The sequence below is a fragment of the Pelodiscus sinensis genome, chromosome 4 (genome assembly GCF_049634645.1).
Source record: "Pelodiscus sinensis isolate JC-2024 chromosome 4, ASM4963464v1, whole genome shotgun sequence".
Classification (NCBI taxonomy): Eukaryota; Metazoa; Chordata; order Testudines; family Trionychidae; genus Pelodiscus; species Pelodiscus sinensis.
The window spans coordinates 69,388,402-69,676,759 of record NC_134714.1 but is presented as its reverse complement, the minus strand read 5'-3'; the positions used below and the strand labels follow the sequence as shown (position 1 = coordinate 69,676,759).

Here is a 288,358-nt window from a genome sequence, read left to right as displayed (position 1 = left end):
GTACTGAAAAAAAACCAGGTTTCAACTAAAGTAAAAAGTTTGGGAAACCCTAAAGTAAAAAGTTTGGGAAACAATCCATTTATCCAAGCTATATTCCCTTAACTTGCTGGCAAGAATATTGTGGATGACGTATCAAAAGTTTTGCTAACGCTGGCACTGGGGGCTTTGGGAGGACCAGAAACAACTTATTTGAATATTTGTCATTTGCTTAATGAATATGCAAATATGCAAATGAATGGTACCAGTCCTCCAAAAGCTCGTGAATGGATTTACTGGCCCCTGTGTCAAAAAGTTTGGGAACCCCTGGTCTATAGCATTAACCTATAAGATTTTGCTTATGGGTTAATCGGTTAATTGACTACACTAGCACATCCCTAATAACAACAGCACAATGCCTCCCAAAACATACATCCAAATATCTTGCAGATTTGGAAAAATTCAGCCCTTTCTCCCCAAACCAAAACCTGCCATGCAAACACCCATGAGAAATTTGTGGCAATTCAGATCAGGGTTCTAACTCTCGAGCTCAGGCTTGTCTCTAATTTTCAGAAATTGCCACAATTCTGGATCCCTGCTGGGATCGAAAGTGAGAAAATACAATGACAAAGGCTATTCCAGCCAGTGTTGCCCTCCCAAATGGAAAGTATCAGCATTTCACAAGATTGAAATGTTGTGCACAGTCCCCATCTCGGGTCCCTTCTCATAATTGCCATCCCAGTTGCTCAGGTTCAGTTACATTTCCAAACTTCTGAATGCTTAATTTGCAGTTTAAACCATCACTTGCTACAATTTTACCTCTCTCTCCCATTTCCCCTACAGCTAAGCCTATCTCCATATGATCCACTTTCAGCTGCCTCAGTGTGGCAGTGAGCCTTACTTAAACTATAGTAACATTTGTTCAGATGCACATTCGCTCCAGCACTTTCAGTAAAGTCTGCAAACTCTCTAAAATGATGATGTCAACTTACTTGCCAGCAGCAAGAACTTCCAAGCAAACCTATCATTATGCAATCAATTTGGTTTCTGCTAAGTGCAGTGGGTGCTTTGGGAGACTGCCTTTCTCCATATCCCTCATGTTTAAGAAAAGCTAAGCATATAAACATTTAATTAAAAAAAAGCAGGAGATTAATGTTATTTTGTTAGTGGAAGCTGCATCAGATGGAGAAGTCTGGGCCAGGGCCGACTTATCCATTAGGCACAGTAGGCACAGTGCCTAGGGCCCACAATACTTTTAGGGGCCCACGATACTTTTAGGGGCCCACGAAAATGTTTTAATTTCTTTTAAAATCAGAAGAAAAAAAGAACTTTTAGGGTCGAAGAAAATGTTTTAATTTTTTTCCTCACATCAGAAAAAAATGAAACTTTTAGGGACCACGAAAATCTATTAAATTTTGCTAAAACAGAAAAAAAATGTTGAAGTATTTAAAGTTATATCAAAAATAATTTTTAATATTGACATTATTATGGTGGGAGGGGCCCACGAAGGCAAAAGTGCCTAGGGCCCATGAAAGTCATAATGCGGCCCTGGTCTGGGCTCTTTCTCCTTAATTTGCTTAGAAAGCTGCTAGGAGCTAGCAACTCCATAGGTCCTTTTTCTGTGTCCCTACTCATCCTACCTCTTAATCTGAGGTGCGTACTCAGTAACAGATCATCCCCTCAAAGACCCTTCACATACTAGAACTGGTCAGAAAATGGATGTTCACGCCAAGAAAATGTTTTTGAGTTTTTGCTGCTGCCATGCCTCCTCCTCCCATTCTTCTCTATAGGTTGTTCTCTGGTCTGAATGTTTCTACTATGCTGCACTACGGCCTGGACTCTCAGTGAGGGGAAGCAGTGCTCCCTGGCAGTTGCATCACCATTGTACATTACAGGAGATTGTGAGGCAGGTTGCCCAGATGGACTGTGGAGAATGGTAGCATAAAGCACCCAAGCCACAACGCCCAGGAGGCACTGTAGTAGCATTTCAAAATTGGAACGTGTTGATGTTTGGCATTTAAATTTTTGATGAAAAACATCGTTTCCACAGGAAGCCTTTTTGTGAAAAATGTCTTTGAACTGATTTAGAATTTCATTTAAATGTTAGACACAACTTGGTTTTCCGTCTAAGAACTGTTTCAACAGAAACATTTCAGCCATGCCTACTCCATGCATTCCTGGGCCGTGCAGCAACCCCTCAACTCCTCATGCATTACTTGCCACCAAAACTAGAAAACTACAGAACGATTGCCTTAACGAGTCATTACAGCTATTCGGGCATATCTGCAGAATGAACGACAAGCGAAAAGTTAAGACCCTGGTATTTGGCATAATGGATGGTCCGAATAGGAGAGGCAGACTCCACAAAGAATGATTAGATAATATAGTAGATTGGCTTAGTTTCTGTAGACTAGCTCTGCACCACTCTGCACTAGACAGGGAAAGATGGAAGGAAATAGTGAGGGAGGCATCGGACACCAACAGGCGTTGAGCCCATAGTGGTTGTTGATGATGAGGATAATGAAAACTAAAAAAATGCTGGGTAGTTGAGATCCACCCAGTTTTATCCCCTTTCTGGCACAGACTGATGTTATAAAATCCTTCTTCTCAAAAGGGGGCTGGATTATTTGCTTGCCCATAGTGGAGCTGCACTGTTAGTCCTAATTCACTAGAGGCAGCTGCTTGACATTTGTAAGAGATGCCTCCTTCCTCAAGGAATAGGGTAGGTTGTCAGTCTGGATATAAACCCAGAACTGAAACTCAGATCTCTAAACATTACTCTGCTCTTGTGATGGAAGATGGGAAAAATTCTGAAAAAGCCTCTGCCAAGCAAAAGTCTGATGGGTTCAGAGAAAAGGTGGGAAGACCAAAGAAAGTTGTCATTATAATTTAAAAAGTCAGCTGCTAAATGCTCACAAGCAAAGTGGGTTAATGCATTAGCTTTTTTACTTTGGACAGCTACCGTCACATTCTCATTTTGTCATACGTAGAACTAGAGGATTTACCCGGCGTTGCTCGGGTCCTTAGCTCAATTAATTTTGGGTTTTTTTGGGGGGGAAAATAAAAATGAAAATGTCCATGCTTCATTTAAATCATTGCTCTAGGATGGGGAGGGGGATGAGGGGTTCAGTATGCAGGCTGCCCCAGGGAGAGAGGACTGGAGAGAGGACTACCCCAGCCCTCTCTTACTGAAGCACTGTGACAGGTTAGAAGCACTTCATCATCGCTGCTGCAGCTCCAGTGGGCACAGCCAGGAGAAGGGTGCAAGTCCCCCAGCTGGGACAGGTCCAGATTCGTCTGCCCCCTGCACTCCCCAGCCAGAGTGAGGAATGCTGCAAACTGTGCACTTTCCCCTCACTCCCTGATGAAGGGGAACAGCTAGCAATGTCTCCTTATGAATCCGGGGGTGGAGACTTCAGGACCCCCTGGCCTCCCTAAAGGGCACCTGGGGGTGTGTGGGGGAGGCACAGGGCTGGGGCAGTCCTGGAAGGGAGGGCCCCTTTCACCTGCTTGATTCTGTCTCTTTTCTCTATAGTTATATGAGAAGCAATCCCATTCCAGGCACATCCCATTATCCTGACACAACCAAACCCTCCCTTTGCTTTAAATTATGATGAGAGGAAGCTGCATAACAAATTTGGTGGTCCTAGCTCTTACTGTCTAGGAGAAGTTCTTGGACAGACACACAAACTCTCTCAAAAATATAGTAGATAAGGAGAAAGACAAACTTAGCTAATTCCTATGTGAACATTAGCTTCAATCAAAAACAACATACAATTAAGCAGTCTGCTCAGAGGCAACCCAGGATTAGGTTAGCAGATGGTCATGAAGGTTAGAACTGAGAGGCAAAGGCAAAGCTGTATAGAGTGCTACATTTAGTACAGAGATGGATTTGCAGAGCTATGTGGAGGTTCATCAGTGGAACAGCAGAAGCACTGCAGGTATGAATGGAGGTGCACTGGCAGAACTACATAGGGCGAGCTTGTAGAGACTTGCCTGACTTCAGCAAAGACGATCCGTTTTCTGCAGTCACTGTCAACAGGATCAAAGCTGGCTCAAAAATACTTAGGAACAAAATCTCAAAACCTAAAGGTGATGACTTAACAGTTTTATTCAAGTCCGTGTGCTCTAGTGTTGAGACAAGGCCTAGTTCAGCATTACACTGTAATACAATAATATTTTTAGCCATTGAACCAAGCCTGCTTGGCATCCTTGGTTTACAATTTACAGTACATCCAAAAAACAAAAAAGGCAGAGAAAAGAACAAAAACCTGACAATTTTAATTAGCTCTTTGCTTCATTTAAATATTGTTCGATAACAAAAGAACTCGATACAAAAAATAACTGAAATCCAAGATCACATAATACACTGACACAGAACTGAAGAAAGAGATACAGTAGATTATACACAAGAGTAATCAGCTGATATGTTAGCTACAGTAAAACAAACCAGACTGATATAATTTAACTACTTTTTAAGCCCCAATGGGTCAGAGGCAACAGCTGTGTCACAAATAAAGCTTTGTTAAAAAACAAATTCAGTGTTATTTCCCCCATTGGCTTGTGCTGAGCAAAAGCTAAAGGAAGGCTCCAACAAATCACTTCATTTAACAATAAGTTATCACACACACAAATAAGGAAAAGGTGGCCTCAATTATTTTATTTAACTGCCAGGAGAAAATTAGCATTTGCAGTTTTAGCCACTTTGCTGCTGACAAATACACTGTGTACTTTGGGCAAACACCACCTTTCAGTAATGCTCCCTATGATGGCAGACTTGTAAAGACATTACACAGGAAAGAGAAGCCACACTGCAAACTGAGGTAATTAGCAGGTCATAATAAAGGCCCAATTCTGCAGGGTTCATGATGCTTAAGAGGTTTCCAGCACCTTTTACACTCCTAACTGACTTCAACAGGAACAGAAAGAGTTCTGCACCTGAAAAGATTGATTGTAAGGGCATGATCCTACAATAATGAAATCCGTTTGCCTATTTTGTTCCAGTAACTCCAGGGCTGTGTCTACATTGGCACCCCTTTCAGAAAAGGGATGCTAATGTAGCACTTTGGAATAGGCAAATCCGCGGGGGATTTAAATATCCCCCGCGGCATTTGCATTAACATGGCTGCCGCTTTTTTCCGGCTTGGGGAAAAGCCGGAGAAAAGCGCCAGTCTAGACGTTATTCTCCGGAAAATAAAGCCTTTTCCGGAGGATTTCTTACTTTCAAGTAGGAATAAGAAATCCTCCGGAAAAGGCTTTATTTTCCAGAGAATAACATCTAGACTGGCGCTTTTCACCGGCTTTTCCCCAAGCCGGAAAAAAGCGGCAGCCATGTTAATGCAAATGCCGCGGGGGATATTTAAATCCCCCGCGGATTTGCCTATTCCAAAGTCTACATTAGCATCCCTTTTCCAGAAAGGGGTGCCAATGTAGACACAGCCCAGATGAATGGAGTTAATTCATACTCGCAGCAGAATCAGGTCAATGGGATTTTTTGCCATTGACTTTAACGGGAACAAAGATCAACCTCACAGCTAATAGATAAGGCAAACAGAGCAGAAATATACTGCATAAAAAAAGGGGAAACATCCCTGGCTGAGAAGATAATGACATTTCAGATACACAGAACAGTTGGTATTTAAAAGGACAATGCTTTCCTTGGCCCACTCCCTAGATATTAACCACTCAACATGTAGCTCAGGCAAAACATCTCTACATTTACAGTGAACAAATCACACACAGCAGCAGATACTGTGGTGGACCAGCAACAAGCAGCTGAAGGTGGCACAAAAAAATTGATTAGCATCAGACCAAGAAAGGGTGTCGACTGTTCCGGGGCTTGGCCATTCTGTCTTCTGTGCCAAGCCAGGATTCTACTTGCATGTGTATTCTGTAAGAGGGTGGGAGAAAGGCCTCTGAGACCAGCCCACACAGAAATAGTGCCTCCTCTTACAGCAAGAGAAACCTCCAGTTACTAAACCTATTCAAAGTGATAAGAGCTAATAGCATCACAACAGCAGTCAGCAGGTGCAAGCACACTAGGGATGTAAAGGAGAAGTTGACTAGTTGACTACTCAATAAGCCTAGGTCTGTCAGGTAGTCAAGTCGACTACTCGCATTTCTCTCCTCCCCCTTCCCCCCCCCCCCCCACTTCTGTATCAGAGGCAGCAAGGGGGTGGGGAAGCAGAAGCTGGTGCTGGGGGGAGCCAGTTTAAAAGCTGGTTCTCCACAACACTGTCTCCATAGTGCTGCCCTTCCCCCCGACCCCCCCTTGCTGCTGCCTCTATCAGAGGCAGAGGGGTGGGAGGGTAGGGGATGGGTGACAGGAGAGGGATTGCCTAATGATTCCCTGTTCTGTTCTCTCCCTCTGGGGCATCTGGCATTGGCCACTGTCAGCAGAGGGGATACTGGGCTAGATGGTACTTTGGTCTGACCCACTATGGCCATACTTATGTTCTTCTGCAAAGCAACTCCCGTCTGCAGGGGGTCCCAGCAGAGAGCTGGAACCCCCTACGCCCAGAGGCTGCTGACATGAAGCAGCCCCTGTACGTGGGAGGTCCCAATGGGAAGTTGGGCCCCCCCGCATACAGGGGCTGCTGCCAGCTGGGCAGGCAGCTGGGCTCAGTTTTGATTCATGCTGGGTACAGGACCAAACCCTGCTATGGCTCTGCAATTTAAAACGCAGTAAGAGCCAGAGGGCAGGCTACCTATCAACTAATTGAGTAGTTGATAAAAATTCTATTGACTACTCAATTAGTTAAATATCCACCTCTTAACATCCCTAAAGTACACACAAGCTGGCATTTTCTTAAGTCTCACTGAAGAACTGGAGGAAGGAATCACCAGTCAATTATGTGCATCCACACACTGCCCCTCCTCTAAGCAGTGATTCTCAACCTATTTATCATTGTGGACTGCATATGTGGCCCACAATGCATTAGTGAGCTGCATCCAATACTATCTGTATGGCCCTGAGGATAAGCTGCAGCTGTGTGATTGGGCTGCAGGTTAAGAAGCACTGCTCTATGGTTATGTCTACACTGCAATTCAAAACCCAAAGCTGGCCCATGCCAGCTGACTCAGGCTAAGGGGTGTTTAATTGTAGTGTCGACATCTGAAGTCTAGTTGGGGTGCAGGCTCCCACCTTGTGAGGTGGGAGGGTCTGAAAGCTCATCTCAGGCTGCAGCTGGAGCACCTACATTGCAATTAAACAGCTCCACAGCCTGAGCCCTGCTAGCCTGAGTCAGCTGGCACAGGCCAACCACAGCTATCCAACTGCAGTTTAAACGTACCCTAAGACCTAACAGAAGAGGACCAGTGGTGGAAAAGAGAGGAATGCAACCCTTCTCTTTACCACAGAAAAGCTCTGAGGCCCCATTTCAGCTACGAATTTTAGTTCCATTGACTTCACTAGAATTTAAACATGTGCTTCAGTGGTTTGCTGAATGGGAATGGATGGATCTGCTCAAGTGTTTTGGAGGAACAGAGCCTTAAAGGAGCCACTTATTTCCTTAGTGTGCATATATCCAACAAGCAGCATAACCAAAGGAACCACAGCTTTTCTATCTAGATGCTTAAGTGATGTGCCACTGAGATGGCCCCTCTCTGAATTAAACAATGGCCTGTTGTCACCCTGCACTAAATTGATCCACTAATGGAGTTCCAGATGTTCAGCCAAAATAACTCTTGCATTAGAAGACTCATAATCCAACTCCAAGAATTAAAACGTTTTCGTGTTCAGATAACACAAACTTTTAGTTTACTTTCAACTTCAAAATAAGGTGCCCAACCCTGAGATGCCGAGACATCGATTGACTTCAGTCGGATTTGCTGACGCTCAACATCTTTTTTCCCCACTCAGCACCGTTGGCTCTCTCCCAGATGGATGCATTTTAAAGAGGAATGCCTTTCAACAGCTGCAAAGCAGAGCTCGATTCAACTAGTACATGGTAGCATGCAATACTGCCGCCTCTGCTATGCTGCTGCTGTATGCTCCAGAGTCTAAGATTGAAATGAAAATGTGACAGAGCATTACTGATGCAGCAATATCTGCTTGTGTTTAAGAGCCCAAAACAACAGTTCTGAGAGGTATTAACGGCCTCATACAAATACTCAGTGGTAAAAGTGTTCAAAGCATGTGGGAAAGGAAAACCATATTATGATCATCTCCACAACTTACTGTGTGACAGCTTGTTCTGGAGCCAAGAATGACTGGACTTGGGAGCCACTGCCATGCTTTGAATAGATTTGGGAAGAGTTCTGCCACTTCACCCCAACCCCATTCTCTTCCTTTACTGCAAAGACGCAGACTTGGGAAGGCAAAAGGATGTGGTTGGGGTAGGCCTGTTCCCTACCCCAGTTCTCCCTTTTTCCTGCCTTAAGATATGAATCAGTTAAGTCTTCCCAGATTTCATAATCTGTTCTTGGGAAGATTATGGACCTCAGCAGGTAAGCAAGCTGCACAAAGTGAGGAAAGGTTTACACCCAAATGGGATATACAAAACACTTAGCCTGCTCTATGTGGGCATCTTGTCCAGTGTAACTACATCCCTTTAAAACTGGGATAATGCTGCATCAGTTCAAATCATGTTGCATTGATACATACTGTGTATATTAGAATTTGAACTAGTGCAGCACTGGTGGCTAAAATTCCAAAGCTGACAAGGCCTAAGAGAAGCATTTCTAAATGGTGAAAGCAGTATTCCCTCTAATTTTTTTCCATACCTGTGTGGAATGATTTTTGTTATGTGTACCAATATGGAGGTCATGTGTGCACATCACCTCCATATTAGTGCACATAATAAATTCATGTGGCCGAAGTGGGGCTCAGGGTTTTGGAGTGTGGGGGGGCTCGGTGCAGGGCTGTGGCAGATGAGTGTAGGGATGTGAGGGCTCTGGGGTGGAACTGGGGATGAGGGGCTCAAGGCTGGTGCAGAGGGTTCAAGAGTGGGAAGTTGAGGGGTCTGGCTGAGGGTGCAGGCTCTGGGGTGGGGCCAGATACAAAGACTCTGGAATGCAGAAGGTCCTGGGGTTATAATGGGGAAAGATTACTCTTCCCCAGCTCCCTCTCCTTGCAGCAGCACCTGGGCTGGGGGAGGAGAGGAAACAGGTGCCTCTCCCCATTGTAGCAGCTCTGGGACTGCAGACATGGGGTAGGCACCCCTTTTCTGGCAGGTCTAGTCTGGGGGAAGGTGGGATGCAGCACGTCTGGTTGTGGACACCTCTTCCCCGGCCACAGTAGAACCAGAGCTGTGTTGGGGTAGAGGTGTCCATCCCTGAGCCACGGCAGGTCCAGGCTGGGCAGGTTCTCTTAGCATCTGTGTGGCGCTAAAAGGTTGCTGTGTGGCCACACTGTTTACTCCCTCCCCAAAGTTCTCTGTATTTGTCCCAGCATAGGACTGTATCTCACAGAGAATCAAAATAAGCATGCCTCATTGGGATTATCCTCAAGTTTACTTCAGATCCCCACTTGCTATTTATCCAGCTGAATCATCAGCTGTGGACCTAACAGTGCAATTAAGCAAGAGTCTACATCTAGCTAGCATTAGCGCTCACATGAGGCAGTAGAGCAGCATTTTAAAATGGAAATGCTCTTGGTTTGGGCATTCAAATTTTTCATAAAAAAAACATCAAACATTTCCCACAGGAAGCCTTTTTGTGAAAACTTTCTTGTATCTGAACTCATTTAGAATTTTGTTTCAATTTTCCATCAAAACACTGTTTCAAAAATAAAATAAAATAAAATTCATCCAGCCCTACTCCATGGTTTCCCAGGCTAAATAGCATCCCCTGAACTCCTCATGCATTACCCAGCCACCCAGCATTTCTTTTTATTTTTGGTGGAGAGGTGAAGCTTTTTATAAAATCCACTTCTTTGGGCAATAAAAATACATCATGTTTTTCCTAATGGCTGCTGCACTAAACTTTTAACTGCTAGATACCAACATGCAGATATTATGGCAATGAGTAGGGTTACCAGATGATTTCAAAATAATACCAGACACACTTGATCTCAGATGCAGGTGGAGGGGACCGGCTGGGAGAGGAGCAGGGCGGGCCGGGAAGAGGTTGGGAGGAGCAGGGATGGCCAGGGGAGATGGGAGGGGGGACGACCAGCGGGAAGCAGGGCTGGCTGGGAGGGGATTGGGGGAAGTGAGGCTGGCCGGGGGGGGAACCGGCTGGCAGGAAGCGGGGCTGGTCCGGGTGCACGCAGATCCCAGGGCATTGCCAGTCCCATGCACGGTCCTGGTGGGACGCACAAGTGAGTCCGGCCCTGAGGATTCCATCCTGCCCCGGCCCCGGCCCCGCCTCCACGCCACTCCTCTCTACTGTGTAGTTGTGTACTGCCTGGCTGACAGTGTGAGCGTGTCTCCCAGGCAGGCAGTATGCAACTACGTACTGATACTCATGATAATAATAAAACTTAATTAAAAAGTACTGGACACTTATATGTCTGGTATTTTCTCAATTTGTTTCCTGGACAGAAAGCTCAAATACTGGACTGTCCAATTAAAAACCGGACACCTGGCAACCCTAGCAATGAGTGCATTTGATAGATTAAAGGACCAGTATTGTAACTAGAGAAGTGCATCTTGGTAAAGCACAATTCTGCTTTAAAATACAGGAGATGACATTCTGTAATCTGCATGTTTATGTATCTGTATTGTTAACAGCAGTAAAAGCCAATGTATTTTGCAGCTAATGAGTGGGTGAACTGAGGGCAAACTCCTCCCACTGCAGGTTGTAAACTGCCAAGAAACATGCTGATTATTTTAAGGCTCCAGCAATGGAAAAAGAAGCCAAATCTTTTAAATAAATCATCTACATTCTATCTTATTTCACATCATATGCTCCTTCAAATTCATCCTTTTAGATTTACCTTTGTTGTGATGCCTACAACCCTCTCAACAATGATTAGGCACATGGTATCTTATGTCTGCTTCTTACTGAACTAACCACAATCATTTCACTGTTTCATCCCCCCTCACTGTCTCCATGTTTGTTTTTCTCTATTTGTTGTCTCTTCTTTATGCCTAAATTATAAGCTTTGTTAGGGGCTGGCACTATTATGTGTGTGTAGTTTCCTGATCCTAATTTGTACCCTAAGGCACTAGTACAATATATATTAAATAAACAAACAGGTAGATAAATAAATAAATAGTTAAATAAATAACAAACTGATGAAAATAGGGGGGACAGAGCCAGCCATCGACAGCAGAAATATAGAACATTAATTGGGAGAAAGTAACTGCTTACTTATTTTAGCTCAGTAACAGAGATGATTCTATGCATGTTTCAGTTAATGGAAGGTATAAATTGCAAGTTATGTATATGATCTGACATGTTAGGAACCATACTACATGTACTGAAAGCCACAGTGGTGGTCCTTTCAAAGGAAAGGAAACCCTGGAAAGCAGGTATGAAGGGCTCTAAGATGTCAAAAGACTTCCTAATTATAAAGGTAGTTAAGCTCTGGAATAGGTTTCCAAAGGAGGTTGTAGAATCCCCATCACTGGAGATGTTTAAGGATAGATCAGAGAGTGAGGAATGGACTAGATATATTCGGTCCTGCTACAGAGCACAAGCTGGACTAGAGGACCTCTTGAGGTCCCGACTTTTCTATGATTCTGTGTACCTAAAACAAACAGCATTGGTTCTAAGCAGCTCACAAATCAATCCAAGGAACATGCATTCAATAGAGCAATGATGACTGAAAGAGAAATCAGTTCCGCATCCTTGGCAGGAGTTCAACTTCTCTTACCCATGCAGAGAGCTGCTGTGGCAGAGGAGCTTCCCAGAAGGGAAAAGAAAAAATCAATTCTTTATTTTAAGGAAGCAGAATGGTTTTCAGAAGGCGGCAGCTGCCTCACTCAATCAGTGACAAAAATTTACCTTGAAACCTCATATACGTGCTCTCAGACTGGGAGTGATTACTGAAAACCAAAACCTGACGTAGTTCATTTTCTAAAAAGCTATATTCATTTCTCAAGGGAATGAAAACAGACAATCATGAGATAAAGCAGAAGTTAAATGTGCATCATGGTCGCAGCAGATTTGTATCACTGTGCAATGTATTGCTGCTGGTAATGCCATTTCCTAAAAAAGGATATGAGTTTTTTTGATTATCTTCAACATTCATGAGCCAGTAATGAGCATCTTTTTTCAGAAAAAAAAAAGCTCTGAAAACCCCAGTCTTCAAAGGGATTTTCTTTTTAAAAGGTTTTTCTTTTTTAAAGATTTCAGAACTGGTCTTGATTATTCAAGAAGTGGCAGGCTGTCAGGTGAGTCTTAGGATGTAGTATTGGGCTTGATTCCAGAATCTTTGTCATATATCTAATGTTGACACTGACTACAAATATAAATACTAACACAGGGGGAAACCATACTACAAATGGGAGGTAGGTAATGCAAATAAGTCTTCAAAGGGACATTCTTTTTTAAATAAAATGCTCTGAATGACAATGAACACTATGTTCCATGTTTATTCTTTCAACTATCTTGAGGTGGTGAACAGCAAACACCTTAGAGAGAGTGAGAGGTTATCCAGTTTCTCTGTAAACTCTTTCAGGGTCTCAGCAACAGATTAAATCTCCACTATGAAAGCTATAACGCCCCTATTAATCGTACGATGATTCTGCAACAACTGTGCCCTGGGGGAGGAGGCAACTACTCCTATTTCTATAACATTAAAAAGACAGCCTTCACAAAATTTTGCTAAATTAGAACACTTTCCTCATCCCACACGGATGCCAATAGATTAATCTCTCTAATCTGCATGGACAGCTAGTCTGAAAAAAACCTATACACTGAGACTCCCTGACCTCTATGAAACAACAATAGTATACTGAAAAAAATACCCCAAGAAAAATAATATTGTACTTTGTGAATTAAAATAACAGAAAAGAGAACAAACTAATGGGGCTGGGTAATAACAGAAACAATAGTAGAAGAGATCCACAAAGACAAATGTGGGAGTTTCTTTGAAAATATTACGCATTCATTTCCTAGATAGCAGTTGTTAAAAGAGTGGAGTTTATCAGACATAAATATATTATCTTAGCGCAACTCTATCCGCTGTTGTAATAGCAGCTATTGACATGTACCATTCCCCTTTTACTAGAGTCTTTTTGCCACAATTTCTTAGACAACTCAAGTGAAACTCCAGTCACGTGCTTTCCCTTCCTTGCTTGGCAAATGGCACATGAATTATTCAGACCCCAAAGAACTAGTATTTCCCTGAATAGTGGTTTTCCCCATAATGAATGTACACTGCCCAGTTTCACTTCCTCAAGAACATTTGGTTAGAGCAACACATTAATACATTATTACAGTGAATGCAGTGATTGAGCTCAGATATCTCCATTTGGCGCTATGTACTCAAAAGTAGCAATGAAGATTTGTGCTCTTCCAACTGGCTCTCAGCTTCCTAGCACCTAGTGAACTGAAGAACTCTCTTGTAGGTTTTGGCGCATCTTGGCTACTGACAACAGGGCAGAAGAAAAGAGATTAAAGAAGGAAAGAAATTAACCCAGGATAAAAGATGTAAGGGTGAGAATAGGATAGGATAAAGAATAGAAGTGAAGTTAGGACCTCAGCTTAATCCAAATATATATTTTCTACATGACATGAGGCCTTACCACCAGACTGATTTCAACTGAAAATTTCAGAGGGATAGCTGTTTTAGTCTATAACTGGAAAAACATAAAAAACAATGAATAGTTTTGCAGAACCTTAGAAACTAACAAAAATGTAGATGGTATCATGAGCTTTTGTGGGCAGAACCCACATCTTCATCTGAAAAAGTGGGTTGTGCCCACGAAAGCTCATGATACCGTCTACATGTTTTGTTAGTCTCTAAGGTGCTGCAAAACTATTCACGGTTTTTTATGGTTTTTTTTTTGTTTTTTCAATTGAAAGAAGCCCTTAGGATTACATGCCTCTTTTACTAGCATTGACAAGGGGAGGAATAATCTCATGACTGAATACACTGAGGCCATGTGCACACTACGAGGGAAAGTTGCTGTAAGATTTGCGATTCCAGCTATGTAAAAAACTGGAGTCAACGTACTTTAAGCTGAGCTTCAGCACCATCCTCACAGTGGGAGGTGGATGTGAGAAATGCTCCCGTCAATTTCCCTTACTCCTCGTGAGGAGTAGAAGTACCAGCATTGATGGGGGCACCCTAAATGTTTGATTTAGCAGGTCTTATGAGACCCATTAATTCAAACCCTGGAAGATCAACCACTGCAGTGTCGATCTTCCTGCAAGTAGAGACATGGCCTGAGTTCCTTCTGCAAGCCAAAGCATACCTATCTATTCCAAACGTTGATGGCTTTGTTATACAACATCAGTATCAAAAGTTTGCATTTGAAGTCACACAGAACCCAGAAAGCATTACTGTTCTAGTCACAGGTCCACTCACACAAAAGGACCATATTATTTTTATATCTTAGATAGATTTGGTCAGATGGAAGGTGGCAAAGCCCCAAAAGAAAATTGCATCTGAGGAGAATTTAGCAAAACATTATATAAAATCCAAGCATGTGTTGGGCCAGGTGCTTCTGCTAGGGTAGCAGGTAGATGCAAGACCAACCCTGCTGTAAGAATGGAATTCAGGGAAGCAAATCTCCAAGTATTTGCCATTTCTCCCACTTGGACAGCTTTGGGAAAATGCCAAACTCTGGTGTTTGATACAGTGTAATACTTGGGATCTCGGGGATTCAGGTTAATACTGGGTTATATACCAATATATATTTTTGTCAAGTTCTGCAAGATCAAAACCAGAGACTTTGATATGATCATTTTTGCTTATTGCAATTTCAAACTGCAATGACAAGATAAGGAAGACTACAGAAAATCTGCACAGCAAGAAGTCAGCAGCTTTGAGTTATTCAGTTTATCCAACTGCAGACAAAATTCAGGCAGCCAGACAACACATTTTGAACAGAGGCAGCACCATGATATGACCTCAGTAGCATCCCTCCATTTTATCTGTCTTCAAAGTGCATTCTCAGTGCAAGTAGTACGATTTATTCTAAAGGGGCTTACTGCCCCCTAATGGATTCCATGCTAAGACCAGAACTCTTGTTTCAGTTCATACGCTGCAGGTTTGGTTGTTTTAAGTTCAGTTCTGCATAGCGGAACAGTGCTATCCTGGCTCTGCCCCTCAACATCTAAGTCCAACAGCATCTGCTCCTCTACAGGAACACCCACCTGGAAAGGAAGCAGAGCAGGAAGTCCTGGCCTCTCCTCTACAGTGCTGCTGCTACTAGCAAAGCAGGAGTCCAGATTGCTTGGGGTATCAGTACTTGAGCTGTTGGCAGAGGATTCACCCCTTGCTTGGCTGGGTGACACAAACCACCAGGGATCAAGTCGCTGTCGATTGGCTGAAGGGCGTGGCCTCGGCAAGAACTCCAAGGTTTTGGGTCTTTCCAGTGTGGAGTCCTGCTGTGCATTCCAGCGTCTTGGGGTTGGAGGAAAGACAAGGTTGGGATCTGGCAGGCGAGGAACCTCATTTGGATCTCGGCTTGGGCTGGGAGTTTTTAATACACCTATCCACAAGAGGAAGAGAGAGAGAGAAAAGTCACATCAGTTACACTAGAGCTATTTAAAGCATCCGACTTTATTGCCAGGATACACTAAAGGCATGTGCAAAAATAAGAGATAACATATTCAAAATTCAGAACTCCCAGTTGTCAACTGAAACACTGTATGTGAGGGTAGACCACTGGGAGTTAAGGGGAGCTTTGACCCTGTTCCCCAGAAAATGGTGGTGTTGCATTAAATCAAGAAACACTGACTTGGGAACAGAAATACCAGTATCAACAAATTGTTGAAAGGAGACAAAGTTCCCCAGATAACAAAAAAGTCTGTGCTCCTGTTTTACTGATTGTGTCAGATATAGCTGCCCAATGCTATATAATCAGATTAGAGATGTTAAATTTGAATTAACTAATTGAATAGTCGATGGGATTTCCATCAATTATTCGATTAGTCGATAAGGACTAGCGCGTTCCACCTTTGAAATGTACAAGAGCCCCAGCAGAGGAGCCCCGCTGGCCCCAGGCTCAATACGGTGCTTCTGCTTTGAAATGCACAAGAGCTCCATCTGGAACTCTTGAACATTTAAAAGTTTGCTGCTGCCCCTGACCCCTCCCATGGAGATGGGGGAAACCGACTTTAAAGCCAGCTCCCCCCAGCATTCCCTCCTCTTCCCCCCCCCACCCTTGCTGTCTCTCTGTAATATCAACTAGTCAATTACATCCCTAAATCAGATCACTTAAAGCTTGAGTGGGAAACCTTAACCTTGTCACTCTGTGATGTTTCACTATCATCTTAATATCCTTTTAATGTATTTTAATATAATAGATATAATACACATCTCATCTTATGAATCTGTATGTGATGAAGAATCCCAGAACAAAATGTATTGTTCAGTAAATAATGTTCTTCAACTAGGTGATCCTCAAAAGTTAAAAGGTCTCTGGATTTCTAAAGAGAAACCATCCAAACAGATTCTGAAAACTGAATTATTCCCAAGCAATGTAAGGCAGTGTGTAATTTGTGGTTTTTGCTTGCACGAGGACATAAGATCAACTTTCAGAATTCACAGACTGAGGGCTCCAACTGAAAGGGAGAGAGCAACATAAATATGGGAACTAAACCATGTGGCTACGTCTACACTGGCCCCTTTTCCGGAAGGGGCATGTAAATTTCACTAGTCGTCGTAGGGAAATGCGCGGGGGATTTAAATATCCCCCGCGGCATTTAAATAAAAATGTCCGCCGCTTTTTTCCGGCTTTTAAAAAAGCCGGAAAAGAGCGTCTAGACTGGCCCCGATCCTCCGGAAAAAGTGCCCTTTTCCGGAGGCTCTTATTCTTACTTTAAAGTAAGAATAAGAGCCTCCGGAAAAGGGCACTTTTTCCGGAGGATCGGGGCCAGTCTAGACGCTCTTTTCCGGCTTTTTTAAAAGCCGGAAAAAAGCGGCGGACATTTTTATTTAAATGCCGCGGGGGATATTTAAATCCCCCGCGGATTTCCCTATTGCGACTCGTGAAATTAACATGCCCCTTCCGGAAAAGGGGCCAGTGTAGACGTAGCCTGTTAGTATATAATTTGAAAAGAAATTGCTAATTTAGGACTAAGTTAATGCATTTAGGGTTTGTACGCACTACCACTTATGTTAGCATAAGTTATGTCCCTCAGGGGTGCGAATAAGCGACCTCTGAGTGACATAAATTACAATGACCTATGCACTGCAGTGCTACGTTGGCAGCAAAACTTCTTCTGCTGACATGGCTACAGCCTCTCATGAAGGTGGCTTTATTATGCCCATAGGAGAGCTTTTTCCCATTGGCATACAGCATCTCCATTGGTGCAGCTGCACTACTGTCACCCTTCTAGTGTACACAAGCCTTCAGGCACAGCACTGTGACAGAGTAGTGTGCAGCAAGCTACTCTAGGTGGAGAGACTCAATCCTCCCCAAATCCCCAGGCATGCACAGGAGAGAGAAAAGCACAGGCCGCAGCAGTCAGAAAATTCACTTTAGCATCTCATCTCCTGCTTGTTCTGGGTCTGCAATCTTGACTACAACTGGCTCTGGCCCAAGTATAAGAGGCATGCAAGAGTGGGAGCTCCTTACCATTCTCCCATCACCACCACATACATGAAAAGGCCAAGCACAATCAACTGAGAGTTAGATTCAGGCTAAGAGATAGCACTGTAATCAGTTGAAATAAATACGGGCCTATTGTGTTACTTAAGTATAATGGAAGTAGGCAGAGTTTTTATCACCCTCACTAACCTGAGAAATGATTGTTTCTCTCTAACACTGTGGATGCTTCTGCTCTTCTGGTTTCACATAACATCAAGGGAGACTGTCACTTTGCAGGAGAATTATACATGTATTTGAAATGAGTTTATGCATTTGTGTACTTACTGATTCAAACATTAACCCTTTTAATATAATAATATCCAGTGCTGCTTCTTTCCAAAAACTTTACCAGCTGAAGTGTATTAAATGGTAAAATAGAAAAATCCTGATACAAATATACTCTATAGCTGATAAAATTTGAAAAAAGAGGTAAGTTTTCACTAAAGCTATTTTTATGAGAATAAATGACAACTTTAACCTATATCTCACTACAGACCCTGATATATTAGAATAAGTGCAAAATGACAGAACAATGGCCTACGTAGCTATAGCCTTTTAGTTCAGAGAACAATGCCACTGTCCTCTCCCCCCGTCCCCTCTCACAGGTAAGAAATTTGGGATGTTGTGGAGGCTTGGTCATGACATGAACCCCCAGCCAACAAATAAAAAGTGGCGTCAACTCTGTCCAAAAAGCCTCGTGTGTATTTTTATTGGCTTTCAGAGTAGAAGTTGCCTTGAAAGCACAAGAGCGATTTAAGGGAGGGCAAAAGGTGAAGGGGGAAGCCTCAGGAACAAACAGAAGTGGTGTTGTACTTGGATGATGCCTTCTGTCTTAGAAACTAATGTAGTAATCCTCATAGCCTGTTTGATGAGGAAACAGACACAGAGGTTAAGACTTGCCCAAAGTTGCACAGTAAATCAGTGCTGACTCAAGGCCTGAACTGTGCTATTATTACTGAGTATTATTTTATTTATTAGTACTATAAAGATAATGCATAGGAGCTTTTGCTCCGGACCCACCATTGTGCTAGTGCTACATAAGCACAGAGTACTCACTCCCTTAGTGGACAAAGGCACAAAAGGGAGAGCTAGGAGAATCACTGCACCAATAACACAGACTTCATTCTGAAGGCTCGAGAAAGAGACAGAGGAGAAGCTTACCTGTGCCCAGTGCACCAGTTAAACAGTTACTGGAAGGACACCTGTTGGGAGAGCACCCATTGGCAACCAGTCCAGCCACTTTGATAGCCCCATCAGAAGGTGTCCGCCTGTGCCCCCTTTGCTGGGCACGTGAAGAGAGTGTCACATGTGTGGGAGTCAGGGATTGGTTGGGATCCTGCTTGAACCTTTCAATGCGTACATTGACCAGTGGATTGCTAACTACTGGCAAGGGAGCCTTAACTGTCACAGGGCTGACAGGCATCTCATACACCACAATCTCGTCGCTGTCTGAGCGCAGCAGGGAGCGGGTGGAGTTACATTCAGAAATGGAAGACAGGGAGAGGAGAGTCAGTGAGGTGGATGGCTCGCCCAGCATCAACATGGCGTCTTCTTTTTTGAAGAGCTTCCGGGAAGGTGGGCTGGTGCTTCTGCGCGAGCGCCCAGTCCTCTGGAAAATACTGTCACGCTTCTTCTTCTCCTCCTTGGGTGGTTCCAGCTCATCCTGGGTCAGCAACTGACACTTGCCTGCCTCCAACAGATCAAAGCCCAGGCCTGCAGCAGCCAGCACTGCCCCACAGCCAAGCAAGGCAACCTCCCACCTCTTATGTTGGGAGCCGCTCCGCTTAAGGCTATTGGTGGGTGTGAGCTGAGGGGTGCTTGTTGCAGAATTCATGGGAGTGGACTCCTCATTGGCATCACTGGGTGGGCCATCAAGCTCTCCGCTCTTCTGAAACGGGATACAGAGGTACGATGGGGTGCGACCAGGTGAGTGGTATACTTTGTCTCCATTAAGACACTCACGGTCTTCATCCTCTAAAAAGCAAATGAAAGATATTTTGCACTGACATAACGGTTTCACTAGAGAATCACAACACACCTTACAAAAATGAATGGATTGAGCTTCACAAAGCATGCAAAGGAGGAAAGGCCTTCATCTTAAGTGCCAACTGTTTAGCCATACTGAAATGTGACCAGGCTCCTCTCTCCAAGCTAAGCAATCCAAGACTGCACAAGAAGCTGGTCCTTATGGGTATGAATCCAGCTCTCAAAGCTAGTGGAGGCTAGGAGTACTGGAAAGGTGGAGAACAGATCAATCATGTGTTCAACTGTGACACCTACTGGCTGACCAAGAGAAGCAATTCTGAAAAGAGCTTCTCAGCCCTTCCAACTGGAGTAGATTTACACATGATAAGGGCCTGAATAGAAAGGTAGGGAAGACGATAAGTACCTTTCCAATTGTACTTCCCGTAAGTGATTTATCCCTATATTGCAGCACCCGAATATCCTTTCCCAACAGCATTATTAATAAGAAAAAGCACAAAGTTTCTCAGGTGCGCAGAGCTACCACAGAGCACAGAGAGCTGGAGAGTGGTTTTAAGAGGGGTTTTTTTGGGGGGCGGAGGGAGGGGGAGAGACTGGTGAGCCCCAGAGTGAGAGAAAGTGAGTGGGGAAAGATGGGAGAGGAATGAACATGCACATAAAATCCAAAAGGAGAGATGAGAAATAAGACATTTCTTGTGGAAATAAAGGTGAAGCAACGAGCCATCAAAGCAAACACATCAGAGTAAGATACCTGGGATGAACAGAATTACTCACTCAGGGTACATCTACACTTGCTCCCTAGTTCGAACTAAGCAAATGAAGCCGACTGAAATTGCTAATGAAGTGGGGATTTAAATATCCCGCACTTCATTAGCATAATCTCACCCACACATTATTCCGCTCGCCATCTGATTCAAACCAGCAAGTGCACTCTGGGACACGTTAGTTCGAATCAAACCCCTTGGTCATTTTTTGAGGAGTAACGTTAGTTTGAACCAAGGGGTTTGATTCGAACTAACGCGTCCCGGAGCGCACTTTCTGGTTCAAATCAGCTGGCGAGCGGAATAGCGTGCAGGAGAGATTATGCTAATGAAGCGCAGGATATTTAAATCCCTGCTTCATTAGCTATTTCGGTCAGCTACATTTGCATCCCTAGTTCAAACTAGGGAGCAAGTGTAGACATACCTGCAGGGATGCATGCATGTGTGTGAAATGAACTATGTGGGCTACCCTTACCCATCTCTATTAGGCTGGTGAATCCTGGCAAGGCAGGTATAGTTCTCTGGACCTTCCCTAGGTTTGGAGCACTAGATGACCATTGTTTGTGTCCCTCTACCAGAGATGTGAGGCTGGAGGAGGAAAAAGACAGGGAAAAAATATATATTACACACAACAAATATAACTTGGTTCAAAAAAGAATCAAATAAGTTAAAGAAGAGAGTGGCCAATAACCACTGATGAACCTAAGATCATCAGGGATTCATCCATCCCATTGTCTGGGTATCCCTGAACCTCTGACTGCTAGAAGCTGGGATTGGTTGACAGGATAGATCACTTGATGAATTGGTTCTATTCACTCCCTCTGAAGCATCTGGCACCAGTCACTGTCAGAAGACAGGGTATTAAGCTAAATGGACCATTGGTCTCACCCAGTAAGGCCATTCTTCTGACTCTTTCCCCCCATGCACATTTCCAATACACATTATTCCATTTACGACTGTAAGCTTCGGCCAATTCACCACTATATAGACACAGCTAATGCCCTCTTGCCAGAAGATATTATGCAATGTTCCCACCACTAAAGAAAAAAAATAGAAAGCATTATTCCTAGTATACTACAATGTGGCAAGCACAGGGATGTCTGCTGAGATCAAATGATGGGAGGGGGTGTGCAAAAATTCACAAAATACCATTTTAAAAGAAGATGCAGAGTCAATTATAGAAGGTACAGAAACTAAGCAAAACTCAGTTTTTACCAAAATGTTGCAATTTCCATCTTAAGGCAGGTGCAACAATAAATACCAGGCAGAGAAAATTAATCTCCAACAATATGCTAGTATAAAAACACAATGCAATAATGAAAGTTGAAAATCACGGCCGGGAAGGGAACTTGGCAAAGTTATGCCTTGTATATTTAACCCTTTCCAAAATAGAATTTTAGAGCAACTATTTAACAGTGATAACAGTCAAATGGGTGGCACCAGTGAATCTCGGAACGACTATTCTAGACACAACAGTCAATGCAGCCATTTACTGAATAATTGTATCATTCATTGTCTTCTAAATATGGGCCAAGACTAAAAGCTCTAATCCAAACTCAAACTTTAGGGACATTTGGGTCAGCAAATACACTTTTTAATGGCCCAAATGGATCTTTCCATCCAGCCAGGCTTATTACCACCACACATTATTTACTTCCTCAGGCCACTGTCAAGCCACTGAGCAGCATAAGTAAGAAGCCAAGACCTAGACAAGTGAGTCAGAAGCTCAGAAAGAGGGGAATCTAACAATGCTAAGTCACGGACAGCAATCTCACTGTACTATGCATGTATATGAATTATCTCAATGAGATAGGAAAGAGCATATTTAAATAGTCAGAGAATGAGACTGCAAATCAGGAAATCCAGGTTACATTCCTAGCTTTGTTGACTTGTGTGATCTTGAGGAAGTCGCTCAAGTCTCCTGTGCCTGTTTCACAATCAATAAAATGGGAATGATACTGACCTCCTCCTAGGGTTCTCATGATGCTTAATTCATTACTGGAAGCACTCTGTACTTCTATAGTGCCTTTCATCTAGGATCTGGATCTCAAAGTACTACTGTTACAGATTTCTTTGTGTGAATATGGATTTCCTTTACTTTAGCTAATTAAAGTGCTCCTGCAGCCTGCTGGACAAAGGACTATATTTCTAGAGCAAGACTGCAAAGCCTACACTTGGATTTTGCACATGATCAGTAGGGTGATGACTGTTGTATTTGTATTAGCCTGGAATCACAAATATTACTTCCAATTTAGGGGCACAGTTTAAAATTGCATTAAAAGCATTCTGTTCTCATCTCTCTTGAGATATTATCATTCTGCCACATTAATCACTCCTCTAAAGTCTGTTCAATATCCTGCCATGTGTCTGAACCCAGTGAGCACAATGTTGATCTTATGCCCCAATAGAAGGTGTCCATATAGATTTAGCAAGAAGAGTGTGACTGAGGGGGTGGCCTATACCAGGACAAAATGCTGTGTCATGACTTATTCAAATCCAGATGTGCTGTAACTGCGTGATAAAACAACCTGGTAGCTTTAGTTATACTTAAGCATCCCACTTATATACCTGGACACACACATACAGAGAAAAAGACATTAAGGAATGGATAGGTGGTGATTACAAGCAAAGAAGAGGGGGTAATGTACTTACTCCAAAGGTAAATGCTAAGGACTTCAATCAAGTATATAGACAAATAGCATGGAGTCTTTCTCCATGGAGTTGGAAGGGTATGTACTAGGTTCCCAATGCACACAGACAGTAAACAGCAAAACACTGAATAATGCATGACTATTGTCAGTCTAGCTTTCACCTTCATCCAGATCGCCCTGAAGATTACAGGGGTGTTCTGGGCTGCCCTTTGTGGCACAGCACGACACATCAACTTCTTCTGCTTCTCTATGTCTCCTTCTAGACACAGCTCCCTTCATAAAAAAGCAGAGGTCGAAGATTCATTGGCACTTACAAAAATGAGCCTTACTTAGATTAGGAATGATCACAATAATTCTAAGAATTTGCTGAAGTTGACTAGTTATTTCACCTCATTCTTATATTCTTTACCATTTCACTGCCATCCAAATTACAAACATTGCTACCCATGATCCCTGCAGGCCTGCCTCGGAGACACCTGCACATGATATACATCACTAAAGTGTACCTGAAAGCTGTTCAACCTATGTATTCCACTTGCTAAAGCATATTACCTCTGGAACAATACTAGTTGACAGCACTAGCAGCCACACTACCTACTCCGCCTCCCCAGGACACCTTTGCACTTTTTTCAATGAGGTTTAAATTTTTTTCAGTAGCCTATTTAAGTGGGAGTGTTGATAGAATATTCTTATCTTTAATTTTATGAGGAAGTAGCAAATACTTTTATCTTTCTCAGTCTCCCTTCCCACTGGAAACCTGTTTCTCTCTCCCCTTGGGAATTCCTCCAAGTGCCACCATTAGTCTGTGAGTTGATGAGATCTCATGTGAGTGATTTGCCAAACATATAATGAAATCTTTAATAAAGTCTCATCTGAAAGAGTCTCTAATAGTACACTGTCCTTTAAACACCATTCTGGGGCAGTACTGACTCAGAGGAAAGCATGTCTGCTACTGAATTTCCAACACCACTTTTTGCAACAAATGGATTTTCTTTGAGAGACACCCCCCACCCATCTAGGTATTGATCAAGTTATTTCCTGTTTCGCTGGTGAGATCTGAAGAGATCACAGCTCAAGGGCCTATAGCTTCCATAAATTCATGAAATGTCACCTTTAGTGCAACAGAACATTGAAAATCACACAAACACTGATAACTCAACTGCTAGTGTTAAAACCTGAAAGCATCTATCCCTAGGCAAAACAAATTTTTCCCATGTCACAACAGCAGGATGAGGCCAGGTCACTGTATCAGCGGACTTGAGTGCTACTAGGGGTAGGGGATCTTAGAATTAGGCAACTAAACGGTTTCCATAAGACATCCTGAAGTAAATATCACAAAGCCGCAATGTACGAGCCATAACACTGTTCCAAGCTATGCTCTGTCTTGATCAGTAACTGCCAATTCAGCATATCAGCTTGTTCTCATCAGGAATGCATATCTTGGCAGTTCATAGACAAACTGTAAAAGGATAAATATTATCCATGTGATTTTTCAGTGATGGGCTTTATATAAACTTGAATTTATAGTGCAGTTCATGCCAGGAGTTTCACTGCAACTCCAGCAACATAATGTTCATCGACTCCAAGGTCGGAAGGGGCCATTGCAATAATAGGCACTAACTCCATGGTTGCTGGAGCACAGGGAAAAATTAGTGGGTGCAGAGTACCCACCAGCAGCCAAGCTCCTTTACTGCCTCCCTCTCCTCCACTGCCCTCCCAGACTTCCATAGTGATGTGAACTGCTGATTCAGGAAGGTGAGGTAGGAGCAGGGATGGGAAACACTCAGGGAAGGAAGTGAGGATGAGGTGGGACAGGAAGAGGCAAAGTGGAGATGGAGGTTTGGGAGCTGGGGTGGAGAGGGAAGTTGAGCACCCCTAACTGGGGGGAAACTGGCACCTATGATTGCAATCATCTAGTCCAGTGATTCTCAGACAATGAGGCAGGGGAGGCAAGGGAATGTGTCAAGGAAGGGGCAAGCTATGCATGCTTTTTCTTTTTTAAAGAGCTCTCGCTAACAGTCCCTATAGCTGGGGCTTGTACGGAAGTTATGTGCATACTCCAGGAGGTGCAGATAAAAAGGGTCAGTTGGAGCTTCACCACCTTGGCTTGGGCTCTCCTTCCCCCTCTCTCAATCCCTGAGTCAAGGCAGCCTGAGCTCTTCTTCCTTCCCAATCCAATTCCTCACTTGGAGGTGATGGGTCTCTGGCTGTCAGCCATGGGGTGGAAGCAGCAGTAAGGATGGCAACAGAGCACTAAGTCTGCTGTAAAAAGTAACAATGATTACTTTTCACATTGCCACCCATACTTCTCTGCGGCGCTGTCTTCAGAGCTGAGTGCTGCTCTCCACTCCGTCTTCAGAGCTGGGTGGCAGTATATGCATGTAGAGGCAGTGAGGGAGGAGTATAAACAATTACAGACACAAATAAGGGGGCCCAAACAAATATGTTTAAGAACCACTGATCTGACCAAAACCAATAGAACTTGGTTGAAAAAATTCCTAGAGGATATTTTATAGAAAAACATCCAATCGTGATTTTAAAATTGCCAGGGACTGAAATTCCACTCTACATTTAGCAAACTGTTCTAATGGTTAACCACTCCCACTATTAAAAAAAGGTTTTCCTCCGCTCTGAATCTGTTTAGCTTCAACTCCCAGCCATTGGATTGTGTTACATCTTTCACCACTAAACTGGAGATTTCACTATCAAATATTTGTTCACCACATAAGTACTTATACTGTAATCAAGCCTTAACCCTTTCTTTGTTAAGATCAACAGATTGAGTTCCTTGCCTCTGTCACTATAATACACGCCTTTTAATACTTTAATCATTTTCATGACTCTTCCCTGAATCCTTTCCTATTTATCAACTTGTTACTGTAACCTGTTTTGTTTTTTTAAATCCCTACTGGAAAAGACATTGCAAAGGGGGTTGGAGATAAGGACTCAAGATGCCTTGGCAGAGAGCTATGTAGGCAACTGAAACAACAAGAATGTTACAGAAGGGTAGCCTTATTAGTTTGTTTCAGAAAAACCAAAAACCAAACAAACAACCGAGGAGTCCTGTGGCACCTCAAAGACTAACACATTTATTTGGGCATAAGCTTTCATGAGCTGGAACCCACTTTATCAGATGCATTTGTTAGTCTTTAAAATGCCATAGGACTGCTTGTTATTTTAACAAGAATGTTGCTAACTGGGGTTAAAGAGCAATGATACAGCTCTGTGGGAAAAGCTTGCTTGCAGACTTTTCATCTATGTCTAGCATTTAAGTCAGCCTTAAAATTTACCCTTAACTATCCAAAGAGAAAATAAAAATGGGCAGTGTGCCTCAGAATGACTGCATCGTATTGCAGCCCTTTTTGCTTTAAATAGTCTCTCAATCTGGCATGATCTCAATGAGCAGCAACGGCTCATCGTATTTACTGCATTGCTCATTTAGCACAATAGTCAACATGCTCCAGATGCTGCGCTGTATGATGTGATAACCGTACTGAGATCCTCTGTAAAAGCTGGTCAGTCATGGAGATAGCATTTCTGTTTTGCAGGGAATGGGATTAAGTTAATTTCCCCCACTATTAGCAAATTTGCAAATCCCATCATTCTACCTCCCTGTGCACAATAGATGTTTCACTCTTCCCAGCTGTTGTTCTACCAGAAAAGAAGTGGAAAAGATGAAGAGGTTTTCTCTCAGAGTTCCAACAAAAAGCTTCTGGACTTAAAGGCAGAAGTATTTTCTACTATCAACATTTTTTTCCTCCTCCTTTTAAATTTAATCCTGGTGAAAGGCACGGGATTATGTGATGATAAAGGAATTAATTCTCAAGAGTTATCTACAGAACAGATACAGTCTGAGCAACGGTCATGCAAACTCTCTCCATACTGTCCTGTTGATATGTCTCAAAAATCTGTGCTAGAAAGAACACCATTTAAGGGAGATTGTAATTTAACTTCCATGGACCATTCAATCTTTTGGCCTTTCAGAGGGGAGCAATCAATGCAAATTTCAGTGGGCAGGTTTGTTACATGGACACTGGTCTTCCAGGGATTTAGCAAACTGATACACAACAGACTCATTTCAGACAGGCTACTGATGAGCTATCCGATTTTTTTCACTACAAATCTGGGCTGCATCCAGGCTAGCAATACAGGCGAAAGGCTCCATATGCAACCTTCAAACATGAGGCATCCAGTGCTCTCAGATTTTTAATTGTCTCATTAAAAAAACCCACTAACCTTAATTAAGCTGCGTCACAAAAATGCTAAAGTTTGGATCCTGGTATACAGTCTTCACATAAAACTTAAGATTGGAAGAACAAAGCAGAAATCAACTGCAGCATATCTGGCACAACATCTCTGCAAGTATACATATACTTTTAAAAAGTCTGAAAAAATATCTACCTGGCTCCCCTAGTCTCATCTTAATAACACTATACAAAAGAAAGAAAAGATGCATTTGAAGGGTGCATTATGAAGGACGGAGAAGAATCGTTTAGGGTAGTCCAAAGGGGGTACAATTAGAAGCCAAAGGATATCGAGCCATATAAAATTTAGACTGAATATCAGGAAAAGACACCTAATATTTGAGAGTCATTAGCTGTGCAGTAGTCTCCTAAGCAAAACAGAGGAAGCCCCACCACTTCAAATCTTCATTGGACAAAGTACTGGAAAGTACACTGAAAGGAACAATCCTGCACTGGACCATGAAGATGAATTAGATGCAACTCACATCAGCTTTATTTACCGGTTTCTTCTCTCTCTAATGTGTATGAGACTATGGATAAATAATTATTGCAACTGAAAAGTGTGGCAAGATAGAGCTGGAGTTTTACCCAGGCAGCCCTTCTGAGAACCAAGTACTCATGAACAGGTTTAACATTTAGAAAACTTTGGCCATTCACGCTTTCCCCTTCCTGTTTCTTCTTACCCATCTTCTCCTGCAGCTAACTCCTTGTGACAAAGAGAACTTGGTCCCCAGGTGCGCCCTTTCTTCTTCTGGTTTCTCTTCTCTTCCTCCTCTCCTTCCTCCTTCTGGAGGAGTGAGTTACATCCCCATGTTTTGCTGCTTTCACCAGGTGTCACTATGGAAACCAGTAAGAAAAAAAAAAGGGATGGACATATGAGTCAGGAAAAAAACAAAATGCTGCCTACACCTCCTGTGTAGCAATGCAGCACTCTTCAGTACTGGTGAAAAGAGAAGCTCGGAACAGTGCTGTAGACCCTGAAGGAAATGTATTAACACTACTTAACCGGCCACCTAAAGCATGCCACATGCTCCCCCGCATCTAATGATTTAGCAACGCAACACAAACAGGATGCAAGAATGCAGATAGATTTGTTTTTAAACCTTATTTTAGAGATGTTAAGAAGCTTGCCTAGGGTCACATAGTTAATCTGTGTCAAAGTAGGGAATAAATCACAAACCCAAAAAAGGTATGGCAAAAACAATGGTTGTACAATCTTCCCTCAACATGCCTCAACTCTGAACTGCAAAGAGCAACCTGAGAGGCTTTTATAGTCCATTTAATCTTTGGGTTCTCTTCCCAAAAACTGCCAACCAAGATAATGGAAATCAATCTCTCATAGGCTATGTCTAGACTGCAAGCCTCTTTCGAAAGAGGCTCTTTCGAAAGAGAGCGTCTAGACTGCACGTTGAACTTTCGAAAATGCGGCTTGCTTTTCCAAAGAAAGCATCCAGTGAGTCTGGATGCTCTCTTTCAAAGAAGCCCTATTTACATTCAAGAACGCCTTCTTTCGAAAGAGGAACTTTCGAAAGAAGGCGTTCTTCCTCGTAAATTGAGGTTTACCACCATCGAAAGAAAAGCCGCGTTCTTTTGATTTAATTTTGAAAGAACGCGGCTGCAGTCTAGACGCAGGTGAGGTTTTTTCGAAAAAAGTAGCCTTTTTTCGAAAAAACCCCTGAGTCTGGACACAGCCATAGTGCTGAGATCCACACTAATCACAAGGCAACAACACTATCATCATAGTCCTCTTTTAAATGTACCTCTGCCCCCCGTAGGGTCTCCATTCCCTGGATGCTTGTTATGACAGACACACATTCCCACACCAATTGCTTTCATTTTCTTTGAAATGTTTTACCAAACAATTTCCATTCCTTTGCCACACAGTTCTTTTTCAGCCCATCCACCTTAAAAACCCATTCTGAACTTGCAAATGTGGTCCATAAATTCAGTTATACCAAACAGGCAGAATCTCTGAGAAACATGTTTCCAATATAATCAAAAAGCAATTGCCCAGAAACACAAAAAAGTGAGATTAAATTTCTGGGAGAAGGAACATTCCCCACCCCAACTCTCCACAGCGCAGCTAGTCCTCATTTAGGAATATTCGTTGTCCTGTCCTAAACAAGGCCCATAGCACCCCACTGCAGTCAGTGTCTTCTTGGCATAGTATGTCATTCCCAGGTTCAGTGGTATAGGAAACTCCTTACACTGGATGGCTCTGAGTCTGGGAATGATGGTAGGACTTGCAGGAGGACTGGAACAACTACTGATCAAGCTTTTTCTTTTATCCATGGTTGGTGATGCCTGCACAGTGAATTTGTGTTGGAAATCTGTTAAAAAGAAACAAACATTCACAATTAAAATACTTATTCATGAAACACAGCAAACAGACAATTAATTTTTTCTGGTACCTTTGCAGAATGGCACCAGTGTTTCAGTGCATCTTTGCAGACACATACATCTAACACAGCCTGAAGATTAGTGTTTTGCATCTGGACCCATAAGGTACGTCTAGATTACATGGCTCTGCCGACAGAGGCATGTAAAATAGGCTACCCAACATAGTCAATGAAGCGGGAATGTAAATATCCCCGGCTTCATTAAAATAAAAATGGCCGCCACGCTGTGCCGGCTCAGCTGATCGTCGGCACAGTGCGCGAGTCAAGATGTGGATCAGTAGACAAGGGAAGCCTTTGTCAACCACTCCCTTATGCCTCGTGAAACGAGGTTTACAGGAGCAGTCGACAAAGGCTTCCCTTGTCGACCGATCCGCGTCTTGACTCGCGTGCCGTGACGACGATCAGCTGAGCTGGCACAGCGTGGCGGCCACTTTTATTTTAATGAAGCCGGGGATATTTACATTCCCGCTTCATTGACTATGTTGGGTAGCCTATTTTACATGCCTCTGTTGGCAGAGGCATGTAATCTAGACGTACCCATAGCTGCTAAGGAGCTGCATATAAATATGTTTAGTTTAGTTGGGGACTGACATTCCTGCCCATATGTACCTGCATACTTTTCCAGGTAAAAATCTTTCCATCTCATTTCCCAAAGAGACTTTTAGGGCAAGCAAAAGTTCATGAAACAAGTGTTTACAACCCTGTTAAAGATGGCTATTAATAAACATAATCCACCAAGATCACACTCTGTCTCTTGCCAGTTTTGAACTCCCCAAGCAATTTGCACATTCATTACTCACTCTCATCACAATTAACTCACTTAGGGTGACCAGACAGAAAGTGAGAAAAATTCGTGCAAGGTATGTGGGGGGTAATAGGCACCTCTATCAGAAAAAAAACCCAAATATTGGGACTATCCTTATACAAAAGGGACATCTGGTCACCCTAGATTCACTACTCAATTGACAGCCATCATCATTTTCCCACCCACTTTCCCAGCTGCTGACCAACCAAGTAACATTTTCCATCCAGTATTGAGTGAATGAAGCAGCAGTCTAATTCTGCATTATATCTCACTTCATGTGCTAAATACTAGTGCTGAGAAGTTGAGTGCTGTAATCCTCATAAACTTCCCTTAGCTACCCAACATATCTCAGCGTCCCAAGATCATTTTCCACACAGTAGTGCTATGGTTGCTGTTCTGATATCAAACTTGCTCACATCAGCTTTACTGAACAATAAGACAACTCCAGAGTAGACATTTGCACACTTCCACTGAAGGTAGTACAGGTTGAGCCTCTCTAAATCAGGACTCTCTGGTCTGACAACATCCATGGATGTTCCTGGATCAGAGAGTCCCAGCGGCTGCATGGGGGCCAATGGCTGGGAGCCCTGTGTGCAAGTTTGGCTGGGCTGGTGGCAAGGGGGCTGGCATGGCAGTGGGCTCTAGCATAGCAGCAGGCTCCAGCAGGGCCAGGAGCCCAGTGGAGCAGCATGCTCTGGCAAGGCAGGGTCAGCAAGCTCCAGTGGGCACCCAGCGGGGCAAGTAACCTGGCATGGCAGATAGCTTTGGCGGGGCCGGTAACACAGAGAGCTATCAGGGAGACCGGCAGCTGGGCCAACAGAGGAGCCAGGCTGAGACGGCCAGTGACAGATGGTTCAGAATTGACCTCCCCGGTCCAGCAAACTCCCTGGTCCTGAGGATGCTGGACCAGGGAGGTCCAATCTGTACCTGAAAAGGTGGATTTGGGGTATTGTTGTACTGAATGTTTCATTAATAGTTAACATTAAGATTTTTCTTTAAAGTGAACTTCCTGATCCCAGCTGCAACCTAGTGATATGTGCTACAGATCAATAACCATCTACATTCCTCTCTAGACATATCTTTTCCCTTTGGAAAATGTTAGTTGTGATGCACTTTATTGCTATTATTTCCTATATTTTTCTCTATAATTATTGACCTTTAATTTCTTGATGCCAAAGAGGTTGGGATTTCTTAAGGCACAACTTGCGACCATCAATGGGGCATTCTATGGTTGTAGGCACAAAGGAGCTCCATGTAACAGAAACTCATTTGGCTGAATAGAGAACCCTACAAGCTGGCATTGCAGCATCGCTGACCTGAAGGCAGGCTGATGTGATTGCCATCTTTCAACTTAAGCCGGTTCTTCTTGAACTTTCCCATGCGTTTCTTCACCCGAGGCTTCTCCTGGCATAGCTGATGGATGATGATATTGAGCTCCCTTTCTAGGATGTCTATTTCGCGCTCTGCCAACTCCTGCTCTCGCCGCCGCAGCAGCTCCTCGTGGTTCTTCTGCTGGAGTGCAGCACGGGTCAGCTCCTCCTCCCATGTGCGCAGCTCCTGCAGGGTGAAAAGAGAGAAGAATTCCTTAGATCACAAGTATGGCATATTAGTTCTGAAACTATTCTACCTACCAAAGGAGCAAATCCAAAGATGGCTGAGTTCATTACTGGCCTGGTTCACAGGCTCAGCAAGGAGGACAAGGAGTGAACTGACAGACTGAATTTCATTCCCAACCCCCCTTTCAAAGCTGTCCACCCAGTTCAGGGTTGAGGCACTTTGATAAGACAATGTGGGAAAAGCTTATTCTGCGTCTGATCTGTGATTAAACAAAGGGCTTCTGTTTGTACAGAGGCCAGCCAGGCACCTTTCAAACAACACTATACTGACTGTAAAAATAAAATACACATATCCAACTTTGGCATGTTACCCCTTTAAGTAGTGTAAAATATTTCAGCTATATAGACACTTTCCCTAATACTTACAGTTAGATATTTAACTTGGAGAAAAATGTTTTAAGATAAAAGACTGAACATTCAAATGTGCATCGAAAAGATTCTGCTCTGCATCAGAACTCAGATAAACACAGGGTTGACTGTACTACTGGAGATTCAGCCTGCACTTTCATATATGCTGGCTTGTTACGGTCTGGTTATTACCATTATCACAGGAAGGTCAGGCAGTAAGTGTCAGTACAGCGAGTAGCATGATATGTCCACATCAATAAACACAGCAACTTCAGACTTTCCACTGTTCCTGCAAGATGATGACAGGAGCTGAACCTGGAAGCTTGTTTTCCAAGTATTTGGGATGGTGGAAGGGGAAGAGGAGGAGATGACAACTTGATTTGTTTTTTAAATCAGGACTAGTTCAAAATTTTTTGCTGTTAACTGTTCCTTGTTTTCCTGCCTAAATCAGAATCTGCAATAATTTGCTTAAATTGACTTAGAAGCAATCTGAAAATGGAAGGTTCTCATCTAGCACATCATAAGACAGAAAACAAAACAAAAAACCTAGCTCTAACTAAGAAGCCTGAGAAGCCTAATGGAGAAGCTAGAATTACTGACACAGGGAAATAAAAGAAGATATTACAAAGATAACAGAAATATGATGAACAGTAGTCATGATTGGAGGATGGATACTGTAGAGTATGTGCTGTTCAGGCAAAAAAAAAAAAGAGAGAGAAAAAGGAGGAGTAGCAGTGCATATTAATCACAAGGAGATTGTAAAGAAATTAGAAGTGGTAGAATGTATAACATAAAATCTGTTGGGGATCAGAATCACTTTTGGAAAAAAGGTAACAGAGGCTCAAATGAGTCAGTGCTTGGGGTATTCTACAGACCCAAAGGATCCCATTTGGATATGGATAGAGACCATTAATATTTTTATTTCAATAAGTACTAGTACAAATTGTGCATTTATGGGAGACTTTAATTGCCAAGATATAGACTGAAGGACAAGCGCTAGTAACAACAGTAGGGCCCAGATTATTTCTGGATGTGACGGCTGAAAGCTTTCTCTATCAAATAGTCACCAAACCAACAAGAGGTGATGCTAGTTTAAATTTTAATATTAGTAAGCAACAAAAACCTCATAGAAAAACTGGCGTTAGAGGACAATCATTGATCAAATGATCACAAGCTAATTCATTTTAAATTAAATGGGAGGATAAATAAAAATAGGTCTACAAGTAAAGTCTTTTTTACTTCAAAAGGGCACACTAAAAAAAATTATTGGAAATAGGGAAATGGACTGGACTGAAGAACGCAAGGATCTGAATGTGGAGGAGGCTTGAAATTACATTAAGTCAAAGCTGTAGAAGATAGCTGAAGCCAGAGTCCCAAGCAAGGGGGAAAATTCATAGGTAAGGATTCCAGACCAAACTGGAGGAACAAGAATCCCAAATATCTTATTAAGAGAAAGCAGAAAGCCTACAAGGAATGGATGAACAAGGAAAGGTAGGGGAAAATGAGAATTGCCAAAAGCCAAGCACAGTTGGACCTTGCAAAGGAAATTTAAAAAACAATAATAAAAAATGATTCTTTAGCCATTTATATAAAAATGAAACCAGGAAAGAAGTGGGACTGCTAAGGACTGTGGATGGGGTGGAGAGGAATGATAATCTAGGCATGGTTCAACACCTACATGAATACTTTGTCTCAGTTTTTAATGAAGATAATGAGAATCTTGGGAGTAGAGCCAGAATGATAACAGTAACAAGATTATGGAGGTAGAAATCATCACATGAGGAAGAAGTCAAATGCAAACAGTTTATAGAACCAAACTGGGGAGCCTGGATGATTTTCATCCTAGAATATTAACAGAACTAGCATATGAAATTGCCAGCCCAATACCAAAGGGTTTTTAATGAATCCATAAACTCAGAGGGTTTTTACTCAGTAACTGTAGAATATTGCTAATAAAGCACCTATTTTTAAAGAAAGGAAACCACATGCCCATTAGTTTGACTTCAATTGTATGCAAGACCTTGGAGCAAATTTTGTAAAAGAAAGTAGTTAAGGACATAAAAATTAATGGTAACTGGGATAAAACTCAACAGTGTTTTACAAAAAGTAGATTGGGGGAGAGGACCGTGAGCTCTTTCTTTAAGAAGATTACCAATTTTCTAGATAAAGGAAATGCAGATGATCTAATCTATTTGGATTTCAGTAAGGCATTTAATACAGTTCCACTGGGAATTATTAGTTTGACTGGAGAAGATGGGGCTTAATATGAGAATTTAAAGGTGGATAAGAAACTGGTTAAAGGGGGGGACTTCACTGAGTTCACTCTTCAGTAAGACTGTCAGGTTGGAGAGAGGATATTACTGAAGTTCCTCAGGGATTGTCTTGGGATTAATCTTATTTATAGGGCTGTCAATTGACCTGTGTTAACACCTGCGATTAACGCAGGACAGGATTAAAGCGTTAATCCTTTTAACGTGTTAATCGCAGGTGTTAATGTTGCACTGCCCCTTTGAAGTGCCACTCCAGCACTTCAAAGGAGCAGCACAAGCGGAGCCAGGGATCAGCTGGAGTGCCCAGCTGATCCCCGGCTCCACATTGCAAAGCCCCTTTGAAGTGCTGCTCTGGAGTCCCCAGATAATCCCAGGCTCCTAAAGTGCTGCCCCTTTGAAGCGCCGCCACAGTGCTTTAAAAGGGCAATGCTGCATGGAGCCTGGGGTCAGATGGGGACTCCAGCTGACCCTGGATTCCCACGATGCTGCCCCTTGGAAACACTGAGGAGGCCTTTCCAAGGGGCAGCATTGCATGAAGCCGGGGTCAGCTGGGGACTCCAGCTGATCCCAGGCTCCTGCAATGCTGCCCCTTTGAAATGCCACCGCTGCATTTCAAAGGGGCAGCTGCATTGAGCCTGGGGTCAGCTGAGGACATTTTCATTCATGATCTTGATACAAAAGTGAGAGCACGCTAATAAAACTGGCAGATGGCACAAAGTTGGGTGGTATTGTCAATATGGAGGAACAGAGACAGATTAAAGGTTTGTGATGCCCTGAGCCAAAGCATGTGGGGGGCCCCTCCTACCCTTCTGCATGCAATCTCACCCACAACCCCACCCCATTCCATACATGGTCAACTCCCTTCTTCCCCCCCAGCATCTCCAAGACTGGAGAAGCTCTGTACCCATCCCTTCCACCATGGCCCCAGGCTGCAGATGGGAGTGAGAGATCCGCTGGCCCTAAGACCACAGCAGAGAGCTCTTTCTGTTCCAGGGACAATAGAAGTAGTTTGACTGCTGTATGTGGGTGCTCTTGTCCCCCCAAATGTATATATGGAGGCACAAGTGCACACTCAATCCCGTCGCCTTGGTTCACTGGCTCTCTTTTTTTCTCCTTGTCTTGTCTTCTTCTCACCCCACCTCCCTTAGGGTATGCCTACACTACCACCCTAGTTCGAACTAGGGTGGTTAATGCAGGCAACCGGAGTTGCAAATGAAGCCCGGGATTTGAATTTCCCGGGCTTCATTTGCATATTGCCGGGCGCCGCCATTTTTAAATGTCCGCTAGTTCGGACTCCGTGCCCGCGGCTACACGCGGCACGAACTAGGTAGTTCGGATTAGGCTTCCTATTCTGAATTACAGTTACTCCTTGTGGAATGAGGTGTACCGGTAGTTCGGAATAGGAAGCCTAATCTGAACTACCTAGTTCGTGCCGCGTGTAGCCGCGGGCACGGAGTCCGAACTAGCGGACATTTAAAAATGGCGACGCCCGACAATATGCAAATGAAGCCCGGGAAATTCAAATCCCGGGCTTCATTTGCAACTCCGGTTGCCTACATTAACCACCCTAGTTCGAACTAGGGTGGTAGTGTAGACATACCCTCACTCTGTCCCCATGCTGCACAGAGGGAAAGCTACTCCATCCTGCTCCATCTGTTCCCTACTAGCTAAAACATGCTAGGGAGCAGGGTCGGTGCACAAGGGCACCCAATTTTCTGGAGCACCCAGGCATGGGCCCCACCGGCCCAATAGCTAATCCACCACTGTGGAGGAGGACTGGAATATACTAGAAGAAGACCTTGAAAGGCTGTTCTAGAACTTCACTGATGATTAGAAACCTTCATCTAATTTCAAGCCTAAACTTGTTGATCACCAGTTTCTATCCATTTATTCTGGTGCCAACACTGGCTCTATATTTCTACAATAACTCCTTTCCTTCTCTTGCATTTATCCTTCTGATGTATCTATAGCCAGCAGTAATATCTCCCGTTTACCTTTTCTTTTGCCCTGAGCTGATCAAACATCTCCTGGATCTCAAGCTTCCAGTCTTCCTGCAGGGAGTGGAAGGAATCTTTTGGCATTTCAAAGAAGCCAGACTCCTCGATGGTAGTGAGTTGGTCTAGGATATTGGCGAAAGATGGTCGTGAGTGTGGGTCAGAGTTCCAACAGTCTAAAACAGGACAAAGGCAAGCAAGTGTTAAACATCTGAATAAGGAGTTAGAGGTTAAGCAGGCAACAAATTGTGTTTATTCCTTCTGCCTGGCTAAGAATTATTTTTGTTACCCTGCCTCTCCCAGTCTCTACCTTCGTCTACTTTTGTCTTCTCTTGTAGACTAAGCTCATAAGGGCAGGAACTGTCAGCCATTTTAAATGTGCCCCTGATTTGGTTGGCTTCTAAATGCTACTGAAATATAGAAGTTAAACAAATAAAATATTGTTAGAGACTGACTCCATTTATAGATGACTATACTTCCAAGCTTGTTAAAAACCACCCAGCACAAATATTTTCCCCAAATACTTTGTTGTCAACAATAAGTAGTTATGGAACAGAGACTGATTTTGCCATTGAGAGCAAACAGCCCAGCACAGAGAAGCAAGGATTAGTACAAACTTAATCTGCACTTCACTGCACAGTTAATTTGGGTGAATAGTACTGAAGTTTTAGCCTGAGTGTGAGCAGCCACAATACAAAGCCATATGCAAGTTGCTGTGTCTTCAATGTGTTGTGCTCCCCCATGTGTATTGCTAGGACTTTTGTGAGCATCTCTCATAGCTCTTTTTGCTGCAGTTAACAGAGCCACTTCCATGATTCTTTTCAGTGAATTGTAGGAGAACTTGTTTGTCCTCCTGCACACAGAAGGAATAGTGAGAAGGCTTTACAGGACTATCACCACATCTGTGATTTATCTTGCAACCTCACTGCAAAGCAGGCAGATTACCAGTCCAAATTAAAGTTGGGCTTGAACCCATGCCCCCATCCAGTAGGTTGAAAGGACCACTTAATTCAGGTAAGGTGGAGAGTGTGGATGAAAGGGAGATGAGAGGCAACAACTTGAGCAAGAGTCTGAACTAACCTTGCAGTGAAAATATATCCTATATTTCTTCAATTCTGATCTGCAATATATCTTGCCAGTCTAGTGCCAGGCAGACACACAGTCATTGACACCAGGTTGGGTGGTTTCTGTCTGATATTTGTTGGATGAGCAACAAACAAGCAGCTTTTTCCCCCCACTTAATCTATCAAATTTAAGTTGCTACATTTCAAAACGTGAACTCAAAATTCAGTAACTTACTCTATTATAAAAAAAAAACAACAAATGGTCTGGTAGCACTTTATAGACTAACAAGACATGTAGATGGTATCATGAGCTTTCGTGGGCACAGCCCACTTCTTCAGATCTAAAGAAGTGGGCTGTGCCCACAAAAGCTCATGATACCATCTACATGTCTTGTTAGTCTATAAAGTGCTACCAGACCATTTGTTGTTTTTTTCTGTAACAGACTAACTTCGGCTACCCCCTGAAGCTCCCTTACTCTATTATAAAGCTCCCAAAATACAGAATTTAAGGTGCCATCTTGCCACAACAAGTACAATTCTTAGCAGTTCCTAAATAGGCAAAAAATACAAAAAAAAATACTCAGGTACTACACCAATGTGGGCTACATAGATTAAATAAAGTATGGTGCATAAGAGTCTGTTTTTAAAAATATCACTGTGTTAAGTGAATGATCTGAAATTGTTAGGACCAAGAAAATCCCAATCATTCAACCCCCTCACCATAAATGTACATCTCCTTCCTCAGAAAATGTCAGTTTCTCATTCTACCTTTAGTCTCCTAGCAGAGTTTTCACGTAGTGGTACATATCCTCCCTTTAATGCTAGAGAACTCCTGCATGCCAAGCCCCAGGAAGTCAGTAGGAAAGGCCTATCACATTACCATAGTCTCAGAGGTGGCAACAACCTCATACCCGCCATGCAGAGATATTGTAAATGCAGAAGGCCTTCCCAATATGTAATGTAATCATCCTTTCCAAACAGCAGCTGGAGGGACTGAAGCATAGGCTTCCCACACTGGAAACATTTTTTAGAACATTAAGAAGCATCAGTGGAATATCAGTGTTCTTTAAGAATGGTAAAACTGCCATTTAGATTAAGACGACACCATGGAGTCAAATTCATTCTGGCAATAATTCTATTAATTTAGCACATATGCACCAAGGATTAATCTGAACTCCTATTTCTTATCCCCTTTGACTCTGCTGGGAGTTTAGTTTTGCATTATGTTTTCATTTTGAAATTATTGCAATTCTCCATTCTGGAATTTTGATACTAAGATTTTGCGTGTCAGAATGCTGATTTTAATGTATCTGATTGGGTCCCAAAAGCAATACAGGAATAAACATTTTTTATTTTAACAGCTCACAAGATGCTTCTAATATTTATGTGCAGAACCAGGGATGTCCAAAGCTGCTTCACAGCTTCCCTGCTGCTGAGCAATTAGTGACGATGGGCAATACAGAAAAATGGTCAATGGAATAATCCCTGCCCCTCTAACCTAGTTTTTAAGCATGACAAAGTAAACATGTCCCAGTGTAAAACAAAGTACTGTAGCCAGCCAAGTGCATGAATGAGTGAGCATGATAACTATGCAGGTGGTCCATGGCTCTTATTTTCCCAGGCCCAGATCTTCCACTATCTGCACTAATGAGGACAGTTATAACTTACAAATCTTTTCTCTGAAGAGGGCAAGTTCATGTTTGTCATCTCAGTAAAGACCACCAGGGCAGTAATTCAAAAGCACAATCAGCATTAGGGGAACTAGAGTTCACCAGAAAGGGAAATGATGCTTTTGACAAATGATTTTGACAAAGGGGGAAGAAAGTGATGGCTTTTTTATTCCCTTCAAGATGTTCTCCTTGGATTCAAAAGTAGAAGTGGAGGTTGATCATGGTATTGAGTTCAAATATAGTGCATACAACTTTATTTAACAACTCCCAATATTTTCTATTCAACCAACACCTACATTTGATTTTAAGAAACTCTGAATCTCTTCTCCTAAGAAAAATTGTCAGTGTAAAATACACTGAAACTATGGTTGCTCTATGCTATCATTAGCTCTTTTAGACAGTTTCTTGCACTTCGTTCTTTGTGGTGTATTTAAATTCACTAGCATGCCATCTGATACCCATTTGTTCCCATAGCATGTCCTGTGTTTCAGACCAGGGGAATCTCAGTGAACAAGTTACACTGTTTTTATCCTTACCATTATACTTTTCAGTGTGCATTTACAGTAAGTTCTTGGTATCACACCCACCTGACAAAACTGCTCCTAATTTCATAACCAGACTGTTATTTAAGGTGACAGTTGTAATAATGAAGATGTATGTATTGTATCTGCAATTCTATTGTTTGCCATCCTATGGCTCATTGTTTTAGCAAAACATTACACAGAATTCTAGATTTTTAATTGAACTGTGTTTCTAATCTGTATCAAAGGACAGAGAAATTAGATAAAAGTATTCCAGAAGTAGGCAAACCTCTCAGTGACACCTACTTACGTCAAAGGCAAGTCTACCCCAGCAACATATATGGAATCATATAAACCGGGTTTATTTTCAGCTCTGCCAGTGACTCATTTGGTGACACTTACGTCACTTTACCTCTCTGTGCCTCAATATTCCCCATCTGTAAAGTGGAGGTAATACTACCAGACTCACAGGAGGGTTGTGAGGTTTAATTCTTGAATGACTGTACAGCACTGAGAGCCTCAGCTATAAGGCATAGTATAGGAGTGATAAGCATTCGTTTAGAATTCTAGATACATATTTTGATAAAAATTAAGAATTTGATTGAAATAGATGACTCAGGGGATATTTACAGAGTTAAAATAGCCAGAGAATCCATCAGACTTTTTATAACATGTTGGAGAGGTCTCAGAAAGAAAAAGGTTGGGAGCCCCTGCATCAGACCAGTGGTCCCCAAACTTTTTACTTTGTATCCTCCCTTACTTCTGTCCATGCCCCGCCCCACCCCCATCCCCAGAGCTAGCAGTGGAGCCAGGGCTCCAGGAGGGGGCAGTGGGGGGGGGGGGATTCGGATGCGGCAAGGGGGCTAAGGCTGATGCCATATCTGGGACCATGGACAGGAGCAGACCCTTGGCAGGGGAGGAGGCCTGCAGCTGTGGATGGGTGCAGAGCCTCAGGCAGGCAGTCAGGTCCTTGGGCACAAGGGCAGTAGCCACAGTCAGTGTGGGGCCAGAGCAAAGATCAAAGCTTGGCAGTGCTCTCTTCCTGCCCCCCTGTGGGGGCTGTTTCAGTTCCAACTGTGCCCCTGAATGTTACTCTGAGGCCCCCTAGGGGGCATTAGACCTGGCATTGGGGAAAGCAAGCAAGGCAAATGGCTGGGGCACTACTACACAGGGAGGCCCACAGAGCTAAGTTGATCAAACTTTGGCCCCAGGGTGATGGGGCTCAGGCTTCAGCCTTAGGCCTCAGCGAGTCTAACATTGACCCTGCTCTCTGGTTTGATAGACCCCTGAAGTCCCCTACAGATTGAAGACCTCTACACTAAATCATTATGATTATATAGAATAGTATTAGCTAGCAATAGGCTCAAGCTGCAGAATTCAACAGACTTAGAATTCAAATACCCCAAACGTGATGGTACTTGGATATGGGGTTTGGGGTAAGGTCATCACCCATAATCAAGGCTGTACAATGACAAGAATGTCCCCTTCTACTCTTCACAAAGGTTTTATTTCTGCAGCATAAAGGTCTTATAATACAGTAACTGTCATAGCAGACCGTCTGGTTTCTATAATAACATGGTCCACTGAGTAAAGCCATTTAATTCTGGGGTCTCAGCTACTGAAATCTACAAAAACTGACACACTTCAAAAGCACTCAAGAAAAAGACAAACATTTCTCTCTCACTGCAGTTAGCTCTTACCTTCCATGAGTTTGGCAAAAGGTTCTGGGCACGTGGACGGGATTGGAAGGGCAAGTTTATTCATGGCAACTCCATATGCTACTGCTAAACCATCAATTCCTCGGAATGGTACCTCCCCAGTTAATAGTTCCCAAAGCAATACACCATAACTATTGGAAAAGAGACAGAAAAGTGTATATTTGGCTATAACAAACATTAAATAAATCTCAAGCCAAAACAGGGCACGAGGCTCTGATTTATCAAGACTATCTCACACATAAAGGACACTAAATAAATACAACATTTAAAAATAACTCTTACAAAGAAAAAATTTAAATAGACTAATAGAAGTACAGGCAGTCCCCGGGTTACATGGATCCGACTTACATCGGATCCCTACTTACAAACGGGGTGAGGCATCCCTGCACTAGCTGCTTCCCCCCAGCAAACCAGGGAGACGCGAAGCTAGCGCGCCCCCCCAGCAGACCAGGGAGACGTGGAGAGGCTTTTCTCAGCAGATACCTCAGCTTGAGAATAAAGGACTGAGGGAAGTGAAGTGTGGGAGAATAAAATTGAGCTCTGGAGAAATGTTTGGCTAGAGTTTCCCCTACAATATGTACCAGTTCCGACTTACATACAAATTCTACTTAAGAACAAACCTACAGTCCCTATCTTGTACGTAACCCGGGGACTGCCTGTATGTCCGCAGACAGACCATCTGCTTTTGTGGGCTGCTTAGCCAATATAAATCTCTGCATCCTCTTTCCTCCTGAATTCCTGTTTCGGAAAACTCTTTTTCCCCCTTAGGATGTGACAAGGTTCCTAATTTGTCAAGAGTTATGAGAGCACAGTCAACATCACAACAATTTGGGTTTAACGCTTCAAAAACAAATAGTTTACCATTTTCATTTTGAGCAGTAAATCCTTGCACAATTTAAAAAAAGCGTTTCTTAATTCTCCCTTCTAAACTATTTTTAAAGAGCATGTGGCAAAACAGTCTATGTGGATCTGTACAAAGATTGGAAATCTTTTCTTTAGATAGAATTTAGTCTTCCAAGTGTTTTTATTATGCTTATTATTGTAGTTTTCAAGTATCTTAAATTCCAAATTACTCACACCTTGATGGGTTTCTACACTTTTCCATCCCTTAAAAGGGAATAACTTTAATATGCTTTTATTGATTTGGGATGGCAAGATTAAAGAAATGACTAGGCTTTATCTTTTGTTTTGAAGACAAACCAATTTATGGTCTTTGTGATCATTCTGATGATTCTAGTTTACACACCTGTAGAAGTAAGTTCTGTGGTAATTTAACATGGACTATCAATGATTAAATGTGGTCCTCCAGAAATAAATACCTTTTGTTATACCACTGCTGCAAAGTACTTGAGTACTGAAGAGGTAGAAGGGACTTTAAAAAGGGGTGTTAGTGGCATAACCCACCAAACAGCCTAACTTGTGGAGGAGAAGTATCAAGCCTGACAAATTATATTTTTGCATAAATTTCATATAACTTTCAAGTACAAAACTTCAGAACCGGATGGCACTCCATTTAAAGTTCTGCTACAACAAAAGTGCAATGTAGAAAGCTGGTTGTGTTTGTGAGGAGCAGAGGGTTAGCTAGGTGTATAAGTATAGGTGTATAAATCTAAACATAACCAGTCACTGATATAACATACTTTCAATGTTAGTCCTATTCTCTTTTTCATGGCCGAGTGTGCCAAAAATGGGAAGAAGGAATACCTATTAGTACTGCTCTAATTTAAGGATTTCATTAACTCTGAAAATTTCCAAAAGATAATGTAGAAAATCAAGAAGTTTTTAACAGTACTGTGTTCCTAGAAACTAAAAATGACATCTGGAAGTCTCCAACCTGAGTTTGGAATTTTATAAAAAGGCATTACTATTTTTTCCTTACAAGGAATGTTTGCTTCCTGACAAAAATGTCAACGTGATCCCTAGTAGTAAGCCTAACAAATTCCAACCTTAGAATTAAATCTTATGAGAGAGTCTGGGTAATCTACACCTGGATAATTTAAATTATTAAAAAAGTTAGGGATACAGAAGATGATTTTATGAACACTATAGTGCTCTGCCTTTCTTGTTGTTGTTAAACACACATGATTTTCTAATTTCCTAAGAAACCCCTCTGCAATGAACCTTGAGACAAGTATCAGAGGGGAAACAGATGGTCTAGTGGTAGAAACAGCAATATAGCAGAAAAAAGGAGAAAAAAAATAGAGTTGGCAGACCTGCGGGGATGTGATGGAGTGTTCATCATATACCAAAGTTGAAGGAGTTAATGGCAGCCTTAGGGACCTGCCACACTTTCCCAAAAAGGAGCAGGGGAGGTGAGTCTTCCTAGCAGCCTAGAGAAGTTGCATAGAAAGCAGTCAATTGGGTGGAGGCTGCATGGAACAGCCAGTCAGGGCCCAGACAACTAATACACAAGGAGAGCAGGGCAGAGCCAGGTGAGAGTCTGTGGGGAGCCCAACGAGTGAGAACTGTGCTTCGAGAAGGCTGCAACTAGGTTGACCAGGTGTTCAGTTTTTGACCAGAACGCTTGGTCGAAAGGGGTCCCTGGCAGCTCTGGTCAGCACTACCAATCAGGCCATTAAAAGTCTGGATGGCCATGCTGCAGGGCTAAGGCTGACTAATTCCCACCAATGCTTGCACTATGCTGTGTCTGCGAAGCATCCAAAAGTTCCAGCTCATAGGCTTGGGGTGGGAAACATGGCTCCATGCGCTGCTTCTGCCCCAAACACCAGCTCAGCACTTCCATTGGCCAGGAAATGGCCAATAGGAGCGGGGGAGCATAAGAGAGAGCAGCATGTGGAGCCTCCGAACCCCACCACCTTGCCTAGGTACCAGAACTGCTAGCGACTTCTGGGGTGCAGGACAGAGCAAGGATAGACAGAGAGCCTGCCTTAGCTCTACAACACCACCAACTGGGAGCAGCTTGGAGGTAAGCCCATACCCCAAGCTTGAGCCTGAACCCCTCCAGCCCTAGCCCTGCTTCCCCAGCCCAGAGTCCTTTCCTGCACCTGAAACCACTCATTGCTAGACTCACCCCAGAGACCTCACACCCCTGCATCTCAAAATCCTGCCCTAGCCCAGAGCCCCTCCCCCCACACTGTGAACCACTCATCCCTGGCCCTACCTCAGAGCTTTTACCCCCTCCCACAATACATAGTCCTCCCTACACTTTGAATCCCTAAGTCCCACACTCCAGAGGTCCCTCCTGCACCCCAAATATCTCATCCCTGGACCCACTGCAGAGCCAGCACTCTCAGCCAGAGCCCTCACCCCTTCCCACAACCTGTTCCATCCCAGGGAATTTGAGTGAGGATCTGGAAGAGCAAGCCACCCCAAGAGAGGAGGAATGTAGTGAATAGGAGGCATGGCCTTGGGGAAGAGGTCGTGGTCTCAGAGAAGAGGTGGGGCAAAGTGCTTGGTTTTGTACTATTATAGTTAGCAACCCTAGCTGCAGCAAAGATAGCAACTTGGACTCAGCAGTTGCTAGCAGGGACCAGGAGAGCAAGTTGGAGCTTCTGGCTGACTGCTGGAACTTGATAGCTGAATACCCTGAGAAGAACGTAGTAGGGCTGTAGGAAAACAGCCAAGGGAATTGAAGTAGCCTTGAAGGAAGTTAAGGAGACAGATCAGGAGGCTTCTATCTGCAGGGTCCCTGGGTCAGGACACAGGGTAGTGGGCAAGCCCAGATCCTTCCATTCACATGTGGGAAAATGGCTTGACTACTGAAAAATAGTACCCATCCCTGCAATGGAGAAATATGGATGGTGACTCAAACAGAGGGCCGAGTCACAAAAATGATGCTGAGGTTCTTGGATTGAAGGGGGTTTGCACGCAAAGATGATGGGGGGAGAGGGAGGCATCACCTGCAGAAGTTACGCTGGTTGTCAGAACCAATCCCTCTGATGACCAGCAGGAGGCACCATTGTGGTAAAAGGATCTTGTCACAGAGGGTCTGACAAATCTGATTTAATGGCAACTGTGCTGGGTTTTGAACATTCACCATAGTCTATAATGGTATCACAAGAAAAAGCACTCCCAACAGAGGCACTTTTGCCTGCAGGGGTGACAGTTAACCAATGTTTGATGCAGCAAGTTCATTTATGGAAACTGAGCTGTTAGAGGTTTTTTTCCCCCATCCTATGGTTAAGGAAATGCTTTGCAGTGAAACACCATCCCAGACTTTATCCTCAGGCAAACAGGGATCCGTGTTTGGAAAAACCTGAAATTTCTTGAACCAGGTAGATGTGTCTGTACTGGACACGCTGACACTGGACACGCTGACACTCAGATGTGCTGTGTGTTCCATCAGTGACACTACAGAGCAGCGTTTCTTAAACTTTTTAAGACCGAGGAACACCAAACAATTTTTTTATGAGGAACACCAAGGATTTTTTGTTGAGAAAACAAAAGTGGCCATTTTTAACTCTGTTGTTCTCCGCGGCACACCGGTGTTCCCTGAAACACAGTTTAATAAACACTGCTACAGAGCATGTGATATACTGAACATAAACTGCTATGTCCTTCACAATGTAATATTTATTTAACATTCATTCAGAAGCATCCCAAAGCATTTTTCAAATTATATCTATTACTTCATCTATTACTAAAATATCTCTAGAGTGAAAGAGAGCAGCCATTTAGCACTGTCACCAACATAAATGAAGGGAAGAAAGCATCAAATCCAATTTAAGCCAGAAGGGAAATGTTTAAGTGATGTGAAGTTGGAATATGAATCATATCCTGCTTCTGACTTAGCAACTGATGTGACATAATATAGCGAGAAGCCATATCACAGCCCAACATACCATATACTACTATGTCATGTCACTCAGTTTTATAAGACATATGCAGAGGTTTAAAAGAGACAATGTCCCATTGAGCCTCTTAATACAAAAAGTAGTCTGGCCCTCTTGTTTCCCTTAAGGAGCAGCTCCAGCAACAGATCACATAAGCTAGTCTGCACATAGATCTTTCTTCCTCATCCAGGAGTAGCAACAGAGTAAAATTCCCATCAAAAAGTATCACTCTCCAGCAGTTGCTCCTACCAGAGCTGTTGAGCAAGCATTATGAACATGATACTACCTCTGCTGGGAAATTTCAAGAAGCAGAGAAGATAGGCAAATACGGGATTCTAGCAATCCCATGCTGAATTTAAATGCTTTCAGGAGATACAGTTTTGATTCCTGCTCCCAACCCTGTCGCCATCTCCACAGAGTTCTCAGAATTCTCTGGAGACAACATTCTCAGCCCCAAATGGTGATAGAAGGCTGCACTTTTCCAACAAATTAAGAAGCAATATTGACAAACATTAAACACAGTGTCTGTCTTTCAGCCTCTCTTCAAGCAGAATGATGGTGGTCACAAAACAGAAACCGGAGGGTGGAAGAGATTAAAACACTCAAAAGAAAAACCATCAGGAGGGGGGCCCAAGCCCCATTAAGGATGAGAGCAGATGAGGTCCTGATCTTTTTACAGCATTCTGTAGTATTGTTTGGCTTAATTAAAACAGGAACCACATGATACTGGCTGTACACCCAAGTGAACCAACACTTGCATGAATAATTAATCATCTCCTAGTGATCCAGTAATCCTTTAAGCCATTTAACATCAGGTTCAATCCTACTCAGTGGGTTATGAGAGAGTCAGAGGGGCTGGGTAGTACCGCCACCTTCCCCTGTAGCAACTCCGAATTTATTCAAAGGTTTTAATTTCTTCTCTGGTTTTTATTTTTAAATGTCAATAGTGCCCTGTTTCCCATCTCTGCCTCCCCCAAGAGTCTGCATTTAAAATGAAAAAGGAATTCCCTCCCCCAAACTGACAGCAAAAGCAGACAGGGGATCAAAAAAAATACAACCCCCAGTCTAGTTTCTTCACCTCCCCAATGTATGACCCACTGAGAAATCAATGTCTATCAAGAATGAAATCTCACTTCATTTTTTAAAAATATTGATGATATATTAGTGCTGGTGAATAGTACTGGACTGAGACCCTGGGAGACTTTATGCTCAGAACAGGTATCGCATGCAGCACTAGCTTTCCCTACCCCACCCTGTTCAACCCTGACCTGGAGGGACCAACACTGAGGCTGAAAAGGGAGTTTAAAGATACACTATTGACTTCTTGGCTATTCTGCTAAGACTGCAAACAAAGAGGTTAATTAGTGATTTTGAGATAGTGGCTGGACCTGAGAGAAGTACCCATCCATTGGGATAGGAACTGCTACCATCAACTCATCATCTATGACTGGAGCCCCATGCTCTACTGCAACATAAAGAATAAGTGTTAATAGTAAGGCAGGCATGCTAGATAAGTGCAAATCTAGCACTTACCAGCAAGCCTAACTAGGGCCATGGTCACCAACCAGTAGATTAGGATCTACCAGTAGTTCTTGGAGCCTCTGACAGATGAGCCTGACTGGATTGTCCAGGAAGCTATCTAGTGCTGGCACTTCTGTTGCTCATCCCCCCACTGTCATGCTGCTTGTGCCCTGTGCCTTGGAGCTGCCCCACTGGGGGCCTCTTGCTTGCACTGCAGGGTTTAGAAGGGAGAAGGGGGGGCACTGATCTCAGGATTTTTCTCCTCCCCCCTCACTTCGGTAACCCATCTCCACACTGAGAGAAGGGGATGGAGGGAGCTTGGCGATGCAAATCTCTGTCACTCTCACACAATGTGTGTGTCTGTCACTCTCACAAACACACATAGTCCTTCACTCTCATCTTCCGACTCCATACATATGTGGGGGATTGTTGCTACTTCTTTTACTGCTTGCAAAGTGGGTTATTTTTGGTTTTTGACTGCTCTGTGCATTTCATAATTTCCATTCCTTTCTTACACTTAAATTGAATTCTTTGAGTAGTGAGTTCTAAAATGCCTATCCCGTCGTGGCTGGAGTCATTATCCCTGTGGTAACTGCTGCTCCAGGAAGTGGCTGATATGTCCCTGCAGCCTCCTTGCCTGCAGACACCACTCCTGCAGCTCCCATTGATCAATAATGGGGTATCATGGCCAATAAAAGCTGTAGGCTTAGTGTCTGTAGATGTGGGGCAGCACATGGCGCCATGGAGCCACTGCTATACATGCCAGCTGCTTTTAGCAGTGGTGCAGGGCCAGGGCTGGAGTAATCCTGTCTTAACTTCACTGCTCTACTACCTGGAAGTCATGTTAAATGGTGCCCAGCCAGAGCCTGCTTCCTGAATCCCTGTGCCAACCCTGAACCTCCTCCTACACCCAACCACCTGCCCCAGACGTGAGTCCCCCCTGTAAGCAAACAGTAGATTGCCAGGCAGTCCCCAGCACTTAAACATTTAGTATCCAACCACTCAGGGACAAATCAATACCTCCACACATCGCTGCCTTTGGAGAACATGGAGGAGCGGATGACCTCAGGAGCCATCCAGGCATATGTTCCAGCTGCACTCATTTTGGTGGTTTTATGCCATTCTCTGGCCAAGCCGAAATCCGTGATCTTCAATATCTTGTTGCTCAGGTCTCCATTTTCCACCTTTTCAAGTAACAATACTGGAGGAAAGGGGGAAGGGGAAATGAAATAGGATTATAACATCATACGTGCACTTCTGGGATGCTGGAAATATGCGTCCTTTGCTTTTTAATCTATCAAGATACTCAAGGTACAGGAGATAGGACGTAAGAGCCATTTGACATACTATATAAATATCAGGGGGTAGCCGAGTTACTCTGTAACAGGAAAAACTTAAAAACAATAAATAGTCTAGTAGCACTTTAAAGACTAACAAAACATGTAGATGGTATCATGAGCTTTCATGGGCACAATCCACTTCTTCAGATGACCGGAGTGTTGGAAGTGTAAATCCAAGAATAAATAAGGGGGGAGGGGGAGAAAAAAAGGACAGCGAGTAGATAACCTTCAGAGGGATAGCTGAGTGAGTCTGTAACAGGAAAAACTTAAGAAACAACAATTAAGTCTAGTAGCATCTCAAAGACTAAAAAGTTACAAGAGGCTAATAAGAACCATTAGTTTGCACTACTCTGGTAAAGGCAAGTAAACCACTGTAACTTCTAGAAATCCAAAAACGGGGTGGTGCCTGGTATATAATTTCTAATTAATCCTTACACAGCAAAACAACTATCGTACCTTTCTCATGCCATGCCTTTCTCATGAACTGCTTAGAAGAGATTCTTATCAGATGGATATACACTTACTTTTAAAAATACATTTGAGTGGAAATGGCTAAACAAAACACTCATCTTCAGATCAGGATTTTTAAAAATTGTAAGTGAGTTTGGGTGTCCAATCTGGCACACTGTAAAAATATTCGATTTTCAAAGAATGAATGCCCAGTACTTTCTGAAAATCAAGTCCCTTTAAACTGCTTCATGTTGGTAACACTAAAATTGAGACAACCAAAATCATTAGACACTTTTGTAAATCTTGGCAAAGTAAGTTGCATGTGATGTGTCATAATGGAGTGCAGGGAGGAGGCAAGAACAAAGAGAAACATAAGTAGTAAGATTAATACCGGTTGAAATGACCAATGTGTTAATGATTTTACAATTCTACTCCAATATGAAATCAAATTTAAACCATCATGGACATTACCTATTGACAAAGCTCAGAATATTACGCAAAATCCAGACATGGAACTACACTTCAGATGCTTAATTTTAAAAAAAATGTAATTGCTACCACAAAAACTAGAATTTTAAAACTTAAAGCCAACCAAATGTAAACCAATACAAAGTTGTCTTCTTGAGTCTGTAAAGAGCCTTAAACAGAAGTTTGAACCACTTCATTCACCTTAATGAGTTAACACTGAAACTTAAAGATGACAATTTAAGTGAAACAGTTAATGTTGATATTGCTAATCATTTTAGCATAAAAATCCAGTTAGTGTGTCTATTCTACAATCCAACACCACTTTTAACTAGGGATATTAGGTATCAGTTAATTGAATAATTGAGTAACCGCATCAAAATTTAGTGGTTACACGATTATTTGATAGTCTCCGGGGGTGGGACCATCTCCCTGCACTGACCGTCTCCTGCCTGCCACCCCATGCTGCTGCCTCCGATACGGAGAGACTGGACTGACATCCTACAGAGCAGTCTCTGTCAGTGGCAAGCCTGGGCCCGCCGTGGGCAAAGGCTGCTCTGCAGCAGCCTCTCCTGTTCTCCCCACTGAGCTGCAGCCTCTGATAAAGACAGCAGTGGGAGGTGGCAGGCAGCTCCACTGAACCGGTGCTTGTGGCTCCATGGAACTGGTGACTTTTAAGACAGCTCTCCCTGAGCACTGGCTCCTGCCTACCCCTCCCCCCCCCCCCCCCCCCCGCTGCCTCCGTGGGAGGTAATCAGGTGGGGACAGGCAGCGCTATGGAGCCAGCTCCCCTTACATATTGGTTCCCACCTGCCCCTTACCCCCTCCATTGCTGCCTCTTTATCAGAGGCAGCAGCAAGGAGGTGGGGGTGAGCTGGGGCTCCGCTTTTAAGATGTCTCCCCATGGGCACCGGCTCCTGCCTCCCTTCCCCCACCCTGGCTTGCTGCCTCTGATATAGCCCAGGCTTTCTGGTTAATTGTGTAGTCAACTACACGTTGACATCCCTAATTTCAACAGCTTCCTATGTGCCAAGTGGACACTCTCTCATGTGCCCAAGGCTTCATTTTTTAGCAACTTTTAAGATGTAATGATGCATTGTCTGCAAAAATCTATAGTATATGGGAAACAGTGGGAAGAGCAAAGCTGCACTGTATTTAATATCAAAACGAGCACCATAGGGGCCTAATGCACTGATTTTATTATTATTTTTCTTATTTCAATTGAAAGCACCTCCAGTTTTATTTAAGTAAAGCTGCCATGTTTCCTAGTCTGTTGTAATACTGCACTGTAATAAAAGGGATCTTTGCTACAGAATTAATGTGAGTTTACCATACAGAACAAGAATGGTGGATAGGATGAATGCAGGATTTTGTATTACTTAGGATTCACTGCATATAAGGTTTTTTTGTTCTTTATCCAGAACAAGTATTCATTTATACAACTACATCAGCCCAAATAAGGGCACATTTTTGTCCTGCCATGTTTTTCTGCAAACTTTAGAATCCCTTCACTTGTGTGGGATTGGTTGGCTCAAGAAGTCGGAAATGAGATATTGTGGCTTACATAGCACCTGTAGACTACAAGTTTATACAGAATGAGGTTGGTTCTGATTGAAAGTAAGCATAATGTAACAGCTTTTCATTTGTGTATATCAAATACATTGGAGCTCTCAATCTAATTCTAGTGGATGTGTGTCCATACACAAGTCTTTGCACTAAACCTTATGAAAGCAACAGTAACTTGTGCAGTATAACTTGTCAACTGTGTAAAATAATATGATGATCATTTCTTCCAACAGCTGGCGTAACAAAAATCACATTTGCTGTATGGATGCATTGTTTGTGTGTGTGAAATCAGATGTTTACATGTACAGTCATAGGGCACCTGTATTATGACTGAAGTTTAGGAAAACCGTATTTGGGAGAATTTAAGATTTCCACATCTCCACCAAGAGGGACTGGTGCAGTTCTCCATGCTTGAGTTCTGCGCACAGAAGCCAGTCTATACATCACCATGGATGGGGAACTGTATGTTCAATCATAGTGCTCTGGTGGCAATTTAAAAGGTCCCAAGTCTTTGGCCATTGCTGCTGCTACTGCAGGCCGAGGGGCAATTGCCCCCTTTGTTCCCTTCCCCGTAAGCGGGCCTGACTGCAAGCCTTACACCATCAATCCCTGTCCCTATCACATTTCCATTTTCTTTACTCTCTTACCTGTCTCCTTGTGTGCCACCCACAATTCCCATCTTCTTGCCCTATTCGCAAACTCTATGGCAAGGCAGTCCCAGTCTCTAACCTCTTCATCCAGACACACTCTACCTTCCCCTCTCCCCTGCTCCCCACACACTGCCAGTAGTTTCCTCACCCTTTTCTCCACTGGGATCTTCAATCTCATTCTCCCCACTTCTCCCCCAGCTCTTTGTCCCAATCTATTTATATCCCCACAGAGCTGGTCCAGCTCATGATCTCTGAGTTTGAATCAGACAAAATCCTTCTTATCCCTGGGATGGAGCTGTTGCAAGTGGGGGAAGGAGAGAAGGAATCCTGGGAGATACGAGTTTACTTGCAACTAATCTTGGAACCACGAGTTAATGAGTGCACATGGTTTAATTGCTTTAACCTACTCTGGGAATGAGAGGAAAGGGGAAGCTCACTCTCTCTGTCTGCAATTACACTTACAGTCCAACGAAATACAGGCTGAGCACCAGGCTCAGGAAGGGGTTCGTGCTGAGTTCATGCTGTTGGTATCATCCCATGATGACCCCGGAGCCGGTTCGTTGGCCAGGCGATCAGAGCAGAGGGCACCCTCGGGAGGTCCTGCTTGGTGATCCCCCTTTCGGGTTCTCTCCCTCTTTTATGTATCGATGATGTACAGGCCATGTGCAGCTTCTGGGTCCATATGCCTTCCTCAATGTTCTTGTTGTGCCGTGTGCTCTTTGTGCAGGGGGCCGTGTGCACTCTGTGCAGGGCTGTGTGCACGCACGTTCAGGTGAGCAAAAGTTCATCACACATTGCACATTTGTTTCCCACACATACCATGCATTCATTCAGGAAGGGGGAACCAAAAGGGGAACTTACAGAACTTAAGCTGATAATAATTCAGCTTTACATCAATTATAACTTGCAAACAGAGAACAACGTCCTTCGCCCTCAACAGAACAAACACAGTGGCTCTGTTGGACTGGTACCTGCCTGGGTCAGACACCACAAAGTGAGGGCTTACAACAGGGATGCAGTATTCTGAGAACTTTGTTGCCTAATTCTACGTTCTGCACATTACATTCTTATAGCCCTTCAGCACACAAATATCATCTACCAAAAAGGAACAGGAGAAAGAATGAGAATCAACACCAAGGAGCCAATTTATCACTATATAATCCAAAATATCTGAAAAAAAAAAAATCAAGCAAGTGTAACTAGAGCACAGGATGGGGACTCGGGAGACTGTGGTTCTGTCAAAATTTCTTGTATAATCCTGGTCAACTTGCTTAGCTTCTTTGTATCTTAGTCTTCCACCTATAAAATGGGTGTAGAGTGCTATGAGGTTTTGAAAAATATCAACTATTACAAAAATATCCTAGTTCAGTGATAATGAGTCAATGCAAAACGGTGGTAGGAATTAACAGTTGTCTAAATTACTGAACAATGGATTTAGAAATGTCTAGTCACAAAATATTACCCATCCCCCACATCATATAATTAAGGATGTTAAGTAGTGTGTAATTGACTAATCGAATAGTCGATGCATTTTTGCATTGACTATTCGATTAGTCGATAGGGCAGCACTGCCCCTTTGAAATGCTGTGGCAGAATTTCAAAGGGGTAGCGCTGCACAGATCCTGGGGTCAGCTAGGGAGTCCCCAGATGACCCTGGGCTCCATGCGGTGCTGTCACTTTGAAGTACCCCCCTCTTCTCCCTCCCTTTGCTGCCTCTATTTGATAAAGGCAGCAAAGGGGGGGGGGGGCGGAAGCAACTAGTTGACTATTTTGTTGACCAGTCCTTAACATACCTACATAGAATTCTACTTTTTCTACCCATATTGGTCACATCAAGAAAATTCTCATTGAATTTAGTCTTCCTTATTTAAAAACCGTATCCTGCCATGTGCAAAGCACTGAACTCAAAGGAAAGTCAACAGGAGCTGAGGGCAACAAAGAACACAGCTCTGGGTCTTACAGACTCAATCTGATTTACAGTTAATACAGGTTGGACCTCCCTGGTCCAGCACCCTCGGGACCTGACTGGTCCCAAATGAGGGGATTTGCTGGACCAGGGGAGGTCCCTCCCCTCTGGCTAGGACTCTAGCCTGGCTCGCTGCTGCCTGGCTGGCTGTGGCTCCCTTAGCTGGAGCTCTCTGGCCACTGCTAGAGATGTACTGATGAGGCTCCCTGGCCCCTGCTTAGGCTGCAGCAGCTCAGCCGGGACTGGCCCCCTGCTACTGCCCAGTTGCTGGGACCAAAACTCCCCACTGTGCTTCCTCCCCCTCCCCCTGACATGGGGCTCCCAGCTGAGTCACCGACTCCCTCCTCCCTCCACTACTGTCCTATCCTGTGGCCAGACCTCTCTATACCTGGGCTATGTGGTCCAGATACATCTGTTCCCCTGCTGGACCACAGATGTTCCCAGATAAGAGAGTCCCTGTTCAGGGTGGTACAACCTATACTCCTTTTCCCAGGAAATCTAAAAGATCTGTAAAGTTTCAATATACAGGGTTTTGAGCTCATGAATACATGATTTGCACAGAGTATTTGAAAACTTCCACTTTAGAAGTAGTGTACTCATTTTGACAGTTTCTACTTTTCACCTTCTGCCTTTCAAGACAATGCAGGACAACAAATGTCTTCCACGCCCATTAAAGCAAGGGAGATGTTTTGGGGGGAAAATAAGGTTTGCAGAAATAGCCATCAAGTTCTCCAGCATTATCACTCCAATGCACATTCTTTCTTCAGGATCAGATTTCAGGTTATTAACACACAAGAGAGATTGCAAGTAAGTATTTGCCACACAAAACAATCTTCCAAATAGAAAGTCCCATTAATTCACAAATAGGTAAAAATAATGGAAGCAACTTGTTTGCAGAGTTTAATCAGTTTTTGCCAGATCCTCTCATTACTCTGCAAATTAAGGGTTTTTTTAAGTGCAAGTTAGTAACTTCCTGTGAAATGGCAAAAATTACTACAATGGAAGGTAACAATACTGTTACCTCAGCCTTGCAGAAAGTTATCTCTAGGCCCATAATAGCAGCTCAAGCTTGGAAGTCATTACTTTCCATCCCATTCACCTTACTGATGTGAACTAATTCAAACTGTAGGTGATAACCTTAAAATAAATTAATGCAATAAGCAATATCACTTTTGCTGTTTGCAGACAATTACTCGTAATACACATTTTTAGAGCCCTGCAAATCCGCAGATATCTGCTTTACATCCATGAGTATCCACATCTACAGATGTGGATACAGATATCTGCATGCAGCTCATTTATGCAGGTATGGATATAGTTACAAATTTTGTATCCGTGCAGGGCCCTACATGTTACATACTTACAAGCACAACTGGTCAATTATAGTCATACTTGCACTTTTGTATGAAAGTAAAGTTAATACTTTTTATATTTACAATTTCATGCTTACTTTTTCAGAAAGCAGGCCCTTATTGCAGCCAGAGAGAACACACACACACACACACACACACACAATCTACTATATATTTGAGAAAGTTTGTGCGTCTGTCTTTCTATCTGTGTGTCTGTCTGTGAGTCCATTTGTTCAAGAACTTTTCCGAAACAGTAAGAGCTAGGACCATCAAATTCAGTATGCAGCTTCCTTTTATCATAACTTAAAGCAAGATTAGGGTTTGGTTGTGCTAGGACAATGGGATGTGCATGGAATGTGATTGTTTCTCATCAATCAGAAAGAGAGGGATCTGGTAGCAGAGACAGCTATACTCCAGACTGACCACAGAGGGGCAGCAAGCAAGCATGGCCCCCACCATCATCAGGGAGCAATACCGCCACCCTAGCAGCATGGCCCCCACTAGTCCTGGGCCAGCCTTGGAGAACAGCCACTGGCCACCCCCTGCCCTGAGCCCCTGCACACCCTCCAGCCACCCGCCCTGACTCCTGCACCCCCCACACCTCCAGCCCCGAAGGGCCAGAGAAATACTAGGTAAAGCTTCTAGTATAAGGAATACAACAAAGTTCTTGGTGTGGTTAAAATACGTTCAAAACATTAATGATTGAAAATAAAGAGACATATACTGTGGTACATTAATTCTGCATACATGACAGAACTTCAATTTTTTCCAGTAATTTGATTACTTTTTACATTCGGATGCAATCATTGTAATATTGAATACATAAACTGACACAGGCAAACACAGCACAATTATGCAAATAGTCAAGGTTCCTGAGTTAAAGAGATCTTACAATTTAAGGGTACATCTACAAAGCAGTACTATTTTGGGACACTTCCGTTATTCCAAAATAGCTATGCTGCATCTTTTAAGCAAGCCTGTTACAGTGTTTTGAAATATAACAGGCTCGCTATTCCAACATCCCTGTAAACTTTGTCCCATGAGGATTAAGGGACGTTTTGGAATAGCAGTTTATTTCAAAATTTGGCGTAACGTTGACAGCGCCCAATTACGAGATAAGCTATTTTGAAATTAACTCAAAATAATCTATGCAATTTGTATACCTCAAATTGTGTAGCTCATTTTGGGCTAAGGGTGCAGTGTAGATGCACCCTAAGATCGCAAATAAGGAAAGCTCTTAGTTTATGTCCCACTGAATTCTAAGGAACCTAAGCACGTGTTTAAGCATCCTTCCTAAATAGGGATGTTTTTCTGAACTGGGGCCTAAGGCTTCCATCCTATAATGCCCACATTAGTGGGCATGTTAAAATGAACTGCTTCACATAAACTGGCATTAAATTACACATATGCTACATGGGCAATTGTTCAAATGTAAGAAGGCATTGAGAAACTGATGGAGAAGTAATTATAACATTCACTGAAATATAATCTATTATATTTATACTTCAGTAAATATAAAATAGCAATATAAGAGCTACCGAAGGATTGAGTTCCATTTTATTTACAAGGTTATTAAGGAACACGTTCACCAACAGACTTAATTTCCAAACTGTGTTTAACCCTTGCAATAACACTACTTCACAGTTATGCTGATAAGCAAGGAGTAAGATTACCATAGTCAGAGTTTGGTTTGGGAATATCCTTATTTCTACAATAATTGTGCTCATTGTGTGTGTGTATTAGTGGCAGCCAAAGTGAAAGGAAGAGCAATGAGCTGTGCAGGAGGCACTCTGTTACTATGGTAATGCAGGCTATTATTAACAACTAATCAAGACACAGAAGAGGTTTAAACATGCATAGAAGTGAATGCTGAGGAACAGGTGGTAATATGTCCATTCTGCTATGGAAAGGGAAGGTTACATCTCCTGCTAGTGTTACCAGGTAGACTCCCCACTCCCCCCCAAAATACTGGACACACTTGATTGTGGGCAGCTGGGGGAGGAGAGGGAGAAGAGAACAGAAAGGGGGGGGTTGGGGTTGGGGCTGGCCAGGAGGAAGGGGGCGGGAGGGGGCCGGAAGGGGGGGTCAGGGGCTGTGGAGCTGGCCAGGAGGCGGGGCTGGAAGAAGGCGGAGGGTTGGGTGCCATGGGGCTGGCTGGGAGGAAGGGGGGGGCAGGAAGCAGAGCTGGGGGAGACTGGGGGCTGGTGGGGCTGAGCAGGAGGAGGGGGGACCAGAGGCAGAGCTGGTGGGAGGGGCGTGCAGCCACTGGCCGCAGCTGGAGTCCAACAGGCTGCACCCCCGGCAGGCACTCCGTCTAGTTGCTAGTAGAAGCCGCGTGGGGGCGCGGGGAGTGGCTGGGAGCCACTCCCCCCTCCCAGCTTCTGCATGGAACCAGAGGCTCCCAGCTGAGAGGTGGGGCCGCGATTGGCGCTGGGAGCCTCTGGTTGTGTGCAGAAGCCAGGCGGGGGGAGTGACTGGAAGTCCCAGCCACTCACCCCGCCCTGCCCGGCTTTTGCACTTGACCACAGGGCTCCCAGCATCAATCGTGGCCCTGCCTCTCCACCACTCCCCCGCCCCTGCCAGGCTTCCGTCTGGCGCTCCCCGCTGGCAATTCAGAAAATACTGGACATTGCACATTTTTCTGAATTTTTCTACCGGACAGAGGGTGCAAATATTGGCCTGTCCGATAGAAAACTGGACACCTGGCAACCCTATGACTGCTGCAGACAGAGAAGGAAATACCATCTGCTCTTCATCATTCCCTATTAATAGGGCTTGCCAATCGCCCATATCTAGCTCTTCCAGGTTGCAATCTACTCACCATGGGTGAGTAGATTGTATTATTTGTCGAGCCCTGCCTATTAAGTGGTAGCTGTAGAAAGGTTTCCCTCTTTTTCTTACAAGTTGTTTATGGATCAGAAACTCCAGTAATACAGCAACACTTCAATTTGGGCATAGCCATTCAGGTATTACGAGCTACTCAAGAAAGTGCATGGCATTGTTGAACAGAGCAGGAGGTCTCCCGTCTCAGAAGTATGACTGTTTCATATAGAGAGTGATGGAGAGCGAGAGACTCCCTCCCCTCCCAGTACACATAAAGGTTTATTGGACATAAAGTGTTTAGCATATGCATGGGGGGGATCACGACAAATGGAAAGAGATCTCAGCTGGATGAATTCCTGTAATAGCGGAGAGTCTCAAAAGGTACATTTTATGGACAGGAATAGGAAGCATAAGCAGGTTTTAAAGACAAAATCATTTTTGCTTGCTCCTATCTTTTTTCTTACTCTGCCCAGGGCCAGATTAAGACCTTTAGAGGCCCTAAGTACTGAAAAGATTATGGTGCCCCCCCCATATGTAATTCAAAATAAAAACAATATTATACCTTAAAATTTTGTGTGTGTGTGTGTGTGTGTGTGTGTGCGCGCGCGCGTGCCCCTGCTTTGCTGGTGCCCCAAGCATGTGGTTAGTCTGCCTATTGGGTAATCCAGCCTGGACTCTGACCCTAGAGCTGGAAACCAGAGCTCTCAGCTTCCACCACTGGAGCATTAAAAAATCCATCTGTAAGCATGAGGAAGACTTTCTACCATCAGTAACAAGGCCAGACTCATTACATGCAAAGCCAAAAGCCTTTGTAGGGGATGATCAGATAGAAAATTGCATCCCCACTTCACACCAACCCCACTGGCTTGGACAGGGAAAGAGTCATGGCAGGAAGTAGTAAAGGATTCAAACCTTACTGACCAGGCCCATACGCAGGAATTTCTGTGTGGGCTGTGTGTATGCTTTTTTTGTAAATGTGGACCACAATTTTTTTTTAAATATAAAGGAGCTCAAAATAGGCACGCAATGAGTGTGCATAAGAGAGGTTAATGAAAAATTTGAGTGGCAACAGTGATTGCTAAAATGATTTTGTTATAACATACTAAACATTTATACAGTAACAAAGGTTTTATAGAAATTACTTTCTGGGATCATGGCAGGCAGTATGGCCGTCATGGCCCCCGCCCCCCGCTCCTTTGGCCAACTCTGCCTGCTGCTGCTCTATCTGCTTGGCGAGGCCTGTGCTGGGTCAGTGTGGGTGGGGCTTCTGGCTTGAGCTGCTCCTTACGAGTGGGGGGCACCATTCTCCCATCCTGCTGCACTGACCAGCGGCTGACTTGGGGAAGCTGGGGGCAGAGCAGCTGGGGTGCTTGCTGCCAGGTTGGTCCCGTAGCGTTGCCCCTCGGCGCTGCGGGACCAACCCAGCAGCACCCCAGCTGCTCTGCCGTAGACTTCTCCAAGTCAGCCGCTGCTGAAACTGACCAGCGGCTGACTCCGGGAAGCCCGGAGCATCCCCCCACTCTACCCCACCCCAGACCCCTCATAGTCCCCCCTTCCTATAGTCCGGCATATTTGATAATCTGGCACCTCCTGGGTCCTAAAGGTGCCGGATTATCGGAAGTTTACTGTAAATGGTAATAATCACTTCCCTAGATCTGTGGGCAATGCTCCTACTAATGCACCCTAATATACCATTAGACTTTTTGGCTACAAGGACACATGGCTGATTCATATCCAGCTTCTCATCCACTGTAATCCCCAGGTCTTTTCCGCAGAACTGCTGCTTAGCTAATCGGTCCCCAGCCTGTAGCAGTGCTTGGGATTCCTTCGGCCCAAGTGTAGGACTCTGCACTTGTCCTTGTTGAACTTCAGAAGATTTATTTTGGCCCAATCTTCCAATTTGTCTAGGTCATTCTGGACCTTATCCATACCCTCCTTCATATCTACCTCTCCTCCTAGCTTACTGTCATCTGCTAACTTGCTGAGGGTGCAATCTATCCCCTCATCCAGGCCATTAATAAAGATGTTGAACAAAACCAATATTTCACCAGAGGATCGCTGACTGTGATGTGTAACTAAGCAAAGACATATGTGCATGCCCTTTGCAGAAGAGCTTAGGAGCATGTTCCATGGTATGCTGTAGGGCTGAAAATATGTAGGAAAAGACACCCTTGCATTCTACTGCTCCCAGCACAGTTTCCCTGTACACAGCTGAAGAATAAGAATTGTACCCAACTTCAACTATTTGCTCCTAGTAAGTGGCAGGTAGGGAGTGCAATTCCCAGCTAGAGCTAGTTTTCATGGAGCTAGCATGCTAAAAACAGAAAGTAGCATGGGATCCAAGCTAGCCACCCAGACACAGACAAGCTAGTAGCTGCACTCCTAAACTCATACTCAGAATAGCTAGTCCCTCATCTTATACTGCTGTTGCAGATACCATGTTTAGCTCTCTAACTCCATGAGATTAAGCTCAAGTATGTCTCTGACAGTTGGGAATCACACATCCTTAGCTCATGTGTTCACTTCCCCTCCGATTCATTAGGCGCACACTCTGCCTTAAGAAACGCACTTCACTTTTACAGATGGGAAAACTTGGGCAGAGAGCAGAACAGTGATGTGCCCAAGGTCACACATCATCTGACATGCATCTGACGAAGTGGGTCTTTGCCCACGAAAGCTTATGCTCCTACACTTCAGTTAGTCTATAAGGTGCCACAGGACTCCTCGTCGCTTTTGCAAGGTCACACAGTGGCACATCTGGGAAGTCTTGTGTCTCCCCACATCTGCCTGGAGTGTATTCTCTCAGAAGCAGGCAAGAGATAGCAGAAAATCCTGCAAGGGGGCTAGATTTTAGCACTCTCCAGGTTACACTTCAATACATCTCATCAATCCATGCATGGTGTTGCTAAATGAGACAGGCACATGGAGTACCAGAAACCTATTTGCTAATTCAGTTCAAACCTGCATTCATCTGGGACTAGCTGGCAAGCATCAAATAATGGCACAGTGCACATTGTGATGTTAGCAGAGGGAGTGCACTGAAAAGGACAGAAAATTGCAAGATACAGGAGAGCAAAAGACCTGTGAATTCCACTTTCAGCACTTCCTTCAGGGTTGCTGCCAGTATTTCTGGGGCTATAGGATGGATTTTTTACCCTTGACAAAACTGTATTCAATGTGGTATGTGTTAACTGCTAGCAAGTATATGACAATTAGTATCACAGGCATGAGCACGAAGAAATGGATCTTCACCAAACACTTGTGACATTACTATGCTATGGGCAATGAAAACATTAACATAGTATCTTCCACATTAGAAACGCAAAGTAGGACTTTGGCGTAGGGTACGTCTAGACTTCAAACCTCTTTCAAAAGAATCTTTTGAAAAAGCCTCTTTCGAAAGAGAGCGTCTAGACTGCAACCTCTTCTTTCGAAACAGTGAGCCACTTTTTCGAAAGAGAGCACCCAGGCAGTCTGGATGCTCTGTTTCGAAAAAGCCCTGTTTGCATTCAAGAACGCCTTTTTTCGAAAGAACACTTTTGAAAAAAGGCGTTATTCCTTGTGAAATGAGGAGTACCGCCATCGAAAGAAAAGCCGCATTCTTTCGATTTAATTTAGAAAGAACACGTCTGTAGTCTAGACACAGGTGACGTTTTTTCGAAAAAAGGCTACTTTTTTCGAAAAAACCCTGCAGTCTAGAGATAGAAATGTACAACCCCCAACTTAAACCTGTCCAACACATTATCAATAAACTACAGCCTATAGTGGAACAGGATACCATACTCCAAGAGGCTCTGGGAGACAGACCCATAGTCTCCTATAGACAACCACCTAACCTCAAGATGATTCTTACCAACAACCACAGGACATACCACACTAATACCAACCCTGGTACCTTCCCTTGCAACAAACCCCGTTGCCAGCTTTGTCCACATATTCATTCTGCTGATACCATTATTGGACCTAACCAAGTGAGTTATAAGATCAAGAACACATATTCCTGCGCATCCAGAAATATAATCTATGCTATCATGTGCCGAAAGTGTCCGTCTGCTATGTACATTGGACAAACATCTCAGACACTTCGCCAAAGGATTAATGCCCACAAAACAGATATCAGACAAGATCACAAAGAAAAAACAGTTTCTTGCCATTTTAACCAGAAAGGACACTCTCTCAATGACTTAACCACCTGCATTCTGCTACAAAGACCTTTTACATCTGCACTTGAAAGGGAATCCTCTGAACTGTCATTCATGTTAAAATTCGACACTCTCCAAAAAGGAATGAACAAACACTTGAACTATCTTACCCATTATAAAGATAGCTTCCCCAATTATCACCTCTAATACCATTAACTCACAAACATCCCACTCTCCCCACCTCTAATATCATCAATTCACAGACACTTACCTTCCTTCCTTCTCCCCCCCTGCACCCCCCTACTGTTCTGAAATGTGATTTGTCCTTTTCATATGTGTTCACTTTTTTTTAAATTGTATCCTTTGGTATATATGATTGTGACTATTTTCTTCCACTATTTGATCTGAGGAAGTGGGTCTGGCCCACGAAAGCTCATCATCTAATAAACCATCTTGTTAGTCTTTAAAGTGCTACATTGTCCTGCAGTCTAGACACAGCCTTAGTGTCTTATTATTGTATTCCTACCATTTTACAGATAAGGAAATAGAGATTAAGTTATTCGCTGAAAACCACACACACCTCACTACTGGAGTCAGAATCCAATCATCACGCCTAGTTATTAGACAAGTGGTTCTCAAAGTGTGGTTGGGAGACTAATAGTGGTACATGGCTACCTTGCAGGTGGGCCATGGCTCAAGGTTCACCCCTCACCTTGCAGTGGGAAGCCTGCGCTGGTGCTCCAGCTCCACTGCCCCTCCCAGTGAGGTTGAAGTGCCAGCGCTGGATTCCCCACTGTGGGAGAAAGAAGCTGTGGGCCTCGGGGACTGGATCTGGTTCTCTGGGGGAGTATAACGGGGTGATAAGAGCCCAAAAGTCAGCGCCTCCCAAACCCCATACTGAGGTGAGCGGGGCAAAGGTGCGCTGGTGGAGAACCAGCAGAGGCCCCCCCCCCCCCAAAGTGGGAGACCCGCCAGAGACTGCAGGACCACGGAGAAGACGCCTCCAGGAGGGGAACCCCTGGGCAACCTCCAGCTAGGCCAGCGTGGTGAGGAGGCAAACGGAGGGTAGGAAGTAACCCAGGAGGGGGCGAGGAGGATGTCAGGCTGTGTTGATGGCCTCGCTACAACTCATGGGTTGGTGAGTTGCGGATCACATCCCCACCAACCGAGCAGAGAAGCCACAGCTCTGCTATTAGGGTCCTGGGTTAGGATCTGGAGTGGGGGAGGGCCCAGGTCCTCCTACCCTCTGTGAGCATTGGATATTCGCAGTTGAGAAATGTTAGCCCTAACCTGGGCCAAAGGACTAGCTTCCAAGACAAGCAAACTGATACAGACTTGATACAGACACAGGGTGAAGGAAATGCGGTCGGGGGAGGGGGGGAAGCTGCTCATTAGCTCAAGATGATGAGGCCTGGATGTGCCTGAGTGAGCATACCATGGATCATTGCCCTCCCCCAGAGTGGGACAGGGAGCAAGTGGCTTTGCGCACCGCTGTTCCTCTTCTCCCCAGCTGAGGGAAGGTCAGCACAGGGAAGCACTGCCTGAAGGCTTTCCTTGCTGTTTCCATTGGTCAGAATCACAGCCAAGGGGAGTAATGGGAAACAGTGCCCAGGAAGCAGTGCCCAGGAGAGGCAGGTAAGCGCTCCTCCCCCCCCCCCATTTCCCCTCATGCCCAGGCCACACACTGCCACCCTGCTCCTCTACCCTCCTTCCTGGCTAGACACCCGAACCCCAGCCCACTCCTGCACCCAGGGGTGCTGACAGCCCCCACGGGCCCCAGGACAAAGTGAGCCAGCTCTCCATCCCAGAAGAGGTGGGGCTGAGGGTAGTCAGTCTTTCGTGGCACCTGGACTGCAGTGCTGGGTCCCTCCCCAGTCCTCAAAGCCATGCAGAGTGGCACTCCAGCATTTCTGCGGCAGTTTAAAGGAGCACTGGGCCCCTTTGAATGGCTGGGCCCCAAAGCAATTGCCCCCTGTGCCCTTCCCATGAATGTTACTCCCTGCACTCTACTTCCTGCTTGGACCCAGCACTACTACCCCTCCTGCACTCATTCGGTCATCATGGGTGGTTGACTGGTGGTCCACAAAAATGCTTGCATTGAGCAGTGTGGGCCATGGGCAAAATAGTTTGAGCGCCACTACACTATGGTATCCACATTTCTCAGAGTCACAATCATTTGCAGTAGAATGTAATTGACAGTCTTGGCTACTTCTATGACAACAGACCCCCCCTCCCCCCAGATTTCTCCACTCCAAACTGATTCCCAACTGACCAGTAGCTGTCTGGCATTGCAAGCTTTCATAGGGCTATTCTCCATGGATAGAGCAAGTCTCAGTTGGGTATTCTGATGCCTCAGGGCATGGGAAAGTCATTCACAAAGTTCCAAGAATGGGGCCATGCACATTCAGAAGTTCTGCAGCCACTGCTGATCATCCCATGTCTGCATCACAATGTGGTCCCACCAGTCTGAGCTTGTCTCATGATGCCAGAACTGGCATTGCACTGTGTTCAGAGAATTGAATGGTGGGTGTGCTAGCATCAGCACCAAGCCTTGCATAAGCTGCACTTACATGTCATACCGAGTTTTGCCCTCCTTTTCCTGGAGAAGCAACATTCATATTCTGTCTAAGTACGGAGCCATTAGGAGCACCACACACACATGAGCATGACAATGGTTCCCTGCAAACCAGGCTCCCTGCTTGCGCTGCTATGGCATCCACACAGGCACACACACTGCCTCTTACTGATATCCTGCAAGGGGGGGCGGGAAGGGGCAGGACTAAACAAGTGCATTCTGGGACGTTGGCACCATGAGCCCCTCTAACCGTCCACTGCAGAGTTTTGGTCCTGGTGGGCACTATGAATATAGCCTAAAATGCAAAGTTGCCTATGGTGCACTGCCCTCTGAATTGACAGTAGGCTCCCTAGTGAAGATGCACTACCTACATTCGATTCTTCCCTGCAATGAAGACTTTGACTTAGCAAATAGACCACATTAGATTTGATCTTATCTCGTAATGTAGACATGCCCTATGATGCTCAGGTAGGTGGTCGACCACATGTAGGTTGACACAAAGCAGCTTATGTCAACTTAACCATGTAGCGTAAACCAGGTCTAAAAGGGTACGCTATGTACACACACCTTTATTTACAAAATTAAAAAAAAAAAAAAAAAGACAAATATTCAGCGATATATTTCTTATACACCTTGGCTACGTCTACACTGCCCAGTCTTGCACAAGAACATATGCAAATGAAGTGCAGCGCTGAATATCACCGCACCTCATTTGCATACTAATGAGCTGCCATTTTTGCACAAGGGGCTTTTGTGCAAGAAGGAGCAGTCTACACTGCTCCTTCTTGCGCAAAAACTACCTCTTGCACAAGAGCTGTTCTGCCTGAAAGGAAGCGGCTCCTTCTTGCACAAAAATGGCAGTTCATTAAGTATACAATGACAATATTCATCATTGGGCCTCATTTGCATATGTTCTTGCACAAGACTGGGCAGTGTAGATGTAGCCCTTTAGTATATTAAAGAATGGTGAATGGTATCACTATTTACTAGAAAAGTAACGTTTTGTGTCAAGCTGCACAGGACTGTAATAGGAATATAAACATCATATAAAGTGTGTTTTTATTAAATAAAACAACCTTCAATTTTTTGGATATATAAACTTCTATTCAAAACATGCTTCACATTTACAATCAAATGCTTTATTACAGGAACAAAGGGATTAACAGTCATCAGTGCATTAAACTAATTTCAGGTCAGCCTGGGAAAACTTTCAAATATATCTTCGTGAAAGTGACTTAGCTTATTATGTTCCTGCTCACCTAAATTGGAAAATGAGACAGTCTCCTAAGTTACTTTAGCTGTCCTTCAAACTTTTACAATAGCAGATTTCATCTCCTTCCTCCTCAGAGAGAATAAAAGTTTTTCCTGATTTTTCAAATCCCTATTGATTTATCAACTTTGATCTAATTACAGTATACAATAGTATATATACACAAACTTATCATCTACATTTCTCGAGTCCAATGTTGACTATTTTGACTATGACAGTTCCTTCTAATTTGTCAGGATGTGCTACACCAATTGTCATCAGAATAGCATAGTTCTTAATAAATAGCTCAAAATAGTAAACCCCTGAATTCCATATACTTCTTGGGAGAATAAGTGAAGCTGAAGTGAAGTGACTGTTACAAAAGTATTTTTGTAATTTCAGCATTTTCCTGTATTCCTGGAATTGTACTGGAGTCTTTGGCTAAAAGATACATTAAACGAGTACTGCACTCATATGTGGTAAGTTTCAGGTTCCCTTCATTATATTTAAAGATTTCTTTTCATCTTTTCTACATTTGTGACACAGCTAGATGGACAAGGCCTTCATTTCCTTTCACTAAAAGATCCCAGTGAGCTGTGCTCCTTGACCTAGTTGTTCTGGACAGCTTTTCAAGTACTGAGACACTTTCAGGCCAGTACAGGCTTAGTTCATTGGGAACCTGCTTTTGACTAGTGACCATCTGGAGGGAAAAAGAATAATCCTGAGGTTAAGACAGGGAATTGGGGGTCAGAAGACCTAGATATCTTTGCAGCTCTCGAGCAGGCTCTGGGTAATCCTGAGCAAGCTATAAGAGCACTCTATTCTTGTTTCTCCAATGAAACAAGTTGCATGTTGCAACTCATATGTGGTTCAGAAAATAAGTCATCCCAGGCATTTATGATGAATGCTGAGAATTCATTTATCTCCATGATACGTTGTCTGAAAAAAATACAGATTCAGAAAACTAGGTAAGAAGTCTACAGTTTTGCCTAAGAGTCAAAAAGCAGTAAGTGCTTACTGGAGATGGTGATGGGGAGTGAGCTTGCCTGCTCATATGGGCATTTTCTATGTTTCATGTAGTATAGTATCTTGAGTATGAACTCAGTTTTGAGAGACAATAGTTTGAAAGATTGTATCCAAAAGAGCTTTTATTGCATTGCATTGGTTTACTGAAATAAACTTCACTCCTACTCCAATTTTCAAGTATCCACCCAACATAGCTCTGCTTCACAAACAATTGAATCACTTCCTTAAGCAACTTGTCCTTGATTATCATAGGAAGGAAATTCTTCCACTTCCAATAAAGTGAGTAACAGACTTGCCTATGGACTAGGTTTGGACTTGCCTACTCACTATATGCACACTCCCCCTCATTGTAGGTCCTGTCATCACCTACTATGCTGGATACTTTGCCATTAGTTTTAGTGGGACTGCACCTTACACCAGACGTGAATTTAGCCCTGTAAGTTAAGCACTTAATATCCTTACCACAGAATTTTTTCATGGACCACCCTAGAAATTCAACAATTTGGAAAGAAAAACCAGTGTGAATGCTGACTCTGCTAACTAGAAGATAATCTCCCACACCCAACATCAGATGTATTAAAGGGGGAATTTTCCTACATCTTGGAAGCAAAAGCTTTTTAATTATCAAACGTGTGTGACTCTAGCAAAGCTTGCCAGCTGCTCCACTATAAATGTCAATATGAAGAATGTGATAGATGTGACAGTGCAGCTTCTTGGAGTTTAAGCTATACTGTACAGTAACACTAAAGAGCTTTTTTTTAAATGAGGGAAGAAGAGCCATCATATATTGGCAATCAATATATGTCACTCAGCTAGAATGAAATAAGTCTGATTGTTTTAGTGGGTAAATATCTTGAATATTTGTTAAAAAGAGAACCCTCAACTGAACTTAAGTTAAAAAAATGGTGTTTCTCCTTTATGGATTGAATTCAATCCTTGCCAATTGCTTGGGCACCTTTCTTGTTTAGGCTTGAATTAGCCTGCACTTGAAAATCATTTAAGTGCCCCATGGGAAATTATTAAATCTAGAAGCCAGCTTAATTCTTCCTCAAAATCACATCAGCTTGCAAGTTTGGGGATAAAGGGACTTCCTGGAAACAAGACAGTGAAACAGAGAAATATCAGCAATGCCACAGGAGTAAAAATTGTCTATCGGACAGGACTCGCATGAAGGGCATTTTGTTAATTAGCTACACTAAGAGACTTTTTGAAAGTAGTTGAATAAGCCTATTATGAAATATTATATATATTATGACAAACCTTCAAGTGAAATAGGTTTTTTGCTACTTTTTCCATTATGTTTTCTACTTCCTTATCATCCTTCCCTAAGGAGTGCTGTGCTGTGATTATCTTCCTTCCCTTATTACAGTAATGGAGGCAGTACATCCCCATAGCTATGAGTATAAGTACACTAACCCAAAAGCTGGTGTTAAAGTCAAAGTTAAATTTATAAATTATACATAAAATGGAACTAATTGCATGCTTCTAAACATGCTTTTTTATTTCCTATAGAGAGGCTCAGAAATCCATGACGGACTCCAAAACTACAATTAACAGTACTATTAGCATCACCCCCTGATTATATGTGCTGCAATAAAAAAAATTCTCATAAATCCCAAGGCAGGAGAGGCAACAACTCGATGGGAGCGCACAGAGTTGATCCTACCTATTACCAGGAAACAAACAAGCATTTTGGAAGGTAATGCTTCCAGATTTCCTTGCCTCAATGCATAGTCAGTTCCCCCTTAAAGATTAGTCTGTATCCTCCGTTTCATACCACAAACACACCAATAAAGAAAACCAATAGGAAAATCTGTAATACAGAAGAGGTGGTAGAGTTAAGGCAAAACCTAATGATGACAGTAGATCATTCTACATCAGCCAAATGTAAGGTTTCTTGTACTCTTTTCTGCAGCATCTGGTGCTGGCCACTGCAGCATCTGGTGCTGGCCACTGTTAGGAATAGCATACCTGACCACATAGTCCACTGGCCTCATCCAGCATTGCAATTCCTATGTTCATAATATTAAGTATTATTTACGTTTATCTCAGGTTTAACTAGGCTTATTACCTACCAAAGGATAATGTTAATTTGCATTTTACATTCAGTGGTAGTTTCCCACATATTGGTATTTGCTAAAGTGATTAAATGCAACTTCTTATGAGATCTTAGGAATATTGGTTATTTATACAAAAATATGTATTAGTTCACTGTACAAATATGCTTTCTATTGGGGAAATATCCTTTATAGCATATAATCGATGTGTTTACCTCTACAAATTACATATTACTGAAACTGTGAAAGTAACACTTGCTCTAAGTCTTTGTTTATAAGGCCTTTACCGCTATTTTGATGAAAATTTAACTTCCTTGAAAACACTCAGTTTTATCACCCCCAATGGATTTCTCTAGAAGATACAGTGGTTCACAACACACAATTTAAATTGGGAATGTTCCTCCTTTCTTACCACTTCCTTTCAAAACCCAGTCTCAACCCTGGCCACTAAATGAACTTACTGTTGCTGGATTTGAGATCACGGTGAATAATAGGAACAATCGCTTCGTCATGCAGGTAATTCATTCCCCTGGCAATCTGGACAGCCCAGTTCACTAGAATGTCTGGAGGAATCCTTTTACCTGACAGCACTCTATTTAGTGACCCTCCACGGGCAAACTCCATGATCAGGCAGAGGGTAGGTTCTTTCAGACACACTCCCCTGAGGGCAATGATGTTGGGATGCTTTAACATAGCAAAGAGCTTGGCCTCTTGGCGAACATTTTCAATGGTCTGGCTGATGGCCTCGTCAGGGTCATAACGAGCTGCCTTGACAGCAACTTCGTCTCCTTCCCAAACAGCTCGATAGACTTTTCCAAAGCCTCCTATGCCAATGATTTCCTCCAGCACCAGCTCTGAGAAGTCAATCTCCAGTACTAGGGAGAGAGAAAAACAAATGTTAAAACTGTTCTTAAAAATCATCTAATCACTAGCTCATACATGGAAAAGTCCATGATTCCCTATGCCATAAATTAACTCAACCTCTAATAGAAGCTCTAAGTGAACTACCCACTAGACTGCCCCTTAAACAGTAAGAATGAAAAAAAGATAGCTCTGTGCCTCCCTGCTGTGAGCTGAGGGATCTTGTGGGGATTGGCACATTTTTATATATACCTTTCTAAAAATCTAAGGTAAAAATGTTCTCCAGCCACGGAGGATTTACTTGCATTTTATCTTCCGGCACTGCATTTAGTTTGTAATACACCTTTATTAAAACATCCACACAGTTTAATGATGCTGTTAAAAAACTATTTTTTTATTTCCTGACCCCATCACACAACATCTCAGGATTATACTCTATTTACACAGTAACCACTGCTAAAGAGCTTGTCAAAAGTGAACAAAAATTGCATCTTCTCTTGCATTTGTTCCTTCTGTGTCTTTGCTTATTCAACTGCTACAAACATGTTTTCGCTCCTATTAGAATCTACTTTGTGTCAATTTGGCTGTTTAAGGTGCAGGGCTATCTACCCAATAGGGTCAACAGAAGCTTTGTTCTGATGTTACTGACATTATTTGACAATCACAGCTGGATTTTCAGACTGCACATTTAATTTGCAGAGCCAATAATAAGAAAGGTCATCTTTGGACCAACTCAATGTGACACTGATAGGGAAATATGTATTATAGAAAGCCAGTGGGTCATCATTTTAAAGATTTATTTTAACATATCAACACACCACAATTGACCATCAAATTGTACATACTGACTCACATTGATGGTAGCACAAAATTAAGTTTGTTTGTAATTTTGGCTGACTTATTTCTGATGAAGACCAAGAAAACATGGATTAGATGCAAACATGAGAGAGAGAGATACTTAATTATGCTTGAATTAGATTTGTAATTGCTTAATGTTTGTATATTTTCAGGGGCAGTTGACAAGTTTGTATTTTAACAAAATAAAACTAACTTTTTGAATCTCAACATTTAATTAAATAACTGTCTAATCCCCTCTCACAACTGAAAAAAATGCTTTAAAACATCAATGTGTACCAAAATTGTAAATAAAAACTGAATTCAACCAAGCCTAACTATAAAGCTTCTTCATACACCACCAGTACAAAAGAATCCTGACCTTCAACACTATTTCATCTAGTGTTACACTGCCTTTTTTCAGCACCAGGCCTTTTCATCCCATATAGCTTTCTTATTTGACTCCTATGACTCTTCCAGTACATGAAGAAAAGGGACACACACAAAAAAGCCTAGAACAGGGGAGTCCAAGTTACACTGGTCTATCATTCTGAAGATCTGTTTTGTCTTCACATAATAACCCTATTGAACAGGCCTGGAGTGTTAAAGATATACAGCTTCTTTCTCGTACAGAAGACGGCGTCACTCCTACAGTAATGGCACCTTGATGTTGTAATACTGATGGTGATCTAAATGACTGCAGAACAGGGATGTAATAGTGTAGCCAGTTAAACAGTTTACCGATAAGTGAATGATCGGTTAATGTTACTGGCTACATAGCCACACCCCGCAGCTCTGCCATTAAACTTTTTAGCGGGCTGGCCAGCATCCTGGCTCAGTCTCAGATCACTTCTGGTCCCAGGAGCTACCCCCACTGCAATTCTGCAATAACTCTTAGTGCAAAGCCACAGCAGGGGTAGCTCCCAGGACTCAGCACGAGCTGGGACTGATCCAGGCTACCTGTCCTCCCTCCTCCTCCCTCCCCCCAAAGCTCCTAAAATACTCTTAATGCAGAGACACAGCAGGAGTAGTTGCTGGGACTTGGCATGAGCTGGGACTAAATGCTTGCAATGCTAATCCTTATTGATTAATTATGTAGTCGACAAAATCGTATAGTCAACAAAAATTAACAAATTACTTGCTTATTAACATCCCTACTGCAGAAGTCATGGCTCCAGTTTCTGGCCAAAAATACTGATATTTTAATTCTGAAATAAAAGCAATAACTGACATTAGCCAATTATTTTGACAGTGAAAACATCTAAAGAGCATTATGACAGTTGTGCTGAGGCCCTCCAGTGCAAGGACCAGTCCTGGTACCACTTGCTAGAAGAAGATTGAAAACAGGAAACATTCCTCCTCCCCCCATGCTACTTTTTGAATCTGTCGGCTGAATTCCAGAAATTGCACAATTTGCCTGTAATCCGCTTCTGGTGAGAGAAAGAGAAGTTTAATATACTTTATGTGCAGCTATACAATTACAAAAACAAGCTCTTTGGATCCAACAATCTACCCTAAAGATTTAGAGATGCTGTTGATTGTAGAATTTTCCCATAAGTATGTTAGCCAATCAGCTAAAAATACAGAGGAAAGGCATGTAGAAGAGTAATGAATCAGTGTTAGCCTAATGTTAATTGGTTAAAGAACCTTAAGATACATAGCAAAACTGCATGTAAAGATTTTGCTATCAACATACCCACTCAAATGAAAAAGTATGATTCTAGCTCAAGGGGTGCTGAATGGACAGTTCCTCTGGCTACATAACTTGTTTTAGCTAATGGCTCAAAAGTTAAGAAAGGAATAGAAATAGCTCTGGATAGAATAGAATTCCTCCAGATACTCTGCTCCTTTGCAAAAGCTTACTCTAAAAACTGATACACAAAAGAAACACTGACAATGTTGAGGGCAGTGATGGTGATGGACGGGAGAGAGGGGCTATTAAAAAAGAAGCGGAAGTCTGAGAGATTCTCCACAAGGAAAAGAGAAGGAACTGTCATGTTTGTATCTTGTAATTCATTCTGATTTGCAAGTTATTCTTTCATGCTGGACATAAAATGTGATTTTATATCCCATAATTATTTGAGGCTTTGTGCATATTTGTACATGTAAGCTTGCACCCACTGCACAAATTCATTTGCAGCAACAGTAAGAAAGTACTTAAACATTTGTTTTCAGTTTCACTTCCAGTTTCTACTTTTCTTTAATGTTTATTGGGATAGCAACTTCATAATTAATCCTGAGGGAATTTTGCAACTGTTACATTTGGAACCTTAATAAAAAATACTGAATTTCCTCAGGACTATCACAATCTTCATTCACACATAGACAATCTAATCAAGAAAAACTATGGAAATAAATTAGGAGTTTACCTTTGGAGAAATTAACAAAATCAAAGGCAATCATGACTGATTGGATTCTCATTCTTCATAAAGATAGTTACAAAAATCTACTGCTGATATGTGCAAGCTGGTCTAATGTAATGAGAGGGCATAGAAAGCACAATAACTATTTGTATTACAAATCCTTGTTTTTCTCACCTTTTTGGAAGTACTAACCCACCTTCTATTTTCAAATGTAATGTGTAAAAAGTAGTGTTATCCTGAACTGTAAAAATTAAGGGAAAGATTATAATATTTTAACAATACTTAAATCCCAATATCTCAGTATCATTACTAAGAATTAACAGAGAAGTCAAATAAACTGAAGTTAGATGAAAAGTATATGGATTCAATCAAAGGCACAGTAATAAGTAGCAGAGCCTATTGGTCACTAGTTCACACACAACTCAGAGTTGAAAGTGAGCATAATTCATCAATGTTCATTAACATATATGAATTCAACTGCTCTGTTCAATTGCTAGTGGACAAGAGTTCACAATCCATTTTGGAATTCACAGATTCTCAACACCCCTATTGGCAGTCTCAATAGAGGCAATTGATTAATGGAACATACAGCCTGAACTATCCTTTCACCTCCTGAGGTTATCTGTCAATGCACATTGACTAAGAATGTCTTGCTATTACCCATACTATTCCAGCTATCAGCATGAACAAAGTTGCCAAGATTTTCAGACCAGCACCTTTCATAAGTATTAAAATAAACTTAAGAAAACTGAGAAATCAGTTTCTCCTTTATTTCCTTGCCAAACTTTAAAGTCAGCATGCCATGTTTCCTGCCTTGATTTATTATTTATATGGCACCATTAGAGTGTGGGGCACTTCAAATATGTAACAACTACATGCTTGCCCAAAATGTCTAATAGTCTTTATTTAATGCCATCAACTCTAGCAGGTAACTGAGTCAATGCTAAAATGAGAGTTCAGTGTAAGTAAACAACTAGATTAAAAGTTTTTGAACTCAATTCAACAGCAGCCACACATGCAACAGATGATTATACTACTTGATCAAATTCCATCACTTCTTAGTAACAAGCCAGTAGGGCACACAAAACCCCTAATGCACAGAGCTAAACCCTATCAGCAGGAAGCACAAAGAGGCCCTACACAGCACAGGCAACTGGTGGAGCAAGATTTGGGGCTGCTGGAAGAGGTACTCTTACAGCAGCTCTCTGAGCACCAATGCACAGAGAATGGAACAGGGTTGGAGAATCCATTGCTATGTACATTTCCCCTGCATTTCCAACAAAAGGTTGGGGCCACAGGAGCTTGGGCAGCCTCCGAGAAGCAGAAATGGAGGGATTCCTTTCCATATCTCCACACTATATATCAAGCATGCCACTTAATATTTGGGCTGGTCCCTGCATAAAGATTGGACTATACAGCTGCTGAGGAGAGGAGGGCAGAATCATTGCTCCACTACTCAGTTTTAGTGATCTGAACAGTGTCTATTTCTTGGTGCTCCTAAACCAAGGCTCTTCCATAGGCAGCATGAGTTACTAGTTAATCCTAGTTAAAACATACTTTTGAGCACACAGGAAGCCGCAGAGAAAGACATTCAGTGACCTTTAATGTAACTTCCCTGAAGAAGTTCACTGTTCTGTATAAACATTTTTGTATACTTTATGAGCATTCTGTATAGTCTACCACTTCCTTAAACAAAATGCGTTTATTAAAAAAAAAAATCTTAATTTTGACTTTGAATTCCCATCATTAATGAAAAAGTTATTGATGAGAAGACAAACAGACATTCTAGAATGCTTTCCTCAACTATAACTGGCAATTAATAAATTGAGGGCGTGTGGAATGACTTTAGGCTACCCAACAACTACAGGCCCCAACCCTGCAATAAACTCAATACGAAGAGATATGTGCACTCTTTCAGAGCCCCACTTAAGACAGCAAGGCTTTGAGTGGGTACAAGAGAGATCACTAAAGGAGTGAGCCTCAGTGCCTGATGTCAATAAGACTCACGCATATACTGGAGGATGGAGTTTGATTTTAAGGATAAAGGGCAGGAATGCACCATTTTAATCTACATCTTATGTTAGGAATGTGCGCTGACATGTCTTAAAAAGTCAGTATTAACAAAGGAATACATGGAATAGGTAGCAGCAGCACAACTGTCATTTCTAATAAGATTTAACTGGTCTCCTTCCAACCAACCAACCCTTTGCTAAGTATGTTGGGAAAAACAAACACCAAACTACATAAACAATCCTGGGACTTTTAACCCTTAAATTTTTGTTATACTGCATGAACATACCAAACTCTTAAAAACAGTTTATTTTAACAAAAGGTAATAGATATTTGGGTTAATGAACAGATTTTTATATCATACTTTATCTACATGAAATCTTTCCATGAGCTATTGCCAAATAAGGATCCTAGAATCTTAACTTCTAGTTTGCAAGCTCCTTGCTGCCAGTGACAGGATAAAGAGGATGAAAAGCTGTGTCTGTGGCCTCCAACCCTGTACCAGATTGACAGCGAGCCCCACTCGGCCTAGATAATTCCACACCAATGCCAAAATCCAGGAGGGGCAGATGAGGAGTCACTGTAGACTTTTTAAAGGGCAAGGTCATTATAAATCATATACTTAAGCAGCAAGAGCCTGGCACTGCCTGGCCAAGCAGGCGGGGCGGCCCCGGAGCGTCCTCAAAGGCTCCTCAGCACAGAGAAAGCGACTCCCCGCTGTCACTCGCAGGCTAAAATTAAGAAGAGGTGACGGGCTAGGCCGCCCATGGGCGGACACACACACTCCCACCCGCCCGAGTGGCTCCCCCAAAAGCACCCTCCGCCGCCCACCAAGGGCCCGCTGCTCCCTTACGGTGTATGGCCGAGGGCGCCGGGTAGTGAGGCCGCAGCTCCTGGGCGCCGCCCTGGCGGCGGCTGTGCGCGCTGCTGCTCACGTAGTTGCTGGGGAAGATGCCGACGCGCTGGTCGATCCGCCCCGTCCACCAGCCCTCGTCCCCGGACACGAGCGAGTCCTGAGACAGCACCTGCACCACGTCCCCCGGCCGCAGGCTCAGCTCGTCGTCGCCGCACGCCTCGTACTCGAACACCGCTGTCCAGAGCGGCCCGCCCAGCGGGGGCTCCTCCCCCGGGCTGCTGCTGCTGCCGCCGCCGGCCCCCGCCTCCGGCTGCGGACTGGTGCTGCGCGCTGTGAAGGGCTCCATGGAGCGGCTGCTCCATAGGGGGAGGCGCCCGCAGAAGCCGGGCGCCGCCGCATCCACTGCTCATGCAGCCGGATCCAGGCAGCGCAGCAGGTACGGGCGGGGATCCGCGGGGGCTGCCTCACTCCAGCCGACTGGCGGGCAAGTGCCAAGCACCCCTGAGCCGCCGCCGCATCCCCCAGCTCCTGGCGCCGGGCATCCTCGGCCACCTGACTCGCCTCTCCCGCAGCTTCGCCTCCAGAGCATGGGCCGCGCCTCTCCTCCAGATGTTCATCTCCATTGGATGGTGAGCTTGTCCATCAGCACCTCCCCTACCTGATTGAAGCTACTCAGCCACGCCCCTCCCAGGGAAATCCCCGCCCACCGTTTCCTGATGTCTCGCGCTCACCGGCGTTCTCACAGTTGGCCTCACACCCCGTCAGTAGTGGTTTTTCATTGGCCTGACGCCCCACGTCTGTTAAACCGCCAGAGCACCGCCCCTTCTACCTCTTAGCGGCGGCGGAGTCCGCTCTCAGTGTCTCTCCTCTCATTGGCTAGGAGGGGGTGGGCGTGTCCTCTGAGATTAAACGCTTCATTTGGACTGGGCAAGTGGCCCCGCGGTGAACGTAACTGCGCTGGCCAATCGCAGCGGTAGCCGATGTCACGTCGGTGCACCTGCCGCGCTGGTGGCGAGGCAGCGACCGCGGCCAGCGGATTGTGAACGTTGGGCAGCGCCGCTCCCAGCCCCCACTCCCGGCGCTCGGGATCGGTGTGAGCCCGAGGCGCTGCTGCGCGCCTGTGGTCACCGAAGCCATGGCGGGAGTCAGGGGTGCGAGCCCGCGTCCGCTCAGCGCGCTCACTGGCCTCCTGCCGCACGGCTCCCGTGGGGGGCAGCCCTGACTCCCCGCTCCCGAGCGGCCCCACCGCCCCTCCCCCAGAGGCGCCTGTCTCGCAGGGTAGGGGCCTGTGGTTCCTACGGGCATGGACTGTCCAGCCACAGGCCTCCGGAGCGTCACAGCGGTCTCGGGGCCACAACAGCCGCCAGCGCTCATGTTCTCTGGGAGTCCGAGCCTCTACCAGGTGAATGTATAAAGAAGTGGTTAGCAGCTTAGGACCTATGACAGTAGATAAGCAAGGTTGCAGTAAAGGAAGCCCCCCCTCCCCACTCACACACACATACATACACCAATTCATTATTGTAGTGGAGCCTAAGAACTGTAATTACTGTAGTGGCAAAACATTTCTATTGTGCCAAGAGAAAATTGGCTCTAATTAAAAAAAAAAGTTAAGTAGCGATTTAAACCCTTCATATAATCTTAGGCTGTGTCTACATTGGCATGATCTTGCACCAAAGCAGTCACTTTTTGCGCAAAAACATGCTGCATGTCTACACTGGCGGGGAGTTCTTGTGCAAGAACACTGACATTCTAATGTGTGAAATCAGTGCTTCTTACGCAAGAACTATGATGCTCCCGCTAAGGAATAAGCCCTCTTGCGCAACTGTTCTTGTGTAAGAGGCCAGTGTAGACAGGCAACATGAATTTCTTGCGCAAGAAAGCCCTATGGCTAAAATGGCCATCGGAGCTTTCTTGCGCAAGACAGCGTCTACACTGGCATGGATGCTCTTGCGCAAAAGCACATCTCTTGCACAAAGGCACTTGCGTTAAATACTTTAACACAAGAACTCTTGCGTTAAAGAGTATTGGTGCAAGATCATGCCAATGTAGACAGAGCCTTAGTGTTACCATAGTATAAGCAAGCCAGAGGAGCTTGCTTGACTTTTCAAGGACACTGTTTGACTTTAGTTATCTCCCTGATTGTTATTGTTCCTTGGCTTATTGCATTCTTTTTTTTCTTTCATCTAACCGTAATTATATCTTGTTCTATTCTGCTCACTTTACTGCTCTACCTCATTGTGACGGCATGTCAGGGTTCCCCCTGATCCTGCAGCCCCATAGCAGCAAGAACAGACTCCGCCAGCCAGTAGAAAAGAGAGGGTTTATTGCTTCTCCAGGATACAGCACAGCATAGATGTGATGTTGGCTACGGGAGTCGGGAACAGGCAGCCTTAGACCCCTTGGGTTAGGGGATCCATCGCCGCACTCAGCTTATTCTGTTCCTTTCATGTTTCCCAGCCAGAAACTGCCTCGCTTCTTGATCCTGCCCCCCGGCCAGGTGTTCGTCTAGGAAGAGTTTTGCTAACTGCTTAGGTTGGGACTAGGTGTCTGGGCCAATACACATGTGGGTGAGTCAGTGGGAATTGCACATCACCGTGCAGGGGAACCCCGGGTTACAGATCAGACAGTACCCCCACTATGTCACACTCATAAAGCTTCTTCTCTGTTTCCCAATCTCCTGAGGTGGATCTTGCTCCGATCAATACTTTTTTAAAAACTTGCTTTCTTCTACTTACCCAAAAGACAATTATGTCTGACTGGCTCTCCAAAATGCCCAAATCCATCAATGAGAGGTATTTCTAAAGATATTGTTATGTTGGTATCTAATAAGGATGCCTCAACGAAGCCTCTCCCCCATTCCCAGAAGCGGAGCTGGCAGCCCCTGCCAGCCCTGCTTACAGGGTAACCTGACTACCCAGGAGTGGAGCTGGCCCCTCGGAGGTTTCGCTGCTGGCTCTGCAGTATAAACCTAAGAACATAAGAACGGCCATACTGGGTCAGACCTAAGGTCCATCTAGCCCAGTTACCCTTGCTCTGCCTTCTTCCCTGCCCCTTCTCTAAGGCCCTGCGCTGTTCACTCCATCCACCTTCCCACATCCTCAATCATTTTCACCAGGTTGGGTCAGTGGGTTGGACAGCAGGGGAGTACAGGTTCTGTTGGGCCAAGGGCTTTGGAGTGTGGGAGGGGAAGAGGTGAAAGTAAGCAGCTGCGCAACTCCAGCAAGATCTGGTTGAGCTGCACAAAAGCCAGTAGGGAGCTATTTAAAGAACTGGCAGGGACCTGGGTTGTAATAGGACAATACCAGTAAGAAATTTCTAAGTTACTTTCACCTCTGGGGAGGGGCTTCAGACTGAGCCACGGACTGGTTAAGGTGTATGAGAGGATTCAGGATGCAGGCTGTAGGAGGGAGTTTGGGTGCCAGAGAGCCTCAGGACTGGGACAGGGAGTTGGGGTGCAGGAGGCTGAGGCAGGGGTTCAGGATGAAGACTCTGGCTGGGCATTGTTTACCTTCGGTGGTTCCTGGACAGTGCCACAGTAGGGCTAAGGCAGACTCACCCCTGTGTTGGCCCTAAGCCACTCTCGAAAGTGACCAACATGTCCAGCATTGGCTCTTGTGGAGGAGGGGCAGGTGGCTCTGCTTACTGCTCCCTGTCTGCAAGAGCTGACTCATACCTCACATTACTTGCAGTTTCCTGTTCCTGGCCAATAAGCTGTGGGATGGTTCCTGAAGACAAGGGTAGTATGTGGAGACTCCCTCTTCTGCCTTGCCCAGTGGTTGCATGAGTGTGCCAGCTGCTTTTCAGATTGGCACAGAGCCAGGGTAGGGGAAGAGTCTGCTTTAGCTATGCTGCCAGACTATTTAGTGGCTGATCTGATTTGACTGTAGGCGCCTCCAGGAGATCAAACCTGATTTCAGAAAACTCCCAGCCAATGTTGCATACATGGATGGAAAATATTGGAATGAATATTGTTACGTGCACCAGTATTGAAGTAATGTAGAAATATGCACCACCAGTGGAAACCAAAAATCTAGATATAAAATACATTTTAAAAAGATTACCCTAGGAATACTTACTCCAGCCATAATAAGTTAGGCAGTTTAGATTTCACTACTCAAAAGAATTACATTTAAGCATGAGAGAGAAATAAAAATTATGAAATGCATCAGTCAGTTAGATAGCTAAAATAACACACATTGAAAAAAATAAAAGAAGTAACAACCACAACAACACAAGTATATGTTGGGGCAGAAGGCAAGTATGAAAGACAGAATGTTTTTGAGTGACAGATATATACACAGTGGCTGTGTCTACACTGGGCCACTTATTCCGGAAAATCAGCCGCTTTTCCGGAATAAGCTGCGAGCTGTCTACACCGGCCCTTGAATTTCCGGAAAAGCAACGATGCTCTACTGTACAAAATCAGCCGCTATTCCGGAAAAACTATTCTGCTCCCTCTCGGGCATAAGTCCTTATTCCGGAACACTGTTCCGGAAAAGGGCCAGTGTAGACAGCCCAGTAGTCTTTTCCAGAAAAGCGCATCTACATTGGCCACAGACGCTTTTCCGGAAAAAGGGCTTTTCCGGAAAAGCAGCCTGCCAATGTAGACGCTCCTTTTCTGGAAAAACTGAAAACGGAATAGTATTCCGTTTTAAGCATTTCCGGAAATTCATGCCAGTGTAGACACAGCCAGTGGGTTTATCTACCATGGCAAGTTACTGCACTATAATTTCTTCACTCAGGGGTGTGAAAAACACTTGTGGAGGTAGTTTACCTAGAGAGCTGGGAGAGTTCTCTCCCAGGCTATGTCTAGACTGCAGGCTTCTTTCGAAAGAGGCTCTTTCGAAAGCATCTTTCGAAAGAGCCTCTTTCAAAAGATCGCGTCTAGACTGCAGGCGGATCTTTCGAAAGAGAAATCCGCTTTTTCGAAAGAGAGCACCCAGCGAGTCTGGATGCTCTCTTTCGAAGACGGCCTCTTTACATTGAAGAACGCCTTCTTTCGAAAGAGGGACTTTCGAAAGAAGGCGTTCTTCCTCGTAAATTGAGGTTTACCGCCATCGAAAGAAAAGCCGCGTTCTTTCGAAATAATTTCGAAAGAACGCGGCTTGAGTCTGGACGCAGGGGAAGTTTTTTCGGGAAAAGGCTACTTTTCCCGAAAAAACCCCTGAGTCTGGACACGGCCCCAGTGCTCTTGCCATGACCACACTGAGGCTTCGTCTACACTGGGATGATCTTGCACAATAACTCTTCCAGAAGAGAGCATCTACACTGGCATGTGCGTTTGCACAAGAGATGTGCTTTTGCGCAAGAGCATCCATGGCAGTGTAGACGCTCTCTTGCGCAAGAAAGCTCTGATGGCCATTTTAGCCATAGGGCTTTCTTGCACAAGAAATCATGTTGCCTGTCTACACTGGCCTCTTGCACAAGAACAGTTGCTCAAAAGGGCTTATTCCTGAGCAGGAGCATCATAGTTCTTGCGCAAGAAGCATGGATTTCATACATTAGAATGTCAGTGTTCTTGCACAAGAACTTGCGGCCAGTGTAGACAGGTAGCAAGTTTTGGCGCAAAAGCAGCAAGATCACGCCAATGTACACACAGCCTGATACTTTAAAATGCTGTTGTAAGCAACACTTGAAATTTTAACATGCAAACAAAGCCAGTGTGTGAGAGTGACAGAGATTCACATTGCCCCTTTAAGTATGCTGAGCTATGTTCAGACATAGGAACAGCTGCCAGGAAGCTCCCACCATTCCAAGCCCTGTCCTGTCCCCACTCTCCGTGGAGATGGGGTACAGGGATGGGTAGAGGGTGATATCTTGAGCTCAGCCTTTGCAATGCTGCACAGCAAGCAAGAAAATCCTGGGGGAGAACTCCAAGGCAGAGGGGAGGAGAAGCACAGCAATGCGGGGAGGGCAGATGAAGTGTAGGTACTTGATAGCCTCTTGCCAATCAGAATCACTTGTCAGAGGCTCCAGGACCTACCAGTAGATCCCAGACTATTGAATTAAGGAATACCTCCCTGTCTGGCTCTATCCAGGCTAGAATGGCTTGCTCTTTCCAAGGCTAAGCCTAAGATCAAAAGGGATCTTAAATAAAAGGAGCTAAAAAAAAAGGAGAGGGTAGTTAAATGCATAACCAAAGGCTACCCAGTAGGAATGTTAAGATGTGGTTAAGTGACTAATCGATAGAATTTTTATCAACTACTCAGTCAATAAGGGAAGGCAGCCTGGCTCGCACTGGGTCCAGGACTTACCCCCACTGCGGCTCTGCAGTTTAAATGTAGTAAGAGCCAGGCTGCTTTACTACAGGGGTCCCACTGGACAGGGTCTGCTGCTGGAGCAGTCGCTGTCCACGGCCAGCCCAGGCCTACATGGACAGAGGCTGCTTTGGGGCAGCAGCCTCTGCCTGCAGTGAGCCTGGGCCTACTGCAGGCAGAGGCTGCTTTGCAGCAGCCTCCCGTGCCTCCTTCCCTGCCCATGGGTGACAAGTGGTACCACAGAGATGATGCTGGAGGGAAGCGGCTTTTAAGCCAGCTCTCCCCAGCACTGAATCCTGCTTCTACCACCCCCCTTTGCTGCCTCTGATACAATGAATGCCAAGAGATGGACTGACACACACAGAGACAGGAAGCCTGCTGCAGCAGGACTGGCTGCTTTTCCTTTCAGAGATGGAACTACAGGCAGTCCCCGGGTTACGTACAAGATAGGGACTGTAGGTTTGTTCTTAAGTTGAATCTGTATGTAAGTCGGAACTGGCATCCAGATTCAGCCGCTGCTGAAACTGACCAGTGGCTGACTACAGGAAGCCCGAGGCAGAGTTGCTCTGCCCCGGGCTTCCTGGAATCAGCCGCTGATCAGTTTCAATAGGCTGAATCTGGACGCCAGTTCTTACATACAGATTCAACTTAAGAACCTCAGGCGTCCCCAAGTCAGCTGCTGCTGAAACTGATCAGCGGCTGATTCCAGGAAGCCCGGGGCAGAGCAACTGCTGACTTGGGGCTGACTTGGGGACACCTGGGGCAGAGCAGCTGGGGTGCTGCTGGGTTGCTCCAGTAGCACCCAGAGTGGCGCTACGGGACCAACCGGCAGCGCCCCAGCTGCTCTACCACAGGCGTCCGGAGAAAAGCCTGGTCTGCTGGGGGGAGGGGGCGCACTAGCTGCGCCCCCCCCAGCAGACCAGGGAGACGCGGGCGGCAGACGAGACGCACCGTGGTCCCGCCGCCCGGATCCTCCGTGGCTTTGCTCCGCGTCTCCCTGGTCTGCTGATCTCCAGCAGACCAGGGAGACGGGGAGCAAAGCCGCGGAGCACGTAGGCAGTGGGACAGCCACGGCGCGTCTGGGCTGTCCCGCTGCCCGCGTGCTCCGTGGCTTTGCTCAGCATCATCCTGGTCTGCTGGGGGGGGCTCCCCCCCCCAGCAGACCAGGGAGACGCGGAGCAGCTTTTCTCGCCCCGGAGGACGCGGGCGGCGGGACCGCGGCGCATCTGGGCGTCCCGCCGCTCCTGTCCTCCGGGGCGAGAAAAACCCCATTCGTAACTGCAGATCCGACATAAGTCGGATCCGTGTAACTCGGGGACTGCCTGTAGTTGGGATTAGGAAAACGTATGAAAGCTGGCAAGAAGTTTAAAGTGTAAGTAAATCCCATGTGTAAGCCTTTGAGTATGTCTACACTAATACGTTTTCTTGAGGAAACACTTCCCTCTATTGATGGATTGTGTCCACATCTTTAGCTCCTCTGTTGAGAGCAGGAGCAATGCAATGTGGATATGTATTCCACAATATCTGGTGACACCATGTGTTGCTTTGTGTTGTGAGACCATGGAACAGAGCTCTGCCGTGTCCAAGGAACGCATCCGCTTTTTCGGAACAGTTTCAGAAAAAGGAGATGTGTTCTTTCAGCATCCCTGTATTCCTCTTGGTGAGAGGAATAAAGGATGTTCTGAACGAGGAATTTTTTCTGAAATTTGGCCCCGTGTAGATGGGCCAAATTTCGGAAAAGTTTCTTTCAGAAAAAAGCGGAAAAAGGTACACAAATTGCGATTTGCAATTTTCATATCTTTTCCTGACTTTTCTTGGCAGTGTATACATAGCCAGAATGTGGGCCTTCTTGGGACTGGGCAAAGTGTCCCTCCCATCAGGCACTGCTTTGGTCAGGGGTTTCTGGTGTCTTTTCACACCTTTTTCCAACTGCCATTCTCTGCTGTGCACACTCTGGCATCTGCCACAAGAAAGAATGGATCCCACACTTCTCTCCCAATTTCTGTTTAACTATCTTGAGGAACTCACATGTGGCACAAGAGATCATCTGAAAATTATTTACAGAGGAAGAAGACTGGAGGAGCCTGACAGCCTGTGCATGATATGGATAGCAGTAGCCTATCATTGCATTTGGCAATCACAGAGCGACCTTAATGTGTAAAGTAATCTTCTTGGAGCTCAGTTCAGAGTTGGCCCCCGAACTGCATTGCAAGGACACCAGAATGAGGTCTGCCCTCTCATTTGGCAATTGCTGTGTGTAAGCTGGCGACTCCTGATTTCTACCAGTCAGTTGCAAATCAGTTTGGAGTGAGAGGTCTACCATTGGAGCTGTACTGCTGCAAGTGTTCAGGGCAATAAATCTCATTCTGTTATGGAGGACCATGACTCTGGGAAATGTGCATGATATAGTGGCTGGCTTTGTCGACATGGCATCTCCCAACTGAGGTGGGGGAGGTTGGCAATAGATAGTGCACATATTTCAATTTTAGCACCTGCCCACCTTGCCACAGAGTAGTACATCAACAGGAAGGGATATTTCTCAATAATGCTACATACGCTTGTGGATCACTATGGGCATTTTTCATATGTCAACGTGGGGTGGTCTGGAAAGGTGCATGATGCATGTATCTTACAGAACATTGACCTGTACAGAAAGTTGCAGGTGAGGACTTTTTTTTCCCAACCACAGCATTACAGGGGGGAATGTGGAAATGCCCATTATGATCCTAGGAGACCCAGATTTACCCCCCTTACAGCCCTGACTCATGAAACTGTGCACAGGGCACCTGCACAGCAGTAAGGAGTGTTTTAAGAACAGACTGAGCAGGTGCTGCATGGTCATCAAATACACCTTTGTGAAATTGAAGGTGAGATGGAGGTATTTTCTATGGTGGGCTAGAGCTCTCAGAGGACAATATTCCCATGCTTAGCAGCTTGTTGTACTTTGCAGAATCTGTATAATTTTAAGAGGGAATTGTTTGCTCAGGTCTGGAACACTGAAGCATAGTGTTTGTCTGCAAAGTTTGAGAAGCCAGACACTAGAGCTGTAAGAGGATCTCAAAGAACTGCTTTTAACATCATGGAAGCTTTGAGAGCGTACTTTGAAAATGAGAGGCACTGAAATAAACCTCTAACTGTTGCTTCCATACTCCATCCCACCTCCAATGCAACACATAACTGGGAATCATAGTGACTGATCTGTGCAATTATTAAACAGTAAATAAAAGCATAGAACTGTTTTAAAAGTGTGCCTTTATTCATGAGAAAACAGTGCACTGAAATGCAATAAAGCATCCCAGAGAGCTAGTAAGGGAGGTTACAACTCAAATGCATGTAGGTCTAGATATCATAATCAAAGATGGGTGAGGGGACGGAGTGCATGGAAAATGAGTACTATCAAAGAGGGAAAAGGAATGTGAGGGTGTAGAGGAGAGTTTGCTGGACATAGAAATTTGAAACTGCTCAGGGCAGGGGAAACTCATCTTGGCTTAGTGTGCTTTTCCTCCATTACAATGATCATTCTATTTTGTGGCCTGCCTAATGAAGGCCTGGTTGTCCTGGCAGTTCCTCAGCTCCCTTTCCAAATGTTGCTCCTGACATCTGCACTCGCTGATTGATTTAGTACATTGTGAACCTGGTTTTTTTAGGATGCTTCCTTATCTGTTGCAACCTCTCTGACACGGTACATTGTGGGGCTGTCAAGGTCTCTGCTGTTTAGCACAATTCATAAAAAGGAGTCTGTTAACATCAAGTGCTACATGTAACATTTCACTTACAAACCCCTTTTCCAACATTTCCACTCACTTTCCCACTGACGCTTGCAAAAAATGCATCTCAGCCAGCACCATAATCATGGTGAGTGAGGTTTGGGGGTGGCTGTCAGTTGTGCATATGGACAAAAGAAATTCCAGCTGGATCTAGAAAATTCCCTCTGCAGGAACTTAGTTCTAATTATGCCCTACTTCTCCACAGGCGAGTAACACCCTGGAAGACACCACCCTGCTCAGGTTAAGCAATGAAACCAGGGCACAGCTTCTCCAGGCTTGTAGCTTTAGCTATGCTCAATATTCAGCCCACCTATTTTCCATTTTGATTCCTGCACAAGTGATTGATGAATGGTATGGGCTAGGATCCTGCAATGGAGGAGTGGACAGAGTTGCACTGCCATGGAATCTGTGGCAGAAAATTTCCAAGTTCATCTTCGCAGGATTCCACTGAGATCACAGCAAGCATCAGCATCCTGCTTGGCCATATCAATTAGCTACACAGAGGTAAATGCAGTTCACAAAAATACAGCCAGACTCCCAGTTTTCCATGCCTTCAGCCTTGCACTCCACAAGCCATCGCCACTTACCCTGCATCTCATCCCGTTTCCTGGTCCCTGGAAAACAGCTGCTAATGTGCATCGGCATTGGAGAATAGCTTTGGCTTGCTAGACACTCTTGGCAGCCCTGAGGAAGCCTCTGGTCCTCGTCTACCTTCACCTCCTCATTTGCAGTTTTATCCTCCGGGATAGGTCCTCCTTGTACTAGCTCTGTGCCCTCTAAAATATTCCCAGGGCTCTTGGTAGTGGAGGTGGGCGCACTGCTAAGGATAGTGTCCACTCCATATAGAGAGAGCAGGTCTTCAGCGAAGCACCAGAGCATTGATTCACTTCATGGGCTTTATGATGGACTTGTTTGAGTTCTTTAATCTTCACTATAAGTGCCCCACTCATGCCCCTTTTCACACAAGGACTGAGAAATGTGCCTTTACATGTCCCTGTTACTACTGGTCTCTCTCAGCTGGGACAGAACAGATTCCTTTCTTCCTACATTAATTAGATCCAACAGTTCTGTGGTGTGCCAGGAGGGGAGTGTTTGATGTGATGGCCAAGCATTGGGAAGATGTCACGAGACCACGACATGCTGAGCCAGCTCACATGGAGGGTGGTCCAGATGCTCAGGCAGCTGGAAATAGGATTTAAATTTAAATTTTGTGGAGTATGCAACAGGGCAGGCAGGTAGCTAGTCACCTGGCTGCAGGGCAAACCACTGATCAGAGCAGCTGATTGGGAATTGTGGGCCACTTCCTGGAGGCCAGAATCAGAAACAAAACACCTCAAAGTGTCTATACTTCATTTGTCAGCACATGGAGAGGAAAAGACAAAAGTCCCTCATGAAGCTGGAAGTTATCTGCCACAAAAATGACCATTTTTCACAACAAAAGTTGCATCGCAGTGTGAATGCTCATGCAGTTTTGTCAACAAAAAGCACTTTTCCTCAACAAAACTTGCTAGTGTAGACAAAGCCTTTTAGTGCTTTTATCTAAACACAGAACATTTTACCAATGCTGTAAATGCTTTGTACATTTCAGGAATGAATAAATAATGCTTTGTTTTGAAGACACTTTCTGTGTCACTGCAAACTTTATGCAGACACAGGCTCCTATTATAGGTGCCAAATCAAGACTGTGTTATTAAAATAGGGGCTGCAGGCCAGAAATCCAATCTAAGAGTGGTTGATCTATGTGATTCTACTCAGAGCAAGGTTCAGGAAGCTATGTATGTCAATGATGAGGTGCCCTTATGAGGAAGAGAAGGATCTAAGCTCACTCTGTAATAATGAAACTGACCAAGACCTTTCCGATCTTAGGTGTTACACATAAGTTAATGAGAGATTACTTTGAGCAGAGTTTGAAATAGAATCTAGATCTTTAATATGACTAATCCAGGTGTGGTTTGTAGTCACACTGCCTTTCATACAGAATATGCCAAATAAATGACCTTACTTTATCCCACCTGTAAATACACATACCACAGCCAGAGTCAAGAATAGAATCCAGGCTACTTGCTCTCCAGTGTCCTGCTGTCTGACCCACAGGCAATATGTGTGTCAAATCCCCCTTGAAAGGCTTGAATAAAAGGTTCTGGTCATTACTCTGGTAGCTCAGGTGGTAGAAGCATTAGTTGAGGCTCTAAAGGGCCAACCCCCAAATCCTGCTGATGTTTCTGCAGGGGAAGTGGCATTTTACAGTTCTATACATTTTTCCTGTTTTCTTTTTGAGAAAAAAATGGTTTGCTTAAATTATACAATGGGAAACCATCTCAAAACAGGTTTAAAAAATCAGTAAATTATGTGATAAACTAAATACAAATCTTCCATCCTTCTGCCCTTCTTCACATATTTAATTGCTAATGCTACACATTGCGAGGCTTGAAGACTCAGGGATATGATACAGAGGAGCAAAAGATGGTACTTAGGTACTTAGTCATTTAGCTGTAGTAGTCTGAAAAATCATAGACTACTCTGCCACCTTGTGGAATTTCATGATAATGGAAAAAGATTTTCAACAGTAGGTTTAAAAAAGAGATATTGCCCCCATAGTTCATTGGTTTCTTTGTAACTAAATAAGTAAATGGATCTTGAAACTAATATTTTAATCATAGTAAAACTCAGGCTACCAGAGTGATAGAAGGAAATATTGTTCAACAATATAGACATCCAGTCTTTTGTCATTTGCTTTCAACCTCTGAACAGGGATATTAAATTTAGTTTAATCAACTAATCAACTAGTTGATGGATTTTCCATCAACTAGTTGATTAATCAATAAGCAGGGGAGCCACAGCGGGGTTAGCTCCAGCCCTGCTGCGGCTCTGCCTTTTAAATGTATTAAGAGCCTGCTGGATCTTAATACATTTAAAAGGCTGAAGCGCAGCGGGGGGGACCCGGCAGGATCTGGTCCAGCTGATTCCCACCTTATGCTGGGTCCCCCCCACCGCCGCTGCACATCAGCCTTTTATATGTATTAAAACCTGGCAGGGTCTTACACTTTACATTTATGGCTGGTGCACAGCGGAGACCTGGCACAAGCCGGGAATCAGCTGGCCCGGCTTGTGCTGGTCCCCTGCTGCACTTCAGCTTTTAAAATGTATTAAGAGCTGGCAGGCTCTTCCCGGCTGATTCCTGGCTCACACTGGGTCCCCTGCTGCACTTTAGCCTTTTAAATGTATTAAAAGCCTACCAGAGCCCAGGAGCAACATCCCCCACGGGACCAGCCAGAACTGCCTCATGAACCAGAGCCGCTGCCGCACCAGCTAGAGCTGCTGTACAAGCCGGAGCCGCAGCCACCACACCAGCCACAGGCCACAGCCACGGTGCCCACCACTACTGCTGCGCCAACTACAGCAGCCGCTCCAGCCGCCGCTACCATGCCAACTGCAGCCGCCCACGCTGCAGCATTCGCCAGCCCAGGTAGGAATGGGGATGGCCAGCAGACGGGGTTAGGAAGCAGCCCAGGGCAGGGAGCAGGAGGTATCCCGGAGAACTCGGTGTGTTTCAGGGGCAACTCCCTGCTGAGCCAGTGGTGGGAACCACCCGCCACTGATAGGGCCTTGGACTGGGGCCCGATGGAGAGGAAGGGCCCGGGCCCCCCTAAATCCTTATCCATGCATCCCAGACAAGGGGCATTATAGGCTCAGCTGCTGGGCCATATTTACCCTAGACAGAGGGCATTAGACTTGGCCACTGGGCCATATTCACCCCAGATAGGAGGGCATTAAAGACTCTGCTGCTAGGCTATATTTACCCCAGACCAGGGGAGTTATAGACTCGGCCACTGGGCCATATCTACCCCAGACAGGGGGCATTATAGAATCAGCAGTTGGGCCATATTTACCCCCAGATGGGGCAGTATAGACTTGGCCACTGGGCCAGATTTACCCCCCCCCCCCCCAAGGGGTGCAGGGCATGAGACCCCGTGACAATTCCCTAGCTTCCCCCTGTGGCTGACAAGGTCCCCACACACGAGGCAGTGGGATAACCTGAGGCAAGCCCCAGCCCCAGTCCCAGCCCTGAGTCTCTCCTCCCCCTTTCCACCTCCCTCTTTCCTCTTCTTAGGTTCTTTCCCCAGTCCCTCCCAAGTTATATTTACCCAAAATTTTAAAAAACAGTTTATTCTTTTAAAACAAAAAGTCTGCTTTATTGAATCTGCAGGGGAGGTGAGAGGGAGGGGAAGGGAGGACAGGGGAAGGGAAGGGTGTGAGAGGAAAGGTACAGAGGGGCAATGCAGAGGCCCCTTATGGGGAGGCCCAGGGGAGAGTATCACAGGTGTCCTCATCTGAAACTCTCAGGGCACAGCCACCTGATGGACCTGCCGGATGGCAGTGGTGCATGGCTGCTCAAAGGCCTTTTTGAGCTGCTTGGCCTCTGTGCCCCATACTGGCAGGAATGTCTCCCCCTTTGTTCTCACACAGGTTGTACAGGACACAGCAGGCCAACACTGCCTGGGGGACATTCTGTTCACCAAGGTCCAGGCGGGTGAGGAGACATCAGAACCTCCCATCAAACCCCTGAAGATGCCCTCCACCTTGCTGAGCCTGCTGTTGAAATGTTCCTTGGCGTCCCATGTAGGGCTTCATTAGCCATGGGAGCAAAGGGTAGGCTGTGTCCCCCACGATGCACATCAGCATTTTCATGTCCTTGACTCTGAGTGCAGTTGGGGAAAAATGTGCCGATGTGCATCCTCTAGAAGTGGCTGGAGTTCCTAAAGACTCAGGTGTCGTGCACCTTTCCCAACCACCTGATATTGATGTCGGTGAACCAGCCTTAGTGGTCCATGAGGATCTGCAGCACCATTGAAAAGTACACCTTCCGGTTGATGTAATTGGAGGCCCATCCTGTAAATAGCTGGATGCTAGTGCTGTCAGTGGCTCCCCTACAGTTGGAGAAGCCCATGGTGGCAAAGCCAGTGATGATGGGGTCCACGTCGCCCTGTGTAGCAGGATGGTGTTGCTGGCCCTCACCACCTGTGAGAGCATACAAACAGAGAATCACTGGGTTACCAGAACCCTTGGGAGTTCCCCAAGCCCAACTCCTTTCTCATAGCAGGAGCCCTGGCAGGGCTTTATGAAGGTGGGACTGAAAAACCTCCAGGGAGAGAGAATCCACCCCCTTAGGGATTCTTCCCTAGGGAACCCCCATTCCAGTGGTTCACCACCCTCCTGGGACAATAGCATGAGAGTGCCAAACCTGAATAAGCATGGCCACGATAGTCGATCTCTCCATGCCAAACTGCTTTCCAATGGCGTGGTAGCTATCTGATGTGGAGAGTTTCCAAAGTGCAATGGTGATACACTTCTGAAGGGAGGTGTGGGGTCGCATGTTGGTGTCCCATTGCCTGAGGGCAGGGGTGAGTCACTTACAGAGCTCCAGGAAGGTGTCCTTCTGCACATGGAAGTTCTGTAGCCAATGCTTGTTGTCCCACCACTCCATGATGATTCAGTCCCACCAGTCGGTACAGGTGTCCCATCACCGGAAGCAGCAGTGCATGGTGTGCAGGGAGTTGGGAGGGGTTGTGCTGCATGAGCAGCACATGGAGAGAGGTGAGGAGGTGCCCCACAGTGAGCTGAGGGTTCTGTTCCTGTAGTGCCACATGGGCAGTGTGCAGTTACTGCGCCAGGAAGTGTGGTAGGAGGTCTGATAGCTGGTGAGTGCTCTGGAGGAGGTCTGGCTTCATGGAAGAAGTTCTGTGGTGCCTGCAAGGGCAACCAGAGCATGCAGTGAGATGAGTTTGCTGTCCCTCGAGGAGACAGGCAAAGGTGAAGAGTCTGAGACATGGCTGCAGAGTGTAGCCCCTTTAAGCATAAGTCTCAGGCAGCAGCTACAGGATGCTCTGCCCAAGTGCTTCCAGGGGGCTTTACATATGATGCAGCCTCCAATCAATGTGGATGTGCTATTTCGATATAGATCTGCGCTATTTCGATGGGCATTTGTAGTGTGGATGTGCAATTTTGAAATAGCTATTTTGGGAGTTTTTATTCCAAAATAGCTTATTTCAAAGTAAGCGCGTAGTGTATATGTACCTGGAGTGAGCTGGAAGCCTCTTAGGTGTGGACTTATTCTGCGTATGAAAGGGAGGAGCCTTACAAAATTTGTAAATAGATGAATGCTAGTGGGAGGAAAAAACTGAAGGAATAAAGAACATGGATGTGATACTGCATGTACATTGCTGGCTGTTCCCCTTTGTCAAGGAGCAAGGGGAAAGTGCACAGTTTGTTGCATTCCTCACTCTGGATGGGGAGCGCAGGGAGCAGACAAATCTAGACCAGTCCCAGCCGAGGGACACTCACCCCTCTCCTGGCTGTGCCAGCTGGAGCTGCAGCAGCCACAGAGGCACTTCTCACCTGGCCCTCAGCTGCTGAAGTGAGAGAGGGCTAGGGTAGTCCTTTTTCCCTGAGTCAGCCTGCATACTGAACCCCCACATCCCCAGCCCCACCCCAGAGTAACGATTTAAATGAAGAGAAACAAAAATTGAGTTAAGGACCCAAAACACTGGGTAAATCTTCTAGTTGATAAAAAAGTCATCAGGACCAGATGGTATTCAACAAAAATTATTTGAAGCAACTCAAATATGAAAATGCAGAACTACTGAGTGTGGTATGTTACCATTGGTCTGATCCAATATGCCCATTCTTACATTCTTAAGGAAAATAAATCCTCTTTCTTCATAAGAAGGTGAACCCTTTGGATAGTAGGAATCCTGAAACAAGAAGAATCTGGGAGCCTCAAGCAGATTTCACAGAGGGACTTTACTTTTAAATTTAATTTGTATTTGTTTTTAAAATAAAACATAGAGGCACACAGAAACTGTTGAATACCACACAAGCAACACTACACAGCAGTTTAGCATAGGATGTGAAGAACCAAATAGTTAAAACAGAAAGAGGAACTTTGGCCATATAATATAATCATCCCCACTGGAATTTGCCTAAAACACTGGAGCAGCTCTTGGGGGGAAAAAAGCCATAGCATTATCTCACTTTTATTCATCCAGCAGCACATATCCCCTAACAGTGGTTCCCAAACTTTTTGGCATCACACCCCCTTTTTGATTTTTGAGAAACCCTCATGCCTCCTCCCTCCCCCCCAGCAAAACTTGTTGAGCACAACAACAACAAAAAAAGGAACTGACTGGGTCCGAAAAACAAAAATAGCAGCAAAACTGTGGGGGGAGGGGGAGAATTGATAGGGGGCTGGGGCACCTTGCACCCCCCCTGGAATTGCCTAACACAATGCTGAGCACCATCGCAGAGTAAAACATAGCATCTAGAGCCACCTGCATTTTCCTTGGAAGTCTCATATCCAAGGACTAACCAAGCCCACCAATGATTTGTTCATCAGAGTGGATAAGATCTTGTCTCATCTGAAGACATGAAGTGAAAAACTGCTTGGTTTTATTTTGTTTTAATATTTGTCAAGAACTTTGATTTGTAAGAAAGCTTGGGCCACTGTTTAGCTTGTAAGAAAGCTTGGGCCACTGTTTAGCTTGTTCATACAGGTTCTGCAGAAAAGGACCTGGGGGTTACAGTGGATGAGAAGCTAGATATGAGTCAACAGTGTGCCCTTGTAGCCAAGAAGGCTAATGGCATATTAGGATGCATTAAGAGGAGCATTGCCAGCAGATCCAGAGATGTCATTATTCCCCTTTATTCGGCTTTGGTGAGGCCACATCTGGAGTATTGTGTCCAGTTCTGGGCCCCCCACTACAAAAAGGATGCGGAAGCATTGGAGAGGGTCCAGCGGAGGGCAACCAAAATGATTAGGGGTCTGGAGCATATGACCTACGAGGAGAGGCTGAGGGACTTGGGTCTGTTTAGTCTGCAGAAGCGAAGAGTGAGGGGGGACTTGATAGCAGCCTTCAACTTCCTGAAGGGAGGTTCCAAAGAGGATGGAGAAAGGCTGTTCTTAGTAGTGACAGATGGCAGAACAAGGAGCAATGGTCTCAAGTTGTGGTGGGAGAGGTCCAGATTGGATATTAGGAAAAACTATTTTACTAGGAGGGTAGTGAAGCATTGGAATGGGTTACCTAGGGAAGTAGTGGAGTCTCCATCCCTAGAGGTGTTTAAGTCTCGGCTTGACAAAGCCCTGGCTGGGTTGATTTAGATGGGATTGGTCCTGCCTAGAGCGGGGGGCTGGACTTGACGACCTTCTGAGGTCTCTTCCAGTTCTATGATTCTATGATAAGGGGATGGTTGGATGAAATAATATGATCTTGGTAAAGTCTATGAGTCTATGAGTCTATGAGTTTACACATTACCTACACTACCTCAGAAACACAGATCAGCACAAACCAAAAGAACACTGGATTTGAATCTAGATTTGAATTTGGTGTCTAACTAGAACTGGAGTGTAGTACTCTGAAAAAGTGGATCAAAATCAAAGTTCAGGCTAATCTTTTATCAGAAATACATACAAAGTTATGAAAAAATAGTTTTTCATTTTGGAACAAAAAATACTTTCTGATGCTTCTAAAATGTTCCCAGTGGGTTAACTTACTATACAGTAATAAGTCTCAAGCAAAAATAAAAACAAGTCAGTTCAATACTATTTTTTTCCCAATGTCTTGAGGGAAGAAACTGTATTTGCCTGCTGTCTTCTTTTATTTGCATTCACAGTTGAAATCCTTTACAGCATTAATTAGAGCACTCTGGAAAAAAAATATATACATTTTCACTGGAAAATTTTAAAACTTGATATTCCTCAAATATGATACTGTATCCATTTAGTATTAGATACAGCATCTGTCCTAGACCTGCAGGGAGATGGAGTCAATTATATTTGTGTCTTTTCTGTTTCTAGCTAACTATGAATTTATTTATAGGAGGAAAGGTTGCCTTTTGTGCTTGCAGTCTAATATTTATTATTAATAACAATAGGTCAAACCCCTTATGCTTCACTAGCATCAATTCTGGCTTGCCTCATTTCACCGTTAGCAGAACACAGCAAAACTCTTTGTTCATGGGCAGAAAGTGATGCAAGTCCTTGTTGTGATGGCAGTTGTTAGCAGTGACATCCCTATTACCATAGACATCAACAGCCATCAATTTATTAGCAATATGCAAATGTGATTTAAAGAGTGTGCCCTTCACATTCCAGAAGTTTCATATTTCCTGCTTGATTTTCCCTACTCTCTTTCTGTAAGTGGTTCAGGGAGAACTATGGCTCTGTATATCTGGCACTACAGTAAGCTTTATTGTTAAAGCTTTTATGAGCTCTGAAACAAGTATGATGACTGGGCTTAGCCTGCTTAAATGGGGCCCATTCTTGTAAAGTGCTGAACATCCTCAACTATATGGAGCCTAGTCCTGTTCCCATTTCAGTCAATGGCAAAATTTCCAGAGGCAGATCTTCGGAACTGTAACAATCTGTACTTGTTGAGGATCCATCCTCCAGAAAGGTCCAATGAGTGTAGCAGGTAGTTAGCACTTCTCAGGATTTAGCCCTCACAGAATAAAGTACGGGACAGACCAAGCAAATGAGAGGAAATCAAAGACTCTTGAGAGGCATATGTCACGTCCTGATGGAATGTCTGTCAAGAATGTTCACTGGGGTCATTACTTTTGACCTAGTCTGGATGGCAAAATAAAAAGGTAACAGACAATAAAAAGAACATTTTAAAACAACAGATAACTTTATTTGCATGCTGTGGTGAATACACAGCAAGAGAACTTTCACTATTTTTTAATCTTATGTATATGGTTGTTTAGGTTTTCTGAAAGGAAATGTATTAAGGAGTTCTAGAATTAAGATAATTTTCTTAATTTCTTCTCCAAGGTTATTATCACTACCAAGTTTGCATGTGATTGTCAGATGGGACAAACTCATGCATTACACATTCAGTACAATGTGACTGTGATGAAATGTTATTGTAAGGGACTAAGAACGATAGGCCAAATTCTTGTCCTGTATATACCTATGCATCCCTATTAATTCCTGTGGTTTAAAATAGCATGGAAATAAATGAGGAGAATTTGACTCTTTACATATGTGTGTGTACATTCATACACATAAACTATTCAGGTACTTTTGACCTGCACTATACCCATTAATCCATCTCCTCAGGACTTACTCTTACTTTCCAGTCCCCTGAACAGCATCAACAAGTTACCATTACCCACTATCAATTTTTTTTCTCTTTCTTCCACAGCATAAGGACTGTTGCCTCCAAATTACAGACCAGGGGTTCTAGTTGGGCAAGTTTCAGTGATGTGCCAATGATAGATTTTTTTATATATACATATGTCTTAGATTTAAAGTCTGATTCTCCTGGTCCATCAGTGCTAGTTATTTGAACTTTATTCAGTGTGAAAGAGGAGATTCTTAACATCTACACGGAATTTCTGAGATACTTTAGAAGTGGCAAAGTTTTATGTATAGAAAAACTATTTTAGGTCTTTTGTAGAGGATTTTATTGCTTCCTCTGAGCCCTGCACAATGGCTTTTCAGGAAGAGGGATCCAAAAAACAATCACAGTGCATAGTTTTAAAACTCTTTAAAACAGTTGTAAAAAAAAGTTTCTGTAACTTATGTGGCAAATAAAATGTATGTGAGTGGTATAAAGGTTTTATCACCACCCATTTAGGATGATCTGTATAATTCATTTATGGCCTTAATACCTATACCAAGAACACCTCCACACCATTATATACTCCCTACAGACTTGATCCTGTTCCCATTCAGGACAATGGCAAAACTTCCACTGACTTCAGAGTTCAGTGATACAAGATCAAACTCTTGATCAGAAGTGAACAGCTAATGTGTTCTATAGGCAAGACACTCAGCGTTATTTCAAAATATTTAATTTCGAAATACTTATTTCGAAATAACGTGTCTACACACAAAATGCATTTCAAAATAGCATTTTGCTATTTCGAAATAGCGCGTCCACACTGAGTGGACGCTGAATCTCATTTAAGACCAGCCAGAACCAAGTCCGCAGGGCGTCAGGTCAGGAGTTACTTTGTGTGGCTGCTGCCTGAGGCTATCTGAGGCCTGTGCTTAAAGGGACCCCCCCCCCCCCGGACAGCCAGTTCTCAGGTTTCCCTGCTTGCTTTCCTCCTCAATGAGGGACAGCTAATCATTTTGTCTCTGTGTGCTTTGTTTGCCCTCACTCAGGACACCACAGCACTCTGCAACATGGAGCCAGAGCTGCCCCTGGACACTCTGGTGATTCTCTTGGACATGTTGCTATGAGCGTGGCTACACTTTCTGCAGGTTGCCATCTGGGAGGTTCATCGGGGGACTGTCAGTATCCAGGAGGCCCTGCGGGAGAGCTTCCATCCTGAGGAGCACTAAGAGCCTCCCTGGTTTGCTCCACTGGGGGTTTGTGCCTCATTCCTTTCTCATGTTCTTCCACTTACCCCTCCCTAACCCCCCTTTCTGATGTAAAATAAAATACACGTATTTTCATGAACACAAACTCTCTTTATTTAACAAAACTGGCGGGGGGAGGAATGAAACTGGTGAGACTGGGGAAAGAAGGTAGGAGAGGGGAAAAGAGAGGGTGGGAGAGGGGAGGGGGAAACCTGGGAGGAGGGAGCTGAAAAGGGGAAGCAAGGGGAAGAAGGGGGAGGGGAAGCTTAGGGCTCAGGGTTGGGGGTCTCACCAGACCTATTTGATTTTCATGCAAACCTGCTCCTGGGTTCGCATGTGGCCTTTGGTGGCCAGGTGGTCAGCTATCCTGCCAGAGGCAGCCACATTCCTCCATTTAGTGCAGAGATCATGGATGTTGGGGGCATTTCCCCCAAACCTGAATGAGGTCCATGATGTCCACCCTGGACCAGGAAGGCGCCCGCCTTCTCCGGGCCCTGGCAGGCTCCTGGGAGCTGGCAGACTGTTCCTGGGGAGCGGTGGAGGGCTGGCTGCCAGTGGCTTGCTGGCTCATGTTTTGGGACCACTGGGTCAGGGGCAGTGACTGCTGGCTCTGGGCTGACATGCTTGGAGCTGGCACAGGCACTGTGGCCAGAGTCTACCCCTTTAAGGGCTCTGGAGAGCAAGGGAGGGAGAGGAGTGTTCTTGGTTGAGGCCAGAGTGACCACCAGGGCACCCTGGGAAGGCTGGAGGCCCCCTATTTTGAAATAAGTGTCTACCAATTTCAAAATAAGCCCGCTGTTATTTCGATTTAATTTTGAAATAACGGAATGGCTGGGTAGACGCTAGGATAGTTATTTCAAAGTAACGGCTCATTATAAAGTATACCCTCATTGAACTAAAACACTGAATTAAATTCATAGTTTTTGAACAATATTCAGGAAGACCTAGGCTAGTATTGACATTGGTAAAATCCTGATGCTGGTCTATGCTGTATTGACTAAATATATAAAATATTATGATTAATGTCACTTGAGATCATCTCATCTGAAGAGGTGGATTTTGCCCATGAAATTTCATGATACCGTATATTTATATTTGTTAGTCTCTGAGGCTACGTTTAGACACTGGTGCTATTTTGGGATACCAGAAATAGCCTGACATAGCTATTACGCATCTTTAAATGCACCCATTATTTTGAAATATATTTCGAAATAACAGGCATGCTATTCCAGCATCCCTGTAACCCTCGTTCCACAAGGGTTAAGAGACTTGTTGGAATAGTGCTATATTTCAAAATTTGGCAGTACCAAATTTTGAAATAAGGTATTTTGAAATTACCTCAAAATAAGCTATGCAATTTGCGTAGCACAAATTGCATAGCTTATTTCGAGGTAAGGGTGCAGTGTAGATGCACCCAGAGATGCCACAGGACTACTCATTGTTTTTAAAGTTACAGACTAACGTGGCTGACCCTCTGAGATACTTAGACCATTTCATCTATTCTTCTGGGGTCTTTGTGTTATTTTCCTGCATTATGCAGGATACTTGACCAGGTGTCTCATACTTTACAGTGGAGCCATGTGAAAGCTGGAGTAAACTAGTAACTAAATGTCTCTCCTATATGTGGAGTATTATCATTTGTAGTATTCCCAACTGAAAGCACATGTCATTATATTGCCAAGGCTTGTACTGTGTTTTCAAAAAGAGGTGATAAAAAGTTTTTAAAATATTGCAGCTGTCTCTTGAGTGGAGGATCTAGAATCAGGTAGGTCTCATTAATGTTGCACACACTGAGGAGCGCCAATATTTATCTTTGGACAGGCAGCCTTTGCATCAGGTCAGCTCTGGAGATACAATACACAGCCTGACATTTACAAGAACCTTCTAGAATTTACTTTGGTCATTGTTATTAATGAAGCAGAAGTTCAGATCACGTAACCAGCGGGAGTTTTAACTAATTGGCATTGATATCCTCATAGGTCCTAATTAACACAGCAGAAGACTGAAACCTCTTGCTTGATGAAGGGAAGAAACTCACTGAGAAGAATCTTCACCTCATGTCCAGCTTAACATCATGCATTTATGAAGTGGATTTTCCCAGCCTTGCTGTGTGTTTGGCCACTTTGCCTTATTTTTCTTCTGCAAATCACCCGAGTAGGTATTTTCTTTGTTCAGATGGTAGGACAAAATGATTCAGAACTCTGGACTCAGTGAACTAGGGAGTATCATCTAAAACAGTGGTTCCCAACCTTTTTTATACTACGGACCAGCAAACCCATTCACAAACTTTGGATGGACTGGTAACATTTTGTTTGAATGTTTGCGTATTAATTACACAAATAATGGATATTCAAATATGCAAATAAAATGTTACCAGTCCACCAAAAGTTTGTAAATGGGTTTGCCAGTCTGTGGTATAAAAAATCCTGACCCCCAGAGCCCTCCCAGTGTCAGCCCTAGAGCCCTCCACACCTCTACTATCCCCCAGCACCAGCCACTGACCACAGAGTCCACTGCAACCAATCCCCCCTCCAGTGCCAGCCTTCTGTTTCCAGAGCTCCACTTCACCCAACCACCCCAGGGCTCCCCCAGTGACAGCCCCCTGTCCCCAATATTAACCTTGTCCCCACTGCCCCCCAGTGCCAGCCCTATCCCCATAGCCCCCTCATTACTAGCCCTTCCCCAGATCCCTCCAGTGCCAGCTTCCCATCTCGGATGCCCCAGTGTCAATCCCTGCCTCTTATGGCTCCCCTCCACTTAGAGCTCCCCACCCACAAAACCCTCCAGTATTAGCTTTGCCCCCAGAACCTCCCAATGCTAGTCCCCTCCCCCCCCCCGCCTCTTAGAGCCCACCTCCCCCGCATTACTCCAGCACTAGCCCCGCCCCCTCCCCTAGCCCTGTGCTGCCTCCCAGCTGCCAGCTGAGCGCTGTTGCCCAAGTTGTTGCTGCTCTAAGGGAACTGCTCTTCCACAGTTGGGAGGAGACCCTGTCCCTGTTTGGCAGTGGTTGGCTGAGAGGTGGGTCAGGACATGCCTCTCCCAACAGCCGCGGTGAGAGGGGAGGCACTGGACGGTGTATCCCAGCCCTGGCCCCCAGAGCTGCCACAGCCCGGCAGCCAGTGGTTCATGGCCTGGTGCCGGTCTGCAGACCAGCAGTAGGGAACCACTAATCTAAATCTACTGTTTTGTATTGATAAGATGGCAGCTGCACAGTAAGTAAATCTTGCAGTGAAGTTAACTTGGTAGGTGTTATGATCACATACAATATTGCATTTCTAATAGTTTATAAACAAATCCCTTCAGATCTTGCCTGATATTCAGGGAGTTGACATATTACCTGTGGCAACTTCTCCTCATGCTACATTTTCTTTTGATGCAATGTTTCTTTCTAGAAGAATTTATTTTTATTACCTCATTTGAAGGGAGAGAAAAAGGACAAGACTGGAACTCAGGAACTCTGCATTTTATTTCAATTCTGCCACATATTTCTTGTCTAATTTTGTGAGAGATACTTAATCTCATTGTCAGGGGGCGCTCCCGGGACCGCCTCCCCCCCACCGTGCCTCAGTGCTCCAGTCGACTGTCTTCACTCGGTCCACCGCTGGACCGCCTACAGTCTGTCTCGGGTGCTCGTCACTTGCCTCACCATCCCGCTCCCCTGGATCAGCCTCGAGCTTAAAGCCTCCGTTTATAGTGCTGCCGTGCCCCCTCGTTACAGCGACCAGGGGTACTGCGGAAGGGAGAAGGGGGGGCCCGGACCCGCCCTCGCTCACGGTCCCCAGCCCAGAGCCCTAAGGACCCAGATCCGAGTAGGATCTGGTCCGGTCAGTGGGGGTGAGCCGCCGAAACGCACCGACCCACCAACCACACCGGCTTCCGCCCTGGGCTACTTCCCTTCCCCCGAAGGCCCCTCCACCATGGAGCTCACCTTCCCCTTTTCAGACAGGATTGCTGACGAAGGAGCGACCACTCTTGTCCGCGGCTGGCCGCTTTCTCAGGGCCCGGACCTTTCCTCTCCCAGGCTCGGGGCTCCCCTCCTGGCTGGGCTGGCGGGCCTTTTGAAATGGCCGCCGCTGCCCCATTCGCCCTCTCCCCGGTGCGGGCCGTGCTGACGCCTGGCCACAGCCCTGCCTTACGCCGGCGTCCCTGCCTGACGCCCCCGATCTGGGACGTCGAGCACCCCGCCCCCTTCCTGGGAGGCGGGGCCTTTCCTCGCTCCCTCTGCCCGCCCCGGGGCTTCCCCGATGTCGCCCCGCCTGACGTCAGCCCGGTGCGACGGCCGAGTGGCGTGAGAGCAGGCGGTGCAGGGGTGAGCCTCCCTGCCGCGGCGGCTGCCCGGTGCTTCGCCAACAGCGGAGGAGGGATGGGGCAGGGACGCCCCGTCACACTCATTCTGACTCAGTTAATTTATCTGTTAAAAAGAAGGTGGTGGGAGGGAGGATAACAATATGATCTGTTGCCTCCCATTAGTGTTTTAAGGCTTATTTCATTCGCTTACCTTAAACACAATGAGAGTCTCAGATGGAGAACATCATAGAAATTCTAAATAACATTTAGAATGTATGGAAAACGTTTTAAAAATTAGAGCAAATGTGAATCTTTATGGAAACAGTATGCAACAGATCATGCTAGTGGTCTTACATTTATTTAATTATAGAAACCTTAAGTATATCATTGAAATTCAAGCCTTGTAGTAGGCATCCATTTTATACTGCTGCATTTCAACCAACCTGCAGCCATGCCACATTGGGTGATGTAGTGGATTGGTTGGCAAGTTGAGCCTCTCAAGCGGATGGGCCACTGCCTTGTGAGGTAGCCTACGGTCACACCTCTCTAGGAAAGGGGAGAATTAGCTATGGGGAGCAGCAACACTTGGCCAAAGCAACAGAGGAAATTCAAGAGAAAGGCCAAGACATCCCTCCCCCCCCCCCCCCCCCCCCGGCACAGAGCAGTGATGGCAAGCAGTTAATAGCTCTAGCCCTCAAGCAAGTGAGTGATGCTGGCAAGCAGTGGCCTTGTGACCTACAGGCTAAGTCTAGACTGCAAGCCTCTTTCGAAAGAGGCTTTTTCGAAAGATACTTTTGAAAAAGCCTCTTTCGAAAAAGAGCATCTAGACTGCAAGCGGAACTTTAGAAAAAGCAAGCCGCTTTTTTGAAAGGCAGTCTGGATGCTCTCTTTTGAAAAAGCCCTGTTTGCATTCAAGAACGCCTTTTTTCGAAAGAGCACTTTCGAAAAAAGGCGTTCTTCCTCGTAAAATGATGTTTACCACCGTCGAAAGAAAAGCCGCGTTCTTTCGATTTAATTTCGAAAGAACATGGCTGCAGTCTAGACGCAGGTGAAGTTTTTTCGGAAAAACCCCCTGAGTCTGGACACAGCCACAGTGAGAATGCTATGGCAGAAGTAGGGGAATAGAGGTCCACCTGACTCCACTGTGTTCCAGCTCAGGGTCCTGGGAGTGGTACAGTGTCCTGCCTCCAGGTCAGTGGGGAATCCTCCTGCAACATACTGACAGTCTGTTAAGCCACCAAACTGTCAACCTAAAATGCCTGGGCTACTTCCTACCTTGCCCCAGGTCAGGCTCATCAGCTCCATCCGGGTATTCAGTTGACCAATAGTCCCATTAGCTCTGGCTCCTAAGGTTAGTGTGGCTATTTGGACACCAGCAGTTCCGCAAGCTCCAGCTCCTCCTTGGCCTCAGGCCTCTCCAGGTGCACAATGGTTGGTACCTGGGTTGGTAGCAGAGTCTGCAGAGAGCAGAGCACATCTGCCTCCTTCCCTTGCACTGCTTTGACAGAGCTAGGGGCCCAGCCTTTTCTACTTCCTGCTCTGCCTCTGCTTCTGGAGGGGAGGGGGGGATAACTTTATCTGGCCCTGCCCATTCAACCAGAGAGGGTGACTCCTCACTCACTGGATCAGGGGAAGCCACACCGACTCCCTACAAGCTATAAGAGAGTCAGTACTCAGAAACGAAGCATGATTGGGACTTATCAAGAGTTGTATGGAAAACTTCCTGACAGCCAGCAGTGAAAGTAACTTAACAGTTATTGTCCTATTGCCACTTGGGTCCCTACCAGCTCTTTAAATCACTCCCAGCTGGTTTTTGCAGCAGCTCAGTCAGCCCTTACCAGAGTTGTGCACCAGGGTGCACCCGCTTACTTTTACCTCTGCTGAGAACACACACAATGTTCTTTTGTTTCAAGCCCAGATTTTCCTCTGTTTCTATTTGTTTTACTAAAATTTGTGCTAATGTCTGTGTAGGGTGCAGAGTGTGGACATGACTTGCAGTGAACCCAAAGGGCATGTTTAAACTACATTTCTCTTTCGATAGAGGAATGTAAATCAGGCAAATCGAAAATGCAAATAAAGCCCAGATTTAAATATCCTGCACTTCATTTGCATATTTGTATCCAAGTGCTTTTTCGAAAAAGGGTTTTTCAAAAGTGAAAGCGCAGTCTAGATGCGGTTCTTTTGAAAAAAAAAAACCCTTTTTGAAAGAACCCATATGCCTCATTTTTTTCAGGAATATGGATTCTTTCCAAAAAGGGGTTGTTTTTTCAAAAGAACCCTGTCTAGACTGCACTTTCTTTTTTGAAAAAGCACTCGGATGTGAATATGCAAATGAAGTGCGGGATATTTAAATCCGGGCTTCATTTGCACTTTCGATTTGCTTCATTTACATTCCTTTGTCGAAAGAGGAATGTAGTCCAGACATAGCCAAAGAGAACACTTTGTTCAGCCTTCTGGACACAGTACTTCACTCTTATCTCCCTGATAGCTGAAATAGCCTGTGATGCAGATAGTCACCACATGAAGTCTCCCTAAATCTTTGCCAGAATGACTGAAAGCTTCTTGGATGTAATATCAGACCTGTTCAGTTGTGTTGCTGTGTGATCATGGCAGCTACTGATGGCTGTTTTTACCTGTAATGGGTATGCTTCTTTAACTCATGTAAAAGGGGCTTAGGATTTAGAAAGTGAAAGCCAGGAAGTCCTCATGACCAGAAATATATCAAAATTAACACAATTATGTGATTTTTAACTCCTATGAAACCTGGGCACTCGGAGGGCTCGTCTACACAGCAGGGCTTATCTCGAAATAAGTTACGCAAATTTTGCTACATCAATTGCGTAGCTTATTTCAAAATAGCTTATTTCGAGTTTTGGTGCTGTCTACACAGAACTTATTTCAAAATAGAGCATTCTTCCTCCAACTTCCCTTACTCCTCATTAAATGAGGTTACACAAGTTGGAGTAAGAAGTCCTCCAGCTTGACAGTATTTTGACATTGTGTCGAAATAATTGCCGGCTATGTAGACACAGACTCTGTTATTTCAAAATAACTCTAGTTATTTCAAAATAATGTTGCTGTGTAAACTTAGCCAGAAGGAGCTTTATTTAAATGCCTCTGTGTGATAATTTTTCTGGTGGATTATATATCACCAACCCTTAATTTCTATAAACCATAAGGCTATAAAACTGAAGCTAAAATAGATTCTTCTTTAGCTTAAGTTTTAGGGGCCACAATTTTATGAGTGGAAAATCTTGAGTACTGCCTCTGTGACTCATAACATCATGCATTCATGGAGTGTACTGCACATTACTTTATGTCTGCATCAGATCCGGCATTTGTTCCCATTACTTAGATGCTGCTTTTTACATGTATAGTTTGTTTTTCCATTGTATTGTAACAATAAAGAAATTTTCACACAGGCAATTTGTTTTAACTTGCTGGAGCCACACATTGTTTCTTTAGGGCTTCAGGCTTTATTGTTTTTGTCAGTTACACACGAAAAAGCTCCAGTCCATGTGAGACTTATTTACTCCCAGTTCCTCAAAATATTAATACCCTTTCACGTTTCCCCTTAAGAAAAAAGACCTTTGAAACTCTGCCATGTTGCATTATTTAATTTCCTGCATGTATCTGATGAAAGCATAGCCAAAGCAGGCTCTTATACTGAAGGAAAGAAATAATGAAATCTGGAGGAAAGCCTTAGTTGCAGAGAAAAATAAATTACATAATGCTGAAAGAATGGGGTGGAAAGAGGGCTGGTGAATCGCAATACATATGTTTCTGGAATGTTAGCTTCTTTCTTATTTTCTAAAGTCACAATGTAGGGATGGGAGAGGTTTTTAGTTTATGTTGTACTTTTGCCTGAAATCTGAATTAATCTTATTTGGACATGATGCACAATTATGACTCTTGGGTTCTAGTCACAGCTCTACCCCATATATCCACACAGGATTTAATAACATTCCCAGTGGTCGTAACTCCTGCTCTGTGATTCATTCACTTTAAATCTGACTGGGGTGACTACCTATTTCAGGCTACGTCTACACTATAGCATTTTGTCGGCAGAGGAAATGCAAATGAAGCACTCATTAGCATTTCTCACTCTCTCATTTGCATAGTCTCTTGCAATCCGATTTGCGGAAGAGGTGTTTGCGGAAAAAAATGCAGTGTAGATGAGGCCATTTTGCGCAAAAAAACCCTTTTGCGCAAGATCCCTTATCCCTCAAAAAAGGAGGTATACAGGTTTTTGCGCAAAAGGGTTTTTTGTGCAAAATGACCCCGTCTACACTGTGTTTTTTTCTGCAAAAACCTCTTCCGTAAAACAGATCGGAAAAGGCTATGAAAATGAGAGCACAAGAAATGCTAATGAGCGCTTCATTTGCATTTCCTCTGCCGACAAAATGCTACAGTGTAGACGTAGCCTCAGACTTTATGGGGCTGTGAGCTAAAAAGCATCTTTGTAAATTCAGTATGCAATTAAACAACAGGAATAGTATCTTCATGGAAGCCCCTAGCTGATCTGCAGATCACAGAGTAGTCTTTGAGAACGTGTGCTCTTTCTTTTAATCTGTAGCAAGAAATCAAGCAGAAGGGAGGGTATATATTTATCTCCACTCCACTCCAAGTTATGGCAATGTTATTATCCCATTTTACAGATGGGGAACTGGGGGTATGTCTACACTACAAAGTTAGTTCGAACTAACGGATGTTAGTTCGAACTAACTTTCATAGGTGCTACACTAGCGCTCCGTTAGTTTGAATTTAATTCGAACTAACGGAGCGCTTAGTTCGAACTAGGTAAACCTCATTCCATGAGGATTAAGCCTAGTTCAAACTTACTAGTTCGAATTAAGGGCTGTGTAGCCCCTTAATTCGAACTAGTGGGAGGCTAGCCCTTCCCAGCTTTCCCTGGTGGCCACTCTGACCAACACCAGGGAAACTCTACTGCCCCCCTCCCGGCCCCAGAGCCCTTAAAGGGCCACGGGCTGGCTACGGGGTTTGTGCCAGTTGCAAGGCTGCCAGCACCCGTGCCAGCACACCCAGCAGCTGACACCCCATGAGCCAGCAACCCGATGCCCCCCATCCCTCCCCCTCTTCCCGGGACCAGCCTGGCGGCTCCCAGGAGCCTGCCCGGGGCCACAAGAGGCGGGCGCTCGCGTGGTCTAGTGTGGAGATCGTGGACCTCATCGAGGTTTGGGGGGAAGCCTCCAATGTCCATGATCTCCGCACTAGCCACAGGAACGCGGCACTCTACGGCCGCATGGCTGCCAGCCTGGCCGCCAGGGGCCACCAGCGCAGCCGGGAGCAGGTGCGCTGGAAAATTAAGGATTTGTGGCAGTCCTACTCCTGGGCCTGCCTGCCAGGAGCCGACCCGGAGGCGTGCCCCCACTTCCAGGCTCTGGACCGCATCCTGGGGGCTCATGCCGTCCCTGCCCCCCGGGAGGTGATAGACCCTGGGGCAGAGGGACTGCTCCCAGACACGGAGGCGGAGGAGGAGGAGGAGGGCTCCGAGAGCCAGGAGCCTGCCGGCAGCCTGCCCAGGACCCAGGACCCCCGAGGCACCCCACAGAGCCGCTCGCTTGTGTCGTCCGAGGCCGGGGAGGCGTCCACATGTGAGTACCATCATGCTCCCCTTGGCTACATCTACACTGGCCCCTTTTCCGGAAGGGGCATGTAAATTTCATGAGTCATAGTAGGGAAATGCGCGGGGGATTTAAATATCCCCCGCGGCATTTAAATAAAAATATCCGCCGCTTTTTTCCGGCTTTTAAAAAAGCCGGAAAAGAGCGTCTACACTGGCCCCGATCCTCCGGAAAAACTGCCCTTTTCCGGAGGATCTTATTCCTTTATTTTTATTTAAATGCCGCGGGGGATATTTTAATCCCCCGCGCATTTCCCTACTACGACTCATGAAATTTACATGCCCCTTCCGGAAAAGGGGCCAGTGTAGACGAGCCCCCCTTATGTGTACGGGGGGCTGGAGCGAGAGGGAGCCCAGGGACTGTGCGCCTGGGCCTTGCACACCACGGAGCAGCAGCTGGGGATCCTGCAGTGGCCCTGGCCTTGCAGAGGGGAGCTGGGTTTCACACACCTGGGCCCCTGGGGTAATTGACCGCTGTTCTTGTTTCACCACAGCCACAGCACCTGGGACTGCAGGGCGCACCACCCCGCCTGCAGCAGCCGTCCGCACCCGGGCCAGCAGGAGAGCCAGGAACCAAGAGGACTACCAGAGGTGGCACCTCCGGTTCCTGGAGCACCAGCTCCGCATCCAGGACCACTGGGTCCAGGAAGACCTGAGGCTGCGCCGGAGGAACTTGGAGGCACTGGAGGAGCAGGGCCGTGCCCTGCGAGGCCACCTCCAGAGCCTGCTTGACCGCTTCCCAATTGCTCCTGCTCCGGCTCTGGCTCCGGCTCCGGCTCCTGTTCCCCCTGCTCCCCCTCCTGCTCCCCCCGCTCTCCCTGCTCCCCCTCCTGCTCCCCCTGCTCCCCATCCTGCTCCCGCTCCTGCTTCCTCCACACCCCCCGTCCCTCCTGCCCCACCCTCCACAACCATTCCCCACCAACGCCCCCGGACCCGCAGTGTTGCGAGACAGGAGAGGCAGCCAGACCCCCACCCCTGAGCTTTCCTTTCTCTTCCTCCCTTCCCTCCCCTTCCAGCTCCCTCGTCCCAGGTTTCCCCCTCCCCTCTCCCTCCCCCCACCCCAGTTATGTTAAATAAAAAGATGTTTTTGTTTGAAAAACAGGTGTCTTTATTTGACAGTAGGTAGGGAGGGGAAAGGGGAAGGGGGTAGGGTGGAAGAAGGCCCAAGTGGGGCATGCAAGGGAGAGGTCAGTTCTCCTCCTCCACCAGGAAGCTCTCCCGCAGGGCTTCCCAGATCCGGACAGCCCCCCTCTGGGCTTCCCGGACGGCGGCGGTGCGGGGCTGACCGTAGTGGCCAGCCATGCAGTCAGCCTCAGCCATCCAGGCTGGCAGGAAAGCCTCCCCCTTTCTCTCACATAAATTGTGGAGCACACAACATGCTGCCACCACGGGAGGGATGTTGTGCTCGGCCAGGTCCAGACGGGTGAGGAGGCATCGAAAGCGGGCTTTCAGTCGCCCGAAGGCCCCCTCCACCACGATGCGGGCCCTGGTCAGCCTGGCATTGAAGGCCTGGCGGGAGGGATTGAGGTGCCCCGTGTAGGGCTTCATGAGCCACGGCTGCAGTGGGTAGGCGGCATCCCCCACCAGGCACACGGGCATGTCCACGTCCCCGACCCTGATGTGGCGGTCGGGGAAGAAGGTCCCGTCCTGAAGCCGCTGGCACATGGAGGAGTTGCGGTACACCCGGGCGTCGTGTGCTTTGCCGGACCAGCCCACATTAATGTTCGTGAACTGTCCCCAGTGGTCACACACGGCCTGCAGGAGGATGGAGAAGTACCCCTTGTGGTTCACGTAACGGGACGCCTGGTGTTTCGGGGCACGGATGGGGATGTGCGTCCCGTCGATGGCCCCCCCGCAGTTGGGGAAGCCGAGGGCACCGAATCCCCGGATGACGGCGTCCGGGTCGGCGAGGCGGACCACCCTGCGGAGCAGCACCCGGTTGATGGCCTTGACCACCTGCGGAGAGAGACACAGCAAAGCGCCAATCAGTGGGGCAACCGGGTGTCTGGGAGCATTCGTGCCCTGGCAGTGCCCCGCGCCCCACTCCCAGAAGCAACCCCCCTGGCGGTGTGTAGTACGGCCGGGACAGACCGACCCCTCCGGTGCAGGGCGCTTTCGCCTCCTCCCGCCCCCCCTTTGTCCCTGGGGTGGCCCAACCCCTCCTTGCAGCCCTCCTCCCCCCCCGGCGCAGTGGCCAACGAGTGCCATACCTGCATGAGCTCCGCTCCGACGGTGGATCTCCCCACGCCGAACTGGTTCCCGACGGATCGGTAGTTGTCCGGCGTGGAGAGCTTCCAGAGGACGATGGCCACCCGCTTCTGGAAGGGGATGGCAGGCCTCATGCGAGTGTCCCTTCTGCACAGAGCAGGGGCGAGCCACTCGTAGAGCTCCAGGAAGGTGTCCCTCCTCATCCTGATGTTCTGGGTCCACTGTCGGTCTTCCCAACGCTCCAGGACAATGCGGTCCCACCAGTCGCTGCTGGTATCCAGACGCCAGATGCGGCAGGGCATGCCGGTGCCGGGGCGCTGCCGCGGCTCCTCCACAGCCCCCAGGGCGGCCAGGTGGAGAGGCAGGGGACTGACGTGCACCAGGTGGTGCCAGGCAGCCCCGAGCCATTGCTGGCAGGCTTGCAGCAGCAAGTCCAGAAAGTGTACCAGAAGGTGCAGGGCGAGCTCTGGCTCCATGTTGCCACCAGCGGCGGCGTCCCCGAAGGGAAGCACCGACACAGACGGGCACAGAGACCAACGCTTTGCTGTCCCTCAGCGAGGTTGGCAAGCAAGCAGGAAATGCTGAGAACCGGCTGTCCAGGTGGGGTCCCTTTAAGCACGAGCCTCAGATAGCCTCAGACAGCAGCCACACAACGCAACTACTGACCTGATGCCCTGCCGGAACCGGTTTCAGCCGCCCTTAAAAGCGCCCCTGCGTCCAATCAGTGTGGACGCGCTAGTTCGAATTAGCAAAACGCTAATTCGAACTAGTTTTTAGTTCTAGATGCGTTAGTTCGAATTAGCTTAGTTCGAATTAACTAATTCGAACTAAGTTAGTTCGAATTAGCGCTGTAGTGTAGACATACCCTGAGAGACAGAGAAACTGAGTTGCATACATCATAACTAGTCTGTAGGGCTACGTCTACCCTGCACATTTATTTCGGAATAAGCAATTTCGGAAGAAATATTTCCAATATTTTAAGCTTGTAAAATAAGGGGTACAAGCTTATTTTAAAATAGCGTGTCTGTACACCAAAAGTTCATCAAAATAGTGCTTAGCTATTTTGAAATAGATCATCCACACTGATCGGATGCTAACTCACATTTAAGGCCACCCAGAACCACTTTAGGAAGGGCATCAGGACAGCAGTTACTTCCTGGAGCTGCCTCCTGAAGCTATCTGAGGCTCATGCTTGTTTAGTTTGGAAAAAAGAAGATTAAGGGGGGACATGATAGCGGTTTTCAAATATCTAAAAGGGTGTCACAAGGAGGAAGGAGAAAATTTGTTCCTCTTGGTTTCTGAGGACAGGACAAGGAGTAATGGGCTTAAAGTGCAGCAGGGGAGGTTTAGATTGGACATTAGGAAAAAATTCCTAACTGTCAGGGTGGTCAAATATTGGAATAAATTGCCAAAGGAGGTGGTGGAATCTCCCTCTCTGGAGATATTTAAGAACAGGTTAGATAGACATCTGTCAGGGATGGTGTAGACGGAGCTTGATCCTGCCTTGAGGGTGGGGGGCTGGACTCGATGACCTCTTGAGGTCCCTTCCAGTCCTATTATTCTATGATTCTATGCTTAAAGGGACCCCCTGTATAGCAGTGTCTCAGTCTTTTTCCTTTGCCTACCTCCTTGAGGGACAGCAAAGCCTTTTCTTTTGCCTGCTGTGGTTGCCCTTGTGGTTACCTCAGCTATCCAGCTATGGAGCCAGAGCTGCTTGTCAGCAGTCGATGGCTAGTGCAGCTTGTGTTGCACTTCTTACAGCAGTTTCTTCAAGCTGCCTCCCAGGCCATGCTGGAACCCAATCCCCTGCTCTACTTGTAGACCCTCCTTGCCTCTCTGTGGGTGCAGCTCTTGCTGCTGGATCCCACCTGCCCTCTTCTGCACACCGTGCACCACCACTTCTGGAGTCTGGACACCAGTGCAAACTTTTGGGACCCCGGCTTGTCATGGAGTGGTGGGGCGACCAGCAGTGGCTCCAGAATTTTCGGATGAGGAAGGACACCTTTCTGGAGCTGTGTGAGTGGCTTGCTCCTGGCCTCAGGTGACAGGACACTCATATGAGACCCACCATCCCCCTTGAGAAGCGGGTCTCCAGAGCCCTCTGAAAGCTCGCTACGCCGGACAGCTACCAATCCACCGGGAACCAGTTTGGTATGGGGAGATCAACTGTCAGGGCTGTGCTCATGCAGGTCTGGTACTCTTGGGCTGTTGTCCCAGGAGGGGGGTGGATTGCTGGAACGGGGTTCCCTAGGGAAAGGGGGGGGGAAGAGAGTGTGGGGCGGTATAAGCCCCCTCTCTGGGAGGTTTTTCAGTCACGCTCTCACAAAGCCCTGCCAGGGGATGGGGTAAGTGTGGAGGGGGGGTTGCTCCTGGTGTGAGGGGGTTGGGCTCGGGGACCTCCCGAGGGCTTTGGCCACCCTCTGATTCTGTTTCTTTGTTTGTCTCCTTCTACAGGTGGTGAGAGCCATCAACACTACCTTGCTGCACATCCACTTCAGTGACATGCCAATAGGAATATGGCCATCCACAAAGATATCCTTGTAAGATTGGGATGTAACCTTGGATTTTTTGTTTAAAATGTCTTGGTTGTTATTATATGACATGACCGTTTCTGGAAGATTTAAGAGAGAACATTTAGTTGTGTTGACATTGACAAAAAGATGAAGTGGCAGCATGTGCCAGAGGTCTAAAAATAAATCCAAGCGACAAAATATTTAGGACATGCTGTGCTGTAGCCACATAAAAATTGTTTTTCACATAATTTGTATAGCATACGGTATCAAATTAAATTTTGGAAGAACATTTTCTATTGCAAAACAGCTTTTTGTGTTTGAAGAGTTCCTGTCCACAAAAAACTGTTCTAATCGTGTCACTTGCCCAAATATTGGCCATCAAAATAAAAGTACTCAGAATCTAACTTTTGAACTACTATAAACTTTAGGATAGGCAAACTGATTTGTGATATCTAGATTTAGGATTTGCATAAAGGCTTACAGTACATTTTATATTTATAGTCTATCTGTTGATGTATTTCTGATGCAACCATCACTGGAATGTCTGAGCTCTATAAACATAATGAAGTGAAGCATAATTTTCTCAGCAGAGGCTTCCTATTCCACCCTTCCTTTATTTTGATGCCATTTGTGCTTTTGTGGTTATATTTTAAATGTTGGGTCATTTCCATTTTTTTTCTCCACGATGGTGTTTCCAGGTCAATCTGTTATCATTGTTATTGTGGATAGGCCTGTGCAATGTCATTCTGATATAGCCACATATATATGCAGATCATATCACTCTCAGATTCATCTATCCAACATCATTGTTGTATAACAATCTTTTGCTCATTCGTTTGTATTGCAAAGTCCATCAGAGAATTCCCAAGGAGCTAGCTAGGTCTTGGCATTCTGAAAAATACTAAAAATGCACTTATAAAATAAATACATTAAGGCTGTGTCTACACTGGCCACTTATTCCGGAAAATCAGCCGCTTTTCCGGAATAACTTGCCAGCTGTCTACACTGGCCCCTTGAATTTCCGGAAAAGCACTGACGATCTACTGTAAAATCATCAGTGCTTTTCCGGAAAAACTATGCTGCTCCTGTTCGGGCAAAAGTCCTTTTCCGGAAAACTGTTCTGGAAAAGGGCCAATGTAGACAGCACAGATTTCTTTTCCGCAAAAAAGCCCCGATTGCGAAAATGACGATCGGGGCTTTTTTGCGGAAAAGCGCGTCTACATTGGCACAGACGCTTTTCCGGAAAAAGTGCTTTTCCGGAAAAGCATGATGCCAATGTAGATGCGCTTTTTCTGGAAATACTTATAACGGAAAACTGTTCCGTTTTAAGCATTTCCGGAAAATCATGCCAGTGTAGACGTAGCCTAATATTTTTAAATATGGGAAGTGGAACTGAGGAGGGGAACACATCCAAGGTGAAAGCAAAGTAATTGCAAAGGCACAAGGACTGCATACATATGGTCCTGAACTTATGGAGATTCCCAAGGATCCCTACTGATTTCTGAGGATCTGCTAAGTTTGAAGGCAGAGTTTGCAGCCTAGTTTGTGAGGCATAAACCTTAACTCAGAACAAAATTATCTGGGAGGAAATCTGTCAGAAGATGCTCAAGGAGTTTTTCTGTGTGTTGGGATAATCCTGCAGCCAAACAGTCATTATAGGAGAACCTGCTGGTTTGCTGAAGTTTGAAATGCAGCTGTTTTCTGCAGCTGTATGACCTTTGCTACTTCTTTTATTGTGGGGTTCCACAGGGATCAGTTCTCTTCAATATCTTCATCAATATTTTAGATACAAGGTATTAGCAATATACTTATAAAGTTTGTGGGTAATCCCAAATTGGGAGGGGTTGCAAGTGCTTTGAAGAACAGGATTATATTTCAAAATGATCTAGACAAACTGGAGAAATCTTCTGAGGTAAATAAGATGAAATTCCTTAAGGACAAATACAAAGTACTCCACTTAGGAAGGTTGCGCACATAGAAGACAGGAAGTGATTGCATAGGAAGGAATTCTATGGAAAGGGATCTGGGGGTCATAGTCAACCACAAGCCAGATAAGAGTCACTGTGACACTTGCAAAGAAACAGAGAATCTTTTTCAGTGGAAAAGGCAATATGACACTTTTTTGAGGACATAATACATAGATTAGCATGCATACACTCACACAGTGTCCCACCAATGATGTTATAGTTACCAATTAGAGGCTTGGACCAACCTAGTGGAAAGTTAGGCTGGATGTGAGCAGAGAGCCGGGTTCTGTTCGTCATGATTCTGATGCTCTGAAGCTGCTGCTTGGCAGAACGAATCCAAAGTCTCATGGCGAGACACCCGATCTTGTATAGGCTTTTCTTCTTATACATGGAAAAACTTGAAAAACAACAAATAGTCTTGCAGTACCTTCGGGTATGTCTACACTACCACCCTAGTTCGAACTAGGGTGGTTAATGTAGGCAACTGGAGTTGCAAATGAAGCCCGGGATTTGAATTTCCCGAGCTTCATTTGCATATTGCCGGGCGCCGCCATTTTTAAATGTCCGCTAGTTCGGACTCCATGCCCGCGGCTACACGCGGCTCGAACTAGGTAGTTCGGATTAGGCTTCCTATTCCGAACTACCGGTACACCTCGTTCCACGTTGTGCCCAGCGTGGCCACCAGGGTTCCCTGGGAAGAGCTGGAGGCCCCCTATTTTGAATTAAGTATCTACAGAGCACTTAATTCAAAATAGCTATTTCAAATTTGGCTTTGCTCCTTGTAGAATGAGGTTTACCAAATTCGAATTAAGCTCTCCACTATTTCGAATTAATTTTGAAATAGCAATTTGCATGTATAGATGCTATTAAAGTTAATTCAAAATAACGGCTGTTATTTTGAATTAACTTTGCAGTGTAGACATACCCTAAGTTAGTGAAGCTGGTCCTTTTAATTAAAATAGTAGACTCATGAATTTTGGATCCAGTGATTCCAGGTTTAATCCCATCATATAACCCACCCTAGGAGTTTGTGACAGAGTCACTAGAATTACAACAGAATAATATGGTCTGGGAACTAGAAACCTCTTAGTTTAAATTCTGTAATCTTGGATAAGTCACTCATCATCTTTGTGCCTCAGTTTCCACCTCTATAAAATAGGGATAAATATTTGCCTATTTCACAGGGATGTGAGTACAGTTCAATGTTAGTAGCAACCTTTCAAGACAAGTAATATGGCTTTTTTATGCATGTGGATCTGATTATTTAATGTTCCAGTTGTCAGTACTGTTGATTGTAATAATGTAAACAACTGACATACTGATGATCTGACAAAGTGGGTTCTTTTTTGAGTGATGTCCCCGGGGGTGCTCCACTGTAGGTGTCGAGCTCGTCCCAGTGCCACAGACTGGAGTTTTGAGCAGCAATCATCAGCCGGACTGTGCATGCACAGTAGGTGTCTTGCAGCGTTCGCTCAGTTTTGCACACTTGCGCAGACTGGCTCCCGCCACTTCCTTTGTTGCTGCCCTCAGTCACAGACGAAGCGAGCTCTTCTCAACTTTTCTAGTCAGAAAAAGAAAGAGAGTTCTTAGTTAGTTGTTAATGTTAGTTAGCTTTTCCTCTAGTTACAATTTAGTCATTAAAGTTCATAGTTCATGAAGGCTATTCATTTTATTGATTTAAAAAAAAATTACAGTAGAGATTCTTGTGGGGTTCCTGACCTGTGCTGGAGCCATGGATAGGACCCACATACTGTTCCACGCACCAGAGCATTGAGCAGCCCAGTATATTACTAGGAAGGGCTATTTCTTGATGGTGCTGCAGGCCTTGGTCAACCACTGTGAACAGTTCATGGACATTTTTGTCGGGTGGTCGGGCAAGGCAGACGATGCCTGCGTGTTTCAGAACTCTAGCCTGTACGGAAAGCGCACTACCCCCACTTGTCTCCAAAGTAAGGGAAGGAGATAACCTAGAGATGGACCCATCTTGTGCTAGTGCAGAGAAGCTGAGAGATGGTAGTCACTGATAAAACTGAGTGTGAATTCAGGCATTCAAACTGAGGCATATGTCTGAAATTATTTGTAAAATGCACAATATTCTCTTCTCCCTTAATCCTTTCTGTGCCCCTTCTTCTCTAACCTGTGCACTTTTGTGGGGAAACTGATCTGGATACTCTGAGTCTGTGGCATTGCTGATCACTCCTGTTTCGGCATGCCCCATTAGGGGGCTGGGAGTGAGCAATAATGCCAGGCATGCCATGCATTCAGGTCAGTATCTTCAGGTGGGCTACTTAAAGGAAGAGCAGAAGAGCTTTGAACAAAATACCTCAGGTAACCTATCAGTTTTTATGTCTCAATCTGCTGGACCTGCAGATCTTATTTTGGTATATGTTTATTCTTGTATGTGAAGTTAGAAATGTGGGTATGAAATGGTTTATGGTTTTAAATGTGTAAATGAAAGCTATGAAGGATGTTTTCCTCAATGTCTGGGTGATCACCTGTAAACATCCTCTTTTGTCCTTAAGCAGTGTTTGATCTTAGGAAGACATGTGACCACCCCAAATGGCAGGGTCTACCAGGTAATTTTCCATGAAAGGGGAGGATGTAGAAACAAAGGATTCCTGCACAAAAGAAAGGCTATTTAAGAGGCAAAGTTTTCAGGCTCTTGGTCTTTGGCTGGCATGACACGTCCAAGAGAATAAATCAGAGACCTCAGGGAAAAAGGATCTTCCCTGGCTTGGAGGTTTAGCTGAAATAAGAACAGTTTTAGGGTAATTTTGCAATAAGCTGTAATATGTTAGAACTAGCTATGTATTTTCTGTGTATTTTAAATTTGTAATTTACTTTGCTCTGTCTGTTTTCACTTGCAACTACTTAAATCCTACTGTTTGTGCTTAATAAATTCACTGTAATTTACTATCGAGTCCAGTGTTGGCTCGAGCCCCAATGCTGAGTCTGTGAGGAGGAGCTGCTCTAGCTGGTGCTGATTGTAATCCCACCCCTGGCCCTACACAACCATACACAGCATAAGGCACCACCCACAGGGTGCCCCAAATTTAGTGGGTCCCTAAGTAGTGTCAAAGTCAGACAGGACTCACAGATTTGGCAGACTGCTCTGTTTATTTCAGCAAAGCTTTGCTAAAATGCATTCAGAAAATGTGAGTACCATACAAGGTTCAAACCCCTTGATTTTATACAGTCAAAAGGCCAAGTTAACAAGATCAAAGGGTGTGGCAAAACTTCACATTATTAGTGTGGTTAAGTATCTTCATTTCAATATTAAGCACACAGCAATCTCCTGGCTATATCTCCCTGATTATCTGGAATTGCTTCCTGTCTAACACTTAATGTTCCTTTTCCTGTTAAACTCAGGCCCAAATTGGCTAGCACCTTGATCTGCATACCTACAATCAACATTAACATACTTTTCTTCTTCCTCTTAAAAAGACAAACAGAATTCCTTTAACTTATTCAATTATTACAGCACAATTCATCTTTTTCTTACAGTATAATTCTTTCTACTTTCACAATCCCTCCTTTTGGTCAAGCTTCGCCTATGACCAACAATTACTGGGTTCCATACATTAACCGTTCTTTGTCTTTTTGTTCATCAGTGATATTTAAAATCATCAGATTAGCACTCTGGTGAGGGGACATGTCTGTGACATGTCTTGCACAGTTTTGGATACAACAGGAGATTAACTGAAAACATACAAAAATTATTAAGATCCCAAATAGGATAGTCAGGGCTTCCTGAAACAACCAGTTTCCTATGCCAGAGAAATTGGACAAGTTACTTAGCCATTTTCACAGGGAACTTGGCTCTTTGTTGGAAAGGTATGCAATCTTTTCTAAGTAGCTAGCGCGATCTATTATATCATTGGTGTTGTCTGGTATATATACACAACATTCTTTGCCAATGAGAGCACAGGTCCCTCCTTTTGCTGCCAGCACTATATCCAATGCCTGACGGTTTTGGAGGACCACTTGTCTGATCGCTCCCGTTTCTTTGGCCAGGGCCCTTAAACTTTCTCCAGTTTCATTTGCCATGATTTCAACTACTGCTTGTAACCTCAGAAGCCTTTTTGCATGATGTATTACTCCCCCAAGTGGGATAAAGGAACCACCAATAGCCTCTTCCCAAGTTAAAGGGCTTATGTGATTCACATACCATTGGGCATCCGACAAGTCCCTTCTTTTTCGCCTAAAATTACAGAGGCGTTCTCGTGGGAAGGACTCTAACACTCGGAATTGTGGGAAGAGTTGGTCGGGATAACAGATACCTGACCAGTTAACTGGTAATGTGGTATAGGCCTTTGTCCCACAGACCCAATGATGCCCTATCAAAGCCGGGAAGGGTCGGTTGCACCCCTTTGCCATATAGATGTCTACAAAGGAGGAGTAATATCCCCCGAAGGGCACACGGTGATTCTCCTTACGGGGAGTGGTGTTATTTGCATGGCATTAAAGATTGTACTGATGTTACAATATGCTGGAGACAACTGCTCCTCCCCAGATTCAGCCCCGTCCCATTACACACCAAACACCAGTGACCTTTTTCCTCCTCCACACTTATCCGTTTAGATACATTTATTCCCACATTTATTCCCACTGCTTCCCAAGTGTTATTACTGTTCCATGTCTTGTTAAACGGGTGAGGCCTGGGGAATTAAGTGGGATTGCCAAGACAGGAACCAGCTTGTGAGTGGGATGGAATGTGGCTGCAGACCCAGCAATTAGAGATATTAAGGGTCTGAGCGATCCATACTTGCTGGTGGATAAAAGAATTGTCATTGTCATTGTGGATTCCCCAGATCTTAAGACACCAGTGGCCGAGGAACAGGCCCCACCAGAGGCACATGTTGGAGGCAAGACCCTTTTGGTTCTGACAACCTCCACTGAGGGAACCGCAGTTACGGTTTTATGTCCACCAGGCAGCAGGCGCTAGGCTCACTACTGCTTCTTCTTGGGCCTTGCTTTTGGTCCTCATCTGCTTCAGGCAATCCTTACGCGAACGTAGGTTGTAAGGTATTGCAGGCTGTTCCTCTACGTCTTCTTCTGGAGTCAAAATTGACTCTGCATGGTCCTGAGGTGATGATTGGTCCGCTGGGGATGGTGCCTTCTTACACTGCAAAGCCTGTATCCATGCTGCGATGCCGGATAACTTAACAGCCGTCTGGGCAGTGAGCAGCACCTGATGCAGGCCCTTCCACCGGGGTTCCAGGGCGTGTTTTCGTTGGTGGTGTTGTACGTAGACCCAATCACCTGTCTCGAGAGTGTGGCAGGCATCCGAGGTGGGTTCCGTCGGCCAGGCGGCTCGAACCTGTGAATGGAAGTGACTTACAGCTTGCATTAGTCCCTTGCAGTACTGAAGGAGTGTACTGTGAGTCAAGTTCAAGTCTGAGACTGGAGTAATGGTAGCCATTGTTCACATAAACAATTTCAAAAGGACTTAATTTATGTCTTTGGGATGGTAGGGACAGTGCAGCAGGTGTGTGACATGTAACACACGATCCAGGTGCTGAACAAGTTGTTCAGTAAAATGTGTACCCCGGTCACTGGACAGAGTGGCAGGAATTCCTTTGGCAGGCATAATATGATTTCACAAACATTTGGCAACAGACAGTGAATCAGCTTTGCGACAAGGAAAGACTTCAATCCAACCCGAAAATAAGCATACCATAACCAAAATAAATTCATATAGTTGACACACAGGCATTTGTACAAAATCAAGCTGCCAATGCAAGAACAGTGCTTGGGGCAGGCCCCAGAACCCGTGAGCTACCTTTACAGGTTTGCCAACATTGTAGCTTTGGCAAGTGGTACAGGCGGCACAGTGGTGAGCTGCAAAAGAGCTGAAATGGGGGGCCCACCATCCTGCCTTAGTTACAGCAGAGATCATACCCTCCTTTCCGACATGCGAAACGCCGTGTAGCAGGGCGGCCAGAGCTGGGTAGAGCGAAAAGGGGGCCACAAAGGCACCAATAAGGGGGCGCCAAAGGGAATCAGGGTGTAGAGAGCAACCCTGGGCGACCCAGGAGTCTTTTTCTGTTTCTGAGGCAGAGTCTTGGAGCAGGGTGACTTTAGAAAGGGACTGCGGTGGTACAGAAACAGAAAGGGAACCGAGAAATGCACCTGGGGAAGGTTTTATGGCAGCATTACCCTTAGCAACATCAGTATCTGCTGTGGAGTGACCAGGGCACTTAACAATAGCTAATGCAGATGGGAGTGCATACAGGAGAGCAGCAATGTAGGGGCCATTCTTGATAGGGGTGCCAGCAGAGGTAAGGAAACCCCGAGCTTGCCAGAGGGTGCCAAAGTCATGTACAACCCCAAAAGCATATCGAGAATCAGTATAAATGGTGGCGGAGCGTCCCTCAGCCAGAAAGCAAGCGCGGGTTAGGGCAACTAGTTCATCGACTTGTGCTGAGGTCACAGAAGGTAAAGGCGCAGCTTCTAGGGTTTTAGAGAGTGATACCACAGCGTATCCTGCGAGGAGACGACCTTGGCTATCTTTAAAGCAGGAACCGTCAGTGAATAACACAAGGTCGGAGTTAGAGAGAGGGACATCAGAAAGGTCGGGGCATGGGACGGTGACAGCAGTCGTAGGGTTCACCGTTATTAGACAGAGGAAGGAGAGTGGCAGGGTTCAACTGAGAACAGCACTTTATGGTGATATGCGAAGCCGAAAGCAGTAAAAGTGAGGCGGGCAGAGGAAAGGTGAGCTATTACATTGTAGCAGGAGAGTATCTATAGAGTGAGGGACCATGAGAGAAACAGGAGAGCGGAGGACAAGGGACTCAGACATTTCAATTAGGCGTGCCGCGGCAGCCACAGCACGCAGACAGGGGGGTAGACCTTGGGCAACAGGATCCAAGGTGGCAGAGAAATAAGCTACTGGACGATTTTTGCCACCATGCTCCTGAGTAAGAACCCCAAGTGCACAACCAGATTGCTCGTGGCAGAAAAGGGTAATAAAATGTTATCCTAATAGTATAAATAAAGGGCAGAAGAACTGTACTTACTTTCCTGACTGAGGAGGTCACCCTCAGTGCTTAAGTTTTGTCAAGTCTGAGCACCAGCTTGTCTAAATTTTGTCGTTTGTAGCTCCAGGACCCTCTGGACTTGCCACATCAGTTAAGCAACGTTTTTACTTTCATATATCCTGGCACCTAATTGCTTGAGCACTGGCACCCTATGGCTATGTCTACTCTGCCCCCATTTTGCACAAAAAATATACCAATGAGGCAAAACGTGGAATATCGCTGTGCCTCATTTGCATAATTAATCAGGCTCCGCTTTTGTGCAAAAGGCTTTTGCGCAAGAGCCATTCTTCCTGAAAAATGTGGAAAAACAGCTCTTGTGCAAAAATGGAGCCTCATTAATTATGCAAATGAGGTATGGCAATATTCCACGCTTTGCCTCATTTGCATATTTTTGTGCAAAATGGGGGCAGTGTAAACATAGCCTTTGTGTTACAACAAGTTAAACATTTGTCACCCTCAACTGAATTGTACTCACTAATCAAGGGTTTGGATGGCAGATTCCAGTGAGAAGAGAGAGTGAGGACAGGTGTTTTACTTGGTAGTGTGGCATAAGAGAGTCACAGGAAATATGGATCTGTCCTCTCCTCTGTTTAAAGATAACTCTGATTAGGCTCCACCGCAAGCTTTTTGTTTGATTACATCTAGAGTTGAAATTACTAATAATAAGGTCTAATTGCTTGTCCCTGCTGCAGGACAGCATTTCTGTGGAAGACCCTACCCAGCCTATACTAGCAGTGAGACCTGAACTCACTCAGAGATGGGTGGACCCCCAGGAGACAGACTCACTGAGGTCACAGTGGCAAGTGGCAGCAGAAGGTGATGGTTCCAGGTAATTGCTGACTGAGCAGTGGAATGAACAGTGGCAAGACAAACAGCAGCCAGAGTGACTAGAGGAACAGTAAGGTGCTTTCAGGGAAGGTGAAATCACACAAAAGCACCTCTGAACTCTGGGTCTCTATTGACCAAGAACAACATCTTTATGTGGGGTGCAGTGAAGAGAGAAGGGCAGACCATGTTAAAGGAATATTTATTTGTTGGACAACATTTTAGTTTTGGGGTTTTTTTTGCTCTTGAATGCTAGATTGTCTTCTGATAGTGGCAAATGCCAGGTGCTTCAAAGGGAATGAACAAAAGAGAGCAATTGAGTGATCCAGCCTCTGTTGTCTAGCAAACAGAATCTATGAACTCTCAGAGAATGGTTTTATATTGCTGCCCATCCTGCTAATAGCCACTGATGAACCTATACTCTATATATTTATCTATTTCTTTTTTAAATTCTATTATAGTTTTGGCCTTCACAACATCCCCTGGCAGTGAGTTTCACTATGGTGTGAAGAAGTATTTTCTTGTATTTGTTTTAAACCTGCTGTGTATTAATTTATTTGGGTGACCCCTAGTTCCTGTATCACATGAAGGAGTAACTAATACTTCCTGAGTCACTTTCTCCATATAAGTCAAGATTTTATATACCTTCATAATATCCCCTCTTAATTGTCTCCTTTGCAAGATGAAAAGCCCCTTTTTAATCTCTCCTCACATGGAAGCTGCTCCATACTCTAATCAGTTAAGTTGCCTTTTTTTTTTAGATTGGGGCAACCAGAATGGCATACAGTATTCATGATGCGGGCATACCATGGATTTATAAAGTAAAGTGGAAGAGCTAGCCAGCTAGGTTGCTCTGTTTCACTGAAGCAGCAGGAAGTGTAGTGACCCAGCCTCAGCTTACTCCGCTGAGCAATGCTGGTTCAGGAGAGTGGAGCAGAGTGACCCAACTGAGAGATGGGTGATAAAGCAAAACAGGCTGCTGGGTCACTCCACTTCCTGTGGCTCCTTCCTCCATGCATGATGAGTGGGGAAGCCTCCCTTATCCCCTGGGTTACATCACTCAGGGGAAGGGGCTTCAGGGAAGGAGTGTAATGTGTGTGGGGGCGGAGGGGGGGGCGGAACAGTGAAGCAGGAAGAGGCAAATTGGGGATGGATAGGGAAGGGCGCTTGGGGGAAAGAATAGAGCAAGGAAGGAGTGGGAAGAGGTGGAGTAGGGGTAGAGCAGTGGCAGAGTGAGGTGAGGTGGAAGAACGGGGTGGGGGGCAGAGTGAGGTGAGGTGGAAGAACGGGGGGGGGGGGGCAGCTTTTGGAGAGGAAGGACTGGAAGTACTAGAAAACTGAGATGTCACCAACGATGAACGTGCTGCATTTGAGAAGTTCATTCAGGGGATTCAGGGGACCTGGGGCAAAGCAATTTCGGGGGCCCCTTCCTTGTCTCAGGCCTCAGACATTCCCGTGAGGGGCCCCTGCGGGGCCCGGGGCAAATCGCCCCACTTTCCCCCCCCTCCCCGGGCGGCCCTGAGTTCATTCAGAGAGTTGTGCGAAAGTACGAGGAACCAAGAAGAATGCAGGGAGAAAGGGAAGTCGCCAGCTTCCATTTGTGCGCGTTAAAACTTGGGTTAAACCCCGGGCTGCCGTTCAGCTGCCCTTCGCCCTCTGCCGTGGTCAGGCCCTGCCCCATCCGAGCGCTCCCCCCATTGCAGTTCCTGGAGGAAGAGCCACTAGCCAGGCCCCAGGCTCATAGTATCACAGTGACCCAGGGGCCCCCCAAAGCGCCGCCGGCAGCTACTCCCGCGTGGCTGGGCAGAGGCGGGTACTGCGCGGCGCTATGGAGCATCCCACCGGCCCGGCAGCGGCCACTGCTCCCGTCACTCAGAAGTGCAGCGCCGCGCCGCCCCGCACGGGAGCGCCCCAGGCGCGGCTGGTTCTGCCGGGGCCGCCGCTCTCTGAGGCCGCGCCGCTCGTTGTCTCTCCCTGACAGGGGCGGGCAGTTCCAGCCGCAAGGGCTGCCGGTCCAGAGGCGGCGCGGGGGCGGCCCGGGGCCCGGACCTAAGATGGCGGCGGCGTTGGCGGGGAGGAGGCGGCGTTGGCGGCCGCGGACGTGCGGGCTGTCGCGGGGTGCGGGCGGGACGCGGCTCTGGCCGGGCTCGCAGGGCGGATAGAGCGGGGCCGGCGCGGCGGAGCGGGGCCGCCATGGGCTCCCAGGCGCTGCAGATCCTGCGCCAGGGCGTGTGGGCGGCGCTAAGTGGTGGCTGGTATCAGGACCCGCACCAAGGCGCCGGGGTCAACGCGCTACACCTGTATCTATGGCTCTTCCTGCTGGGCTTCCCCTTCACCCTCTACATGGTGAGTGCGGCCCGCAGTCGCCTGGCGCGGCGCCCCTCCCCCCCGCCGTGCTCCTGTGCGGGACGCTCCCGTGTGTCAGGGGCCCCGAGGCGGGGCCTGCTGTCCCCGAGCTCTTCCAGCTGCTGCTGCTGCTGCCCCACCTGGGCTGAATCCGAGCCGAACCCTTGTGACTGATGGAGAAGGGGTGAGGGGGAACGGCGTGCAGCCCCCTCCCTGCCAGCTCCTGCGCTGTCATTTCTACTTCATTTCAGTTATGAAAAAGGAGGAGTCCTATGGCACATTAAAGACTTGCAGATTTATTTAGATATAAGCTTTTGGGAGTAAAACCCACCTCAGCAGATGCAGTTTCGCGAAGTGATTTTCACTCAAGCTTATGCCCAAATAAACCTGTTTAGTCTTTAAAGTACCACAGGACTTCTCCTTGTTTTTGAGATACAGGCGGACAAGGCTACTCCACTGAGACATTTCAGTTATGGTTAAAAGTCCCTGGAAAGCAAGGGAGGACAAGAGAGGCTACTTGGGTTTACAATAAACTTCCTGCATTTTTTGTGGCACCCGGGGCCAGCAAGGTGCTCTCCTGTGCCAGCTTGGGAAGTAAGGGCCTTAGTTTCCTATAGCTGCCATAGAAATGTCAGAATCCTTTGGGGTTGTAATGCATCTCTATATTGGTTTAATGGGTGGTTGCTGTTATTATGGCCTAGAATAAAAGTTTAATATATTGTAAATTCCCCTAGTTATAGAGTAGACAGCAGATTGGGATTAGGAAGCTTGGGTTCTGTCCTGGCTCAGCTGCTGGCCAGCTGTGGGATATCTGGGGCAAGTTATTTCACTTACCTGTTTCATAGCATTCCCTTTCTGTAAATTGGGAATAACCTTGTTTGTTTCCTTGATTTAAAAGTGATATACAAGACGTAGCTGGTGGGATGATGATGATGATGATGATAATTTTCCAAGAAATGTTTGCTTGCTGTCTGATGTCTGCATGAACCTTTGAATGAGACCTTGACCAGGGTTTTCTCTGGTTTAATTGTAAAAATTCTGTGGCTCATGTTTTAAAATTAAAAGATACACTTTAAAGATCATAGTGTGAAGGTCTAATTCATACATTGTGTGCACTGCATGCTGTTTGGTCTCCTGTCTTGACTGTGTCATAATGGTAAGGGGAAGGCATTCTTTATGCCTTGAAGCTTTTTGATCCTTAGGAAAAATAAGTGCTGTAGAAATATAATCTGCAATTAAAATTATCTTTGTATTTAGTATTTTTTTTAGGTTTTTAGAAAAGGCTGATTTGCAAACCCAGAAGCTTATTTTTTATGTTCTTTGGTTGATTCCCTCTTGTCCTCCATTTATAGCCCCCCCCCCATCTCTATATTAATATACTGAGTTTGGGTTGGGGGAAATGTAGGCAGGCAGACAATGTGTAGTGTCCCGTTGCACCACTTATCTTTCAGCATCACATTCTGACTTCTATGTCATCTGTGAAGCAAATTAATATTTTAGCTCATGGATTTCCCAGCATTTGTACAGTGTGATCATTTAGGTGTGACGTGATTGGTCTCTGGCACAGTCAGATCTAATCTGCAAGTGTGGGAAATCAAGATGCTTTGACAACTTAAAGCAGAAAGTGACTTGTGAAAAATGTATGTGGATTAGTGAAAGATTCCCTGGGGCAAAACCTTGTGTGAATTTGTAACTGTAGGAGAAGTAGCAGTTAGATTCATTAGCAAACACTATAGCTTTGTTGAAGCAAAATGCAGGACAATGTAGCACTTTAAAGACTAACAAGATGGTTTATTAGATGATGAGCTTTCGTGGGCCAGACCCACTTCCTCAGATCAAATAGTGGAAGAAAGTAGTCACAATCATATATACCAAAGGATACAATTTAAAAAAAAAAAAAAATGAACAAATATGAAAAGGACAAATCACATTGCAGAACAGAAGGAGGATGCGGGGGGGTGGGAAGGGGGAGGAAGGAAGGTAAGTGTCTGTGAATTGCTGATATTAAAGGTAGGGAGAGTGGGATGTTTGTGAGTTAATGGTATTACAGGTGATAATTGGGGAAACTGTCTTGATAATGGGTGAGAAAGTTCAAAGACTTGTTAAGTCCTTGTTGGTAAGTGTCGAATTTTAACATGAATGACAGTTCAGAGGATTCCCTTTCAAGTGCAGATGTAAAAGGTCTTTGTAGCAGAATGCAGGTGGCTAAGTCATTTAGAGAGTGTCCTTTCTGGTTAAAGTGGCAAGAAACTGTTTTCTCTTTGTGATCTTGTCTAATATCTGTTTTGTGGGCATTAATCCTTTGGCGAAGTGTCTGAGATGTTTGTCCAATGTACATAGCAGACGGACACTTTCGGCACATGATAGCGTAGATTATATTTCTGGATGCGCAGGAATATGTGTTCTTGATCTTATAACTCACTTGGTTAGGTCCAATAATGGTATCAGCAGAATGAATATGTGGACAAAGCTGGCAACGGGGTTTGTTGCAAGGGAAGGTACCAGGGTTGGTATTAGTGTGGTATGTCCTGTGGTGGTTGGTAAGAATCATCTTGAGGTTAGGTGGTTGTCTATAGGAGACTATGGGTCTGTCTCCCAGAGCCTCTTTGAGTATGGTATCCTGTTCCAATATAGGCTGTAGTTTCTTGATAATGTGTTGGACAGGTTTAAGTTGGGGGTTGTAGGTGATGACAAGTGGTGTTCTATTGTTGGTTTTCTTGGGTCTGTCTTGAAGTAGATGGTTTCTAGGTATTCGTCTGGCTCTTTCAATTTGCTTTTTTGTTTCTCTGGGTGGGTAGTTGAGATTTATAAATGCTTGGTAGAGATCCTGAAGCTTCTGGTCTCTGTCAGTGGGGTTAGAGCATCTGCTCTAACCCCACTGACAGAGACCAGAAGCTTCAGGATCTCTACCAAGCATTTATAAATCTCAACTACCCACCCAGAGAAACAAAAAAGCAAATTGAAAGAGCCAGACGAATACCTAGAAACCATCTACTTCAAGACAGACCCAAGAAAACCAACAATAGAACACCACTTGTCATCACCTACAACCCCCAACTTAAACCTGTCCAACACATTATCAAGAAACTACAGCCTATATTGGAACAGGATACCATACTCAAAGAGGCTCTGGGAGACAGACCCATAGTCTCCTATAGACAACCACCTAACCTCAAGATGATTCTTACCAACCACCACAGGACATACCACACTAATACCAACCCTGGTACCTTCCCTTGCAACAAACCCCGTTGCCAGCTTTGTCCACATATTCATTCTGCTGATACCATTATTGGACCTAACCAAGTGAGTTATAAGATCAAGAACACATATTCCTGCGCATCCAGAAATATAATCTACGCTATCATGTGCCGAAAGTGTCCGTCTGCTATGTACATTGGACAAACATCTCAGACACTTCGCCAAAGGATTAATGCCCACAAAACAGATATTAGACAAGATCACAAAGAGAAAACAGTTTCTTGCCACTTTAACCAGAAAGGACACTCTCTAAATGACTTAGCCACCTGCATTCTGCTACAAAGACCTTTTACATCTGCACTTGAAAGGGAATCCTCTGAACTGTCATTCATGTTAAAATTCGACACTTACCAACAAGGACTTAACAAGTCTTTGAACTTTCTCACCCATTATCAAGACAGTTTCCCCAATTATCACCTGTAATACCATTAACTCACAAACATCCCACTCTCCCTACCTTTAATATCAGCAATTCACAGACACTTACCTTCCTTCCTCCCCCTTCCCACCCCCCCGCATCCTCCTTCTGTTCTGCAATGTGATTTGTCCTTTTCATATTTGTTCATTTTTTTTTTTTTTTTTTTTTTTTTAAATTGTATCCTTTGGTATATATGATTGTGACTACTTTCTTCCACTATTTGATCTGAGGAAGTGGGTCTGGCCCACGAAAGCTCATCATCTAATAAACCATCTTGTTAGTCTTTAAAGTGCTACATTGTCCTGCATTTTGCTTCAACTACCCCAGACTAACACGGCTACATTTCTATCACTATAGCTTTGTGGAGGAGGAGAGAGATTCAATATCTTTGATTAGAATATCGTCAGACATTATTGAGGTGGAGGAATAATGTAAAATGTTAAGACTACTGCCCTTTGAAACTACCTCTTTTGTATTTTGGTGGTTTTTGGAAAATGAAAATAGCTTTTTACGTTATTGAAAAATAATACATTCCTGGCAAGGAAACATGAGGCTGTTAATTAACAGCTCTGTGTCTCAAAAAAAAACCCAACCCAACAGTGTATGCAATTGATGAGTAGTCTGAATATGTGACTAAGTGGATGCTGTATTGGGAATCTGTTTCAATGCAAAGACAAGAAGATTCTCTTGTAATCTGTTGATGTTCAGCTTGTTGGAGTTTGTTCTGTCCTGCATTTTTATGGCAATTTCCGGTATCCAGTCATGCTTGACAAAATAGCTTATTTAATTAGTAGCACCCTGTTGAGAGGGCTTGCCATAAGCATTGTAACAAACAGCAAGATGTCCATGCGGGAAACTCATTTGGAAAGAGCTTCTCTGTCCTTTAGATGTCTTTTCTGGAAACTCATGGAACTGCAGTAACTTAGAGCAGGGGTTAGTGCTTTAGAGATCTTTGTCTTGAGTGAAACTTTTAAGTACTATTTCTGCCTGTCTGTTTTACTATGTGCTTTGATAGAAAAGAAAGAAAAAGCAGGCCAAAAAAGAGTTTTCTTTTTAAGGTAATTAAAAAAAATTCTTGATTGCCTTGGAGGAGGAACAGATGCAACATCAAATACCAAATGTTCCAAGAATAAGTAGGAAGATTAGTCACAAGTTAAAGCAGATTGAATCATGTTTGGCTGTTCTCTCTTTCCCACCCTTTACTGTTTTAAAATGTTGTCTAGACATAAACTAAACAAAATGACTACCGTCATCTTATTCCTGAATGCCTTCCTTTTTTTAAGTGTTGTTTATAGTGGGTATTCTGGAATTGTATATGTATCATTGTAGGAATTGCACAACTAAGCAACATTTGTAAACATCCCTGGAGGAAGCCAGTTTTTTTTTTTTTTTAAGTGTGGCTCAAAACTATGAGTAGGAGAGGATTTCTAAACTAGCTTCAAAGTAGTTTTTGCTGACAGTCTGTATTATTTTTAAAACAAATTTCAAATACTGGGAGATCTTATTACATTTAACTTTGTAAAACTTTATATGTTTTCACACAGTAGGAAGTTCTAGGAGTAAATTCCCACTTGTTTTCCTACATTAGAATAGCAATGGTTGGAACTTTTTTTTCTAAAATATCCTGTGGTAGGCAAGATCACAAAGCTACTTTCTAGTATAACTTAATTTTTAGGCAAATCATACTTTCTGAGCTGTCCTTCAGACTCATTAAGTTCAAATGCACCTTCAGTTGTCTAAAGATGTACTTTGTTGTACTAGAAGTCTGTAAACTGTTCCAGATGCTTGAGCATCCGCTTTTAGCATGTTTTCTTCCCAGTTATGTACAAGTAGTTAATAATCAATACACATACAAAAGGAAACAGAATAATCATAATTTCAACTCTGTTAGATTCCTGTGCCTCAATCTAAGTGTATATAGATTGAGGAGAGAGGCTGGTAGGGGGCCAAGAGGTCTGGTCTGGGCTTCCAGCAGCCCATCTCTTTCATATCTCTCTTTCCCTCTCCTCCCCCAGGGCACCACATAGTCAGGAGCTCTTTAGACTGGAGAGAGGCGGAGACAGTGGCGCTATGCCACTGCAGCATTTTAAATGTACACAAGCCCTGAAGTATAGGATGGGGAATTGTAGAATCAGAGCTATGTGCAACAAACTAATATTTACAAGAGGCAGACACAAAAGCTAACTAATCTAATTTATCTGAAGGAGTCTTCAGTCATAGGTGAAAGTGAGTTGTGAAGTCATGGTTAGATTTCATAAAAATTTGTTCTCATTATAGGACCATAATAAAGTAATACAATTGTATTGTAGAGAAATACAACAACATGAGGCTACTATTAAGTGGGTGCATAACTGGCTGGATAACCATTCTTAGAGAGTAGTTATTAACGGTTCACAATCATTCTGGAAGGGCATAACAAGTGGGATTCTGCAGGGGTCTGTTTTGAGACTGGTTCTGTTCTGTATCTTCCCCAATGATTTAGATGAAGGCACAGAGAGTACGCTGCTTATGTTTGCAGATGATACCAAGCTGGGAGAGATTGCAAGTGCTTTGGAGGATAGGGTCATAATTCAAAATGATCTGGACAAAATAGAGAAATGGTCTGAAGTAAACAGGATGAAGTTTAATAAGGACAAATGCAAAGTACTCCACTTAGGAAGGAACAATCAGTTTTACACGTACAGAATGGGAAGTGATTGTCTAGGAAGGAACACTGCAGAAAGGGATCTAGGGGTTATGGTGGACCACAAGCTATGTATAAGTCAACAGTGTGATACTGTTAACCGTTGCAAAAAAAGCAAACCTTATTCTGGGATGCATTAATAGAAGTGTTGTGAGCAAGACGTGCTAAATCATTCTTCTGCTCTACTCTGCACTGATTAAGCCTCAGATGGAGTACTGTGTCCAGTTCTGGGCACCATATTTCAAGAAATGTGGAAAAATTGGAGAAGGTCCAGAGAAGAACAACAAAAATGATTAAAGGCCTAGAAAACATGAGCTATGAGGGAAGACTGAAAGAATTGGGCTTGTTTAGTTTAGAAAATAGAAGACTGAGAGGGGACATGATGATAGCAGTTTCCAAGTGTCTAAAAGGGTGTTACGAGAAGGAGGGAGGAAAAATTGTTCTCCTTGGCCTCTGATGATAGGACAAGAAGCAATGGGCTTAAGTTGCAGCAAAGGGAGATTTAGGGTGGACATTAAGAGAAACTTCCTAACTGTCAGCGCGGTTAAATACTGCAATAAATTGCCCAGGGAGGTTGTGAAATCTCCATCACTGGAGATATTTAAGAGTAGGTTGGATAGACATCTGTCAGGGATGATCTAGACCAGTGTTTCTCAAACTGTGCTCTGCGGAGCCTCAGGACTCCGCAAGACATCTCCGGGGCTCCGTGAGGTTGACAAACTGGAAAGCCTTCAAAAGCATAATTGAGAATCACCTCAAACTGATGCAATTAACACCTACTGCTGGGGCTCTGCATAAATTTTTGAGCATGTAATAGGCTCTGGAGCCTGAACAGTTTGAGAACCACTGGTCTAGACCAGTGTTTCTTAAACTTTTTGAGACCACGGAATACCAAAAAATAATAATTTTTAATGCGTAACACCTATGAAATTTTTCTTCCAAAAAAAAAAATTGTCAGATTAAAAAAAGACAAAAACAAAGAAGAGGTCGCAGCACACCTGCAAGTTTTCCACGGAACACCAGTGTTCTCGCAGAACATAGTTTAAGAAACACTGTTCTAGTCAGTGCTTGGTCCTGCCGTGAGGGCTGGGGACTGGACTTGATCTCTTGAGGTCCCTCCCAGTTCTAGGATTGTGTGATTTTTATAAGCTCAACTGGCAGCCTTCTCAAGAAAGGCGCAGGATTAGAATAGCGCACATGCCTGGGTCAAGATGAAGTTTCAAAATTGAGAGCTTGTGATATGTGCAGAAAGTTTCATGCAATACCTGTCTCCATTAAGCATGTCTTTAACTTGTATAATCAGGCATTTTTATGTGCACTACAATTCAAATTTAACTATTACATTGCATAGCAATTCTTAATGATATAAAGGACATATGGGATGATTGGATACTATCAAACTTTGAAATAGACCTTATCACATTCATCATGAAACACAAACCTCTTGTCTTCACCTAATTTTAAATCTATAACTGTTTTCTTTGGTTGAATGTATTTAATCCAGTATTCTCTGTTACTGTGAAACCTTGTAAATTGCCATAAGAAAGGTAATACAGGGCATAAAAATGTCTCATTTGGCCTAGTATCCTGCCTCTGACAATGGCTTGTACCAGATACTTCAAAGGGAGTAAACAGAGTAAGACAATTTCAAGTGAGTCATCTCCTGCTGTCCAGTCCCACCTTCTGGCTGCATGGGATTGTATCCCTGATCATCTTGGCGAATGGCTGTTCATGGTGAATGGTACATAAACTTATCTATTTATTTTTTTAATCCAGTTTTACTTTTGGCCTTTGCAACAGCGCAGTAGCAGTAAGTTCCACATGTTGACTGTGTTGTATAGAAAAAGTAATTCCTCCTGTTTTTTTTAAAAAACTTGCTGCCTATTAATGTCACCAGGCAACCCTTAGTTTTATGTAAAAAGGTATGCAATAACTTCTTATTCACTTTCTCTATACCATTCAAGGTTTTGCAGACTTGTATCTTCTCCCCCTCCCCTGCCCATGTATTTCCCTGTGGATCCCTCTTCTAAGATTTGTTTGGCTGATCTGTACAGACTTGCTTAACCAGAAGTATATTTAAGTCTGGCACAGGCACAACTTTTTTTTTTTCACCAGGGTTTCAAGAATCTAGCTCAAAAGTCAAATGTATTGGCTTTACAAATCTTTTTTTTTTAAACCAGCAGTCTTTTTTCTAACTGAACAAAAATACTGAATTCTGTGGAGTGGGTTAATTGATCAGTAGATTATAGTGATGTGGTTTATAGTGCTTATGATACCAGCTTAGTTAAAGTAATTTGAGTAAGTTTATTGAAAACACTTAAATGTCAATGTCTGGTCCCAAAATAAAAGGTCTTTCTTTCTCTTGCCCCCAGCAAAGGTTAACTTTGGATACCTACTTAAGCTACTCTGCTCCAGGCAAATTTGAAATATTTTGTGTTAGTGAATTAATTTCATGATAAACTTTTTGACTGGTGTAGTTTGTTTTCAAACATTCCAAGCAAGTTTATCAACCACATCTTTAACTCTTGTTTTGCTCTAATTGGGTCCTGTTGATGCCTGCAGTTAGTTTTAAGTTCTTGTAATGTTATCACTGCCAACATGTATGTAAATGGGAAAAGCTTGTGTCTGTTCTCTTGACTAATTACTTGCTGGTCAAAAGTTCCTAACTCCTTTGCTAATTCCAACATCTCTTACTGCTGATTAAGTTCTGCTGGGTCTGTTAAAGTTTTAAATAACTTCATTAGCAAGAGCAACAAGGCAAGTTAAAATTCAGACACGGGAGGTGAGGGAATACCAAGCAAAAGTGACTCTTCAGAAAGGTGATTGGTGGAAGTGCTCCAGAAACTGTAGTGTTTTTCTTCTAGTTTTAACCCCATCTCTCAAGGCCATGTGTACATGAGATTCTAAAGCAGGGGTGGGGAACCTTTTCTGAGCTGCAGACCACTGACCAACAGAAAAATCCGTCTGGGGCTGCACACAGGTAAGAAGCAAAAAACAAAACTGAAAACACTCCAAATCCTCACTGATGTGGCCCTTGACAGAGAAGGAGAAAGACACTTCAGAGCCTATGAGGGTCCAGCCTAATAGATTTTTGTGTGCTTCAGCCCTGTGGTGGGGCAGTGTGGGCTCTCCCATGCCTTGGGCCAGATCCAGGCAAGCTGGGAGCTGCATCCGGCCCCCTGGGCTTGAGGTTTCCCACCCCTGCTCTAAAGAGATAGAAGTGTTGGCACAACCTGGTATCAGGCTCTCCTGTAGACATGGCCTTGACAGCTATAGTGAAAAGTAGAACACTTTTGTCCCTTCAATTAATCAGAGTTCACAAAAGTCCCGAAGATCTCCTATTAGTCTTTCAACAAAACCTGGCATCATCAGATCTTAATTCAATTTAAGGATGAAAAATAAGTTGAAAAAAATCTGTCAGGCTCTTTTACACATCAAACAAAGTGTGTGTGTGTGTGTGGGGAGGGGGGGCGGAGGGTTGTATAAAAAATCCTTCCTATGTCACCTCTGTTGTGTTTCCACTAGGGATGTTAAATATCAGTTAATTGAATAGCTGATTACCCTCATGAATTCTTATCGGTTAGTCTTTGGGGGTGGGGCTGGCAGTCAGTATGCTGTGGCCTCACTCCCGGGGAGGCTCCTGCCACCCCGCGCTGCTGCCTCTCTGTCAAAGGCAGCAGCGTAGGGTGCCAGGCAGGAACTGGTCCATAAAGGGATCCAGTTTAAAAACCAGCTGTTTTTGCAGACTGGCTGCCTGCCATTCTGTGCTGCTGCCTCTGCTCCTAATACATTTTAAATGCAGAGCTGCGGCGGGGTTAGGTCCCGGACCCAGCGCAAGCTGAGACTGAGCCAGTCTGCTGGTCAGCCTGCTAAAAAAAAATGTACTGGCGGGGGGGGAAACAATCAGCCAATAGGAACTGATCCCAGTCAATCTCTCAGCTCCTATTGGCTGGAAACAGCTAGCAGCCAATAGGAGCTGAGAGATTGGCCTGGGTGATGGGGGCAACACAAGCCTCTTTCCCCCTCCTGAAGCTGAGAGCCACATGGAGGAAGCGGCCTGCAGTTTCAAGCTGTCTGGGGCTGCAGCAGGCAGGGAGTCCAGCCTGCCTTGGGGATGCTGCAGGGCTGCTGGCCAGGAGATGCTTAGGTAAGTACCTCATAGCCAGAGCCTGCTTCTGGCATCCCAGCCCTTCCCTCACCCCAACTCCCTTCCCCAGACCACCATCCAAACCCTGTGCACCCCAACTCCTTCCTCTAGGTCACTATCCAAACCCTCTGCACCCCCTTGTCCCAGGTCACAATTCCCTCCCAGACTTTGCACCCCCTCGTAGAACCCCTCCCCCAGGCAAGAATCCTCTCTTGCACCCATCCTCCCTCCATGATGCTATACCCCAATCCCCTGACCTAGGTCACAACCCCCTCCTTCACCTAAACTCTCTCTCAGACCTCACACTGTCTCCTGCACCCCAGCCTGTTACCTGGTGCATCCTTCTGCACCCAGCATCTCCTTAACAGAAAAATGCAATCCTTGACTACTTTCCAAAATCTTGGAGTGCCCCCCCCCCCCCCAAACCAAAAATTATTGCCCACCTATGGGTTCATCGACTACATCCCTAGTTTCCACTTCTTTCTGGGCATATTTTAGCTGAGCACAAATGTTCTTTGAAACATGTAGTCTTCCAGTTAAATTTCTCATGAGGCTTAAGTGTTTAGTCTGTATGATATAAACTGTCTTTGTGCATAGGCAAGAAAACATCTTAGGCTGCCATGATATTGGTGTTGAGCATGTGGGAGTTGCTGTTGTGTTCTAGCTTGATTTGTCACCTTATCTAAATTGGGTCTTTTTCCTCCTCCTTCACTCTATCCCAAAATTCTTTCCGCAGTTCGCATGGGGCTACTGCTTTTCATTGACTCTGAAACAAATTGAGACCTTGCTGCCCAGTCATCTGGACAGTGGATATGGAGTCTCCACTTCCTGTCCACTCATGTCATCCTACAAATTCATGTTGCAGGAAGTATTGAGTATGTGTGGAAAACACATACTTTCTGAAGGTTGTGTGCTGTAAGCCCTGGAAATTGTGCCTGCTCTTAAATAGTTTTATGAAAAGCTAGCACAATATGTTGCCATAGTATCTGTGGTCTGCCTGATCTGTTTAATAGCATAGTTATCTTTTACTTTTGTTGCCTTCTCATGATTTGCACCGGAGTCCCTTTTTCAGGTTTGAAGAACCTAGTTGAAACTAGGGATGTAAAGGTTTAACATGTTAACTGGTGGGTGCTAGAGCAGCTCCTCAGCTGTCATAGGCAGGGGACTGCTTTAGTTCCACAGGGGACCAATGCGGACAGAGGCTGCTCCAATCTGGTCTGTGCAAGCCCTGCCTGTGGTGGGGGGGGGGGGGGGAGCACAGGCAAGGATTGCTCTAGCCAGATTGGACTCCCCACCTCACCCCCTTAATCAGCTAAAAATGTTTAATTGATTAGCCAATTAAACGGGATTTTACATTCCTAGTTGAAACAAGTCTTACATGCTGATATCTTTTGTGTTTTTATAGCAGTTTTGGGTAATGATGAAAGTGTATATGGCACAAATACAATTCTGTTTATGCATATTCAAAGAATGTTATACATGCTTGCTGATCTAGTCTTTTACAGCTCTTGAATCTACTTTTTTTAATTTTCCTTTTGAAAGGCACTTCCTTCTTCAATGGTGATAGTAGCAGTCTACTGTCCAGTGATAGCAGCTCTCTTCATTGTTCTGAAAATGGTGAACTACCGTTTGCACAGGGCATTGGATGAGGGAGAAATTGTGGAGAGGAATGCCAATGAACATATGGACAGGGGTGCTAAAATTCAACAAGGCAAAACTTTAACCAGGAGAACAGATAGCAATGGGCCCAGGTAAGAGTGCTTCATCTGTTTGTCATCAAAGTTGTTTCTACATGTACTACTTACCTGTAATGCTAGTCCTCATCAAGTTGATAACTGGTAACTCCAGGTAATGTGAAAAAAACTGTGTGGATATTAGTTACATCTTTAACTTTGTATGTTTCAGATAGTCAATGGCTTTTTAAAGTCAACCAGGAACATCTGTTGTGTGAAATGTAGCTTGTTTCATGGCATTTTATAAGTTTGAGGGTAGAAGTAAATATATAACACTGCATTCTGCACTTGCCCTTATAGAAGATACACAAGATCTGTTCCCTGTTTTCTACTCCATGCAAGGAAACCTATTTTTTGTGAGGAGTGTTTGTAAGTTAGCTCTTAACTGAAGTTCAAACTTGTAGTGGTGATGTATCTCTTTAGAGGTATAGCTCTGAAAAACACTTTCTCTCAAATTTAGGTAGGTAAACACTCAACTCTACTATGGGATTCTAGATCCTATAAGTATAACTAAATCAAATGGGAATTTTGGTGAAGGTTCTGATTTTGCAAATCCCTAATGATTATATTGATGATGATGTAATGGTCAGGTCATGACTGACAGTATTTGGTGTACATATCTGTTACAACTTACAAATATTGGCTAGCTAACCTTCACAACTTCTTTACATTTGGTAGGCATTATATCCCTTCTACAGATATTTGTGATGGGTGTACGGAGAGGGGAACTACTTGGTCAAGTAATAAGTGACTTGGCCTAGGCTAAAAATTGAGGCTGTATGAAAACTGGAATTAAATATCTAGTATTCTTTGGTTTAGTGTCCAAACCAAGCTCCTATGCCTATACAACCTCTGAAAAATTGTATGTTTGTTCACATGGACAAAATACAACCTAAACACACTCTTAATACTTCTGGGAAAAAAATAACATTCTCTGACCTTCCTTCTGAAGTTTATAGCTGGCTTCTTCAGACTGGCACTTACAGGTGCTCGTTGAATGCTGTTGGCAGAAAGTGATCGTGTAGAACGTAGCCTGTCCATCTGGACAAAATTTGCTGCCACAGCACTTTACATCCTGTTTCCAGTCCAAAACTGGAAATATGAGCAAAAAAGGTTTTAAAAATCTGTGTGTTTGTATCTGAAGCTAATTAATGGCAGGGTCTGTCTTTTATGGGGTGCAGATGGATTGTCAAATGCTTTTCTTGAACACCCTTTGTAAAACAAACTTAATTTCTGCCATCACACTCTTCAGTGCAAATCCATATGAAAAGCTTTTTGAAAAAGGTTGTATTCCTTGGAGATAATTGTAACTGTATGCACAAAGAGACAGTAGCAGATGGATGCTAACATCCTTTGTACCTGCTGTGTTCAGTTTCCCACTCAGGGCAGTCTTTTAAAATAACAGATTACCGATTTACTTCTATAGACCTAAACTGGTAATTCTTTTTGAAAAGCTTTTTCACTAAGATGGTGGTAAAGCACTAGAATTGATTATCTAGGGAGGTGGTGGAATTTCCATCTTTAGAGACTTTAGGGCTTGGCTTGACAAAGCCTTGGCTGAGATAATTTAGTTGGGGTTGGTCCTGCTTCAAGCAGGGAGTTGGACTAGATAATCTCCTGACTAGATGACCTTCCAACCCTAATTGTCTATGATTCTATGAACTTTGATATCAGAAAATTGCTGACTTCTTAAATAAAATTGCTTTGTGGGTTTTTCCTTGGAAGTGGCATTACTGTAATGTTCAGTCTGCCTACTAAGCTTTCCAAGATCCTTTTTGCACTGCATTTATGTTCTAATTCTTTGTTAGTCACTAGCTGATCTCAGTGTATCTAGTAAATTTAAAGATGGTGGTAATTGGCATTGCAATAATTTTTCCTGCTATTCCCACATTACTAACTCATATCTCATGACTGTCTTGCTTCATAATCTTGAACTTCTAGCTTCATAGTTGCCACTTGTTCTGAGCATAGCTTTTTGCATTGTATTGTTCGTAGTCTGTATATGATAACTTCATGTCTGCTCCAGTGACTTTCTGAAACTGGCAACTTTTCTCACTCAGAATTCACTTGCAGAAGTCAACAGCTAAATCAGGAATGGACAAATTCATGTATTTGATAGGGAAAACAAATGTGTGTGTAAGTCTCCATGATTAGTTGTAATTGAAGGTCTGAGTTGAGGAGTTGTAAAATCCTTTAATAGATGCAATGATTTGAGTTTTGAAATCATACTACTTCGTGTGCTTCAAAATTTTATGTTTCCAGCTTCAATAATGTTTTGTCAGTCTATTATAGTCTTAGTGATGACTCTTGTACAACTCCAGGTCTCCTTGTATCAGGGCGCCCAAGTGAGGTGGACTGTTCCTCATGCTAGCTTTTTTTTAGCTGAGCTCATTTAAAAGAAGGCCAATTTAGCTTACCCAGGCATCTGAAAATTCACACTGAAAAGTAATGTGCACGCTAATATTTTAAATGCATGCAACACTTCTGAGTGTGCTACTCAATGGGAGCAAAATTGCAATATTTTTACAGTGCATTATATTACAACTGCAGCTGTAAGGTATACTGTAGTTAAACTAAAATGCTCGTTTTAACTTTATTTTACTCTTCATTTATTTTAAAACTATTTAAGTTCCATCGTTTTAGTTAAGTCTGAAGTTAATGAGGCAGAATTCAGTGTTTGCTTTTTCAGATCTGCACAACCATTATTGATATTAGCTGGAATGCTTCTGTTTAAGGAATGGTTACGTGCTACTATATATTTTTCATTTTTGAGGTGTGCCAAAATGGGGGATCTACTTTTGGGTATTTCCTAATTTGTGGGAGATGAGCATATTTATCCCATTTTTTAGAAGGCTGTAGCTTTGGGTCTGTGCAGACTAGCTGGAATTCTGTTCATTTTCATTTTAAACAAAATTCAGTTTATCCTGTTTGAAATCCTCTGGTCCTAATTCTTAGCAGCCACTGACTTTTGTTGTCATGGGGGCTAAGAGAAGGTTGAAAATTCAGGAGGTAGCTCTGGACTGTTCTGGTTCCCAGAATAAATTAGAATGGCTTTAGGGACGGTTCTGCATTTTCAAGAGTCATTGCGCAAGTCCAAAATAGCCAGATTGCACTGTGACCTAATTTTTCTAGCATGCTACGTGGTAAGTGAAGTAGAAAATATAATTTGTTCACATATCTTGAAGTTGGAACAAAACAGACTGTATTAAATCAAGACATGAAAACACTGTGCCTTTTGAATTACTAGCCAATATGAGTAGTGATAATGGGAATAGTGACTTAAAAATATTGTTTTGTCTTTGTACTTTCTCTTTAGCGACCCTGGTGGAGGGATTGAGATGTCTGAATTTATACGAGAAGCCACTCCCCCAGTTGGTTGCAGTTCACGCAATTCTTATGCTGCTCTAGACCCAAACAACCAGGTAGAAATTAAAGTTAATCCAACTATTGCTGTCTAATCACTACTGCAGCCTTTTTTTTCCTGTTCAAAATAAGCTTGCATTCCCCTTCGGATGGAAAAAAATAAAATGAAAGATCAAACTGTCGTTCTGTCACCCTGTTCTTTGTAAATAATTTCTTCAGTATCCTGGGACCAATAGTTGAAATGTTTTTGTTTTGTTTTTTTCTTATTACTGCATTAGTTTTACCATTTCATTTTTGGGAACTTCTTGCCTAACACTGGCATATTAAATTCACCTTTTTGGTTACCCAAATGGCAAATTTCATTTACATTTCTAAGAAGATTGAATGGAAGATGCTTCTTAGAAAGTTTTTCCATTACTGCTTTGTGTAGCTATTTCTAATTGTGTTAACTGGCTTTTTGAGAGACATTGCTCTTGACAGATCAGAGCAGTAGTCATAAGTGTTGGCTAAAGGGAACAGAGCAAGATAAGTTGGTTGGAAAGGAGAAACACTAAATCTCTTACTTCTATAACTCTGCCAATGTCCCAGTTACTTAGCAAAAATATAAGAAGATGAGATGGTTTGGGGGGAAAGGGGGAAACAGGGAGTGGTGGGGTTGGGAGGTTGTCATAGATACAGGCTGCAGTACTCAAAATAGCAAGGTTGTTTGAATTTTTCAGATTTCAGTTGTAATGTAATTGTATTTTGCACTAATTGTTTATAGAGTATTACATGGGAACACAAAAATGAAGTATGTTCACAGCAAGGAAACATTTCTTCCACTAACCATGTTATATTCACTTTTTATAAGATTGGTCATACTGTCTTGTCCACCCATCTTGCAGACAGTGGTGCTTTGTTTTCCTCTTCCTCCCCATAAGGGCAGGACTGAAAATTTGCAGCTGGTATTTAATATTTTCAGTTATTTTGAGGTGGTTGGAGGAATATACTCTTATAATATATAAGGGTATATATAAAAAGAGTTCTTTAAACCAGTCTTGGTAAATTATACATATAGTCCAGGGGAGCAGACCAAGTTTGAAGGAAGCTCAAACAGTTTGTGGCTTTATAAACACTCCTCTTGTGTGTGTTTTGATGTACTGATGTTTGGTAATGTTTGAAGTACATGGAGAGGGCACAAGCTTCTTTCCATTACTTACAACCCATTCTTATGTACTTTAATGCTAACTGTGCAATGTCCGTTGGCTCCATGATGGAGAACGTGGATTAAAGCTGAATCTGTGCTGGCAAAATTGGGAGCTCCTGTTCTCAAATAATGGAAACTGTAATATTAACTGGGCATTGGAGCAGTAAACACCTGACCCCTGTGTATTGCTTATGTGTGTTGGAGGAATTACTTTTTTCCAGTGCTTATTTACCAATTCTGCTTGTTCAGCAAGGCACTTGAAGGCAACAAGATTTACAGGAGAAAATAGCCAGACTATGGCAATATGACCTATATCCTTTCTTTATGAAGATGAAATAAGGATGATGCTTTACATAATTCCTTTCTGTTTTCAGCTGCTATTCCTGTATTTTTTCCATTTTCAAGTTTGAGCGTGTCAGCCTTGATAGTTTCCTTTTCAAACCAGTAAACAATGAGCATAGTAGAGGAAATGCTTGCAGCAAGTAAATTTCTGTGGTTTCTGTCTTTTCCATCTAATGTGTTAGTGACTATTTTAGCTGAAAGTATACTTATTTTACTATGTATTTGCCCCTTCATAATGCTGAGAAGAGCTCAACAATTTTTTTTCAGTGAATAGAAAATGGACAGAAAAATACATTTTGATGGGCACTGAAACTATTTGTGAATGGGTTGAACTCAATGAATAGTTTCAGTTGATGTGTTTGAAAGTGCAAAAATAAAACAGATTTAAAAGGAACCACTTTGGAAGCTTGTTTTAAAATGAAATGTTGATTCTAAATAACATTGTATTTCATTTTACCTGCATATTAGCGGAAAGCTAATTTTTCTTACTGCTGCTTAAATGCATGTGATTATTATTGTATTATTCAGGCAGGGGACAAAGTTAGAATTAATGTGTGTCACCAGCCATGTGGTTCAGCACTCTGCGCATGCGCAGACCACGCTGCAGCACCCTGCTGGGCTATAATCTACTTGCCTGTGGCGAGTAGATTACCTAAATTGTCGAGCCTTGGTCATTAAGATGCTTAAATTGTAATCACTCTGGGATGGGGACTCTGTTTTATTTTGTACAGCATGTGGCACAACGGAATCTTGGTCCATGATTTGATTTCTTACGCACTATTGCAGCAGTTCTCAACCTGCAGGCAGAATGTGACCCAGTTAGCACATGACTGCAGCCCACCTATGTGCTAAGGGTCGCCCCTGTTGCCTGGCCTCCCATCCAAGGCTCTGCTCCTGGCCCCACTTCGGAGGGGTCTGTGGGCAAGAGGTGCTGGAGTTAGGGGTCTGTGGGTGAGAATTTGGGAGGGAGAGCATGCATTGGTAGTAGTCTGGGAAGGAGTTTTAGTAAAATTTGGTTGGGTAAGGCTTGCCAATCTGACCAGAAATTCTAAATTTGTCCTCTATCCCAGATAATAATGCAGTGGAACCATAAGATTTCCCCCTCTTGAGGGCCAGCAAGTGACCGACAGCAACCACACCTTAACTCAGGAAATGAAATAGAAAACAATTTTATTGCTAAAGGGCTTAAAGGGAAGAGAATCACCACAATGAATACAGGGGCAAGAACACGAATCGCTTGGATTCCTTCCCCAGGTGTCATTAACACAATCAAATTAAAACTTATCTAAGTATACAAAGGGTATGTCTAGACTGCATCCCCGTGCTTAATTTGCGTAAAAATGGCTGTCGTTTTTGCCGGCTCAGCACTTCGTCGGTAAAAAGCAGCTGTCTAGAGGGGGATCTGTCGAGAAAGAAAGCCTTTTTCGACAGATCCCTTGCAGGAGCCTTTTTCGACAGATCCCTTGACAGACCCCCTTCTAGAGTGCTGCTCTTTGATGACAAAGTGCTGAGTTGGCAAAAAAGTGGCCATTTTTATGCAAATTAAGCACGGGATATTTAAATCCCCACTTCATTTGCAATGTCAACCTGCCTAATCTGCATCCCTCTGCCGACAGAGGGATATAGTCTAGACATACCCAAAGAGTAATCATATTAACAATATTCTCTGCCCACAAGTTCTTAAGAACTCCAAGGCTGGGCAGGGTAGGACCAGCCGTCCTTCGCCTGGAAGGCCTTGGAGCAGGTGGTAGTGAAATTCCTAAAAGCAAACTTAAGAAAAACTAAGAAGCAAGAAAGCAATAAAAAGATACAATAGATGTAAGTATTTAGTTTCTCACCCGACAAGATAAAAACACTCTGGAGTAGGCTTCTGTCAGCAATTGCTGAGGCAGCAGCCCCAATCTCCTGAAACCCTAGACCTAAATACCCCTTTTTGCGCCAAAATGTCTTGGATGTTCAACCCTTTGTTCACGGTTGGGCTTGGTACCCTAAGATTTCTGAGGGTACCATCTCTAATTGGAGAAAATATTTGGGGAACTCATGAATATGCATCAGATATGATTGACGCTTTCTTGTATGCCCTCCAGGACTGCTAAGAAAAGGTGGGAACTTGCGGTTTGGACTTAGACATCTGATGTCTATTGCGCAGGAAATTCGGAAGGATAGTTATCACCAAGTTAATAGATTTCTTGCAGATTCTGAGCAAAATTTTAAACCACTAAAATTTTAAACCACTAAATTCTTATGTAAAATAACAAGAAAAACATTAAATATTAACTAACTACCATACTTTCACTATAAGCAATCACACAGAAAACAAATTCGGCAGGCACCTTGCGTTACGAGCCTATTAAAACCTATATAAAAGACAAAATAAAGTAAAATAGCTATCAATTAGTAGGCTAAAATAGAACAGATATCATTTAGTAGACTGCATGGTTCTCAAGCTGAAGCCATGAGAACATAAGAATGGCCATACTGGGTCAGACCAAAGGTCCATCTAGCCCAGTATCCTGTCTACCAACAGTGGCCAGCACCAGGTGCCCCAGAGAGGGTGGACCGAAGACAATGATCAAGCAATTTGTCGCCTGCCATCCCTCTCCAGCCTCTGACAGATAGAGGCCAAGTGCTGTTCCATTTATTCACCTTGGTAAAATAAAATAGAGACCCACTCAATACAATATTGAGCTTCCATGGTTCGGCACCAGTCAGTGCCCGAGGGTGCCAGATTAGAGCGGTTCAACCTGTATTTAACTAATTCACCACCACGTAACCAACTTCCTTAGCTGGGGATGAAAGCCACATTGATGGGTAGAGTTTGGGCTTTCTAGAACATAAGAACGGCCGTACTGGGTCAGACCAAAGGTCCATCTAGGCCAGTAGCCTGTCTGCTGACAGTGGCCTGCACCAGGTGCCCCAGAGAGGGTGGACCAAAGATAATGATCAAGCGATTTGTCTCCTGCCATCCTTCTCCAGCCTCTGACAAACAGAGGCCAGGGACACCATTTCTATCCCCTGGCTAATAGCCTTGTATGGATCTAACCTCTATGAAATTATCTAGCTTTTCTTTAAACTCTGTTATAGTCCTAGCCTTCACAGCCTCCTCTGGCAAGGAGTTCCACAGGTTGACTACACGCTGTGTGAAGAACTTTCTTTTATTAGTTTTAAACCTGCTACCCATTAACTTCATTTGGTGTCCTCTAGTTCTTCTATTTAGGGAACTAATAAATAACTTTTCTTTTGGCCCTTTCCACACCACTCATGATTTTATAGACCTCTATCATATCCCCCCTCAGTCTCCTCTTTTCTAAACTGAAAAGTCCCAGTCTCTTTAGCCTCTCCTCATATGGGACCCATTCCAAACCCCTAATCATTTTAGTTGCCCTTTTCTGAACCCTTTCCAAGGCCAAAATATCTTTTTTGAGGTGAGGAGCCCACATCTGTACACAGTATTCAAGATGTGGGCGTACCATAGTTTTATACAGGGGCAGTAAGATATTCTGGGACCTATTTTCTATCCCTTTCCTAATAATTCCTAGCATCCTATTTGCATTTTTGACCGCCGCTGCACACTGTGTGGAAGTTTTCAGAGAACTGTCCACGATAACTCCAAGATCTCTTTCCTGATTTGTCGTAGCCAAATTAACCCCTATCATACTGTACGTATAGTTTGAGTTATTTCTCCCGATGTGCATTACTTTACACTTATCCACATTAAATTTCATTTGCCATTTTGTTGCCCAATCGCTCAGTTTGGTGAGATCTTCTTGGAATCCCTCACAGTCTGCTTGTCTTGACTATCCTAAACAGTTTTGTATCATCTACAAACTTTACTACCTCACTGCTTACCCCTTTCTCCAGATCATTTATGAATAAGTTGAAAAGGATTGGTCCCAGGACTGACCCTTGGGGTACACCACTAGTTACCCCTCTCCAATCTGAAAATTTACCATTTATGCCTACCCTTTGTTTCCTGTCTTTTAACCAGTTCTCAATCCAAGAAAGGACCTTCCCTCTTATCCCATGGCCAGGTAATTTACACAAGAGCCTTTGGTGAGGGACCTTGTCAAAGGCTTTCTGAAAATCCAAGTGTACTATATCTACTGGATCCCCCTTGTCTGCATGTTTGTTAGCCCCTTCAAAGAACTCTAATAGATTAGTAAGACAGGACTTCCCTTTACAGAAGCCATGTTGACTTTTGTCCAACAATTTATGTTCTTCTACATGCTTCACAATTTTATTCTTTACTATTGTTTCTACTAATTTGCCCGGTACTGAAGTTAGACTTACCGGTCTGTAATTGCCAGGATCGCCTCTAGAGCCCTTTTTAAATATTGGTGTCACGTTGGCTACCTTCCAGTCATTAGGTACGGAAGCCGATTTAAAGGATAGGTTACAAACCACATATAATAGCTCAGCAATTTCCCATTTGAGTTCTTTTAGAACCCTTGGATGAATGCCATCTGGTCCCGGAGATTTGTTAACATTAAGTTTTTCTATTTGTTCCAAAACCTCCTCTAATGACACTTCAATCCAGGACAGTTCCTCAGATTCATCACCCACAAAGGATGGTGCAGATTCAGGAATCTCCCCAACGTCCTCAGCTGTGAAGACTGAAGCAAAGAAATCATTTAGTTTCTCCGCAATGGCTTTATCTTCCTTGATTGCTCCTTTTTATAGTTTGATCATCTAGTGGACCCACAGGTTTTTTAGCAGGCTTCCTGCTTCTAATGTACTTAAAAAAAACCATTTTGTTATTTCTTTTTGACCCAGGTAACACATTGTGAGCCGCATATGCAGCCCATAATAAGTAGATGAACACAGTGCACCATGTTAATACTTTTAAGATTGATTATTATTTGTATGCTGCAGAAGCTGATCGAGTAAATCTGTTATGTTTTGACTAGGAATGTCAACATGTAGTTAACTACTCAATTAATCAATAAGCCTTGGCTTATTGGTTAATCTAGTTGATTACCCACACCCTCCCCGCCCTTGGTGCCTCTGTTTCAGAGGGGGAGGGGGTTGGGAACCAGTGCCTGTGAGGAGCTGGCTTTAAGCAGTCTCCCCACAAGCATTGGATCCACCTGCCTGCCCTCCACCCCAGTCCTGCTTCTGATAGAGTTGCAGCAGCACAAAAGGTGAGGGGGTCAGGCTGAAGTTGGTATGTGCATGGGGAGCCTGCTTGAAAATCAGTTTCCCACGTGCTGGCTCCAGGGACCAACCTTCTCCTCCCTTTGTTTCCTCTTACAAAGGCAGTGAGAGGGAGAATGGGAGGAAGCTGGGGGGGCTTAAAAGCAGTTTCACTCTAGGCGCTGCATGCTCCTTGCAAAGCAGGGGCAGGAGGCGAGACACTTTGCATTCCTAAGCCCCCCAGGCCAATCAGGGTCCGTGGGTGGGGGGGCACAGGAAGTGTCCTGGCCCCATGCCTTTGTGAAATGGCCCCCCTTCTAAAACTGTTGCTCACCCCTGGTGTAGTCATAACCACAAGCGGTGTCCAAAGCTGTCTTTTGTAATTGACAGTATCAACTCAAAATATTGCATAGCTGGATCCTCATCACCAGTATGTCTCTGTTTACTATTTTAAACAGGTTAAAGGAAACCGAGACACATTTCAATATCCAGTTTTTTCTTGGACCGTTATAGACTTCATCTCTATAGGCATCTATAGTCTGATGCTCATCAGCAATATGTTCTTAATACACACTCTGTTTGGGTTTACTTCAATATTCTAATTTAAAGGGAAGTTGTCAGGTTAAAATCTGCCTATTTAAATGATTGAAGTCTCTTCTTCCAGTGAGTATAAACACACACAGACACAACAATATGGGTCACTTGGTGATAACTAAGGCCCAACTTGGATTGTGGATGACTTATAAAGTAATTTGTGGCAGAGTTATGGACAAGAAATAGAAAATAATGGAAAAGTACCGTAATAATGGACTTTTATTATTGTGGTAATTAGAAAAAGCCAGAGAAGATGTATTTGTTTAAGAGAAATTTGCTGGAGCAATACAAACATTTAAGTATGGTGCTTGTGGTGTGTTTTTTTTTTTTTTAAGGTACCAGACATTTTGCTTCAACTGTGTTAATCATTAATGCCTGGGGTACAACTGGAGAAGCATTGTCATGCCTGGGGTTGACATAAGGAGCCTCAGCCTTTATCAGTTAAGATATATGGAGTTCTACTGAATCAATGGAGAAAAAAGTATATTGCAAACTTCAAAATGTATACAAAATTGTGGACGGTGCAAAGTAACTTAAAATCATGATGGAACCCTAATATTGTGAAATCCACAGTATCACAAATTAGCGCCTAAGTGATAACTCTTTAAAAGATTTAATACATTAGATGGCTTACCATTCATAGACAGTTGCGAAGACAGAAAGGACTGTTAGATGCACATCATAGCACTATGAAGTTGCAGTTGCTGTATAACTCAATAAAGGCTTTCTCTCCCCCCCCCCCTCCTTTTTCTTTATATGCCCTTTTTCCAGATTGGATCAGGGTTATCTCGTCTTGGAACAGCAGCAACCATTAAAGGTAAGATTCTGCCTATCTTGGATCTTGCCTTGAAGCATTTTAAATAAGTGTGATGTTTCCAAATTGTATCCACCATCCTTCTTTCAGCTTGCCATTGTTATGGGGTAAGTGAATACACTACTTGCTGACTGGACAGATTTGTAATTCTTGGGGTATTGTAATTACAATGGAGAGAAACTTTTAAAAAGCTAACTGGGAAAGGAAAGTGAAGAAATCTATGTTCTTTCTTCCTGAAAAGGTACCTATTCTTGCACATGTTCAAAAAAGGTGCTTGATTGTTTTTTCTCCTCCCCCTCCCCCCCACTCCGTTTCCCTACAGCCATTGGTCCACTTGCTACAACACTTTAGCATCCAGTAATATTAAGTTAAGCATCCAACAAATAAGGAGAAAATAAGTATTATTCAGAATAGGTATTTTAAAATACCTTTTAGTGGAAAAGATTATTTTTAACAAGCAGAAAGGAAGGTGACCTCCTTGCAACTTTTTAATTTTAAATAAGGAAATAACTGGTTTTCTTCTTTGCCTTGCTAGTTGATCAAGGAACATTTTTGTACTCTTCGTGGTTCTGTTCACCATTCAGCAGTGTTTAGCTGCTGCTGTAGGTGTATTTGTGGAAACTTCTGATAGGGAAGCTATGCACTGGTGTAAACTGTCTTGTACCAGTGTAATTAAACATGATTTAAAATTATGGAAGCTGTAGTAGTCTGAATCTCAGTTAATACCAGTGTATCTTGTCTATGCTTTATTCCAGTGAGACTAAGCTCTAATGCAGCAGTTCTCAAACTATGGGATAGGACCCCAGAGTAGTTGTGAACCCATTTAAATGAGGTTCCATGGCCAATTTGGAATTGCTGGGGCCCAAGCCAAAGCTCCAACGGCTTCTGTCCTGAGCTTCAGGGTTCAGGTTTCAAGTCCCCTGCCCAGGTTTAAAGCCCTTGGATTTTGTGTACCCCCCCAGGCATTATGACTTTCACTCCTATTCTCGGGCAGTGATTCTCAGGCTTCAGTCCCTCCTCCGGGGGTTGTGTAGTAATTTTTATTGTCAGAAGGGGGTCTTGGTGGAGTGAAGTTTGAGAACTCCTACCCTAATGTAAATAAGGCTCAAGGAAGTCATAGCATATTGTTTCTGCTAGTGGTCATTGATCAGAACGTTACTTAAAAAATAGGCAACATTTCTTATTACAGGTTTATTTAAAAACAAGGTAGGGAACTGTTATTAGCAAATAACTTAATCTGTGCAACATACAGTCAAGGTAGCGTGATGAACCTAACTTGCTGTATACAGTAACATGACAAACTCCTAATACGCTCCATCTTCTATTAGGGAAGTGATATGATTGATATTTCGTGAATTTGCACTGCAACCTTATTTTAAGAGATATTGTCAATTTAAAATAGAATATTTTTTTAAAGTAGTTTCAGGTACCTCACCTGCCTCTGGGCAAAACTGATCAAGTAGACACTTTTTTCCAATTCTTTTCTATTACAGTATTTGTGTATTAACTGCTAGGCAAAACACTTTCAAGCAAAGTGACTAAGCTGAGGTCTTCGAATTTTTGACTGTTATGTTTAGCATCTTATTTGTAAAGGAAAGATTTTTAAGGATGCGTACCCTTGAGTTAATATTTTGAGCACTAATATGCGTTTTATGATATACAGGAGATACTGACACTGCAAAGACTTCAGATGATATCAGTTTTAGTCTTGGTCGGAGTTCTAGCATTTGTAAAGAAGGGAATGAAGAACAAGGTGAGACGTCTGGTTTACTGTGCTTTAACATGGCATTATGATCTATGATTGTCAAAAAACTTCAGGAGCTATTGCATTCTTCAAATGTCACTTCTAATAAATGTTAGTTTAGGACAATTCAGCCTCATAGTAATACAACCCTCCCCTCTCTCCACACACATTTCAGTTAAATATCATGTCTGTTACATGAAGTTCATGCTGTGTCACTATTGATACTGCTGGACAGAATGTGGAATAGCTCATTTATTTTTTAGATGGTACCAAAGAGATGGTATCTTGGAGTTGCTCTTTTTCTTGATGAATTATAGTAAGCCCTTTGAAGGATCCTTTGAAGTTCACAGTTTGGATGGGATGCTCAGTTTTCTGGCATTGTCCAAAGGGTGTTGGATATGTGTTGCATATTCTGCCCACTTGTCACTGAAAACTGTCTAAAAAGCACGACTCTCATGTAGTTAGTTGCAACTTAAGACTTACAAAAGGTTAGTAAGACTTACAAAAGGTTAGTAAGGGTTTTTGTGCTTGGGGGCATATTTACAGTGAACTGCTTGCAGGATCAGAAACTGCATGTTGTATCAGTATATGTGAGAACTCTTACTGTGATGCCTGAAAATGTGATCATGCATCCTTTTGTTGCATGTTTAAGTTATAATCTGTCATTATCAGTTTTATTTTTAAACTTATTTTCATGGTTTTATAACTCCATGAAACAATCTTGTTAGATGTGAAGCTTAATATAAACTTCCAGACTAGAGAATTTTTTCATGGTGACTTGTCTTAGTACAATTTATACTTAGCCATTACCTTTGTGCAAAACTCTGAAAAATGTCTATTTTATCCAGTAGCTAGGTTCCCTCTGCATTCAAAATTATGTTTGCCTCATTGACAAAAGTAGTTTCAGACTTTCTACTCTAGCTCAGCAGCACTAGCTGAGAGTCATCTGGATCCTTCTACAGGTTGGAATTCCCTGGTCTGGCACACTCGGGACCTGAGCAGTCTTGGATGAGGGATTTTACAAGACCAGGGGAAGGTAATTTCTGGCCTCCCCACTTTCCAGCCGGTCCCACCGGGCTTCCCAGCCCTGCAAGGCCGTTCTACTGCTGGCCTCTCCTCCAGGACTCTCTGGTCCTAGAACGTCCGTGGTCGGGACTAAAGAGTGCCGGTTTAGAGTAGGGATGTGAATGACTAGTTGACTAACTGATAAGGAAATGCTTATTAGTCGGCAGGCTAGTTGACCAGTTGCTTCCCCGCCCCCTTGCTGCCTCGATTAGAAAGAAGCATGGGGCTAGGGGAGGAAAGGGTGCTTCAAAGCAGCAGCACTGCATGGAGCCTGGAGCCAGACCCCAGGCTTCACACAGCGCTGCCTCTTTGAAACACCACGTGCAGCCTGGAGCCAGCTGGCAGGTCCCCAGGCTGCGTGCGGCATTTCAAAGAGTCAGCGCCGCGTAAAGCCCGGGATCAGCTTGGGACTCCCCCACTGAACCCGGGCTCTGTGCGGCACTGCCGCTTTGAAACGCTGTGGGGAGCATGGGCCAGTGGTGGACTGCCCTGCTGGCCCTATGCTCGCTGCAGCATTTTCCCCTTAGAAGTGTAGTAACAGCCCTAGGGCTGTTGCTACACTTCAAAGGTGGCGGTGCCCTATCGACTAATTGAATAGTCAATGCCAGTTGCATTGACTGTTTGATTAGTCAATTAATCGAAGTTTAACATACCTAGTTTAGAGAGGTTCAATTTGTGCTACTTGTGCATAAGCAGAATTACTATTAAGTTCCAATGAGTTACACTTCTATGAACTAGGGATATTAATGTATAGTCGTTTAAACAATTAACCGATAAGCCTAGGCCTAGGCTAGCCTAGGCTTATCAGTTAATCCAAATGTCTACACATACTCCCTCCAGGTGAGTGGGAGGTGTGAGCTGACTGTTAAGTCGGTTCCCCATGAGCACCAGATCCCGCTGAGGCACCTGTCTGTTCCCTTCCCCTAGTTCCACTGCCTCTTATAGAGAGGCGGCAAGGAGAGTGAAGGGGGCAGGTGGGAGCTGGTATATGTGGGAAGTCAGCTTTTAAGGTGGCTCTCTGTGCATGCTGGCTACACGGAATTGGCTGCCTCCCCCTCTTGCTGCCTCCCACAGAGGTAGTGGAGGGTGGAAGCACCGACTTCGCAGAGCAGTCTCTTCCCCTCCCACTGTTTCCTCTGTATCAGAGGCAGCAGCGCGGGGATGCGGGCAGGCGGACTGCTGGAGCAACCCCCATCCGACTCCCATCATGGACTGATTCCCTCCTGCCACCCTCTGCTGCTGCCTCTGATACAGAAGCAGCAGTGCAGGGTGGCAGGAGGCTCCCTAGGAGTGGGGCCAGGAGTGCACTAGCTTCTGGCTCGACCCTCAGGGATCATTGAATAATTGTGTAAGTGCTAAGATTTTGTGCAGTTACACAATCATTACATTAAATGATATCTAACATCCCTAGTATGAACCCACTATAAACAAGAGGTGGTAACTGTGTTGGCCTAATTTGGCTGCTTGGTCTCTTATGTCGGTAAAGTACAGAAGAAGGGAAAAAAGCTTCACTCTTGATGCTTTCTGGAAAGCAGGCAAAGGAAAACTCTTCCTGTAAATATAATAAAAATAGTTTTAATTTGAGTGCATGCCCTGCAATTGTTAAGGCAAACATGATACCTCATGATCTTTTTACAGCACTATTTTACAGAAGAGAGCTTCACTTCACTTTTGAATTAGTATTATTTATTTGTTTACCTACATATGGGATTCAACACTGCAATTTAGAAGAACTCTAATAACTTTGCCTTCAGGTGGATTGTGATGCAGCTGTTTGCTGTCAGTGCATACAGATTTGTTAAAATGAGCATTTTATAGTCTGTGGCTGGAAAGTAATGCATCCTATGGGTTTTTCTGAATGCCTTTTGGATCTACTAGAGCAGGGGTGGCCAACCCATTTAACAGAGAGCCAAAACAGTGGCAGAAAAAATGTGAAGAGCCACACCAGAATTGTCAAGCCAAAAAAAAAAAAAAAGCCCCCCAGAACATAATTGCCAAGCAAAACCAAAAAAAAAAAAAATCCTTTAATAAAGGAGGCTGCCCCTTTACGACGGCCACCATCTTGGGTGCCATTTTTAAAACCCTGCAGCTCTGACCTGGTAAGCACAGGGGAGCCAATGGGGGGTGGGGGCCATTGGAGTGGGGGGGGCAGGAGCGGCTTCGTGAGGTGCACTTTTAGGGGGCAAGATGCACATGTGGCTTGTGAGCTTCAGGTTGGCCATGGCTGTACTAGAGTCACTCCAATCATTGGGTCTTACTGCAGTGACTGCTTTGGTCACCTTTTAAATTCATATAAGACTGAATGTGCCATATTTACTACGTTCTCCTTCCCTCCTAAGTTTGAGACAAAGTTCACTAAAGAATTGCAGTCACTGTTATGGCCTCCAATAATAAGGTGCAAGTTGGACATTGTTTAATAATTCTATTCTGTCCAAGTATTGAGGATGTGTGACTCTCCATACAAACTATGTAACCTGTGTTCTATCTTGACAGTCCTTCTTTCTCTCAGGCTACAGCTACTGTTTTATTTTTTGGAAGAAGATTTGCAAATAGCACTTGCATTTGCATATCTTCTTCCATTTTTTTTTTTTGCAGAAGAGGTTTTTCCGATATTTGGCCCCATGTGGATGGGACCAAATGTCGGAAGAAACCCCTCTTACGCAAGACCCCTTATTCTTCATAAATTGAGGTTTACAGGGCCTTGCAAAAGAGGGTTTTTTCCTGACGTTTGGCCCCATCTACACTGGGCCAAATATCGGAAAAACCTATTCCACAAAAATAATCGGAAGAAGTTATGCAAATTCAAGTGCAATTTGCATATTTTTTTTCAAACACTGAAGTTACGGCAACACTGCCTTTTTTTTTTTTTTTTTTTTTTTTTTTTTTGTTGCAAGTATAGCCCATGTTTAACTCTCATGAGTGCTGCAACGATATTTGTATTTTTACTGGCAGGCTCTACTAAATTACTGCTCAGCAAGACTTCCAGAACCTGAAATGTTGCAGTCTAGTTAACTGGATGTGTAAAAACGTATTTATTATTGTTATAGCCACTGACTGACTTGTCACTGAGCTGTTTCTTTTGATGTTGAATAGTAACTTCTTAATAGAATAAAAATTGTGTTCTTGTTGACCTTAATATTTTCAAATGTAAATTTACACAGATTTGGCAGCTGATCAGAAGCTTCTTCATCTGGTCTCCAATGACTCCTTTGTCTCCATCCAGCCTTCATTCTCCTCTGGACAGGATTTTCCAAGGGACAACAGCGATAAAGTGTGCCTCCCTAACAACCATCATGTGGATCAGTCTCTGTCTAGCGCATGTGACACTGAAGTGGCTTCTCTTGTACCTTTGCATTCCCACTCCTATAGAAAAGATCACAGACCACGAGGTGTGCCAAGGACATCCAGCTCTGCTGTTGCTTTTCCAGATGCTTCTCTAAATGACTTCCCCCTCTATCAACAAAGACGAGGACTAGATCCAGTCAGTGAGTTGGAAGCTTCCAAACCCCATTGTGAATCAAAAGAATCCTTAGCTGAGAACTCTTGTATTTCAGGAGTCTTTCAGTTAGATGACATCCTGAAAAGTAGCAGCCCCCAGCAGCTGGCCAAGAGCGGGAAAAGCAAATCTCTGAAAGCCGAGAAAAGCGTGGACAGTCTGAGAAGCCTGAGTGGTAGGAGTAGTGGTTCAACAGAAAGCTATTGCAGTGGAATTGATCGCGATACTAATAGTACATTCAGTAGCTACAAAAGTGAGCAGACGAGCTCAACTCATGTAGAAAATGTGTTGTCAGAGCATGAAGAGATTCCTAGAGAAGAGAGAGAGAACAGCAAGAAAAAGGACTGCTGTGTTGACTCGGAAGATGACAGTAGCTCTGCTACTGATAAAAGATCTAGCAGTGAAAGGACTGCTGTAGAAATGAGCACTAATAGTGGTGTTCAAGAGGCAAAGGATTCTAATACATCTGATGAGATACACAGTCAAAGGGGTCTTGGTGTGTCTGCTTCAGAAGAAGCCAATAAGAATCCACATGCCAATGAACTAACTACACAAGTAGACAGGCCACCTGGGAAGGCTGCTGATACAAGAGATAATCAGAGTGAGAAATTGACTGTCTTAGTTGATTCAAGAACTTGTAAAGAAATGGGTGGTAAACAAAAGGAAGGAGACGTCCGACCTAAATCCTCTAGCTTAATCCACCGGACAGCCTCTGTTCATAAATCGAGCAGGAGACGGACAGGAAAAAAGCGGGCTAGTAGTTTTGACTCAAGCCGACATAGGGAATATGTTTCCTTTCGAGGTGTATCTGCAACCAAACCCCAGAGTGCTGTGTTTTGTCATGATGAGGACTCCAGTGATCAGAGTGACTTGAGCAGGACCTCGAGCATGCAGTCAGCACACCAGTTCAGCAGTGATAGCTCTTCCAGCACCACTTCCCATTCATGCCAGTCCCCTGAGGGCAAATATAGTGCTCTAAAGACCAAATACATTAAAGAAAGAGGAGGTACAGACTCTAATGCCCGTAAATCCCACTTAGGCTCTGAAGGAATTAGCAAAAAACGCTCAACACGTCGAACTTCTAATACTAACAGTATGAAGAGTCGTGCCAGAGTATTAAGTCTGGACAGTGGTACTATAGCCTGTTTAAATAACCCAAATAGCTTAATGGCACCAAGTAACATAAAACAACTAACCACTTCAAAATCAGATTTGGAGGCCAAAGAGGGAGAGGTGCTAGATGAGCTATCTCTATTGGGAAGGGCTTCACATTTAGAGTCAGTCACTCGTTCTAGGAATAGTTTGCCAAGCCAAGCTATATTTCCTGAAGGGGAAGAGCAAGAATCAGCAAGTGGAGGTAAGTAATAAATTTAGTGGAGGTAAAATTACCACGTTACTAAATTTGCTATCCATGATTACTTGCTTTTTGACTTATTACATGAACTATGCTCCAGTTCTTCATCCTGTTCTGGTTTTAGTTTTACTAGAGACAAAAGCTTCTCCATGGAAGTTTTGTGTGTTAAAGGATGTAAAGCTTTTGGGACTGTGTGTAAGGGAATAATGCAATATTATGGAATCTATTGTTTTGTTTTACTAGAACTGTGTTTTTTAGGTTACATCATCATAACTGAGGTTATACCTGCTTCACCGTTGCCCTCAAAACTAATTAAAAGAATCCCGTGTAAAATTATGAAGCTTTTTTTTTAAAAAAAAAAACCTTTGTGCTACTTGAAATTGCAGGAATAACTCTTTGGTGTCTGATTGCAATTGTCTAGCATTTCTTGGCACTACACTTCGTTAAAAAAAAATCTACCCTTGTTTTGGATATGGATGTGAATGGGTAACTGGATACCTGGTAAGCATCACCCTTAATGGGTGATGCTTACTGGGTAATAATTGTTACTCAGGAACAGCTCTCCCCTAACCTCTCCTGCTGCTTCTGCTCTGTGCAAGGCTGCTGACTCCCAGCCTACAAGCCTATGCAGGCTGGGAGCTGGCAGTCCTTCCCCCTTCCCCTCACATTGCTGTTTCCTGCCCTTCCCTCTCCACTTGTGAGGCGGTTAACTCCCAGGCTGCCCTGTCACATAAACTAGGAGCCAGCAGCCCCTGCTACTCCAGCCGGGAAGGGGAGAAGGACAGGGCACTAGCCCCTCGGGCTGGAATGGTGTCATTCCCTCTCCCCTCCCCCCGTTCAGTCGTTTTAACCTGTTAAACTTTTACATTTACCCAGTTAACTAATTAAATGTGATTTTTATATCCCTAGTTTTGGATTGCTTTTTCTCATAACAGTTGAGTTACTTTACTAAATCTTTATAGAATGATACAACTGGAAGGTCTCCTAAGAGATCAAGTCTAGTCCTCATGGCAGGACCAAGCACCATCTAGATTCTCTGACAGGAGTTTGTATAACCTGCTCTGTAAAATTTCCAATAATAGAGATTCCACAACATCCCTGAGCAATTTATTCTATCCCTAACTTACCAGTTAGGAAGTTTTTTCCTAATGTCCAGCCTAAACCTCCCTTGCTGCAATTTAAGCCAATTGCTGCTTGTCCTATCATCGGAGGCCAAGGAGAATAATTTTTCTCCCTCCTCATTGTAACAACCTTTTAGGTAGTTGTAAATTGCTATCATGTTCCCTCTGTCATCGTCTTCTTTAAGTTTAGACTAAACAAACCCAGTTTTGTTTAGTCTTCCCTTATAGGTCATGTTTTCTAGACCTTTAATCATTTTTCTTGCTCTTCTCTGGACATTCTCCAATTTGTCCACTTCTTTCCTGAAATGCAATGCCCCGAATTGGACACGACACTCTAGTTGAGGCCTAAGCAGAATGGAGTAAAGTGGAAGAATTACTTTTCATGTCCGGCTAATACAGCCCAGAATGACACTTGCTACTTTTGCAACAGTATTTACCTTGTGGTCCACTTTCACCTCTTGATCCTTTTTCTGTGGTACTCCTTCCTAAACAGTCATTTCTGTGTGTGTAATTGTGGTTGTGATTGTGATTGTTCCCTCCTAAGTGGAATACTTCATAAGAACGACTATACTGGGTCAGACCAATGGTCCATCTAACCCAGTATCCTGTCTGCCGATAGTGGCCAATACCAGATGCCCTAGAGAGAGGGAACACAACAGGTAATCCTCACGTGATCCTTTCCCTGTCACTCACCTCTGGAGAAACAGGCTAGGGACACCATTCCTACCCATTCTGGCTAATAGCCATTGATGGACCTAACCTCCATGAATCTATCTAGCTCTTTTTTGAAACCTGTAAAAGCCCTAGACTTCACCATATCCTCTGGCAAGGAGTTCTTCAGGTTGACTGTGCACTGAGTGAAGAAAAACTTCCTTTTGTATGTTTTAAAGCTGCTACATATTAATTTCATTTGGTGACCCCTAGTTCTTATATTCGTCTTCTCTTTTCTAAGATGAAAAGTCCAAGTCTTTTTAATATCTCTTCATATGGGACCCATTCCAAACCTCTAATCATTTTTGTTACCTTTTTCTGAACCTTTTCCAATGCCAATATATTTTTGAAGTCAAGTTACCACATCTCTATGCAGTATTCAAGACATGGGTGTACCATGATTTTATGTAGAGGCAATATGATATTTTCTGTCTTATTCTCTATCCCTTTTAAAATTATTCCTAACATTCTATTTGCTTTTTTGACCGCTGCTGCAGACTGAGTATATGTTTTTAGAGAACTATCCACAATGACTCCAAGATCTCTCTCTTGAGTAGTGGTAACCAAATCAGTTCCCCTACTTTCGTATGTGTAGTTGGGATTATTTTTTCTAATGTGCATTACTTTACATTTATCAGCATTGAATTTCATTTGCCATTTTGTTGTCCAATCACTTAGTTTGGTGAGATTTTTGTGAAGCTCTTCAGTCTGTTTTGGTCTTAACTATCTTGAACACTTTATCTATGTGTCTAACAATTTAATTCTTCACTATAGTTTCAACTAATTTGCCTGGCACTGACATTAAACTTACTGGTCTGTAATTGCCAGGATCACCTCTAGAGACCTTTTTAAATATTGACGTCATGTTAGCTATCTTCCAATCATTAGGTATGGAAGCTGATGTTAAAGGATAGGTTACAAACCACAATTAATAGTTCCGCAATTTTACATTTGAGTTTTCAGAACTCTTGGGTAAATGCCATCTGGTCCCAGTGACTTGTTACTGTTAAGTTTATCAGTTTGTTCCAAAACCATCTCTAGAGACACCTCAATCTGGGACAATTCCTCAGATTTGTCACCTAAAAGGAACGGCTGAGGTTTCGGAATTTCCCCAATTTCCTCAGCTGTGAACACCGAAGCAAAGAATTCATTTAGCTTCTCTGCAATGATTTTATAATCTTTGAGTGCTCCTTTAGCATCTCGAATGTCCAAGGGTCCCACTGGTTGGCTAGCCAGCTTCCTGCTTCTGATGTACTTTAACATTTCGCTATTGCTTTTTGGGGTTTTGGCTAGCTGTTCTTCAAACTCTTTTTAAACTTTTCTTATATTTTTACACTTAATTTGACAAAGTTTATGCTCCTTTTTATTTTCCTCACTAGGATTTGATATCCATGTTTTAAAAGATGTCTTATTTGTCACTGCTTTTTTTTTTTTTAAACTTGGTTAAGCCATGGTGGCACTTTTTTGGTTCTCTTACTATGTTTTTTAATTTGGGGTTATACATTTAAGTTGGGCCTCTCTTATGGTGTCTTTGAAAAGTTTCAATGCAGCTTGCAGGGATTTTACTTTAGTCACTGTACCTTTTAATTTCTGTTTAACTTCCTCATTTTTGTGTAGTTCCCCTTTCTGAAATTAAATGCTACAATGTTGGGCTGCTGAGGTGTTTTTTCCACCACAGGGATGTTAAATTTTATTACATTATGGTCACGATTTCCAAGAGGTCCAGTTATATTTACCTCTTGAACCAGATCTTGTGTTCCACTTAGGACTCAATCAAAAATAGCCTTTCCTCTTGTGGATTCCAGAACCAGATGCTCCAAGAAGCAGTCATTTAAAGTATCAGGTACTTCACATTTGTCCTTATTGAATTTCATCCTATTTTCCTCAGAGCTTTTCTTGAATTTGTTCAGATTGTGTTGAATTATAATCCTGTTTTCCAAAGCACTTGGGACCCCTCCCAATTTGGTGTCTCCCACAAACATAAGTGCCATTATAAAAAAACACTGATGAAGTTATTGAGCAGAACCAGATCCCAAACTGATGCCCATGGAACCCCACTCGTTTGCCTTTCCTTTGACTGTGAACCATTAATAACTACCCTTTGGGAAAGGTTATCCAACCAGTTATGCACCAACTTTACAGTAGTTTCCTAGTTGTTATTAATGAGAGAATCATGAGAGACTGTATCAAATGCCTTACTAAAGTCTACCAGTTTCCGCTTATCCCCAAGGCTTGTTATCCTATCAAACTAAGCTGTCTGATGGTTTGACAAGATTTGTTCTGGACAAATACACGCTGACTATTAATTATCAACATCTCATCGTCTAGATGTTTGCAAATGAATTCCTTAATTATTTGTTGCATTCTCTTTCCTGTTTGGTGTGTAACGTTGGCATTATTCACCTTTTTATGGATGGGCACTGTATTTGCTCTTTTCCAGTCTTCTGGAATCTCTCTCATTCCATAACTATACAAAGATAATAGCTAATGCTTATATATCCTCTATCAACATCTTGAGTGTTCTAGGATGCATTTCACCAGGCCCTGGCAACTTGAGGCCATCTAGTTTTCCAAGTAATTTTTAACTTGTTCTTTCCCTCTTATAACTTCTGAACCTACCCCGTTTTCACTGGCATTCACTAGGTTAGGCATCCAGTTTCCACCAACATTGAAAATTGGAACAAAGAAGTCATTAAGCACCTCTGTTACTTCCAGATTTTCTGTTTTCTTCATTGAATAACAGGCCTACCATGTACTTGGTCTTCCTCCTGTTTATAACATATTGGGGGAGGGGGGAATTGTTACTCTTTTTCTCTAGCTAGTTTGATATTATTTTGTGCCTTGGCCTTCCTAATTTCCACCTATGTGCTTGCGGTTTTCATATTCATCCTTTGTAATTTGACCTAGTTTCCACTTTTTGTAGGACTCCTTTTTGAATTTTAGATCATCAAGAAACTCCTGGTTAATCCAGGGTGCTTTCTTGCCATACTTGCTATCTTTCCTAAGTAGTTGAATAGTTTGCTCTTGTCCCCTCAATAATATTTTAACAAAACTGCCACCTGTTTTCAAATGTTTGTCCTTTTAGATTGCCTCACTTGGGATTTTGCCTATCAATTCCCTGAGTTTTATTAGTCTGCCTTCTTGAAATCCAATCTTTATTTTGCTATTCTCCTTCCTATTATGCTTTAGAAATGCGAGCGCTACCATTTCATGATCACTTTCCCTCAAACTGCTTTCTTTTTGCAAATTTTTAACAAGTTCCTCCCTGTTTGACAAAATTAAATCAAATCTAGAACTACCTTTCCCTCTTGTAGCTTTCCTCATCTTCTGAAATAAAAAAAAGTCTCCATTACATTCTAAGAACTTGATGGATTATCTGGGTCCTGTGTTATTTTCCCAACAGCTGTCTGGGTAGTTGAAGTCCCCTCTCACCACCAAATCCTGTGCTTTGAATGATATGTTAGATGTTTAAAAAAAAACAACAAAACAACCTCATTGCCTTCTTCCTGGTTAGATGGTCTGTGGTAGACTCCTAGTATAATAATATTGTTTTTTAACCCTTTTATCCTTACCCCACAAGGATAAAACAAGTATTTTGTATTTCCATCTCAACCTCAGTCCAAGTATATGCATTTTTAATATCAGGCAACACCTTCCCCCCTTTTTTCCCTGACTGTTCTTCCTGAACAAGCTGTACCCTTGTCGCTCATTTAGTCAATTTGTATCCAAATATGCTCTCCCCGTTCCTTGAAAGGTGACAGTGATGTTAGATATCGGTTATTTTAGTAATTGTGTAGCAGCAACAATTTCTAGCAGTTACTATAATGCTCCCCTCCCTCGTGGTGCGACTGGAAGCCAGTGTGCTCCTGGTTCCACTCCCGGGGAGCCCCCTGCCACTCCACGCTGCTCTAGCATCCCACCTGCGCCCCTCTCCCCCATGCTGCTGCATATTTATTGGAGGTAGCAGCGTGGAGGGTGGCATGTGAGAGCCTGTATGTGCGGGGAACTGTCTTAAAAGCCAGCTTCCCATATGTTCCAGATCCCTCCTGGCCCTGAAGCGTGGGGGGGACGGGTGGTTCTGTAGGATCTGGTGCTCGGGAAGCCAGCTTTTAAGCACCAGACTCTGATAGGGAAGCGGGGGAGGGGGGGAGCGAGTGATGGGAGCAGGTGGGAGCCAGTACACATGGGAAGCTGGCTTTCAAACCAGCTCCCTCCTTCCCCCCGCACATATTGGCTCCCATGGAGTTGTCTTCTCTCCCTGTCCTCCTCCCTGCACAGCTGCCTCTCTATTGGAAGCAGCAGCATGGGGGAAGGGAGGGCAGGAAGGAGATGATACATGTGGGGAGGCAGCTCCTCCCAGAGGCAGTGGGCTCTGCGGGGAGCCAGTTTAAAAGCCAGCTCCCCATGGGCACCAGTTCTTCTTCCCCCACCCTTGCTGCTTTTGTATCAGAGGCAGCAAGGGATGTGTGTGGGTGCGTGCTGTTTGGATTAACCAACGAGTCAAGACTTGTCAGTTAATCATTTAAACGACTATACGCTGATATCCCTAATTCTGTGGTCAGGGAAGCTGAAGCCATCCTCCCGACACGATTTTCCTAGCCAGCCATTCACTTTCAGGATGCATCTGTGTCTGCCTGGGTCCCTATCCGTGACTAGAAGGATAGAAGAGAACACTCCTACAGTTCAGACTTTCACCTGTACTTGCAGAGCTTTTTATCACTTCTGATCTGTTGAGGGTCATACCTTGCAGCATCATTTGTGCCCATATGCATGAGTAACATGGGATAGTAGTCGGATGGCTGGATGAATCCTTCCGTAATATCTCGGATACATGCTCATGGCAGGCAGCATACCTCCCAGGATGCCATATTAGGGTGACAGATTATTGCTTCTGTTCCCCTCGGAAGAGAATCTCCAACCACCACTACCCAGTGTCGCCGCCCGGGAGCGATTGCTGTGGACCTCCCAGCATTTTGGGATACATGGCTTCTCCTCCACCGCCTGTCTTTGCCACTGTAGCATAATTGTTCTCAATCACCATGGTGGGTGGGTTGGGAGCAGGGGTTGAGCATTTTTGCTACTGCCACAAGTAATCAGCTGCCAGTGACCTCTTCCCCTAGCAGTGTGACAGTACTCCTCTGTAGCTGGTTAGTTTCCTCAACCTTGGATGTCTCCACATGCATACTCTTGAGGAATTCCTCATGGGCATGAATGTTCCTCAGCCTATCCTCCTCCTCCTCCTGTAGCTGTTCTACCTGCTTCCTGAAAAATTCCACCAGTGGTCACCTTTCACGTTGGATGGTTCCCCTAGCCTGGTTTTCTGTGCATGGGAAATGCAGGCCTCAGTCACTGAAAAAACATACCGGGGTCTGGGTAGAGGCATCCATGGCCAGGTTGTCATAGAATCATAGAAATCATAGAATAATAGGACTGGAAGGGACCTCGAGAGGTCATCGAGTCCAGCCCCCCGCCCTCAAGGCAGGATCAAGCTCCGTCTACACCATCGCTGACAGATGTCTATCTAACCTGTTCTTAAATATCTCCAGAGAGGGAGATTCCACCACCTCCCTTGGCAATTTATTCCAATATTTGACCACCCTGACAGTTAGGAATTTTTTCCTAATGTCCAATCTAAACCTCCCCTGGAGGGAGGTCTATCTGGATATAAGCATAGGTAGAGGAGACAGGAAGAGCATGGTACAGGCAATGCAGCCCTTTCTCACCAAAGTGGCTGTATTAGGACTCCAACACATTTAAACTCCCTGGTTTGCAGTGTCCTGATTACTAGCTGTCCCTTGTCACTTAGCCTCTGGCTTTTTTATGCCTTCTCTCCTAGGTTTGCTCTCTCCCCTCTTTAACCACACAGAAGAGGGTGATCATAAGGCTGACTGAGGGTGATCAAGGGAAGAGAGGTTCAGTCCCTAGACACACCGTCCCAACTGACCCAGCTACTGAAATAACCTTCATATTTATTGGAATTTGATGTTTGGCTTTAGCTTTGCCATTGTTACCAAGGTGCAAAATCATTTGCATCAGGAATAACTTTTTTCCTTATTATTATTATCCAACTCAGTGCTCCTGACAGCGAGGGGACTACAGCTTCTTGTTGCTGTTTAAAATTGCTTGGGTTACCAAGGGAACATCAGACATAAACTTGAATTATTTATTGGTTGCAGGCAAAATGAGCACAGGGACATAATTTTTGTTAATATTGAGGATTTCATCTCAATCAGTCAGTAATCTGTTTTAGCTTCTGAGTTTTTATTAGTCATTTTGCCAAACAGACTACCTTACACCAAAAGGTCGAGTCTTGTCACTTGGTTTTTGGAAATTGAATGAATAAGAATGTTCAAGATCTCCTGTATAGATATGATTTGTCTGACTTCTAGTTTTCTTTGAATTTGGATTTTATGTCTGATACCTGGATCCTGTTAATGAAAGTCATGAAAACAATAAAACTGCAAGTGTGTGGGTAGATGCAACTTATAAAAACATTTTGTAATTAAGTTGTAAGAAATTGTAATTAAGTTACTTTTATTAGAGCAAGTACTGAATTTGCTTAAATCATAAGAAGTAATCACATTTCAACTTGTAAGGTGGAATTTGTTTAAAGTCCAAGTGGAAAACTAAACACAACTGACAGTATCCATTTACTGTCCATGATTTAGAAGCAAGCTTTATAACTTAAAGTATGTTTACTTTCTGAAAAATTGTGAAACTGGCATTAAGGATTCTGTCAGTGATTCTTGGTCAAATTTAATTTGTTTGGTAATGTATATAGCCCTGCTTAGTTGCCTGTAGTACAGGGGTGGGCAGTAACTTTTGCCGGGGGGACCACTCCAAGATTTTGGAAAGTGGTCGAGGGCCGCACTCTTCCGTGATATTAATGGAGGAGATGCGGAGTCTGGAGTGGAGGTTGGCTGCAGAAGGGAACTTGGGGTAAGGGACTAGAGTGCAGGAGGGAGATTGGAGTCTGGGAGGCAGTTGGGATGAAGCAGGCAGTTGTGACCTAGGACAGGGGATTGGAGTGCAGGGCTTTGGGATGTGACCTAGGGTACGAGGGGATTGTGATCTGGGACAGGAGATTGGGGTACCAGATCTGGGAGGGGATATGGGTGTAAGAGAGGGACAGAGGGTTTGGGTATGTTGAGTGGGGAGGGCAGAGAATTGGTGTGCCAGAAGCAGACTGTGGCCAAGAGACTGACTTGTCAGCTGCCAAATTAGCCTGCCTTCCTGCAGAGCTTAAAATGTTTCCATGCCAGCCAGCTTGCTTGCCTGGCCATGTTCTTCATGAATATCTGAGCCCAGGAGAGGGGGCTTGATTCTTCTTATCTGCCTGTTATTCTAACAAGCATCTCTCATTGGCTGGTTTCTGCCAGAATGTGCTGGGGGAGGGGCAGCTTCTAAAACTTCCCCCTTCCCCTCCAGTTTCAAAACAGGGCGTAGTCTCATCTCCTGACCCAACACATGGAGGGGGAGGGGGGAGGAGGAGGAAGGGGAAGGTGGAGGTGTTTTTCCTTTTACTGCTTGCAAAGTGTGGTGTTTGTGGATTTTTGGTCTGTGCATTTCATCATTTTCATTTCTCTTATGCTTTGTCAAGGCTGTTCCCTACTCCCGCATGACAAATGCAGAAGTGGGGGCCTGCAAAAGCACTCCAAAACCTGATCTCTACAGGCTTTGGTACCAAAACTTCCACCCCAAATCCTAATACCCGGACTTTGGGGAATATCCAGTGCCACCACCCAAGTATTCCAAGGAAACCAGGGAAGGGATCACTTGGGAAACCTCCTCCCTAAAACATCAGGGGTGCCTCAAGATTTTTTCCCCAAAGAGCGTGAAAAAGAAAAGAGAAAATAAGCTGCAGGCTGCTGTAGCTGTAGTCAGAGGCATCCATACCCACAGGTAGATTTTCCAGGTCACAGAAATGAGCCAATACCAGGTTAATTAAAAAAAAAAATAAGCCAACTTTTATAGGTGCCAGGATAATGACTAGATGGAAAAGAGCCACCTGTTAATTTAGATACTATGGAGGATCCCCTGGGCTCAGGACTTTAAGTACAAAAGGAAAACACTTTTAAAGGAAAAGAAAAAAAATACACTTTGAACAGCTTTGAACATTAATTCCACATTCCCAAACCAGAAAACAATAAAACCTAAGCCCCAAGCCCCTTCCACATTCCAAACGCCTTGGCCCAAGACCAAAGTCTGCACCCTAACCCTCTACCCCAGCCTGGTGCAAGTGTGTGAGGATGGGGGAGGAAGGTGGATGGAGTGTGTAAGGTGAGGCCTTGGAGAAACGGTGGAGGGAGGAGTAGGGCCTCAAAGAAGGGGCAGGGAGGAAGTTGGGCAAAGGTATTTTGGTTTGAGGTAGATCTTACATTGACCTTAAATTGAAAAAATGATCTTGTGGTTAAAAGGTTGGAGACCACTGATTTACACTATGAAATACCCTTGACTAAATCTTATCGGGGAGCCATTGCTGAGGGGTGTCAGCTGTTGAGGGGGATGATCCTGAAGGCTGCTGGCCTGGGGAGGGGTTGATTAGGGGGCTGCACCAGTGTTCTGGCTGCCCCAAGGACAGCTGCCAGGGGCTGCCAAGCTGCAGCTGCTTCTGTTCTTATGACTACTGCTCAAATGATCCCTGGGCACAGTTGCACCAGCCACTATGTGGATGGTCCCTGTGGTCAGCTGCCCTGGACCACTTGACAGACATGGAGTCCTAATCATTAGTAATGAGTTGTAGAATTTAGCAAATCACCTGAGCAAATCTGAATAAAAAAAAGAATCCAGTCTGCTTTTTCACAAATAGCGCTTAGTGGTTAATATTGTTAAACATAGTAAAAAGACCTTTGCCATCAAAATGGTAAGCAGCTTTGATTTTAATACCAACTGGAACGTGTAATTAATAAAAGGTCTTTTTTTGTAATCTCTGTTCTGACCATAACTGCATTCTTGTTAGTTTAAATTCACTTACCTTAAACTATTTTAGTAGAAGTTGTTGTTTTAATGGTTTGTGATGTACAAATAAGGATGGACACAGTACACTGTCTCTAGAGATAACTGATCTTAATATGAGGACTCATTGCACCATGCTTTTATGTATTTAAATTTTAATAGATTATAACAACATGCCTCAAGGCCTAAATGTATTATAATTGCAAATTTAATTTTAAGCAGGTTTATTTTTAAAGAGAAGATTGTGTGTAGCTTAAGTAATCCTTTTAAAATCTAGTTTTATCCTCTCTAGATTGAAATTCCTCATGATGTTGTTTTTTTCCTATAGAACGCAGAGGGTGTTTAAGAAGCTGCTCATCCTGTTCCCTTGTCTTATTTGGTGGTGTATAATATACTCTTGCCATAACCATGTAATCATGAGCCGCAACTAGAATCCTATCTCTAATATGGGCAACCTAAGTCTTAGTTCCTTTTCAGGCTGAATGTGTCGTATGTACATGCCTGCTTGTGCTACTATAATCTTTAGGCAACATTCCCCTCTTAAGCCAATAACATAACAAAGAATTCATAATTCCTGGTGTTCCTCCACAGTATTACAGGTTTCAGAGAGGTAGGTGTGTTAGTCTGTTTTAGCAAAAATAAGAAGTCAGGTGGCACTTCAAAGACTACTAGAGAATAAGCTTTTGTGAACTACAACTCACTTCCTCCGATGCTGAAGAGAAGGAAAGATAGGGAAAAAACACTTTATCCCCCCCCCCCCACTTTTTCTTTCTTTGTAGGGCTTGCTTATCACTTAGACACAGTTGCATAAGAGGCAACTGAATGAAATGGAGTAGTTAAACTTCCAACTTCATAAGTAGCTATTTAACCCTTTATGGTGTATATGGTAGGGGCCAGGTTCATGGCAAAAGTGGAAATATGACTGCATAGTAAGCAAGTTCAGGATTGAGAACAGGTTTGTCATTAACCACCCTAACCCACTTTTTTTCCTCCTTTTGCTTTCCTGCTTTTGCTTTCACTGGCTCTATTTATGGACAACATCCACAAATGGCAATGTCAGTGAAGGCTAGCCACTCAGTATAAATATTTCCGACATAAACCTTTACTCACCGTAGCAAAAGGTTAACACAGTTGGATAGCACAGTATGTTGTGTAGAAAGTCCCTGAACTGCTTAGCATTGTGTTCAATCTTGGGTGCCCAGTGAGCTGTAGATCTGTGATACCTTGATCTGATTGTAGCTTATTGCAACAGATGCTCAGGGTAGTAGACGACAGCTTGATAGGCTTTTGCTGGAGCAGTCATAGAAAGAATGGAAGCATGTGTAACTAGCATAAATTAGCAGCCACTACCTTGAGTCAGCAAACTGTAAGGAGTACCCTATAGTTCAGTGGTTTTCAATTTTTGTTCTCATGACCCACTTGAAGAAAATTGTTGATGCCTATGCCCTAACATAATTATATCTTTTGACTAGACTCTGGGCTCAGGAGTGGGTCTGGGAATGAAGGGTTAGAGGTGCAGAAAGAGGCTCAGGGCTAGGGCAAGGGATTGGGGCATAGGCTTAAGTACAGTGAGACTCAATCAGCTGAACAGCGTGGATTCTAAGGCTGGCTTCTCACCTGTTCTGGCACCTCAGACCACACTATGCCCCAGAAGCAGCCAGTAGCAGGTCTGAGTTCTGGGCAGAGGTGTGCAAGTGGCTCTGCGTGCTGCTGTCACATGCAAGCACCATCCATCCAGCTCCCATTGGCTGGAAACCACTGGCTGAGACACCCTGTTGCCCTCTGCTTAGGAGCTGGACCCGCTGCCAGGGCCGGCTTTAGGAAGTGCGGGGCCCAATTCGAACTGTCTTGGTGGTGCCCTCCTCCCAGCCCGGATTTTTTGTTGAGCAAAAAAAAACCAAACCACAACCACACACAAATATCACATCAATTAGATCTGATCAAAATCATATCTACATAATTGAACATTTTTCAAAAAAAGCCATCCTTTATTATGCAAAATTTTACACAAAATTAAATCAGTTGCTTTAAGTGTAGGTCAAATATTTTCAATTGCAAACTATCCAATTTTTTCAATAAAGTTTAAAATTTAATTTTTAAAATGTTACTAGAGAGTGTTGCAGTTTTCTGTTACATTGATTTACTTTTTAAATAGCAAAAATGGAGTCTTTGTTAAGAAAGTGTCAGTTGTGTGGTCAAATTCCAGTCCTTAATGACTTCAGCACCAATGATTTCACTAGGTAATATGGTACTTCACCACCATTGCCTCCTTGCACTGCCCTTCAACACATTCCCTGCATGTTGAGTCCAGAGTCAGTCTACACAAGATTTTATCAATGATTTTTGCTCAAGCAATCACTGTGACAAGACAAGGACTCTCAATTGATTCGAGTCATCTCTGCCTTTAAACACTGGATGTAAAGTGTCAGATATAATTGAGGATTCCTAAATAGACTCTACACCACCAGAAATAAAACCTGTTTCTATCTTTTGTGACTTTCAGTTAGATGTGACTCACTGTCCTCTGCTTAGTGTTCAAGTTATGGTAGACCCTAAGCCAGGTCATATTAAGTTCAGGTCTTTAACCTTTTAATCATACAATATGGATAACAACATTTCATTCTCCCAGCTCCAAGTCTTAAGTGAATTTCAACCCAAAAGAGCCAAAATTGATCACCTTGTGTCTACTGATCACTGTGGCAAAGTAGGTTGTCTATATAAATAAGGTCTGCTTGTGAAGCCTTTTCCTACAGTTGATTAACAGATGGCAGTAGATGGCTCATTCAGACCACTGGCTCATAATAGTCACCCTGACCAGTCATTAACTCACCCTACTCACACTACTTTCCATTGTCTCTATGATTCTCTGATGAGATGTGACAAAAAAGGAGGATGGAAAGGGAAACTGAAGGGAGAGACCTCTCTAAATTCACCAAAGAGCAGTATGGCCAACCCAAAAAATCACAAGGAACGCCTATACAAAGTTATGAGACTGGTCTACAAATCATAAGATATTTTAAAAATAAAACATGTTGGAGTTTTATTGGCCTTTTGTTTTTTGAGTATTTAAGGTTCATGTTTTAAAGCTTTCCTCCTTAGCTGTAAGGCCCAGAAGTATAGAAAACTTTTTTTAAATGAAAGCTGAGATTCCTACATAATCAATTGACTCCAGGCCTTTAGAAAAACACCAAGGCTATGTCTGGACTGGCATGATTTTCTGCAAATGCTTTTAACTGAAAAGTTTTCCGTTAAAAGCATTTGCAGAAAAGATCGTCTACATTGGCACGGATGCTTTTCTGCAAAAGCACTTTTTGCAGAAAAGTGTCCGTGCCAATCTAGACGTGCTTTTGTGCAAAAAAGCCCCGATCGCCATTTTCGCGATCGGGGCTTTTTTGCACAAGACAAATCTGAGCTGTCTACACTGGTCCTTTTGCACAAAAGTTTTTACGCAAAAGGACTTTTGCCCGAATGGGAGCAGCGTAGTATTTCCACAAGAAGCACTGATTTCTTACATGAGATCGTCCGTGTTCTTGCGGAAATTCAAGCGGCCAGTGTAGACAGCTGGCAAGTTTTCCCGCAAAAGCAGCTGCTTTTGCGGAAATACTTGCCAGTCTAGGCACAGCCCAAATGTTTTGAGACTCATGATAAAACAATGGAGGAATTCTTGTAAGCCCATGCTTTGCCCACAGTATAAATAAATAAAAAAATCTTCTCCACTAAACATCCTAATGATACTGCAAATGGTAAACTGAATTCAACAGCTCCTGAAATGAACAGGTATCAACCTAGTTTTTCATATTTGAGATGGGTTACCAGGAATCATACATGACAATATGAAATCTTTCCATTCTCAAGTCAGCATATTCAAAAAGCACCTATAATTTTGATCCATGCATTTATTGGATAGTGAAAGAGAAAGAGGAATTAGTGTAGATAAATGTTTAAATTAAAAAAAAAAAAGACTGAAGGAATTAGGACTGGGCTCCTACATCTCACGTTCAGAACTGACTAGGACACTTATGACCAGAGTTTCAAAGGTGTGTAAAGATCAGATAGATATCTTTGAAGATCCGAGTTGGCAACTGTCTCTTTAGGAGCTTAATTATCTTTGAAAAATCTGAGCTTAGATTTCCAAGTCCAATTTTCAAAAATGACTTTAGTCACTCAAGTGCCTTTGAAAATTTTAACTGAGTGACTAAAGAGAGAAAAATAGACAAAAGGCAGGAGATACGGTATTCCTTTTAAAAATGTGACATCTGTTTTTAGCTAAATTTTATATTTTTCTCCCGGGGCAACTGACAGCTTCAGCCCCCTCACTAAGCCACTGCTCCCCCTCCTGCAGATCTATCATCTTATGCATGTGCAAGATCTGTGAGAGCCGTCCCATGAATCTGCAGTTAGTTCCGATGGTGCCTGCTTCTGGGTGGTGTCTCAATGCTGCCACATTCACCTCCAAAGAGGGGGCTTCCCAAAGCAGGCCCTTGCTGCTGACTCCCAAGGCATCCACAGGTCCAGTCTCCTTTCTATGGGCCCACTTCCCAGGGCTCCTTGATCTTGGATCTGGCTTCCATCCCTTCTCCAAGCCCCATCAGAACTACTGTGCCCTCCTTAAGAAAAGAATAAACAGGAGGATTGGAAATTAACCCACCCAGTCTCACGTCCCCTAGGCAGGGAATGAGCCATCTACATTAGGCCCCAGCTGGAGTATCATGTCCAGTTCTAGGCACTACATTTCAGGAAATGTGGATAAAGCCCAGAGAAGATCAACACAAATGATGAAAGATCAGGAGAACATCAGATATGAGGCAAGGCTGAAGAAATTAGCCCTGTTTACCTTGGAAAAGAGAAGACTGAAAAGGGACATGAGAGCAGCTTTCAAGTATCTAAAAGAGTATCATGAGGAGGAGGAGGAAGAAAAATTGTTCTGCTTGGCCTCTGAGGTTAGGATGAAAAGCAATGGGCATAAATTGCAGATATTTAAGACTAGGTTAGACAGACACCTGTCAGGGATGAGGTAGGGCAACTCAACTTCGGAAGCCCCAGGGGCCACACTGATACTTACAGAACATGCTGAGGGCCTCAACTTAAGTGTGGTTACATATGCAAACAAATATATACAAATAGATTCTCTCACACTGACAGGCATGAATACAAAGATTAAGGCAAGACTACACAACACACAGGCCCCATTTAAGTCAGTTCTGCTGATATTAACAAAATTCAATAGTTACCTGATTTCTACCCATGTGACAACACTTTTCATGAGCAATGACAGTTCAAGAATTTAACTACTAAAACACATAACAGAAGATCGTTAGACTGACTACTTTTGTTTTGGCTCCCACTCACCGGCCGCGCGTTGATCCCCACATACACCCAAACTGCAGCGTGGGGCACAAACAAACTGGTCGTGGGCAGCATACCAAGTTATTAATAAATATTTTATAAACTTTTACCTTCTCTCTGCTGCCATGTCTCCTCTCCTTGCTCCATCTCCCCTGGTGCCTGCTGCCCACTAACTCCTCACCCTCCTCTGCTGTCCTGACTCCTGCTCTTCTCACTGCCCTCAGCCCCCCTGCAACCTGCCCCCCTCCACCAGCCCTTCTCTCCCCCCTGTGCCCACTCCTCCAGTAGCCCCACTCTGATCATGTGAGCGACCCCTCCTCATCCCCTCTTCTAACACCTCCCTCTACACACCTGCCCTGCCTCTCTCCTGTGGTGCTGGTCCCTTCCCTGTAGGTGTCTGCTCTTCTGCTTCACGCCCAGAATCCCCTGGCACCTGCACCTTCCCTTAGCCTTGCACCCTCCTGGTGCTTCCCCTTCCCTCACTGCCCCTGCCCCCTTTGCCCTCTTTTTCCCTGATGTCCACCCCCTCACCACTCTCTGCCCCATTCCCCTCCTGCCCCTCTGTGCCCTCACACATGACTTGCTCCATCCCTACCTTTCTCATGCCCCCCTTCTTTCAGGCCTTCTCTCAGCACCTTCCCCTCCAGCCTCCAATGCCTTTCCCCTCTCCTCTCCTCTCCCAGCATCACCCTGTCCCCCCGCTCCCACTGACACCTCCCCTCCTGCCCTTTTCCTGATTGTTTGTACTTGGCCTCCTACCATTTGTCTCTCCTCTACCCTGTCTCTTGGTACCTTCCCCTTTTTTCCTCTTCCCCCTCTGCACAAGCCTCTTCCGCTCTCCCTCCTACCTTCCGTACAAGCCCCTCCCCCTCTGCACAAGCCTCTTCCTCTCTCCCCCTTCCCTCTGTACAAGCCTCTTCCCTCTCCATTCAAGCCCCTTCCTTTCCCACCCCGTCTAAGCCCCTCCCACTCCTCCACCTTCTGCTGTCTGCCGGGCCGGACTGTGAATTGCGTGTGCCATGGCGGCGGCTGCGTGGCATTTTTCAGTTTTAAAATCCCGGGCGTCTCCCCGCCCACCTGCGAACTGCATGCACAGCAGGAGCAGCCGGCAGCGTGCGCAGGTAAGGGCGGGGGGGAGCTGAGCCGAGGGAGCAACTTCCGGATGCAGGGGCGCGGGGCTCGAATCAGCTGAATCAGCTTAAGGCTGGCCCTGCTTGCTGCTAACCACTTCTGGGGTGCAGTGTGGTCTATGGTGCTAGGGCAGGGAGGAAGCCTGCCTTAGCAATTCCCAGTAGGCATCTGATCACTCTACAGCAAAGCAACCCAGTGCCTGGCATTCCACAACCCAGAACTGGGTTGCAACCCGTACTTGGGAAACCACTACTCTAGTTGCTTGCCACTGGTGTTGAGTATTATTTACTATTGAGAGCTTCCCTATGGCCCTAGAGATAAGTTCCCATTAGAATACCAGTTATAGAATGCTAGGAACTTTACCTAGTTTTCCACAGGGCGGAATGATAGAAAGTACAGAATGTCTCCCCTCCCCTCCCCCCCCAAAAAAGCATGCTATTGCGGTTTACTTAAAATATTTGGCTGCACTTTTTCTTGTTTCCTACCAGCAATGGGAAGCATTGTCTACGACTAAATCATCTTGACTGAACCTGAAATAACAGTGTCTAGTGTAAAAAAATAAACAAAACAACAAACAATTTTGAAATATATGAAATGATGGTGAATAATGGAAGCGAAGTATTAATGTCTTGTATTGGCAGCACTCGTACAACTGTTTGAAATTTTTTTTTTAACTGAGTATACTTTTCTGAAAGAGAATGACAACAAGCATTAGGATGCTTCTCACATTTCAGGGCTGTTTGCTGGATTCATTGCTGACTTCAGTGTTTACATGTATTGGTTATTTGATGCATGTCAGTCTGGAACCAACTTGAAAAAATCTGATTTCTAGTTAAACTAGCAGTTCATTTCTTGAATGTACTTCATAGATATGCTTGAATTTATCGGTACATGGGTAGCCATGAGCATTATCTATGCGCCACCCGTGAAACTTTGTACAGTACTGCTAGAGGGATTTATGGGATATAACTCTCAGCTCTACAGAATTTAAGTAGGGCTTGAATGTAGAATATAACTTGGTCCTGTGTTAAATGTGACTTTGAACAAGCAGGAAAATAGTGGTGTATATGAGCTTAATACAAAACACCTTCAATACCACCAGGTCCTGCAAATTCCCAGTATCTTTCTATTTATCTCACCTAGGTTTTATGAAGCTTTTATACATTTTACTTCCTGTCTAAGGTATGAAAGTTAGATCTTCAGCATAAATACAGGTTGGACTTCCCTGATCTGGCACCCTCAGGATCTGACTGGTCCCAGATAAGAGATTTTGCTGGACCACAGGAGGTCATTTCTGGCCCCCTTGGTGCCAGCTCCACCCCTGGTGTAATTCCTTTGTCCCCACCCCACCCTACCCCAAAGTCTGGTTAACCTGCTGTCACAAACTGGTCAGGTTCTTCCTGCTGGCATTTCCCCAGTTTACTGCGAGTACACACTCTGAAACCCTTGTGTGCTTTAAGCTTCTCTGGGTCTCAGTAAGCTGCAGCATTGTTCTTTTCTTTAATGATACATGCACCTGGTGCATAGCCTGAGCCTAAGTGCCCAGGAGCTGTCTACACAGGAGCTCACAGGTGTGATTCTTTGTTTGAGCTAGTGCTTAATAATAGCAGTGCAGCCCTGGTGGCAGCTTGAGCTAGCTGCTAGAATATAGACCCAGGAGATTGAGTGGGATTGTACTTGCTCAGTTAGCCAGAACTGCCTCATCGATAGCCATAGCTATGCTGCTAATTTTAGTGCACTAGTTCAAGCAGAGTTATCCTTTTCATGGAAATGGATTACTTCAGCTCATATGCCTAGGCCACCAGGAGTGGTCTTGACCTCTTGCTCCCTTCCCACCAATAGCTTAGACTCACCATCTTGCAGAACTTCACCGAAAGGCATGAGGTTTAAGGGATACCTCAAGAGGCCACATGATAGGTGTGGCATCTAACACACATGTCCAACATTACACACACTCTGACCTTTACAAAAATAACCTGTCGGGCGTTTTCTTACTCAGTTTCTTCTCCACTAGAGGTGGCTGAAAAAAGGAATTCCTTTCTTTGAAAATGTTTAATTTTGAGAACTTGCTCCTGAAGCAGGATGGAACATCAAAACCAAAATATTGATAGAAAGATTTCAGACCAGGAACCCTCATATTTGTGAAACTGACTGGAGCCTTCTAGCTTTGCTGCCAAGAAGCAAGATTGCCCAGCCACCAGTGCCAGTGTCCCCTTGGAGTTCCAGAGGTGCTGTGCTCCTCTGTCCCTAAGAAGAGTTGGAAGTGGCAGGGAGAAAAGCAAGGCACTCTGGTGTTGTGCTTCTTTGTCTTTGGGGATGGGTAGAGGGGTGGGTGGAATGCCTTGCAGTGTGCTGTGCTTCATATGTTTTGCTGAATTTGTAATAGATTCAGCAGAATACTTCACTCTACTGAACTGGCATTTCCTGATTAAACTAAATTCCCAACCATCTCTACTATACCACTCCAGGGTTTTGTGTGTTTTGAAGGAGGAGAGGACCTGGGTTCAGGATCATCATGGAGATGCAGGGTCCTTCTCCTTCAGCTGAGTTCTCTTCCAAAACATAGGGTCTCTTCCCCCATGATCAGCTGGCTTCCTCTTACCTTGACCCACCTATTCCCATTCTTCCTACTGCTCGAACGTCTGTGGTTGATAGAGCCCAGAAAATCTGCATGTAGCTGCGGACCATGTTTGCAGATCATGGTTTGGATGTGGATACAAATTTTGTGCAGGGCAGTACCTATAGGCCTTTCCCCATTCATCCTTTAAACTTTTTGCCTTCGCCATCCGTCTTTTTTTTTTTTTTTTCTTGTAACTTTGTCTCTGGTTGAGAAGGTTGGGGAAAACTGATTCTCCTCTGGGAGTGAGCCAACCTCCATAGTGAGCCTTTATCCCAGAGCGCTTAGTGCAGTGGTCACCAACCAGTAGATCGGGATCTTCTGGTAGATCTTAGAGCCTCTGACAGGTGATCCTAACTTGTTTTGCCCCATGGCTATCAAGTGCCAGCACTTCAGCTGCTGCTCCTCCTCCCACAGCTGTGCATCTCTGGCCTTTTGCCTTGGAGCTGTTCTTCCAAGACCCTCCTGCTTGCTGGGCAGAGGAGGGAGAGGCGGGCACTGATGTCAAGGTGCCCCCTTCTCTCACCCTGTATCCCATCTCCACAGAACAGAGGGGAGGCACAACAGGACTAGAGATGGAGTTTGCTGGCTGCTTTTGGGAGAGGTGCAGGGCTACAGCAGGGGTGAGCCTGCCTTAGCCCCACTGCTCCATCACCCAGGAGCTACCTGGGGCCAGCAATGTCCAGCTGGAGCCCATATCTTGAACCGCTACCCCAGTCACAAACACCTTCCCATACCTCAAGCCCCTGCCTGAGCCCTGAGTCCCCATGCATCCAGACACCTTCCCAGGGCTGGCACCTAGAACCTCCTCCTGCACCCCAACTGGCTGCCCTAAGCTCAGCTCAGAGTCCCTCACAATCTAAACCCCTTCACCTAAGACAAGAACCTACACTCCAACCTTCTGTCCCAGCCTGGTGAAAATGAGTGAGGGGAGGGGGCAGAGGGAGGATGGAGTGAGTAGGGGTGGGGCCTCAAAGAGGTGGGGCAAGGATATTTGGTTTTGAGGTAGATCTTGGATTGCATTTAAATTCAAAAAGTGATCCCGTGCTTAAAAAGGTTGGAGACCACTGGCTTAGTGACTGTTTTAGAATTAAGTTCTTACATCTACCTGTGTCCTTGGTCTGGCAGAGACAGGATAGCTCAAGGTGGATGCCTCATAGAGGTATTCATCATTCAGCACTCTGGCATATCAACCATGTTACCCAAATCATCACACCTTCACTTCAGACTAATTACGTTAGAGAAGAAACAGGTGACCCAGGAGAAGAGGGAGTAAACAGAACTACTTTATTGCCCAACACAACGTACGAATGGCTCAATTCCCCCTTTGGCCCCCTGTAGCTCCTTAAAATTGTATTGGATGCCCCCTTTCTAGGGCTGGGCCAGTTGCCAAATTCAAGTTTGATCCGGAATATAAAAGATACTTCACCTCAGGCCCCTTATTCACCATCCCTTGAATCACTCACCAGTATCAGTGGCAATGCAGCTCTCCAGCCCTCACTGGGAGGTCCGTGCCCACACCCTCCTTTACCTCAAGTCCCTGTGCTGAGCTGGCTGGCCCTGCCCTTTTTACCCTTCTTGATGAATGGTCCCTTTCCATGACACAGGTTTACTCTACCAATTTAGCAAGGAGAGTAGAGTGGTGTCTTTAACTAGCCTCCATACCTCCTGGTCCCTTTCTTAAACATTTCAAATGTCCTATGTTTGTGTACCTCTCTTTGAAGTGGGGGGGGGGGGGGAGGAGAGAATGAGGGAAACAGGAATTTACTAATTTTACAGTAGAAACTCTGCAGCAGATGGCTGAGAAGCAGCACACTGTTAATTATTAGGGTGTGTTGGCAGCCAGGATGGCTGAAAACTGCATGGATGATTTTTAATCGCCTTAAGTCAGAGAATCTGGCCCTGTAGGGGCAAGCAGATGCCTTAAGCAATCTCACCCCCCTCTGATTTTACCCTCTCTATTCTCCTACTTCTGTTACCCCTTTCTGCCCCTCTTTGAAGCAGAATTCCTTTGTCGGTTTAGCTTAAAGCCATTGGTACAGAGGTTGTCATAAGTAGACCACAACTGCTTTTGAACAAACCCTGAAATCTTTTTATTTACTTACTATTATTTTTAATAATTTTCTCTGGAGTCTACACCTTGCCTGTGTTTCATTGAAGAAATTTAGATCTTGACAAAAAATCATTGACATTAGGATCCGGTTTAAACTGAAATGTGCCCATGCCAGGGCATGCGCTGTTCAGTGGAACCTAGCTAAACTGATACTAGTTTGTAGGCAGTGCAGACCATAGTAATAAAATTCCTGAACAACTACATCAGTATGTAAAATACTCATTTCGATCAGTGTTCTTGGCTTTATTTTACTGCTGCTTGGAAAAAGTTACAAACAGCAAGTCATGCAACCAGCAGTTTGTAGTGGAGAGAGGACTAAAACAAGCCAGCCTGAGGGTGGGATAAACTAATTAAGAATCCCCTCGCTCTCATCTGTTTTTTTGCAGCATCTGAACAAAGGAGGCAGGCAGAGATTCTTATCCAGAAATCAGGGAGGAATGATGTATATCCAGTATGGAAAGGCTTGCATGAAAGATAAACCTCCCGGCAGGTTCAAAGTATGGTGCTCTAAGATAAATTCTACTTATTTCCAGCTGTTGAGAGGAAGATTATGTATGGGTGGGCTGAGTTTGTCAACATGGATTTTGTTGCGTCTCCACAAAAGCTCTTGTATTGATCTCTGAGTAGTAACATACATATTTAGTTGCTATGTGTCTTGTAAACTTCACATCTAATTTTAATATCTTTTAAACAGATACTAACAAGTCTCTGATGGCTCATTAAAATTAATCATTAAATAGAAGAAACAGTTTAACTCTTTTGGAGCACACCATATCGTTGTAAAATTTGAATGCTTGAGAGCCAAAGTTGTATTGTAAATAGAACTTTCTAAGATGGAGAGAGAATGACCCTGTGGAACTTTGCCTATGCTAACTGATTTACTTCAAAGATTTGACTTTGACTTACTAAAACTGGGCTTTTCAGGAATTAGCTAATTCATTATTGCATTTCTGTCTTAAGCTAATTTTAATCCTGTTGCACTCTGCTAACAATATAGCACTATTTGTTTCTATAATGTTAAGATTATATATATACTCCACTTTATAGCCCACATGAATTTAGATTGATTGGCTTTACAGTAGTGCGCCTTTGTCTAGAAATATTCCTAAAATAATTCAGTGAGGCGAGTCTTGTGAGTGATGCTGTATATAGTGGAGCCAGTCCTGTACTCTTCAGTAAACAAAAAAATTCCAGCATCGTAGAGTGGAATTAGTTTTACTGAGATTACATTTACACTACAGCAGAAAGAAACTTTAGCTACGCAGTTCCAGCTACTTGAATAATATAGCTGGAGGCAACGTACCTTAAGTCAAGTTACTGTGGAGTGGTCGACTGGAGAAATTCTCCCGTCAATTTCCCTTGCTTTTCTCTGGGATAGAGTAACAGGATTGACAGAAGAGCAGTCTGCAGTCAGTTTGGAAGGTCTTTGCTACACCCACTAGGTTGACAACCATTGGATTGATCTCAGAGCGTGAATCTGAGCTGTAGTGTAGGTGTAGCTTGAGGAGTGAACATTTGCCAAGATGCCATAAGTTATCTACCTCTCAAATTTGAAACTTACATGTGAATGCAGATGCTCAGGACTTAAGAGCCCAAGTTTTTATCTGAACCACAGTTCTCATTGCCCAGAAGGTAGTTTGTTGCTAGTTTTTGTTTTGTTTGTTTACATTAGACTGAGGTTTTTTTTTGGTTGCAGCTTTGACATGTAACATCTTGAGAGGACAGAGTTATGACATTCACTGATTTTAACAATAAGTTAGCAGTCTAAATTGGACAGCAGGAGAGGGTCTTCTAATAGAAATCTTTTTGTCCTGCAGTTTAAAAAAAAAAAAGTGTAATGGTTTTCATACAAGCTGACTGGGTTGTCTAATGGCAGCTAAGAGAGATTTAAATCTCAAAGGGGGTCTTTTGGTTCCAGCAGCTGAAATGCATCTGAGGGCTTCCCGTGCCGCTCCTATAGAAAGTTTCAAGAAAATGAAAAAGCTCAGTAGGTCATTGTCAAATTATCTAACAAAGCACATGCAAAAATTACGTACAAAGAATATCATTAACGTTGCAAAGACCATTAATGTCAGCGTTAAGGTTTCTTGGGCAACATTAATTACTTTCTCCTGTGCATATGTATTCTAATACAAACCTTAAGTACATGGTCACAATTATCCATAGGACTCTTGCTTCATTCAGTGTGCAGAATGGACAGTGCTCAGTTAATAAGCAACTATTTTGTTTTCTCCAGGTGGTTCATTGTGTCATTCCAGGCCATTGTTCTATGCACAGTATTCAAACCCGCCTCTATAGACTTTTCACTTTCTTCTGAGATTTTCTGTGGCATTCAGCACTAAATACTTGTGAAATGGTCAAAGACTAATTTGTTTTCAAAACCTCACTGTGATGTGAATGGGGTGGTGTTATCCCTGTTTTACAGGCCTATAGTCTGATTTTTCAAAACAATTTTAGCATTATATAGCACTTAATATGTGTAAAACAGAGCTCCCATTGAATTTAGTTGCAGTGGTGAGTGCTCAGTACTTTCAGATTCCAGGGTCAGAAGTCAGACAACCAAAGCATGAGGAATATCACATAATTAATGACCATCAATGAAAAGGTTAATATGAATAACTCGAGTAAAATCACATAGAAAGTATGTAGCATAAGTAGGAATATCATTCATTTCACCTTGACCAATATGGACAAACTTTTCATATCCAGTGTAGAAAACTTGCAACCAAATGGTTCAAGTTATGCAACAGAAAAAAGGGTCCTATAAAGGGAAATATCAAGCAACCTTAATAGGCAGTGGTACCAGCGCTACCTATAATTGATCCCTTATATTAGGGTGCTGAAGAAGTACATTCAGTTCCCGTCTCAGAAAAATCTAAAGTCTTGAAGGAAATAACTTTTTGGAATCGTGGCTATTTGGGCACTGGGAAAAGTAAAGTAGAGTGCATATTTAAAATAAATATAAATCTAGCTATAATGTACTTTCTTTATCCTATTTAAGGTAAAAGATGACTGTAGTAAATGACTTGAGTACAGTAAATGAAAATAACTAGTTTCTCTTGCTGCAAAATGCATTAATTAGGGTGTGGGTGGGGGAAGAGACGTTAGTTGCTGTGTATATATCTCGGACTGGGTTTCTGTTTGACCTAAAGTCTGTCTTGATGCAGCAGCACAAGCCAGCGAGGAGATGGTCATGTTTCACCGTGAACGCAGCACATTTAGGCGTCAGGCAGTACGGCGCCGGCACAATGCAGGGAGTAATCCCACCCCTCCCACATTGCTCATCGGATCACCCCTCAGGTATGGTATCTAAATGTTCCACCCTCTTTAGCATGCATGCAGCAGACTACATATTTCCCACACCCACTAGCATTGCCAAAAATCACTCTCCTCACCTTTAACCTTTTTGGGCTGTCTCTGCATGTCTTTGGAGTTGTTGAATTGTGCATGTGTACGTGGCAGTCTTTCTCCACATTGGCAGTTAGCCAATCTCTTAACATGGCACCTGTGGTTTAGAGTAACCACCAAAAAAAATGACAAACTGACTTGTACTCAGTTCTCTTGAAACTTTAATTTCATGTCAAGTCTTTAGATACTTTACATTTCAAATATAAATAAGAAAAAGCTAAATTAGTTTCTTTTTCTGCCAAGGGGAAAGTGAGGAATATGAGTATCCACACATCTCAGGGATTGTAGAGGGGAAGGGTTCACAACATACTATTAGGATAATGTAAATAGCTAAACCATCTTGCAAATGTTTTAAATCTTAGGACGCAGACATGAAATAATTCATAAACTAGCATAATCTTGTTTTTAGATGTAATAAATCCCATAATATTGCTTGGAGGTAACTCTACTTATATGTGGTACTTGATACATGTTAGGGTATAAAATACTAGGACTGGAAGGGACCTCGAGAGGTCATCGAGTCCAGTCCCCTGCCCTCATGGCAGGACCAAATACTGTGTATATATCTGTATATTCTTAATGCCTTGCCCTCAACCTTAGTTAACAACTAATTGCTCCCAATATTCAGAATTTATAAAATAATATTGAATATTAGGATTGAAACTTTCGAGGTCTTGCCTTTAGACACTTGGCATCAATTTTTCTGTTCTTTGTGGGGGGAAAAAGGAGAGTTACCCTTAAGTAAGAATGTGCATATCTTCTGTTTCTTTGAAGATGATGTTTTATCTTGAAGAAAATGCAAATCTGGTATAAAGCAGCTTACATTTTTCCGTCTTCCTCCCTATTTGGTCATCTCCTCTTAGATTCTAAAAAATAAGATACAGAATTTGACACTCTGCTCATTTGCATGCAGTGGCTCATGTAAATAAGACGGTGGGGCTGAGAGAAAGTTTAAAATCTGTTTCCTGTGTCTTACACTTACTCAAGTGTGTCTTCCATTTCCCCCCAAATATAGTTATTTCTCAGTTGTTCCTACATGGAAGATCAGTTGTTTTTCTCCCCTCCAAATCAGTTGCATTGGTTTGTTTTATGTGTATAGACATGCTCTCCCTGAATTTTGGAACCCACTTTTTTAATGAAGATGCATAGGTCTAACCCTAGGCACCAGTAATCGGCTGCTGAGATGGAGAGAGAGAGAAACTACTCAAGAATTTCAGATAATGTTGTTAGAGTATGGGGTACTTGAGTAATTAGAGGCAGCTTGGATTCTGATACCAGTCTAGCCTACTTCCATTATCCAGGATACAAGTTAATGAGGAACACTTTTATTGGCTATTACTATACATAGCAATACTGAGTTGGTTTTTTTAAAAAAAATACAGTTTACTAAAAGAAAAGCAGATGTTGATCTTTATTCTGATTGATTGAACATAGATAATTTTTAAACAGTTTTGAAAAGTGAATAACCTAACATTGAGGGCCATAGTAACTCTCCATATTTTCTTGATTCACCTCTGTCTGCTCGGCATCATATTTGCAGTGTGTTCTCTGCTCTTCTGATGGAGGTAGAGTAATTATATTTTGTCTGTTGGAGATCATGCAACTCAGTTTGAGTACCAATAACTGCGCAAAAGCCTGAGATTGGTAATATCTGGACCAGAGAGAGCAGAATATGAAGCAAATGAGGAACTGGACCAGAGAGAGCAGAATATGAAGCAAATGAGGAACTGGACCAGAGAGAGCAGAATATGAAGCAAATGAGGAACTATCTCAGATATCTCTGCTGCTTAAAACTGTAGCTGGCAGCTGCCACCTTCTCACCTGCCAATGTAGACACCAAGATTTCCATGACACCTGTGACATACTGGTGGATTTTTGTGGTGGGGACAATGAGAGCGCTAAACTTTGAGAATATAACTTTTTATTCAATGACAAATATTCAAGAATGAGAAAATACAGACAAATTTTGGCCAAGTAAATTATCTTCTTTATATATGTTGCCTCTGCCCTGATTTGTGCCTGTGTGGAACCCATTATTTTAGATCTCTGAAGATCTACAAAGAAGCACATAACCAGGAATAAACTGAAATTAAGTGTTGGGAATGTGCATGTAGAGCCAAATACTGGTAGTGGACACCTTAGAAAAAGTATTTGGTGCTGGCTAGGAGCTCAATATAGTATAGTTTAAAATGTCTTAGCCTATGGTATATCTGACTTCCAGTCAACCAGTGTTACAAATGACCTCATTCTTACAGCAAGAGGCTCAACAGTTGTTGGTTATAGATTTCTTTGAAATACAAACTGATTTTTTTAATGATTCATGTTAATAATTCTTTAGAGTTCTAAACAACTGGTGAGGGGTGGGAGGGGAAAGTGCTCCCTTTGTAACTTGGTGTTAATGGGAGTTGTATTTGCACTGAAGAAACTCAAGTAAGAAATAAAACCTCAGGGTGCCAAAAAAAACCAAACAAACCACACGCCATAGAAATATGAGTATAATCCATTACAAGCTGATTTTACAAATTATTGGAAAATTGTTGATTACTGCAAATATGTAGGTATTTCCTATTTCTGCTAATAGGAAGTAGTTCTCTCTGTAGTTCTTAGATTGCTAAAACTCAATCGTTGCAAGTTACAAACTTAAATAACAGCTAGGCATATTAACCTTCAGTTGCCCTGATACCGTTTTCTTAAGTATTCTTGCCAATGAGACTTTTCTTTCCTTATCCCTTGACTGTGGCATAATAGTAGATGTCCTAGGGATGGTAATTAGAAGACATGTGCAATTGCACTTCAGATTTCCAATGTACATTTTTACAAGGGTATATTGGCACTGAAACATTTTTATTAAACTAAACAAATTGTGTTGGTAACTAGATATTTGACCATGAAAAAGATTTTAAATTAGTCTCTAGTAAACGGATGGCGTTTTGATAAAGTAGGTATGTGGATATATAGTGTCCCATTTAAAAACAGATTACTTCCAGATGACCTGATAAGTACCAGTATTGTGTTGGGCACTTCAGACATAACGCTGGCACACTAACTTCAATGTGCATGACAGTCTGGACTTGTAAGATTGTTAAATTTACTTGTGTTTGAAATGGAATGGCTCAAGCAGCTTTTTGTATTCAGAATTATCTTGTGAATAGCTGTCCCTGTTAGATATTCTTTGCAAACTGTTCCTCGGTATTTAGCTTTCTTATTGTCATAGTATTTGATAGTTAAAGGAAGTTAATAAGTACAACTTTTAATTTGTAGCTGTTTTTGAAGGAAAGTCTATTCAGGTAATTATAGGCTGTTCAGATTAGTTTTATTGTTTTGCTTGGTAATGCTCAACTGAGTCAGTGTTGTATTCTTGAGGGATGATGTGTCTTTGAATCTTACTTCCCTAAGGACTTCTGTTACCATGTAGTTCATTGAGAACCTTGTCTGTGGCAGCAAAACACGAAATTAAATAAGATTGAAAAGCATTAAAACCCAAATACGTTAAATAGTGGTAGTGATGTGGAAGCTTGCTTTTGTTCATGTGCTGTGTGCATGTCTGCTTTTTGTGCATGTGCTTTTTTAACACCCATTCTGAATACATAATCTTGTGGTTTTTCCAATGGTTTTGTGAGAAGGGAACTGAAAACAGAAGTTCTAGAATATATTCTGTTGGCGTAATAAGGTATTTTTATATAAAACTCAGTTGTTGTCTTGTTATGCAGATGTAGAATAGCATCTTCCTTAATGGCACCAGAAACCACCTATACACTGAATTGCTAAAAAGAATGGACGCTGATGTTCTTTGAATCATAGGGGAAACCTGATTTGCCCAACCAAACAATAAAATATTCAACATAATAGGACTCTCAAGATAACTTCTTATTTGAACAGAGAGAAAAAAAATACATGTATTATATATTGCAGTTGTGCAACATTTAATTTCTTACTTCACAAAATGAAGGAAGACTAAAAATACAGTAGCCTAATATGTGATCTGCAAGCCACATTTTTAAAAGTAGCATAAATTCTGTGACTTTTTTTGGGGAGGAGGACTAATTTATTTTGGAAGACTTCAGTCATGGCTTAGTATGACCACCTACAGTGTGTTACTCCAGCAGTTCCCAACCACAGATTGGTGCTAGGCTGTGAATCACTGGGGGTCGGAGCTGAAGCTGTCAGTTTGCGGTGGCCTTAGGGTCTGGGGCTGAGGTCCAGAGTTGATGTAACTCATGTGGGCCCCTACCAAAAGCAGATATTTAACAGGTCAGCAGCTCTTGCTTTGAGAAGTACCAGAGGCATTTAACAATTAAAAAGATGTTGTCTCTGGTAATTAAATATTTTAAAGTAATCCCTTATACAACCTTTCCATTTCACATGCAAATGAAAGTTATGAATAGCATTATGTGCGACAAATTATAAAGCAGTAAGAATAAGCAATTTTTAATTGGTGTAGTAGAGGACTTGGAATATATTTACTTGGCTAACCTCTAAATACTCTGCTGTACAGCACTCCTGAGGAGTTAGCTTATTTAAAAGGTCCAATGGATTTCTTACAGTATGCTTTATTTTAACTTTGTCTTTTTAATAGCTTTGTTACGTCACTTCTAGCTATTTTTATTCTTCCCTGTAATGTTTCCCCAATCCCTGTTTTTTCGTAGCCTTCAAGATGGTCAGCAAGGCCAGCAATCCACAACACAGGTCAAAGTCCAGTCCCGCCCCCCTTCCCAGGCAGCTGTGCTCAGCGCTAGCGCTTCCTTGCTGGTGAGAAATGGGAGTGTCCACTTAGAAGCATCACATGACAATGCATCTGCTGTAGGCGGTAGCAGTTTGCACGATGAACTTGGTATGCAGGCCTTATGTAACCTTGGTGACATGGACGTTTAAATGCAGCAGATTTATGGGTAATATTGCACTGAAATTAATTTAAACTGAGATCTTCATTTCAGAAATGTGTGGATGCATTTCCTAGTGGGAAATATTACTTCTGTTAATTTCCCCACTCCTTCGTAATTGTCTTCTCCCCTGCCTTTCTTTTAGCAAGTATATTAAGAAAATACCCTTAAAAGAGGGAGAGATTTAAGTGATGTTGTGTTTTCAAGACTTGAACAGCTAATAGTTGCACTTTAGAAGCTGCTTGAATTAACTCTATTGGTTTCTATTGACTCTATTTCATTTTGATCTCCGAGTTTAGCAGGGATTGAATTCTATACTTCAGTGGTTTTGTCTGAGTGTTTAAAAATGTACTGGCTCTGAAAGTCTCCAAAGGATTCCTTTTCCTAGTGGGTCATGATATATTGGACCTTCAGGGTGTGTGTGCAGGGAGACAGACAATGCCAGTTATTGCATGTTCCATTTGTAAGAAGTCAGAAACTTAACTCTTATTGAAACATCTCACTGTTCATATTTCTGAGAATTTCTAATAAAACTTTATGTGAATGTCCTGCTATTGCTGTAACCAGCATTAAGTTACCACAGTCAGGAAGATATCTTCTGCCTGTAATGTTACTGGTCGGTTGGAAATTTCTGGACTTCCCCTCTTTCAGTCAGTCTTTTATTCATTGGGTGATTTTTAGTGCTTACTTGAAAGTCTTAAGGCACTTTGCAAATATTAAACATCTTTAACCACTTGTGTAAGTTTAGTAAAATCATTACAGATAGGGAAACTGAGATTCACTAATGTTAAATGACTTGCCCAAGATGATACAGTAATCTCGTTCGAGATTAAAGTAGACTTGAGACAGTGGTTCTCAAATTTCATTGCCCCCTTTCTTTGTGTCTATTCTTGTGGGGGGGTTGTAAATAGCTACATATAGTGCTACCCAGTAGAGATGTGAATGGATAACCAGTAAGCCTCAGCCTTAACAGGTGAGGCTTACCAATTCTAATTAATTGGTAGAGGCTGGAGCATCTCCCTGCCTGTTACTGGCAGGGAGCTGTCCAGGCCTGCGGGGCCTACCGCAGGCAGGGGCTATTCCAACTGGCCGACTGTAGCAGCCCCTCTGTGTGGCAGGCCTGGCCTGAGTAGCACACTATAGGCAGGAAATGCTCCGGCTGGCTAGAACAACTCTTGTCCATGGTGGAGGAGGAAGCCCCCCACACCTCTTTTAATTGCCTTACTGGTTAAGTCAATTAAACAGGATTTTACATCATTGCTACCCAGCTCTAAAGGAAGAGTAGAGAGGAGTGGCTGCTGACTCGGTGTCCAGTCTGAAGACAGCACCAGCATAACAATAAATGTGGAAGATGAAAAATGAGTGTCATCAATACAGGTTGGATCTCCCTGGTCCCGCACCATCGAGACCTGACCTGTCCCAAAAGAAGGAATTTGGCAGCTATGGGGAGGTCCTCTGCCACTGGCCTCCCAGAACGTTCCCCCTCCCCGTGTCTGGCTCTGCTCTGGTGCAGTGCCTTTGGGCTCCAATTTTCAGGGGTTGAACTTGGGCTCCATCCCATTGTCTCTGGCCAGCTGGGGACAGAGCTTCCCAGCTGCTATGGCCCCTCTTTTCCGTCAGCTGCTGGGGCTCGCTGGCTGCCCCACTGCTGCCCTGCCTGTCTGGGGCTCCTTGGGGATGGTTGCCCCACTGCTGCCCCAGCCAGCCAGGACTGACCTGGGTTGGGGCTCCCAGCCAGTTAGTACTCCCAGCTGGACTACAGATGTTCCTGGACCAGGGAATCTTGGATTTAGGAGGTTCAACTTGTTTTACTTTTTGCAGCTTACCTAGCATCCCATTGCCATCCTCTATGCCACTGCCACTTCTGGAGTCCTGCCACTTCTAAGGGATGGATTGGTAGTGTGGGGGAAGGTGAGCGATTGTGGGTGGGAGGGTAGAACCCATACCTGGGTGGCAGGTTCCAGGTGCTCCTTCAGTCCTGTCTGTTGGGTGTGCCCGGGCCTCCTGCATGAGTCTCAGCCACAGTTCTTCATTTAAAAAAGAAAAAAAAGCACACAGCTTGCACCTCACTTAACACATTCCTGGGTCTCCATTGGGAAGCCTACTCCATAGTTGGAGAATGCAAGGACGAGCCTCCCAATGGAGGTGATCTCAGGGGGTCTCTTCTCTAAGTAATGAACCATGGCTCCTAACTTTAGCTAAAGATTTTAAGGTCAATATGGGCCTTCTAGTTTCCTTGGCAGAGAAAACAGCAACGATTTTAAAATTGAGTACCTTATAACACTTAATCTTTATTCTAATTATTTTAAGGAGCTACTGGTCACATAGTTTGAGTGGAATTCTGTAAAATCATTATGTTGATAAACTAGCAGCTGTTCTGTTTTAGACATCGCTATAATCCCACATTAGGAGATAAATGTGTGACATCATTATTCTTCACAATGCAGATGAGAATTTGAAGAGTTGCTTTGTGTAGTGCACTTTTTATGTACAGTTTAGCATAGAACTTGCCACTCAAAGTATCTTCTCGTTGCATTGTGTGCAAAATTTGAAAGCTGTAGAACTTCATTGTTACAGCAGATAGGAGGATGGTTCTTCCGGTTTCCTCACAGAAGATTGCCAGCTGGCTCACCTCTTGCATAAGGAGCTGTTATGAGCTGGCAAAAGTCCTGCTGCCACTGAATGTGATAGCTCATTCCACTAGAGTGCAGGCATCTTTTCACTGCTGGAACTAGTTTATGTATAGGCATCTTTGCATTAGTGAGTCTGCCTTTCTCGCACCTGGTAGCTGCCAAAGGCCAATTAAGTACCATGAATCTCTACACTCATTCTAGAGCCACCACTTCTGTAGTATTCTCTCATCTTTGTAGAAAATGCCCACATTGATCTTCTCTTCTTGCCACCTCAATTCAAGAATGTAATCTGTACTTTGCTGCTCAAGTACCACTGTGTTAGGTTAAATGCAAATTCTTCCAGGGCTTCTCTAAATAGGTTAACATAACTGTTAATACTCAAGTATTTTTAACATAAACACTTTTATATGCAGAACTTTCTTAGAATTCACCCACCACTCTTCCTTTGCATAAAATGACTGAGAGAGCTGATGCCATCTAAGTGACCAACCATATTACTGCCTATATTTCTGTGCCTGCAGGATAAGCTTGGGTGATCTGCTGTTCTCCTTAAATTTGCTAGAACCATAGAATCCTAGAACTGGAAGGGACCTTGAGAGGTCAAGTCCAGTTCCCTGCCCCCATGACATTTAACCACCCTGACAATTAGGAAGCTTAAATCTCCCTTGCTGCAATTTAAGTCCATTGCTTCTTGTCCTATCATCAGAGGCAAGGAGAATAGTTTTTCTCTCTTCTCCTTGTTGTTAAGTCTCTTTTATCAAACCACAATTGTTAAAACAATTAACTTAATAAAAAGCTAAATTGAGAGTTTGAATACTTAAATTGAAGCAGTATTTTTATTTGCTATCTCTTTGTTCTCAGGAGTTAGTAATACTACTTCTGTTGTGCCTCAAATAATTGCAACATGACAAATAACTGTTGTCAGTTTGTACAGACATTTTATACTCAAAGCAGTTAAATATGGCATGAGATTTAAAAAAAATATATAAACTTTATATGCTAAAACTGCTTTGGTAAGAGGATGGAGAGGGATAGATTCTTATTAGCTAAACATTCAGCATCTATTTAGAGCAATGATTCTTGGTGTGATCTGTGACTGTGTTGCAGGTGGGATGCAGGCTCAGGACTTGTTTTCGACCTGCAGAGTTGGGAGCCTGTACTGACTCTCCAGCCCCCGCAAATTTGGAGCCCCAACTCCCGCTTCCTGCTTGGGGGCGGAGGGAGGGGAGGTAGCCTTACAGGTGGAAAGACTTGCATTGAGTGGGTTGGGCTGTGGTCCAAAAAGCTTAAGATCCACTGATTTAGAGTCTTCCAGAATTAAATACAGAATTAGATGTGTCCATTGGCAACTTTTGATTACATCTTGGGAGAGGAACTCTGTGACTACTTCCTCGTCAGCTCATTTTCTACACTGCATTGTCAGGATCTCATACGTGAACTGAAAGTCTGTCCACAAGATTCCATGCTGCCCAGGTCATTGGTTTTCTGAGCATATGACCAAATCACATTTTAGCAATTAATGAAGACTCCAGGTGGAAAACTCATTAACTCAGACTGAAAGTCTGGAATCTAATAATAGAATCTTTTTTAGGCTACCCAAAGCTTAACCACCCCCTTCTCCCCCCGCCTCTTCCCCCCCCCCCCCCCAAAAAAAAACCCAATCTTGTAGTTTTCTTTCCTGCTTTGGGTGACAATAAAAAAAAAGTGATGTTAATAGAACATAACTTTTTTTTCCTTTCTAAAAAAAGGACAACTATATTTAATCACAAAGATGCCAAAATTTGAATCTTAGAGCCATATTTGTCATACAAGTCAGATAACCTTCACTATGAAGGGTATCCATTTTTAGCAAAAGTGTGAAACATAGCAGATGTTGTAAAAGTGCATCTTTTTGTAGTTAAAATGCAAATAAGAAATCTTATATTTTTAGTGTTTTCCTTTTGTTGCAATTGGTCACGTTTCTACTTACATAGAGTATGTTATCCCATGATGGGCTTTAAGGACTTAAAATATTCTGCATTTGCAGAGTTGGGTTTTTGATAGATTGAAAAAGGTGTTGGGGTGAAGAAAGTGAGCGTATATGTTCCAGTATGAAGCCTAACTATGTTAAATTCCACAGTTGCAAACTCTTCTGAGACCATGTTGATGTAATAGTATAATCTTTTAAGATGACAAACTTTGTTTGGTGTCCTAAGTAGCCTAGTCCTTAATGGCACATAAATTGTATTCAACTAAATTAACTAAAACTAACAGAAGGAGAGGATATTTTTGGTGAATATTCAATTCTGATTGTATTAACTGGATTGCCTCTGTTGCTTTCCTTAGCAGGCTGTTAGGTCAGTTGTGCAAGAGCTTTGAGAATTGGGGACATCTCAAGCTGACTACCAGTTTCTTTTAAAGTTAATTTGTTGTTCATGTGATGAAATGTGGTGGTTTTTATCAGTCATAAATAATAGTGTCATGGCCAGAATGAGGCACATGGTCTGATGTTGAAGTTCAACTACTAAAATCTTTCTACTGATTGTGAAATTTAATTACATAAATGGGATAAATCAGTGGTGGTAGAACATATGTATGAGACAATAGTATTAAAATTTACTTCTGTAACATAATTGCTTACTACATTGATGCTTTGGAAAATCATGGAAACTAACCTAACCGTAATCTTAAATTTACAAAATGATATATTTGAAACATTAATTCTTCTTTGAGTGCTTGCTTATGTCCATTCCACATTAAATGTGTGTGTGCGTGCCACGTGAACTAGTGCCACAAGTATTATTTTTTTTCCTCTGCAGTATCCATAGGGGAGCAGCTCTAGAACCCTCTCAACTTGCATGGAGTGATATAAGGGATGCTGCCAGCTCCCCTCACCCTCAGTTCCTTCTTGCAGGTAGTGAGAGTGCATGGAACATTGACCTCTCTACTAGCATTGCTTAGGCTATGTAGAAACTTGTACATTTAGTGTAAATAGTAATAGAGTGAACCTGCAGCAGTAGTTAGTTTTGTTAGTCCCATCTGGGACTCAGACAGGAGATGGGGCATGTCCTCTTCCCCAGCCTTTAAGCCATGTGGTCATTGTAAATGTTCTGTGCCCATCAGCAATCCATATAGCAGTTGTCTCGGGTGCTTTGGTGGAGGGCACATAGGTGACAAGTGTCACATCTGTAAGTCTTTTAACGCTAGGACTAAGGAGGAGTGTGAGATCAGGCTCAAAGTTCTCCTGATGGAGTTGGCACTCAATCTAGCCTCAAAGTAAAGGTCCAAATCAGCATCCAGCACATCAGTGTCTGTGTGTAATGCCCACTGGCGCCGTAGACAAGCAAGCACCGATTCCCCTTTGCAGGCCCATCGAAGAAGCCAAAGAAGGCTGGTAGGGGTTGATCTCCTACTCCGTACAAGGAGAAAATCAGGGCTGAGAGTGAGCTAAAGACCCATCTTGGGCAGCTCTTCTCCCCATTCAGGAAGTCAGGCCTCAGCTCATGAAGCAGTGCAGCTTATCCTGTTCCAGGGCTAGAAGCCTGGACACAGAAAAAGGCCTCAGTCAGCTTCATGTGTTGTTGACGCCCGAAGCTCTCCAGGTGCCACTTGTACCAGGCCTCGTGGTACGCAGACTGTAGGGTATAACCACCTTGGGGCCCTTTCATCCATCTTCATCAAAGATCCTCCCCTAGCATCCCACCTGTGATACATCTAGGTCTCACTCTTTATCCTGGTACCAGTTTCAATGCATGAGGCATGGATGGCTGGTCTTTTGTCACGGATCCATTGGGCGCCAGCAGTCAGCAATGCCCTCTGGAGGTGCGCATCACGGTTGGAATGATTCTCCTTCAAATGTGACCATGGACACACTTGCTCCAGTAGATTCTGGTTGCTGTGTACAGATTTCTCCAGATATCTCTCTGGTAGGGAGCAAAGCTTGATATTGGCAGGGCAACCTCCTAGACCAGTGGTCACCAACCCATAGATCGGGCTCTACTGGTAGATCTTGGAGCCTTTGACAGATGATCCTGACTGGTTTGCCTAGGAGGCTGTCAAGTGCTGGCACTTTATCTGCCCATCTCAGCACTGCTATGCTGCTTCTGTCCTCTGCCTTGGAACTGCCCCAAACCTGGAGCTTGTTGCTTGCTGTGCAGAGCACAGGAAAAAGAGGAGGGAGTGCTGATGTCAAGGTGCTCTTTCCCCACCCTGTACCCCATCTCCACTGAGCGGGAGGGGGGGGGAGGGGAAGGGCAAGGATGGAGAGAGATTGCTGGCAGCTTTTGGGAGTGGTGCATGGCCAGAGTAGGGGTAAGCCTGACTTTTCCCACCACCACCATCAAGAAGTCACCTGTGCCCAGCTGGAGCCCGCATTCCAAACCCCAGCCCTAGTCCTAAACCCCTCCTTCACTCCAAACCCTGGCCCTAGCCCTGAGTTGCCCTGCACCCAAACTCCCTCCTGGAGCCTGCACCCTACACCCATCCTGCACCTCAACTCCCTTCCCCAGGCTCAGTTCAGAGCCCCTCCCACACTCCAAATCCCTTAGCCCAAGATCAGAGTCTGCATCCCCCTCCCCCACACGCCCGTCCTCTGCCCACCTCCTGGTAAACATGAGTGAGGCTGGGGGAGGGAGGGAGGGTGGAGTGAGCAGAGGCGGGGCCTCGGAGAAGGGTAGGGAAGGAGGCGGGGAAAAGATGTTTGGGTTTGAGGTAGATCCTGGATTGCCCTTAAATTGAAAAAGTGATCTCATGCTTAAAAAGGCTGGAGACCCCTGTCCTAGACCCCCAGTGCCATCTACATCACACTCACCAAAACCTGCTCTGTGGTACTCTTCTATCCCCATAGTGTTTCACTTGGCCATCCCAACTGGCCTGCTTGGTGTCAGGAGTTTTAGACAGGCTGATCGCAGCCCCCTCCAGTGCTTTAGTCTTCAGAAGAAAAGACCCTCAAGTACATGTGAGTGAGTGAAAGGGATCAACCTAGTGGACCATTAGTGGATACAGTGGAAGTCACAGTACCAGATGCCGCCTCCTTGTCACTGGACAAGGCTATCACTGGGATCCCACACTCTGTCCCTTGGGTTGATGGCAAAGTGCACCAGGAACTACTAAACAGGTTGTGTCCAACCTTACCCTGCATGCAGAGGAATTGGAGGAGCAGGTGGATTCCCTGTTTGATGACCTTTCCTCCACAGCTACAGCTAGAGTGGCCCTTCTCCTTCACCCAGCCAAATGTAAGAGTTTTTCATGGAGGGCATTGAAGCATGGTATCTTGCCCTCGTGTTCTTTGATGCAGTCCATTTTAGACTGACTGTAGCTCAGGAACCAGGCTTTAGCGAATTCTTCCATGAAAATTCACCGTGTGGCCATTTCTATGTTACAGCAGCCAATCCAAGGTCAGAGAGAACTTGCATTTGGATCACCTCTTTCATATGGATCTGTTAGAAGGATCTGTTATGAGCAGGCAAAGGTCCTGCCAGCCCCCTTCATCAGAGCTCATTCGACTAGAGTACAGGCATCTGCAGAGACTTTCCTTGTGCATATCCCGATCCAGGACATTTGTAGAGCAGCTGTGATGTGGTCCTCTGTCCAGATATCATTATGCCAGCAGGTCAGAGATGATGCTAGGTTGGCAGACGTGTGTTGCAGTCTGTGTGGCTGTGTACTCCTACCCACCTCCACGGGTATTCTTTTGGAGTCATGTAATGTGAAATGGATGTGATCAAGCACTTGAAGAAAAGACCTGTTGCTTAACTGATATTCTTTGAGGTGTATTGCTGATAGCCATTCCATGACCTGCCCTCTTTTCCCCACTATCAGAGCTTCTGGCTAGAGGGTACTGAGGGTAGGGAGAGTCAGTGGTGTCCCTCAGAGTGCACCACACAGATGCACTATAGAGGATACCACAGCTGCTCCCCTATAGATACTGCTGAGGGAAAATCTTCCGGCACTGGTGCACGTGGCAAGTACATACACCTAATGTAGAATGGGCATAAGCAAAACACCTCAAAGAAAGCCAGCTGTGGGACAGGTAAGTCTTCAAATATCTACAGTGTCCAGTAACTTCTATAATCAATATAAGATATAATTATAGTGGAGAAACTTTCCTTTAGTGCACATTGTATATAACTTCTAAAATGTATAAATGTTGGGCCAAAGCAGCCTTTTCCCTTTTGGTCTAATTTACAAGTGGCCTATTAACTCCAAGTTTCCTTTTCCCTTACTTTTATAACTACTGCTGTTAAAAGTGGCACTTAAAGTCTCTAACTCAAAGAGATTTTTTTTTAAATTTTATGCAGATATTCTCTTCTCATTTTGTGCTTTTAAAGGCACTTTGCTTCTATTACTCTTTGTTGGCTGTTGCCTTTCCTATCTCTTCACCTTCATGCACTTCTCTAGGGGTAATCTGATGTACCTCCTTCCAAGACTTTACAACAATTTAAGGTACAGAAGTTTGAGCAGTCAGGTGTATGTATAGAGTGGAAGAAAGAGAGGGCTTGATCATGTTAGATGTTGCTCTTGGATGGTGCACTACAGTTTTTAATATCAGGAAGCAGAAAAAGTTTTCTTATAAAATTAAAAGAGAGAAGAAATAAAAGCTAAAAGTTGTGTTGATTTTGATTTAAAAGATCTAAATAACTTATAGTATGTACATGTGGGTGTACATGTGGAGACATATTTATTCTAGACAAGAGGGAAATAAGACATTCCCATTAAAATAATGTTGAGAATTAATTTTTAAATATTTGGGCTGAAATATCCTGAATCTGGACTTCAAGGCAAGTTTCCTGGCTTTTGGGGAGAGAAGGGCACAGTAAGGATAAGTATCTTGTGGTCAAGCAGTTTACTGTCTGGGCTTGTTTTCCTTTGTTTTCTAATGTAACTTTTAGTTTAGGAACAGGCTGGCTCTCTACTATTGTTAAAATAGAAGCTGTTTTAGCTAACATAAAACATCAAATTAATGGTGTCCCTTTAGCTGTCAACAATGGCTTAATTGTCCAAATGCAGTTCTTTTCTGCTCTCCAAAGACAAGCACAGACACAAATATATCTGAAAAACACTTACGCTCTCTGTAGAATTTTTTTTCCAAGCAGAAACCTGGCTTTAAAAGCCTCACAATTTTGCAACCTGTGGCATTTCTCCCTCAGTTAAGTGCCATGGTTGCCATCTGATAATGATTCATGATTCAGTAGTCTGTTGTAACAGCTACCTGGGTCAAAGTCTAGTGTATATTTTGTGAAATCCCACCAGTGCAATTTGCCATTTCAAGTAGCTTGTCCACTGGAAGGATACCATTGTATTTTTGTTGGGTTAATTCACTGTTGTTTCTCTGTATCTTAATATTGTTTATTATCCTGAAAGTGTAACAGATACATTAATTTCAATTGTCTAAAATGTATATCCTGTAATTTGACATGAGTGACATGACTTTTGTTTTAGAGGAGAATGCTCAGCAATCTCCAGGAGGCCCCCAGCTTGCGACCACCTGAGTTCTGATCCCCCCCGCACTTAAAACCATTTTTGTAAGTGAGGAAGGGGCCAAAACCCCCGACTTACGCCCTCAGCCTGCATTTACGATGGCTCACAGCAGCTATCGTAAATGATGGTTCCCCTGGAACCAGCTGTGTTGCAAGTCGGGGGCCTCCTGTAATTTTTTGCTTCCTCTTGCTAATATTTTCTTAATCCATTATGCTAGTCATATGTTATGTGTTGACTTATTTGTTTTGAAATCTACATTTATAGCAAACCACTAAAATGTTACGCTTTAGAAATTAGTGTTGCTGGGATGAAGCAATATTGAGTATTTGATCGTTTTGACCTTTTCTTTAATAGGTAAGTTTAGCTCTACGCTCTACGAGACGGGAGGCTGTGACATGTCACTTGTGAACTTTGAGCCTGCTGCAAGAAGATCATCCAACATCTGGTGGGTGTGAAGACCAGTCAAAAGGCTTCTTATGTTATCTGCAGGATAATTGCAAGAATTTAATGGAAAAGATGGTATTTAATTTCAGTTATAGAAGACAAAGTATAAAAAATGCAAGCCTGTGTGTTTCTTTACTGTTATTCAGATTTTACAAGTTTAGCAGAAAACAGCATCAAGGTGACAAATACCATGGAAAATTATTGCCATGTACATGGTTACACTTTCACACACCTAATCTGCATCAGACTGTTCATATACTGAATGTATCGGCATGTATAGAATAAATCTCTGAATGGGGTGACATTAAATTATTGCTTTCATTTTTTGGGGGGGGGGGTTCGGTGGGGTTTTTTTGGCCAGATGCTCTTTGCAGGAACACACACACTAGAAGTTTTATTCTGAATTTATTACTAATTACTGAATTTTGCAGTTTACAAAAAGCAAAATAAAAATTGATTCTGTATCTTACAAATGTAGGACACTCTCCTCCATGAGCAGACGTTACAGAGGTAGGAGAACAAGGGCAGATAGGTGAGGCTCGTTGACTAGCGAGTAGTTGGGCACTTGAAGGAATAACAACACTATGACCCAATTATAAATGACCTGTCTTGTTCAGGATATTATTACATCCAAAGGAGGTCTTGTTTTTCCTTCCTACCTTTCATCTGCAGGGTGTATGCAACTAGCTATCTTGGTCATTGCTTGCCAGAGCAATAGATACTCTGGGAATTCTATGTCTCCCAAAATATATGCATATAGTATTTTAATATTCTGTAAAAACTGTGCATATTTTGTTTGAGTTTTTATTATTTGGATAATTTATTTTTAAATATCTTTCAGTAAATATGTAACAATACAGTTGACAAAATAGATTCAGGAAATGTTTTTTGATAAATAGATTCATCACTAGGCATATTAATACAGAACTCTGAGTAATAAATTCTTTTACATTACAATACAGAACCATATTTCCCTCATCCTTAAGAAGCAGTGCAAACGCTTGGGTAGAGTCAGTGGTAATAGAGGACCTGCGGGAGAGGGAAGTAATTGCTGGGAAGGAGCTTGGGTGTGAACTTGAATGATTGTTGAATATGGGTGGGAAAAGAATGGAGTCACTTATTTATGGGAAGGTAAGGAAGGGATTGTTATGGAGCTCCCCCATGTGGGCCATGGCTAACTCTTTGCCTCTCCTGTTCAGTTTGGCACATCTACCCTGTCCCCATGTGTTTGTGCTGTGACTCAAGTACCTCCCTCTCCCTATATGGTCCCTCCCTCCTCCCCTACACCTCCATTCCCATTCAGCCCCTGCTCCAGTCTGTTCTACCCCACTAGTCCCTATGAATCCTTGTCTGATTTCCATCCTACCCCCTACCTCCCTACCCAGTATCTCTCTCTCTTATCTCCTGACCTGGCCCAACATTTGCTGTGCAGCAGACACTGCATATTCTTTCTTTTCCCTAGTCGGTTGGAATTGGCTGCTCTAGACTAGCTCCATAGTGCCTTCTGAGGGGCAAAAGATGGAACTGAAGCAATTAATTGGAAAAGTCCTGCAGAATGACTTACTCTTCATTTTAAACTGAAGAGTACTGCTTATTTCACATAGTTTATTCTTACAATGAGGAGCAAAGTCTGAATGTCAAACTAAATATAAGGGCTGGCACAAACTAGAAAAAAAATCTAGATAGTCACGCTTCTGCTTACTTTGTAAAACACCTCAGTATTTTTATTTTGCATTTTATCAAAATTAATTGCATCTCAGGGACAGGGAATAAAGAAAATGTGTTTAAACTTCGTGTGATTCTGACATGTCACTGCAGACTATATTTACACTCAATTGTTTGTGTGTATATTGCTATATATTTAACATTGTTGGGAAAAGCCCAAGGGTTTGATTAGAAGCAATTTGGCCTTGGCCCTAATGATAAAATGGTGAGAACTTTGTTTGAACTTTTGCCTCGAGATAGAAGGTAATATTTTTTTAAAATGCTTGTTACATTTTCAGAAGTGTTTTAGAAGTGATTTTTAATGAAGGCTAGACTCCGAAGATGGTTACCTTTACCCTGACCTTAAAATGATCAGCAGCAATGTGGGGGTGTAAGATAAATGGGAGAAAGAGCTGGAGATAGAACATAAGTCTACTAGATTCTTCTACCTTGTGAGCCCAAAGGAGACACACTCAGACTTTCATTAAGGAATGTCTAGCACATATCTTCTGAGGGCTAGCAAGCTTTTTAAAAAAAGCATACACTTAGGCAATAGGAAATGGGGTTTCTTCTGAGACAACTGCTAGCCAATCCATGAATCCGTGACAAGATGGTAGAGGCGAGGAAGAATAGAGCATCTTCATTATTGTTTTTGTACCATATGAGCACTTTTTCATTCAATATATGGGTAAGATTTGTTGTCACTGTCCTTGTTATACATGGGAAGTGATATCTTAAAAACCAAATACTTATTTGTTTAAATGTGCTAAAGCATGAAGTCTAAGGGTATGAAATGAGGAGTAACGTTGGATCGAACTAATGCATCCCGGCGCGTCCTTTCACTTTTGAAACAGCTGTTGATCGGAGTAACACACCGGCGAGATTATGCTAATGAAGCGTGGGATATTTATATCCCCGCTTCGTTGACTATTTTGAATGCCTACATTTGCATCCCTAGTTCGAACGAGGGTGCAAGTGTAGACATTCCCTAAGAAATTACAAAAATGAATGAAGAGCCTTAAACTAAAAATTTGGTGTTGTGTTAGCAGAAAAATAAAACTTCAGGCATTTTAATACACTGGAGTTTCTTGTTGAAATCAAATGTAATATTAAATCTAAAGTATTTTCTCTGTTCCTATAGTGACACGGACTCTCATGTATCAAGTTCTACCTCAGTTCGATTTTATCCACACGATCTAGTAAGTTTTAAATTTATTTATATGATACAGCAGCATTTTACTTACTTGCATGCACATTTTAGAGCACTGATCCCCCATACCTCGTACCAGTTTAAAAAAAAGCAACTTTTTTTTACTTGGTTCTGGTGGAAATAAGCTCATTTTCAGTATTGCAGTGACTTCACACATATATTCATATTCTAAAGCTAAATTAAGATACAAGCATAACTGCACCTTTTAAAATTTAATTAAGACTAAAATATAATATTAAATCTGTATAATTTGATCATAAAGCATGTTGAAATTGGAGTAGGTTCTGACAAATGTAATACATTTGACCAAAAGATTGATGCATGTACTTAGGTGCATAGGAATAAGGTTCTACCTCTGAGATCTATAGGAGACAGAACTTATGAATTTCTGTCCTGCTGTTCTTAGAACCAGTCATGACTCTATCAAGGTATACATGTTGCCACCAAGATGTAATGTGCAAAGGTTAGATAAAGTGAAATGAGGCACACAAGTGAAGTGAAAAGCCCACACCACTTCATTGAACATACAGTACCTGGGTGCAAAAATTCAGTGGTTCCCAGTGTTCCCATGGCACACAAAACACTATTATTACTGTCAGCTTCAAACATACCTTTACACTTTCTTCTAGAGATGCAGAAGTGTAACTGTTCAAACGGTTAACCGATAAGCATCAGCTTCTATTATGGTTACATGCTACACAGCCCCAAATAGGACCAAACCCCCAAATAAATCTGTCTTGCTCTGTAAAAGGGTTTTATATAGAAATAAGTTTGCCCTTTTTGTTATCTCTCTCCTTCATTGATAATTGTTTACACTGGGATTGATAATAAACAAAAGTATTTTTATTAAGTACTAGAGGGCGGTGCCCCCTCTCTGGGGAGTAGGCAGCCCCAGCTTTCCCTTCCCCCTCTCCCCCCCCCCCCCCCCCCCGTCACCAGGGGAAAGGCCAGGTTGAGGCATGGAAGCCTACTGGGCCCTCCTCCCCCCCCCCCTTTTCCTTCCAAGGCCAGCCCAGCCCAGCCCCAGCTCTCCCTCCTCAGAATAGCTGATTACATGAAATGTCAATATATAGCCATTTATCTTTATCTAAAATCAGAATTAGTCTGTATCTGTGGCAAGACTTTTGCTTGCCTTATTATTGCACCTTTCTTCAGATTTGTGTAATAAGTGTAGTAGAAAGTTTAATTAGAACTTGAAAGTACTGTTAATACTTATTTTCTTTTAGCTTTCTCTTCCTCAGATCAGGTTGAACAGGCTGCTAACCATAGATACTGATCTGCTGGAACAGCAAGACATTGACCTAAGCCCTGACCTCCAGGACCATATGCAACCACAAGAGGAAGCAGCTAAGAAAGTTAAACAATACTACCGCTTTTGGATCCTACCCAAACTGTGGATTGGCATTCATTTTGATAGACTAACCCTATTGGCTTTGTTTGATAGGTGAGATGCTCCTGATTACAACTTGAAGGAACAAGGTTAAGAATAGTAACTAAATTTTGAATAACATACCAAATGATAAAAATGAATATATCTCTGGCAAGCCATATAAATTTATTGAGCACTGAAAAAAGAAACTGATCAAAATGTAATTGTACTAATATTATTAAAGCTATCTTTTATTTTCTTCTACTATTTCCTCATTAGTACTTAAATGGAAAATTCCAAATTATTGATACTAAAATGAGACAATGTGTATGAAGACAAGATAGTGACTTCTCTAGGAACTGTTTAAATACAAAAGATTGCTATTGCACTCTTCGCAGTAAAGCCAGAAAATTGAGATGATACAAGATAATGTTAGCCTCAGAGCCTCTCCAAATGGTTACAAACTGAAATAAATGCAAGTATAATTCAAGCAATTCCAGGGTTTCATCTTCTAGGCAGACCCAACCAAATCATGTTATTTGGTATCACCCGTTGAAATAAGGTCAACACGAATCCCTGTTGGCCATGTTTAGTCTGCTGAAATTTAAACAGTAATTTTTATTTTTCCTAAGTACAATTGTCTATGCAATAATAACTCTGTAAACTCCTGTTATTTCTATTAGTTAGTGCTACCCTGTGGTTTAAGTATAGAGTGAGTGGCTTAATGCCACTCAGTGAGAGAATAGTTTTAACTCTTGCACTGCACAGTCCTATTAAATGCATAACCATGTCACATACACATAAGATAGCTAAAGTATTTTTTTCTCACCTTCCCTAACGTGGTGATGGAATCCTGAGTGTCCTTTGTGGATCTCTGAGAGAGGCCCATATAACAGGCAACATTCCTCTAGCTGAATATTAAACTACTTTCCGGGGTCATCAAAGCTGCTTCTTGAATGCTTAATTTTTTCAGGATACTGACTGTCTTCCACTGCATGAGTTCAATGAAGAGTGGGGGCAAATGGGAGGTGGAGGAAGGAAGGGAAGGGACAGGACAATAACGAAAAAGGGATGCAATCTAGACGTAGCCCTTGGGTATTACAACCTGGTAGACAGATTTGGAGTACAATTTAGGTTTAGCTGGGTCAGATTTGAGTGAGTAGCATTGCAACACTGCGTAAAGGGAGAGATGGCAAAGCACGCTGCTCAGTTCCGTGGGACAGGAGCCACTGCTGCTGTGAGGCCAGACTCACCTTTCAGCCCCCGATACATGCCTCCTTTTATCAATTGTATGATTTGCTTAAAAAGCACCATGCATACATCAAAATGCTGGTGGAGTGGCAATTGTCACACTCTGCCTCACTCTTGCCTGCATTCCTGTTTATCTCAGTCACTTTGAACTCCATGGGAGCTTCTGCCAAAGCTTTGCTAACAGACATGTATTACAGTTGGCTAATATGTACTATGCTTATTTGCTAGGTTTCTATGCTAGCAGTTCTCTTCCAATCTCTTCTAAAGCTACCAGCTATTTTGTATTATTTTTTCTCCCTTACAGGAATCGTGAGATCCTTGAAAATGTGTTAGCTGTCATCCTAGCTATTTTGGTTGCTTTCCTGGGTTCTGTACTCCTTATAGAAGGCTTTTTCAAGGATATCTGGGTCTTCCAGTTTTGCCTGGTAATAGCCAGTTGTCAGTACTCATTACTCAAGGTACCTTAATTTTTTATTTTCATTTTTAATTACAGTTTTGTACAATATAATTGTTTAGGACTAGTGTGACAAACTTTCTTGTGCAAAGGTGTTTGTGAAGGTTGAACAGTTAAGCTGCCAAGAAGTTTGGAAAGAGAACTGTATACTATGTGGCTGCGTCTAGACTGGCATGATTTTGCACAAATACTTTTATCGGAAAAGTTTTTCTGTTAAAAGTATTTGCGCAAGAGAGCGTCTATACTGGCACGGATGCTTTTGTGCAAAAGCATCCCTGCTAGTGTAGATACTGTCTTGCGCAAGAAAGTGATGGCCATTTTAGCCATCAGGCTTTCTTGCGCAAAAAATCAACTTGTCTGTCTACACTGGCCCTCTTGCGCAAGAATACTTGCGCAAGAGGGCTTATCCCTGAGAGGGAGCGTCAGAGTATTTGTGCAAGAACCACTGATTTTGTACAGTACAAAGTCAGTGTTCTTGTACAAATACTTGTGGCCAGTCTAGACAGGTGGCAAGATTTTGCACAAAAGCGGCTGCTTTTGCGCAAAATGATGCCTGTCTAGACACAGCCTGTGGGTGTAATAAAAATCTAAACCTCTTTGCCCATGACATACCACCACAGCTGTGATTAGGGAGAACCATTGGACTAAAACCTCACTGGTATAAAATAGGGAGGGATTGGCAACATGTTCTGTTAATTCCAAAGGTCCATGTGTGTCACTTTTTTCTGGTCTGGTCTGAGTGTGTTACTCTTCCAGACATATGGCAAGGGCCCATCCTTTCTCTGTTGCCCATTTGAGGGATGAGCGTTTGTGCTTCTGGGGTGGGGATTACGTGGAGATGTTAGTTGTTACACTTGTTGTTTTTAATCTGATGAGTCAGTGTATTTTTAAACAACTTACAGGCAAGGTCAGAACATTGAAGGGACACTTTTATTGTAATTGATTATTTAAATAAAAGAGGCTATCCTTCCATAAATGCACATGGATATTCTTTTTTCTACTGTATAGCATAGCCCTTCACCAAATGTCAGATTGCCAAGGAGGTCATCCCAAAATAGTTAAGGTTAGAAGACTGTTTACATTCTAAAAAGCAAAAACAGTTTAAGAAAAGAATGCATCAGAAATAGTTTGGGTTTCCTTTAGTATGAGAATTTCTTCTGTAAAACTTAGATATCCTATGTTGTATTATGGGGCTTGTAAAAAAATTAATATTCTTGTTAGAGATTGGGACTCTTCCAACTCATGATTCAAAAACTGCTCGCTGTAAGAAGTTTAAACTACTTTTGCATACTTCTCCTTAGCAAAAATATGTACATAGAATCAGCTTGTCAGAATTTAATTTCCAAGGTAAAAAGTTACTCATATTTGTTACTTTTGGAAGTTCTGTCAGGTCCTCAACAGGCATTTTAAATTTTACAAGATATCTAGTGAATATTTACGGATATTACAGATTTCTAGTACTTGCCAAATAACTTACCATCTGTGTAGTCTCGGTCATGTAACCTATGAAATTGTTGCATGCATCTGAGCTGTGGAGTCAGAGGAAAATCGATCAGCCATTACTGTCTATTACAGTGGTTGAAGACTCTTGGCATGCAATAGATATGTGCCTTGATGTTGCAGAGATGTTCATAAAATGGCTGAAAACTTAAATTGGGTAGCAACAGACAGTGAAACATGGTGATAATTGCATTTGGTGGTATTCTGAATCAAAAGAGCTCTCAGCCATGCTTATAGCCATTACCGTTGCTTTACTCTGGTTTAACTGACATTATAGGTTTCACAGTGGCTACGTCTAGACTTCATCCCTCTGTCGACAGAGGAATAAAAATCAAGCACATCAAAATTGCTAATGAAGCAGGGATTTAAATATTCTGCGCTTCATTAGCATAAACGTGGCCGCTGTTTTTTTCTGAAATGGAGCTTTAAAAAAAACCCATCAGTCTAGATGCGGATCTGTCAAAAATAAACCCTTTTTTGACAGATCCTGTATTCCTCCAAAAATGAGGTTTACAGGATCTATCAAAAAAGGGTTTATTTTTGACAGATCTGTGTCTAGACTACTGTTTTTTTGAAAAATCTCCATTTTGGAAAAAAGCGGCGGCCATGTTGATGCTAATGAAGTGCGTGATATTTAAATCCCTGCTTCATTAGCAATTTCGACGTGCCTAATCTACATCTCTCTGTCGACAGAGAGGTGTAGTCTAGACACAGCCAGATATATACAGATGGAATGACATTCCTTGAATCTTATCTGAAGAAGTGGGCTGTGCCCACGAAAGCTCATGATACCATCTACATGTTTTGTTAGTCTATGAAGTGCTACCAGACCATTTGTTGTTTTTTAAGTTTATTCCTGGAATCCTATCTTAAATCAGCATTTCCACCTGGAATAATGCTCTAAACACAGCAGGACTCAAAATTAACATTCCTCTCTTTCCATTTTACTTTCAGAGTGTTCAGCCAGACTCTTCTTCCCCTCGACATGTAAGTCCATGCATATGTCATTTTAGTGTCCTAATGGGTCCAGCACTTCCACCGTGGAGGATTGACTCTCTCTTTGACTGAGTCATTAGCATATGGGGGGAGAAGTGCCATTTTTGGGATGACACTTCTGTTATTGTGCAGGATTAGGAATTTGAGTATTTAATTCCAATTATGACTTTCTATGGGTTGGGCAAGTCACAATCTCCTTGCTTACAGTTTTCCTGTCTCTAAAATGTGTGGATATTTATTTAACTCTGAGGTGCAGTATGAGGATTTGTTAAAAAAGCAGTTTTGAAAATTGAAAGTTTAAATTATTACTCTTGAAGACTGAGAGCAGGGCTTTTTATTGAGCATGTATTAGATGGGTGGGATAGAAGTTTCTAATAGTGACCTAAGCCATTGGTGAAATACTGTCAGTCCTTTTAAGGAAGTTCCTTAAGGCATTATTGGTGGTGATTACTGTATTTTTATTACATAACTAACACTTCAACCTTTTAGTAGTAGCAAAATCTGACCAATGAATACAAAATGTTTCTTAATTTGTTTACATATCAATAAGAAACATTGTTTTAAAACTGGATGAAAAATAAAGGTAAATCCTTTCTTTGTATAGAAAGGATTTGAATGTTGGTACTGTCTCTACATCAATAAAAATGGATTAAAATATTCGTTGAAAGACGTTGACGATGTGAGAGGCTTTTTTGGAGAAAAGTATGGGCAAAAGTTTAAATTTGTGATTATTTGATTCTGTCCATTAGAAATGTGAAAAGCACATTTCTGTCTACTAATGAAAAAAATCTTCTGTTGTTTTCAGGGTCATAATCGTATCATAGCCTATAGTAGGCCTGTTTATTTCTGTTTGTGTTGCGGTCTTATCTGGTTGTTGGATTATGGCAGCAGAAACACATCTACAAGGTTCAGGTTGTATGGAATGGTTTTCACCAACCCATTGCTGCTGCTCTCTGCCAGGGACTTAGTTATAGGTGAGTTACTTTATTGTACATGAGCATCCAGTAACCTGAATGTTGTTATAGCCATGGGTTAGAGTTGGCTATTCCACCTCGACAAAAGCATTTTAGGCTTTTTTCTAAATATCAGGTCCACATCTGTCAGACTATTGCAGCACTACATTCTGACCCCAGTTCAATTTCTTTTTATTTGAGAGAGCAGTTTTAAGTTGCTGGTGTCCATAACAGAGTTTTGGAATATGAAAATGTTTTCCCCTCTCAAACCGCTAGGAATTTTAAAAAGGTGCATCACGGTGGTTGGCAGTGTGTTAATTATTGGTATTTATATAGGATGTAGGAGCCCTAGCTATATATTGGGATTCCATTGTGCTAGGCGCTATGCAAATGTGGAACAAAATATGGTCCCTGGCCTCAGGTGCTTACACTTTATAACACAAGAGGCAGCAGATGACTACAGACAGACTGGGGAGTAGAAATAAACAATGAGACAATATTATTCAACATGATAGGCAGTGTTATCTTCTCCAGGCTCTGCCATCTTCGAGATGGCTTTCAAAATACTTTCCCTCTTACTGTCTAAAAATCCACTTCTTTTTCTTCCAATTTCTGCTAGGTAGGCTTGTCTCCACCCTTGTAGTTTGTGCTTGAGTTGATAATTGTGCTCATAAAATCCAGTGAACATTACATCAACCCCAAATTCTTCTCTTCTTCCTGAACAATTAACACTAATTTATTTCAGGTACCAGCTGCTTTGAAGGCATTGTAACACTGAGGGCACGGTTTCACATTCCACAAAGAACTGCACATAGGTTGCAGATTTACACTGCCAGATAGAATCAACAAGCATAGATCAGAACCACAAGACTGTCAGAATTCGTTCACTCCTGGAAAAGACAGCCCTTTCTGCCAGAGAACATAGATGCAGGGCAAGACAAACCTCAGGGTTAATTAGGCTGATGCCAGCATATAGCAGTGAAGCCAATGAGAACTCAGCTAGGGTATCTGTTCTCATTTGTCTACCAAGAGGGACATGCACACCTAATTCACACAGTCTATATCTACTCCAAATGTCTGTCAGAGAACAGTGCTGCAGCAGTTTGATACAGTAGTCTGAACAAAGGACATGTCTACATTTGCCATTTGAAGCAAAAAGTGTCCTTTTTGTGCAAAATCTATCGGCATGTCTACACTTTCCAATGATTTTTTGCAGTTAAACTCCGTTCTTCCTTGCTTATGTCCATTCATTGTAGGTGCATGTGCTTGCCACTTGCACCGATGCCAGAAGTTTTATTTTCCTCAGCAGTATCTATAGGGACTGGCTCCAGTGCCCCTTGGAGTGGTGCAAATATGCTGCGCTATATAGGGCACCACCACTGATAGTGCTTGGAACTGTGTGCTCCAACTTCGGCTCTAGTTTTCAGTGCTAGCTCTCCCATTTAATTGTAAATAGTTTTCCTCTAGTAAGTTGTTTAAGTATTTGTATATAGTTGCAGATTAGCAGTTAGTTGATCCCTGTTAGGGACTTAGCATAGACTTTAAAACCCGGGGAGTGGGGCATGCCCTGTTCCCGGGCTATCTGCTGCAGGCCTGTGCCAGACAGTGACCTGCATCCTCATTGCCTTCGCTGCCTTGGTGAAGCCCTCATTTTGGACAAATGTCGGATCTTCAGATCCTTTTGTCCTTGAACATTAAACATAGGATCCTCCAGCAAAAGGCCCTAATTATGGAGTATCCCCTCACTCTCCAGGACCTGTGGTTGGACCTGGCTCTGAGCACCAGAGCCTTGGTGCATAGTGTTCCCCCGGGGCCATCAAGCCAGCATCAGGCATCTTGTGTGGCTCCAGCCAAGAAGACCAAGAAGTCAGTCAAAGATAAATCTCCTGCTCTACGTAAAAAGAAGGCAAAGAAAGGGGATCACAATGGGGACCACACTCCAGACAAGTTGTTGACGCAGACCGAGCAGGGCAGCCCTCCTAGTTCCCTATTGCCCAACCTGCCCGTCCACATCCCTTTCACTCTGAAGGCTTTTCAGGAAGTGTAGGACATTGTTACTATGTTGGTGCCTCTGACTCTGGCATCGTCTGGGTCCCAGCATTAAGGGAAGCTGCCATTTGCTCCTTGGTTGTTGAGCACACAGTGCTCTCACACTCCCGTTCAGGTGGACAGGAGAGCCCCTTATAGCCCTGCATGGTGGATGAGAGCGAGACAGGGCCAGACGTGTCATCTCAAGCGTAGCCAGAATCTGCACATAGACCTGTCTAGGCATGCACCACCCCTAGCAGCCAAAGCGCACTGGAGCTAGACACTTCCCCCATACAGGCCTTCTAGGGACAGATCCCTGCAAACACTCACCAGCATTGAGATGCTTGTGTCAAGACCATAGGCCCTACAGGTTGCGCATGATTTCCCTGCATCGAACACCAACTTCTCAACACCAGTCACCACTGGAGCAAGTGGTGACTGGTGCTGGTCTGCTGACCATTGATCTAGGCATTGTCCGCTGTCAATAGGGTCAGTGTTGTCTGGCAGTTCCCAGAACTGGAGAGAACTAAAAGAGCTCCACCTGTCAGCTCTGCATTGGAGTCTGTTTCTCTTCCCTCCTTCCCCCCAAGTGCAGTTGTTTGCACTGTACTCTGTGCTGTCTTAGATGGTGCTATAGCCAGCTTTGCAAAACATCCCGTGGCCCCAGGCACTTTGGCCAGGCCAAGAGTACCCATGGACTCCCTGGAGCTTCCCCGTACAGCCCCACATGATGTGCTCAGTGGCTGGGGCTTTTGGAGGCCTCCAGCTAGCAATTGGCATGCACCAGAGTCCACCAGGCCACTTACCCCTCAGGTGGAAGAAGAGGCAGATGACCGTCCCCCAGTAGCAGAGGAAGGGCTTTCAGCACAAGCCTCCTCAATGTCGTCTCATGACACTCCTTCCAGAGGTCTGTCAAGTTAAGGCCCTCTAGGACTTAGAGGGTGGCCACAAACCTGGACCTCTAGGTGGAGGAGGCTTCTGATGTCGTTTGGAGTCCTCAGACAGGTAGTGCTGGCTAAGGTGGCCCTTCTGCTGTATGATGGAATGGACAAGATTGCCAAAACTCTGTGGCATTTCAAAAAGGGCAGAAGAAGTATTTTGTCCCCATGAAGAGCTATGAATATTTCTGTAGTCACTCTACCCCCAACTCCTTGCTTAGTAGATGCGGTAAACAATTAGGAAAGACAAGGTCAACCTGCCCCAGCCCCAAGGAATAAAGACTCGAAGCATCTTGATCTGTTTGGTTGTAAGCTTTATTCCTCATTGAGCTTCCAACTCCAAGTGGCGAATCACCAGGCCCTCATTTTCCACTATAATTTGAATATGTGGTAGGCAATGTCCAAGTTTGATTTTACACTCTCTGAAACACACATGGAGTAGTTCAGGCCATTGTGGACGAGGGAGCTTTGACAGGTAGGGTGCAAGCAGCTTCTGATGTGGCGGACTCGGCAGTGTGATCCACGGCATCCACAGTCTCAATGAGAAGGTTGCCATGGTTGTTCCTCTCCAGGTTGTCTCTGGAAGCCCAGCATTCCATCAAGGATCTTCCATTTGACAGGGCTGCCCTATTCACAAAACAACCAGACATGAAATTGCATGGGCTTATAGAGTCCCTAACTACCCTGAATACCTTGGGGTTGTAAATCCCAGGGCAAGAGTGGAAGACATTCAGACCCCACTTACCCCAGGTGAAAGGGTCCTACCCCTGGCAGGACCCAGCTCCAGGGAAATATAAGCCCTTCTGGAAGTAGCTGAGCCATCAGTCTCAATCTGCCTCTCAACACTTCTCTAGCCTGGCCTTTTGAGTGTGTGCCTTGGCATGACATGCCTTTTGGACCAGATCCTCCACGTTTTATTTTCATCCCACCTTCGCTCCTTTCTCCCAGCCTGCAGCAGCATCACTGTGGACCGTTGGGTCCTGGCCACAATACAGCATGGCTATACACTGCAACTATCCTCTACTCCCCCCTTCCCACTCATCCTCCCTGTTCCTCTTCAGGGACCCCTTTCATAAAAAACTGCTCAAGCAGTAGATCAGGTCGTTACTCCAGGTGGGAGCATGGAGGAGATACTGTCCCATTGCAGAAACAGGGGCTTCTATTCCTGTTACTTTTTAATTTTGAAAGCCAAAGGGGGCCTTCATCCCAGCCTGGACCTACAAGACCTGAGCCCCACTATCTGATCTGGCTCAAATTTTGCACAAGTCTCTTCGGCAGCCGTCCTGGCCCACGTCCCAATTCAAGACATCCGCAAGGTGGCAACATAGCCCTCAGTCTACAAGTTTACATCCCATTACGCCATCACTCAGCAAGCCAAGGATGGCAGAGCCATGTTACTTTCAAGATGTCCTTAAACTCCTACTCGCCTCTGTAGACCCTGCTTATAGTCTTCTTCGTTGAATGGACATGAACAAACACTAGAAAAAGACAGTTATCTGTTTCTATAACTGGCGTTCTACGAGATGTGGTATTCATGTCCATTCAACAACCCATCCTCCTTCCCCTCTCAGAGTTTCTGGCAAGAAAGATCTGAGGGAGGGAGAGGCCCGGCAGTATCCTATCTTGTGTGGCCTATGTGCACCACTCCAGGGGACACTGAAGCTGGTCCCCTATGGATACTTCTGAGGTACAGTCTTCTGTGACTGGTGCACATGGTGAGCACGGATATCTACATTGAATGGACATGAGCAACAAATCTCAAAGAATACCAGTTATGGAAACAGGTAACCACAAAAAAAAACCCCCCCAAAAACAACCCACCCCCCCAAAAAAACACCTCATACTTGCGCAAGAAAGGTACAGCTCTTACTAGTGATGTTCAAGGGAAGACCTTTTCTTCTGGTTTAAAAAGCTTTTAGCTTCCAGGAGATATCTCATAGTGCCTAGGTGACCACTCCGGCCAACAGCTCTGCTGTTCTGATGTCAGATAAATAGAGCCCTGGGAACTTTGAAACTCCTCTTCGAGTTGTCTTGGCAAGTGCTCTCTTATCATCTAGTCAGGTGATAATGTCTGCTCCACAGAGCAAACAGTCCCCTGCTTGCAGTAATTTTGAACTCCTGGAGCTGAACTCACTGGTGAAATTGACAGTGCAAAGTCTGTGCAAGTATAGACATAGCCTTAGATGTGAAAGAAGGAGCTTAGGGTCTGTCTATTGTAGTGGGAAAGCATATATAACCTATGTGTAATGTCCAATTGAACAGTTAGTCTGTCTTGGGAGGTGGAAACAGGGAGGGAGGAAAGCTAGAATTAAAGAAACAAACTTCCTCTCTTCAATTTTATAAACTTATTTATTCATTCCAGTGAGGTTTTTCTTAATGTTCAACAAACCTGTGGTGTCATAGGATGAAATTTTGGCCCCTTTGAGTTAAATGCAACCAGAATTTCCCCCCAGGAGTTTTTACAGGTGATCTGCTGAGATGAATGAAAACTTAAATTCTCATGTGAGAGACATTTTCAAGACTTTATACCTGAAGAACTTCTGTGATTTTACTATATGAAATTGAAAAGCTTGTGATATAAAATTCTTGTCAGATTTCAGTGGTGATTAGATTGGGAGTCAACAGATATGTGCTATCCTCTGAATGTTGTAATGTTGTGACTAATCTAGGCAGAAGGTGGAATTTAAATGAAGTTTAATGTATAGGTTGAACCTCTGTAAATCGGGATTCCCTGGTTCGACAATTGGACCACGGATGTTCCAGGACCAGCAAGTCCTGGTGGAAGGGAGGTGGTTGGGCTCCCTGGCACACTGCAGCTGGGCTGCTAGGTACAACCCAGTGGGGCTTCCCAGCGTGTCCAGGAGCCCTGAGCATTCAGAAACCCAGCGCACCACACCTTAACAGGGAAGGGGCAGAAGATGGGGGGGAGGGGGGAAGGCAGCCAAGATGCCACCAGCCAGTCCAGGTTTGGGGAGGGTGGTAGCAGGGGGGCCAGATATGACCTCCCCTGTTACGACAAAATCCCTCATCCGCTCAAGTCCTGAGGATCCTGGTCCAGGGAGGTCCAACCTGTAATAGAAAACTGTCTACATTTCTACCACTATTCATCCTGTAATAGGAAACTGTCAAAGTACATATGCTATAGCGATGCTTGTTTAACTACAACTATGAGGAGTATTGCAATATATCGGAGTTTCCATACTCACTTCTTTCATTTATCTTTCTTTTCCATAGTATTTACGCTGTGTTTCCCTATAGTATTCTTCATTGGTCTCCTGCCTCAGGTGAATACATTTGTGATGTACCTCTGTGAACAGCTGGATATTCATATCTTTGGTGGCAATGGTGAGCAGTGTTCCCTCTAATTTTTTTCATCCATATACAGAATAAATTTTATGTGCACCAAGGCATGTGCTGATGTGCACCACCAATAGAAACACATGGTGCTGGCTGTGGGCAGCTCTGGACGCTCTGCTAATCAATTGGGCAGCATTTGAATCTATCCTGGGTGATCACCTCACCATTCAGCCTTCAGGGAACACTGATGGGGAGTACAGTTTTGTCAAATCTGCAGGGAAGTATTAGATTTCTTGGGCACAGTAGATCAGGCAACTACCATCATTTTCTGAATTGGATTAATAATGTAATGTAAAGGTGTGTTTAGCAGCATGATTTCTAGATCCAGGCTTAAAATACAGAACCTATGGAAGTCAGTGAAATAAATTGTATGCAAACTCCTATAGCACCGTTCTGTAGCTAATAGCAATTCTTCAGTGTAAATACAAGTAAAATAATTCCTCCAGTGTGACAGTAAGAGACCTCTGTCAGAGGTTGTTTCAAAAAGTTTTCAAAAATAGCTTACTGGTAGAAAATTAAAGTTCTTGGACATGGTAGAGAGAGAAAATTGTTCACTTCCATTTAAAACCTACCAAATGTACATACAATAAGCAACTTGCACCTGATCGGAGATGGCAGAAAAATGTTCCATTCACAGAAAACTTATTGCTTCAATTGTTGTATTTGGTATCTAAATACTGTAATAAAAAACAGATGATAAATGATGAAGATACATAGAACTGTAACATCTTTGTAACCCATTTGACAAAGTGCTTGCAGTTCCCAGGTGAAAGTGTACCTCTAATCCTTCCCTCCCAATCTCCTTGTTGGCCTCTACATTCCTTAAAGACTGATTACTGATTCTTTCTTGCTTATCCAGCCTAAAGTTTCTTTACTCTTATCCACAGCCTCTCTCCAACATGACCAGTGCCAAATTGGTCATTTAAATCTATGAACATATCTATTTAAGTAGATTGTGGCTTACCTATGTTGAGCACTTTTAAGAGCTCTTTTCTTTTCATCTCAGATAAGTTATTTATACTGTACACTTCTCAGGGTCAGGGAATGCAAAAAAGCAGCACTGTACCCAATGCATTTGACTAATTTTAGTTGTGGTGGAGATGTAAACATCTACAGTGTTCCTGTATCAGTGAGATTTCTTGGGCACAGTTGAAATATTAAGTATAGGTTTAAATTAATACCTTTTCCACAGCATCCTTCTGTTGTCAGATTTCTGAGCAGACACTTTTAGTCATGAAATGCTCCTGATGCAATTCTGACTTGCCTTAACTTTCAGTAGGATTTGAAAACATCTCACTCATAACTTCATTGCCAATCTCACCTATTACACTGCTCTACAGCCAAAATGCTTCTGAAATAAATATAGTCAAACTTTACTAATTCTGGGTCACTGAGAACGAAAATGATGCTTAAAATTGTTGATTGGCTCTAGTTTTCAAGATATGCTGTTGGGTCAGTATATACAACCCTTGACTTGTGAATGGCGGAGGATAAGTGAGTTATAAAGGGAAGGGATCTCAATTTATGACTAAATGACTAAAATACATCTTTGACTGGATCTATGAATAAATCTGTGACTGGGTTTGGACAGTACTTGCTTTTTAGGCAAAACAATGAATGATGCAATCTGAAGCTGGTATTGCATCATACATGATATGAATTGCATCATATTATTCCTAGAAGTCATGGATGTTTTGCTGCATAATGGCAATGTTTTGCCATCAATTTCAGTTGGTCATGCAGTCCATATGAAGGAAACCTATGACAACATGAAACAACTTTTGAGGTGCGTAAACTATGACCAACATCAGTGGCAGCTTTGTGGCGATTTGAAGGTTGTTGCTCTCTTGCTCGGTCTGCAGACTGGATACACAAAGTACTGCTGTTTTCTCTGCAAATGGGATAGTCGTGCAAGAGATTCCCCCTACATCAAGATAGATTGGCCACTCCGACAGTCATTGGAGCCTGGGAGGAAAAGTGTTCAGCATCCACCACTTGTTGAATCAAGGAAGATTGTGTTACCACCCTTACACATCAAGCTGGGTCTGATGAAGAACTTTGTCAAGGCCATGGACAAAACATAAGCAGCTTTCAGGTACCTCTGCAGAAAATTTCCAAGGTTAAGTGAAACTAAGATAAAGGAAGGTGTACTTTGTTGGTCCTCAGATTCGTGAACTTCTTCAAGATGATGCATTTGACCATGCACTGCGTGGCAAGGAAAAGACGGCATGGAAAGCCTTCCAGTTAGTGGCAATAAATTTTCTCAGAAACAACAAGGCAGACAGCTACAGGTTGTTGGTGGAAAACTTCCTCAAGGCATACAAAAGCCTTGGTTGCAACATGTCACTAAAGATACATTTTTTGCACTCTCATCTAGATTTTTTTCCACCGAACTCCGGAGCAGTGAGCAACAAGCACGGCGAGCGATTTCACTGTGACATTGCAAAAATGGAGAAATGCTGTTAAGGCAAATGGAGCCCATCAGTGCTTGCAGACTATTGCTGGACAGTGACAAGAGATGCTCCATTTAATGAATACAAGAGACAAGCCAAGAAGCGCCGAGTAGGCACTGAATAGGACTAAACTATGTACATAATAGTTTTTTTGCCTTTTGTTTCATAATAAATTGTATTTATATAACCCTTTTGCTGATTTTTAAAGTGTTACATAAACAGGACAGGTGAAATATTATCATGTAAAGCAACCATAAATACATGAAAAGACCTAGATTTACAATTTAGGATTAAAACTCTACTATCTACACAATATACATAGACGTAAAATGTAAAAACTTAAATATCTTGGAAACAGTAGCCAATCAGTTGTTTTAATTGTCATATTTGAATTCAGCACATCAAAATACATAATAGCACATTTTATCTCTGAAGCAGATGACTTCTAAAAAATTGTAGACCAGTGTTATCTTACCTAATCCTCTTAACCCAAAATATATGCATTCATGACCAGGTGGCCACCTTAACTGTTTTCAGTTCTGTGTTTCAGGAATTTTTTTGCTAGAAATATTGATCAATAAAAAACTGAAGTGGGAATTGATTCTGAAAGCTAGTATTTTTAGCAACAGTGTGGGGATCTGAATTTAATCTTCCATAAAGGTACCCAATGTCAAATGGTCTCCAGGTTCTACATTTTATATTTTGCTTATAAAAGGGAGAATATTCTCTCATTTATTGGTGAGTGATCATGTAGGACCATCACAACAGGAGGTGAAAACTAAGACTGGTTTTGCTGCAGCAGTAGTTATCTGTTCCCAAGGCAGTACTGTTGAATAAATGGTAAAACATCTAAATGGTAGAAAAATTACTAGTGGGGGGGGGGAAGACACTGCATTCTAATATCTGAGCAGGTATTGAAGCAACAAATTGGTGCACTTTTCATAGTTGTGGGGTGTGTGTGTTTGGTTTCAACTATTTTCAGAAGTTTTATGTTCAGACCTAATGTCTTCAAGTTTGTGCGGCTGATCCTTTTCCTCCCCCCTTTACTTCCAGCAACTACAAGCCTGCTTGCAGCCATTTACAGTTTCATCTGTAGTATTGTGGCAGTAGCATTATTGTATGGATTGTGTTATGGTGCCCTGAAGGTGAGCAGACTATTTAAAGACTATCAATAAATATTTAGAGTTTGATTCGCCACTACTTTTCGCTTTTGTTTACTAACATTTGTGAAATGTAGGTGTAAAATGTTACCATTCTGATATTAAGATTTTACACTTACTTGGCCATTATTTTTAATTTCATAAGTTATATAACTTTCTAATATGCATTTGTGTTCAGTGACTCTCTATCTCCCTTAAATTAATATTTTTTACTGATTCTTGTGAGGGGCATATAATAACTGGTCATCTATCTGCACAATCTTCATGCATTGGTATTTTTCTTCTTCATCCAAAAAGTTGAATTTGAAAACTCACTCCTGATTATGCAAATTAAAAAAATATTTCATATCAAGTCTTGTGGGTGGCCATGTGACTACAAGTTGTTTAATATTAATGTTAATTTTGAACAGAAAACAGGAAATAGTTTGCTCTGCCAAAGTGTTATATGGCTATATGTGGGAGACTGGTTGAGAGGCAGCTGAGGAGCACAAGGGAAGAAAGAAAAATGTATACTTGCTCAAAGTGCATCTTTACTCTGAAGAGCAACCATAAAAAATGTGTCTGTGGGTTCCATGTTTGTGTGTAGAGTGTCATTTATTTCTAGGTCAAATGTGCTCAGTTTACAAGTAGATTAACATTTCTTAACTGTCAGTCCTGTATGCTCAGTTTGGGTTTTGAGAGTCAATTTAGCTTCTTTCTATCATCACAAGTACAGGCTGAGAATCCAGAATTCCCTAGTCTGGCTACATCGCTGTTCTGGCATTATCGGGTGACCCCCGTGAGAGCACTTATAGGGACAAGTCATCAGACTGGGGCCAGGAGCGTTGCCAAAATAGTGGGCCAAGATGGAGCCCCAGCAGCAGCAGAGCTGCTGAGAGAAAAAGAAGGGGGGGGGCGGGGTGGAAGCAAAGCTCCCTGTTATGGTGGAGGGGAGCAAGCAGCATGGCTGGTCCATAGCAGCATGCTGGGGGCGGTGGACAGAAATGCTGAGGAGCCCAGAGCTGCTTGGTGGCACAGGGAGCCCTGAGTAGCAACTAAGTTGTGAGAGGAAAGTAGAACTCCTTTTCCTTGGACTGTGGAGAAGCAGAGTCCTGGGTGGCAGTGGAGCTGCTTAGGGAAAAGCAGAACTCTTTGGGGGCCTTCCCTGGTGCCCAGGGTGGGCAAGGGAGAGCCGGAGCTGACGTAGCCCAGTCCTCCCCGGTGGCTGGGGCAGGAGGAAGCGCTCTTTAACTCTTTGTTAAATAAAATCATCTCTCACAGATCCAGCATAGTAGGAATAAAAAAAAGTGAATATTTTTTCAATCAGCAAACATTACAAAATAATTAGTTCTATTGAGTAAGAAAGTGAAACCATTTTACATAGGTAATTTTCAGAATAGAACTGCAATTTGAATAATTTTATAAGGGATTACGTTTGAGGGGCATGTAGTAAATAGTAATGTACAGTACATGAAAATGGTCAATCTTTTAATTACTTTGGTAAATTACATGTGTGGTATTTGTAAAATAAATACCAAATACAACTGTTTTCTCTATGTATATATATAAAAAAAAAGTTCCTGCGGAACGACAGAGTGACATCATCACATCATTCTGCATCACGCCACCTGCCTCCACCCTCAGCGCTCCCTTCTTCCCCTATCCCCAGTGCTCTAGCAGGAGACAAAGCTGGGGCTGCCACACTGCAACCTCGGCCCAACAGCTGGGGCTGCTGTGCCACGGCCTCAGCCCTCCCTAGCAGCTGGGCGGGGGAGAGAGCCGGGGCTCCTGTGGCCTGGCCCTGCCCGGTGGGCTGTGGGAGAGCGGGGGATGCCTCAGCCTGGCCCTCCCCAGCAGTTGTGGGAGTGGGGAGCTGGGGCTGGTGCAGCCTCAACCTGGGGTGGCGGGGCTGGCATGACCTAGTCTTCCCCGGTGGCCAGGTGGGGGGGGGGGGAGGAGGGGAAGCGAGCCAGGGCTGCCTATCCCTAGAGAGAGGGGAGGGGTTTGGCAAGCATAGTGCGCAGGGGATGTAGCTCCCTAGTGATCTTCTAAAACCAAAATGAGAATTCCATTTGAATTACTTTGAACACAAGTGATGCGGCATAGTAAATAGGAGCGCCACTTTACTGTTCATATGGCATTCACCACTTACATAACTTGGTTATAAATAAACTTAAAAGTGAATATTCAAACTAGAAGTGAATATGTAGATATTTATTAAATAAATACTAATGAAGCAAATAAAATGTCTGAAAATGGGCAGTCTTAATCTTATGCTTGATCAGACCATAGCACTCTTAGGACTTGATCTTTGAAGTTAATAGGAGTTTTTTATTGTCTTGAACAGGACAAAGTTGAAACCTTTTACAGGAATGAAAACTGATTTGAAGGGTTTTTCTTACAAAAAGTATAGGTGAACATTTTAACAAAATAACTTTACTTTAAAAAGCATATTACTTTCTTTCCTTTCTCATTCATTTCCAAGTTTTCTGATTTGTTATTGATTTGTGTTAATATTCAAATCTTTCTGTTAAAAAATATTTTTTCTGTTTCCAGGATTCTTGGGATGGTCAGCATATTCCAGTTCTCTTCTCAATATTCTGTGGTTTATTGGTAGCGATATCCTATCATCTTAGCAGACAAAGTAGTGACCCGTCTGTACTTATGTAAGTGTTTGATTGTATATCTTTCCTTAAGGAACTGTCAAAGGAGAGTCATTATGATTGTTGGTAGAAACTAAGTAGTACAACTGAAAATGATGATGATGTTCCAACCCTGTGGAAAGCAGGGAGGGACAAGTGACAGCCTAGTAGTTAGGGTGCTGGCTGGAAATTCTGAAAACCCAGATATTGTGCTGCCACAACTTCCTTTGTAACGCTGGGCAGATTACTTAGGCTATGTCTACACTGTGAAGTTTTTCCGGGATACCAGAAGGCATCCCAGAAAACCCCCGCTTTATCCAGGGAAAGTGTTTGCTCTTCCGTGAGAAAAAGTGGAAGAGCAACCATGCTCTTTCGGGGAAACCTTGTATTCCTTGTTTCACAAGGAATAAGGGCTCCTGTGAAAGAGGAGGCTTTTCCGCCATTTGGCCCTGTCTAGACGGGGCCAAATGGCGGAAAAGCCTCCTGCAAAAAAGCAATCGGAAAAAGCTATGCACATTGCGGAGCGCAATTTGCATAGCTTTTTCCTTAAAAAACCATATAGTGTAGACCTAGCCTCAGTCTCTGTCTGAGTTCACCATGTATGCAATAGAGATAATTATACATACCTACCTCATAGAGGTGTTGCAAGAATAAGTACATGAAAGGTTGTGTGCCACTTAGATGCTATTGGTAACAGGGGCCATAAAAATATTTTCAAAATCTTCTAGATTGGCTATATTATGCTTTATTATTAGCAGAATGTAAGAGTTTGGATGCTCGGTTAATATGGCCTTGCAAATTAAAGGATTATGCGTTGGTCTGTTGGATCTTTAATTTGTGCCAATCTTTGGCTGCCTTTTGCATTTTGGCTAACAAAGACTACTGGGAGGGTTGAGTTGGAAAATCTGAATCAATTTTATTGAGCTTTAACTCATTTAAATTGAGCAACACAAGACAGAAGATTGGGATTCCTTATTTTCTATTAATTTATAATATCCCTTATCTAAACCCACTCAAATAATAAATTTATCCCTGTGAATTTTTGTTTTGCATCTTTTTAGCTCTTTAGTACAATCAAAATTTTTTCCTGATTCTGAAGACAAAAACCCGGAGGATCCTTTGTCTGAAGTCAAAGATCCATTACCTGAAAAACTTAGAAATTCAGTGGTAAGTAGGTTAGCATTTTGTAAATCTCATCCCATGCATATACTGAATCCTGGCCAGTAGAGTATGTGCTAGGTTGGTGTGATGTTGGTTGGAATTTGTTAGCACTATGTATTCTGCAATCCATGGATGGAACTTTCAAAGGAGCCTCAGGGAGTAATGCATTCAAGTCCAATTGACATATTTGGCTTCAAGAATTTTAGATACTTACATTTAACACAGTAAAAATAATTCCTTAAGAACTGAATCAATGTTAGTGGGTATTTGAGTTGAAATTTTACATTCAGAAGACTACCTTTAGAATGCATTTCCATTTTGAGTATAAAATACAGGATATGTTGCCTCATTGATTATTAATATTGAAGAAACAATGCATTTTTATTTATACACCTGATTTTAAAATGTATAGCCTGGACAGAAAGTATTACCTTTGCCTTGTAAATGCAATCTATCGAGACATACAAGTAGGGAGGTGAGAACTCCCAGATGATAGAGCAGTAAAGGATAACTATTGTTTTGTAACTTATTTCATAATTTAATATGTGGCTGTCTGCGGTAATATCTGGTGTATGTATAAAGGCTCAAATGAGAGTAATAATCGCAGAAAGATGTTAACTTGGTATTTTTTGGTTAATCAAGAGCTCTGAGTGATCCAGACCACAAACAGAAACTAAAAACTTAGAAAAACTGATGATTTGTTGTTTTTTTTTTAATGAAGAATGAGTTGTTTCTAGAGATTTCTCTATTGGACCACAGGATCCAATCATTGTCCTATTTCACCAACATGCAATAGTAAGTGAGAAACTTAAGAAGCATAGTCTATTAAATTTATCCACGAGCATGATTAACCTGAACTGGGAGAAGATTTACCATTTATTAGATTAAAGAGCCCAATATCCAAGTCATAAAAAGATTCAGTGGTTGCAAACTGAAGCTAGATAAATTCAGAAAAGGTATGGGGGGAGAAGATGTGTTTTTTGAATATCAAAGGTAATTAACCATTGGAAAAAATCACTTAATGTGATGGATTCTTTCATTTAAAGTCTTTAAAACATAGCCACGCATCTTTCTAAGGCATGATCTAACACAGCAAGAAGTTATAGGCTTGAAGGAGGAATTGCTGCTGAAAATCTTTGTCCTGTGTTATGCAGGAGGACAAACTTGATCACAATGTTTCTTTTTGGCCTTAAAAACTATTAATTCACTTTCATACATTGAGGCAATAGGCTCAGATTTTGGAAGGGAAAACTATCCAGAATAAAAGAAGAACATTTCATTAACTTCTCATGTATGGCAGTGGATTAGATGTTTTGAATTACTGCGTAGACTTTGGTGATAAGACTGTTGGCTCATAAGCTGACTTGCCATGTTTAAAAAAAAAATTGCAATGACATGTTCATAAGCCAACTCTATATTGGCACTTTGCATACTTCTGGTACCAGCTTGTCAGTGTAAGCCACCAACACATTGGGACATTTTGTTTACCTGGAGCGTCTGCAGGCACGGAGCCTCTCAACTCCCATTGTCTGCCGTTCACCATACCCAGCCAATGGGAGCTGTGGGAAGCAGTACAGGCTGAGGGACATTCTGGCCACCACTTCCTGCTACTCCTGTTAATCTGGAATGGTGAACAGAAGCCACTGGGAACTGAGGGACTTCATTCCTGCAGATATTCCAGGTATATAAAATATCTCAGCTTGTCAGCAATTTGCTGTGCTGGGAACTGAAGTTTGCCACCCCCCACCTTCACACAGTTTACAAAAAAAGATAAAATGCAAATACCCTTTCATTAACTGACCTCCGCTCTTTTCTGAGTCATTTTTTACCAAAATAATTAGGCTTATGATCGAGTACATACAGTAAGTCATTTGGATGAATGCTCTTAGTCAAGACCAGTGAGGAAGGGTTTTCTTCCATGCACTGAGGCTTATTGCAGTCCTCTTCTGGGAGTTGGGAAATAAAAATGGTTGGACTTTGAAAGCATTTATTTAACTGCTGCTACTGTCAAAGTTTGAGGAGAAAGTTCAGTTAACTTCAGTGGAAGCAGATTTAGGTCATTGCTTAACTTTTGAAAATAGTTCCCCAAATTCCTTTAACCAAGAAGGTAAGAGTAGATGAGCCAGCCCTAAGACTGGAAGAAGAGTACCAAAATTTGTATTCTTTTTAACTCTTATGTTTTTATTCCTTAGAATGAACGGTTGCAATCTGACCTGATAGTATGCCTTGTCATTGGCGTTCTCTATTTTGCAATTCACGTCAGTACAGTATTCACCGTTTTGCAGGTAAGTTATTGTATTATCCGTCACAATTTAAAATACCTTAATGGGATGGATCACTTAATGTCTATCTAGTAGATGCCTTTTTGCTAATGCTGCTATTTATTACTCTTTTATTATGGTTGTGCCCAATGGCTCCATTTGGGCTTGTGGGGCATGACTTTCACTGTGTGCTATTCAAACATATAGTGTGACTCATACCTATGTGAAGGCCTTTTAAATCTCTAGGCTTTTGTGTCCCCAAAATTTCTCTTTACTTCCCCTCCTCCCCACTTCTACTCTTCAATCTAGGTGCTCCACTCTTTTTAATAAAGTGCCCTTCTTTCACTCTATCCACCACACAGTAATGCCTTCAGACTCATTCAAGAGGAGAAAGTAAAACTGACAAGTTTCAAAAGGTCTTTTCCCTTAGGGTTTCAGTTGTTGCTCGTAGGCAATGGGATGGGAGGGATGGTTGGTTGCAGCATATCAAGGAGGCAGGAGATCCTTACTTAACAGTTGCTTTCTAAGCTTGCACTTGTCAACCTAGCTATCTTTAGCATACACTTCAGAATACCCTTAAATATTTTCAACTTTGTATGTGACTTGAGACCAGCTCTTACAACAGGATTTGTGTGGGTGATGGAGTCTGTCTGAGTAGATCCGGTGGTAGAATTTGCCATTTACACATCAAGGTGGCTACCTAAGTAGCTGAAGAAATTGAACTTGAACTCTGAGCCAAAAAAAATCAAATTACTAGAGGAAGTATGATGGGACAAGTTGTAACAGATGTCATTAGCTGGATTTTGGCTACCTGGAAGACCTAGCATGTCTTATTTGTTCAGCAGCACTGTTCCAAATAATTCAAAGAAAGTAACTGTGATAAATACTGGAAGGATTCTAATGCTCTGCTACACTCTCAAATTAAAAAAATGGAGAGGCTCTTTTTAAGCACTCGTGTTGGTTTATTTTTAAATCTTAAACATTTTTCAGATAGAGTATCCTTCTAGCTGAGCAGAGATGACCACATGCACATTAATTTTGGCTAAGCCAGACATCTCTTCCATTGATAGAGATTCTCTAAGTTGTAGTCAGAAAGAGAGGAGGGGAGAGGACAAACCATGGGCCAGAGCAGACAAATAACTGCATATAAAGGAATCCAATGCATCAGGGAAGGACAGACAAATAAGCAGTGGCAAATTTTTAAAATGCTTCTACACAAATGCTAGGAGTCTGACTCATAAGGTGGGTGAACTAGAGTACCTTGCATTAAAGGAGGAGATTGACATAATAGGCATTATTGAAACCTGGTGGAATGAGGAAAATCTGTGGGGAACAATCATACCGGGATATAAAATATATCGGAAGGATATAGCAGGCCAGGTGAGTGGCGGAGTGGCACTGTATGTGAAAGAGAATGTAGAATCAAATGAAATAAAAATATTAAATGAATCAACATGTTCAATAGAATCGCTATGGATAGTAATTCCATGTTCCAATAATAAGAAATTAGCAGTGGGGATATTTTATCGATCACCTGACCTGGACAGCAATACTGACATTGAAATGCTGAGAGAGATTAAAGAGGCTACCAAAATAAAGAACTCTCTAATAATGGGGGATTTTAATTATCCCCATATTGACTGGATACATGTCACCTCAGGAAGAGAAGCAGAGATAAAATTTCTCAATGGCTTAAATGACTGCTTCTTGGAGCACTGGTACAGGAACCCACAAGGGGAGAGGCAATTCTCAATTTAGTCCTGAGTGGAGTGCAGGATCAGGTCCAGGAGACATCCGTTACAGGACCGCTTGGGAATAGTGACCATAATATAATAACATTTAACATTCCTGTGGTGGGAAGAACACCTCAACAGTCCAGCACTCTGACATTTAATTTCAAAAAGGGGAATTACACAGAAATGAGGAGGTTAGTTAAACAGAAATTAAAAGGCACAGTGACTAGAACCAAATCCCTGCAAGTTGCATGGAAACTTTTTAAAGACACCATAATAGAGGCCCAACTGAAATGTATACCCCAAATTAAAAAACATAGCAAGAGACCTAGCAAAGAGTCACCATGGCTTAACCACCTTGTAAAAGAAGCAGTGAGGGACAAAAAGGCATCTTTTAAGAAGTGGAATTCCAATCCTAGTGAGATAAATAGGAACATAAACACTTGTCAAATCAAGTGTGAAATTTGTAATAAGAAAAGCCAAAAAAGCTTTTGAGGAACAGCTAACCAAAAACGCAAAAAGAAATAGCAAAATGTTTAAGTACATTAGAAGCAGGAAGCCTGCTAAAAAACCTATGGGTCCCCTAGACGATCGAGATATAAAAGAAGCAATCAAGGACAATAAAGCCATTGCGGAGAAACTAAATGATTTCTTTGCTTCAGTCTTCACGGCTGAGGACGTTAGGGAGATTCCCAAATCTGCACCGCCCTTTGTGGGTGATGAATCTGAGGAACTGTCCCGGATTGAAGTGTCATTAGAGGAGGTTTTGGAACAAATAGAAAACTTAATGTTAACAAATCTCCGGGACCGGATGGCATTCATCCAAGGGTTCTAAAAGAACTCAAATGGGAAATTGCTGAACTATTATCTGTGGTTTGTAACCTATCCTTTAAATCGGCTTCCGAACCTAATGACCGGAAGGTAGCCAACATGACACCAATATTTAAAAAGGGCGCTAGAGGCGATCCTGGCAATTACAGAACGGTAAGTCTAACTTCTGTAAAGGGAAGTCCTGTCTTACTAATCTATTAGAGTTCTTTGAAGGGGTTAACAAACATGCAGACGAGGGGATCCAGTAGATATAGTATACTTAGATTTTCAGAGAGCTTTTGACAAGGTCCTTCACCAAAGGCTCTTGTGTAAATTTCATTGCCGTGGGATAAGAGGGAAGGTCCTTTCATGGATTGAGAACTGGTTAAAAGACAGGAAACAAAGGGTAGGAACAAGTGGTAAATTTTCAGAATGGAGAAGGGTAACTATCCTGGGACCAATCCTTTTCAACTTATTCATAATGATCTGAAGAAAGGGGTAAGCAGTGAGGTGGTAAAGTTTGTGGATGATACCAAAATGTTTAGGATAGTCAAGACAGAAGCAGACTGTGAGGGACTCCAAAAAGATCTCACCAAACTGAGTGATTGGGCAACAAAATGGCAAATGACATTTAATGTGAATAAGTGTAAAATAACCCCAACTATACGTACAGTATGATGGGGGCTAATTTGGCTACGACAAATCAGGAAAGAGATCTTGGAGTTAACGTGGATAGTTCTCTGAAAACTTCCACACAGTGGGCAGCGGCGGTCAAAAAGGCAAATAGGATGCTAGGAATTATTAAGAAAGGGATAGAAAATAAGACACAGAGTATCTTACTGCCCCTGTATAAAACTATGGTATGCCCACATCTTGAATACTGTGTACAGATGTGGTCTCCTCACCTTGTCCTTGGAAAGGGTTAAGAAAAGGGCGACTAAATGATTAGGGGTTTGGAACGGGTCCCATATGAGGAGAGGTTAAAGCGACTGGGACTTTTCAGTTTAGAAAAGAGGAGAATGAGGGGGGATATGATAGAGGTATATAAAATCATGAGTGGTGTGGAGAGGGCGAATAAAGAAAAGTTATTTATTAGTTCCCGTAATAGAAGAACTAGAGGACACCAAATGAAGTTAATGGGTAGCAGGTTTAAAACTAATAAAATAAAGTTGTTCTTCACACAGCGTGTAGTCAACCTGTGGAACTCCTTGCCAGAGGAGGCTGTGAAGGCTAGGACTATAACAGAGTTTAAAGAGAAGCTAGATAATTTCATGGAGGTTAGGTCCATACAAGGCTATTAGCCAGGGGATAGAAATGGTGTCCCTGGCCTTTGTTTGTCAGAGGCTGGAGAAGGATGGCAGGAGACAAATCGCTTGATCATTGTCTTTGGTCTACCCTCTCTGGGGCACCTGGTGCAGGCCACTGTCAGCAGACTGGTTACTGGGCTAGATGGACCTTTGGTCTGACCCAGTATGGCCGTTCTTATTTTCTAGAAAGCCCAAACTCTACCCATCAATGTGGCTTTCATCCCCAGCTAAGGAAGTTGGTTACGTGGTGGTGAATTAGTTAAATACAGGTTGAACCGCTCTAATCTGGCACCCTCGGGCACTGACTGGTGTCAAACCATGGAAGTTCAATATTGTATTGAGTGGGTCTCTTTATTTTATTTTACCAAGGTGAATAAATGGAACAGCACTTGCAGTGGTGCTTAATATGTGACTATACTGATACATCCTATATAAGCCTATGCCGAGCCAAGGTTTAAGCCTTCTTCATAACAAACACACACCGGGTTACACAATTTTACTGTATTGGCACAAGGAAATAAGTAACTAAAGCATAAAAAACATGTTTATGTTTAAGCAACATTACCAACACTTCCACTGCTTGTTGGTGTTTTAGAAGACTTTTATGGGTAATTTAGAGCTAAATAACAGCACAGAACACTGAGATCCAGGACTAGTGGCTGTAAACCAACTTTATGGGACTGCAGGACACTTGGCCACACCCATGATAAGTGGACATCCAACTAAAATCATGCCAGACCACAGGTGTTGCCAGACCAGAGAGTACCAGACTAAAGAGGTTCAATCTGTCATTTATTATGCTCAAGTTTATTTTAAATGGGCAAAGAGATTAGAAATTTAAAAATGAACTTCTAAACAGAGACCCATATGAAAAGTTTTAACTTTGTGAATTTGTGGCCAGTTTAACTTTGGCAGTAGTTACTGTTGTAATGGAAAAGGCATATCCATGTCTCTAAAGATACTGAAGCAAAATGCAGGACAATGTAGCACTTTAAAGACTAACAAGACGGTTTATTAGATGATGAGCTTTCGTGGGCCAGACCCACTTCCTCAGATCAAATAGTGGAAGAAAATAGTCACAACCATATATACCAAAGGATACAATTAAAAAAAAGAACACATATGAAAAGGACAAATCACATTTCAGAACAATCCTGTTCTGAAATGTGATTTGTCCTTTTCATATGTGTTCATTTTTTTTAATTGTATCCTTTGGGTATATATGGTTGTGACTATTTTCTTCCACTATTTGATCTGAGGAAGTGGGTCTGGCCCACGAAAGCTCATCATCTAATAAACCGTCTTGTTAGTCTTTAAAGTGCTACATTGTCCTGCATTTTACTTCAGCTACCCCAGACTAACACGGCTACATTTCTATCTCTAAAGATACTGTGAGTGCAGCTGTAAAATTTTAAAGCAGCAATGAACACACCTACATAGAGGTGATATTATATCGCTGTATGTAAAAGGTGCACTGTAGTGAGAGGATGATATTTAACTGTTCCTCAAGAAATATCTTTAAAATATAATCAGAATGCACTTGCACCTCCTTTCTATTTAGTAGAAAGACTCTTTCCAGGATAGAATGAACTGTCTATGATAGAAGATCTTGCAGTACCATAAAAGAGTAGGATAATCTGTCTTTTATGGTACTGCAAGATCTTCTATCATAGACAGATTATCCTACTCTTTTATGGTACTGCAAGATCTTCTATCATAGAGTAGGATAATCTGTCTAGTTTAGAAGTGTTATCCTCTGAGCCATCCCTTACTATTTTACATTCTTAAAGTTGACATAATACTTTCTTGCGTTAAAGGGGGAAACGCTGTTCAGACTGGCTTTTACGGGCTGATTTATAAAGATTATAGAAAGCATCAAGCTTGTTAGCACATTTGTTTCATGTTTATAAGACTAATATCTTTTTTTTTGTTCAACTCTGCTTTTTCTTTAGCCTGTCCTTAGCTACATTTTGTATGCTTTGGTGGGGTCTGTAGGATTTTTAACCCATTATGTGTTGCCTCAACTCCGAAAGCAGCTTCCTTGGCACTGTTTCTCTCACTCACTGCTGAAAACCAAGGAATATTATCAGTTTGAAGTCCGAAGTAAGTAACAGTAACTTTTTTTAATTTGCACTAATGGTTGAGCAGTTTATATTAACCATTACTTTAACTTTTTGCTTTATAACTTGCCACTGCTTAAATGTTTAAGGGCTTCTCGTTGACCATGTTTATTGTCTCCTAGCTCAGCATGCCTTGCTTGACCATATGGCATGTTGGGTATCTTTAATAAGTAATTATGATGGCTTCACATTAGCAATGCTGCTGTTATGATGAAGGCAATTTCATTGAACTCTTGTTTTCAGGATTTTACAAGTGTTGAAAACTTACTCTCTGTGCTGAAATTTTCTCTTGTAACATTTTGGCAAACGTGCCTTTCCACTGAATTTTTTCAGCATTTGGAGGATCTGAATTGTTTTTATTTTAGATATTTCAGACCCACTTGTCTACTTTCAGCTTGCTATATTGGTCTATACTAAAGACTAATGCTTTTGGCATGTTTGTAGAAATGTAGTTTGAAAATAACCGCCAAATGTCTGAAAATGTACTGTAGTATATTTTATGTGTTTCATAGAGTGAAACTGCATATATACACACTTGCTTAAACATACATTTATCTTTACTTTAAATCTAAAGAAATGCACCTCCATCTTATTTCTTTCATTAATGAAACTTTTTATGACACTTGTTTTCTATAGAGTTTGTCAAAAGGGAACAATTTATATATATAAAAGTTACAAAAAGTCTTAAAATGATTTAAATTACATATAATAATATAATTCATGTGAGGCTCTCAAGCCTTTATAAAGGTAAAAAATGATTACACTCATTTGTAAGTGTGAAAACAAACTAAGGCCCCAATCTCCAAAGGCCACCTATGTGGTTATAACTTGCATGGGGCCTTGGCTTTAGTAAAGCCTTACTTCTACATGCTGTGGAGTGTGTATGCATAAGCATTTGTCCATGTTGATCAGTGCCTAAATATTTGCTACAAAAATATGTTACAAGTCAGTGGAAAAATCTGTATAGAACCTCAGCTTTCTAACCCATTTCCCATTCTAATTGCTGGATTGGGCTAATGAAAATACATCAGAGAACTGTCCAGTTCTGCATTCAGAACGTGAATTCACAGGCACCCATTATAGATAAAAACAAGTTTTATTGAAGTTTTATAAGTTAACACATAACAAGAACTCAGTGTTAACCTTAACTAAATCTATCATTGCATACAAGAAACTACAAATTGTACTGTCTGCTATTGGAATCATTTAACAGCAAATAAGAACTACAAAGTCAGTAACTTTCTAGTAGCCCTGTAAATGGAAATTAGTAGATAGTTCAGTAGTAACAAAGAGAAAATAAATTTGTAGCAAAGAAGCATCTTTACCTAGTTCTAGAGGTGCTGTCATATTTGTATCTAAAAAACTTCATCTCATACCAGAATGTATGTATGGTCTTCTCATATTAAGCTGTAGTTTTAGTCAGATACATTGCTATTTCAAAACCAGTCCCTATAGCCGCAGTTTTAAATTCCATTATTGTGATAACACATTGAAATAAATAGTTATTCTGCTAATTTGATACCTGATTTTTTGTGAAGAAAAATATAAATGTGAAAAATCTATCTAAATGCAGTGTTATGGCTGAGAATTGACATGTATAGACTGAAAAACACTTTTGTTTGACAGCAGGAATTGTAACTAGGCTGCAGTGCTTATGTTTGCAATATTGTGTGCTAATATTCATATTGTTTTCTACATGTATATGCACAATTCAAGCTATAAAATAAAAAGACTATTAAGGGGCATGACTCTCCTTAACCTCTGATGATAGTACAAGAAGCAATGGGTTTAAATTGCAGCAAGGGAGGTTTAGGTTGGACATTAGGAAAAACTTTCTAACTTGTCAGGGTGGCTAAGCACTGAAATAAATTGCCCAAGGAGGTTTTGAAATCTCCATCATAGGAGATTTTTAAGAGCAGGTTAGATACACATCCATCAGGAATGATGTATGGTGCTTGGCCCTGCCATGAGTACAGGGGACTAGACTCGATGACCTCAAGTTTCTTTCTATATGATTCTATATATGTTAGTATGAAATTTTACAGATCATAGGGTACCCTGGCCTGGCCCCTGCACAACAGAGAAGAATTCACCTGAGATAGGGTAGGCAGTGGTCTTCTCTTCCTGATAAGGATGTTAAAGGCTAGCTGGTTAACCGGTGGGGCTGGAGCAGCTCCCCGACTGCCATGGGCATGTGTCTGCTACAGCCCTGCGGGGGGCTCACCACAGTCACTTGGAGCAGCCCTACCTTCAGTGGGCCTGGGTTTGCCATGAATATGGCCAGGCTCTGGCAGCCCCTGCCTGTGATAGGGGGGGTCACTCCAGCCTGGCCTCAGCGAGTGGGGGGGATTGCTTTAGCCAAGCAGCTGCTACGGAGTGCATGGGTAGGCAGGGCGTCTGCCTGAGAAACCTGCTGGGCTGCTGGACAGAAGTCCCCCAGCTAAGTCTCCTAGCCAGAGCTTGCCTCTAGCACTCCACTACCTCCCTTCCTCAGCCCCTATTCCTGCACCCATAACCTCCCTGACTCTGCACCACAATCCTCTGCCCAAAGTCACAACCCAAACTCCTGCACCCCAGTTCCCTCTCCTGGTTACCTAAACTCCCTCCGAGACCCCACACCTGCTCCTGCACTTCAATCCCTTACTGCAAGCTCTCTTCTGCACCCAACCTCCATCCCAGACCCCACCCCACACCACCTCAGTTAATATGGAAGAGTGTGGTTCTTGACCACTTTGCAAATTCTTGGTGTGCCCCCCACCCTACACATAAAAAATTATTGTCCAGCCCTGTAGTAAGGGGTTTTTGCAAAAGATCAGAAGAGGTTATTAGGTGTTATTTTATGACAGGATAATTAAATTCTTCTACACTGTAAAGGTATGTCTACACTTGCACCCTCTTTCGAGAGAGGGATGCAAATGCAGACATTTGAAATTGCAAATGAAGCTGGGATTTAAATATTCTGCACTTCATTTGCATATTCACGTTTTAGCGCTATTTCGAAATAGTGCTATTTTGAAAGAACAGGCGCCGTTAAGACGTTATTTTGAGATAAAACTCTTCTCTCGAAATAACCCTTATTCCTCATACAATGGGGTTTATCAGTTATTTCAAGAGAAGGGTTTTCTCTCGAAATAACCGTGTCTTAAAAGCGCCTGTTATTTCGAAATAGCACTATTTCAAAATAGCGCCATAACGTGAATATGCGAATGAAGCGCGGGATATTTAAATCCAGGCTTCATTTGCAATTTCGAATGTCTTCATTTGCATTCTTCTCTTGAAAGAGGGTGCAAATGGAGACATACCCACAGGATGTATGTCTGAGGCATTTTAACTCTATAGCTATGGTAACCACTTCCCCCCCTTCAATAAAGTAATCATGTTTGCTGATATGCAAAAACTCTATACATTTGCCAGAATCCAAACTATAGGAAACTTTGTACAGATACAATAGTGCAAACTTCCCTCCAGTAATATTCAGATGTGACTTGGAAAGATTGTTTTTGTGTTTGGAAAGGTAGTTCAATTTGAGAATCCTTATTAGTCTTTGGCTTCTCTGCTGAAACTGGTAAGGAAACAGCAGTTATTCACATATTGCCTGAGTACCAATACTTCTGTTCTTAGATGACCTACACTGATTTGGAACTGATCTAGTGCTGAAATGAACAGCATCATATCCTAATGTGAACTATTTAGATCCCTGGTATTATCTGTACTCTTTGTTTTGCTGTCCTGTTAGATGCTGCCCATGTAATGTGGTTTGAGAAACTTCATGTATGGCTCCTCTTTGTGGAGAAGAATGTTATCTACCCACTGATCATCCTCAATGAGCTCAGCAGCAGTGCCAAGAACATTGCTAGTCCAAAGAAACTGGACGCAGAGTAAGTAGAAAAGATATAGCCAGTATCTTGACTATACCCAATATGGCAGAAGAAAATGGAAAAGGGCATCATAATGGACATCCGTGGTGGAAGTTTAGTAAATATGAGTTGCAATTAAAACAAGGTACAAACTACTATTTTTGGTACCTTGCAAATTTAAATGGCTGAATCACCATCTGACTTAGACTGAATGAAATATTTCAGATTTGTTACAAAAATCCCCTTGGGTCATATCAAATACTATGCAAATTTCAAGCCACAGAATTTTCTGGTAATCTATCAAATTGCAGCCATCCGAGAAAATAGTTTTGTTACCATCCAGCCTAACCCTGCCAATGCAGAATTATTCCCTAAAATACTCTTTGGTGTGTTGTCCATTTAAAAGCTTAAAAAAATAAGTAAGTTACTGAGCTAAATGCACCTCTCACCCCCTCCTTTAGTTGTCATCTTGTGCTGGGTAGAACTACACAGTTCATCTGCTGTCAGACTGATCTTTGACTGCACTGCCTTGACACTGATTATTACAACAGGTCTGACTGCAGCTCTGGTCCCTCAGAGAGAAATAATAGAGTAACCAAATGGTCATCTTAAAGCAAGATGACATTTATTCAGAACAGCATTTTAGAGAAAAAGTCTTAAAACAGCTAAACTGATTGCATGCATATGCAATCTTTCCATAAGACTTAGTGTCCTATCGATCTGGGATGACTTCTCTGCAGAATCTCTCCATATCAGCCAGTAGCCTCCTTGGTTTCGTAAGCATCAAATAACACTTGAAATGTGAGAATACAGGATTGGGCAAAATAATGGCCTGCGAGCTGGATGCAGTCCGCCAAGCCACTGGATCCGGCCTGGGGATGCAGCAGGAGCACCAGGGAGGCTTCCTGCTTCCCCTGAACACCACTCAGAAAAGCGGCAGCAAGGCCGTTTCTCTTTCAAATCTGATCCCAGAGGGGAGGGGAAGAAGGCTTCATGTGCTGCCCCCACCTTCAACACATTCCCATTGGCTGGTTTCCAGCCAAAAACTGGACAGTGGGAGCTGCCTGTTTCAATAACAGGCAGCACATGAAACATCATGCCTCCCTCACCTCCCACTCAATTATTCATGCAAGCACATGGCCCTGCAGCCTGTGCAGGCATGGGGCTGGCTGGCTGAGAAATGTTTTAAGCTCTGCAAGCATTGAGCTGTACAGGCAGGTAGGCTGGTTGGGCTGCTGGCTGGTAAGTCTCCTAGCCACAGCCTGCCTCTGGCACCCAGCTCCTTCCGTCCCCAATCCTTTGCCCCCACACTCAACATACCTAAATCCTCTGCACTCATACTCCCTTCAAGATCTGGCACCCCAATCCTCTGCTCCAGATCACGATCCCCTCATACTCTAGGTCACAACCCAAACTCCTGCACTCCAGTCCCCTACCCTAGGTCACAACTGCCTCGTTCAGCCAAACTCCTTCCCAAACCCAATTCTCCCTCCTGCACCCCAGACCCTTACCTCAGGTGCTCTTCTGCATCCAACCTACATCTCAGACCCCGCATCTCCTCCATTAATATCATGTAAGAGAGTGGCCCTTGATCTCTTTCCAAAATCTTGGAGTAGTCCCGTCTCCCCCTCTTCCTCTTCCCCCCCCGGTCAAAAATTGCCTACCCTGATCTATTAACTACCAGATCTCTCAGAAAATGCTTTGCAACTCAGGGAAGACTACATCTTTGAAACTGACAGCTTTTCTCATTGTCTTTCCTTGGATGTTCTTGTCTAGTAAACCGTTGTCATCTTTATACACAAACCTCATTGAATTTGAGCACTATAGGTGTATAATTTTCCATCACCCCCATATGGATTAGTTCAGTATCATCATACAGCCCGTTCTAATAACTAATGTGCAATAAAGTTCCCTTCCTTGACCCAGTCACAGTTAGGGATGTGAAATTTCAATTAATTGACTAATCGAACAGTTGGTGCAATTTGCATTGACTATTTGATTAGTCAATAAGGTGTTTCTGCCTTTGAAGTGTTGAAACAGCCCCAGGGCTATTGTTACACTTCAAAGGTGAAAGCGCTGCTGAGAGTATGGGGCCACTAGCTCCATGCTCCCCACAGCATTTCAAAATGGCAGAGCCGCATGGAGCCTGGGGTCAGCTGGGGACTCCCCCACTGACCCCGGGCTCTGTGCGGCGCTGCCACTTTGAAACGTTGCAGGGCTTCTTGTGGCGTTTCAAAGTGGCAGCGCCGCGGGGAGTCCAGGATCAACTGGGGATTCCCCAGCTGGCCCTGGGCTGCACGCGGTTTTTCTCTGGACTCCACATGGCTTTGAAGCACCCTCTTCTTTTCCCCCATCCCCTTGCTGCCTCTTTCTGATAGTCAACGCAGTAGTCGACTAGTTGTTGCCTCACCTTTGCTGTCTATCCGATATGCATTTGCTTAGTCCACTCCTCAACTAGTTGTTCACATCCCTAGTCAGTGTTCATAAAGTTATTGCCTCAGTATTTGTGACATTATACATATTAGCTCCATTTCTCTCAAATGTTTTTTTTGCTGTATTTTTAGGGAGACTATCCCACAATTTGTGCTGATATTGTTTTTGTAGCATATTGATTTAATTAGGAATAATGAAGGAAATACTATAGTTGTAATGTAAAAAAAACCTTATCATGACTGTTAAGTATTGAGTGTGACGAAATTGGAATTGCTTAACTGGAAAGCAGCAAACTGCAGATGAATAACTTTTTTTCTGTACTCCTTTTGTAGGATTGGAGCTTTAATGATCACCATAGCTGGTTTGAAGTTATTGCGTTCCTCTTTCAGCAACCCAACCTGCCAGTATGTCACTGTTATTTTCACAGTGCTCTTCTTTACATTTGACTACAAAAGTTTTTCTGAAACCATGCTGCTGGACCTCTTCTTCATGTCCATACTCTTCAGCAAGGTAACTTTACACAAAATTACATATTACTGAAACTTGGGTATTTCAGATCACCACGTTTGAAAATCTTGGGAATGGAAATACTACTGGTGGCTATGTAATCTCCCAGGCTATCAGTATTATGAATAAATGACCACATACTACTAGAGAGCTGGGAATATTTGCTTCCTAGTACAGTTTGAATCTCTCTAGTCTGGCACCTTCGGGACCGGACCGGTTCCGAACCAGAGAATTTTCTGGACCAGGGAAGGTCAGTATAGTCTAGCAGCATTACCAGCACTTCCACTGCTTACTGGGCTGTTAGAGGACATTTAGGGGTAAATTAGAGCGAAATAATACCACAGAGCACTGAGAGTTTGGTCTGGTAAACAAAGTTTATGGGACTGTGGGAAACTTGGCCACATCCTTGAAAAGTGGACATCCAGCTAATTAAAATCATTCTGGACAATGGAGGTTTCTAGACCAGAGTATTCAGGAATAGAGAGGTTCAACCTGTAGTATTTATGTGATCCAGCACTTCTTTGGAGCAAAGAAGCTGTGACTTGTGTGATTTAGTTTTTAGTTTCCTGACACAACGTATGGCTGGAAGAACTTTGGCAGACCAGTTCTAGTACACACAAGACCAGTAAGGTTTCCGAAGTGCTGATAATGTTCCAATGAGATCAGAGAGGGAAACTCTGTTTTTGCCCAATATTTGTTTGTTTTTATTAGTAAGACTGTTTACTTTTTCCCCAGACTTATGTTTTACTGTATGTTAACACTTTCATGTTAATCTGTTTTATTGTTGTGATTGTTCAGTATCTATATAACAGATTTTTTAAACAAATTAATACATTTTATTGAGTGTACATTTTAGTGCAAATCAAAATTGTGTATATATTCTTTGAAGTTCATATTGTAAAACACCCTGATTTCACTTACGTCACAAAATGATTTGTATATTTTTCTCTCTTCCCCTTCTTTCTAGCTTTGGGAACTCTTTTATAAATTGAGATTTGTGTACACTTACATTGCTCCTTGGCAGATCACCTGGGGGTCTGCTTTCCATGCCTTTGCCCAGCCCTTTGCTGTGCCACGTATCCTTTGAAGAGTCTAACTTGTTGTTAATTATATCTATTTATAATCTGACTCTTACTGTAGTATTCTTAATGAACTAAACTTAGAAAATACCTTATCCTGCCTAATGAATGTGAATAAGAAACTATATGTCATTTGCTGTCTGGATATCCTAGTAAAATCAGAACAGTTCCATCGCAGAAAAATTGTAGACCAGATTATTCTGTCAGGAAGATTGTAGGGTGGTGGTTCTGAGGAAGATTTCCCTTTTTTCCCCACGACTATCTTCAGTCTTTAGTTCATGGTTAGAAGTCTTTTATCCACAGAATTGTACATTGTTGACTGTTCTGGGACAGATGTTGATTCTCACTGAATATAGAAGTTCCAGAATAAGAATTGCTATGTGCAATTTAAGTTTGTTTTTCTTGTTTGTCCCCCTCCCCAAAAGTGTAGTGCCTCTTATTGCTTAATAATCTTTTCCTTTATATAAATTCATGAATAGGGCCCTACCAAATTGACAGCTATGAAAAACTTGTCACAAATCAGGAAATCTGTCCCCACCCCGCCTCTGGTCTTTTGTGTGCTTTTACCCTATTCTATACAGAGCTAATAGGGAGACCAGCGTTTCTCAAATTAAGGGTCCTGATGCAAAAGGAAGCTGGGGGAGAGGTTATTGTACAGATGTCATGATATTGTTACCGTGACTTCTGCAGTGCCTTCAGAGCTAGGGAGTGGGAGAGTGACAGCTGCTGATTGAGGTTGCAGCTCTGCAAGAAGCAGCACAGTAGTAAAGGTGGCAACACCGTTCCATGTCATCATTACTTCTGCACCGCTTCTGGGGGCTCTGCCTTTAGGGCAGAGATTCTGTCAAGCAGCTGTAACTCTTGCTGCTGAGCTCTGAAGATAGCACTGCTGTCAGGTTTAAATAGCTGAAATAATGAAATTTACAATTTCTAAAATGCAGTTGACCAAAATGGATTGTGAATTTGGTAGGGCCCTATATGTGAAGGATTTTGGAGATCTTGCTTTGTTCTTACTGGTGCCAACGTTTGTGACTCACATTCCTCATCTGCTAACTGGAGATAATGTTACTACTTTTTTTTTGATAGAGTTGTGAGATCTAATGATTAAAAGTGCTATATGAGAGCCTGGTGATATTACCAAAGAACCAGGTAGTAGTCTTGGTTTCCTTAACCCTGTCACCCACAGATTCTGCAATGTTGTTTGTCCAAGCAGCTGTTTCAGCTTTCTTCTCCACCCCCCTGAATCCCTTTCTGGGAAGTGCAATATTCATCACTTCATATGTCAGACCTGTCAAATTCTGGGAAAGAGACTACAAGTGGGTGAAGTTAAGCCATTAAGAACCCATCTCAGCTGTGTTGAGTAGAGAGAGCTTTGACAGAATGTGGTCTTTTTGTTTTGTTTTATTCCTAGGTGCTACAGTTATTTTTTGAGAGAACTTGTTCTTGGCTCTCTTAAAATATGTAATATGTAAACATAATATTTTAAATTCCAAAATGACAGAAATTTTAAGGTAAATTTTAGTCTGAAAAGTGATTTTGTTTATATACAGGGCATTTGGTGGTCCCTTATTTTTACAGGCAGCTCCACTTGACAGTTGCTCATTTTAAACTCCCAAAACCAAAAACTCACGCTGATATCTTAGTCAACATCAGTTCTTAGCATATATGCACCTTTTGTAGGACTGGCGCTTTAAAAAGATCGTAAAAGATTCATCAGGTCAAATAGTACCTGAATTAAATCTCCCCTTATACTGAAACAATGGGATAATGCAGTTGCAACTGAGGTAAGATCTGGCCTGCAGAATCTTTTACTGTTGTTGGTCCATGAGCCAGAAAAAACTCAGCTTGACATTCAGATAGCAGGATGAACTTGTGGCACTAGCATTTAAAGGGAAAATCATTTCACATGCAAAATTAGCAAGTTTCACGTGTAGTTACAGGCAAGAAATCTGAAACCTAGTTGCCATTTGCAGTCACTTATCAGAGCAGAATAATTTAAAGACCTTATTTTTAAAATCTGTTACAAAATTGGGTATTACCTTCAGCAAACGTAATGACAGTTTTGGGGTGAAGAGAACTAGGGATGTCAACCAGTGTTCACCCCAACCCAGTCAGTCAGCTGTGTGCACAGAGCTCTGACTGGGCGGGGCTGATTAATCACTTGTAAAGCCGCACATCTTGGAACACCAATGTCCAGGGCTCGACAAATAATACAATCTACTCGCCTGTGGCGAGTAGATTGCCCGAACCCAGCTCTTCCAGGTTACAATCTGCGCATGCACAGATCGCTGGACAGCGCGGCTGGCGAGCAGGGCTCGCTGCGGTTCGGCGAGCCCTGCTGATGTCAACAATTGGCCTAGGCTTATTGGTTTATCTTATCAACTCCATGCATTTCTCCCCCCCTTGCTGCCTCTGTGTCAGAGGCAGCAAGGGGGGAGGGAAGTGGGAGTCAGTTCCCCACAAGCATTGGATCCATGGAGCCTTGTGCTCCCCCAGCTCCACGATGATAGAGAGGCAGCAGCTAGTGATATAAGCGACTAGTTGATTATCTGATAAACAAAAGCTTATTGGCTAGTTGACCAGTCCCTCGATTAGTTGCTTCCCCTCAGCTCATGCTGGGTCCCTCCTGCTGCGCTTTAGCCTTTTAAATGTATTAAGAGCCAACAGGCTCTTAATACACTTAAAAGGCAGAGACGTAGTGGGGTTAGCTCACGACCAGGAGTGTGCACAGGAAGCCAATTTTTAAACTGCCTCCCCTTGCGGCCCGGCTCCTGCCTGCTACCCTGCACTGCTGCCTCCGGTACAGAGGCATCAGTGAGGGGTAGGACGGGGCTCCCTGGGAGTGGGTCTTGAGCGCACTGGCTGCCAGCCCCACCCATGGGGAACTATCAGGTAGTTGTGTAACCGGTGCAGTTACACAACTATTCAATTAATCGCTATCTGACATTCCTAAGAGAACTAAAATGCAGTAGCTAGAGCATTGTGGGAAGTGCCAGCTGCTTAGCCTTCTGGGCAGAACCTGAGAGGTGCTGACTGGGTCATGCTGGCCACGTTTGGGTCCAGCGCCACGGCTTAAGGTTTATGCTTTGTATTCATGCCCTGTAGAAGAAGATATTTGCATATAAACTTGGCATGTTCTGTGAGTATCATTGTGGCCCCTGGGGCTTCCAAAGTTGAGTAGCCCTGCCTTAAATATGTTTTGTTCATTTTGTTGTCTTCAGCACAAAGCGTGTGGATCATTCAAACACAAGACTCGCTTCACAGCTTGATAGAAATCCAGGTAATACTCCTACCCTTTGGTTGAAATGATACAGAATGGAGATGTTAGTCTATCACTTGCAAATATTACTAACATGAAAGGGCCACACATCAACTTCTTTTATGTCTTGTAAGTCCTTATGACAGAAATAAACATTCTGTTTGCATTCCAAGGTGAGGTTCACTTGATATAATGAATGTTGAAATGGCTGCAGTTGTGTATAAAATAGCCCATTTTATAATTGTTTTTTTTTTTAAAGTGTTTGACTTGTGTCTACATACACAGCAATCCTGAAGAACTCTGTAATCTGATTTATGTGGGGGGAAATACCTATCTCATCTATAAGTTGAGTTAATTTTCAGGCGCATTGCGTTAGCTAGCGAAGGACATAAACTCGGTGTACTTTGACACTGAAGTTCTTACCTTAACTGTGAATAGCTGTAACTATAGACAGTGTTTATAGTCTAACCATTAGAATTTTTTATCATGTCTGAACCAATTAGGGAACAGTTTAAATTACCTAAGAAGAAGCATAACAGTTACAGTTTACTCTGGGTGCAAAACAAACTGAATGATCCAATGATGGAATGAGGACTTCTTTCTTTTGGGAAATAAATAAATCAGGCTCCACCATTATCTTCCCTACTAAGCCACACAATTGCAAAGGTGGAAACTGTGACAGGTTTGATCACAGAAATCCGATTGGGGTTGTCCCCTTGTGTGCTGATCTAGCCACTTAGCCCGCCTTTCTGCCCTCTGCCTATCTACCCTGTCCTGCTTGGCCAGAAGTGCTGGTCTCCTCCAACTAAGGTATAGAGTTGGGGTTACCGCCCCCCATAGAGCAGCAGACACTGATCTAGATCAGCTCCAGGAGGGCTCAACAATAAGGGCTCAGCAACCAGGAAACCAACCCCCAAACAGGACCAAATCCCCAAATAAATCAATTTTATCCTGTGTAAAAGTTTTACATTGAGTAAGTTCATAAGGTCAGTTCTCTTCATCAGTGAAAGAGAGAGATGCACAGTGGTTGCTTGCTTTCCACACACACATGGTAACAAGTATTTACACTGGGCTTGATAATAAAAATGTTTAAGTGTAAAAAGTAGAATTTAGGTGGTAGCAGGTAAAAACAAAGTAATATCCAAGTAAGTTACTGAAGTAAAATGTAAAATGCAAGCTAATCCTAATCCACTAAGAAAATTGTTTCATGCAAATTTTTACCCTAAACAATTGTTCTAAACATCTTTCACAAGCTAAGCAGTCTCCTAGCTTGGGCCTGAGGCCTGATCCTTCCCCCTATTCAGTTTCAGATGTTTCCAGCAGGCATCATAGGTGGTAAGTCTGGGGGGGGGGGGGGGGGGGAGAGCAGAGTGTATCCTGGTGATTGTCCCTATTGTATGGTTCCTTCCCCATCCCTTTTTGCCCAAGCCAGGAATTCTTTGTGCTCACTTCAAACTTTTCCCACCTCAAGTGAAAAAGTACAAGATCCAAAATGGGTTTCAGCATCAGGTGACCTGACCATGTATCTTTCTAGGACCAACCACAATTTGAGCTTTCAGGAAGAATACAATAATTCATGGGTTGTTGGCTTGATCTCCAAGCCATTAGGTTTCTGGAGCATCAGAAATGGCCTTTATTAGCACATTTAGAATTATAAACAAATTTGGACTTGATTGTCTAACTTTACATACAAGAATGATAGATGCAGAAAAATAGATTATACACATTCAGCAACATGCAGAAAAATAGATTATACACATTCGGCAGAATGTAATTTTAAAATTTATATGTTGCTTGAGCTATATTGTCTTAGTCTTTGAGTTATGCGTATTTATTGTTGTAAAGCATGGGGGGGACATGACGGAACCAATTATTTTAGATCGATGGTCAACTCTTTCTTCTTCATTACAGCTGTATTTTCTGATATCTTCTTTTCCTCCTCTTTTTTCCTTTCTGCCATTCCTTTAAGTTCTGCGTAATATTCCCTTTTCTCCACTCTTCCCCAAATTGCCATATACTCTGCCTTGTTTTTCTTCTTTCCGTGCCGACCTACCTCTTTCCTGTTGCAGTCATTGGTAGGGCTTTTGAGTGCTATGAACAAGGCCAAGTTGAGAACGGAGTATTGCTGAAAGGGAAGTTACATGCCAGGATGGTGGGCTCCTAAAGTAGTACAGGTTGATCCTCTCTAGTTTGGCATCCTCAGGGCCTGACTGGTTCTGTACCAATGAATTTTCTGGACCTCAGAAGGTCAGTGTTGTCTAGCAGCATTACCAACATTTCATTGCTCACTGGGATGAGAGAGAACATTTAGGGTTACATTAGAGCTAAATAATAGCACAGAACACTGAGCTAGGACTGGTGGCTGTAAACAAAGTTTATGGGACCATGGGAAAGTTGGCCACACCCATGAAAAGTGGACATCCAGCTAATTAAAATCATTCTGGACAATGGATGTTTCTGGACCAGAGAGAACTGGACTATAGAGAGGTTCAACCTGTACTACTGATTACTTGATTCTTCTTCGAGTGGTTGCTCATGTCCATTCGAAGTAGGTGTGCGCACCGTGTGCACCGCGTCTTCCGGAGTGTTTTCCCTCGCAGTACCCGTAGCGCCAGCAGGGCGCCCCCTGGAGTGGTGCCGCCATGGCAAGGCATAAGTACCCCTGCCGGCGCTGCCCCACCTCAGTTCCTTCTTACCGCCGTCACGGTCGTTGGAGCGTCTCTATCTCTCTTAGTTAGTAATGGTTCCCGTTCTCCTACTCATCTGTAAATAGTTCTATTAGTTAGATAGTTAGGTTCTTTGTTTTTCTTCCTTCCCCTTTGGGGGTAAGGAATGCCAGGACCGCAGGGCTTCAAGATGTGCGCTGATTGCGGAAAGTTTATGCCCAGAGGCGACCCACACTACAGTTGCCTTAAGTGCCTGGGTAAGGCCCATCTCGCAATTGCTTGCAAGATCTGTAAATCCTTTAAGCCTCGCACAAGGAAAGAAAGAGTTTCCCGCCTGAAGCTTCTCCTGATGGAGACAGCGCTACAACCGGTGCCGCCGGAACAGTCTATGGTGCGCAGTGCACCGGCTTCCTCACCGGCACCGTGCGTCGGCGTCGAGGTCTCGGCACCCATCTCACTCTCCCCCGTCCAAGTGGGTGAAGAAGTCCCGCGGAAGGTCCCCTGCAAAGAAGTCGGCCTCGGTCAGGTACGGCGGTGCCGGCTTACCGGTGCACACATCGCCTGTGGCGCACCGCAGTCGGTGGGGAGACCCCGATAGTCCTGGTCGCCTCCCTTCACACTGCCTATCCACGCCAGACACTTTTGAAGCGGCGCAGGACCTCATTAGCCTCACAACCTCCCCTCCGTCGTCAGTTGAGACGGAAGGGTCGAGATCCCCCTCGCCAGAGGCTGAGCTGCTTACAACTTCGCCCAAGCATGGCCCAGGTTGGCATGCTAAGGCAACTCATGCGTCGGGACCACCCCATGTGGGGTCAGTACCAATCGCTACCACGGCACCGTTCTCGAAGCCGGGTCGTCACCCCCAGTCAGCTTCGGGCTGCGCTCGAACTTCGGTGCAGCTGGGCTCCTTGCCAGCCCCTCGCCTGGCGGTACCGGTGCCGTATCCCCGCAGCCGTGTGGTGTCTACTCAGGCATCTCTCTCCTCCACGGCACCAGGCCTCCTGGAGTTGACGTCTGTCTCCACGCCCTCACAAGCATCGGCTTCAACCCGATGGCAGTCGGCGGCTCCTACAGCACCGCCTCCGGTACTGGGCCTGGGTCTCCCGGTACCGTACACGATGGCATCGTCTTTCCTGGCACCGGGCCTGGGCACCCCGGTGCCGCAACTAGCAGTAACTACTGAAACTGCACCGGGCCTGGGCACCCCGATGCCGCAACTGCCGGCGACTACCCTGCCAGCACCGGGCCTGGGCACCCCGGTGCTGCAACTGCCGGCGATGACTCTCCCGGCACCGAGCCTGGGTCCCCTGGTGCCGTAACTCGTCCGGCCCCGCCGTACTCACACGGGCAAGCCAGAATCTATGGCAAGGTTTGCCCCGCACTTGTCTTCGGCTCCGCCTTGGCTGGAGTCCAATTATTTGTCGGATTCTGACGCAACCTCTGTCCGGTCAGGGTCCTCGGGAGCATCCTCGTCCCACAGGTCTCGGTCCCGGCACCGGCAAGACCGCCCTCAGCAAACCTGGCCCCCGCATCTGCAGTGGCCCTTTTGGACTCCCTGGGCCTACCATCAGTGGCAGGGGCTGGTGCCCCGTCCTTCGGTGTCGGAGGCTTCGGGTCACCGCACCTAACCTTCGGCGTCCCTGTCTTGGGCGCCCCCCTCTCCCCTTGGGGCGCCACAACCAGATCCGGCGGAACAGGCACCAGCACCGGAGATGAACCCGCAGGGGACGCAGGATGCCCAACCGGCACAGCACTTGGCGCCATCCGGCCCTATTCCAACCCAGGAATCGTCCTCGTCGTCATCCCCGAACGAGGCTCTAGCAGACCCGGCACCTAGTCTGCCTACCATGGATGCCCGTACACACCAGGAACTTCTCCGGCGCATGGCATTGAATCTAGCCGTCCCAATGGAACCTGTCGTCGAGGACACAGATCCAATGGTGGACATCCTCACCGAGGATGCACCCATGCGGTTGGCCTTACCGCTCAATAAAACGGTGACCAAGATCTCTAATGCCCTGTGGCAGACGCCGGCGTCCTTGACCCCTACCTTAAAAAGGGTCGAGAGGCGCTATTATGTCCCGCACTCGGGGCATGAGCATTTGTATTCGCAACCCATCCCAGGATCCTTGGTCGTGCAGGCCGCGGCCCAAAAGGAACGGCTCCCTCAGCCTGGCCCATCTCCAAAGGCAAGAGAGCCTAAACAGCTGGATCTGATGGGCCGTAAGGTTTACGCCACAGGGGCACTACAACTCCGCATCGCTAACCAGCAGGCAATGTTAAGCCGGTATGCCTTCAATACCTGGCAGGCGGTCGAAAAGTTCAGGGACAGGCTACCAGCGGAGGACCGCCAGGAGTTTGCAGCCATTGCCTCTGAAGGCAAAGTCATCGCACGAACTGCCCTCCAGTTGTCCTTGGATACCGTTGACTCAGCAGCCTGCACTATGGCGACTGGCGTCGTGATGCATCGCGGAGCCTGGCTGCATGTGTCAGGGATTCCCCCTGATGTTCAAAATACAATCCAGGACTTACCGTTCGAGGAAAACACTCTGTTCTCGGAGCACACCGATTCTAGGCTCCATACCCTGAAGGACACAAGGTCCACGTTGAAATCCTTGGGCATCCACACACCTGCCCCGCAACGTCGACAGCTGCCCTATCGACAGCAGGGGAGAGCGCAGCCCCAGGTCCCCCATGGGGATTACTGGAGGCGCCGCTCTCGGGCCTCTGGTGGAGGTTCCGGGGCGGTTGCGCACCCCCAGGGCTCTAGGGGACGACGTAGTCGCCCCAGGGTGGATAACCAGCGGGGAGGTCCCCATGGCCCTTCCCATCAGGGCAAGCCGCAGTTTTGACGCGCTATTTGAGGGTCTTGTACCAGTCTCCCACCCTGGGCCCCTGTTTGGGGCCAGGTTATCCCTTTTTGCCCATGCGTGGGCACTAATTACATCAGACGCCTGGGTTCTGGACATAGTAAATGGAGGCTATACTATCCCATTCCTGGGCCCACCACCTTCCAACCCCCCTTCCCTGTCCCCACTAAGGGACACTCCTCACGAACACATCCTGCGCCAGGAGGTGTCTGTGCTCCTTACAAAAGGGGCAATAGAGGAGTTTCCCCCACACCTGCAGGGAAGGGGGTTCTACTCCCGATATTTTGTTGTCCCCAAACCAAAGGGAGGAGTCCGTCCCATCTTGGACCTCAGAAATTTAAACAAGGCGGTCATAAAACACAGGTTCAGAATGGTGACCCTAGCCTCGGTCATCCCAGTGCTACAGTTAGGAGACTGGTACGCGACCCTCAACCTCAAGGACCTACTTCCACGTGGCAATCAGAACCAGCCACAGGAGATTCGTCAGGTTTATGGTGGGTCAACACCATTTTCAGTTTACGGTGCTCCCCTTTGGGTTATCCACTGCACCAAGGGCGTTCACCGAATGTATGGCTGTGGTTGCGGCGTTTCTCCACAAACAAAGGGTGCACGTGTTCCCGTACCTCGACGATTGGCTAATCCGAGGTCGCTCTTACGAGCAGGTGAAAGCTCATGTGACACTCACGAAAGCCCTCTTCCTGAGACTCGGGCTTATGCTAAACGACAAAAAGTCGTCCCTGACTCCCTCCCAGAATCTAGAGTTCTTGGGGGCCCTTCTCAACGCAAGGGTGGCAAGAGCTTTCCTCCCCAAGAGCAGTGTCCTCTCCATAGTGGAGCTGATTTCAGGGATTACCCTGTCCCCTATTACGACCCCTCGGGTCTACTCCAGGCTCCTGGGCCACATGGCGGCGTGCATGTACACAGTGCGCCACGCCAGAATGAGAATGAGACCCCTACAGGTTTGGTTGACGAAGGCCTTCAGCCAGTCCCGGGGTCTTTGGGACTCAATCATAACGGGCCCCCAGAAATCCTGACCTCCCTCCTATGGTGGACCCAGGAAACCATGGTGTGCAGCGGGGTCCCTTTCAGTGCCATCTTCCCCCTCCCTCACGCTGGTCACCGATGCATCCGACCTGGGTTGGGGAGCATACCTGGGGCGGCACAGGACTCAAGGCCTCTGGTCCCCCTCGGAACGAACCCTGCACATAAATGTCCTGGAATTGCGGGCGGTGAGGAGGGCCTGTGAAGCCTTCCTACCAAGGCTCTCTCACCGCTCAATCCTGGTTTGTTTGGACAATACGGCAGTGGTCTTTTACATCAACAAGCAAGGGGGAGCCCGGTCACCTCCCCTCTGCAAAGAGGCTCTGCTGCTCTGGCACCTGTGTGTGGAACACGACATCATGCCACAGGCAGAGTACCTTCCGGGATGTAAGAATCTGTTAGCAGACACCCTGAGCAGATCCTTTGGAGCCCACGAGTGGTTGCCCAAGGATGCCGTTCTCCATCAGGTTTTCCACAGGTGGGGTTATCCCCTCCTAGACCTGTTTGCCTCGGCATGCAACGCAAAGTGCCAGAACTATTGTTCCCTACTGGGAGTGGGGAAATATTCCCTGGGGGATGCCCTGATGGCTGTGTGGCCAGAGGGCATTCTCTATGCCTTTCCCCCGTTCCCCCTAGTTTCCAGGGTGTTGACCAGGGCTCGGACATTTCGGTCCACGATAATTCTCATAGCCCCCAGGTGGCCCAGGCAATTCTGATTCCCTATCCTGGTGGACATGCTTACACAAGACCCAATAGCACTCCCTCCAGTCCGGGACCTGCTAACCCAGACTTGGGATGGGGGGACCATGGTTCACCCGAATCTCAGGTCTCTCCACCTAACGGCCTGGTTTATCCATGGTTGAACCAACCTGAAAGGGAATGTTCCCAGGAGGTTCAGATGGTGCTCCTCAGTAGCAGGAAACCCTCTACTAGACGGTCATACGCTGCCAAGTGGCGGCACTTCTCGTCTTGGGTGTCCCGAAGAGGAGTTCACCCGTCCTCAGCCCCTGTCCCAACTATCTTAGACTATCTTTTCCAGCTTCGGTCCAGTGGCCTTTCTTTTTCTTCTGTCAAAGTCCATGTGGCATCTCTCTCCGCCTTCCATGTTGGTACGGCAGGAGTTTCCCTTTTTTCTGACCCGGTGGTTAAAAGGTTTCTTACTGGTCTAGAAAAGCTGTATCCCTCGGTGAGGTCCCCGCTTCCCACCTGGGACCTCAATGTGGTTCTGCACAGACTTATGTCACCCCCCTTTGAACCACTAGCCACGTGTTCACTGAAGCACCTCTTGCTGAAGGTTGCTTTCATCGTGGCCATTACCTCTGCTCAAAGGGTTTCAGAACTAAGGGCGCTAATTATTGATCTGCCCTACCTTGTTTTCTCACATAGCAATGTAAGGCTCCGGCCTCACTTGGCCTTCCTCCCAAAGGTGGTGTCACCATTCCACCTGTCCCAGGAGATTTATCTCCCGTTTTTTTTCCCAAAGCCTCACACCTCCCCTAAGGAGAGAATGCTTCACTCCCTGGACGCTAAGCGAGTGCTGGCGTTCTACATTGAGAGGACCAAGCCCTTTCGCAAATTCCAACAATTGTTTATTGCGTTTGGGGACAGGGTGAAAGGGTCACCTATATCGACACAGAGGCTATCACACTGGGTCGTTCAGTGTATCACAGAATGTTATCAACTGGCTGGTAAAACCCCACCCAAAGTAAAGGCACACTCTACCAGGGCACAGGCGTCCTCAGTAGCATTTGGTGCCCAGGTGCCAATTACGGAAATTTGCAGGACAGCCACATGGTCGTCCCTCCATACTTTTACGGTGCACTATGCGCTAGCACAGCAGGCCAGGGAAGACGCAGGCGTGGGCCCTGCAGTCCTGGAATCTGTGATGTAAATATGTTCTGTTGTCATTGTTGTTACACGTGCCTTATGTGTGTTGGCTTGTTCAAATAAATCCGTTCTATTTGTTCACCTTTTTTATGACTCTGGTGGTCTGATTGCTCCGACCCCTCCTCCGTGAGGTTAGCTTGGTAGTCACCTACTTCGAATGGACATGAGCAACCACTTGAAGAAGAAAAGAACGGTTACTTACCTGTAACTGTTGTTCTTCGAGATGTGTTGCTCATGTCCATTCGACTTCCACCCTACCTCCCCTTCGTCGGAGTCTCCGGCAAGAAGGAACTGAGGTGGGGCAGCGCCGACAGGGGTACTTATGCCCTGCCATGGCGGCGCCACTCCAGGGGGCGCCCTGCCGGCGCTACGGGTACCGCTAGGGAAAATGCTAGTGCTGCATCCATGCTGCGGGTACCGCTAGGGTGCACACACCTACTTCGAATGGATATGAGCAACACATCTCGAAGAACAACAGTTACAGGTAAGTAACCGTTCTTTTCCTTTGTGCCTCTGTCCTCAAGCTGCTTGAGTGAAACTGAAGGAGTAGCTTGGGGATCACAGGAATCAATTACTAGATTTAAAAAACAAAAATGATTAACCTATCTAACTGTTCACAGTGAACTCTAATTAGTTGAATAGCTGCCTTCGCAAAAAGAGATTGGGATCTTTGAAATAACATTACATTCACTCCAGGGTTTTTCTTGCAGGTTCAGATGATAACAACCTGAATTCCATCTTCTATGAGCACTTAACCCGTTCCCTTCAGCACAGCCTATGTGGAGATCTGCTGCTGGGGCGGTGGGGAAACTACAGTACCGGGGACTGCTTCATCCTAGCTTCTGACTACCTCAATGCACTAGTACACCTTATAGAGATCGGAAATGGTTTGGTCACCTTCCAGCTGAGGGGACTTGAATTCAGAGGTAAGAGGTCTATGCTTTGATTACTCATTTGGTTGACCTACATGTTTTGACTGTCTTTAAAAATTTCATTTATTTACAATTTGGTTCTCTAAACCAGTGGCTTTCTAGTATCCTCTCCTATGTAAGTGAGAGAAAATGAGGGTTCTCCAACAAAGCTAATATAGGTTTCTCAATACATTGAAATGTGTTACAGGTACAATGATTTACAGTTACCCTATTTTCGTATATCTGAGTTGTATGTTTTAATATAGGCTAGTAAATTAAAACTAAGCAATTTTAATTTTCTTCATTAAAAAGCTAAGTCAGATATAGTAGTTTAAATTTTCTGCTGTTCACAGAAACATAATTTATAATTTGTTCCGGTCTCAAACTTTATAAAATATCCATTTTTAAATTAGTTACCTAAATTCTTATTTCTTTAACATCCCCTCAGGCACTTACTGTCAGCAACGAGAAGTAGAGGCCATCACTGAGGGAGTGGAGGAAGATGAAGGGTTTTGTTGCTGTGAACCTGGCCACATCCCTCATATGCTTTCGTTCAATGCTGCCTTTGGCCAGCGCTGGCTGGCATGGGAAGTGCTTGTGACAAAGTATGTTCTGGAAGGCTACAGCATCACAGACAACAGTGCCGCATCCATGCTTCAAGTCTTTGATCTTCGTAAAATTCTCACTACCTATTATGTTAAGGTATGACTGTGCATCTAACAAACACAGCTGTGGGGGGATTCAGCTCTCTTTCGGCATATTGTTATTTTGGGAATTGGAAGCATGAACTGTTAACACTTTGTGTGTGTGTGTGTGTTTAATATAAAATGTATAAAATAGATTTTTTTCATCACAAGGGTTACATAATGTGATATAAGCTATGAATACATGAATCTCTCATTCACTATAGGAGAACAGTTTGTTTGCAGTATGTCTACACAGTGAGCTGGGGGGTGTAATTCAGAGTGTAAGAAGACATACTTGCAATTGCTGTTATTGAGCTAGTGCACTAAAAATAGTGTAGCTGCTGTAGTTTGTGGGAAGGGCTAATCTCCCTGAGTGCCTACCCTTCTGAGACCATAGGTATATGTTTGGGGTGTCTGGTTCCTCCTGCCACTCCATTCACCATGGCAACAGTCTGTTTTTAGTGTGCTAGTATAATGGTCTCTCTGAGTTGAGAATCACATCTCCAGCTCCAAGTGTAGACATGCCTTTTGGTAAAGTGTAACAGCTACTTTCACAGCCATTTAACACAATAATCGAGGACAGAAAATGGTGACTGTCCAACTGAAATATCAGTGAAACAGAAGGTAATTGGGGACAGAAGGTAATTACCCAAATATGAATCTGGTCAGGACAGAGCTGAAGGAGGAAAGAGTTGTTCCACCACCAACCCCATAAAAATCTAAAACCCAAAATTCATCCTTGCGGTTCAGTTGATACTTTTGTATAATCATGTTATTATAGATCCAAGGTCAGGGGACCTTTAAGGTTATTTGCAGTAAGAGAGGCAGGAAAATATAAATATTAAAAAAAAAAATTCTAATTGCAAATCCAAAATCAAGATAAACCTTGTTGAACCTGGGGGAATGTATGGAGCCTGCCATGTTCTCTTGCTTGCAAAAGATGCAAGTAAATATTATTTTGTGTTAATAATAGGAAATTGTGCATGAACTCTTCATTCCCAAGAATCCCAAAACTCTTAGTATGTACAGACATCATCTTTGAAATGCAGCCACCTCTGAGATGGGTGAGTGGGGGAGAAAGCCACTGTGGTAGAGGGAAAATATTGGCCAAAGACTCCCTGGCAAATGTTTACTTCAGCAAAAAGATGCCAGTGGATCTTCAGTGGCCAACCTGAACCAACAGGCCTTGATCTGTTCAAAAGGTCAGTAGGAAAATCATTATGAAAGATCATAACCTTTCATATTTCGGAAAGATAAATTATTCTGGCCCTGAAATACTTGTCAGACTTATCGAGGGCCCTCTTTGGGGCCTTAACATTTGTTTTCTCTTAATTAAAAATGTTAGCTTCAGTCCTTTTTAAAAGTACACTAAACAAATAGGCCTATCTTATCCCCCACTAATCAAACCTGTGCACTTTTTCAAAACAGTATGGTGTACTATTTTCATCTTTGCGTGTAACAGAGAGAAAAACAATTCTGTACAGTAAATTAGATTTAAACTACTTTCTGGATAAATTGTATAGGTTGCAATATCTTCAACTGCTATCGTTTCAGGGCATTATCTATTATGTCACAACCTCCCCTAAGCTGGAGGAATGGCTAGCTAATGAGACAATGCAGGAAGGATTGCGGCAGTGTGCAGACTGTAATTATGTTGATGTGGACCCTACATTTAATCCAAATATTGATGAAGATTATGACCACCATCTAGCTGGAGTCTCCAGAGAGAGTTTCTGTGTGACTTACCTCAATTGGATAGAATACTGCTGCTCCCGAAGAGAGAAGGTAGGCATGACTGAATTACCAGAGAACCGTTACACTTTTCTGGGAAAGTCTTAAATATATTTTCTTTGGCAGGGTTGAAGTTAACTGTCTATTGAAATTTATCTACAAATCAGTTTGAAATCTAAGTGTTACATTGGGTTTTGGCGATGAGTTAATGCTTTGACTTTAATCTCTTAAAACCAGAATTCAAATTAGCCTTAGATTCCAGGTAGTATATTATGTAGTTGGAAATGCACTAGAGAAAGAAGTAGTCTTAATAATATGGTTTGATTTGGCCTCTGCTTATTCAAATAAGAATGGTCTTAGAAAAGTTACTGTGTCCTTCATGTTCATCAAAACAACACTAACTGCAAAATAATTTGTCTGTAATGTGTAGAATAGACTGCTCATAGCATTGCTAGGTACCGCATGACTAGGACCCTACAAATTCACAACCATGAAAAACACATAATGGACTATGAAGACTGTTCTCCCGCCATAAAACCTCGTTTTTTTGTGTGCTTTGACCTTATCCTATACAGATTTCACAGGGGAGACCAGCATTTGTCAAATTAGGGATCCTGATCCAAAAGTAAGTTGCCAGGGGGAGGTCAGAAGATTATTTTAAGGATGTCAAGGTATTGCCATTCTTACTTCTGCATTGCCTTCAGGGTTGGCTAACCAGAGAGCCAAGTGACTGTTGGCCAGGCAACCAGAGCTGGAGACCACACCCTGTGAGCAGCAGTAATAGAAGTAAAGGTGCCCAGACAGTGGCAGCTGCTGACTGAGGTCTAACCTCTGCAGGAAGCAGCACAAAACTAATAGTGCCAAAATCCTAACATTCCATCTCTTTTTCTGTGCTGCTGCTGTTGGGGACTCTGCCTTCAGAGCTGGGTTCCTGGCCAGCAGCTGCAGCTCTCTTGCTGCTCGACTCTGAAGACAGCATTGCCAACAGAAATAAAGGTTGCAGACTCGCACCCCTTTCCCTCACAATAGCCTTGCAACCTCCCATACAACTCCTTTTTGAGTCAGGGACCCTAAAATTACAACATTGTAAGATTTCAAGTTTAAATAGCTGAAATGTTGAAATTTGACCATGAAATTCACCAAAATGGACAGTGAATTTGATAGAGCCCTAGTCATGCTCAAATTTAAAGCTCTTCTCTGGGCCAGTGGTAGTGCAATATCATATGGAGAAGTGCTCATCCCCCTCCTGGCCTCTTCTTTCTCCAAACTTCCTACTCCCCTTTAAAGAAGTTTATACAGAAGTATGTCTAGGGAAATACACTGGCATCTGTCTACTTACCTAAATTCTCAAATGTCTAGTTTGCCTCTGGTTAGATATGGTCTTGTGGTCTTCAGGGAGTGGGCAAAAGGGTCAATTGAGCCTTTAGAGTAGGATTGCCAGGTGTTTTGAACCAGACAGTCCAGTATTTGAGCTTTCTGTTCGGAAAACAAATTAAGAAAATATAAATAAATGTCCGGTATTTTCTAAATAAGATGTAGATTGTGATGTAATGTCAAGTGTGTCCGGTATTTTTGTTGAAACCATCTGGCAACCCTACTTTAGAGTTAATGAAGTATTTGGGCCTTTGGAGTGGGGAGCAGCTTTAGAGGTAAGTGACTAAAAGAAGGCCTCTTCTAGAAACTTTTGAAACATTTTTTTTTAAATGTGGAGAATGGCCATTAAAGAAAAATGTGTGTCTATTACATGATAGTCACTTGGCAAGTATTTTGTGGGAGTGATGGAAATCAGATTTAATAACTTGGTACCTGATGTTTTACGGCCTAGTGAATTATAAATATACCTAAGTATATACATATACATCAGTAGTGCTGCTTTACAGAGCACCACACAAATGGCTTTTTTGCTCTGGGTGTTTTGATGAGTGAAAGCAGCCTACATACTTCTGAAATAAATGCAGAAATATTTATTGTTTATAACTTTAAGTGAGAGATGTATGCCTTATCCATTGAAATGCCTGTTAAATCTCTGTTCCTCAAGACTAGGCTTTTTATTAATCAAACCTAGAATTCAAGAACAGAGTATCCATGCAGGATGGTATATCCGTGCATTCAGGTTGCAGCTAATTAAAATGGCAAATGTAGTGCATTTTTATACAAGCCTCATTAGTTAAGCAATGTTTACAAAGCACTTTATGGGGAAAAAAAAAACCCTAATTTGAATTCACGTGCATCTGAATACCAATCCATTTTCATTCAGTGTTAAGTGCCACCTGAGGTTGATTTTTGGTAGCTTTTTCTATTTGCCTTTTTGTCACTCTTATCAAAACACACTTTGCAATAGTATGAACCTCTCCCTACCTTCTTCACATGCCTCTTTATTTTTTTTAAATACATATTTATTACTACCAGCCGTTGGATGCAGATAAAGACTCTGCCTTGGTGACTCTTTGTTACGGATTGTGTGTTCTGGGGCGAAGAGCTCTGGGGACTGCTTCCCATCATATGTCTAGGTAATGCTACACTTGTATTTTTAGGGATTTGGAGGGGGGAGCTTGTGAGCCTCTAGGTTTGGGGTAATGGCTAATTCTTTATATATAAGCAGTGTCTGTTATGAACCTCTAAAATGAACAGATAATCTAGGCTACCTTCCTTCACTGGATTATCTACAGTATTTATGAAGTACAAAGGTTCAGCAAATGAAAGATGTAGAAGACTTGAAACTGAACATTTCACTTCTTTACCTAATGGAAGTTGAGAGTTGTAGAGTAGGGCGCCTTCATGACTTCTTCATGGTATCTGCTGAAAAATTAGCAGAATTAATCAAGTTTTGAAATTGAACTCCATTCCTTGCTCCAAGCATGATGCTTATATATTAAAAAAAGGTGACTGTAGGAGGGTTGTAACACATGGCGCACAGAATAACCTTCATCAGGATAAGATGCAGGTTAAACCAGTATAACAAGTTAATTGGACTGCCAAGTTCCTGTCACCTGTGATTGGTAGGTGTAGTGTTACAGGTTAGTGTAAAACTTAGTTGTGTATGTTGGCAAACTGGAAATTTGTGACTCAAAAAAAAAAAACCCATTAAAAGGTTGTCATCCTGAACACCAGTTACAGCACATTTATTCTTGATCACATCTAGAAGGATTGCTATTGACTATCTCCTTTGAGTTCTCACCATATCAAAAACTAGGTTGCTAGGTTCACCCTTTGAAGCAGTGTTTCTTAAACTTTTTAAGACTGAGGAACACCAAACAATTTTTTTTTAAATGAGGAACACCAAGGATTTTTTGTTGAGCAGAAAAAAAGGTGGGGGAGAGTAATTGAGCAACAGCAACAACAAAAAGGTTGCCTGCCTCTTTAAGGGTGGCCATTTTGAACTCTGTTGGTCTTCGTGTGCCGCAGAACACAGTTTAAGAAACACTGCTCTGAAGGATTGTCACTGTATACGATCTTCCTGAAATACAGTAACTTCATTGGGGCTGATAATAAGGTCCATAACTTTCACAGGCTCGTATAAATTCACTTGGAAAAACTTAAGTCTAAATGCCCAAGTCATTTTTGAAAATAGCAAAATAGCACTCACAATAATAGCAATTTAGATTTTAAAAATAAGTAATTGTAAATGGTGAGACATCCTCCTGGTGAGTTAAATGGAAGTAACGAAATGAAACAAAAGAAGATAGTAAAATTCTTAATCACTACTTCAAGAAGGGCACAACTGAGGCTAACTCCTGATGGATACCTATGCTAAAGTATTGCTCTCCCCTGGAAAGTTCTAGCTGCTTAAAAAAGCATCCGAATTATGCACTCATGACTTAATCTGACTCAGGATTCCTGGTCTAGCACAGTGTTTCTCAATCTTTTTTTTATAAAGTACCCCTTTTGCAAAAGAAAAAAATTATAAGTACCCCCACCCAGTACCTACAGTTTTCAGGCACACAAAAATCTTTTCTATAATTGCAGCACATTTGTTTAAACAACTTAATCATAGCCGGGCGGGTGAGGAAATTTTTGGGTGTAAATACTACAAAAATTTTAAAACGCTGTAAAACTTAAAACAAAAATTCAGGTTTCTCCAAATTTCAGTTCTATTGACGTACCCCCCAGATTTCCCAACAAGTACCCAGAAAGCACTCGTACCACCAGTTGAGAAACACTGGTCTAGTATATTCTGTCAAGTTCTTGTAACTACAGCATGCCCTGCAAATGTTAATATAATTATTGTATTTTTAATTAAACCCATGTTCCTGTAATTTAGATTTTATTATTTTATTCATGCCTGCTATTGTCCCTGTCTCTTCCTCCCTGATTGATATGATGAATTAGAAATTGAACGAGTACAATGAAGAGTATAAGAAGTGATTATGGATATGGAACAGCTTCTGTATCAAGAGAAATTAAACAGACTGGCACTTTTCAGTTTGGAAAGGAAATAATTAATGGGAGATATGATCAAGGATTATAAAATCATAACTGCAGAAATAAATTAGGAAGTTTTATTTACCTCTTCACATAATACAAGAACCTAGTATCATCCAATGAAATTAACAGGCAGCAGATTTAAAGCATAAGGAAGCTACTTCTTCATACAGTGCATAGAACTATAACTGTGTTTAAAAAAATGGATAAGTTCATAGTGACTGCAAGCTAAGATTAACAGAGATGCGTGGTTGAGATTCTGTGGCCTGCACTGTGCAGGGGGTCAGACTAGATGATCATAATGGTCCCTTCTGACCTTAAAGTCTATGAATCTATGAACCCTATGCTCTGAGTGTCCCTGAGCCTCTGAGAGCCAAATCTTGGGGTTGGATGACACAGAATGGCTCAAACAGTAATAAAACTGTTTGGTTCATTCCCTCTGAAGCACCTGGCATTGACTGCTATCAGAAGACAGGATACTGGGCCAGATGGACCGTTGGTCTGATGCAGTGTGGTTATTCTTTAGTGTACAGAGGAATGTACCTATCTCTACAGTTCAGTGTTATATAATATAAATCAGTATTTCTACTGATGTTAGGAAGGGATGCTGCCTGTGGAGGATTTTGTATATGTTAATGTTTTGGGATTACTTTCCATCCTGAACAGTAATTTGGAATCTTTCCTGTATGGGCTGCATGCCCTGTTTAAGGGCGACTTCCGTATCTCTTCAATCAGAGATGAATGGATCTTTACAGACATGGAATTGCTGAGAAAAGTGGTGGTCCCTGGAATACGCATGTCACTCAAACTACATCAGGTAATAAGGTTAACAGGGAGATGTACGTTCTTTTGGCTTTGTCCATGCTGATTGATTTGAATGAGGGTATATGGAAGTTTTCCACACAGCTTGCCTCACCAGTGCACCAACCTTTAAATCCCATTTATGGTAAATGTGTGTTGGCTGGAACTAGCTAATTCTAGAATATGTTTTTAAAGACAGTGTTTTAAAAGTTTATAAGGCCCTGTTGACACTGATGAATCAAACTGAGGTGAAACAGTGTTCAGTTAACACAATATAATATAATGTCTTCCTGGTCAAACTCATTGACTTGCATGACTGGCTCTGTTCCCTTTTTGGGAATTCATTCAGTCATACTTCCTTCCCCTCTCTGTATTTTGAGTAGCTCTAAGCACATGAAATTCTCACTTGTTAATGCCTGATATCAGGTATTTCTTGAGTTGGGATATTCCACTGGAACATCTAATTTAGCCATTCTGGTGGAAAAGTGGAAAGAAAGGGGAGAGAGAGAAAGAGATAGGGGAGGGTAAGAAGGGTTTGTGGAGGGGATGGATAATTGATAAACTGGGAACTTAGTGTAGACCCTTAATTCACATCACCTCCACACACTGTACTCTCTGCAGCTCATCTCTGGTAAAGGTCATCCTTCCAAGAGGAGCAGTGGGAGTAAAAAACTCCCATATGATGAGAGTGCCTACAATGATGTGTGACATCTGCAACTGCTAGTATCCAAAATTGGACACCAGATGAGGTGGGCCCTAAGCTACTACAGTGAATTCTCTCCTACGTGTATGGCATATGGGTCTTGTTAAAATGAGGTTATAAGGCTAATTGTATAGTTGATACAATTTATATTAACTGTATGATTAGTCTATAGGACTGCTCTGCAGAGCCGCTGCAGGGGTAGCTCCAGCTACATTTAAAATGCAGAGCTGCAGCGATCCGCACCTGCTTCAGTCCCTGCTGTGCCTCTACCCCCCCCCCCCCCATGGAGACGGAGCTGGAAGGAGTTGGCTTTTAAGCCGGCTCACCCCAGTACTGGCTCCTGCTCCTCCCCGCTTCCTGCCTGCTGCCTCTCTAATAGAGGCAACTAGGGGAAGAGTGACTTTTTGAGTCACTACTTGACTGTCTGATAAGTTTATGCTTATTGGATAGTCAACTAGTCGCTTTCATCCCTATTGTCAATATGCTCAGGATTCAACTGATCACCATATTAGGGGTTGGGAAGGACTCTTCCCCCCTTCTCATCCCTTGTCAGATTGGGAGAGACTTTTGTTTTTATCTTCCTCTACGGCATGGTGGCATGCGTCACTTGCTGGTTTAAACTGAAGCACGGGGTGGAATCTCCGTAATTTGGAGTCTTTAAATCATGATGTGAGGACTACAATAACTCAGCCTGATGTTCTGGATTTATAGTGGGGTGAAGTTCTGTGCCCTCTGATGTGTAGGAGGTCAGATTACATTATCACAACAGTCGCTTCTGGACTTAAAATCTATGAGTCTGAGTCAATGCCTGAAAAAATCACCATACACTGAATATTCAGTGGCCAGTATAAAACCTAAAAAGGGCTCCCTAGCAAGTTCCATGGGTAATGCCCGTGAGAGACCTACCCACACCTGCATATGCAGTTGGCTGAATGTGGAGGGTCCTATCCCAGAGTGCAGTTCCTGACCTTGACTTTTTTTTTTTTTTTTGACTGAGACTCTGGCTTTTTAAAAAGAAAAAAAGTCTGAGATCTGCAACTTTGAAAAAGTATGGCAATAATAACCAACACTTAATGTTACTTCTCTACCCCATCACAAAGACATCAGCTGCCAATCTCAGAATCAGAGTACACCTTCCATGTCCTCTTGCTGCTCCTCAGGCCCACTGAAAGGAGGGACAAAGGAGGCAGTTGCCCCGGGGTCCTGTGACTGAAAGGCCCATGCTCTTAAAATTGCTGCCAGAGTGCCATTCCATGTGGCTCTGAAGACTGGAAGGAAGGTCAGCATTGTTCTGCGAGTGGCACTGAGGGCTGGCTGTCCCAAGCCCCATCCCTTCCTCCCTCGACCCCATCCCTTGCGCAGGGGTCTACAGAGACTGTTGGTGCCCTTGCTTGGCTTTTACCCTATTGGGAAATTATGTGTGTGAAACAGGATTAATCAGAAAGAATTCTCTCAAACATGTGAACCAGAATTCATTCTAATGTACCTTTAGAGGGCAAATGTTTCCAGAAATTATTTATATGTCTAAGTGTCACTCCGTCCTGAAACAGTTTTCACTGTCACTTGAAAATACTTGTTAAAGTTATGTGATTAAACAAGATAATTTTAATCGTTTAACCAGTTAATCATGAAGGGGTAATGCAAAGTGGCTGGGGTTTCTTGGTGGAGGCTGCTCAAAGCAGGGGTCCTGCTGGCCATCTGGCTATGGACAGGGGGCTCCTACAGCCTAGCCTTGCTGTGGGCAGGACTTCTCCAGCTTGGCCGGCCTGCACGCCTTCAGGCAGGTGGCTATTCCACCTAGGCCCATTGCTGCCAGGGTCCTACTGGCTGGGCCCACCATGCCACGAGCAGGGGCCTGCTCCAGCCATCCGGTTAACTGGTTAGTGGGCAAGAATGCCAGTAAGACTAATGCTTACTGGGTAATTGGTAAACCGGTTAACCTTCTACATCCTTAATATTGAAACAGTATAAATTTGGCATCCTCCACTCCAGTGAACTGGGGGTACAGAATCAAGGAGAGCAGTAAACAACCGCTGAGCTGCAACTTGGATTGAAAAACAATTGGCAATTGAAACATCTGTTCTGTTGAGTTATGACAATCATACAGATCCAAGCTTTGAGTGAGTTAAATAAAAAAGCTTGTTCTAAATAAAATAAATGCATGGTGCTTGTATCACTACAATGTCTGAAAGTCACCAAAAACTATCGTGTAGTGGCACAGCAGTTATTGGGTCAGCTGGTGCCATTAAGTCATATTTATTTAGTAGCATATATAAAATGACAACCGGTAGTAGTAAATGAAGAAAACAACTCCAGTAAACAAATATAATGTCCTGGTAATAGTGGCAGGATTACAATTCACAAATCTTGAAATGCTCTCAAAATATTACTTAGGCCACTACAAAATATGCACCTGATTATAGTATGATAAACATGAAAAAATGGAAGATGTCTATAAAAATATATACACAAGTACATAACAATACAAAATGTTTTTAAACCTAATCCTTTGCATTAATGCATAGTACAGAGAACTACTGACTTACCATTTGCACTGTGGTAGTGCTCTGAGGTATCGCCACTCAGATTTGGTGCCTCACTGTGCTAGGCACTTAAACAAGCAAACCAACGAAAAAAGTAACCCAATGTGATCTTCACTTTTTGGAATTTAAATCTGTACTTCCATATAAAAAAGAGCCATAACTTAATACAAATGGATCTTGTAGATACACAATATAATCAATATAAAAATTATAGATTTGAGAGAGGTAGCTGTGTTAGTCTATTTCAGCAAAAACAACAAAAAGTCTAGTGACACTTAAAAGACTAACAAATGTATTAGGCTATTAGAGCATAAGCTTTTGTGAACTGAAACTCACTTCCTCAAATGCTGAAGGAAGGAAGGAAGGATGGATATAGTGACAGGACTGTCACTGATGCTAATTAAACCAGAATGGATGTGGTTCATCTTCAATAGTATAAAAATTATAACTTTTACTAGTACTAGATAAATTTCTCCTTGCCTCCAAACTTAAATATTTGATATTGGGGATATTGGACTAACCTGAATAATAGTGGGAATCTGGTTTTAATTACAAGTAATGTTGTGCAATATTGTTTCTGATGTCTGAAATCTGTATTTTTTTTATGCAGTTAGCATCTCTGGCACTAAGCGGTCCTCAAATAATGGTTTTTATTCTTGGATTTAGGATCACTTCACTTCCCCAGATGAATACGATGACCCCACTGTTCTCTATGAAGCCATTGTGTCCCATGAGCACAACCTCGTTATAGCACATGAAGGGGACCCTGCCTGGAGGAGTGCTGTCCTTTCCAACTCTCCCTCCTTGCTTGCCCTCCGCCATGTGATGGATGATGGCACCAATGAATATAAAATAATCATGCTGAACAAACGTTATCTCAGTTTCAGAGTAATCAAGGTATGTGTGTTGTTTATGCTATTTTAGAATTCAGTGTTATTACTACAGAAAAATACTACTTCAGCCCAACTCATTATTTGTCTCAGTAAGTGGTCACTAGGGATGTAAAAAGATATCTAGTATGCCTCACCCTTAATAGATGAAGCTTACTGGTTCTGGTTCTGGTTAAGTGGCAGGGGCTGGAGCAGCTCTCTACCTGCCCTTAGGCAGGGGGCTGTTCCAGTCCTGCGGGGCTCTCCAGCGCAGCCGCTTTCCGTGGTGGGCCCGACTGTCTGCCTCTCCTCCCCCCACCCTCCCAGGTACACACTGGCTCCCTAGGAGTGAGGCTGACATGGGCTGCTGACCTTGCTCCTGGGGAGCCAAGTGCAGAGCCTGCAGCAAAGCCCCCTTTCTAGGAGCTGGGCTGGCCGCAGCCCTTACTGGCCCTGCTCTCAGGGAGGAGGCGTTGCTGCACCAGTGAAGTGGGGCTGGCAAGGGGTGCTGCCAGCCTCTTCCCTGGGAGCAGGGGGCCAGTAGCAGCCTGGCCCCACACCTGGGGAAGCAGCTTCTTTGCAGCTCTGCAGTATCTGGCTCCCCCCAGGAGCAAGACCGGCACCCTCTGCCGGCCCTGCTCCCAGGAGCTGTATAGTGCATAGCTGCAGCGAAGTCTCCCTGGGAGCAGGGCCGGCAAAAGTGACGCTGCAGAGTCCCCAGCAGCATGAAACTGCTAGAATTTTAGCGGTTACAGAGTTACATTTTTTTCCCCCACAACTTTTTACATCTCCAGTGGCCACTGCTTGGGCTGTCTTCATGGAGAGAGCATACTTAATTTGTTATCATGGTGGTGCTTTCCATGAACTTTAAATATTGACAGGAAAAAGGGCAGTGTCTTCTCAGAAAATACCTAGTGACAATATCAGCAAAACACAGTTTTGGCCATCCTTTTATGTTAGTTTCTTTGGCTCTAGTTGTTTATCTATTTATTACACCCATGAAAGTGTATCTGTGTTGTGACTTGTACTGTTGGTGGCACTTTGAATTTATCTATATTTAGATGAGTAATAAATGTAGCCTTAGTCTGACCATGGCTTTACTTTTGCCCCTTCAATATTTACACAAAAGCTTAAGCTTTCCTTCTAGGTCTCTTCCTTACTTTGGGTTTTAGCTTTATTTCTTGCTGCTCCCGTTTGTCCACTCAAGTGTAATTCTTAAGTGGACCTTTAATCTGCTTCATATAATCTTCTGTGTTTGGCCCTCACCCCCTGGTATGTGAGATGACCCTTAGTTAACCTATGCTATACTGCCACTTCAAAACTAGAATCCAGCTCCTGTTAAAGGGCTCATCCACCATTCCATGTTTGTGTATTTTAATCTGTATTGTTTGCAGCTTTTGTCCATTTATTGAGTCCTTTGAAGCAGGGAAGGTGAATGTTTGACTGTTATACAGTGCTATGTTGAATCTGTATGCTTTCTCCATAATATTTTTTGAGTACTTGCTCATATACGTTCAAATGTAGATGTGAAAGTTTGTGTATAGATAGTGTCTTGGAGGTAGAGCCCTTGGTTCAGAACTTGTATACAGTTATATCCTCACCCAGCCTGCAACCCAAAGGTGTTTTTAACAGTTTTGTACTGACCAGTACAACTTTCTTTTGGTTTTATGTATGAAATCATATGCCAACAAACAGAAGCAAAGGCTTCACTCGCTAGATGTCAGAAACATACTGGCCTTCTTCATAAAAAGAACTAAATCCATTTTGGAAAACAATTTTTTGTAGCTGTTACAGACAGGATGAAGGGTCTTCCACAAGGAAATTTTCTGGGCTGAAACTGGATCATGTCCTGTAGCCACACGGTATGGTCTGATGAAAATCCCTACTTTGGTCCTGACAGCATACTCCACAAGGACATGAACATCCTCAGCTGCATTTGTTGTACAAGTCCCTATGTAAGATTGCAATGTGATCTTTAGTCTACACTTGCGTTTCACTGTGCCATCCCTCAGCAGGTTAGGTTTGGCATAGCAGTGCAACAATATGTTTGTCAATTAACTTAAATCCTCCCAGTACATTAGAGTGGACACAAGCATGTACTGAAAGAAGAAAAAAATGTTTGCTTTCCGTAGTTGCTGTTCTTTGAGATGTGTTGCTTTTGTCTATTCCAATTACCCTCTCCTGCCTCACGGTCAGAATTAGCCAGCAAGAAGGAGCTGAGGGGTCAATGGGTTGTCAGAGTCCTTTATACCAATGCTATGAAAGTGCAACTCCAGAAGGCATCAGACCCGATGGTTACCTCAGAGACAAAAACTTTTCAGCAGGGGTGCTCAGGTCAAGCACACACCTATGCTGGAATGGACATGAATGAGTAACACATCTCGAACAACAGTCATGAAAGATAAGTAACCGATATTTCTTCTTCGAGCAGTGTCCCGTGGGTGCTCCACTGTAGGTGTCGGGCTTGTCCTGGTGCTGCAGATCGGAGAACTTTTCCAGCTGTAGTCTGCTGGACCACGCATGCGCGAAGCGCGGCTCGTGCCTTTTCTCACCGTTTGTGTGCGCGCAGTCCGGCTCCCGCCAGTTCCTCCAGACCGTCCTCGGCCACGGACGGACTAATGCTTTCTCCTCAGACTCTGTCAGAGTGAGAGAAAGGAAGAACTCAAAGAATTTAGATAGATTAGTTCTTAGAAGTTACTCATCAGTTATTTAGTCGTAGTCGTTCTAGTTTAAAAAAAAAAAAATTTTCTCAGAAGTTACCTGTAAATAGTTTTCCTATCAGTCGTTAGAAGAAGAAAGACGCAACCATGCCAGGTTCGCCTGGTTTTAAAATGTGCAGCTCATGCTGGGAATCAATGCCCACCTCCGACGGCCACGCTCTCTGTATCAGGTGTCTCGGTGAGGGACAAATACCTCAGAAGTGTCCTCACTGCTCCAAACTCACCACGAGAGCAAGGAGGGACAGGGACATGAGGCTTAAAATGCTCCTCTTTTATAGGGCATTATAGCCACAAGATACGGCAGCTGCTGTATCGTCAGTGGATCCTTTGGCCAAACCGTCTCTGAAGAAGGCAAAGAAAAGACCATCGCCTTCGTGTTCTCTTCCCCCGACGTGTTAGCATGGGGGACAAACTGGGCACCTCCGGCTTGCCACCTATGCGTGGCCCGCCTAAGGCGAAGCACAGTCGTAGCACTTGGGCTGCGCATCCCTCGACTCTTTCGGTACCTAAGATACCATCAGCACTGAAGCCTTCCCCGGTACTGATGCTGCACATGGCACTGAGAGCAATCTCCGTACCGCCTACGAGTGCGGCACCAGAAGCAATTTCGGCACAGATGGCCCTCGCTGCACCGATTGCCACCTCGGCACCGACAGATTCCTGGGCACCATGCCATTCACCGGCACCGAGTGACTCGCCGGCACCGACCGAAGCTTCGGTACAGGAATTCATCCCGGCTCTGGAGGATGTTCCTCCACAAAGTTCACTGGTCCCTTGCAACGCGGCACCGCGCCCAGCTCCCAGGGTGGAAGGAGAAAAGTCTATACGACCCTCTACTCTAATCACTTCTTCACCAGAGCAGACTACTGTAGCACATGCCGAAAATCTCGGAGATTCATTACACCATCTCCTACCCCAGATCATACCCAATTCTCGCCGGAGCTGCCTTCTCCTTCATCGGTGCATTCAGCTCAATCCATGAGGCATTCACAAAGAGTCTTCTGCTCTCCACACATCTCACCAAAACGCCGTTACCACTGGTAACCTTCTCCACCCCTGAGGTCCAGGGGACGATCCCAATCTCCTAGGTCTCCATCAGGCTCGGGTCATTTGGGGTACTATGGTTCCCATAGATGCCATTATTACAGCAGATCACCGCACCGCTCTCGTTATTATCACAGTTCGCCTCAGCATCACCGTTAATATAGGCACTATTTTCATTCTTCTACCCGGCATACATCAATATCCAATTCTCCACATCGGTCTCTCATATCATCCAGCAGGGAACATCGGTCCTTACCACCAGCAACCAGACCGCCAACTCCGTCAGGTATCCCACCTTCCCACCCACCTGAGCCACAGGTCATACAACAACAACATTCCATTCAGGATGAGCATCAGGATCGGTCCCCCACTGATCAATCCCCCTCCTCGCCTGACGATGCAGTATTCCAGGGAGACATGTCACTGTCGGACGATCTCCGACAATTCCAAGACCTTTTCAGGAGAATTGCAGACTCACAAAATGTGCAGATTGCAGACGTCCAGCAGAAGTCCCATCATCTGCTCAGAAACGTACACCCCTCACATCAGGCCAAGGTGGGTCTCCCACTGGATGATGCCATCCTTGGGACTGTGGACGATATATGGCAGCTGCCAGCTTCTGCACCAACCACTAACAAAAAAGCAGACAAAAAATATTTTGTCCCGGCAAAATGGATGGAATTTCTCTTCTCCCATCCCCAACCGAATTCTCTGGTTGCTGATGCAGCCCAACAAGGAACGAAGGGCCCGCAACAGAGACCTAATGTGCCGGACAAAGACATGAAGCAGCTAGACCTCTTTGGGTGAAAGGTTTACTCGTTTGTTACTCTTACGCTCTGTATGGCGAACTATTCCATATTATTAGCTAATCATAGCTTTGACAACTATTCTAAGCTAGTGCCCCTGCTGGAACATCTACCCGAGAGCAAGAGGGAGGGCCTCAAAGCGGTAGTCCAAGAAGGCTATGCGGCTTCCAGAACAGCTCTCCACATAGCTTTTGGACACAGTGGACACTGCAGCGCGTACCACAGCCACATCTGTGGTCATGCGCAGGGCATCCTTGCTACACCAGGCAGCAGTTCCCAGAGACCTTCTTTCCAAAGTCCAGGATCTACCCTTCGATGGGCAGAATCTTTTCTCTGACAAAACTGATCAAGTTCTACATTCCGGTAAAGATTCAAAAACCACGCTCAAGACCCTAGGAATATATACACCTCCTTTTCGTCGTAAGAGGTATACTCCCTATCAGAAACAAAGACCGTTTACCTTTCAGCCATCCCAATACAGACAGCAGGACCAGCAATGCAACCGGCAACACCAGCAGAGAAGACGACCTCAACCAAAACCATCTGGCCATTTAACTACCAAACAGCAAGTTTGACGCTCCCATCGAGGGTCTCTGCAGTATTCCGCTCAGCAGCCATCCCAGTCCTGCACAGACATTGTTCCATCATCACCTGAGACCCTTCCAACATCGGTGGTCTCGCATTACCACCGACAGATGGGTGCTGCAAATGATTACGCTAGGACATATCACTCCTTACATCACTCTACCCCCTCTCAATCCTCCCACCCCCTTTTCAGGGACCCATCTCACGAGCCTCTTTTACAACAAGAGGTCAATCGCCTCCTCGCCATCGGAGCAACAGAGGCAGTACCAAACAAGTTCAGGGGAAGGGGGTTTTATTCCCAATATTTTCTGATGGAGAAAAAATCAGGGGGGGGTGGAGGCCAATTCTCGACCTCAGAGGACTAAATCGGTATCTACGGAAGTACCGTTTCAGGATGGTTACCCTAACCACCATCATTACAGCTCTTCACAGCGGAGATTGGTTCACGTCCCTCCATCTGCAGAATGCCTATTTCCATGTTGCGATACACCCGACCCACAGATGATTTATACGGTTCCACTTAGGCGCAGACCATTTCCAATACAGGGTCTTGCCCTTCGGTCTCTCATCGGCTCCCAGGGTTTTTTCCAAGACTCTGGCAGTAGTTACAGCTTACCTGCGTCGTCTCAGCATAATGATATTCCCTTACCTGGATGACTGCCTAATCAGAGCTCCTTCGGCGGCAGAGGTGCCGCACGGGACGCACCTCACAAGAACAGTTTTTGAGGCCTTAAACTTGATCCTCAACGTCCCGAAATCGACCATGATGCCCCACCAATCGATACAGTTCATAGGGGCACCCTCAACTCAACCAGCGCACGTGCTTTCTTACCAATGACCAGATTTCAAGTGATGCAAGACCTCATACAAGCCATTACCACCAGTCCCAAGCCATCTATAGTTCAATGTCTTCAGCTTATGGGACACATGGCAGCCACGACGTATGTCGTCGAACACGTGAGACTACGCTTTTGTTGTCTCCAGCATTGGATAGCTATTGTTTACACTCCAAATGCTCGAGATGTCCACAGACAGGTATCAATTCCCCCTCACGTCAGAAACACTCTAGCTTGGTGGACGGTTTCCAAAAACCTGATGTCGGGTGTCCCTTTTCATCGCCAACAATCAACAATACAACTAACCACCAATGCATCGTTGCTAGGGTGAGGTACGCATCTGGAGCATAATCAGGCTCAGGGACTTTGGGCCCCCTTAGAGTCAATGATGCATATCAATTTCCTGGAATTGCGTGCAGTGCGTAATGCCTGTCGACAGTTTCTTCCAAAGATTCGTGGTCAAGCCATCCGAATTCTTACCAACAACATGACTACAGTATACTATATAAACAGGCAGGGCGGAGCCCGATCCCAGTCACTTTGTGCCGAGGCGATCACTTTATGGAGTTGGTGCATTCACCACAAAAATCTCCCTCATTGCAGAATACTTACCCGGTCAACAGACCACTATGGCCGATACACTGAGCAGGCATTTTTCCATGAAGCACGAATGGGAGCTTCACCCGGACGTGCTCTCAACCATATTCCGTTCCTGGGGCTTTCCAGCAGTGGACTTGTTTGTGACACGCATGAACGCCAAATGTCCCCAGTACTGTTCAAGAGTGGGAATCGGACAGGGTTCCAAGGGGGACGCTTTCCAACGCGATTGGAGCCATCATCTACTATATGCGTTCCCTCCCACACCTCTAATTCCCAAAGTGCTAGAAAAGATACTCATGGACAGAGCCACGGTAATCTTGATAGCTCCTTTCTGGCCAAGACAAACGTGGCTTCCTTACCTTCATCAAATGTCGGCGCGTCGTCCGTATCTTTTGCCCAAGAGACACGACCTTCTTTCCCAGAACAACCAGCACTTGTTCCATCCTCAGATCGATCTTCTGGCATTGACAGCCTGGTTCCTAATTGGTTCCAACAAACAGAAATGATTTGCTCACAAGGGGTCAAACACATCCTTCTACACAGCAGAAAATTATCCACAAGGTCCACTTACCTTCACAAATGGGCACCGTTTTCTGCATGGTGCTCGATGGCATGTTTGGATCCTTATTCTGCTCCCATTCACCGGATTCTGGACTACCTCGTGCATCTCAAGGATTCTTCTCTGAGTTGTGCTTCCATTAAAGTGTACATTGCCGCAATCACCGCTTTCCACCACTCTGTGGAAGGATATTCCGTTTTCTCTCACCCAATGATGCGGCGCTTCATGAAGGGCATGACTAATCTTTTTCCACATCACACACAACCAGCGCAGCCGTGGGACCTAGAGTTAGTTCTTAACGTGCTAACGCACAAACCCTTTGTGCCACTAGCCACATGTGATTTGCGCATCCTCACAATGAAAGTTATCTGTCTGATTGCCATAACCTCTGCAAAAAGGGTTGGTGAGTTGGCTGCCTTATCGGCTATACCTCCATACACAGTGTTTACCGATCAGGGAGTCATCTTACGTTCTCAACCCACTTTCCTCCCAAAAGTGAACTCACGGATCCATATTAATGAGCCGATAGTACTTCCCACTTTCTACACTAAGCCCCATACCTCTGCAGAGCAAGCACGTCTACACACCCTTGACGTCAGACGTGCCTTGGCCTTTTACATAGAAAGGACTAGAGCCATCAGAAAGACAAATATGCTTTTAGTGTCTGCAGCCGAGCATTCTAAGGGCCACCCATTATCAGCACAGCGCATTTCATCGATCATAGTGAACTGCATAAAGGAATGCTATGTGCTACATAATAGACCACTATTACAAAAACCGAGAGCCCATTCAACACGTGCAGTCGCTGCATCAACTGCATTCTTGAAAGGTGTTCCGCTAAAAGACGTTTGCAGGGCTGCTACATGGTCTTCAAACTTCACCTTTGCCAAACATTATGCCATTCCCAACCTTCACCTACCAGATGAGGCAGTGGCAGCAGCGGTTCTGTCCACGGCCACAGCACGATAGCTCTGAACCCTCCTCCTTTCAGGGGCTACTGCTGCGAATTCACCTACGGTGGAGTACCTACAGGACACTGCTCGAAGAAGAAGAAGTTAGTCTGTGCTGTAATGATGGTTCTTCGAGATGCATGTCCCGTGGGTGCTCCACAACCCGCCCTCCTCCCCTCTTCGGAATTCTCATTTATGTCTTTCAGACCAAGAGGATCAGGAGGAACTGGTGGGAGCCGTACCGAACGCACACAAACGGTGCGAAAAGGCACGAGCCGCGCTTCGTGCATGCACGGTCCGGCAGACTACGGCTAGAAAAGTTCTCCAATCTGCCGCGCCGGCACAAGCCCAACACCTACAGTGGAGCATCCACGGGACACGCATCTTGAAGAGCCATCGTTACTGCACAGAATGAGTAACTTCTTCTTTTCTTACTACTCATCCTTAATAAGCTTTCTAATGTTTCCTTTTTTTCTTGGTTTTTGTTGTGGTTTTTTGCAGGTAAATAAGGAGTGTGTACGTGGCCTTTGGGCAGGTCAGCAGCAGGAACTTGTCTTCTTGCGTAACCGTAACCCAGAAAGAGGGAGCATCCAAAATGCAAAACAGGCTTTGAGGAATATGATCAACTCTTCTTGTGACCAGCCTATTGGATATCCAATCTATGTCTCACCTTTGACTACTTCCTATTCCGATAGCCATGATCAGCTCAAGGAGTTTCTTGGGGGCGCTATCAGTTTGGGAAATATCAGGAGCTTCATAGTATCAACATGGCACAGGTGAGCTGTGGGAATGAATCCTTGAGCATTCAGATATTCAGTAATATCACTAAGTCATGCATAATTTACAGCATTCGGTAACAAAAGTGCAGATGCCTCTCAGTATTTTTCCTGGTACTTGCAACACATGGCCACTGTTATGGCAAGAAGTCATGTGAACAAAATCCCAAGAATGTTGTCAATTAGAATCTCATACCTAATTTTAACAGCTCAAAAAATTCTAAGTGGAAGAGTTATGCCTACAGTTGTAATCTCAGCTGTGTTAGTGATCTATTGTGGGGTTTGAGTCTCATTTTCAATGCCTCAGTTTAATCCCTCCATAAGAGGAGAACAATTATCTACCTTACAAAGCTGTGGGGAAGAATCATGCGGGTCTGGGACCTTAAAACACTGAAGTATGTGAGTAGTCCTACTGAAGTAACTGGGATTGTCTCATGAGTAAAATTATGCAAGGCATTAATGTTTTCAGGATTGAGGACTTTGTACAGCATTCTGAATATGTAAACACCACATTAGCACTACACAAATGTTTGTCTAAATGTACATATATCCAATATGCTGTACACCTACATTATATGAATAAAAAGGATCTGCGTCCCCAAAATTGTGTGATGCGTTTACTGTAATGTATCTCTTCTTCACCCACAAACGATTTCTCCAGCATATAGTGGTATTGTGAAAAGTTTATTTCAGCAAGAAAGCATTAGACTTAAACTAATTATATCTCAAAATGCTGGAGCAAGGAGACTGAGTAAGGAACTGGCAATGTATTTGAGAACAGTAGAACAAGGATAGTGGTAGGGACTGGAGGAGAAGTAAATGAGTAAAGCTTTCTTTAATGAGTCTAAACGAAGCATAGTCCTCCACGTAATAGAATAAAAATACAAGCTTACCAGCTCTTTAGCTAACCAATTGATTAACTCACTTAAATGTTAAAAAGCTGGCATGAGCAGTACAAACATTTCAAAGAATCCTAGCATATTGTAGTCACTAGAGAATGTCATAACTGAAATCATTTGCAAAAGCAATTCTTTCCTGTTCATTTAACAATAAGAGAGGAAATATGAGGAAAACGCTTAAATTAGAGATCCGATATGACTGCCATTATAGACAGAACAGCATAAACTGATGCTAATATGACTACAAAATAGAAAAGCAATAAATTCTAATATTTGCTATTAAAAATATGGCAACTGAATTCTCATGCGTCACATTTGCAAACAGCTGGTACTATATAAAGAAAAGTAAATTTAATGTAAATGTTTGATAGCAAAAAAATATTTTTAATGCAATACCAGGTAGAAGTCCTCAGAATTGGAGAAAGCATAATACAGAAGAAAAAGCATAGTTGAAATTGATGTCTGATCACTTTTTTCTGTTAGCTAACACAGTTGATTCTCATTGTGTTCTTAGATTAAGGAAAGGTTGTGGTGCTGGCTGCAACAGTGGTGGAAACATAGAAGATTCAGATGCTGGAGGTGGGGCTTCCTGCACGAGTAACAATGCAGCTGCCAATGAGTCGCAAAACAGCATGTCACAAGGAGGAGGGAATTTAATTATGGGGCAGAGCCCTGGAGCTGTTCTCCATCCTCCTGTCACATCTCACCCCTCAACACTAGGTAATACTAACTTAGTGTATATATTTTATAAAATCCTTGAGCTGTACAGAAATACCTTTTCCTCTGGGACAGCTAGCCTTTCACCACTGTTGATCAGGAATGGACTACAAGCACAAAATTGATTCTGTAATTTTAATTCCCAATGTAAATGGATTTATATCCCAAAATCACACTGCAGTTAAGCATTGTGGCATGTCTTTGGACTGCTACTAGAATGGATTGATGATGGCAGATCAGGATTGATATGTTAACCATTGTTGAGTGAGAGACTCTTTCATAGCACTTCCTACATCAGTTCTACTGGTCCCTTATGTTCACAAATACCAAACTCAGATCAAGTGTTTTATAAATGCAAATTACCTTTGTCTTTATGCTGCCACTACTGCTGTTGTGAAGTAAATTGTCTTTTGCTGCAGGATTTCAGTTAAACTGTATCCAAGTAAGTGCAGTTAGTGATCTAATGAGGAACTGGAGGTGATTGAGCATCTGTTTCCTGAGGTGTAGTTGCTTTCATTGCTGTTAGGAAAAAGAGCATTATTTTACAGACTAGTCCATTGTCAGCTTCTGAATCTTGTCATGCCATATGCATTATAAGGTCTATAATTATGATGGGGTATCTATAGCTTTGTGAGAGGGGTATTAATTAATGTGCATTGAATAAATCTCTAAGCTAAAAATCTCATGGTTTTTCTTTGCCAACTTCAAATGTAACTAAACATTTCAGAACTAGTTAAAACAGCAGCAATAGTAACTGTAAACTTTCTGGTGCACACTTAGGATGGAGTCAAGCCACATATTTGGCTAAGGATATTTGGTGTTCTGAAACATTGCAAATGTTACTGACAGAATTAGACAACATAGAATAAGAAACTAAATTCTTCAGCATTGAATAAATGCTGCATTAATGCAATAAAAGCTGGGCTCATATTTACCAAGGACACTTACACTTTGGTGTACACTCCTAGCAATGTAATATCAGTTCTTTAAACCAGTTGAGGTTAGTTGATTGTATTCAAACATTTCATTGTTGATGGGACCAGTGCAACTTGTCTCTGAAGTATTCTAGGTGTTTCTGATGTGTCCATGAATACTGTATATCAAGGTGCCGAAACACTTGTGTAAGTGTCTAAAATCTAAAATGCGTGGGAGGCTTGTATTAAAACGATTGACTCTCTTGATTGTGTGTTTTGTTTTTTTGCTTTTAGGCACCAGTCACAGCTCCCACTCAGTGCAGTCAAGCCTTGTCAGACATTCCCCTGCCCGTGCCTCGGTAGCCAGCCATTCATCTTATTGCTACAGCAGTCGTCATTCATCACTCCGCACATCCACTACAGGCTTTGTGCCTTGCCGACGCTCTTCCACCAGTCAGATATCCCTTCGTAACCTCCCATCCTCCATCCAGTCCCGTCTATCCATGGTGAATCAAATGGAACCCACTATCCAGGCTGGCATTGTCAGCGTGCAGCATGGCCTACCCTCTTCAAGCAGCTCCAGTCAGAGCATCCCTGCCTGTAAACAACATGCTCTTGTGGGCTTTCTGGGAACAGAAGGAGGGAATAATGTAATTGATGTACAGTCAGGGGGTAATGCAAGCCCTGCAAACCATATGCAAGCCAAAAGGGATGAAGTTATTTATAGAATCCAGGTGAATCAACCAGCATCTATACTTCTTTAGGTTGTATTTTTTCCCTCATTTTTTTTATTATCTTACACGTTGTAGTAACAAAATAACATGACCGCCGTCTTCTATCCACACACGTGTCCTGGAGCTTCTCAGTGCAGAACAGAAGTGTAGATATGACTAAGAAGTTTCATCTTTATTTTGCTAAACAGTTGGCTACTGGTATACTAAGCACTATCTAGTCACATGACAGACATGTTTTATTTTAGCACGCAGCTGAGAGAGCTGGAATATGTTCTGCTTCATATATTAACTACAAACTAATCAGTTTAGTTTTGCTTACGGTATCACTGTTTGCTGGTAATAACATAAAAATGTACAAAGTTTTTGAGCATGTGCCAGTTCACCATTGACTTAAGTTGCCAGGGGAGACCTTGGTAGTTTTGTTGAAATCTGGAAGCTAAACACAAACTCTAGCTCGTGGCTCTCTGTAAACACTTGAATATGTTTACAATAGAGCATTGCTGGGAGAAATTTAGAAGCTGATCTAACAGGATAAAGGTATTCAGCTTGCTTCACATGGTGACACAACTTAAGGCCATAGGGAAGCCTGTCATGGTTGTAGTCATTCAGTAAAACTTGATAATTGTGAATACATTTGTATATCTTTTGTATTCAGTCAGGGGCTGGTTAAGTAAAATACAGCTAAGATCTGTTAATGTTCAGGGCCCCTCTATAAAACTACATTTTCCAAAAAATATTTGGTGTGTGTGTCCTCTTTGTAAACTCTTGTTTGATGGATATCTTATTCATTCCTGCTTGCTCACAAGTAGAGGGAGGTTTTCTACAATGCTTTCCTGCTAGCTTCTTCTAGGTGCAGAAAGCCTGTTTACTGGCTGGTCTCTGCTGAGCATCTTAAATGGAACTTAATTCTTTTGCCTAGTGATAAATCCTCTGAGCCTTGTGCTCTATGTGCCCAAATGTGGAGGCTTGTACCACTCAAGTTTTCTAAAATGTAGCTCTTAGCTAACTTCCACTACAGGCTTTGTAGTGCTTAGAGCTTGAGTATGCATCCTCTGAAGCTTTGCCTCTGACTTTAGTGGGTGCAAGATCAGTCCTTCAAAGAACAACAGTTTTGACTAGCTTCTAGGAGACCAGTTGTAGTTTCACTGTTCACCATTCATTGGTGACTCCATAATAGTCTAAAATCAGTTTCTTTTCACATTAGATCATGGATCCCAGCCAAGTTCTGGAAGGCATCAACATGTCCAAAAGGAAGGAGCTGCAGTGGCCAGATGAGGTGATACGGCTAAAAGCAGGAAGAAATAGCTGGAAAGAGTGGAGTCCTCAGGAAGGCATGGAAGGCCATGTAAGTTTCACTTGGAAGCTGATTTTATGAATTGTGTGTGGGGGGGGGGGGGAGTCAAATGTGCTAAAGATCAGTCTGAAACACTGTGCAGATACCATTCAAAAGGTATATTTGATCATATGCTGATTAGGCAACTGTTCTTTTGACTTATTACCTGTATGCAAGACATCTAGGTGCTCACGTGAATAAGATGAAATTTCTGAAATCAATCCTGAGGATGCAAAATGGAGTCTTCAATGCAAAAGACGACAAGTCTAAAACAAAACCCTTTATATGCACTGTTTACATTTTTGTAATATTCACCCAGCCTTCAGATTTCCTTTCCTAAAATTATCAACATCTGAGAGTATACTACAGATGAATCTATCAGCCAGCTTTAATAATACAGGAATTGCCTTTGGATTTATATCAAATTACTATAATGCAGGTTGAGACAATTATGTTTAAATGTCACTTTCTTAGATAACACATATAGGGCTCCAGTTCATTTCTGTATATAAAAAAGAAGTTATGAGAGTCAACTGAAAACAAAGATAGAGTCTAACTAATTGTTCCAGTGGCCTGTTAATTATAACCCTGTTTTCCTCCTCCTCTGTTATTGCTTCAACTTTGGCTTTTACTACAACTAGGGGAGAGGATTTTTATGTACTAAAATAGTTTCCTTTCTAGAAAACTGCATCTAAACCTTTCAGAAATCACATCATTTTATAAATAGAGAGAGAGAGACACCATGGCCCCAACAGGGGTGCTCTTCAAGATCACAAAGATATTCAGAACTTAATCATAGAATCCTAGGGCTGGAAGAGCATTCAGGAGGTCATTAAGTCCAACCCCCTGCCCAAAGCAGGACCAACCCCAACTAAATCATCCCAGCCAGAGCTTTGTCATGCTGGGACTTAAAAACCTCTATGGATGGAGATTCCACCACCTCCCTAGGTAACCCCTTCCAGTACCCTCATATTAAAATAGTTTTTCCTATTATCCGACCTAGACCTTCCCCACTGTAACTTGAAACTAGTACTTGTTCTCCCATCTCTCACTACTGAGAACAGCCTCTCCCCATCCTCTTTGGAACCTCTTGTCACATTACTGGATTTTAAGAGGATCAGACAGGTCCTGAGGGGGGGAGGGACTGCCCCAAAGTCTGTACAAAGGGGGCCATGTGAGATGTCAAATGAAATATTATGTTCTACTTATTTTATGTATGTTACTCATGTATTTGTGTGATGTCTGTATATGGAGTTATAACGCTATACAGGCAGTCCCCGAGTTACGCGGATCCGACTTATGTCGGATCCACACTTACGAATGGGGCTTTTCTTGCCCCGGAACTCGCGGGTGGCGGGACCACCCAGATGCGCAGTGGTCCCGCCACCGCGTCCTCCGGGGCGAGAAAAGCTGCTCCGGGTGTCCCTGGGCTGACTCTGGAGCCAGTTCCGACTTACGTGCAAATTCAACTTAAGAACAAACCTATAGTCCCTATCTTGTACGTAACCTGGGGACTGCCTGTACTCTATGTTGATGCTGGAAGATTCTCTGTCTGAGACAGAGCAATGGGCCAGGACTGTTCAGTCAGTGACTGTGCTAATTAGCAAAGCTCCAGGGACAAGGTTCTCAGAGAGGCCAATATACACCTGAGGAATGTGTCTGGGGCCTGCAAACCAACCAATATCATGACTGCTGACATGGGACACAGGGATAGGTCACTGGGCCATGTGACTTGCTCCAGCTTGGAAGATACCAGGGATGGATATAAAATGCCATGAGGCAGGCTCCATCTTGCCTTCAGTTCTGCTACTGATTCCAGATGCAGCCTTGCGAGGAACAGAGAGCCGGGAAGAAACGTAGGGCCATCCTGACATAGGATGTACACCAGAGACTTTTAAGCTAGCAGTTTGTAACATCTCTGCTAAGATTCTGCATCGGGAACTTGGTGATTCGATGCATGTAATGTATTCTCCTTAACAACCTTACTCTCATGCTTTTCTTTCTTTTATTAATAAACCTTTAGATTTTAGATTCTAAAGGATTGGCCCAGTGTGCTCTTGTGGGTAAGATCCAAAGTGTAAATTGACTGGGAACTGTGGCTGGTTCTTTGGGACCAGAAAGACCCATTTGGGGTAGGTGAGATTAGGTTCTATAACCCCTCACCTGTGTGTTAGGCCCGGGGCTGATTTTGGCACAGGGAGAGCTAGAGTGTGCGAGGGGTTTTGCTCATGAGGCTTTTGCTGGCAGGATTGGCAGCTGAAGTGGTCGGTGTGACTGGTGTGGCCTATTTGGGAAGTGCCTCCAGTCAGGGGTTGTAAGGATCCCTGGTTTTGAGCAGTTCAACCTGAGCAGGTGCCCTCAGCGGTGCCCAGATCCTGTCTGGTCCATCACCCCTCCCTAAAGGAAGTTGAAGGCTGCTATCAAATCCCTCCTCACTCTTCTCTTCTGCACACTAAATAAGCCCAACTCCCTCAGCCTCTCCTCGTAGGTCATGTGCTCCAGACTCCTAATCATTTTGATTGCCCTCCATTGGACCTTCTCCAGTGCATGCACATCCTTTCTATATTGGGGGACCCAGAACTAAACGCAATACTCTAGATGTGGCCTTACCAGTGCTGAATAAAGGTGAACAATAATTTCTCTAGATCTGTAGGAAAAGCTCCTCCTAATGCACCCTAATATGCCATTAGCCTTCTTGGCTACAAGGGCACACTGTTGACTCCTATCCAGCTTATCATCCACTGTCATCCCCAGGTCCTTTTCTGCTGACCTGCTACTTAGCCATTCAGTCCACAGTCTGTAACTGCTTGGGATTCTTCCGTCCCAAGTGCAGGACTCTGCACTTGTCCTTGTTGAACCTCATCAGATTTCTTTTGGCCCAATCCTCCAATATGTCTAAGTCTCTCTGGACCCTATCCCTGCCCTCTAGGGTATCAACCTCTCCCCCTAACCTAGTGTCATCTGTAAATTTGCTGAGGGTGCAATCCATCCCTCATCCAGGTCATTAATAAAGATTTTGAACAAAACCAGCCCTAGAACGGATCCTTGGAGCACTCCGCTTGAAACTTACAGCCAACTAGACATTGAGCCGTTGATCACTACCCTTTGGGCCCAACAGTCTAGCCAACTTTCTATCCACCTTACAGTCCATTTGTCCAATCCATACTTCCTTAACTTGCTGGCAAGAATATCGTGGTAGTCCATAACAAAAGCTTTGCTAAAATCAAGGTATATCATATCTACCGATTTTCCCATATCCGCAGAGCCAATTACTTAATCAGGTTGGTGAGACATGACTTGCTCTTGGTGAATCCATGTTGACTATTTCTGATTACTTCCCCTCTTCCAAGTGCTTCAAACTGGATTCCTTGAGGATCCCTTCCATGATTTTTCTGGGGACTGAGGTAAGGCTGACCGGTCTGTAGTTTCTTGGATTGTCCTTCATCCCTTTTTTAAAGATGGGCACTACATTTGCCTTTTTCCAATCATCCGGAACCTCTCCCGATCTCCATAAATTTTCAAAGATAATGGCCGAAAGCTCTGCAATGACATTTGCCAACTCCCTCAGTACCCGTGGATGCATTAAATCCGGACCCATGGATTTGTGTATGTCTAGCTTTTCTAAATAGTTCTTAACTTGTTCTTTCTCCGCTGTGCGCTGCCAACTGCCTTGCTGTACTGCATTGCCTAGTGTAGTAGTCTGCAAGCTGGCCTTGTCTGTGAAGACAGAGGCAAAAAACAGCATTGAGTACTTCAGCTTTTCCCACATCATCTGTCACTAGGCTACCTCTCTCATCCAGTAAGGACCACACACAACACCCTCTCTGATCACCCTCTTATTGCTAATATGCCTATAGAAACCTTTTTTGTTACCCTTCACATCCCTTGCTAGCTGCAATTCCAATTGCGCATTTGCCTTCCTGATTGCTCCCCTGCATTATCGAGCAATGTATTTATATTCCTCCTTAGTCATCTGTCCAAGATTCTACTTCTTATAAGCTTCCTTTTTGTGTTTAAGCTCACCAAGGATGTCCCCGGTAACCAAATCTGGTCACTTACTGTATTTGCTTTTCTTACTGTGCATCGGGATGGTTTCTCCCTGTGCCTTTAATAAGGCTTCTTTAAAATACTGCTAGCTCTCCTAGACTCCTTTCCCCTTCATATTAGCATCCCAAAGGATCCTGCTGATCAGTTCTCTGAGGGAGTCAGTGTCTGCTTTTCTGAAGTCCAGGATGTATATTTTGCTGCTCTCCTTTTTTCCTTTTGTCAGGATCCTGAAATCTACCATCTCATGATTACTGCTGCCCAGGTTACCACTCACACCTGCTTCCCCTATTACCGGTAGTTCCTCCCTCTTTGTGAGCAGCAGGTCAAACTGCGCATGGCCCCATGTCTGTTCCTTCAGTGCCCGTACCAAGAGGTTATCCCCAACATACTCCAAAAAATAAGGTTTAGGGGTTATTTTGAGGGAAGGGTTTTCTCTTGAAATAACCCCGCTGGGACCGAGTTTGATGTCCTGAAATAGCGCTGTTGCGGAAAAGCAGCAGTCCGCAATCATGCAAATGAAGTGCAGGATATTTAAATCCCTGCTTCATTTGCAATTTCGGATGTCTACATTTGCTTTCCTCCCTTGACGGAGGAATACACACACTTTTTTTTTAATGAAAATGAAAAATTAATTCAAAATTTTAAAAACGCGTAATTACTCATGTGAAGATGCTTTTTGGCTATTTCACTTTTAACTCTTTTAACAGCCATTCATCTTCTCCACCCATTGGAGTCGTACATATTCTCTTTTTATTTGATTGGTCAAGAAATCTTTCCATCATCATATGTGATTATGAACTCTGTAACCCCCAACAGTACCAAAATTTTCAAAAGGAGTGAACGGACTTGTATGCATTTGTGCATAGGTCTGGATCTCCACACTTTCTCATTTGTAGTGAGAGACTGTTCTCAAACAATCAAAAAAATGAATTTCATGACAAGACATGCAACGTTTATTACTAAGTTCCCCGAGGATGATGCATGGAAAAAAAGCTCTGCAAGGAGCTGCAGATAAAATTGAACATTGGACAAAATAGCCTGCTGGCATGGTCAAAAAATACAAGAGCTTAAACTTAGTTTTGTGGGCACATGCAGCATTATTCGAGAGGGGAGGCCTTTCATTGACAGGAATTATTTGAAGAGATGCATACTAAAACTTGGTCGTGTACTATTTGACAAGTTCCACAACAAGGACAAAATTTTACGGAAAATTCAAGACAAGCTGTTATCGACAAAAACAGTTCATGACACAGCTCTGAAAATGGTCCATCTAATCAACAAGGAACAAATACAAAATTTGAGTACAGGTACTTATTTTTCATTTGCTTTGGACAAGACATCTGACATGTGACATTAATCAGTTGAGTATTCTGGGACAATATATTTGCGGAAATGCTGTGCACGAAGAAATTATTGAGATATTACCAATGAAAAAATCAAACAAGGGGCAGAGACCTCATTAGAACTGAGATGAACTTTGTAAAATGAAAAAGAAATGCAGTTGGATAATCTGATGTCTGTGTGTCTGGACAGTGCACCTAGCAGAGCCAGCAAATACCGAGAATTCCTAACTCATCAGAACAGCTGAATCACTCGCTTTTGAACTTTCATTGCATTGTATATCAGGCGGCACTTTGTGCGCAATCTTGTGGAACTGAACTTGGAAATGTAATGGGACTGGTCTTTGGCATTGTCAGTTGGATTCTTGCCCCAGCCCTGAATCTGAATAACCCCATCTATTAATTCACAATGTTCGCTGGTTATCTCGTGGCAAAGTTTTGTCTCGTTTTGCCACCTGCATTAATGAGATTGTCATTTTTGGCTATGAAGAGTGCCAAACACACTGAGCTTTCAGACTGTGACTGGTTTTATCTCGTCAACATTACCAGTCATTTGAATGAGTTGAACCTTAAGCTTACAAGGGCAAGGAAATACAATCCTGACTCTGCAGCAGGCAGTGTTTGGATTGGAGTTACCTTTGATGAAGACAGTCAAATTTATTGAGATGGGAAAACTGGCACATTTTGAAAGATTATGAATGTTTCATGATTCGTATTGGAGAGAGAATGCAAATAACAGCTTTCGTGTGCAGTAGCTTGCTGGGTTTGTTCCTGAGCGCCTGATGGTATTCAAGTTTCATTTTGTTGACTTTTCTAAACAGTGCTAATTTGTCCATAATAAAGCATTTGTTGAAGAACTGTATTTGACAGTCATTCCAGGCATCTTAGTTAGTGATTTGGAAATGGAAATAGTAGATTTCAAGGAGTCAGATATCTGGATGGAAAAATGTGTCAAGCTGAATTCTGATTTAGAATGCCTTCCTTGAGAATGTTGAAGAATTGGCAAAACTGGGCTGACATGAAGAAATTGGAGCATGATTATAATCTGATCCTGCAAACTTAAAAAGAACGTCCTGTCACATACAACACCATGCAGAATGTAAGCTTCACTTTACTTTCAGTGTTTGGCTCCACCTATATATGTGAGCAGGCTTACTCTCATTTGAATCCTATCAAAGGTAATTTGTGCTCAATATTGACAGATGACCACTTCATGCATGCATTCAGGATGAATTTGACCAGTTATAATGTAAACTTTAAAGAAATATGAAATATTTCTAAGTTGAAATATTAAGTTGTATATTTTCAGTCATGCAAATGGGTATTCTTATACTGTCTCTTTGACTACTTGTTCTGAATTTTGATGTAGTTTGGCTCTTTGGTTTGAAAAGATTGCAGACCCCTGAGCTAGAGTCTAACTTTATTTTTTAAGTGCATGAATGAAGAACAAAATGTCCCTTGTCTGTGACTGAATTTATATTGCCATTGGCAGTCCACTCTTACAGTTCCCGTCATTAAATGTAAGCTGTAATCTTGACTTTATACAGCAGCTTTAGAGGACATGTATATGCGACATAAGAAGCAAACTAAGATATGGGTTGTGCCTTCTAGTTTTGAACTTAGTTCATTAGCCATTGCAGATAAATAATATCCCAGTGAGAATGCATATCAGCCTGAGTATTTCTTGGCAGTTGGCCACATCAATTGGCAATTGATAGCAGATTTTGAGAAAATATTACAACTGTGTGTGTGTGTGTGTATATATATATAGATGTGTGTGTGTGTGTGTGTGTGTGTGTGTGTGTGTGTGTATATATATATATATATATATATCTCAGCATTGAAAAATGTATGGTTGGGTTGTATACATTTTCACTCCTTTTGCCTCTGCCCTGTTCTGGTACAGAACTATAAATCAACACGATGAAATTGCCGTGATCCATGTGGAACTAACCTTTCATATTGTTATGCTTGCCTTCTCCAGGTGATTCACCGCTGGGTGCCTTGCAGCAGAGATCCAGGGAGTAGGTCCCACATAGATAAAACCATCCTGCTGGTCCAGATTGAAGACAAATATGTTGCTGTGGTTGAAACTGGAGTACTAGAACTTGGGGCTGAAGTGTGAGCTACATGAGCAGTTAAATTTCCCCTCCTCCAAGGATTCAGAAGAGAGGAGGGGGTCAGGAGAGGATGCTCCTAGGGCATGAAATTTGGTCCAGTTATAGGACAGGACTTGACAACAGAGGGCTTGGATAAGGCTCTTCCCCAAAATAAACAAGTGTAAGAGCTGGGTTGTTTTTTTAAGTTGTTAGCTGCTGAAGAAACATTTGCATGAAGGATAAAGATTTGTTGAGCCATCATCTTTGTTTTGAAACTTTGTTTTATGCATTGTGTATTGCTTTAAATCAACAAACTTCAGTTCTAAAATAGGAGAGCCTCATATTTTTCTAATTGCTTTGCCAAAAATTGCCATGTTTTGTCACAGAGCATGTGGAGTCCATTCAACCTATTTAAAGAAATTGACTCACTAGCATACAAACCTTTGGTTCAGCAGAAAACAATATAGAGGTTTTATGTATGGTGAGATGGAACAGACGTATAGATTACCTTCCTTGTAAGCTAAAATCTTTAATGAGAGAACTGCACTAATTTTTTACAGCAATGCACTAAAATATCTGAGATTGCTCAGAACATTTATTTATATATATAAAAAATATCATTATTTAAATTGCCTTTTGGGATTAACCCCTTCCCTCTCCATATACATGTTGACAGTAAGAGCTGTGCCATGGGTTCTGTTTGGTTGAATAGTCTATATTTCATATCAGTGCATTTATTGCATCCTTTTCAGATTAAATGGCAGAATACCAAATATCTAGTAACATACCTGAGTATCCCCATAAACTATCAAATGCTATTTTGGTGGTGGTACATCAAACATCTGTACAACACATCCAGCTTTAATGTGGGTCTCAATGCACTCATTTGTATCCTATGTCTCCCTTAGATCATCCTGATTTCTCTGCTCCTTTACGCGTGGCGCTAACTCAGTTATACTGATTGCCCTTCTCTGGAAGAGGCACCTGATTTTTGAGGGAGATAGTTGTGAATCTTAGTCCATGGTTCCTGTCTGTTTTCCGCAATCTTGAAGATTTTCAGATTCAATCCAGTTAAACTGCTAACGGTTGGTTGGTTTTGTGTGTGTGTGTGTGTGGGGGGGGGGGGTAAGAATTATAGAGGACGCACAGCCCGAAACTGTTGCATCATTTTTACCATCTCCCCTTTTCTCTTTAGTATTCATTCATTTCTATGACTTGAATTTTATTTTCAGTTATTCTATATTCTGTGTAACTGTAATTTGAGTATTTATAACTGTGAAGGTCAATTATTCATGTATTACATATTCTTGGTTTTATTGTGTTTTTTAAAAATATGTGTATTCAGGGAAACAAGTAATTCAAACTTACCATGGTGGTGTGAGGAGAAAACTGCAGTTTAAATTTGAAGTTGCATCTCCTCTGACTAGCTTCTCGTAATCCATGGGAAAAGTGTACATGTTGTGATTTTTTTTTCCTGTCTCTGATTTAGAATTGTGTGCTGTTCTACAGAGAACTTTACACAGTCCTAGCTTTTGAGAGCAGCCATCTTCTCTCCCCCATCATTACCTCTTCTTCCTAGGGGGTGAAACTGGGGATAGACTTTTAACAGATTGCAGGGGATTTGTTGCAATTACTTCCCTGTCAGCACTGAAATCTAGTTCATTGTATAAGAGTAAATATACAAGGGGTAAGAGAAATGTAAGAAGCAAATGCCTACTGCAAAGCATTGTTGATACACTCACTCAAATCACTATATGCTTTTAGCAATGAAAAAGTATCCTTTTCTATGCCTAGCATTTGATCAGTTATGACTCTTTTCCTAGTGCACTGTTGTCGAGCTTTGCTTATGTTGTATGCTGTGCAAAGCTTATACAGTTTATGTATGGTGCATTTTACAATTGCATATTACTGTACAGTTTATACATATGCAATATTTAATCTTTGCAAAAATGCACAGTTCAGAATCTACCACCTTAGAAATATTTTTCTGTTCCAAATATTTTACTAACCATGCACATGATAGTGTGGTCAAATTTTATCTTCTGGTGAAGAAGATTGTGAAGTAGCTGACTTCATTGGCAGTTGTAGCTTTGCTGGCATGAGTGAAGAAAATTTCTATTAGAATTGAAGCCCTTTTTAATGAAGTTTGTACATCTTTTGCCTTTCTCTGCTGACCGTTACAAGATCCATTTCCTTTTATCAGATGGAATATTATTTCACAAAGACTGTAAGACCCTAATTTTGGTGGTAATATAAGGATTCTTTTCTGTGTGATGCCTTGAGAAAATTGGATGCTTTAAAAGCAAATTAAATACATATGTCCTATTTTAAAAATTGTCACAATTTGGATGAAGCACCTTATCAAATATATTAAGGCTGGTTTTGATGTGCAATCTTTTACTTTCTTTCCAGTAAGATAACTGATTTCTCTACGTAACAAGTCCATTGCTAATACTTGAGGATATAAAAATACTACAGTAATATTTTATTATTCAAAGTTAGACTAAAAAGTGAAGTTTAGAAGAACCAACGTATTTCTTAAACAGTAAAATATGACTTGTGGATCTATGTTTTTAATATTGAGGCTTCCACTGTCTGGACATTTGAAGATGGGTTGTAACTTGGTTAGTTAGGCTAATAGCTTCTGCTAAGAACATGATTAGTATGTCTGTGTGAAGTAATTCAGATGGTTGTATTTCATTGCCAAAACTGCTTGTGAATCCTATTAATTTACTATTAACTGTTTCAGACATGCCTACTAAAATCAGCTAATTGCAATTTTACCTTTCCATACAGCATTTAAAAATTGCCTTTTCACCTTCCAGTATTCCAGTTTTGAAGTCCTTAAATTCTCTCTCTCTTATATTGGATTGTCTAATAATGTGTATAAAAATTAGTGGGTTTGGCTCTTGATTTCATGATTATTTGGACAAAACCTGTCCAAATTCTAATTCCAAATACGTTAGGTTAGCCCATGCTTCAGCAAGACTTACTTTAAATTGACTGTTATGCTTTCATTTTTGTGATGGTATAATTGATCAGGAGTTGGTACTGAGGCATAAGAATTTTTTTTTGGCAGTGGAATCACAGAATGTTCTCAAATTGTCCTACCAGACTAGAGTGTTGTGGCTGTAAAAGAGAGTTCTTAAACTTTTTCAGCCCCACATGGAAACTTCAGCTTTGTAGGAAGGTAAAAGTGAACTTTGACTCCTATACTCTGCCAGCATTGTATTTACATTACAGGTAAGAATAGCTTTGTTAGCCTCCAGAAATATGGATCCATTTCTACTTTTTCCATAAGTAGATTTCTGTAAAGGTGGTATCTACAGATACATACATTAAGGGCTTACTGCTGAGCTAAAATGAATATGAATGAATAAAATTTCAACTACAGAAATGCATTTAATGTCTGCACTAAGCAGGTTACAGATGCATTCAACCACACTACACAGTTTAAATTTGCTTAAATTACCCCTTTTCGCAACTATCTACCTGTGAAATCTATTGATACTTCCTGGTTTTGCTGGTGACATCCCAGCATGCATATGACCACTGCTGATAACCTAAACTTCTACACAGCTCATGGTATCTGACGGTACGTCTAGACTACGGGGCTTTTTTGTTGTTTTTTGTTCTGGAAAAGATATATGCAAATTCAGTGCTAATTTGCATATCTTCTGATGGCTTTTTCGAAAGTGGGGTTTTCGAAAGTGAAAGTAGCCTGGATGCCGTTTTTTGGGAAAAACCCTTTTTCGAAAAACCGCGTAAACCTCCTTTTTTTTTTTAGGAAGAGCATTTTTTTCCGGAAAAAAACACATCCAGACTTCCACTTTTTAAAAACCTGCTTTCAAAAAAGTGATCGGAAGAAGATATGCAAATTTGGTGCTGATTTGCATATCTCCTTTTGAAAAAAAACTTAGTCTAGATGTACCCTGGGAGGTCATAGTGATTGATTCTGAGCTCTCTCTTGCAAGCCAGGAAGTGCCAAAGTATTTCATAATGGGGTTGGAGGAAGTAGGATTTTTAAAAAGTTGAAGTAGTTGAATGGCCCCATATCTGTTTAGTGGTGGGGCACTTGACACATTTCTGACCTTGACTTAATTTACATACAACCTTTTTACAGTTCATCACCAGTCTTTCCTCTATCCCCACCCTGCTTTCTTGAGACAAGGATCTCTTAGGGCAGAGCCTAGGTGAATAGTGAACTGGAAATTCAGAATAGACATGCTGTGGCGTTTGTGCCCTGGGCAGATTGTGGCATATGCTCTACAAGTTTTGCCTTGGGGAATAATAGTCAACTTTGATTCATTTCACTGTTAGAGAAAAATGACACAGTAGTGTAGATACATAATTATACTTTTAAAGACAGAATGGATTCTCCCTCCACAAGCTGGAATAGAATAACTTGGATTTCTTGTAATGAATAATCATTCAAAATATGTACGTATATCAAAATGGGCAGCTGTTTAAACCACCGTAGGTTTTGTGTAGCTAATTTTATTAAGGAGATTTTATACCTGTTATACAGACTTCAATTCTTCCTACTGTCTGGTATTGTTTAGTAACTGATAGCCTGATATAGTTCACTCAGTATATCTAGACAGTGTAAGAAATTATAGTTGTATTTATGTGCCTTAATAAAACAGTGGTTACATAACACCTTGGTGGAACCTTCAATACATGACTGGTATCACCCTAATGTTGTATACAAATATTTCCAAGAAAGGTGATTTTAAGATGGCTGCTCCAAAAGACTTCAGGAGTATGTGTATGTCACTCAGTCACATACATATAAATATAAAGAATTTAAATTTCTGGTGTACAGTTTGAATATATAACCCCTGATAAATTCAATCATCCCATGACTTTGACAGACAGACATCATATAACTGAATGTTAACTTTTTCCACAAGGACTCTAAGAAGACCTGACTATGAGCTGCTGAACAGTAAAATAAAGAAGATGGGGAATAAAACATACAGTGGGAGAATGGGTTGAGTTTTTAATGGGCTATGAAAATATATACATTGCCTCTACCAGCATATGGATATCTTGCCAGGAATGGGGATACATATATTTGCGTGTGTCTGTAAGCGTGTATGTGTCTGCGTGTGTGTTATTGAAAACAGCCTGTAAATATTGTAGTTGTTCAAAATGGACAAAGCAGAGATTTTTTTGCAATGTGTTGTATCAAAAAGGACAGTATTGACAGTAAAAAAAAACAAAAAACAAAAAAAACACAGAAATAAAATTTTCTTTTTTCATTTGTGCTGTTGTCATGTATTACATTTTCACTTTTTTCCATGGGATACAAACCTTCCAAGTGACTATAAAGATTTTTGTTAATATTATGCCTCAGTATATTACTGTTCCCCATTTATGATGATATATAATAAACTGCCATATTAAATTGAGTTCCCTTATTTTGTATGAGGTGGTGACATTTCGATTTTATCTATTAGTTACTACAAGCTTTGCTCCAGATACTTCTTCATAGTAATTTTTACAGCATGTCACTTAAAATTCTGTTCATCAGCATAGTTTCCGGGCACCTCTGTATATTACAAACACCAAATCTGTTATCAAATATTAACCAAATGCAGGTTTTATCCCTTAATTCAAGAATAACTCCACTATGCTTTGCCCCAATACACAAGTGCTAAATCTAGGCTTCTATATGAATGGGTTTGATACAGTCCCCTATAGCTAAAAATGTCTATTACAAGGTCTATAAAATCATGACTGGTGTGGAAAAAGTGAATAAGGAAAAGTTATTTATTTATTCCCACAATATAATTTACTTATTCCCACAATATAATTAACTAACATTAGTTATATGGAGCACATTATGCCAGTGCTTCAGCAGCTGCACTGGCTTCCGGTATGTTTCTGGGCACAATTTAAGGTTTTAGTTATGACCTACAAAGCCTTAAATGAGTTGAGTCCGGGGTAGCTGAAGGATTGTCTTCTCCCATATGAACCTGCCCGGGGATTGAGGTCAGCTGGGGAGGCTTTGCTTCTTGTTCCCCCACTTGTGGAGATAAGATTAACATCTACACAGAACAGGGCATTCTCAGCTTTTGCTTCCAGGCTGTGGAATTCTCTTCCTTGGGATATTTGCATGGCACCAATGCTAGCATTATTTTGGTGTCAGGCTAAAGCCACCCTTTTTATTCGTGCTTTTATTAATGTTTGAGTTTGTATGTGTGTGTTCCTCCTCTCTATATCTTTTTAGCTGGTTATGTCCCTCAGGGGTCTCATATTTTAAATTTTTATATATATTTGTATTGTGTGGGGTTTTTTTGTAAATGTTTTGAATATTTTAAATAGAAAGGCAGGGTAAAAATATTTAAATAAATAAATAAAAGAACTAGGGGGCGGGGTGTCACCAAATGAAATTAATAGGCAGCAGGTTCAAAACAAACCAAACGAAGTTTTTCTTCACTCAGTGCACAGTCAACCTGTGGAAGTCCTTGAAAACTAGGGCTATGTCTAGACTGCATCCCTCTGTCGAAAGAGGGATGTAAATGAGCCCGATCAAAAGTGCAAATGAAGTGCAGATTTAAATATCCCACACTATATTTGCATCTGATCATTGTTTTGAAAAAGGGTATTTCAAAAGTGAAACTGCAGTCTAGACGCGGTTCTTTCGGTGGGTGGGTGGGAGAGGGGAACCTTTGAAAACCCATGCTCATTTTTTCATAAGTACGGGTTCTTTTGAAAAAAGGGGCTTTTTTGAAAGAATCGCATCTAGACCGCGGTTTCACTTTCGAAACACCCTTTTTCGAAACAATGCTCGCATG

The 288,358-nt window shown here is 43.4% G+C and overlaps 2 protein-coding genes and 2 long non-coding RNA genes across 13 annotated transcripts; 2 read left to right on the top strand and 2 right to left on the bottom strand.

The window, feature by feature from the left end:
* Positions 1 to 13,819: 13,819 nt before the first annotated feature.
* MAP3K9 (mitogen-activated protein kinase kinase kinase 9) lies at positions 13,820 to 77,211 on the bottom strand. 2 transcript variants are annotated; one of them, XR_012903472.1, is made up of 12 exons: positions 76,571 to 77,210; positions 70,111 to 70,524; positions 49,009 to 49,189; positions 41,657 to 41,805; positions 36,702 to 36,877; positions 31,790 to 32,030; positions 29,477 to 29,599; positions 27,953 to 28,106; positions 20,850 to 20,962; positions 18,792 to 19,604; positions 17,781 to 17,859; positions 15,390 to 15,527 (listed from the first exon to the last, which is right to left on the bottom strand). XR_012903472.1 is itself a non-coding variant. In XM_075927313.1 (11 exons), the coding sequence occupies exons 1-11, from the start codon at positions 76,917 to 76,919 to the stop codon at positions 15,046 to 15,048; spliced, it is 3,195 nt and encodes a 1,064-aa protein (XP_075783428.1). In that variant the 5' UTR covers positions 76,920 to 77,211; the 3' UTR covers positions 13,820 to 15,045. The 2 variants fall into 2 exon arrangements, 1 of the variants encoding a protein (XP_075783428.1); XM_075927313.1 differs by lacking the exon at positions 17,781 to 17,859 and having other exon boundaries at positions 13,820 to 15,527; positions 76,571 to 77,211.
* Positions 77,212 to 77,396: 185 nt separating this feature from the next.
* On the top strand, positions 77,397 to 88,217 carry LOC142829141 (uncharacterized). Its single transcript, XR_012903473.1, has 2 exons — positions 77,397 to 77,975; positions 86,803 to 88,217. It is a non-coding gene; the product is annotated as an uncharacterized LOC142829141 (long non-coding RNA).
* Positions 88,218 to 93,294: 5,077 nt separating this feature from the next.
* Positions 93,295 to 102,074, bottom strand: LOC112546963 (uncharacterized). Its single transcript, XR_012903192.1, has 3 exons — positions 101,891 to 102,074; positions 101,300 to 101,350; positions 93,295 to 95,296 (listed from the first exon to the last, which is right to left on the bottom strand). It is a non-coding gene; the product is annotated as an uncharacterized LOC112546963 (long non-coding RNA).
* A 22,386-nt stretch (positions 102,075 to 124,460) lies between these two features.
* PCNX1 (pecanex 1) lies at positions 124,461 to 286,819 on the top strand. 9 transcript variants are annotated; one of them, XR_012903471.1, is made up of 36 exons: positions 124,463 to 124,795; positions 136,847 to 137,055; positions 140,354 to 140,459; positions 148,427 to 148,472; positions 150,133 to 150,222; positions 154,440 to 156,131; positions 181,290 to 181,422; positions 186,177 to 186,361; positions 196,856 to 196,946; positions 199,791 to 199,848; positions 201,086 to 201,303; positions 202,784 to 202,937; positions 205,388 to 205,420; positions 206,235 to 206,403; positions 212,583 to 212,693; positions 216,212 to 216,303; positions 218,854 to 218,963; positions 220,001 to 220,106; positions 222,293 to 222,385; positions 228,164 to 228,314; positions 232,068 to 232,209; positions 234,954 to 235,131; positions 236,096 to 236,204; positions 237,394 to 237,523; positions 239,429 to 239,487; positions 248,641 to 248,856; positions 249,290 to 249,543; positions 251,082 to 251,312; positions 253,668 to 253,768; positions 256,347 to 256,497; positions 260,394 to 260,624; positions 269,198 to 269,472; positions 270,886 to 271,091; positions 272,297 to 272,602; positions 273,941 to 274,081; positions 281,441 to 281,581. XR_012903471.1 is itself a non-coding variant. In XM_075927290.1 (36 exons), the coding sequence occupies exons 1-36, from the start codon at positions 124,643 to 124,645 to the stop codon at positions 281,579 to 281,581; spliced, it is 7,002 nt and encodes a 2,333-aa protein (XP_075783405.1). In that variant the 5' UTR covers positions 124,463 to 124,642; the 3' UTR covers positions 281,582 to 286,819. The 9 variants fall into 9 exon arrangements, 8 of the variants coding, with proteins under 8 accessions (XP_014432609.2, XP_014432610.2, XP_075783405.1 ...); XM_075927290.1 differs by having other exon boundaries at positions 181,293 to 181,422; positions 272,297 to 272,736; positions 281,441 to 286,819; XM_075927291.1 differs by having other exon boundaries at positions 256,416 to 256,497; positions 272,297 to 272,736; positions 281,441 to 286,819.
* The last annotated feature ends 1,539 nt before the right edge of the window (positions 286,820 to 288,358 follow it).

Excerpts from the sequence above, each read along its gene's own strand:
- MAP3K9 (XM_075927313.1), bottom strand. The coding sequence starts at position 76,919 with ATGGAGCCCTTCACAGCGCGCAGCACCAGTCCGCAGCCGGAGGCGGGG. Across the intron at positions 19,605-20,849 it reads CACCAGCCTAATAGAGATGG|AGGATGAAGACCGTGAGTGT; the intron begins GTAAGGGTAGCC and ends TTTGCTTTTTAG. Across the intron at positions 15,528-18,791 it reads AACTGGTGCACTGGGCACAG|GTGTATTAAAAACTCCCAGC; the intron begins GTAAGCTTCTCC and ends TCTTGTGGATAG.
- PCNX1 (XM_075927289.1), top strand. The coding sequence starts at position 124,643 with ATGGGCTCCCAGGCGCTGCAGATCCTGCGCCAGGGCGTGTGGGCGGCG. Across the intron at positions 239,488-248,640 it reads ACAGCTTGATAGAAATCCAG|GTTCAGATGATAACAACCTG; the intron begins GTAATACTCCTA and ends TTTTTCTTGCAG. Across the intron at positions 256,498-260,393 it reads TGTCACTCAAACTACATCAG|GATCACTTCACTTCCCCAGA; the intron begins GTAATAAGGTTA and ends TCTTGGATTTAG.